At 60.6% G+C, this 277,250-nt stretch overlaps 6 protein-coding genes and 1 long non-coding RNA gene across 21 annotated transcripts; 3 read left to right on the top strand and 4 right to left on the bottom strand.

Annotated features, from left to right (window-relative positions):
- Positions 1 to 3,606: 3,606 nt before the first annotated feature.
- FAM76B (family with sequence similarity 76 member B) lies at positions 3,607 to 19,287 on the bottom strand. Of its 2 annotated transcripts, none has more exons than XM_037504759.2 (10): positions 19,196 to 19,287; positions 18,812 to 18,876; positions 17,258 to 17,312; positions 16,160 to 16,315; positions 14,427 to 14,620; positions 11,808 to 11,855; positions 11,534 to 11,614; positions 10,774 to 10,906; positions 8,112 to 8,213; positions 3,607 to 5,670 (listed from the first exon to the last, which is right to left on the bottom strand). In XM_037504759.2, exons 1-10 carry the CDS (start codon positions 19,280 to 19,282, stop codon positions 5,581 to 5,583), a joined length of 1,011 nt encoding a protein of 336 aa, XP_037360656.1. In that variant the 5' UTR covers positions 19,283 to 19,287; the 3' UTR covers positions 3,607 to 5,580. The 2 variants fall into 2 exon arrangements, with proteins under 2 accessions (XP_037360656.1, XP_037360655.1); XM_037504758.2 differs by having other exon boundaries at positions 10,774 to 10,909.
- A 969-nt stretch (positions 19,288 to 20,256) lies between these two features.
- CEP57 (centrosomal protein 57) lies at positions 20,257 to 37,115 on the top strand. Its single transcript, XM_037504762.2, has 11 exons — positions 20,257 to 20,315; positions 25,302 to 25,458; positions 27,660 to 27,839; positions 28,157 to 28,278; positions 30,261 to 30,377; positions 30,925 to 31,002; positions 31,138 to 31,245; positions 31,468 to 31,545; positions 33,302 to 33,540; positions 34,113 to 34,257; positions 35,922 to 37,115. Exons 1-11 carry the CDS (start codon positions 20,274 to 20,276, stop codon positions 36,153 to 36,155), a joined length of 1,500 nt encoding a protein of 499 aa, XP_037360659.1. The 5' UTR covers positions 20,257 to 20,273; the 3' UTR covers positions 36,156 to 37,115.
- MTMR2 (myotubularin related protein 2) lies at positions 23,386 to 69,562 on the bottom strand. The gene is made up of 15 exons (XM_037504760.2): positions 69,480 to 69,562; positions 56,967 to 57,072; positions 54,037 to 54,112; positions 51,594 to 51,688; positions 51,398 to 51,508; positions 50,264 to 50,365; positions 48,964 to 49,047; positions 47,059 to 47,208; positions 46,327 to 46,515; positions 44,344 to 44,529; positions 42,313 to 42,519; positions 41,439 to 41,531; positions 40,674 to 40,787; positions 39,644 to 39,820; positions 23,386 to 39,142 (listed from the first exon to the last, which is right to left on the bottom strand). The coding sequence occupies exons 1-15, from the start codon at positions 69,557 to 69,559 to the stop codon at positions 38,981 to 38,983; spliced, it is 1,932 nt and encodes a 643-aa protein (XP_037360657.1). The 5' UTR covers positions 69,560 to 69,562; the 3' UTR covers positions 23,386 to 38,980.
- Positions 69,563 to 80,761: 11,199 nt separating this feature from the next.
- Positions 80,762 to 205,632, bottom strand: MAML2 (mastermind like transcriptional coactivator 2). Its single transcript, XM_054692917.1, has 6 exons — positions 205,255 to 205,632; positions 190,917 to 190,964; positions 114,277 to 115,647; positions 86,750 to 86,923; positions 84,050 to 84,161; positions 80,762 to 83,430 (listed from the first exon to the last, which is right to left on the bottom strand). Exons 1-6 carry the CDS (start codon positions 205,630 to 205,632, stop codon positions 82,430 to 82,432), a joined length of 3,084 nt encoding a protein of 1,027 aa, XP_054548892.1. The 3' UTR covers positions 80,762 to 82,429.
- LOC119240404 (uncharacterized) lies at positions 173,925 to 178,559 on the top strand. Its single transcript, XR_005124129.1, has 3 exons — positions 173,925 to 174,123; positions 178,061 to 178,240; positions 178,362 to 178,559. It is a non-coding gene; the product is annotated as an uncharacterized LOC119240404 (long non-coding RNA).
- Positions 205,633 to 228,319: 22,687 nt separating the features above from the next.
- CCDC82 (coiled-coil domain containing 82) lies at positions 228,320 to 243,722 on the bottom strand. 14 transcript variants are annotated; one of them, XM_054692961.1, is made up of 13 exons: positions 243,365 to 243,722; positions 243,111 to 243,203; positions 242,299 to 242,383; positions 241,927 to 242,089; positions 240,774 to 240,867; positions 240,370 to 240,664; positions 238,487 to 239,298; positions 237,775 to 238,012; positions 232,542 to 232,634; positions 231,950 to 232,074; positions 230,667 to 230,837; positions 229,864 to 230,049; positions 228,320 to 229,035 (listed from the first exon to the last, which is right to left on the bottom strand). In XM_054692961.1, the coding sequence occupies exons 7-13, from the start codon at positions 239,282 to 239,284 to the stop codon at positions 228,970 to 228,972; spliced, it is 1,677 nt and encodes a 558-aa protein (XP_054548936.1). In that variant the 5' UTR covers positions 239,285 to 239,298; positions 240,370 to 240,664; positions 240,774 to 240,867; positions 241,927 to 242,089; positions 242,299 to 242,383; positions 243,111 to 243,203; positions 243,365 to 243,722; the 3' UTR covers positions 228,320 to 228,969. The 14 variants fall into 14 exon arrangements, with proteins under 14 accessions (XP_054548936.1, XP_054548940.1, XP_054548939.1 ...); XM_054692965.1 differs by having other exon boundaries at positions 240,370 to 240,461; positions 240,626 to 240,664; positions 243,111 to 243,722; XM_054692964.1 differs by having other exon boundaries at positions 240,370 to 240,461; positions 240,621 to 240,664; positions 243,111 to 243,722.
- A 989-nt stretch (positions 243,723 to 244,711) lies between these two features.
- JRKL (JRK like) lies at positions 244,712 to 248,553 on the top strand. The gene has a single exon (XM_037504196.2). It carries the CDS (start codon positions 244,754 to 244,756, stop codon positions 246,311 to 246,313), a length of 1,560 nt encoding a protein of 519 aa, XP_037360093.1. The 5' UTR covers positions 244,712 to 244,753; the 3' UTR covers positions 246,314 to 248,553.
- The last annotated feature ends 28,697 nt before the right edge of the window (positions 248,554 to 277,250 follow it).

The raw sequence follows: 277,250 nt of genomic DNA on the forward strand, positions 1-277,250 counted from the left end.
AAGGTTGCTTTCGGTTTTTTTAAACGGAGGTAACGTTGGTCACAACACTGTATAGGATTTATGGGGGTGCACGTTCACACCCCCTCGGGTGTGTGTTGCCACGCCACAGCCACCGCCAGGGGCACCCAGACCCCCCGCCAGGACCTCGGCTCCTCTCCCATGGCGCCTGCCCCCCCCTTCTGCGGTCGGTTTCCGGGGTCCGCCCTCCACTGGCCTGCGCCTTCCTGTGCTGCTTCTGCATATCCCGTGGGAGCGGAGCCACCTGGTCCCGTCTCCTCTCTCTGACGTCTCTCGTGTGGCACCGTCCTCTCAGCTCCAGCCGTGTTGTCACCAAAGGGAAGGTTCATTTTTCCCAGCTGAGTAGTATTCCACCGTGTTCACACGGCGCGTCCTGGGAATCCGCTCGCCTGTCCTCGGGCACTCGGGCTGCTCCACGCCTGCCACTGGGACAGGGGTTCAGCGAACACTGGGGTGCAGGGAGCCCTTCGACTTAGTGTCTTGGTCTTTGCAGAGTCACCCAGCAGTGGGATTGCTAGATCTTTCTGTAGCTCTATTTTTTTTTAAAGATTTATTTTATGCATACAAGAACTGGGGTGCAGGCCAGAGGTGCGTGCGGGGGGTGGTGAGAGGACTCCCCAGAGACAGAGTGGGGCGCAGAACAGGCAGATCTACTGAGACACTGGGAGGGGAGCCGCGGGGAGACGGGAGGGTCTGCCGCGCCCTGTGGGCAGCTCCCTGGCCGGGGATCGACTCCCCACTCAGGGGCCGTGTTCGTGGGCAGCTCCCTCGTGGTGGGGACACCAGCGGGGGCTGCTTTGGCCACGGGGTCGTCGGCTCTTCCGGAAGACGCGTGTGGACAGAGCAGCGCGGCCAGAGGGAGGCCTCGCACCGGAGGGGGCGATCAGGCTTTACCACGGGCGCCTGGGGAAGTGGATGCTGCAGGGACACGGCGCGCTCTGCCCCTCCGGTCACTGCGGTCACGGAGGCTCCCGGGGCGCCAGTGCCCAGCCCCGGGGCGCGGTCCCCGGCCAGGACTTGCGGCTGGGCTGCTGCTGTGCGGGCCCAGCACCGCGAGAACCAGCCGCAGCAGCCTGGGGTCACTGTTCCCTCGGGCGCGGCCCTTTCGCTGGCCGGGCGCCCCCTCTGCGCGGGGATGCTGGGGCCCGGCTGCTCCCCCGCGCGGGCTCCCGGGCCAGCGGGGCCGAGGCGACCCCCGAGCAGCGGGGCGGGGCCTGTCCCCGCGGGGCCCCTGGAGCCGGCGCCGCGGGGGTGGCGGCTCTGGGCCCCGGGGAGGCCGGGCCGGCCGGGCGGGGCTGCGGGGCGGGGCGGCCGCTGGGGGAGCCCGGCGCTGGGGCCCCGCCCGCGCCCCCCCCCCCCCCCGGGCTCTGCTGACCGGCTGTCCCGGCGCCCCGGCCGCGCACGTGTCCCCCGCGGACTGACGACGGCAGGACGCGCCCCTGGGCCCCGCGGCCCGCGCCGTCCCGGCCGGGCTGGGCTCTCGGCGGCGCCCCGGCCCGGCCGGCCCCGCAGGGCCTCTGGCTCCGCGTGTGCGGGCGCGGCCGCCAGGGCTCGGGGGCGCCGGCCCGGGCGCGGGGCGCGGGGGGCGCGGGGCGCGGCGGCGGCCGGGGGGCTGGGGCGGCGGCGGCGCGGGCCGGGCCTTAGGGCGGCGGCCCCCTCGCCGCGGGTGCGGGCGCGGCCCGGGGTGCGGGCCCCCCAGGGCCCCCGCGGCTCCCGGCGCTCCGCGCCCAGCCCCGCCCGCGCTGCTCCCCTCGGCCCCGGCCCGGCCCCGGCGCGGTCAGGGCAGGACCCGCGGCCCGAGTCGGCGGCCACGCGCGCCCCCTGGCGGCCGGGCTGGGCGCGCCGACGCCTCCGGGCCGGGCCGGGCCGGGCGGGTCGGCAGGGCCGTGGGGTCAGGGCTGGAGCCGGCGCGGTGGCGTCGGGGCGCTTTAATGGCCCGACCCCGCGCCCCTCTCGTGTCCCCGCTGCGGGCGAGCGGGCTCACCTGCCGACCCCCGCCATGTCCCGGGCCGGGCGGCTACCCGCGTGGCCAGGCGCGCGGCTGGCTGGGGTGCTGAGGGGTGCGGGACACCTGCACGCGACCCCCTCGGGGGGCCTCAGTTACGGGGGGGGGGGCCTCCAACCACCCCGCGGCTGGATGTGGCTCCCCCGGCCTTGGCCGCCGCTCTGCGCCCCGGTGCCACCCCGGACGCACCCCGGGCCTGGGCCAGCACCCCTGCGGCAGGAATGGCCCGGGCTTCTGCTACGCACCCCCAGGGCAGCTGGGCCGGCCAAGACCCCCCACCGCGGTCTCACCAAGTGCAGTTGTTAGGGGGAAAAGGCGGTCCCAAAGCAAATTCCATACAGGCTTTGTGGACTCCACCCCCACCCCAGGTCAAAGCCAAAGACACTGGGAACTCCACATCCCATCCCCACCCAAGGGAAGGTGGCTGGGACCTGAGGGTGGGGTTCAGCAGCCAGGTGGATACAAAAGGCAGACACGTGGGCTTTGGGGCGCTCTCCATTTTGGGGCCCTCGGCCAGCTCGCGGCGTCCGTCTAGCTCTGAGAGTGACTTTAGGTTTCCAGGTCGTCGGGTCGGGTAGGACGCATTAAAGACTTTATTTCCCTATTTTCTCCCTGAGTTGTCCATTTTCCTTATTTCTTTTTCTCTTGTAAATAAACCTTTTATTAACCCTTTTGCGTGTGTCTGTAGTAGAGTATTCATAAGTCCCTTTAAAGCGCGCGGGTGAGGACCCACAGCCAGGAACCCGTTTAATATCGGGGTTGCTCTATAACACAGTGACAAGCTAAGCGCCCGGTGACCCTCTCGTGGCACCCCCCCCCCCAGGAACCGCGGGGTCCGTGTCCCCCCAGCGCCGGGCAGGCTTCCGCCGTGTCTCATGTGGCAAAGGCCGAGCTAGACGCGCGCGGAACGCGGCTGCTGCTGCGAAAGCTCAACACGGACCCGCGTTCCCGCCTCAGGAGACGCCGGCGCCCGGGCCAGTCCTGCATGCCCGGGGAGGGCTCCTCGCGCCAGCAACCCCCAGCCTGCCCGCATCCGGCCTCCTGGGACAGCGCAGGCGGAGCTCATCCCGGGCTTGATGGTGGACCCTGAAGGGACCCCCACCTGTGACGGGGACAGAAGGGGCGGCGCTGATGCCAGCGCCGGGGGCCTCATGGTGACAGGACACAGCAGGAAGATCGGGGGCTGCCCTCCGGGGGAGGCTCGGCTCGGCACAGCAGCCAGGACGGCAGCCCCAGGCCTGACAGGCTCACCCCCGGGGCTCCGGACGCCAGCGGCGCGTGGGGAGGGTGCTGGGGGACGCCACCGAGCTCCCGGGGATCGTTACGGCAGTGACAGGAGCATGAAACTTAGGACAAGTTTTTATTGTGAAATACTGGATTTAGAAACAAGTACAAAACGCCGGCCGCAGGTCGTGTGCAGGCGCAGCAGCTCCGCAGCCTCCCGTGACAGCGCCGGGCCGCCCGCAGGGCGCAGCCGTCCGCCCGGGCCTCGGAGGGGCGCAGAGTCACAGGCCACGAGCACGCGAGTCACTCGAGCCCAGAGGAGCCTCCGGGCACGCCCGTCACCGCCGCCCTCCAGGGTCCAGCCGGAGCCGCTGCCAGCTCGCCACGGCCCGGCGGGCACGGTCACTGGTTCCACAGCTGCAGAAACTTCCAGTTGTAACGCGAGGCCGAGACACAAAGTGGGCGCTCGATGGGGGCTACATGCTGCGGCGCCCCCAGGAGGTTTTAACCTTGAAACTTACGAAGCTCCATTGCTCAGCCCGACGTTCCGTTGTCAACGCCGCCCCAGGCACGGGAGCGGCCGGCTGAGCAGCCTGGCGAAGCTGAGGAACCATGACGCAGCTGGCTTCCAAAGCGGAGCGGCTGTGCGACTCGCGGATGGCTGCAGAGCCAGGACGGCAAACGTGACAAACTGTAAAGAAAGGCATGGACGAGCTTCCACGGTTACCACACGCTGCGCACGCCGCCATGGCCCCACCAACGCTGGGAGATTATTGCGTGAAAATCTCATAAAAATAAGTGGGTTTAACGGTTCTCAGCCTCGACGGGTCCCAACTCTGCTGCCGCCCGGACACTGCCCTGACCGGGTAATGCTCCGGGGGCACTTCGTGGGGCGCGGGCGACCGGCCGGCTGCAGCGAGGCGACCTCCGACGGGGCGGTCACAGCCGAGCTCGTCTGAAACGAAATCTCTGAAGCTGATCCAGTCAGCGCTGGCGACTTGAGACAGATGCCCCTGCCCTCGAGTGCCCAGGGGCAGGGCTCTCGGCGTCAGCGGTGCAGCCGGCGCTCACGCTGCGGGCAGGTCGGAACCGGCACGTTGGCAAGACCAACCTCTGGACCCGCCGACACCACGGGCTCGGAGGAGACCACCAGGCGGTAACTTCAGGTGACCCGCCCCACCCTCCCTTGACTTCCTCCAGGCAACTTTACAGGCCCCGCTAGTTTTCTTATAAATAGTAAACCTGAATCTTACAGTAGATTCCAAATTATTCAAGATCATCACAGAATGATTTACAAGTTATTTAATTTTTCCAGATTTGCTTTAAACTTACACATGAAGGGCGGCGCACATAAATATTAACTTAGAGAACCACCTATTACGGGGACCGCAGATACATGGACCACGGCAGAAAATTAGTATTTTCAAAAATATTTATAAAAGAAAAATAAAGCAGAACATGTAGCCCACCAACAGCCAACATGAAGCCATGGACGTGAAAGGTAACGTTACTCTGTCTGAAGAGATTTAAAATGAAATCTTTGGGGAAGTATCCTGACGTGATTGTTGAATTCTCTGACCCAGAGCTTCCTGCCTCCCACAGAAACAACCCACAAAATCCTCCAAGGCCTACACGCGTGAGCAGCTCTCGAGGCCGCCTCCAGCACTGTCCGAGGAACTCCGGCTTCCCTTGGAAATAGGCTTCTGTACATACGCGCTTATATACAAACATTTATTAAACATGATTTTAAAACAAACTATGTACAAAAGATCAGCATTCCTATAAATAAAAACATTAGGTGGCAAAAAGGCACTTGTAAGTAAAAATCTACAGTTTTTACAAAACCAAACACATTTGACCTTGGATACTGTACAATCCACATTAACTCCTGTACCCACGATGAAGATGCTAGCTGACTCGTGTTACTGATTAACTTTTAAAAACATATGTACACAGACTCTGGAGTTCGTTTAGTAAAAGCACCATGATTCTCTCCGAAGTTGAGGCGAAGTGAAACAATCGCGCAAGCCAGTGTCCGCCACGCCGCGGCTCTGCACAGGCGGGGGAGCCGGCCCCGCCCTCCCTAGGGGGAGACTATTGCTGGCAAGAAAGTTCCTGGGTAGCAAATAATTAAAAAGTTACTTCAAACCAGTTGAAGTTTTATTTGAATGTTTTACAACTTAAAAAACGCTGCATATCGGTTACAAAAGTGAATAGGAAACGGGCCAATTCATCTGGTGTGCAAAAATAGTTCCCACTACACAGAATTTAAGGGCTTCACAGAATTGGTTTCAGATTTGCGTTTCCAGCAGGAAGGCTGCGAGCAGCCGCTCTCAGGGGGACGTGAGCATGCTTCCGCTCTTGTCAAACTTTTTACCCTTTGACAAGGCCGCGACCTGTTTGAGGAGTTCTCTGTTTTTGGCCTGCGGGAGACAAAAACATTGAAGATTAACAAGCTGCGCAACAGGCTGGAGAACACGGCTCCTCTGATGCTGCTCCTGCCCACACTGACTTCCCGGACACGCGCCCAGGGCCGAGCGCGCCGGTGCCTCCGGGGCCACTGCTGCCAAGCCGGACGCGAAGAAGGAACTTTCTGACCCGTTCACGGCCCCCCGGCCCGGGAAGGCCAGCAGGCGCCAGCTGGTGTCCGGGGACACCGTCCGTGACAAAAAAGGCAACTTGCAGGCGAAACCTATTTGGTTTCTCTCGTGGAAACACAAAATGGCAACTATGGAAACAAGGATTATTTTGTACCTAACCAGGTTAGCGTCTCCCGGCAAACTGCAGTTTCCACTTGGATGTCACCCATGTAAAGGGCGAGAGGAGATTCTTACTGCAAAGGGCTTTGAGTTTTTCGCTGGGGCGGGGGGCACTCCTGGACACCCAGTTTCTGGCAGCGCCGGAGGCCGCCCTCTCGGGCCGCTCGGGTCCTGCGGCTGGCGCTGGCTCCGTGGGCCCGTCCTGCCAGCGCGGCCTTCTGGTCCCGCGAGGCCGCAGCTTCTCCCAAGAAGCAGAATGGCCCTTGGCCTTCCGGGCTGAGCCCAGTCGGCGCGAACACTCTGCCCAGAGCGGCAGGGGCGCAGCCCGAATGACCGCAGGCGTCCTGCGAGGCCCCAGCAGTGTCCTCGGACCCTGCGCATCTCCCCGGCGGGCCCCTGGGGGCCCGGGCCAGGCGCCCTGCACAGGGCAAGGTGTCCGGAGGAGACGCGGTGCTGTCCGCCAGAACTGCGGCGCGGGCAGGCCTGGACCCGAGCGCTGCCTGGACACGGTGTCCGAGAAGGCGTCCCCGCCGGCCGGGGCCACACGCCGGCCCAGCCCGGCAGGCAGCTGCGGAGGCAGAAGCCCCCAGGCCAGCTGCCCTCACCGACGCTCCGCTCCACAGCGCGCCCCTGCAGAGGCGGTGAGCCACAGCTGCAGGTTGAGAACACCTTCGAGAGCTTGCAGGACTTTCATTTTCCCTCAAAACTAAGGTTTGAGAGACCCGAGAGTGTCACCCGGGGGCCTGGCAGGCAGTGACCAGGGCCGGGGAGCAGCCCCGGGGGACAGAGGACACGGACGAGCCACGTACACAGTCTCCCCCAGAGAATGGGGTGCCGCGAGGCTCAAAGATACCATGAGGGGGAACAGGACAGCCTATGGAAACCCCCAACAGCACGAACTAGCAGTGCATTCCGGGACGGAGCACCCGCCAGGCGGCGGCCGAGCTTGGAACCACACGGGGAGGGGCCCCGAGCCACGCCCTGATGGCAACTGCGCTCCTGCTCCTGGACTGACTCTGCTGGGGACCAGGGCACCCCCCCACAGCCAATCCTTGCAGAAGCTCTGTCGCCAGGCCTGCGTCTGGCCTTCCTAACTAGCCTGGCAGCCGTCCCTGCGGACAGGGGCCGTGGCCGCTCCAGGCGGCCTGCAGGACACGCGGCGCCTGCACAATCACTGCTCTTCTGGCTGCATGAAGGCCGACCACGTGCCAGGCTCTGCACAGTGTCCCCTCCGATGTGCCTTGTAATCGTGACCTTGCGGTGAAGATGAGGTGACCTGCGCCTCCAGTGTCGGCGGGTTCCTGCGTCCAGTTCGCAAGCTCTTCCACGTCGGCTACTCGCCCAGACAGGATCGCAGAACACCCTGGTCTGACACTGGTCATCAGCCCAAATGGGGCCTCCTTCCTTCCCGGGATGCACGCTCTCTTCTAGAGTCTAAAGTCTGTGTGCCGACGTCCCTGGTGCTTTGGAGACTTAAAATTTCTGAATTTACAGAACGCGGTTACCCAGAGATTACTTCACCCACGGTCAGCAGGGGAGCGACGCTTCAGTCTGGGCCAATGCGCGGCCAGCTGCAGCCCCTGGGGGCCTCTCGCCACTCACTGCCTGCCCAGCATCCAGCCTGAGGTCCCGGGCCGACTGCTCCCCAGCGTGGGCTGTCTGCACCCCAAAGGCTCCCGGGCACGCTCTGCCTCGGTCCAGAACGGTGCCCCAGGCCTCACCGGAGCCCCTGGCGCTGGCTACTCGCCTCCCTCCCATGACAGGGCAGCGGCGAGAGTGACAGCTCGACGCACGCATGGATTGTGCTCACACGCATCTGATGTTTAATTTGTTGCTTTTACCCAGTGATCAGATGGACACATTCTAGTGACATCCCCTAAAACTCTGATTGAAATTTAGGCAACACTTTTCAGAAAATGCTGAACACTCTTCTAGGTGATTTCGAGCAACTTTAGTGGGGCCAGGGTTGCGCAGGATTGTACCACGAAGTCACGAGCCAAGCTGGGCACACAGCAGGGCCACCAGCCGGTCCCCAACCACGGCCTCCAGCCAGGCCGCGCCCCTGCCCTAGGGCGGATGAGCGGGACGCACATGACACCACTTACCTGAAGTTGTTCCACGGTTTCCTTGTGAGCCTTCTCCATGCTGTTCATCTTGGTTCTCAAGTTCGACTCCTGGTACTGAAAGTCAGCCTTCAGTTCAGTGAGCTGGGAGACAAGGGGATACGTCTCTGCATGTGCGCGGGCACGGCACGTATGGGCGTGTACAAGGACACACAGGCGCCCGCGCAGACACGCCCCTCTGAGCACCCCTCCCCATCGCGCACAACAGGGAGGGGCCGGGGCCGGCAAGCTTATGGCCCACCCAGGGCTTGTGCTGTGACAGGGAGCGCTACGGCTGGATCCTGCTGTCATTTAAATGTAAATAGTATCAACCACCAGCTAAAACTTTTGAGAAGAATCTTTTCTGCTACTTCTAAAGGGTCTTCAGGGACCCTAAGGCCCGGCCTGCCGCCGGGTGCCCGCGGAAGCTGCAGGCACGCATGCGTTGCCGGCTCGTCTGGGGCTACTAGGGAGTCGCAGGAAAGACCGCCACAAGCTTATGTCACGAAAACATGGCTCCGTTCCCTCTGGGCCAGCCCGGAGACCAGTCTTGCTGGCCAAGAGGCGTGCTGCCTCAGGCTATGTCCAGAATGATGTGCTCCATCTGCCTAAAACCTGGGCCTAAGTTAGTCAAGATGAGGCAGAGCCAGGCTGCGGGGAAGCAGCAAGGAAGGCCACGTGGCGGTTTTTCTCAAGCGTCAGAGACATACGTGAAAAGCACGTGACTTCAAACTAAGAAGTTTTCATACGGAAAAGAGCGTCTAGCTATTTCCGAAGGGTCGGCATCACATAAGCTTTAAAGGTCGGCAGGTTCTTCCCGTAACTGCTGCTGCCACCAAACTGCATGGACAGTGGAGAAAGGGAGTCGTGGTGTCTGAGACGCGCATTCTCGGAACAGAAACTTGTTTTGTCAAATTCAAAGAAAGGCGGATTCTCTGTGTGCCCTGCTACATGGGACGCGTGCTCCGAGTGGCCAATCACGCAAGGTCAGCGGACACGCTGCCTCTCAGCGCGGTGGCCGCCGCCTCCGGGTTATGAATCTCTGGAAGATGAGGACGGTGTCTCATGTATTTATCCCTCCTCGTGCCCTTGGGATCCAGTACTCACCTGGCCCCGGAAGTCATTGAAGAGAGTGAAAAAAGTTTGAAAAAATAACGGGATGTCTTACAAGAAAACCCTGCGCGCGAGTAAGCGACTCCGGGTTAGCAATCGCTGCTTTCCCAGCACCGCTCCTGTCTAGCTCCACCACAGTTTAAAAAAAACAAATTAAAGTAGGAAACTTTCGACTAAGTGCGCACACTCAGGGGCCCCATGGCCAGGCCTGCAGCCGGGTGCAGGCGGAAGCCGTGGATGCTGCGGGCACACGCGCCGCACTACCTTTGTCTAGGTTAGTGCAGCTAGACCTGAGCCACAGAAACATTTCTAAAACTTGTGCATCAATTTCCAAAATCCCTAGTAATTTAAAACACTCTGATGTCAGTCAACATTAACCATAAAGACGACACCCTTAACTATCCTATTTTTATCTAGTGTCAATCCTAAATTCCTCGGACTGAATCGGCTCAGAGTACGGCACCAATGCATGGAATCTAAATCTGCTGACCGCCGAGGCGTGGGGAACATGGGCTGGCGCACCCCCGGCCACACCAGCTCGGACGCAAGCGCGGCCGTGGAGACGCAGGTCATTCACGCCTTGTTCCCAGTTTCAAAAGAAATGGTTTTAATATTTTCCCATGGCATGAATGTTTGAAATCAGCCAAACCGCCCAGCCTAGGAGTATGAAAAAGACGCTATCCACAAGGGCCAGACAACAGCGTCCCTGAGCTCGGTAAGCGCCGGAGCCTCCCTCACACCCTACAGCCGCCTGGGGCCAGCACCACACGCCCTGGGACTGGAGTGCAAACTGAGGCCCGAGAGGTGAGCGCCTCCCACATGGATTCCCACAGAAAGTGTGACAGCTGGGTCTGCACAGACAGTGCGGGGCAACCCCGTCCACGTCCCGCCTCAGCTGCGCCTGAGCAGCCGGAGGCCGCTCTAGTTCAGGGTGTGCCGGCCCCGTGCACAAGTCTGCTGGCGTCCTCCTGGTGACTAAGAGCACGCCGCATCTGCTACTCCTCTTAAGCCCCGCATCCGGGGCCTGCCGGCTTCCATCACGTGGTGCTGCTCTTGCCAGGAGACCAGAGTCCCGGCGAGCACACCCGCTCCTGCAGGATGGCCGGACGCCGCCCGCGGACCCTGCGCTGACCACAGCGGGTGCCCCATAGCAGGGCTGCCGCCTGGCACTCACTGTGGGTCACAGTAGTGGTGACGGGTGCGTCAATGTACATTCAATTCCTTTCTCAGATCACAAGAATTCATGTAATGTTCCGTGTGTATCTCGGTATCAGGCTGAGACATCAGCCGGGGTTTTCAGTTACGAGCTTACTGAAAATGAACGTTCAGAAGCGCGTCTGGGTCCCATTGCCATCAGCCCTCCCCTGACACCCTCTGGATGGCCACGCCGACCTGCCTGCCCCCCGGCCTCCACGGCAACCGAGGGGTGCTGTGCGCCTCACAAGGAGCGTGCACGACAAGCAGCCACAAACCCCTCTAGGCTAGTGACGCTGCCGTCAGCGACGAAGACTCCAGATGGGAATCTCACTGGTTCCCGTGAGCCACGTCTCACCTTCTTGTCCTTTTCTAAAATGGTCTGGTCTCTCTGCTGTAAGAGACGCTTAAGTGACATCACTTCTTCTTTCAGTTGACTGATCAGGACAAAATTGTCTGTTCCCCCACTATCTGCTGACTGATTTATAGAGCTACTAAAAAGAAAAAAGTAAAACACAGTTAAATGAAGTAGAAGGACAGTCAGCAGGTGTTCAAATTGCATAAATTAGACAATTCCACAAACATCCTTAAGGCTAATGCAAAAAAATATGTACCTGACAGAAATGGATGCAACTGGCAAATTACCTTACTAATGGCACACATTACATACACCTGCAGAAATATAATTCAGTATTAGCTTTTAGGGGGTCAATACTTCTAGTGTAAAGCAATAGGCAGCCAATTTGTACAGTAACATCAGCAAAGTTTTGGCTAATGAATTAAAACAGTCACGCTCAGAAAACTTTAAAACATTTTCAAGCAGGTCACTTCAAAATACCACAAGCAGATTTTTGTTTCACTGAGAATAACTAAGAGAATGTCCTGATCTCAGAACATTTGCTTTCCTTCCTTCAAAACCCAAATTTACTCCCCACATAGAACAACATCGTTCAGTGCCACTTTCCAGTTAACTTTAACTTGATGTTTACTCTTCCAGGTGACTTCAAGAAATCGATGTGGAAGACACACGTTTCTAGTCTTTACCTAGTAACCACTGGCCAGCCACCACAAATGCTCACTAAGCTGAGTCGTGACAACACCTAAGGGGTCCGGCTCACCTGTCCCCATTAGATGGCTTGGATTCCAATTTGGGTTTTTTCTTTGGAGTTTCATTCTGAATTGCTGCAGAGGATTTATGGCTGAAACCAAACATTAACAAGCACGGTTAGAGTGAAAAGGGCAGAGGAACTGAGTGCTCAGTTATTATTCTTTCCCTGAAATGTTATTCAACGCCACTGAATTTTTTAAAGCCTACGTTACACAGGGCGAGAGACGCCGTATTTTCACAAACACATCTCCAAACTGCTCCAGAAAAGATGCCGACATACGTACCTCTGTTTCCACAGTCCCTGCTCTTGCTCTGGACTCAGGTTGCTGATTCTGAAAGATACATATGACATCTAGTAATATCTGCGTGACACAAGCGTGCACCCCTCAACAGCACTCTCCTCAGGGAGGAACTACGCTCACTCCCTCTGTTCAGAGAAAGACAAATTCAACTGTTCTCCGGCTAAACTAGTATTTATTTAATGCACCGATTCGAGTAAGACATATATCCAATCAAATGATTACTAGCTGTGGATTAGGAAAGGTACGATGACCAGGACGGAACCTTCTTCCGTAACTCAGCCCCGCGTTACGCACCAACGCCTGGGGCACACGCGCAGGAAGGCTAAGGCGACAGGGCATCGTCATACTTAGGCTGCCCTTCCCACGGGAGACAATGCTGGCCGAGCTTCAGATTTAAGACCTGCCCAATAATCCTGCAAGGAGAGTCTTCCTTCGGGGAAGCGCAGGTGCCTCAGAACAGGATGTTAAGTTGGGCCAAGAACTATCCTGACGTCTACGTTTCTTTCCGAGCTTTCCCAAGAGCCCCCTCTGAAGTCTGTAGATCTTTCTTTAGTGCTGAGAAAGCCATGCCAAAAATACCGGGAAGCGTCGCAGTCACAGCTAATTATAACCCGACTCACACCACCACGCCGCCGCGCCGGAGCCCGCCAACCGCGTCTCCCCTGCACCCGCAGCCGTCCCGCCGCGAGCCGCTTCCTCAGCGCGCAGCGTGCCGGACCCCCACGCTCATGCGGCACAAGGAGTATAGGGGGATACTAAGAGGCCCTGGGCTGTGACCGTGTTAAAGTTACTTAAAATCCCTCGCCCTGGTCCTGTCTCTGACACGGGTGTAATAAAAAGCCGTCGGACCTGCGGGGCTGCAAGGGTGAGTCACGCCTGCCCACGCACTTAGCGCAGGGCTAGAGGGCAGGTGCGCGCGTGTGCACAGTTTACTGTCCTGTCAGCTCCACACAAAAAGTAAAGAAGTCGCGTCCTCAGGCGTCACCTGTAAATAAGCGCCATGGCGAGCGCGGCCCATGGGAGGCGCAGGACGCCTCAGCGGGGCACGGAGCGCTCTCCCCCCGGCCTCTGAGCCTGGCCACTCGCGAGCCAGACTGGCCTCCGCGCCCGCCGAGCGTGGGTCCCTCAATGTTTACCCATTTGTGCCTCCTGATTATTCTCACCTGTTGCCCTTGCGCGACACCCCACACTCGGCTGTCAGCCTCTGCCCTTCAAGCACAAACCACGCCAGTTATTTCCTACTCAAAAGACAAAAAATGGAAGCCAACCCCATCCTCCTTCCCTTTGCTCAAGTTACCAGGACAGAGACAGTTAATTATTTTGTCGTTTTTTTTTTAAAGCAACAAGTAAAAACATGGAGGATTTTTTGGTTCCTTGGGATACCCTGATACCAAGATCTCAACACATCTCCAGAGCAGCCAGGAGAGAGAAGCTGCCACTGAGACATCCAGAAATCTCCACCACAGGGGAGGCAGGTGGAAAAACTGACGCGAACGTCCCCAGGGCACCGTGAAATCCCAGCCTGGCCTCCGAAGGCTCCACCACCGGCCCCCAGATGCCAGCCGGGACATCCGTTTCTGGGAACAAAATGCTGCCGCTGCCTGTAATTCTAAAGGCTAATAGAAAAATTAAGCAAAAAATGTGGGGCTCTTCTAGAAAGGGTGCATGTCCTGTCCCTGTTTTTCCCATCCTGTGTTTAAATTTTAGTGTCCCTGATGTCTCCGTGAGCATTAAAACCCTTTAGATAATCCTTTGTGGCACACACGTAAAAGGCTCACACGTTAGAGCTAAAGAACTTTCCCAAGTCGCGACGAGTCAAGTTCTTATTTATTAGAAGGAAAATAAAAAATATCAGGTGGTCTCCATTACAGGAGGAATCTAAGGAAACCGAACAGAGTCCAAAAGACAAGACAGAACTCGCAGGCAAACCAGAGACCTGAGGCATGGGGGGCAGGCGGGGAGAAGGGTCAAGACAGGCGGGAAGAGCACAAGGGGCTGGGGTGCTGGGGGTGCTGGGAGAACTATGGGGACTTCCCCCGAGGGAAGAAACCAAATGCTGTCCAAAAATGAACAATGAAGTAAAAAAATTTGAAAGTTTAATTAAAAAAACCATTATTTCTCACACTTTGGGGCCCTCTGCGATTTAGAATCTTCCATCACGGTCACAAATGACGGGGTTTCACCCTCTGTCCGCAGAAACTGACGCGTGCATTTCTCAGCCACTGGTTTCAACGGGCCTAACTAGAGCAGCAGCCGAGAACCGAGGGCTGCAGGATTTTTCCATGTAAAACCGTTAACAATGAAACAACAACAACGGCGGCTTTGACGCCCTGAAGGATTGCTTTGAAGCCTCAATCTTTGAAGCGTTGACCCTGATTCCTTGCGTTTACCTGGCATAGCAGGATTCCCGTTTTCTGCAGTAACTGCCCGGATATTTTTACTATTCTGGCCACCAGCGGCACAGAGCCCGGATGCCCGGGCCTCAGAACGCTGAGGAACGCCGCGGAAGCGCCGCTGCCAGTCAGCACGTGCCGGGAGCTGGCCGCCAGCAGGCGGCGTCAGGACGGCAGGACTTTCCAAGCCTCCCTTGAAAGCACTTACTTGTGATGGCTGCCGCCGTGGCGGTGGCGGTGGTGGTGGTGGTGGTGCTTGGCGTGGGGCTGGTCCTTCTCCGTGAGGGAGGAGGAGGAGGAGTTCGAATGTGAAGACCCCAGGCTCTTCCTCTGCTCTTTCGTCTTCTGCAAGACCCTCTTGTAGGACAGAGTACAGAGCCAGCACAGCAACTTCCCATCGACCTCGTGAAAGACAGGATTCTTATTAGGTCAATGTGCCCCAGAGTGGCGCTACGTGAAACTAGTCAAGACACGCTCAACTCCCAGCTCCGTTTCTCCTGCCACCCCGCCGGCAGCGCGCCCTCTCTCACACGCAGAACTCGGCAAAATGGAAGTAAAATCAGGCTTTTCTGAAACCGGGGCGAGCGCAGGGAAGACGAGAGAACCGGGGATGCGTGAGAACGGGAACACGGAACCCACTCGTGCTGCGGCATTCTGAACCCGGAGAGAGGCGCTGTTCTCGTGGCTGGAAAGGAAGCCTAACCGAGGACACGCGTCCGCGAGGTTTCCTCTAAGCATCAGCCTCGGCTCTCAAGTCACGGATAAAGTACGACCCCCGCAGCAAGAACTCTTGCTCACAGAAGACAGGAGCACCTGCGCGACACGCCCAACCGATTCTCGCTACTCGTGAGAGTGACCGGTAAACTCCTCATGTGTGAATCACCCGCTGAGATTTACGGGGAACCCCGCACGGGCTCCCTCGCGGACCGCGTAGAGCGATGCACACAGGCCGCGGGCAGGCCAGAGCCCTGTTACCTTCCTGGAGCTCCCCTACTAGAGGCAAGGGCTGTTTTCAAGGTCTGCTTAGTGCATTTTCCCCATGTGTGAGGGCGAAGCCGCTATTTAAATGCTCCCCAGATGCAGTGCGGAAGAGCGCCCCAACCGCGAGGAGGGGGCTGCCGGCGGGCCGGAGTTACAGTGCTGCTGGGCGTGAGATCAAGGTCCTCCACCAGCCACACACCCCCCATCAATACGCACACCCCCACGAGGGTGTCAGACTGACGGAGGGTCAGGTGGCAGGAAGCGCTGACCCTGCCTCTCAGGAGCGAGACTTGGGGCTCCCCACTCAGCTGCTGCCGGCCGACCGCAAGCAGGTGAGCGGAGCGAGCCAACTGTGCGTGTGTCAAGGGGAGAGAGTGCTGCCCCCAAGTGTTAAGACTAAGCCTAGGAAAACAAATGAAGTGTCTTTCTCCCGTCCGTCTGCACACGGAGTCCTCCCGTCTTCTAACCCAGGCACATGCGCGGCTGTTGGGGTCTGGGAGCCCTCGGAGACCGTCCCCCTCCACGTCAGCTGAAACTGATGGACTGCAGGGGCCTGTTCAGCCGGCCGGCCACCGCCTGCCACATGCCCACTAAGTCACCGGAGATGGGAAATAAGCCCTGGTCTGAAACACGCGCCCGCGTGAAAAGGCAGAGCTGAATTTTGAGTCATTCCAGCCAACGAGCCAGCAGCCCTTTTTCACAGCAGCAATGCCAAGTCGCCAGCCAAGGGCAAGCAGCCGGACGGGATTTAAGGTTCTCCGGAGCCAATGCCAGATACCCTAAGTGCAGAGTCGTCATGAGCGCATTTTCTGGAGGCCAGCAATGCCCAGGGATCAAGCGGAAACGACGCATGCACAAGAGCGGCGAAGACCGTCCCTGCCCTTTCCGCAACCCCTTTCAGGGGCCCAACAAGACCCCATATGTGAGCAGAGATTCCCGAAGAACACAAATGCCACATACCTTCCTTCTCCCTTCTTCCTTCCGGTCGAAAGCACACTGCTGTTTGCACTGCTCACAGGCCTGAGGCGGTCCGTATTTTTTTTCTGAATTTGTACAACGCTGACATTTTGTACCAATAAACGCTGCGATGATGTTACAGTACTGACAAGGCTTAGGCTGAACAAGAGAGAGTGTCTTTAGTTGAGACATTGAAAAACATCAAAAAGATGCCCCTTAGGACACACCCAGCGGATGGACATTATTCTGGGATGGAAGACAACACTAGGCAAACGATCTATCTGGGGCGTACCACACCGTGCTCAAGGACATTTGTCACGTTTCTAGTCATTCAACTAATATTTATTTCTGGCGTCGTGAAGGTCACTGTTACACTACAGAATAGTTAAATGAGATCATGAAAAATGCATTCACGATTTGCACAGTACACCATAAATACAAAAGCCCCACATGGAAAAACTCTGAAAGAACGAGAACGAAGGTATATGCTTTGACGGAAAGTTTATGTAGCCAGCATCTGCGGGCATGAACTTAGCTTCATTACATCGTTTGCTCGAAACACATTTAATAAACTTCATCACCTACGGGTACGGATGGCACATGGAATCTATATACAATTGGGAAGTTTTCAATCTGAAAAACTTGGGGCAGCCCGTTTAACCTAAAGTATAACAAACACACCTTGATTTTCTTTGCTATTCGAGACAATTCAGCAGCTTTAAAGCAGTAAGGCAGCCGCTTGGCCTGACTGACTCTAACCAGGTAAGTAAATAACGTGCCCCAGAAGAGCTCACAGCTTCGAGGAGTAAATGCCTGACTGTGCTGCCATAACATACAAAGGTTGTACCAAGTTAGCTATATTTGAATCTTTAATATATTCATACATTTCACAATGAAATTTATATACATGAAACACACACACACGATACGACTTTGTAAACACCACCTTCCTGTCAGACTGTCGATAAGAAATTTCTTTCTGAAATATTCTGGTATGTAGAAACATGCAAGGACACACAGTACATTATTTTTAAAAGGTTCGTCTTCGAGGAATACATCGACCAGCGGCAAGCAACAGCAGGAAATGGAAATCTAACTTACCGTGCCAAACTGTTTCACGTTTTGAGCGCACTTCTTACAAATTGTGTTCGTTTTGCTGAAAAGGTAATTGCATATAGATCAGATTTATGTAGCTGAGGAAATTAGTACAAATTAGCAAATAGATGTGTAAACGTAAAACTTAACTCTAATGTGGAGGAAGGATTGCTTAAAAAACACAAACATAAGATCTTTTGAGAACTGTAAACTAAGCACATTTAATTCTCCATAACTTAGGATTAATGTTTTTAAGCATTTTCAGTGTGTATTTTTTGGTAAAGGAAATAAAAACTTTGAATTTCCTCTCATTCATTCCAGAAACTTCACACGCGTCACCCTGAAAGCAGAGGATGACCGATCTGTGCTCAGCTAACCTCTGCCGGCCTCTCCATGCTGCTGCCCACAGTGACCTGTGAAGACCTGACTTGCTCTCCTTGTAGGCCGGGTGTCACGTACGCTCTCGCGGGGCAGCACCCCGTCACAGCGGATGTGACCAGCCAACACTCTGCAATTTCACCATTGCAGAATCTCAAAAAGAAAAATAATCAAACTCAGGACAGGTGCCTGAGGGGCTGGGAGGGAGCAGGTGAAGGGGTCAAAGGTAGAGCATGACTACAGCTGGCTAGGCGAGTAGATCCCAGAAGTTCTCAACACGGGGGAAAAAAATCTACGTGGGGATGATGTGAACCGGATTTATTTTGGTGCTAATTTTGCAGCATGCGCAGATACCAGTCACCATGCTGTCTAGGTGACAGAAATGTGAATGTCAAAGATGCAACAATTTACTCCATTTTTAAAAATGTACTTGATGTGGCTGTCAGCACTGCACACCTCTCCTCACACCTGCTGCACACCTCTCCTCAGACCTCTCCTCACACCGACTGCACACCTCTCCTCACACCTGCCACACACCTCTCACACCTTCCCTTACACTTGCCGCACACCTCCTCACACCTCTCCTCAGACCTCTCCTCACACCTACCACACACCTCTCCTCACACCTCTCACACCTTCCCTTACACTTGCCGCACACCTCCTCACACCTTCCCTTACACTTGCCACACACCTCACACCTTCCCTTACACTTGCCACACACCTCCTCACACCTCTCCTCAGACCTCTCCTCACACCTACCGCACACCTCTCCTCACACCTGCCACACACCTCTCACACCTTCCCTTACACTTGCCGCACACCTCTCCTCACACCTTTCCTCAGACCTCTCCTCACATCTCACACCTCTCCTCACACCTGCCGCACACCTCTCCTCACACCTCTCCTCACGCCTCCCCTCGGGTCCATTCCAGCCCTGGAATTCGGCCACTTTCTTAACAGCTGAGCAGTAACTTCACCTGCACTTTCACTAGCAAGTTTGTCCATTTTCCACGCCAGAATGTCCTCCTGCTTCCTCGCGCGGCACCTGACGTCTAGTCAGGACACTATTTTATTATTTCACCGTCTCCCCCACGCGCGGAAGGGGCCCGTCCTAACGCGCCCGAGGCGAATCCGCCTGCCCCGACAGGCGCCGGGGCCGTCGGGGGGCAGGTGCGCACGAACCTCTCCTGCTGGAACTCCGAGCGGCAGTAGGTGCACTTCACGATGGGGTGCGCGATCCGGCACTCCTGAAACAAGGCAGCGCGTCAGCCGCGCCCGGCCCCGCCCCGGCGCCCGCGCCCGCGCCCGGGGGGGGAGCCTCCGCGCGCGGCCGGCGCGGCGCAGCCCCGGGCGCCGGGCGTCTTTGTCTCCTCGGGGCCCCGACGCGCCCGGGCGGCCGTCAGCGGGGGGCCCGGCCCCCCGCCCGCTCCCCCCGCCCCGGGGGCGCCGTCCGCTCCCCGCTCGCGGGCGCGGCGGCCGGGACAGCGCGGCGCGGGGGGCGCGGACACAGGTGCCGCCGCCCGCCGGGAGCGCCGGGACGCCGGGACGCCGGGAACGCGGCCGGACCTTGCAGAGCTGCTGGCCCTGGGAGAGCTCCTCGAAGGGGAAGCGCTGCGTGCACTTGGTGCAGGCGTACAGGGCCGAGGCCGCCATCCCGCCGCGGCCTCCGGGCGCGCCGCTCCCCCGCGCGGCCCGCGCCCCGGCCCGGCCGCCTCCCGCGCTCCCCGGCCCGGGACGTCCGGGCGCGCCTAGGCCGACGGCGGCGGAGGGACACCAGCGCGGGCGGCCGCGGGTCGCTGCGCGGCGGCGGCGGATCCGCTTCCTCCTCGGCCGCCCGTCCCCGCCCCTGATTGGCCGGCGGCGCGACGGCGTCACCCGGGCGCCCCGCCCACCCCCGGCCCCGGCGACGCAGGCGCGCCCACAAAGGGTGGGAGGCGCCGGCCAATCAGGGCCCGACGCCGTCGGCGCGCGAAACCCGCTTTAAACCCGCCCCGCCCACCGGCGCGCCGCCGTCTCAGCGCGGGCGGGCGGGAGCGAGCGCGCCACGGGCCAATCGCGCCGGGCGCGCCGGGGCTGGCTCTGCGCGCCGCTCTCCGGGGCCGGCCGCCCATTGGGCGCGCTCCTTAAGCCCCGCCCCGCCCCGCTCGCTATTGGCCCGCAGGCAGTGTCTCTCCCGGAGGGGCCTCCGGAGCCGGGGCCTCCCGGAGCCGGGCCTCGCGCGCTCCTGCGTGTGGTGCGGGCGCCGGTGCGTGTTTGCACGTCGCGCTGGCCTGGACTCTGCCGCGATCGCGCCGCACGGTCGCCCTGGAGACGGTCCCCCGCGCCGCGCACGGGGCACCCCCGGCCGCCAGCCGCCCCCTCGGCGCCGCGCTACCTTGTGACGTCACCGCGGGGCGGGGCGGGCCCTCGGCGACTCCCGGAAGACGTTCGCTCCTTTGATTGGCTGCTAAGGGCGTCCGTTAGCTCGCGTCGTGCCTGCGGCGACCGCCGGGCGCAGCGTCCCCGGGTCGTGAGGCGGGGGCTCCCTCGCGCGCACCCGCACCCCGGCGCTCCCGCGGGGCCGGCCCGGTCGCCCCTGGCGGGCGGCTCCCGATCGCGGCGAGGGCGCGCGTGCGGCCCGGCGCTGCGCACCGGGGCCGGGAAGATGGCGGCGTCGGTGTCCACGGCGTCCGGCGCGCAGCTCTCGGTAAGGCCCTGGGGTCCGGCCCTCCCCGCCCGACCCGCCCGCGGCGCCGCTGCCCGCCCGACCCGCGCCCAGGCGGCGCCGGCCCCGCCGCCTCGGCCGTGCGGCCCGCGGGTCCCCGCCGGCGGCCGGCCTCCCCTCGGGCGCGTGGCGCGGCGGCCCCGGGGCGCGCACCTGCCGGGGAGCGCGGCCCCAACGGTCCGCAGCCGCGGGGCGGCGGCCGAGTCGCCCGCCGGCCGGGCGTGTGGCGCCGCCCCGGGCCCGGGCCCCTCCCCGCAGGCTGCGCCCGGCCGCGGGAGCCCTCCTGGGCGCTGCCTCCGCCCCGCCGGGCCCGCAGCCCGGGCGCGCCGCGAGAGGGCCGGCGGTGCGGGCTCGCGCCGCAGCCGTTCACTCCGCGAGGGTCGGCGCCGAGGCCGCAGGATCGCGGGGCCGGCCCTGGAGGAGCAGAGCAGGGACGTGCGGGTCCCTGGGGCGCCTTCCCGGGCGCAGTGGCCGCCACACCCGTGGGCAGCGCGCGCCGGGGCGAGCGTGAGCTGGGTGGGCAGGGACGGGGTTCTGGAAGGGAGGATGGGCGGGGGGGGGGGAGGCAGAAGTGCCCCCAAACAAAGATGCGGAGAAAAGGCAGCGCAGGCCTTTTGAGTTACGGTGCCCGGACAGCGTGTGGCTCAGGGAACTGGACGCCCTCTGGGAGGGTCAGAGTGGAGCGGCGTTCGGGGTGGGTTCGGGTGGACGGCGAAAGAGGGGCAAAGCTTGGGAAACGCGAGGCCATGAGGGAGGAAAGCAGAGCGGTAGGTAAGGCTGTGGCATGGCAGCCACCTGGGGAGAAGCCGGGAATGTGAGGCCAGCAGCGTCCCCTTTCCTTAAGTCGCGTTGGGTTTGTGGTGGTGGGGCCAGAAGCACGGGTCTGGGTAAGTTCCCAGAGCGCCCAGGGGAAATTAGGGCGAAGGGGTGAATGAAGTTTTGGAGTTCAGAAATTAGATCAACAAAATGAACAATTAGGTCTCTTGGGCTATAAAGAAGGATTCTTGGGCAATTTGAAGTGACAGTAGGGAGAGGGATGAGATACGGAGAAAATGTGATGGGCTAAACGTGGGTGGGAGCAGGCCCTGCACAGCTCAGAGGAGCCCTTAGAGGCGGTGCAGGGACTGCTCCTGAGCACTGAGCTGCTTCCTGCCAGGGCCGTCCAGGTGAGCAGTGTCGCGTGATGCGGCCAGCCGCCTGTTTTTGAAGTAGCCTGGACAGAAATTCCTAGAGTGTTTAATAGGAAAAAGTAGACATTTTTATATGCCAAGCTCTGCTTTAAGTGGGTTCCTAATATGACGAGTACACAAAGAATAAACCCTCTGCAAATCAAAGTCTAGCCTCAGTCTGCTTGCCATACTTCATGAAATGCTGTAATCTGAAAGTCACTATGTCTCAAGTGATTAAATTTAGTTTGCTCTTCTGTGCGTGACAGTGCCCTGCTTAGACACTGCCATGTCAGCAGTAAGGCTGGTGCTTCCAAAATACCTTAAAAAGCGTTTTAGCTTGATGACAGCTGATGACACATAAGATAGCATAAAAAGACCTCAAACTACAGCAGGAACTCAGAGGCCCCTGTGTTGGGATTTCAGGGTCTGGAACATTCAGTAGCTCGCAGGTATTCAGCATGCGCAGACCCAGCAGGGAAGTACTGCAGAGTCAATGGAAGGGCTTTACCTGCAGAGAGTTGTAACAAGTAGACTCAGAGATTGTTAGGAATCCCCAAGGTGAACTGTATGGAAGTAGGTGATACATGTGACTTTTCGCAGTGAAAATACTAACATTTTTGCAACAGTGGGTGGCTGCAGGGAAGCATCACACCGCCTGAGGAGCTCGGTTGGGCTCCGGGAGTACAGCGCTGAGGTCGCCACTGTTGACACTTGTTACTTTGGCCTCTGACCCCCTAATTGGTCTCCCTGGCCAACCCGCCGAGTTTTTGTTTTTTTTTTTAAATTATGTGGCTCTATCACAGGTTTCAAAATAGTCATTGTTGAAAATCACGACTCTTTTTATGTCCAGGCAAGATAAACGTAGCAGATGGAAGGTGGGGTGTGTACTCACTTTCTAGAATTCAGAAAGGTGGTCATTATGGTTGCGAAATAAGGGGAGAGGGTGTGTGGCCAGAGCGTGGTCAGGGTCCGCCTCAGGGCAGATTGTGTGGGGCTGAAAACCGTGGCCAGGATTTTGAATTTATTCTGTGGTGGACAGCCACTGCAGGGCCCCGGTCCCTGGGTTTTGCTTGAGTTGGTTACTTGAAGTTGATGCGCTCGGAGCAGCTCCCTGGAGAGCAGGCTGAGGAGGGTGAGGGACAGGAGTTGTGGGCAGCGGCTGTGGTCGTCCAGACTAAAGGTGGTGATTGCGTCAGCCTGAGAGTTTCTGAACTGAGGCCAAACTGCGGTTTCTGTGTATGTTCCGAAGAGGGAGCCCCAATAAGACTTCCTGGAGAATTAGATGTGGGGTGTGTGAGGAATGACCCCATCCGGTCCTGGAGGTTTTGGCTTGAGCACCGGAGTCAGCAGTGATGCCAGTTACTGTGATATGGGCGGGGTGGGGCGGGGTGGGGGCGTCTGCACCTGGAGCTCCCTCGGCGCTGACAGGGCGGGATCCTCAGAGGCAATCCCTGGGGACCACAGGAAATGGGCAGGGACTAAGCCGTGGCCACCTGGAGCCTGTAGAAAAAGGAGGAGGAGGACAAAGAGTTTTGGGGGAAGGGGTCTAGGCGTGGGGAGCAAGACGAGAGCATGTGGTGTCGCCTTCGCTGAAGAAAGTTGCGTACGGTCAAGAGCTGCAACTGGGCACCATCGGGCTGGTGGGGACTCAGCTGGCGGGAGCGGGCCAGGGGGCGGCCTTGGGTTAGAGCTGAGAGATGAGGCAAAGCTGGAGCGCATCCTGAGGAGTGGTTTGTTCCACCCTGAGTGGTGACGGAAGGTCAGGCGGGGGGGGAAGGGCGGCGGGGGCTGGGGGAGCGGCTCTGGCTGCGGAACTAGCTCATTGTTGGGTCACGGGCAGAACCAGAACGCGTGTCGGCTCCCACGCCCGAAGGCGCCTCGCCCGCACGCCGCCCCCCGCCTTCTCCTCCTCGGTGACCCAGCGAGCTCGAGCCCTTGGGTCTGGGTGTCCCGGCTTTTAAACCTGGTCCTGTGGTGACCCCTGAGCTGAGGATCTCCCCCGGCGGCGCTCCTCCGCGGGAAGCCCTGGCTGCCCCGGGCTCGCCGACCTGGTCTCCCCGCGCAGGTGGCCGGGTCGCTAGCTGGGCCCTGTGCGGCGACGGCCTGGGCTACTCCCCCGGACCGCGCGCGAGGCCATTTCCTTCCTCTCTCGAGGCCGGGTCACTCGACGCGCGCCGCCCCGGCTTGGGCTGCGTTTTTAAGAGACGCGCGTGACGCGTGTGACGCGTGTGCCCCTGAGGCGTCCGTCTTTCATTTCTTGATTTTTATTTCAAAATAGTTCTTGTCATTTTGTGAAGCTGCTTTGTCTGGATTGACGTGGTCTTCTAGTCTGCCCCCGCCTGCCGTGCTGAGATGGGGCCTCGCGCGGGCCCTTGCGTGAACAGAGCGCGGCTTGCGTGAGAGGAGCCGCGCGGAAGGGGGTGCGTGACGGCCCGCGGCGGCTGGCTCGGGTGCGCAGCGTCCGGAGGAGACAGGGCGCCCGCTGCCGTGTGTGTGGAGATGTGCTGGTGAATTACTCGCCCGGGGGAGTGTTTGCAGAGCGCTGTGCTGGGAAGGGTGCACGGCGCGGAGGTCCGGCGCATCTGGAGGCGGCGTGTGCGAGTGAGACACACGGGAAGGGACGCGTCCTCGCCCTCGGGGCCTGCGTGGCCGTTGCTGCTCGAGCCTCACTGTCCGAAGACCCGGGACTCTGCGGAGTTGCGCTGCGCTCGGGGACCCTTCCTGGGTGCTTTGCCAAGACTGGTGTTATTGCGTATTTTAAGAAGTGAAAGCTCACCCTCATTTCCAGCCATTTCCAAAATCAGGTATCAGTTGCCAGAAAATGTGAAAAATGCTCGCTCCTTGTTGCGCGTGAACACGGTTTTCGTGTCACTGCTGAGGTTTGTCCCTGCCCCTCCAAGCTCTGGGCCTTCCCCAGCTGGGACCGCCAGCAGAGGGATGCTTTGGACTTCGTGAAATCAGCCGGTGGACCGCAAGGTGATGACGGGCAGAGAGTCTTCCGTTTTTCAGAAGACGGAGATCCAGTGTGGTGGCTGGGATGGCGCGGACGGTTACCGCAAATCCTCAGTGTTCCTTACACTTCTCTGGACACGGACGCTGCTGGTGTTTAGGATCGGCTGTCGCAAGGGCGAGCGCGGGGGGCCCCGTTTGCGGCGGCTGTCTTAACAGCCGGAGCTGACGTCTTTGACCGGAACCCTCCAGTTCTCCCGATCGGCCTGTCTGGTGGGAAGACCCCATGACGGAGAACGCTCCAGAGCTCGCACTCCCTGCGCGGAGCAGCGCCGAGAGCAGAGACGTGCCGCCGGCTGCGGGAAGGCGTGCGCGTGCGAATCGTTTGTGCTCGGGTGTCTGATGGGCTGGGATGCGCCTCGGGTCTGTGCTCGCCGCCCGGGGCTGGCGGGGACGCTGCCCTTCTCCTCCTTCTGTTTGCGCAGCTTTTGGACATTTTAAAAATGCTCAGCGGGCAGCTGGCTGATCGGGGATAGGTTCATGCGGTCATTTTGAAGCGATTTTTTGACACTTAAAAAGACATTTTACAGCGCGTATTTTTAAAAACCATTAAATTCATTGTGAGCCCATCGTAAGTGTTTCCGCGCGGGCTTTGTTCTCCTTTCCCACGGGCGTTATTTTCCTTTGGTGCCGTGTGACACGGCTCAGTGTACACAACCGGGAGACTCTGCACAGGTGTCACCTCCCTGGAGGGCGCCGGGGGCACCAGCGGAGCGTGCCGCGCGCGGGTGTCTATGTGCTGATTTCCTCCAAAGCCTGGGAAGTTAATTGCCCTATTTTCATTTTTCAGAGCACCGTGGCCGAGCCAGCGAGGGCGAACGGAAGCATGGTTCGCCAGGCCGCGTCCCCTTACGTGGTGTACCCGCCCGATAAGCCTTTCCTTAACAGTGACCTGCGGCGCTCCCCGAGTAAGCCCACGTTCGCCTACCCCGAGAGCAACAGCAGAGGTACCGGAGCCGCGCCAGGGCTGGGCCTGTCTGCGCACTCACGCCGGGGCGGGGGAGGAGCCGTCTCCCCTTCCTGGCTCCATCTCCAGCTGTAAGGCCTTTCTTGTTCCCTCAGTTGGCGGACACCCACGAGATTATCAAAATGAAAGCGAGTCTGCAGTCACGGGGCCGTGCGCCTCGCTCGCGTCCTGGGAATCGGGCTTACGTCTCTGCTTCTGGACTGGCGGGCTGTCTGCACTCTCGGCTTTCTGCTGGGCTCTGGCTGTCACGTGGCTGTGTCTGTCGGACGCACCTGTCACTCACCCTGCCCTCGCCCCCTCGCCCCGGGTCGCATGTCTGCCCTGCCTAACTCGCCATCCCCCGCCGCTTTACGCAGAACGGCTCAGTGACTTTCCATGACTCACGTCATGAAGGCTCAGCGCTTCACACGCTGGATGAGCCGCCAGCTCCCTCCCTGGCTTCTCGTCGCTTCTTCCTTCACACACACACACCCTGTGTTCTGGCCGCTTTGCGATCCAGTTCTTCCGGGCCGGGCCGTCTGCAGTTTTCTTGCTGCCTTAACAAGCTGGCGCGCATGCAGCAGCTCTGAGGGACACGGCCGCACGGTCCAGCGTCCGGTGGGCACCTGCGGTTTTCATAGCTGGACCAGGGCCAGTCCGGCCGAGTTCCGTACCGGGGCGCGCCGGCTACCGGCTCTGTCCGATTCTTGACCAAATTCGGTGGCTGTGGGGAGGAGCTGGGGCTGTGGCTGCTGGCCCCCCTCAGGGCTCCTGGAACTTGGCCTGTGCCTCCACCCGCCCAGCAGCAGCAGCCGGGCCTCCCGCGCCCGAGCCTGCCCGTGCCGGCCACTGCCTTCCATCCCTGCGCAGAGCATGTCCTGCTGGCACTCTGGCACCGGGTGGGCCGCTCGCCTTAGCTGGGACTGTCTTCCTGTCTGGGCCCAGCTCATCAACCACGTTGAAGTCTTTCACATCTCACAAAGGGTTTCCGTGTCCAGGATTAGGGCCTAGGCCTCTTGGGGGTGTCCGTGCTGCCTGCCACCCCACCCACGTCAGGTGTGGCACCCTTTCTGATGCTGTACTCGCCCAGTGAATTTTTCTTGTTAGAGAATTGCCCTTTGTCTTAAAGCGCACGTTACTTAGCCTTCTGCACAGTCCCCTCCGCCAGCTGCCCTAGCACACGGCCTCCCGCCACCCTCCGGTGTCGCTTCTGAACTCTCTTGGCCCTTTGCTCACGCGTTGGCCGTGGTTTCTCTGTCCACCCCATAGCGAACGTAATTACCGCGGGATCAATGAGAAGAACAGTGGGCAGGTGCCGGGGGTCCCGACTCCCAAAGCATCGCTCAGACCGTGTTCTGGAGGGCTAACAGGAGCGTAATTACTGTTTCTGTTTCTTACCGACATGCCGTCCGAACTAGAAGCAGTAGTGCAGACTTGGTGCTAACAGCTAGCTCTCAGACCAAGCACCCCTGCCACGTGCCCACCACACACCGCCGCGCCCCGCCACCGTGCCCTCCTGTGTGCTCTGGGGGCGCTTACCGGGTTTCGGTCGGGGTCAGAAGTCAGTGGAGCCCGAAGCGGCGCCAGCTGGGCAGAGGCCAGGGGGAGGCTGGAGCAGCAGTGAAGGGAATAGATGAGTCTTGAGGCCAGGGTGCATGCGTGATGGTGACTGACACAGGTTACAGGGAAAAGAGCATTTCAGAAAGATGAGTTTACTTTCGGCTTTACTGAATTTGAAGTGCCCGTGGATGACGTGAAGATGAAACTTTTCACATGTGCTAGTGAGCTGGGGCTTCACAGGTCCAGCAGTGGCTGAAGCTCTGAATGGAAGGGAGTTTTCCAGACAGAAGTAGGCAAAGAAGCGAGGGCTGGGACATAGCTGCCAAGGGAGGAGAGTCAGAAAGGTGAAGCTGCCCAGGTGGGCTCGAGGGAAGTCAGAGGCGCGCGCTTGGCAGCCGGGGATTTTCCTCCCGTGGGCGGCGCCAGCCCGTGCTGACAGAGTGGCAGGACGAGGTGCCCCTGGCGGTGGGCGTGGCGAGGTGTGAGGCCATGTGAAGAACTGAATAGTTAGGGTATCGCTCTTCCCGAAGAGCCGCCCTCCTCCGCGGGCCCGCGCGTGAACTGTATTATCGGAGTGTCTCCTGTTCAGTGAACCTTCTCCCGTGTATCGTTGCCTTAGAGTAGCCGTGTTTGTTTTGGCAGCCATATTTTCTGCTCTGAAGAATCTTCAAGATAAGATTCGACGCTTGGAACTTGAGAGGATTCAGGCAGAAGAGAGTGTGAAAACCCTGTCCAGGGAAACGATCGAATATAAGAAAGTACTGGATGAGCAGATACAAGAAAGGGAGAATTCAAAGAATGAGGAATCCAAGCACAATCAAGGTCTGTTTGATTGGTAGAGAAATGAAAGCTGTCCGAGGGTAAGGGACAGGCCCTGGGCACTGTCCTGTGCTCGGCGCACCTGCAGGACATGCCAGTGTTGACCAACAGCTGCTGCCGTCTTGCACGTCTACTGGCAAAGGCAAGATGGGCTCGGCCAGCTGTGGAGAGACAACGACGCAGGCCACGCGAAGAGCCGGGGGCCGCTGGAATGGGTTGTGCGTGTCGGCTGTAGATTGAATTCCTGTTCCACAGGATTTTTAACAGTTCCTTGTTAAACAATGAGTGACCTAAGTTCTGCTTTTCTTCTGTATTTTTAGAACTGACGTCTCAGTTATTGGCGGCAGAGAATAAATGCAATCTTTTAGAGAAACAGCTGGAATATATGCGAAACATGATAAAGCATGCAGAAATGGAGCGGACGTCCGTCCTGGAGAAACAGGTATGGCGCCCGCGGTGTGACGCGTCCTCAAGAACACTTGGTTAGGAAAAAATCAGATGGAAATGAAAACCTCTGCTCCCTCCGTGGGGACTAGTCACACTGTTATTTTGAATGATCGTTTCTCCTTTGATTTTAAACTTCTGGTGATAGGATCTGTGGTTCATTTTGAAGAGCTCCTAGTATGAGCTTGGAGGACAATGTGGCTTGTCGGCGGAGCCAGGATGCACGTGCTCCGCGCCTCCTGAGCGGCCTTGCTGTGGAGCAGTGAGACCCAGGCTGTTGCTTCCGTCAGCTGTGTCCGGACATTTGTTCGCTGCCTTTGTTGTTACCTCTTCAAGTCACCTTCATGACGTGAAGTCTTACAAAAAGTACAAATAATTATATTACGTGTCTCTCTACTCTTGAATTTGTTTAGAAGCTTCAGTGAGGCAGCGATAGGAAGGTTCTTAGTGCTTTGTAAGCACTCTTCATGGAGTGTCACGTGAGAGGTGTGTGTATTAGTGGCCTGTGAGTTTGCTGCAGCATCAGCCTCAGAGAGCTGGAGAAACATACCGCTTTTTTCTATTACGAATCTAGACATTGAATTTGCCATGAAGACCACCGTTTCTGAGCATCTTAACCTCAGCATGCAACATTTGAATGTTTATATGCTCAACATTTTGCTGGATGTTCTGCAGCATGAAAGAGAAATCCTGTGTTTCTGCCTTCAGTCCACATTCAAAGTGGAGAGTCAGACTTCAGGGGGAAAAGGAAGTTATTGGACAGCGTACGGCAGGCCTCAACAGCGCGTGCTCCAGCGCCATGCCCTTGGCAGTGGGGGCAGCGTGGGAGGCAGTTGTGCACTTGCTCTTCTGGGCCTTGTGGCCGCACTGCTTCTGGCCCGTACTTATGCTTGTGCATTGGCACGTGACTGTGCCTGGCAGCCGCACGGGGCTGAGGATCAGGACGCGCCTTTCTCTTACTTTGGGGCACCCTCTCTTCACTCAGAGACTCCTCTGCTCTGCTTTCAGCTTCACCGTGATTATTCCTGGTTCCCACGGGGCACTTCTCTGTTGGCTGTGGGGGGTGGGGGGGAGCAGCTCAGTCTGTCTCTCGGTTGGGACTGGCAGCCCGTGCACGTGTGCTCCCAGGGCAGAGGGCATGTCCATGCGTGACTGACGCAGAATATGTAGAAGGGGCGTCTTTGAACGTGGCTTCTTCAGCAGTTTTAAATAATAATTTTGATTGGGATCGCACAATAAGAATTACTCCAGTACTGGAAATAAAATATAAATCTGCGTCTATATTTAGCTTAGTGTATTTAAAGTGCTGCAACTATCCGTCGCTAAGGCGGATTGGAGTTAGTGTTTCACACAAATTCCTGAGAAAATTACTGCTTTATATTTTGCTCACGTGTCAGTCGGCGGGATGCCCATTGCTAGAGTTAGTTATGTATGAAGAAAACCGTTTGTAAATTCAGGTACCTAGTGTTTTGGTTTTTTATCAATAGGCCTCAAGTTAGCGTATTGCTGCTGCTTATGTTAGTGTAACGCTTTGCCCTGTGACTCTTGGCCCTCAGTTTTGATAGGACTTGAAATTTTTGGTCCTAAACCTGAAAAAAGAAAAAATGAAAATTTTCATAGAAGTCTGAGGAAGCATGATATCAAAATTGTTGCCTTAGTGAAGAGCTCGACTGAGAGACACCACTAGGTCAAAGTGTGGTTCTGCTCAGTTCTTTCTTCCCAGAGCGCAGTCTCGCCACAGAAACACGCTGTGACGTGCATAGTGAGAACAGGGTTCTGCTTGCATCTGTGGGTGTCCCGGTGGTTTCATCTTAATGTTGTCTTCCTCCAGTTCCTCAGCCAGTGCCTGGTAAGTTCTGTGAAAGGCCAGGCGAATAGCATGTGGTGTCTTCTTAAATTCTCTCCATGTTAGTACATGTTAGTTGTTACTTGGTTTTTGATAATATAGATGATCATGCTGCATCTGATGCTGTTTTCCAGGTTTCCTTAGAGAGAGAACGACAACACGACCAAACGCATGTTCAGAGCCAACTGGAAAAACTGGACCTTCTCGAGCAGGAGTATAACAAGCTGACGGCAATGCAGGCCCTCGCGGAAGTCAGTGGCTGTGATGAGTGCATAGAGCGGTATTTCTGTCAAAGGGATTTATTATATGAGATTGGATATTTATACGAAGAAAAGTTGCCTTACAGCAGAGTAAGGTGTAGGCATTTTTATATGGAGCAGTGTAAATTTGGAGAGAGTTTGTATTTTATACCCTCGAAACTCTTCTCTGAACATGCTGACAGCTGGGTAGCATGTTCTGCGTATTCCTAGGGCGAACAGCCCGCGGTGTACGTTGTCCTCTGGGCTAATTTTAGTTTGATTCGTTCACTTGGGAAGTATTTCATACCAGAGACTGAAGTCCAGGTTCAGTTTTGATGTCATTTTCCATACCTTCACACGCCGTGTGTTCCTTGGCCTAGATCTGCCATCATCCTTTTCTCCTGGCTCAGGCAGCATGTCCTGGCTGCAGCAAGCTCCGGCCTGTTGTCCAGGGCACCAGCAGGCCTAAGCTCACTGCACTGAAGCTTACAGCATGCTCGTGTTACGTTAAAATCCTGCAAATAGACACTAAGACAAATTTTTTAACTGTTACCACTAGAAAAAAATGCGCGAGTTGGAAGGCAAGCTCCGCGAGGAAGAGCGGGAGAGGAAGCGCATGCAGGCCACGGCGGCCCAGGTAGGCGCAGCCCGGGGAGGGGGCCGTCTCGCGCTGTGCCTCTTTCCCACAGAAGTGGATGATGAGATGTGGGCTTCTTGGGTTGTTTGTACTTTGGAATGGCCAAGGTAGAAGTTCTCAGTCGTAGCTTTCTAGTTGCAGACCGGCCTGGAAGCCAATAGGCTCATCTTTGAAGACAAGGCCACTCCGTGTGTCCACAGTGCAAGAAGAATTAAAAAAAAGAAGTCAAAGCCACCAGAAAAGGTACGGAAGCCACCAGCCGGGAGTCATGCTAGGGTCGCTGACACCTGCACCCGAGGCCGTGGGTGCAGCCCTGGGTGGGTGCGGCTCGCGGGTCTCAAGTTTCTCCACGGGAAGAGGGGACGGGTATTACCTCCTTCAGAGTTTTTATCGTGGCAGTGAGAGGGTGAGTAAGTTAAGGCAAGTAACGGCCTGGGAGTAACACTGTCTCTCTTTTCTCCTCAGCGATGTCCTCGGAGCCATCTTGCCGCACAGCCGCATTACAGGCTGTGCTTGGGTGACATGCCGTTTGTTGCTGGGAAGGTGAGCTGGCCGGTCCGGGGTGTTTATTACTTAGCTCTTTGAATTTGCCTTGAGTGCCTGTAAATGGTGGGGCCTGCTTTCTGCTCCCCTCGCCAGTGCAGCTGTAGTGATGTGAGGAGACCGAAGGGTGGAGCAGGCAGAGGGACTGGCTTGGAGAAGGGGTGGAGGAGAGGTAATGTGCACCTGCAGTGGTGGGTTTTTAGCGTCGATTCTATTGCCTTGTCTAGAGACAGGTTTTCTTGTAAATGGCCACATGCTGTGTGTCCTCAGTCCAGGCTGGCCCTCGCTTGCTTTTGCGAGGCCCTCTCACATGTGGGCTCGCGTCTCGTGTCCTGTCTGCGCTGAAATGCATAGCTTGGCCTGCTGAGGGAGTGTGGCCTGTTGTGGTTACATCAGCGCTTCGCTGACCACGCCGTTGGTGGTCCGTGGGTGCGTTTTCAGTGTCCAGCTGGCCGTCCCTCGAGAGCCTTGAGGCAATTTTTAGTTTGGTTTGTCTATGTTTGTTCTCTGAGGCCCACGGTGTAGGCTCAGTGACGTCTGAGCAGCTCCTAGACTTTCCACTGCTTTCTGACACGTGTAGACCTGTGAGGCACAGACTACCTATTGGAAAACATGATCTGGGTCTGGCAGCCCTCGGCCCCACATCAGGTCTCGCTGCGTCACTGACCATCTCTTTGGGCCATGCCTTTGTGTCTCCATGGAACCTCTGATTGGGTTGGAAACAGGCTCTTAGGGTCAAGTGACGGTGTCAGTCCTGCTGGCATCTGCTGCGAGCGCTCAGCACCTCAGCCCGTGCGGCTTCACTGCAGGCGCTTCACAGACAGCGTGCAGCACCCTCCTGTCTTCCTTGCAGACATCCCTGTGCCTTGACTGTGTTGGATTTTTCTTTTCTTTTTTTTGTGTTGGATTTTTCAAATGCTTTCCTTCATTGAACGATAGGGTCATTTGACTTTTTTTTTTTCCCCCGTTGTTAGGGATTGATTTTCAAATTGATTTTCAAATACTGATCCGGCTTTGCATTTCTGAAATCACTTCAACATGGCGGGCGCGTCTTTGTGCGTGTTGCTGCTGAACAGCGTGAGAAGAGCCTCTGGGATTAGCTTAGCTTAGCTCAGGGATTGCAGACCCGGCTGACCGGGGCCATCTGAGCACATGTGCAAGCCCACACTGAGTTTGGGGTGTGCCTGAGAATCTGCATTTTGAAAGCTGCCTAGATGGTGCCACCTAGCAGCTGTCTGCAGATTGGAATAGCACGTTGTGATTTCTAGCATTCAAAGCACAGTGTTGGAGAAGGCTTTTCTTCCTGACATGACCCATACAAATGACCCTCCTAATGGCCAGACAACTGACCACACAGTTCTTGGGACCGTGCTAAAGAGCGCGGTGGAAGCCGCTGCACAGAAGATGCCTCCCACGTGAAAATGGCTCATTCTAACCTCCCGGTTGGACGGGAGGTGGTCGTGGCGGGGCTGGATGATGCCTGGGCCTCATTGCTCTGTGCTGAGGGCTGTGGCCTAGCGTCAGAGAACCTCAAGTAGGAGGCCAGCGTGAGCAGTGTACCTTGCAGGAGGGTCACTTGCAGCCCTGGCTGTGGGGAGACCGACGAGGGTGTCACTGCTCTGGAAGCCAGCGGTCACGAGCAGGCGAGGGCGGACTCCATGGGGTTGGTAATTGGGAGATTATGTCACCAGGCTTTTGGGGGGTAGGGAAGAAAAAGAAAACAAACATACCACATGTGGCGTCTGCACGTTTTCAGTCCACCAGCCCCAGCCACGCCGTGGTGGCCAACGTCCAGCACGTCCTGCACCTGATGAAGCAGCACAGCAAAGCCCTGTGCAACGACCGCGTGGTCAGCAGCGTCCCCCTGGCCAGGCAAGCACCCTCGCGGAGCAGCAAGAACAAGAAGTCGGTGACGCCGCCTCCCTCCAGCAGCACCAGCGAGGAGCTGTCCGAGGTCTTGCAAACGCTGCAGGATGAATTTGGGCAAATGAGCTTGTGAGTGGCAGTTTTTGGCTTTTCACTGTATTTGAGTTTTCAGACCTTGACTTTATTCACCCTCTTCCCTTTGCTCAGCGAGCACTTGTTGAACAGTCTCTGTAGCAGCCACGGAGCAGGCTGTCAGGACAGACACAGCTGTTGTGTGTGAGCGCTCCCCTCCCTAGCCCTGTTAGATGCTTTGCTTTACTGTGAAGCCCGAGGTCTGTGTCCCACTTATATTTCCTTGTTCGGGTCCTTGCTGTTAATTTCCTTCAGCTGAACTCAACTTTTACAAGTCAGGATGTAAGCGTTTGAAGGACAAGACCCTTAGATTTTCCTTTCTACTTACGTAATTCTCTTGTGGGGAGGCAGAAATATAAATAATAGTTACTGGAAATTAAGAGCTCATCTTGCAGTGCTTCCATTCCTTAAAACTTACCATTCTTTAAGACTACCACTGATGGCTTGGAAATCTGCCGCTATGTTTAAGAAGCAGAGATATTTTTCATGCAGTGGTGCGTGGTGAGGGAGGTGCGCTGGGCCTGCCTGGGAACGCAGGGCCTGACCAGCCTGCACTGCTCTGTACGCAGCGATCACCAACAGCTTGCCAAGCTCATCCAGGAGTCCCCGACGGTGGAGCTGAAAGACAACTTAGAGTGTGAGCTGGAGGCGCTAGTGGGGCGGATGGAAGCAAAGGCCGGTCAAATAACTAAAGTTCGAAAATATCAAGCTCAGGTAACGGTTTTCTTTACTCGTTCTTATGGTTAAAAAACAAGAACAGAAAAACAATTTCTTTTCCCCAAATATAGTTGTGGATAAAGTAGACAGGGAGTTACAGGAGCTAGGTCTTGGCTGTAAATGCTGGTTCGGCTCATCGCTGAGAACTGGTGTTCAGCGGGTTAGGACAGGTGGCCCCAGACCAGCGACGCTGCACGTCGTATGCTGGATGTACCTACTAGTCCTGTGTTCATTTGAACAAAATTTTAACTTCCACGATGCATTTCAGTGGGTCTGAGTTTACCCAAGTCTGGTAAAAAGCATCTAGAAATTCCACATTCTAGAGGAATTCGGATATAATGTGGAAAATAACTGTAGTTTTGTTTAGGTTACTAATTAAATGAAGCGCCATTGTTCCTTCCGGATGCAGGGAAAGCAGTAGGAAGCAGGATGATTCGTGTGTTTAAGACTGACGGACGCCTGGGCTGGGTGGGGAAGGCCGTGGCTGAGACCCACCTGGTCTGGGACGGGGCCTGCCAGGCGCGCACTGGGACCGCGGGTGGACGAAAGGACCTACTCGAGCTAAGCTTCGGACATAGTGACGCGGGGCTACTTGCCGTGAGGCCTGCAGGAGGGGAGGCGACGTTTTGAAGGCCGGGACCACTGACTGGTGGAGAAGCCACAGGAGTAGAACAGGCCCATTGATGCCCACGACCCAGCCGTGCATGGTCAGCACAGGTGGCACGCGGCGCCATGTCCACTTTTCACGGAAGGTGTCTGGAGTGGGTGTTGGTTTCATTTGATAGATGAAGTCTCTGGGCTGAATCCCCAGGGAGCGAGGCGCAGTCTCAGAGAAACGGACTGTCCCAGGACACGGCAGCTCCGTTGTTGCTGAGCTGGTGCAAACCTGACTCTTGTCAGCGTCAGAACCTGCACCGTTAAGCTTAGAAGTGCTTAAAAAAAGAATACCAGGAAATTATTTCTGTAATTGTGATGGGCCAACTTGTCACATGGTTGCCCTTCCTCTCTCCTGGGTCACCACCCTGCCAGCAGCAGCCTGTTGTAGTCACCAGCTGAAGTGAAGTAGAGCCCCCACTGACTTAATCTAAAAAGAGTGACGTAGGAATAAAGTGAAGCTATAGGCCTGGAACTTTGTTTAAACCAGTGTTAATTCAACACATTTCCTAAGAGACTTCACCTACAGCAGCTTAGCATTATGCTTCAGTAAATAAGGATAAAAAGGGATTTTTGCACAGGTGGAGTTACATCGTGGCTGTGCTCTTCATTCCTTCGGGACGTTCTTCTTTGCCTGTTCAGACTTGTCTCTAGAATGTGTCTGTCCTCTCCACCTATTAAAATCCATCCTGTCCTTCATCTTAAGTCATTTATTTTGCCTTCACGAGTTCTCCCCAAAGCCCCCAGAGTCTCATTTGCCCGTGTGTGCCTCGGCAGCACGGCCATAGTCTGTGCTGATGGCCCGCGTGCATGTGTGGCTGGCCACCGGCGTGTCTGTGTCTCTTAAGTGCTGTTCAATGGCCACAGATATTTGAGGCCCTTAAGAAAATAAACCCAGGCTATATTATTTGTGTTTTAGTAGTACAAGTTCAGGGCACCAGCTGTCTTAAGAGAATGTGTTTTTCATTAACTTCTCTCTTTCCTGCCTTGGTCATGCCTGGGTAAAGCTGGAGAAACAGAAGGCAGAGAAGCAGAAGAAGGAATTGAAAAGCACCAAAAAGACTCTTGATGAAGAAGGAAACAGCAGCAGCCGGTCCTCTGGAATCACAGGGTCCACAAACAAGAAGGACGTCGCCAAACTGCGACCCGGAGAAAAAAGCAGGAAGAACCTCCAGTTGCTGAAGGAAATGCAAACCATCCAGAGTTCGCTGCAAAGCGACAGCGTGTGCTGGGATTACTAACTGGCACCAGGCTGTGAATTTCATCCAGATAACCTGTAACCTCAGTGAATCACATGTTGGCAATTTTCTCCCCAGGTCCCAGGCCCTCTCGTGTTGGAACTAATGGCGCAGGTGTCCAGGCCCGCACAGTTGCACGGCAGCCCCCGCCCGGCACGGCCCCGCGCGGCCAGGGCCAGGGCCAGGGGAGCTGTCAGGGAGAAGCTGCCACCTAGACTGTTTGCGTCCCGTGAATTTGCTGTTCTGGAATAGTGCACTTTGTAAACAGATGACCAGTTTTTTACTTGTGGGTGTGATTTTTTACAGTAGTTCTTTATCTAAATAAAATTAGGTTTTAATTCAGAAAATCGGAGGCTGTCCCATAGGCAGAGCTTGCTTGAAAAGTCTAGTTTTAAATTTCCCTGACAGGCAGGATTTGCCCTTCTCCCCTTTCCAGCACAACTGTCAGATACATTGTTGCAACTGCGGAGGAAGGTCTTCTGTATATAAGTATTTATAGCTATTTAAGGGGGTTATTTTGTTTCACTTTTTGACATCAATCAGCTATTAAGTGTACTTATATTGATTTTTAATCCACTGTTTTAGAGACCCAAGCACTCATTTCAAGTCAATTAATTGTAAAGATTAGAAAAGCGCTTTTAAAGGCTAAACAGATTGTTAATGAAGTAAATGGAATTCTGGAATGGAAGGGGAGGTGCTGTGACGCATATGCATTTGCTGTTTTTAAGTGACGCCTGTGTGTAATCATGCTGCCAGCCCAGGCCTTGCAGCTGTACTGTGAACGCGCAGGACCCCTCAGCGCGCCCTCGCTGGCGTGCAGTGCGAGTGTGCCACCGGCTGTACGCGTGCGGCCGGCACGCTCACGGAAGCTGTGATTGTGAGTAGATCAAGACATCAACTTTTTATAAATTGCCACTGAAGTCAATAAAGCAGATTTTTTTTAAGGAAATAATGGAATCTTGTTTACTAGCCTGTACTGGAGGCTCGAGGTGCGCGCTCTGAAGGTGCATCCTATATAGGGGAAGCTGCGGCCTCCACTTGGCATACGGTACACTTGCTTCTCATGCCTACAGAGGGATGCTAAGTCCAGCAAGACCAGAGTGCCTGGGGCATGTGAGATGCTCCCCGTGACACAGGAGGACAGGCGGACCTCCCCTGAGGGCGGCGTCATGTCTCCCGGAGTGAGGGGAGTCCTGGGGTTTCACACAGAACCCGCATGCGCGGTCTACTGCTATGCGTCCAGCTTCCTACTGGACCTTTTCCAGTTGGAGCTCTTCACGTAGGGTCCGCAGTTTGGGGTATTTGTGATTCTCCCGAAATTGTTAGTAAACTTGCTTGCACACAAATTTCTGGTGAGCAGGTGCATATCACCCCTGAATTCATAAGTGAACCCACAGACCCCATCGCTGCTCTCGTGATGTGACATTTCTTGTGCCGCAGCCACCACTTCAGTATTAAACTTGTGTCTGCCTGAGCATCAGGTAGTTAAGTTGTGTGACCTGCACTGCCCAGCAGGGGCTCCAGTCCTGGCCGGGACAAGAGTGGCAGCGAGGCGGTGAAAGACGCCCGCTTGGGCCTTGAGACCCTCAGGTAAGAGATGGGGGAGGCTCCCGCCTGCTGCTGCAGGACAGCTTGGTCTCCCGTGTCCTGACTCCACGGACTTGCCGTAAGCAAAGCGCCGTGCGGATGCCCCGCTGCGTGAGAAAGGCGCTGCGTCCAGGGAGGCGGGCGAGCGTAGCAGGGACGGCTTCCTGGAGGAGGTGGGGATGCCCAGACTCCAGAGGCCGGGGAGCAATGCAGCCCTTGTGAATGAGTGCAGGACAGCGAGAGGCAGGAGTCCCCAGCTCACGTGGGGAACAGCGGCTGAGCAGCTGGCGCTGGTGGCTCGGGATACGCAGATAGAGGCTGAGTTAGCTGGAACTTCTTTTAATGAGAGCCCAGGCTGGATAGCTCCGGCAGAGCGGGCGCGGCAGAGGAAGCCGAGCTCACGCCAGGATTGCTGGCTGTACCGAGGCCAGACGCACTCCGGCGTGCAGAGAGCTCTTTGGTAAATCCTATCAGTCTGGAAGTAAGAGTTTTCAAAAAGTAGTAAAATAGTTCCTGTAAAATCTGAGCATAGTACTCCTTCCCATAAACCCCTGATACAGACTTCAGTAAAATAGGGCAACCCTAGAAAACGCACAACCCTGCTGCAGCGCACCGGCTCCTGCGTCCAGACACAGAGGGACGCAGACACGCGGGGCTGGGACAGGTCGCGCTGCTTCGATCAGCGAGCGGAGGGGACGATCTGAAGGCTGTGGTCCCGGCCTCCCACGCGGCTGCCGCCGTCTCCCTCCCCCCCCATAAAGCGTCCTTGCAGGGCAGATGCCAATGAGTCTTAAATAAGCTCTTAAATAACAACAGAATAATGTCACCCAGCGCCACACCAAGAAGTCCTCCGGACTATAGGTGACCCCGAGGGGACCACTCGCCCCGGGGGAGGGGCAGCCGCCGGGTGAGCAGTACGGGGACCCTCGCCAGGGCCACCCCCGGCCCCCCGCCCCACCAGGAGGCGGCGTCTGTTTTCTCCCAGACACAAGACCTGTGAGCGTGTCCTCCTACAGCAAGGGATTTGGTCCTGCGGGATCCAGCCAGACACGAGTCACCGCCTCAGGGTGGCTCTTGCGTAGTGTCGTGGCCGCCAGCGCGTGGCTACAGTCCTGGCCTCGTGTCAGAGGTTTCAAATAAATAAAGTGACGGAACTGCTCTCGCGGACGGACCCTCCAGTCTGAAGACCTGGTGCCCACACAGCTGCCCCGACCCGCTCTGCGGAGCCGCCGCGGGGGCGCTCACACCACGGTCTGGACGGGCGCAGCACACGGCGCGGGTGGGCTGGCCCTCTCGGAGGACGAGGAGGAGCGGTTGGAGACCTCGCGCTGCAGCTCCTCCACCTTCTTCTGAAGCTCCGCTCGCTTGGCCAGCAGCTCCTTGTACCTGCTGTGAACTGGCTCCTGCAAGAGCGAAACACCACAGAGTGATTCTGCCCGTGCCACCCGACCCCCGACGCTGGGCCCGCAGGGGTCGCCGGCCCTCGACACGCTTGTCCAGCCGTGACGGGGCCGGCACCCGTGTGCTGCGGCTGCAGGGCCTGCTCCTGCACTGCTTTGCAGCGAGGGTTCCCACAGGACACCATGAAATTGGCACTTGCCTGAATACTGGCCAATACTCAAAGATTTCCTATTGATTTAGTTGCAGATTTTGGTGTTTCAAGCAATTTAGTCTTAAACATTTCCTAACGTATTTCAAAATGGACCGGAATTTTGTAAGACATTTGACATTTTTATAACTCTTTTCTCTAACCTGTCAAAACCTCTAGAAGTTACTCCAGTCAGACACATACTTTCACGGGGGAAGACAGACAACCAGATACTCCCTCTGTGGTGTTTTCTCTGCCATGCGGTCGAGAAAGCAGAGACACCTGCAGGGGACTGTCCCGCGCCCCCAAAGCCTACCTGGGGCTTCATGCGCGGGTTCCACCTCACGTAGTAGCCCACCCAGAGCTCCAGGTGGCGCATGCTGGCCACGGGGTACAGGACGTGGTGGGAGTAGCCCCCGTAGAGGGGGTTGGTGAAGTCCTCCAGCTGGCTGTTTATGTACGACCACAGTGACACTGTCCTTTTAGGAAGATTCTACGAAAGGAAGGTCGGGAGTCTACTCAGCCCGAGCCGCCCGTGGTTTAGATGAAAGGTGTGAAGGGGCACACTGCTCCGGACCACCTCCCTCTGGGGCGATGGCCCCGCTTAACAGCACAGCGGCGCTGAGGCCGGGCGGGTGGGCCTGCCCAGTGGGCTGGGGGCCACAGAAAGCCAAGTGTCGCCTCGGGCTGCCACATGAGCCTTGAAGACACTGCGTGAGAGCAGCAGGTGCACCACGAGGGACTCCAAAGGTGCATCTGGACACATGCATCTGCCAGACCATGGGGAGCATCGAGCAAGGGTGCAGGCCCCATGTGCTGAAATGAGCGGTCTCTGAGCAGAAACAAAGGGCACTGAGTCTGCGAGAGCCCCTGGCCCACGTGGGGTCTGCTCTGGCGCCCACGGGAGGTGCTGAGGTGGTGCCCATGGGGTCCTTGGTGTGGTTTCTTGTCCTCACCCTGGCAGGCTGTGCCCGCGGCAGCCCTTCAGCGAGCTTGCGTGTCTCTGGCACAGGCCAGAATTTAGGGACTCAGAACGGCTCGCCCGCGCGCCTGCTTCGATGGCTTTCCACGCTGCAGGGGCTTGGGCACACGGTGCTCCACCACCACAGCCCTCACTCACGCGTGCAGACACTACTCCCCGCCCACAAACGTACCCCACAGCAGCTGCCCCCCGCCCAGGGCGGCTGCTTCCACACAGACAGGCTTGGGTGTGCACGCGGCAGGGCTGTGTGACAGCAGATGCAGTAAGAAATGGCCCAAACATTCCCCTGGAAGCACCCGCGTGGCACCGAGCCCCACCAGATGCACTCTGGCAGGAGAAGGGCGCGGGGCTGCCAGGGCCTTACCTCTTTGCCCCGCTGCTGCTCACTGTTGCAGAGGAACGTGCCGAACAGGCAGCTGTACAGGTGGTCCAGGATGGTGATGAGGAAGTACTCGTTGAACTCGAAGGCAGTGGGAAACTGCGAGAGGCCGCAGGCGCACGGCGTCAGCCCGGCTCCAGACACCCCGCGGCCGCTGTGGCGGCCCCACAGCCAGGCGGCCCTGCCGTTGCGGCTGTGCCTGCCTCGCTTTCTGGACACCGTCCTGCTGTCTGGGCTCCAGCCAACGCGCAGCCAACGCGCAGGCTTTTGAGAACTGCACCATTTTCAGGACACTGACCCCTGGTGCCTCATCAGCATGACCCCACGACACACGGTGCTTTCCAGCCACCCTGCGTCTCCCCGACTGCCCAGGTCTACCTAGTATTTCAAAGCCAGCTTGTCAGAGAGCTGGCAGATGACCCAAAGTCCCTCTCCGGGCTGAGCAGAAAGTACCGAATTGCCTGCCCTGCCGCAGCCTCCACCCACAGAGACGTCCACTCAGACCCATGCCCGAGTTGTACTTGGCATGAGCTGGTCTGTCCTGTCCTGTGGCCCCTGCAGCGCAGCCAGGAGCAGGGGGCTGCCGCCATCCCCCTGGGGCGGGGCCAGCGCCTCCCACTGATGCTAAGGGCCGCACGGTGGGGCACAGACAGCTCAGACGCGGGACAGTGAACAGCACCGCTGCACGAGAGCCTCGCAGGAGCCTCCTCAGCACCCGCACCTCCCCGCGCCCGGAGCCGCGCCCGTTACCTGCCGGGTCATCTGCCACACGCAGTCCACGAACTGCAGGAAGACCGGGGACCTGTCGGCGTCCGCGTGGTTCTTGTCTCCGTGGCCGAGTCTCTGCGCAGAGGGTGAGGAGGGTGTGAGCCTCAGGGACCTTTTTGGTTTTTAATGGAATTGACTTTTCCTGCAAATACCCGCTCAATAGCTTTAAGAATCCAGAAAATCTGTGGATCGGCACTGCCGAGGAGGAAGTCGCCCCTAATTGGACAAGCTGGGGGCCACGTCCTGGCACGAGGGCTGGTACCCAGGCCTCGGTCACAGGGTAATGAACCATGCCTGTGTGGGTGAAATGGGGGCGCAAGCCACCCCCTTAGGGGGCCCTGGGGAGACCCTGCAGTGCGCGCCTGGACTCGGCCCACCTTCCATGCCCAGGCTGAGCCAGAGCCAACTGCCTCACGCAGGCCGAGGCCTCCCCAGCAGCTCTGTGCGCACGCCCAGCTGCGGGCTGTAGGCAGGACAGCACAATCTCTGCCTGTTCCCGACTCTCCAGTTATTTTTTCGCTGCTACCTTGGGTCCAGCTTGATCTCTGTAGACCCTGTCCTGAGAGCACCAGTTTGCAGGGCTACTTCAGATTACTGAGGACCAAGCCTTCTCAGCTCTATTGAAACCCAGCAGTGTCTTGGGCCCACACCAGCCCCCTGACCCAAGTGGTGCCACCATGGGAACCACGCACCCGGGCCTGGGCAGCCCTCCCAGCTGCAGTGTTGCAGGGGCCGTGGGCTCATGAGCTGCCCATCCCTTTGGTAAAGGATCTCCTCAACAAGGGCAGCTCAGGACCCCACACCTGGCTGGCTCTCGTGCCCCGTATGTGAGACACAGAGCCCAGGGCCTACGCACCAGCTGGAACCGATGCCCGAAGCTCAGCCACTCCTTCTCCACCAGGACCTGGAAGCCCCGGACGGTCCGGTAGTGGCCGTCCAGCATGAGCATGGCCAGGGCGGTGAGCTGTGCCGTGCGGTCCCAGCCGTCGCTGCAGTGCACCACTGCTGAGGCCTTGCCGGCCTCTACCCGGTCGGCGATCCTGAGCGCCCCTGCGAGGATCAGCTGTGGACAAGAGCGAGGGGACACTTCAGCCGAGGAAGGCTCCCTTCCTGGGGCTTCCTAACAGCTCTGCGGGGGGCGAGGAATCACATCTGCCCTGTCCTGAAGAGGACTTCTGGTCAGTGGTAGGTCAGGTACAGGCAGCCAAAGCGCGTCAGTGCAGACCCGTCAGCAAGCACGACGGCCACCGAGGAGACGAGCTCTGGCTCTGAACACAGCAGCAGCACGAGGGGGAGAGGGGACCCCAGCAGCAGCTCGTGTGTCCAGCCTCGAACACGGGCAGTGCTGTCACCCAGGAGGCCCTGGGGCACAGCCAGGCTGGGAGGCTCCACTCCACAAGCGGGCCAAGGTCCTGGGCCTCACGCCACAGGGTCTCCTCTGTGAGCACGACAGCAAGTGTGTGGGCCCCCAGCCCTCAACCAGGGTCTCAGGAATGTCCGCTGCTGAATCAAGTGCGTGCAGGTGCACAGGCTCAGGGCAGGTGGCGAGACCTGCCAGCCGCATCCCCAGAGCGGGCGCGGCCTGCTAACCAGACCAGCGGGCCCCAGCCCTGAGCTGGAGATGGTGAGAGGCCCTGCGGGCGGAGGACGGGGGAGTCTCCTCCGGGGAGGCAGCCCGGGCACAGGCAGCTCTTCCAGACCTTGCTAAGGAAACTGTTCTGTGAAGCGGCTTTGGGGAGAGACTTGACCTGCTAGTGAAATGACCTGGAGTTTTCCAGAAGCAAATCCTGGAGTTTACGTTTGTTTTAAATCAAGTCATAAAGTTTTCATTTACATGTCATACTATTTAACAAATGGGTCACGTGAACATGACCCGTGAGGTCACGGCTTCCTTCAAGTCTCTCAGCTTCTGGAAGAGAAACAATAAAGGAAGAATCCAATTGTGTTTCTCAGTGGTCTGTGGGCCTCTTCAGTGTATGAACTTTGGAGATTTTAATGTATACGAGTCTTGAAAAAAATTACATTTCCTATTAAAATTAACACTCCCCATGCTAACAACACTGCTGCCACATAGCGTCGCCGCGATGGCGTGTCACCGCACTGACGGCCTCCACGACAGCGCACACCGCCTCCAGGCTGGGTTCTGGCGAGTGGCGCTGCTGACGTCCGGGCCCTACCTGAGAGGCGTCACCGCATGGACGAGCAGCAGCTGGGCGCTCCCGACCGGTGACTGTCAGGCTCCCCCGCCACCTTCAAACCTCACCCACAAACGGCTTCCGCATTCGACTAACTTTCTTTCCTTCCCATGCCCAGTTTTGTTTTTTTTTTTAAGATTTATTTATTTATGCATACAAGAGCTGGGGTACAGTCCAGAAGTATAGAGTGAGAGGACTCCCCAGAGACAGAGTAGGGAGCAGAACAGGCGGATCCACTGAAATCCACTGCTGAGGGGAGCAGCGGGGAGCCGGGAGAGGTCTGCTGCGCCCTGAGGGCAGCTCCCTGGCCGGGGATGGACTCAGGCCGCAGAGGCTGCCGACACCTTCACAGCGCTGAGACTGGCCCCTGCACCCCAGGGGTGGCCCTCCTGCCCAGTGTTTACACCATGAGCCCTGCACGCAGTGTTTTCTGGGCGCCTGTCAGTGACCCCAACTGTGCCGCCCTCTCTCCTTGAGGGGACGACAAGGAACCAGCGAGACGTGAGGAAGCTGCGTGAGGCGTGGGGGCGCCTGCGTAAGTGGGAAGGGAAATGACCGGCTCCGGGAAGCAGATGTGACCCGGGAGACGTGGGATGTAAATGGCGGGGCAGGGAGGGGGAGAGGCAGCACCGCAGGACTCGGGGCCCAGGACCGGACCTGCCCATGCAGCCGCGAGGCCCCAGCGCACCCACCTTGATGTGCTCCAGCCAGTGGGTGGACTCCAGGTTGGACAGCCAGCGGGCCTCCTCGATGCTGGGGTACACGATCTCCTTGAGCTTCCGCAGTGACTCCCGCATGACGTGGATGTTGTGGATGTCCAGGAAGACCAGCTCCGTGTTCTGATAGGCGTCTTCGCTTTCATAGCCTCCACCCTTGGCCTGGGAAGGCAGTTGCAGGGGACCATGCCCGTGAGTGCACGCGCTGTCGGGGCATGAGCCTCGCGGGCGAGGCTGGCCATGGTGGAGGGGCAGCGGGCGGCCCAGGATAGCGCGGGCCATGCCAGCCTTAGACTCGCCCATGTGAAGGCACAACTACGAGGCGCAGGCCGGGCCAGACTCGCGGGGGAGCGCTCCCTCTGCAGGACAGGCATGCTGGGAGCTGGGGGCCACGCAATCTCCGTCCCCGCAAGGCGGGGCAAGGCACAGACACACGGCTGACCAGGCTCCCCGAGGGAAGCGGCAAATAGAGCAGGACTTTTAAAACACCCCAACTTGACACTGTGCTGTGGTGACTACCACGGAGGCAGCCACCTTCACAGCGACCTCTGCGCCGGAAGGATATTCCCACCAGCTGTGTTTAAAATGCTCAGCGCGTCAACACCCAGTTTTGGGAAAGTGCTGCAACGAGTGATAAGCTGCACTTGGGGGTCCCCCTAAATATTTTTCAGGGCTCTCTTATGAAAAGGACACAATGTGAAGAAGCAGAAGACCAGCATAAAGCCACCGTAACATAAACGCACAGGGGAAAACATCAAAGTATTCGTGATCAGCAACCTTGGTTTCACTTCTCTTCACGCCTTCTAACTTGTTTGTCGTGCGTGTGTATTGCCCGCCATGCAGTACCAGCAACATGCCCCAAGAAACACAACACAGCAGCCTTGGAAAAGGAACACCGTTCCATCGTAAAGTACACGTGGGAATGATCTCAAAAGACAGGGCGGCACCTTCCACCCTGCCCTTCCCCGCCCCCAGACACCCCTGCTGGCGGGAGGGGCCGGGGGGGGGGGGGGACAGGAGCCCCGCTGTTAAAGCCCCGGCAGCTGTGGGCGCCACACGCCATCTCGCTTGCCGATGCCCCAAGTGTGCGCTGCCCGTGCCTGAGGCTGCCGAGCCCCGTCCCCGCCTGGAGGGGACAGTGACAGCCTCCCCGGACACCTGAACAGCCCAGGCCCTGGGACACGGACGGGGTGGGAGAGCTGGGGGAGGCAGGCCGTCTCCCCACCGCTCCACGGAAGGGGTGGCCACGCCAGCCCCGTCACGACGGCGCAGCGCCTGGAAGCAGGTCGCCCGAACCTCCAGCGACACCGGTGCTGGGCTCCGACGCCCACAGTCCCGGACAGGCGTCCGCTGGGCAGACAACTGAGGGTCCCCAAGGGGCACTCGCGCCTGACCCTCCCTGGCAGCGGGCCCAGGGTTAGTGCTGGTTTCAGTTTCAGGATTTGAGTCTTTTAAGCTATTTTTCTTCGTCTGCGTCTGCTCACGTGCTGGCTCCTCTAGAGCACACGCCCCATTCACCGGGGTTTAAAGTCACGCTTTAAAGCGACCGCGCGACTCCTCCGCTTCCTGCGAGGAGCGCCGGCTGTCCCGGGACTGTCTCCAGGGCAGGGGCATGGACTCTACCACGGAAACCAGTGCCCGCCCGGCGCCCGCCCGTATCCCGGGGCCCCTGATCAGGGAGAGGCGAGAGGCAGCGTCCCCCTCACCCACGCCAGCTGGACCCGCTCAGACATGGGGCGGCGGAGGGAGCCCCATGGCCCTGCACTGCAGCTGACCGGGCTACGCACCGTCCTGACCCGCTGACTCTGCCCCACGACGACCCTGCGAGCGGCTGTCCTCACTTCACAGATGCGCGAACGGAGGCCCCCGGCGCGGGGAGGCCGGCCCCCGTCCTGAGCCACCCCCCTCCTGCCTAGCCCGGGGCCCTGCTGTGGGCCTCGCCGCCTGAGAGGCGCCCACCTTGTTGGCAACGGCATTCACGCTCGGCCGGGCGTCGAAGATGAAGATCTTGTGTGACTGGGCGTTGGAGTCCATGATGGCCTGCAGGTACTTCTCGTCCTCCTTGCTGCGCTTCCCGCTCACCCCCACCAGAGGCTGGCTGCATCGCGTGATGGTGGCCTGGCTCTCGGGGTGGATCCACGACAGCACCTTTGGGGGGAAGCCACACACTGGTCGCACGCCAGGCCCGGGCCACGGCCACGGGGTGGGAGGGCGCAGGGCAGGGAGTCAGGTCTTCCTTCCGGTGGCCTGGACACATGAGGAGCTCAGCCCGCCCAGCAGACAGCGATTCCCGAGTCACAGGGCTGGCAAGCGTGGCCTGGCCTCCAGAAGACACCAAGGGGGCACAGGAAACCCCGCTTCTGAAGTCCACAACCTGTCACCACGCTGACAAGTCCTCAGGCTCGTGACGTTTGCACCTAGCACTGAGCGCATCTCCCCAGGATGCAGGAGGGAATTCGGCCTGAACCTCTCTCTTTGGAGGGTTTGCAGGGAAAGAACATCCATGCCGTGACTGACTGAGAGTGCAGGACAAGCAGACAGGGGAAATGCACCCACTCTGCCTTGCAGCACCACCCAGGAGCCCCTCCACGCCCACCCTCCCGAGGCCGGCTGTGCCCCCACCCACCCCGCTGAGACTCAGCACTGTGCAGACACAGGCACACCTGCAACGCCCCTGCAGGCCGCACTCACCGGGATGCGGCCCCGGGACCGGAACGCGGCCACCCTCCGGAGCTCCTCATCCGGGATGTTGGCGGGCACAACCAGGAGGGCAGGGTATGTGTCACAGAGCTCATAGCGCTCGTTGATCCTGGTGATTCTCCAGCTTTCGTTTGGAATCCCCTAGACCAGATAGATGCAAGACCAGCTGTCACCTGCCCAGGACACTGACAGGACACCAGGACAGAGGCCCGCGTCCCCTGGGCCGCACGCCTGGGTGGCTGGAGGAGGTGCCACTGCCGTGGAGACTGGCCCTGGCGCCAGATGCGCTCATAGGGGCCAAGGCCCCGCTGTTCGCAGCCAGCCTGATGGGGGCCGGGCCCGCGCGGCGCAGCAGGGAGGGCAGGATGGGGGCTGCGCCTGCTCCCACTGGCAGAGAGCCTCGCCTTGCCAGGCGGCTCCGGGGCGGCAGTTCATTCACCTGCACGACACATTTCCCAGGCCAGGCACCAGGTGTCCACCAGAGCCCAGCTGTGTCCCCACCCCCACCCGAAAGGGGGTCTCCACGCCCCTGCGCAGCACTAGGGAGGGTCAGTGACCGAGCGCCTCTGAGAAGAGCAAAGGAGAGGCTGACAGCACGGTCCCCAACACACCGAGCGCTGGGCCTTCAACACCTGCCCTCTTCAAGACCAGGCCTGCTGCAGGGCAGGCCCCAGAGGCCTGCAGGAGCGAGCGCTGCAGAGCTAAGGACACGACCATGGGACAGACGGCACCTGGCAGGCCCAAGAGACGGAGAAACCGACTCGTAACACACGCTCATGGAACACCCACTGTGTGCAGTCAGGAGGCTAGCAGCTTCTCTGCACAGGCCGCACACACACACACACTCACACGTAGGCACACATTTTACTGCATCCAGGTGTTGTTAACTTCATCTTACGGGCGAGCCGCCCAGCCAAGGGAGTGAGCAGTGTCGTCCGCGGACACCGCGGACCTGCCCGTCCCCAGAGCCACGGCATCTCAGAAACGCCTCCCAGCTCATGGAGTGGCCACAGGCACGTGACCTCGCAGAGGGTGGCGCACTCGCTCCCCCATTGGGGCTTCTCCTGCCGCTGCCAAACATACTTGCAGCGTGTACAAGGCGCCTCTCTGCTTAGGCTGACGCGCAGACAACCCTGCGAGCAGGCCCTCGCCGCCCCCAACTCTGAGCAGCCGCAGCCACGCCCGGGGCCAGGCGAGGCCCAGAGCTGAGCTGGGAACTCAGCCTTGGAGACGTCCGGCCCACGCTGCGGTACGGGTGCAGCGCTGTGGGCACACCAGGCACGCGCGGCGAGTGGTGTGCTGCGTGAGCCGGGCACCGCACCGCTAGCTCCAGGAGGGCAGCCTGTGTGGGCTGGGAGCTGGGAGCCCGAGTGCAGCCCACGGCAGGCTCTGGTCACAAAATGTCCCTGACCTAATCAGAGCCCCAAATACTCTGACGTTCAGCGACCACCCATGCACTCCCGCGTCCTCGGCCCCGCTGAGTCCCGCTCCAGCGCGGGCTGGAGACGGGGTCAGGCAGCGGAGACTCCCAGGCAGCTCGGGGTCAAGGCCGACCCAGCCTGGACACGACAGGCTTCCATCAGTGCGCGCACCCCCCGCCTCCCCGCTGGCCGGGACACCAAGGCCTGCCCCTGGGATGGGGGAGGCACCCGAGCTCTGCAGACGCCCGCCCGGCCGACGGGCAGTGCACCCCAGACAGCGGCTGCGGGGACTGGCTGCTGCCACCGCGATTGCTGCTGCAACTCAACAGTGATGACGCGGGGAGACGAAGTCAGGATTAATCCTCATACAAACAACAAAAACAGAAGGCACGGAACTGTACAGCGTGATCCATGTCCACCTACGGGGCTGTGGTGGAATGAAAAGGAGATTAAACCCGAAAGGACCGGCGCATACCTGCCGCCTGTACTCCAGGAGAGGGTCGTACAGCTTCCACCCGTTTTCAGGGAATTCTTCCTTGTACTCAAAAGCAAAAAGCGGCTGCAAGAAAGGACACAGTTAATGGTACACGGCCTCGCAGGAGGTAATGAGTCAGGTGTCCAAAGTTTTCATTTGCCTATTTGCAAAAATCTTTTGTGCCCTTTTTTATACTTTTGTTTGAAAATTTTGAAAACTGTCTTTTCATATTTTTCAAACATAAAAAAAATCACAAAGATCCACCGCCAACATTCGTCAAATGCTAACGTATTAGCATATTTCTTTCACGTGTGTTTGGAAGCTATTTAAGCTTTACTTCTAAATAATGAATGATGTGACAGAAAAAAGACATCTCTGATACAAGCGACCAACCTGACAGCTACATGACTGACAGGCGAGCAGCCTGACGTGGAGTCCACATTTCCTAAAACACGCTGAGTAAGCTTTACTGGGGGAACGCGACCAGTGTCACCCAGACAAAACTTTTTTCATCTTTAAAAAAAAAAAGGGATTTAAAAAAAAAATTTATTTATTTATATAAGAACCAGGCCAGAGGCATGGGAGGGCAAGAGGATTCCCCAGAGACAGAGCGGGGAGCAGAACAGGCAGACTGATGAAATATACTGCTGAGGGGAGCAGCGGGCGAGACAGGAGAGGTCTGCTGCGACATATGGATTGTTCCCTGGCCGGCTGGGAATCAAACCGGCGCTGCAGAGGCCACGCTCAACCCGCTGCACCACCAGGGAGGCCCTGAAGGTTTATCATCTTACAGGCAGAAAACGGAGCCGGAGCGGCGAACCAGCCCCGACTTACTCTCTGCAAGCGACGTCCGAACATCCACGGCTGAGCTGCTCCTGTCTCAGATCTAAAATGGGAAGAGCCACCTTCCCTCATTGGGGCAGGCCTGGAGCGGGCGCCTGGGACAGGTGGCCACAGCCCCAGCGGTGGGGCAGAAACTCGCCAGGCCTGGGAGCTGCCCTCCCGAAGGTGCTGTTCTTTTTGTCTTACTTGATCTGAGAAGGGAACAGGTTTTACATTCCACTTTCTGTAGGTGGTGAAGTTAACACATTTAAACACAGAGACAATCCCTTTGCTGTCAAGCAGGGGCAGACGACGCATGGGCGCCAAAGCTGCTGCCCTTAATCCTCAGTCCCCAGGAGTGCAGGGAGTTCAGGTCTCGCGAAGAGGGCAGACGCTCTGCTCGAGGCAACATGGCCCACAGAACACATTTATTTACTGTAATTATTACACAGATGTTTCAAAGATAAAACCATCTTACCAGGTTGTTTGAGACCGGAAATGCATACTTCATTAGATTCTCAAAAATGGATCTTCTTGTCCGCCCCTCAGGTTTATGAGCAAACCGTAAATTCCGAATATCCTAGAAAAGATTAAGGTCCATCTGTCTCTGCTCGTTCACTTTTATTTACCGAACAAGTTAAAGAACGTCCAGTGTCTCGTGCCGTGCCAAGGCCGTGGGTGTGGGGCAATCAACCAGGCCGGCCTCGGAGAACACAGCAGCCCAGAGCACTGACGCCCCTGCCCGGGCCAGCCCCACTTGTGCCCCCCCAGACACCTGCTCTCCCTGCAAGGCCCTGGCCCGAGTCTCCCTCTGCAAATCCCGGGCAGCGGCTGCACTTCAGCCTCATCCTCCTTCCTGTTGGGTCACCCCCATGCACTCTCCCCACAGGACGCAGGTCCATGCAGCCTGCTCTGTGGGGCTTCCTTGGCCCGCCAAAGCGCTCCCTGGGTGCTGTCTGCAGCACCCCCGTGCCCCCAGCCTGGCTATGCCTCCAGCTGGGCCTGCGCTGTCAGCAGAACAGCACTGAACAAACCGGGGGTTCAGAACCATTTCAATGCCGTCCATGCTGCAGACCCCACAGCCCCGTGTCACGTCCCTCTGGAGTCCTGACGCGTGCGCTCCCACACCGCGGCCGGCCCCGCCTGCTAAGTACAGGCTCCTAGTCCACGGAGTGGCACTGGCCGAGGCCTCATGGCTGGGCCCTCAGACGAGTGTCTCTGTGACCTGACAGCCAGACTGCACCAGCCTGAGTTTCATGTGCAAGTCCGTGGGCTCAAGGAATGAGAAGAGAGGAGGCGACAGTCTGCCTCCCACCCGTCACAAGAAAATGTGGTGAGCAGACCAGTGCCCTGCCCTCAGCTGCCCCGGGCAGTGCCGCGGTCCCAGCCATGACCGGACACGGGCCAGCCCCACACCTCACAGGGCTCCGTGAGGCTTGGAGCGGGCAGTGGGGAGCGTGACAGGTCCCTGCGTGCCGGCCCCGCCACCAGAGGACAGCCGAGGCACGACAGCAAGCCGGGCGCTGGCTCCCGGCATCCCCCCACCGGGGCTGTGCTCCGAGGCGGCGACGGGCGGGTGGTGTGTGGAGCGGCCCGCGGCAGCCTGGCGCACCTTGCACACCGTCTCCAGCCCGTAGGAGTTTTCGCCACGACTGGAAGCGCCGCCGATCTTCTCCACCCGGCTGATCACACCGAGGGACGCATCTAGGACAAACGGGGGGTCCTGCAGGAAGAAGAAAAGAGGGTGAAATGCCGCAGTGGCTACTGGCAGCGCAGCTAAGACCGTGCAGGCCGTGAGGCCGGCTTACCCGCTCCATGCTCTTGAAGTACAGCCTGTAGTTGGTGACGGTCAGAGTCCCGCGCACGGCGCCGGTGAAGGGGCAGATGTACGTGACGTCCTTGGCTGGAAAGGCAGAGGCCACAGGTCACGTGACGTCCCGGGCTGACTCCAGCGTCCACGACGCTCAAAAAGCACAAAACCAGCGACTCAGGAGTGTGACCTCGGCTTCCACCCAAGCAGCTGTCTGGGGGAGGGCCGTGGGGCGAGGGGGAAGGGCAGGAGAGGGACCCCACAACGAGAGTAGATCAGCAGGGAGGCGGCCAGGGGGAGGGTGGGGGTGCTGGCGACGGGCTCCGCAACACACTCGCCTGCCCTGAGGATGTTTACGGGGAAGGGAAACGGCCTTGTCAGGAAACGAGCAGGGTGACGAGCGCGCGTCCCACTCCCAACCCAGCACCGAGGGTGCGCGCTGTGGAGTAAGAGCCACAAGCACCGCTTCACGTAACGGTAGATGACTGGGAACGGGGTTCTGCCTTCAAGGTACGCGTTCCCAGAAGTCGGGGCGCCAGGCCCACAGCAGCTCGCGTGGCAGAGCTCAGCCTGCACGGAGCAAGGTTTTACGCTAAAATAGTCACGGGGCCTCTCGGTCACCCCGCCGCACGTCAGCGGAACCGGCAGGCAGGCGTCATTTGGAGCAACACATTTTTCAGAACCTTTCAAGGGGCTTCCGGGGCAACTCGGGAGAGGAAGCATGTCTGCGCGGGCCCGGGCTGCTCTGGGAGATGAGCCGGACTGCTAGGAAACGCAGACTCTCCAGACGGCCCTGCTGGGAAGGCCAAGGGCGCGCGACATGTTCTAGACCATCGTCTGCGAAGCACGTCGCGTGGGCGGGAAGCCCGTTCGCCGTGCACATGCCCGAGCCTGCCCTCTCGCATTTCTCGCCCTGGTGAATTTTCACCTGAGCTAGGAAAGCTTTCTTCAGTAGAAAGCCACTCTGGATTCCTTCCGGAGCCAGTTCTCTGCTCCCAGCACCCCGGCCGTCTGGCTCTACACCCCGCCGCGCCCGAGCAGGCTGACACGCGGGCCGCCTCTGAGCCGTGACAGCCCGGGCAGTGCCTGCGCGCCGGTGACTGCGCATGAACACCCGGCAGGGAGGGGCTCGTGGAAATTGAGTGGAAAAGACAAACGGCAGAAAGTCTCGGCTATGCATCCTCTGGCTGTGGGACCCTACTCTAACTCAGAAGACGGCCGTCTGGTCTGAGCCCCCCACTCCTGCCCACTGAGTGGGGAGCTGGTGTCGACATGGACTGAGCGAGAAATGCAAGAGGAGTGGGGGCCCAGGGCGGGTGAGCTCTGGAGAGGGGGGTCTGGGGCGTCCAGGGGTATGTGCCTGGACGCCGGGACTGGGGCAGGGGTCAGGTGGCAGGTCCAGCCCGGAAATGCACATGCAGTGCTAGAAATATGGTGGGGGGGCAATCCAGGGAATGCGGTCAGCCAGAAAGAACAGAGGCAGGAAGGGGTCCAGGATGAACCCTTAAGGGAGCAGGGCCAGCGCAAGGGAGGGAGGGGCAGCCCCGGAGCCGTGCTCCTCACGAGCACGAGGAGATGAGGGCGTCGTGTAGCAGCGGCCGCTCAGTGTCACCACCGTGCGGAGCCCGCCCGGCCCAGGGAGCACTGCGCGGGCCAGACCGGTGCGGAGCGGGAGGCTGGGCAGGGGACAGACAGGCGAGGGGGCAAGTCAACCGAGGCGGGGCAAGCAGAGAGCCACGCCACGCGCCAGGACTCAGCAGCCGTAGCGGGGCCCACAGGGCCTGACCGCCCGGGCCGCCTGACCCTACACCAGGCGCCGTGGCCTGCATGTCTGAGAAAAATCAAGCTTTTGCTAAACACTTTCGTAAAATTAAAATGGATAATGAAATGTAGCGCTTGCTGTGGCTAGGAAGCCCTTCGGTGTGTTCTCCGCACGCCCTCCTGTGCTCCCGAGTCCGGCACCTGCAGGGCACCCCCAGCTCAGGCACAGAGGGCGTGAGGACGGCGGACCAGAAGCCAGAGCAGCCTAAATGCCTGTTTCCGGCTCCGCAGAGCAGGCCCTGGTGCCCCCGGCTGGCTGTGCGACGCGGGTGAAATTCTTCCACCCCAAAACCGACCCGAGGTTACTTAAAAGAGGGAAAAGTAAAGAAAACGAGAGAATGTGCTTTAAGAAACATTACTTATGAAAATAATAACTCAATTTTTTTTATCCTGACACCCAATCACGTCCTCTAGAAAGAGCCTCTGCTCTCAAAGGCAGCAGAGCAGCATGAAGCAGCAGGATCCAATTCCATCTGCAGGCCCAGCGTGCGAGCCCTGGGGTGCAGGCGCAGAGCTGGGCGCGGGAACACGGCAGGGGTGGGGGGTGCGGAGAGTGACTGGACGCCAAGCGGAGGGGCGTGTGCAGGGAGGACAGCAGCTGAACCAAGCACATCACGGACCCATGTCTTTAATGTTCTCCCCGGGAAGCAGCGGCGGCTCCTCCATCTCGGCCAGCTTGTTGGACTCCCGCAGCACCTGCGGGGGGGGAGGGGGGAGCCGCTGTCATTCGCGGTGAATCTCTCTCTTTCTCCACCCCCCCACCACTCGGACACGTTCCACAGACCCTGCCCCCGTGACGTCAGGGCTGTGTCACATGCGCCTCAGGCCGCAGTGCCGCGTGCAGGGTGGGGCTGCCTGGCTGCGGGGTGTGTCCCATGCTCCACAGCTGCGTGAGGAACCCCTCACACGTGTTCTCGCAGGGGCAGGAGCCTCCTCGTGGGGAGAGAGGCCAGAAGCAGACACCTTGCTCGAAACCACACTGCCGAGTGCCGGAGCTGGGACGCAAGTGACAGCCGTAGCTTCTCCGTGACGCAGCCCCATGGACGCAGCGTGTGACCCAGCAGACCGCCCCACTCGAGCCGGAGCCCTTCTTCCAGGACAGGCCACAGCTGGCAGCGGTCTGAAGGGTCCCACCACCGGCAGGGACCCAACAACAGAGGCTGAGCATCAGGAGGAGCGCCTGAGGGCAGGCCCGACAGGTGGAGAGGCCTGGACAGGCCCGCACCCCCAGGGGGCCCACCCTCCAGGCTCCCAGAAGGAAGCCCCCTTGCTCGGAACCCTCCTCACACCGCCGACGCCAGACGCACGGGTTTGCCCATGTCCAGGCACTCTGGCGGGCAGCGACCGGGCGTCTGCAAGCCGGTGACGACACGAAGAGTCTGCTCTTTGGTGGTGTTTTTAGGTTCTTTTAATTTTATAACTTTCCCCATAAAGTTCTAGCATATTTTTTATTAGTCTTACTCCTAAGGAATAGAGTTTTGTTGCCTGTGTACAAAGAATCTTTCTAATATCACACTGTCTCGACAGTTTTGCTAAGGTTTGGAAACATGATTATTTAAGTCCCCGCATACCCAGCAGCAGCGCTGCGAGCTGGCACACGGGTTGGCCTAGAGCCTGGCTAGACAACCACCTGGAAACAATGAAGATTCAGCTGCTCCCACTCATTTCCTGTGTCAATTTTTTCTTCCCGGCTGGACCCTGTGTGGGAGCTGACAGGGCACGGGGTCGCCACCCGGGGCCCGGCGCGGCCTCCGGGCAAGTGCAGACACGCGGTTCCGATGGACAGCCTGGTCCGGTTCAAGCTTTTCTCTTCTACCCGCAGCAGCGCACAGGAGGGTGCGGCCGTGGAGCGGGTGATAAACACGAGGGGGCCGCGCTCCCCCCTTTGCTCTGGGACGCAGGCTGGGCGGGCCCCACTCACTGCCAGCAGCACCTGCTCTCCCGCGGGGCCTCTTTCCAGGCCTGGTCAGTATGACTCCAGGCCACACGCCAAGGGATAACCCAATTATCCTGGGCTTTGGGTCACTCAAACAATGTATGAATCGTGACACAAATTTTGAGGGGATAACCGTGTTTGCCTGATGTGTGTCTATGAACTATTTCAGGATAAGCGCACCTGGTTAAGAACAAAGTCAAACAGGTTCATGTGCAATCTGCTCATGCAGTAAGTACAGAGATGCGGTCCACACACCCAGGGACCAAGCAGGCCTGCCGGGACAAAGATCGGAAACACAGAATGAAACTCCAGCTCCCTCTCTGACGATGGGCTGCAGACAGGGTGGCTGCGCCCGGCACCGGCTCCCCGAGGGAAGAAGTGCCAGCAGCTTCTAGCTTCCATGTGCCCTCAGCTGCCACCCGCAGGGCGCGCCAAAGCCCCACGCTACACAGATATCACCTCACAGCAGCTGTGCGTGTAACTTTTCAAGTCACTGTTGCCTGGGAACCAGCAACAACAAATGCTGGCGAGGATGTGGAGAAAAAGGAACTCTCCTGCACTGCTGCTGGGCGTGCACACCGGGCCAGCCACTGCGGAGAGCTGTCTGGAGGCTCCTCCGTCTACTGAAAATGGAGCTTCCATACGACCTGGCAATTCCACGCCCAGGGATCTACCCAAAGGACGCAAAAACAGTGATTCAAAAGAGCACCTGCACCCCTACGTTCACTGCAGCACTGTTCACAATAGGCAAAACCTGGAAACAACCCAGATGTCCAAAAATAGATGACGGCATCAGGAAGATGTGGCCTAAATACACAATGGATTATTATTCAGTAACCACAAAAGATAAACTCACGCCATCCTCAGCAACGTGGATGGAGCCAGAAGGAATGATGCTCAGTGAAATAAGCCAGAAGGAAAAGAAAAATGTCGGATGGTTTCACTTACAGCAGGAATATAGGGAACCCAGTAAGACGGCAGTGTAAAAAAATAATAACACAAACCTCAACACAGTAAAAATGGACAATGATAAGTCGGAGACGTCCTGCAGGGGAGGGGAGGAGAGGGCCGGAGGGAGGGAGGGAGGAGCTCAGGGGGCTGGGGGTGGTGCCGGGTGCCCTGGGGAAGGAGACTCTGTGGGGACCACACCTGAGGGGGAGGGGGAAGCAAATGTTTAAAAATGAACAACAATGTAAAAAATTTTAAAAAACTAATTAAAAAAACAAAATCATTGTTTCTTGGAATGTATTGTTCAGTCAGCAAATAAATCAACAGACATGAATCCCTCAGGCCCTTCACTCCACTCAGCATCAGGTGCTGGAGCTGCGCCCCACGAGACCCCCGCAGAGCCCACGGAGCAGAGAGAAAACGCTGCCCTCAGTCACTGGCGCGCAGGAGTCGCTCGGCCAGCCTGACCGGCTCACTCTCCCAGAAACGCGTCTTCAGGGTGACGCGCACACAGGCCAGGGGGGCGAAGTGAGCCCAGAGAGCTCCGCCGCACACCCCAGAGCCCCCGAGGCCTGGACGCCCCGCCGGGCCAGGGAGCACAGGACGGCCGGGGGGGCGCCACGGTCCCGCGGCCCAGGGCCCTTGACGGCGCCGGGGCACACCTACCTGCAGGTCGGGAGAGAAGGTGTCCGTGCACGTGGAGATGGAGTCTGAGGACACGCCCGAGGCGGACTTGGTGTGCGCCGAGGTCTCGGAGCGGGAGGTGGACGCGCTGCGCGACACGAGAGCCCGGCGTTAGTGTAGCAGCGGCGCTGGAGGAAACCGATCTCTGACACTCGGCAGTGACCGCCCCTATCCTGAGGCCCGGCGACCCATGGACACACGCTCGGCCCGAGAGCGCCCCACGCAGGCCCCCCAGGCTGGCTCACCGGGACGGGAGACCCGCGGCCTCGCGGCGAGAGGCGGAGCCCGACAAGCCCACAGGACTCACCAGCGCCGGGCGGCTCGAGCTCTGCAGGGCTCGGGAAGGTGCCCCAGGGAAGGGATGTCTGAAGGACAGGACGGCCGGGCTGACCGACCGTCAAGGGGCCCTGCTAAGACGCGGCGTGTCCGAGGGCCCCAGCGCGTGGGATGCCCCCAGGGCCCCGCGGGAGCGCAGAGCGTAGAGAGGCCCCCGGCACCTGCCGCCCCATGGCCGTCCACCGCTGCCAGGGCCTTGGACGCCGGCGCCCTCCACTACACTGCGGGGCACTGGGCGGCTCGGCCGGAGGGCTCTTTGCTGCCCGCAGGCTGCCTCTCGCCGTCTGCCGACCTCACGAATGTCCTCTGTCTTGCCACAGCCTTCAGGCCCCAGAGGCAGCATGGCCGGTGCGCACGCCTCACACGCACTGTGTTACACTCCAGGGCACAACAGGCCTGCTGCGTGCTCTGCGCCCCAGCTGCCACCCACTGCCACCCACCTCCGTGCTGGGGCCGGCCCGGCACTCCCTTGCTGGCAGCACCGCACTGTTGTCTCCAGCACGGTAGTTTCGCTTCACACGCCTCTGCCAAACCTGTGCCCAGCCAGCGTCTGCAGCCACCAGCCCTCCTCGCGCCTCAGTCCTTCCGCTCACCCCTCGTCCTCCAGGGGCCTCCACTCCCCCAGTAGGTTTCCTGACCCAAGGACCCAGCCACTGCAGGCTGCTCGGGCCCTCTCGGGCCCTCAGCTCGGGCCCTCCCTCCTGCTCAGTGCCTCAGCCCGGGGGGCCCCACCTCGGTTTAATCAACACTACAGGCAAGACGCCCCTTCTGGAAGCCCTGCACATGGCGGGGGCGCGAAAGGGGGCTGTCCCTCCCTGTGTCCGCCAGGCACCCCAGCAGCCACAGGCGTGGGGCAGGGAGTGAGGCTGCAAGCAGCAGCGCTGGGGGCTGCCCGAGGTCTGAGAATGCAAGGCCCGAGGCACCCGAGGCCGCAGCCTGGCGGGGGTACCGGCTCCTCTGAGCTCAGAGACAAGCTGAGAGGCAGATGAACGAGACCGACGCCCCAAGACTGTCCCTGCCGAGATCCTCGGCTCAGAAGCAGCGCGAAGCCAGGGACATGTGGGAAAGCGCAGCGGCCGAGGGCGCGCCTGGGCTGGGCACCGTCCGACCCCACAGAAAGGGAGAGAAAAAGGCCAAGCCCACATCCCCGAGGCCTGGCGACGGCGAGCCCGCCGGCCTTACCCGGGCCAGCACGCATGACGAGCGAACAGCGAAGTGAGGCACATTTTAGGAAATGAAGCTGCTGGAGAGAAACCATTTCCTCCAGAGCAAAGCCGCGGGAGGCCGCGGGCTCCCCACACTCGCTCCTGGGCCTCGCAGCCTCGGGGCGCTGAAGGCCCTGGCAGAGTTGGGCCCGGGCGCCTGGGGGCGCACCCGCAGGGCTCCTTTAGCCCCAGCTCATCCCGCCCAAGGGCACTGCCCCCTCCAGGGCCAGTCGGGTGCCCAGACTAGCACTGGGATTCCCATGCGTGCGCAGGCTGACAGGGCGGGGGGGCGCCTCCCCAAGCAGACCCGACCCCGCGCCTGCACAGGGCGGCCCCCCTCCCAGCTCCACGGGGCCCGCTCCTGCTCGCGGCGGCTCTGGGCGGGCAGCACGGCGCAGGCGGGCGGGGGCCATGTCCACGCAGCCCACAGCAGAGAAGGGCTCGTGCCGCCTTAGCTGGGGGGCTGTGACGTCACGCCAAGTCCCAAGCCCTGCAAATGAAGACAGCGATGTCTGCAGGAACCAGCCCCGCCGGGGGGAGGCCTCTGTTCTCTCGACTCCTCGCACACTCCAGCCAAAGAGGAAACGAGCTGCTGAAAACCAAAGGCCCAGCCAGGAGAGCAGCACCCACAGCCGCACTGCGCCCCGCTCCCCCAGCCGACCTCAGCCCCAGCCGGCACTGGCCAGGGGCGCCTGGGACTGAGCCTCTGCCTTACTCCAGCCACCTCACCTCACCTCTCCGGCAGCTGGATCCCCTTCAGCGCCCGCGGAGACAGGGCCTCCGGAGGGGATGCCCGCGCCAGCAAGGCCGCGTCCAGGCCGGCGCGAGGGTGCCGCCCGCGCTGAGCAGGCCTCCCTGGGCCGGCCCCCTCCCCGCTCACACAACGGCCCAGTGTCAGGCGCACAGTTACTCACTCAGCTGAAAATCTTATTAAAAAAGTAATAAAAGGCTGCAGTGTGCACACACACTCGGGACACAAGGCCTATTGTCAGAGCAGCTGCAGGAGCCCCAAACAGGAAAACAACTCCAAACACCACAGGCGGGCACAGCTTAGCATTCCTGCCCGGGGCCCTCCAGAGCCGCTCCCTCCGCTCCGCTCTGCGCGCAGAGAAGGCGGCCTCGGCCTCGTCCTGGCCACGAGCCCCCTGGGAGGGAGGGCCCGGAGCTGGGGACTGGTGCCCAGTCCGGAGAGCCCCGGGCCTCCTGGGCAGCCAGGCGGGTGTGGTCTGATCCGCGCCACTGGATGCTCGGAGCTTCCCACCGAGGCAGGCGCTGCCGGGGGCTGCAGCCCGGGGTGGCCTGCACAGCACCACAGAGCCGGAAACGTAAGTAAATAAAACAGGTCAAAGCCACAGATCCTAGCCAAGGCTGGTGTCTGCGGCAGCAGGACGGCCTGAGCCCCGGCGCCACCCCGGCTCCCAGAGCCGCAGGAGGGCCCAGGCGAGCGGCAAGGAGGGGCCTAGGAGGGCAGCACTGGCTCGGAAAAGATCCCTGTGGCCGAGGAAACGCCACACTGGGCTGATCACTGGGCAGAGCCTCGGGGGTGCAAAGCCAGAAGTGACACGCCGCACCCAGCCCGAGCTCGGTGCGAGGGGGCCACCCAAGATGCCAGCAGAGGGGGGCTCTGGGAACGCCGTGGGGTTTCATCAGAGGCCCAGCCCGCATGCTCGGCCGGCCGCGTCTCAGAGCCCTGGGCCCGCTGAGCCAGAGGAGCCCTGAGCTGGCGGGTGAGAAGTGACTGAGATGGCACAGCTGCAACTGGCTCCTGCCAGCAGCCACCGCCCCCCTATGCAGGCCCTCCCCTCGGCTCCCCTGGGGAGCGCCGCCGCAGGCCCTCTCATCCGGAGCGCGCGTCCATGGGGGGCCACTGGCAGCCCGGGGCCCGCGCCATGCTTCGAGCCAAGCAGGTGGCCCAGCAGGGACGCCGGTGAGCCCAGGCCTCCCGCGCCGCCCGCTGCAAGGAGACTGGGCGTGATGCGAGCAAAGCAGCAGCCACACGACAAGCACGAGTCTCGGATTTCAGACCCCACGACTGCGGCCGCTCTCGACGAGCGCACAAGGACGCACTCTCATCACGCAGAGCTGTGCGCCGCCTCGGGTCAGAGCGGCACACCCGCGGTCAGAATGCACTCATGACTCTGGTCTGGCCCGCCCTGGCACCTCGGCTTCGCGCGCCCTCTCTGGGACAGGACGAGGCCCTCCCCACCCCATGCAGCCCGCCACGCCGCCCGGGGGCCAGACAAGGCTGCCTCGGGGGCCGCTGTCCCGACAGTGCTGAGCCTGCCACGGAAGAGCAGAAAAGTTTAATAGAACATTTATAAGACAAAAAAATTATTAGGAATGAATATGCCACTTTAAAAACATGACAAAACCTGTCCCAAAACACGCAGAAAATTAGGAAATGATTTTTAAAGTCACACTTACTAGTAAATTTGAGAATTCAGAATATTTTCCTAAATCAGGTAGCCATCGCCAGAGTAAGGCTACAATTCAGTAACTGTACACACGCTGTACGCAGCACACTACGACATACATGCGGTATTATAGTCAATTCAAACTCCTTCAGTTCAGACCACACTTCAGAACGATCCAGCCCGTCCGCGAGAATGCGGCCACCAGCTAGAAGGTGCTGCAGATAACATAAAACAGCCTCGTCCTCGTAAGGCCGCGGGGCTGGCGCCAGGCGTCACCCTGTTACTGAGCAGAGTCCAGCTCCCGGCTGCCGCCACGCGCTCCTGCCAGGCCCCACGCCTCGAAGGCCCAGGCTGCGCGCTCCCGGCAGCCAGGTCCGGCCCCGCTCCCCGAAGCACGGGGCACAGGCCAGGCAGGGGCCACCGGGGTGAGGCTCTCCCCAAACCCACAACGAGGGCGTCCCCACCCGGCGAGCCCACAGCAGAATCACGGGACATCTCCGGCTCCAGCTGGGCAGCAGCCATGTTTTTCAGTTACTGTGCTCTTTATTTTCTCCACAAAGCGACGGGCGAGTGTGACCTCCCACCCACGGTGTGCGCTCGCCACGGGCGCAACCTCCAAGGAGACCCTCCATCAACTCCGGGCCTCTCCCTGCCCTCTAAGGCAGACTAGAACCGGAGGGCATCCGGGTCCTTCAGTGCTTACCTGAAGCGCAGCATCTTGGACCCAGGCCAGGATACAGGAGGCCTGGACGGAGCCCAGGGAGCGCCACAGGCGGGTGAAGCCTGCAGGCAGGTCGCAGCCCCCTGAGAAAGGCTGGCGCGATGCCCTGCACCCCACCTACACAAGGTGGCAGGCTCAATTCAGCCCCACGGTCTCAAGAATCCTGGGTCCAGCACAGCGTGCAGGACACGGCAGGAGCTAAGCAAGTGCATGCAGGGGGGCAGGGGCAGTTAAGGAAAGAAGAGGAGGCAGCTGGTCAGCTACCTGGTGGCGTCTGGCCAAGAAGCCTACAGAACAGCAATAAAATCCAACCTGTGTAAAGCCCACGCGAGCAGGCCGAGCGCAGAGGCCCCAGTCTGCACACAGGGTAAGCATCACGCAAGCCTGTGGCCTGCCGGGCGCTGAGGAGGAAGGGCGGCCCGCGTGGGACCCCAGCCCGATGGGACGTCTCCGAGACTGCAGCTGCGAGCGCCTCCCCCGCGGACGAGAGGCAGACATCACGCCGGGGCGACGCGCGGGGGGGCAGAGGACCCGCCCGCAACGCCAGCTCCGCGCCGTTCATGGCCACTCCCCCAGGCACTTACATTATAATTTTTGAGATGTTTTATCTTCGCTTCTGATGATCCTCAAATGTCAATGGCTCTTAACACATTAACTGTAAACAAACACAAAGGAACTTAGGGGAATTCAGGATTGGGGAGGCCTCGTCAGGTTCTGAGCTATGAGGTAAAGGCGGGGGGACAGGGGGCCTGTCTCGTGCTTCAGGACGCAGCTGATTTTCAAAAACGTCAAGTTGCTCTTCTGAATGACAATAGCATCCTCTCTCTCTCTGGGCAAAGGAAAAAATCCTATTTTCTGTGGGACGAAAAAAACATTCAAAGCTAAAGAAAATGCTCTTCCAATAAGGACCCTGAAGCTTGTGCGGGCTGCTCAGCCCCAGTCCCGCCGCCCAGCCCTGTGCACCGGGCTGCCCGGACCGCCACGCTGCGGCCAACGGGGCAGCGGACCCCGGGGTGCTCATTCCTTGAGCAGCACCGGGACCTGGCGTCTAACGCACTCGGGGCTCACGTGGCAAGCTGCTGTCCCCGATCTCCAGCTTCTCACCCATAAAACGGAAACGGGAACGCCGATGACCGAGTATGAGGGTTACGGGCGAAATGCACACGGGGTGGGCCCAGCAAGCAGCAGCCCAGCAGCACTCAGTGGCATTGCTCCCAGCGCCACTGCCAGCCTTACAGTCAGCACCATCAGTGCCAATGCCACCGGCACGGCAGCCCGCCACCCGGAAGCACCTGTGGCCACAAAGGCGGAGTATTACTCAACGCTCTGTCGGCGCACCACACATCACATCAGACCACACTGCTAACTGTGGAGGCATCAAGACATTTAAGGCTCCCAACCACCAGCTCGTCATCACCCCTCTGGCCGGCGCAGCCTCCTCCTTGAACAACCCCGTCGTCACCATCCGCGGGTCAAGTCTGATAAGGGGGAAGTCGGGCCTGTCTGTGCCTACAAAAGCGGTCCAGAGAATAACTCCACTCAGAGGGTCTTGTCCAGCCTCCCCTACTCAAGTCAGGTGACACACAAAGACCTGAGGCACTGATGTGTCTGCATTTCCAAGAGGAAAATACAAACACAAAATACTGGCAAAATTACTCCTAGCCCAACAAGGCTCACAGCTCAGCTGCAGTTTCCTTATGGAGACCAAACCTTTAGAATGAAGAGAAAATATCCAGGGAGAGGCTGGTGCGACAGGGGAAGCGACTATGCCCCGCCCCACAGCACATCTGGAGTGCTCGTCTGGAGTGCTCGTCTGGAGTGCTCGTCTGGAGTGCTCGCCTGGAGTGCTCCGCCTGGCGTGCTCCGCCTGGAGTGCTCCATCTGGAGTGCTCTGTGCTTGTCTGGAGTGCTTGCCTGGAGTGCTCCATCTGGAGTGCTCCGTCTGGAGTGCTCGCCTCAAGGGCTCCGTCTGGAGTGCACGTCTGGAGAGCTTGCCTGGAGTGCTCCATCTGGAGTGCTCGCCTGGAGTGCTCCGTCTTGAGTGCTCGTCTGGAGTGCTCCGTCTGGAGTGCTCGTCTGGAGTGCTTGCCTGGAGTGCTCCATGTGGAGTGCTCGTCTGTAGTGCTCGCCTGGAGTGCTCCGTCTGGAGTGCTCACCTGGAGTGCTCCGTCTGGAGTGCTCGTCTGGAGTGCTCCGTCTGGAGTGCTCGCCTGGAGTGATCTGTATGGAGTGCTCGCCTGGAATGCTCCGTCTGAAGTGTTCGTCTGGAGCGCTCCGTGCTCATCTAGAGTGCTCCGTCTGGAGTGCTCGTCTGGAGTGCTCATCTGGAGTGCTCTGACTCACTAGGTAGCCCTGACGCCACCAACAAGAAGAGGAACCAGTACAGAGGAACCGATCCCTCCTTGCCTTCCCCTTCATGTCCTGGCAGTTATTAACTGTGTCCCTTTGACCGAGGCCCTGGATGAGGCCTCTGCAGGAGCGGGGCCCAGATCTGCACACAAGGGGAGGCTGACCAGGCCGCTGCAGGGCTCGCAGACGAACCCCCGTTCCCGGGCTAAAGTGCGTCGTCTCTCAGCCATCCCTCCTATCGTGGGCACTGCCAATCCCCAGGCCTCTCTGGCACAGCGGCAGTGCACAGCCTTTAACTGGAAAACGGCTTCCTGGCGTTCCGTGGCTTATCTGTACACAGCAGGAGAAGCTGCCGCCTGCCCACCCACTCTCTCCTGCTCCTCAGACCCAGAACCTCCCGCTGTCAGCTCAGCCAGGGCACCGGGGAGACCACGTCAGCCTCCCAGCCGCCCACCGCCACGCAGGCTGACTCCAACAGTGCCCACGAGGAGTGTGGCCTCTCGACCAGCATGGAGACAGGCCGCCCGGAGCCCCAGCAGGCATCCTGGATGCGGAGTGGGCGCGGGGACGGCATGTGCCCAGCTGAGGGCCTGCCTGCCTGCGGGATCAGAGCTGCACCGACGATCTGTGGCTTCTATGTGGGGGAACAAAACTATGTTAAGCCACAGTTATTGGACTTTCTGTTATACCCTGCTCAACCCAGCCCGAACTTTAAACACTGCTCAATAAAAATGAAAGAAAATTGGCGCTGTTTGATTTCGGTGCCGGCGGGCTTGCAGGCATAGAGATGGAAGCATTTTAAAAGTTAACTTTTCCTGCTGAAAACAGGGCCTCTGCCCCGATGCGGCATCAGGCGGGCCCAGGAGTCGGCACAGGGGTCTCTGGAAGGAGGAAGGCCGCCAGCAACTCCCCGGGGGCCAGGATGGGGCTGGAGGCGGGCGGGCCCCCCGCCCGCCCGCCAGAGCTCCGGTCCCGGAGAGGGGCCGGGCGCGGCCCGCGAGGAGAACATCTCCAGGCCCCCGGCCGTGCCCCGGCGTCTGCCTCTCCTTCCACAGTTCCGGCTCGGCCCGCCCTGTGCGCAAGGAGGCTTGTAAAGTAACGCCCTGTCCGCAGGCGCGGGGGCATCTAGAGACACGTCCACTGTCGCTGCCTGCGGCACAGCCAAGCTCCCCCTGGCGCTCTGGAGAACAGCGCCACGCTGGCAGCCCCCAATAAACCGCAGCCCCAGGACGTCCACAGGAGGCGCCCAGGCCTCCTCGCTAGGGTGGGGGGCGCCAGCGCCTTCCTACACGCGGGTTGCCGCGGGCACATCTCGGCAAGGGCTTCGTTTTGAGAAAAAGCCTAAAACGTGTATTTTTGGTTTGTGTTACTCGTGGCTGAGAAAGACCAGACCTCAGGAAATGTCCTAAAAACCAGATACCACAGACCCGGGGGGCGGACGCTCCCCTCCCCACGCCACCCCGGAGTCCAAGGGCTCTCTCAGGCAGCAGTGAACGGGCGCGACACAGCTCGGCTGCGCGTCCACCGACAATGATGGGGTCACCAGGCCCCAGTTAGTAACAGATCCCAGGCAGAGGATCTCAAACCGCTGCATGGATCCCCCTCGGGAGCCCCTGGAGGCATCCTAAAATAAAGCCCAGGCTCCCCCCACAATGGAAAGCCCCAGGGCTGTCCGCTCCCTCAGCTCTGAGGCAAGACGGGGAACCCGTATTCTCCGTGACTCCCGAGCAGCGCTGATGCGGCTGGGCTGGGAGCAGCAGAGTCTGCAACAACAAACAGCACGGGGGGAAGGAGGAACAGGCGTGCAGGGCACACACTCGGCGTCAGCACACACCAAAACCTTGCACAAGAATGCACGGGATGACTCTGATGATTATTCTCCTTTGTTCTGGACCGTATCCAGCAGGAATTTTAAGTTCTTTTCGATCCTGGAATAAGGAGTCACAAAACAAGTCCTCCGCAGCCAGAGCGCTCACGATGGGGCTGCCCGCCCTGCCCATGCTGGCATCACCCGGGAACCACTGAGCCGGACGGAGCTGAAGGGGGCACTTTCCAGCAAGTGCCTACAGAGCAGCCGCCCTCTGCCGCGGACCAGGCGCACAGCAGGTGCAGTCAATCCCTGGTGAGTCCCGTCCACAGCCACTCGGTGCATGTCCCTTTTCTGCGGAAAGTCAGGTCAGACCGTTTCTATCCAGAGAGGACGGGGGTAACTTTCCTAAGTCAAAAGGCTTCCAAACTGGGAGAACATTTTTGCACCCAACACTAATAATAAAGAACTGATCACAAAAATCTGCAAAGAGCTGATGAGACTCAACAACATCAAAGAAAATAATCCAGCCAAAAAATGGGCAGAAGAGCTAAAGAGAAACTTCTCTGAAGAGGAAATGCAAATGGCCAACAGGCATATGAAAAAATGTTCAACATCACTTGTCATCAGGGAAATGCAAATCAAAACTACCATGAGATACCATCTCACACCAGTGAGAATGGCACATATTAAAAAACTAGCAACAACAAATGTTGGCGAGGGTGTGGAGAAAAAGGAACTCTCCTGCACTGCTGGTGGGAGTGCAAACTGGTCCAACCACTATGGAGAGCTGTGTGGAGATTTCTGGACCTACTAAACATAGAGCTTCCATATGATCCAGCAATTCCACTCCTAGGTATTTACCCAAAGGACACAGAAACATCAATTCCAAAGAGCACCTGCACTCCTATGTTTATAGCAGCACTGTTTACAATAGCTAAGCTTTGGAAACAACCCAAATGCCCCAAAAATAGATGACTGGATCAAGAAGATGTGGTACATGTACACCATGGAATATTACTCAGCATTCAAAAAAGATAAACACATGCCATTTGCAGCAACATGGATGGCGCTGGAAGGGATCATGCTCAGCAAAATAAGCCAGAAAGAAAAAGAAAAATACCGGATGGTCTCACTCATAGCAGGAATCTAGAAAACTTAAATAAGGGACCAGGAAAAAGATTAACTATAAGAAAGTGAAAATCAAAATCAACAAAAAACTATGAACCAGAGACACTTTTTGGGGGGTGGGGGGCGGAAGGGGAGGGACTGGGATCAAAATGGGGGGTTGCAATTTTATGGGGAATATAAAAATAAAATTTATTATTAAAAAAAAAAAAAAAAGGCTTCCAATACCCTAATTTTTTCAAGCTCCTCTGTCCATAAATGCCAGTGTTGTTTAAGCAGCGCCACGAAGTACGTTAGTCTGTAATCACATGCGGTGTAATTTCAAAAACACGTTACAGCTACTCATAACGGGAATAACTTCGTAACCGGTAAGAATGCACGTCCCTTAGGAAGCACTGTCGTGACGATGACACCTAACAGAATGTTAGCACTTCAAGGGGCCTGACAGACTTTCTAGATCAACTTCGTTATTTTAAAAGACGTGGAAAGAAAAGCTTCTAGCAAAGACTGTACGTGAAAGACGTGGAAAGTACAAACCAGGAAGGTCAAGGGCAGCCAGCTGGGCCAGGAGCTCCAGAGGCCGATTCTCCCAGCCTGCAGTACTCGCTTCATTTTAAGGGCCCGCGCTGCCTCCGGGGGCTCTATCTAAACCTCCTCCCTCCGATGAACTTATTAGCTGCTTTATTTTATGTTCTATTCTGAGCCGTACTTGCTATTTGCAATTTTCCCATCCAATTATAAATTTCCCACCTGTTCTCTGAATGACTTTCAACTGGGTAGGTGAACCCTCAGTTTTCTAGACTTCAGAGTGATAAACACAGAATGCAAGAAGCACCCGAAGCAAAGGTACCCCATGCATAAGCACATGCAGAGAAGATGCTCCCATCCTGGAGCATTCACTCTAGAGACTATAGGATGGCCGTGCTCTGACAAGCAGGTTCTCCGTTAAACGCGGCTATGACGATGAGGAAGAGTCCTGGTCTGCGGGAGAGGGGCGCCAGCCCCGAGGACCGGAGACCAACAAGCACCCCGGGCTCTGCAAAGCGGGGGGGCAGACCTCTCTGGGCGCCCCAGGCGCAGCCAACTGTGGATGGCTGTCTGCGACTCTCCAGGGAGGCTCAGACTTCGCGGGGCCCAAAATGAATTAAACAGGCGGAGCAACTTCTATTTCTTGGGGGGGGGGGGGAATCGTGCGTTGTCCACACAGCAGTTGAGGCTCTAATAATCCTAGTAACAAGCAGACGAGCTCCCTGGCCAGGACCCCGAGCTGTTAGGGGGAGAGGCTGTCCTGCGCTAATCCCATACAGGCTTTGTGGACGCCACCCCCACGCCAGACCAAAGCCATCAGGACATTGGGAAAGACAAATCCGTCTCCACCAAAGGGAGGGTGGCTGGGACCTGAGGGTGGAGTTGGGCAGCCATGTCGGGTATAAAAACCAGACACGCGGGCCTTGGGGGTCTCTCGCTCTGTCGCTGCCTCCAGGCTTCAGGGCTCCTGGCTCGCGCCAGCTCTCATTTTGGGATTCCTGATCGGCGGATCGGGTCGGACGCGTTTAAAACTTTGTCTCCCACTTTTCTCCCAGAGCTGTGCATTTCCTCATCTCCCCTTCCCTTGTCAATAAACCTTTTATGAACCTTCCGCGTGCGCCTGCAGTGGAGCACTGATAAGTGCTTTTAAGCGCGCGGGTGAGGACCCAGTCAGGCACCCCGTGTTGTATCGGGGTTGCTCTACAACAGAGCCACCGCCGCGGCCCGGCACACCCGCCTCTGCCGTCCCCGCCGAAATTCAAATCACTTTTCCAGAACCAGAGCGAGCCCCGACTGGCGAGCGCGGCTGATGTCCACAGCGGGCCTGGGGGGGGCCGCAGACAGCCCGCCCCCCGGTCCAGGCCGGCTTCTCCCCCCTCCCCCCCCCCCCCGCTCCAGGACGGCGCCCCCACCCCTCAGTCCAGGACGGCCCGCCCGCAGAGACGCACCTGGACCCCGCGAGGGGAGAGGCCGCCGGGCGACGCCCGCGTTCAGGGGCGGGGGAGTCCGCGAGGAGACAGGGAAGGGCGGACCGGGGGCCGAACCCACAGACTTGGGCTGGGGACGCGGGGGGCTGCCCCGGGCCGGGAGAGGCCAGCGCGAGCCGGGCCGGCCGGCCGGAGCAACGGGCAGCGCCGCGGCCTCCCCGGGGCCTCCGCCCAGGTGGGCGCCGAGTTCCCGGGCGGCCCCCCGGCGCCCCCCCAGCGCCCCCGCCGCGCCTGCCCCGCCCCGGCCCCCCAGGCCCGCCCAGGCGCCCCTCGTCCTCGCCTCCCGCCCGAAGCCCCCCGACACCCCCGGCCCAGGCCCCCCGGGCGCCCCTCGTCCTCGCCTCCCGCCCGAGGCCCGAGACCCCCGGCCCGGGTCCCCATCCTCACGCCCGCCCGAGGCCCCCCGAGACCCCCGGCCCGGGCCCCCAGCCTCACGCCCACCCGAGGCCCCCCGAGACCCCCGGCCCGGGCCCCCAGCCTCACGCCCGCCCGAGGCCCCCCGAGACCCCCCGGCGCCCACCTGGACAGCGAGTCCGCGCTGGGGGGCCTCGCGGCGGCGGGCGGGGCGCCCAGGCTCTCGCAGCTCGAGCTCCTCTCCATGGCGCGGCGCGGCGGGCGCGGAGGGCGGGGGCCGGCGGGGCCTCCTCAGGCCGGCGCCGGCCGGGCCCGCAGACCGGAAGCGGCCATGTTCCCCCAGCCTGCCCCGCGCGCCCGCCCCGCCCCCGCCCTGCGCGCCCCCGCCCTGCGCGCGCCCGCCCCGCGCGCGCGCCCGCCCCGCGCGTCCCCGACGCCGCCGCCGGGCCCCGGGACCCCAGGGCGGGCGCCGGGCAGGGTCGCGGGGCCGGGGCGGGGGTCGCGGGGCCCGGAGGGGGCGGGGCCCGGGGGGGCGCCGGGCGCGTCCTGGGGCGGGCGGCGGGAGGCCGGGACGGCTGGGCTCCTGGGGTCCCCGGCGAGGCCCGGGGCGGCCGGGGGGGGGGGGGGCACGGGGGGGGGGGGGGCGCCCTGAGAGCCCGGGCCGGCCCCCCCCCCGCCCTCGCCCCCCGCCCTGGCGCCGCGGCCGAGCTGTTCCTGCCGGGCCGCGGGGCCGCCGTCCAGGGCGCGGGCCGGGGTCTCGGGGAGCCCTGACCCCCTGGGGCGGCGGGGGGCCGGGGCAGGGGAGTGGGGGGGCGGCGCGGGGAGGCGGGGGACCCGCTGGACGGGCCGGGAACAGCGGGAGCCGCGGGCGGGGGCCGAGGGGTGCAGCCAGGGAGACGCCCTCGGGGGGGGGGGGGGGGGGGGGGAGCCCCCACGCCATCCCGGGGCGCGGCAGGACAGGCCGCGGGGGACAGGGCCGCCGGCGCCCCCAGACCCCGGCTCCCGCAGGGCAGGACGGGGCTGGCGGGGATTCGGGGGGCGCAGGGGACTGGGGGGGGCCCGGTGGGGGGCGCCGGGGCGAAAAGCGCGTCGGGGGAGGAGGCTGCGCGAGGGGCGCCGCTGGCCGCCGGGCCCTGTCCCCGCGCGCAGATTGTTTCTGCAAAAAAAAAAGAAAAAATCGGACAATGAATTGTTACAAAAAAACTTCCTCGCGGGCATAAACAGAATCACGAGGCTGAAACTAGATTCAATTTGTCCTGACAACTGTGTGAAGAAAGTGCTGCATGTGGTGACCTCCCGGACGCACCCCCAGAACCGGAGCAGAGGCAGGACCGGCCCGGGTCCGTGTCAGCAATGGGAAGGCGCCCCCAGCCTCTGCGGCGAGCTCCATCCCCGTCCATCCCCGGGGGCTCCCCACAGGGCGCCTGTCGCCCGCTGCTCCCCTCAGCAGCGTGTTTCAGTCAATCTGCCTGTCTGCCCCCCACTCTGTCTCTGGGGAGCCCTCTCACCCCCCACACCTCTGGCCTGCACCCCAGTTGTTATATGCATGAATAATTTTTTTTTTAAAGCAAGACCAGGCAGGTGGGACTTCACCAGCGCAGACACCGGCGGCGCCTCGGAGGACACAGTGGACAGCGGAAACACCACGTCCAGAGCCTCCCGGCCGGAGCTGTCAGCAGACGGCATGTGATGGGGAGCAGGCACCCCCGGGGGGTGGAACACTTAGAAACCCACAGTCACTGCTTGAGAAAACGAGCTCGGGACCTGGCCCACTCGCCCCCAAGGTGGCGGCCTAGGCATTAAGTCTCAGTCTCAGCACAATCACCGCGGTGGCTTGAGTTCCATCCCCAGCCAGGGAGCTCCCCACATGGCGCAGCAGACCTCTGCCGTGTCCCCACTGCTCCCTCAGCAGTGGATTTCAGTGGATCTGCCTGTTCTGCTCCCCGCTCTGTCTCTGGGGAGTCCTCTCACTGCCCCCCATTCCTCTGGTCTGCAGCCTGCACCCCAGCTCTTCTATGCAATAAAATTAAAAAAAAATAAAATATACCAAAGAACTTGTCATTCAATCAGACAAGAAAAAAACGTCAAGATGTCCATCCGGGACCCCTTCCTGAGATGTCCTCCGTGCCCACATAGCTTGGCCACATAGCTTGGCAAGAACCATGGAATCGCATGGAACAAATCTTTGGGCCCATCTTCCCACAGGCAGAATGAGCCAGAGCGAGTGCAGAAGCACCGGACAGAAACTAGCGAAGGGTCAGCTGCTGCTGGACACCAGCTCGAACAAGGAGCCGAAAGCAGCGGGGCGGAGCGGCCGGAGGAGCGCAGTGTGGAATGTGACTGCATATTTCAAGGACAAGCGGGTCCATAAATGTAAATATTTTGCAAAACCAGCCCCAAATCATTTCATACTGAGTGAATGGCAGCGGCGTTCCCAGGCCGGCAGCCCTGCGGGGCCACGTCACAGGGAGCGCCGCCTCGGGGCTCGCGTGACTGGCCTGCGGCCTCCTGTGTTTCTCGATCTGCAAAAACGAATAGAATGGGCTCAGGATCGTGAAGCCACCGCATAAAATACGTGTTTTAAAATAATAAAATCCCATGGGCGCGGCATGGACCCCGTGGGCTGCTGGATGTGGCAGCTCTGCCGCCGGGTGCGGAGGCGCCTGCCCCCATCTTCCCACGAAGTGTCGCTGGTGCCCCCTCTCCTGGCCCCCACCCGCCCTGCTCAAGGGCTCCCCTGCATCCCAGCCCGCACGTGAAGGAGTGGGGTGCAGGGCAAAGCCGGGAGCTGGTGCGGCCCGACTCCTCCCGCACAGGCGGCCTAGAGGCCCAGGGTGCTGGGAGGTCACCGAGGACCCAGCCGCTGGTTTTCTCCGGCCCTGGTCCTGTGACGTGACACCAGCAGACCCAACTTTGCAGTCACTTTCTCTGCAGCCCCTGGTTTCATGTCTTCAGCTCGTCTTTGTGGGGACTGTGGCCTCCTGCCGGGCCCCCCTGGGGAGCACAGTGGCTCCTGCACCGGGGCCGCCCTCGTCTAGCTGCTTGGCCCGAGTGCCCAGGGGGTGACTGCAGGCCCCACGGGCGATGGCACCTCTGCGTCGTGGGGAGGACGGGCCTGCTGGGAAGAGATGGCCCTCGAAGGGCTGTAACTGCTGCCCAGGAAGGGCCTTCGGCACTGCCGCAGCACCTGGTGGCGGGGGCTGCTCGGACCGTCAAGGTCACCGCCTGGGTTTCTGCCCCAACCCGTGATAACTGGGGCGGCTGAGACGGCGCTTTCCTCGGCCTCCGGAGAGCGTGCCCTTGGCGCCGGCAGCGAACCAGACCCCGCTGCTCTTCAGCTGGCCTGCAGTCCCTCTGAGTGGCTCAGGATGGCGGGTGGCTGGGAGTCCAGACGGCTCGGCGTTCCCTGTGCCTCCTCTTTCTCTCCTGCCGTCAGAGGGACCGGATGCGTCTTTGCCAACGACCTTCCTCTCTCCTAGGAGTGTCCCCACGGCTCCTGCAGTCCTGCCCCGCTCCGCCACCTCCGGGCGCCTCCTGACACCCGGCACTTCCCCTTTGGTCCTGCTCTCACCCGCCTCCAGCTCGGCCTGCCCGCGGCCTGCGCTCCTGCCCGCTCACGCGCGTCCCTCCCGCAGCTCCGGTGGTCACCAGCTGGGGTCTGTTGGCTTTGCCCGGACGCCTGAGCACGGAGAGAAGCCCTGGCTGGAGTGGATGTTCGGGGAGCATGCTGCAGCGAGCGGGCGCCTGTCTCATCGCGCCCCCAGGCACAGTCTTGGTCCCACTCCACAGTGCTCTGCAGGCATGTTTTGGGGGGATGGTGGCTGCCCCAAAGCCACGGTGTCTCTGGCAAAGTGTGCGTCCCCTCTCCCTGGGTGACCTGTCCCTCACTCGCTTTCCTTCGGAAATGCAGTTCTCGCCTCTGCAGTGCTGACCTTACTCATGTCCTACGATCCCGCAGCGCTCGGCAGGGCTCATCTGTGTGGACAGCAGAGACGAACCAGCTCGCTGCTCTGCTGCGCGGGAGGAGGTCTGCGGCCTCCGAGGACAGAGAGCTTCGCGTCTGCCTCTAAATTTCAGAGCCAGCTGTCTTGACGATGCTAAGCCCTAGGCCCGCGCGCGCCCTGGGACTTGAGGCAGGTTAAGCCCTGAGAAGCGAGTGAGGGGGCCGCTGGCGCCCCGGCTCTTGGAAAGGAGAGCTGGCAGAGAACGCCAGCCCCCGCCTGCCGCGCCGCAGGCGGTGAGTCCCGGAGGGGTCACAGCTGGTGCCGGGTCGGGTCGGGTCGCAAGGCCAACAGTAAGGAAAGCCGCGTAGGATGGGCCGGGAGGAGAGTGCCAGGCGCGTGGAAGGAGGCTGAGCAGGAAGGGGACGAGGCAGCCGAGAAGGCCAGCTCTAGCTGATGAAACCCCGAGGCCAGGACGGCAGGGTTAGTGAGTTCAGCCCTTGCTGAGACCAGAGGCACGCCACAGGTCTGCGCTGCAGGGCCGGGCTCCAGGACAAAGACCCAGACTGGGGCCGGGGGCCACGCAGGGGTTTTGAGTTAATCACTCCTGTTCCCTGCAGAGGGACTCGCTGGACCCTGCAGCGGCCTCACCGTCTACGCTGGTACAGACACTGATCAAAGCCTTACCTGTGCCACAAAGGCTTTGAGGTGGTTTATAGCAAAAGATACATGAAATCCAAACAAACAAAAAAGAAAAAGACACAAAAGGATCAAGAAAAAGAAGATCATACAAATACACAAATGTTCAAAGAAACTTCGGTTGGCGTTCAGCCTCCTGGCAGCCACCTCTGCAATTAAAACCCAAAGCCACACTCAGCGATGCCTCCATCATGGTCAGAAAGGAGGAGCTAGATCAGGTCTTAGAACAAACAAAAGCTTTTAATAGCACGGAATTATACAAGAACTACCCCCACCCCGAAAACCTATTAAGGGTATAAAGTATTATGAAAAGCAACATTCTCCACAGCATTTTTGTAATGAATGCAGTAGCTTATTTTATGACTATTTCTTTTTTTTTTTAAAGATTTACTTATTCATACAAGCACTGGGTCCAGTCAGAAGCGCGGGAGGGTGAGAGGATTCACCAGAGCCAGAGCGGGGAGCAGAGCAGGCAGAGGGACCGAAGGACACTGCTGAGGGGAGCAGCGGGCGGCAGGAGAGGTCTGCGCACCATGTGGGTCCCTCGTTGGAGGCCGGAGATCGAACCGGCGCTGCAGAGGCTGCGGGCAGCTTCCCAGCCCAGCGCTCAACTGCTGGGCCACCAGGGGAGGCCCAAGTTTCTTCATTTCTGTCATATCTTTAGTAGTAAGCACTTATGCATTTAGTGCTGGGTTTGTATCTGTATTTTCTAAGGTAAAAAATCATTTCCTTTGATTCTTTGTATTATATGTGTCCCCTCTTATTCTAGTTTCAAAGAATTAGGATGTTGCTGTATAAAGCACCCAAGCTATACAAGATATTTACTCAGGAAATTAATTGTCTTCCATCCTTCATCCATTCAATCCTTATTTCCCATTTTCAAAGTGAGTAAAATTAATATTTAATATTTAGTTTGAGGAAGTTCCCGTCTTTTAAACTACTTCCTTGGATTTTGGAACTTCATGTTACAGAGTGCTTTGACCACAGAACAGGCAGATTGACGAAGTACACTGCTGGGGGGAGCAGCGGACGAGACAGGAGAGGTCTGCGCGCCATGTGGGACCCTCACCATGTGGGGATCGAACCGGCGCTGCAGAGGCTGCGGGCAGCTTCACAGCCCAGCGCTCAACTGCTGCGCCACCAGGGGAGGCCCCTGACTATTTCTTAAAATATTTTTAAGAATAAAAATGGGCACCGTGACCAGAGATAACTCAAAGAGCTGTTGGGAGTGTCGCATAGAATTTATTAGCTCAATTTGGGGGGCAAAAGGGAGGCTTTGGGGAGGAGCCTCCGTGTGAAATTGTGACTCAGGCGGTAAGGAAACTCAGACAGGCATCGCGACAGAGGGAGCAGCAGGTCAGTGCTTTGCAGAAAGGAGGAAGAGATGGAATAGACTGCACCCCATAAAGAGATGAGGCCACCTCACGTCATTTTAAGACACTGAACAAAATGAAAAAAAGTGTAAAAGGAGTGACTTAGAACAATAAAACTAGCTGATGAAAGGGAGCATGAAAAATAACACGGAAGGAAAAGCGCACGTAAGCACTGAGAATTATCGATGTGCTCAGCAGAAGTGACAACCAGAGACCGAGCGGATCAGACAGTTAAAGTAACAGAACAGGTTGAAATGGCCTGAAGTACCATCAAGGGACAATTTTTTTTTTTTGGTAAAGATTTATTTATTCATGCAACAAGAGCTGCAGTGCAGGCCAGAGGTGCGGGAGGTGAGAGGACTCACCAGAGACAGAGTGGGGAGCAGAACAGGCAGATCCACTGAAATCCACTCATGAGGGGAGCAGCGGGGAGACAGGTGGGGTCTGCGCGCCCCTTGGGTCAGCCTCCCTGGCTGGGGATCAAACTCAGGCTGCAGTGGCCACGGATAGCTTCATAGTGCTGAGACTTTAAGCCCTGTGCCACCAGGGAGGCCCCCAAGAGATGGCCTTAAGGAAAGAAAACCACATACTTTGCCAAGGGGTTACTGCATTAGCACCAGACAGATCTGTGTCCAGAAAACCCCCCTCACTTTTGTCCTCCTGCCTCTTTCAGGATGCCCTGGGTACACCCCTCACCTTGTTGGCACCCCAGCCTCCGGGCAGCCTCGTACACTCTGCCTACCAATGCTCACCTCTGCAAATTCCTGCCTCCAAACAGCAGAACGTCAGATAGTTTCCCTCTCTGGCTCTTTCACTGGAAAACATTAGCTCCTTGGTATTTTTATTACTTGGGAAGCCACCCAAACTGTGTGTGGGGGGGGGCATGCCCCCGAATGCCTTCAGTCAGGCATAAAAACAAGCAAATGCAATCTCTGAAGGTGGGTGCAGATCTCCAAGAGGAAGCGGTAAAATATCTGGCTTTTATTAACCACCAGGTACAAAGCATTTTCTCACTGTAGACAGAAATGTATCAGCGTTGTGTTTTACTGAAAGTTTTCTGCAGCTGATAGCACAGAGCATTTGCCTGAATGTTCCACTGCACGTTAATTGGGATTACATGGAAAAAGTGAAGTAATTTTAGGAGATTCTCACTTTTAAATTACTGTGAACAGTTTTGCTTTTTCCTAGAGAAAATTTTAAGTACCAGTGTCTGTTATGTAGCTAAGAATGCATTCTCGCGCTTTCCAACCTCATTTAATCCCTTTGCGCGTGGTCAAGCCTTGAACAAGCAGTTGGCGAGCTCCATGGGGGAAGCATCTTTTAAGAGAAAGAAACGCAGAAATGCGTAGCGGGCCTTCTCGCTGCCTTCCAGACCACCAGTCCCTGCAGGGCTGCCGGCAGCCGTCCACACAGTGCCTCCGGCCAGAGAAGCGCCCCGTCTTTGGGAAAAGGGATAGGGTGTACGAACTTCCTTTTTTAAAATCTGAACTTCCTGAACAGAGCACTCCATGCTTTAATTTTAAGACTTAAAGTGGTGGGGCCTCCCTGGTGGCGCAGGGGTTAAAGACAGCGCTATCAAGCTATTGCCAGCCACTGCAGCATGAGTTCGATTCCCGACCAGGGAGCTACCCTCATGGCGCAGCAGACCTCTCCTGTTTCCCTGCTGCTCCCCTCAGCAGTGTGTCTCAGTCAGTCTGCCTGTTCTGTTCCCCACTCTGTCTCTGGTGAATCCTCTCACCCCCCACACCTCTGGCTTACACTCCAGTTCTTGCATGCATAAAGAAATAAATCTTTAAGAAAAAAAAAAAAAGACTTAAAGTGGTTTGAACAGGCCTCTTTGAGCTGAAATATGCCTTAAAAAGTTTCACATTTTTTAAATAAAAGCAAATAGAGACACGAGCAATGTTTTGCTAGTGCAGTAACGCGCACCCAGGGGCAGCTACACTGGCAGGTTTTCAGTGTTTCTCGATGCCACATCAAGAGCCCGTGTCACCACACAGATGCAGGTGCCTTCAGAAAGCGAGCTGCTGGCTCTCTAGACCTCACCCCAACGGCCGCTGTGCAGCTCCCGGGCCTCATGATTTCACACGCCTTTGCATATTTAGCATTAAACTCTATTATTATTGTATTTAAAAGAAGTAAAACTTTTTCCCCCAAATATTATCCATGGCCTTTGAGATGCTAAACTAAGTCTTTGAAATGAGTTTTGCAGAAAAAAAAAATCGTGACTAATTTGCTTCCGCACAGCTGGGCGGCCCTGGGTGGGTCTGCCCCTCCCCGTCCTTGGAAACCTGTGATGTGCCTGTCAGCTTCAGGTGTAATATTTGGAACAGTGAAGTCCAGTGAGAGAAACCTCCCTGGGAATGGACTGTCTGCATTAGGTGGGAATGCACAATAACTCCTGGACAAGGACTCTCCGGGTTAAGTTTCCAAACACCAGCCTCGCACCACACCCTTGCGTGGCTTCGGGAGACGAACAGTGACTCTTGCTCTGAGCCCCCGCGGGGCAAGGGCGTCCTGCAAACACGCAGGTCCCTCGAAAGATGAACAAAAACCTCCTTTCGACTTGAACCGAAGACCAGATGTAGGATCATGTGTTTTTCCACCAAGTGTTGAAAGGCAGAATTCAGAACCATATACATGGAGACACACACGCGATATAAATTTCTCCGTGTGTGTATATTACAAATACACACATAACTTTTTCTTCAGTGCTTTGCAAGTGACATGTTGCTTTCAAGAAAGTATATGAATGAGCCATGAATAAAAACGACTTTGAGGATTATTGATGTCATATTCGCTCACAGTGGAAAGAATCTTTCTGAAATTTAAGCTTTATATTTTCTCAGGAATAAACGTCCGGGATCAAGTTTATCCTCCAAGGATTTACAACCTCCGTGCCCTTCTAGCCTTACCTCTCGCTGCTTCCCACACAAAGCCCTACAGAAATTAAAATTAAAAAATTAAAATGAAAATCTTTAATCTCTTTCCCTAATGTTGTCTTCTTTAGTGTGACCAGAACTCATGGCTGGTCAGTGAATCTGAGAAAGAAAATAAAATTGGATTGAAAAGAGGAGTCGATATGTAGGCGGACACTATACGCACACTGCATGTAGATAAGCGTTTTGACTTAAAACATAAAATTTAGGGCCTCCCTGGTGGCACAAGGGGTTAGTCTCAGCACTATGAAGCTATGGGCAGCCTCTGTGGCACGAGTTCGATCCCCGGCCAGGGAACTACCCACAGGGCGCAGCAGACCTCTCCTGTCTCCCCGCTGCTCCCCTCAGCAGTGGATTTTAGTGGAACCAACTGTTCTGCTCCCCACTGTCTCTGGTGAGTTCTCTCACCCCCTGCACCACTGGCCTGTACCCCAGCTCTTGTATGCATAAATAAACCTAAAAAAAAAAATTAAACATCTGAATTAAAGCTTTGAAGGGCACGTGTTCACACATCTTTGCCCGTCAGGAATAAGGCTTGTTTTCGGTGGTTCGGCCGAGGGGGTCTCTGAAGCCTTTCTTGAGTGAACCACACGCACGGTGCACCTCTGGGACTCCAGGATCGGGTCTTGTTAAGATGGACGGACACTTCGAGCTCTTGCAAAGCCAACTGGGCACAAAATCCCGTGCTTAGCGACTATTGCTAGTGGACAGTTGGGTCTTGCTCCAGTTTAATTCCCAGCCGAAGCAGACCTGAGGACAGAGCTGCGGGGCAGCCCCGCAGCTCCAGCGGGAGGCGATACCGGGAAGTGGCGTGGAGGAGGACTGGAGATCCAGGGGGAGCCGAGTCCCCAGTCCCTGGGCCCCGTCCCTTCCGAGCAGCTGCAGGACGGCAGGATGGTCCGGGGCACGCGGGGCCTCTCCCAGCGAGGGTGGAGGCGGCTAGAGCATTTACTGAGAAAGCAGACAAAACAGGCCCAGGATGGCCTGCGTGCTGGCCCTGACGCGAGCTGCTCTCGGGCAGGCTCACCCTCCGCCCCAGACATCAACCTGAACCAGGCGAGGTGGAGACCAGCACGTGGGGTCCCCGCCCCTTCGGCCCCACCTGCCCTCTGGGGAGATGATGCGGCCTGAAATCTCCCTTTCTTTGCTAATCACCTTGGCCTCCCCTCTCGTGAGGACCTGTTTTGCACGAGGCCCGGATGCTTTGATTCATGATCATTCCATAAAGCCCCTCAGGTCCCTGAACACTGTTTCCTCCCCTCCCCAGCGTTGGCTGAGGCCATGGGCTAGCCCCTGTCCCCGGGCACCGACTCTGCCACGAACAGCAGGGAGCTCTCTCTGCAGGGAGCATCGCCCAGCAGGCAGGCAAGGGCGGCACCCAGGCCTGGGGCCGCCACCGCCAGGCGCAGTGGGCGAGCGTGGGCAGCGTGCGGGCCTCAACACAACGCTCAGGGACGGAGAGGCGGCAGACCACGGCCAGCAGTTCGCCGTGCTCGAAGCTTCCCCGAGAATGCATTCAGCGCCCGTCCCCAGGATCGTTCTCAGAACTTTCCGGGAGGAGCCAGCAGGGTGCCTGGTGGCAAGAGCAGGATTTCATACAAGGGCCCCACTTCCGGATGCTTCAGAAACGATTTTGAACACATGGAATGACACACGATACAAAACACCTGTGTCACAGTTGAAATCTTCCCGCGCGGGTGCAGTGACAGTGATGCGAGTCGTGCATGCCCGTCAGCAGAGTCGTTATCTTCATTGGGCTCCACGCAAAGCCAAGAAGGAATTGTTTACTTAAGTTGCTTCTAGTCTTTGAATTTAAAGAAAAGAAAGAAAATTTCCTCCTGCCTGCTGTATAACAGGCCGCAAAGATTCACGCCAGCAGGGAGGCCGCCCGGTATTTCCGTAAACCGGAGAGGGGCCCGAGGCTCTGTAAGTTGCACCGCCTGAAGTTTCGGCTTTAGATGCCAACAGGGCGTCCTCAGCTCAGCTTCCGGGAAAAGCACATCATCTTTGGTGTCAGGCTGCCAAGGAACAGAAAGTATAGACCACACCGTTTCTCCAGAGACTCCTGTGTTTTAATGAATAGCTGAATAAATAGACATTAATTATAAAATTCACATTAGGATAGAAGAAAATCCAAACATTCTGATTGCCGTCTCTCTGAAACGTGATAGCGACTACAAAGCACGGTCTTGGTGTCAGGGGAGAAGCAGCAGACCACAGAGTGTCGCGGGGACCCGCGGGCAGAGACACCCCCAGCCCCCCGCAGCCGGGGGCACAGAGGCTGCGGGGACACGCCCTCCTCCCTCTGCCAGGAGAGGGTGCTCTTGGCTCCGGAGCGGAGGGAAACCTCACGGGGTGGCAGGCAGGATGTGCAACACGGGTTAGAAGGAATTTGGGGGCGGGAAAGAAAAAAGGCCAGGGTTGAAACCCGGAATGTGGTTCTCTCACTGAGGTTTCCGGCTAGAAATCTAACAAGCCCCCCCCCCCCCCCAGTTTCCAGAGCTCCCCCTTGGCTACCTGGGGTCTTAAGTGTAGAGCTAAAAAGAAACCATCCTATTATACAAAACTTTGTGTATCAGCATACAAAAGGTAACAATTTACTTTTTGTATAAAATATAACCTTTTGATAGTATATTTATTTCACATAGGTATAAATATAACCCAAAGAATATGTTTTCAGTATTTCTACCAAAATATTCTTTACAGAAGTTTACAAAACGAGTCATTTATCCACATGTACAGCCTAGCACAGGAGAGGCCCGGGGCTGGCGGCGGGGCCCTGTGCGAAGGGCGCGCTTCCGGACGACTGGAAGGTTCGGAAAGGGCTTTGCAGGGACTTATAAAAATGTGTTAATTTTTGATGGGAGCGTGAAAGGCTTCCTTATCCCCCAACCTCAGGTCCCCACGCTTGGTGGCCGAGTATGAAGGTGCTGGTCCTCCTCTGTGGTTAGGAAGGTGAGAGGGATTTGCAGGGCCCCAGCAGCACGTCCGCCTGGAGGACGCTGGTCTGCAGGTGGGCGCTGGGGTCATGACTTGCCAAAGGCCCTGCAGTAAGTGCTGAGCCCTGGGGGGTGGCTGGCTCGGCAGGGGCCGCCAGCCCGAGGCCAGGGTGTTCCCCTCGGGAACAGGAGGGACAGGCCGCTGCTGAGCAGCACCTCCTGCCAGCTGTGTAACCAGAAAGTGTCAGCAAGGGCAGGCTGCCCCCTCAGTGCCGCCTTCCTTTAACTGCCCCGGGAGTCTGTGAGGGAGCCCACCCCCCACCCCGTCCTGACCTTTGCTTCTACCTGCAAACAAAGCAAGACGCCTGCTCACCTCCACCCTGGCCCCGACTGCGTTTTCCTACAAGCTCGGCCTTGGGGAGCACGCTATACAGGGGGGCCGGGCCCAGCACCCCGCCTGGGAAGGAGCTGGCATCACCCATCAGCAGGACCCCGGTGACCCGTGCCCAGAAGGTCTCTTCGGAGCCAAGCCCAGGGAGGGTGGCGGGTGCTCCTACCCGCGAGACCAGCTGCCCACAGCGCACGGACAATGGCTCGCGCCGCCTGGCCAGGCCTCAGGTGTGCCTGAGACTTGGAACCAGACTCAGGAATTGGACGTGGGAGCCCAAATAATCTGGGGCACGTCCACATTCTTGCTGGGGCGCAGGACCCGGCCGCTCCATAGGGCCACAGCAGGGGAGGGGCTCCGGGCCTGGACTGCCTGGCCCAGGCGGCCTGTGGGTCCCCGGGGCTCGTCCCTGACTCCCACCTGCACCCTCCCGCGGCCTGGGCGCCTGGGAAAGTAGGGGGCACGAGGGTGGGGCCACGAGAGGGGGCAGGACCGCTGCGGGCTGGGGCAGGGGCTGCTCCGCGGCTCCACGCACCGTCCTGCCCTCTCCTTGGGGGAGGCGCGCTGGGCGGCCGTCCTACTCGGTGGCCCCCCGGGCCCCTCGTCCCCAGCCCACCGGCTGTCTGCACGGGCCGGAAACACTGTCCAGGAGCTGAGCGGTGCTTTGCTCGCAGGCAGAGGACCGAAAACCAGCCTTTGGAGGAGAACGTTGGCCTCTCTGGTGTCTTTCCAGCTCCAAGCCACGGCATCTCCAGGGCGTCCGAGGCTGGGGCCAGCGACCCGGGGCTCAGGTCTGGAGAAACGCTGCCCGCAGGCTGGGGGGGCCTCTGCGCCCCCTCAGGAGCCGCTCCCCAAGATCTCATCAAAATTGATGTCCTTCATCCAGTCGTCGCCCCCGGGCTCCGTCTTCAGCAGGGAGTCGATGAAGTCCGCGTCGCTGTTCAGGGTGGGGCCCATGGGGTCCGCCTGGTGGCTGAGAAAGTCGAAGGCTAAGTCACCGCCCGGCTCGGCCCCGAGAGGAGCCCTGGAGCTGTGGCCGGGGGACGGAAAGCCGCTGGGGGCCAGGGCCGGCTGGCTGGCGCCTGTCCTGGCCTGGCTCAGCCCGGTCCCCGGCTGGCTGACACTGGACAGCAGCTGCGTGCCCAGCTGGCCGGGCCTGAGGCCCAGGCTTCTGAGTGGACCCAGCGCCTGCCCGTTCAAAGTCTGGCTCATCTGGCCCCCGGGCCTCAGCTGCAGGGCGGGGGCCACGGGGTTGGGCGGGGCCGCCGGCCGCTGGGGGAACTGCGGGCTGGCCGCCGGCGGCTGCTGCAAGGGCTGGTGCGGGGCGTAGGCCGCAGGGGCGCCGGCGGGGAAGCGGCCGGCTCCGGGGGGCTTCAGCGCGTCCTGCTGCTTGGCTGCGGCTTCTTGGGAGGCCCAGCTGGGTGCGCTCGTGCTGGGCGTGATCATGACCGCGGGCGTCCGCTGGGCCGGCAGGCTCGCCATGCCGTGGGCCAGGGTGGGTCTCAGCGGCGGGGCAGCGCCAGCCGCGAAGGTGGCTGCGCCGGTGTTAGCGCCGGGCCCCAGGGCGGGCGCCCGCGGCATCAGGGGGCTGCTCTGGCCTGCCAGGGGCCGGCCGGGGCTCCCTGGCTGGGGCGGCGGTGCCATCCCCGCGGGCACGCTGTAGGCGCCCGGCTGGCTGCAGGGCAGGCCGCCGAACAGGCCCCCATGCGGCGCGGCTGCGGACACCCTGCTTCCGTGCGCGGTCGACAGGAGGCTGGGGTTGGGCGTCAAAATGGTGTGTGTTGAAACCGGGTTTGCCAACGTCTGGCTGGACTTTAAAGTCACCGTGGATGAGCCTCCTACGAGAAAGAAGGTGGTTCTGTTAGTTCCTCCTCGTTAGTTTGTCTTCTCGCTCGCGGCAATGCGCAAGAGCTCAGCAACTCTGAACGCGGCGCAAGAACGAAGACCAGGAATCATCTCAGCCACACGCATGAAAGCGCAGCTGCGGGGTCGGGGGGTGGGTCCAGGCCCGGGGTTACCGCGAGTGTGGGCCCCCACAGGGCTGCTCATGCCCGGGCCGCCCGAGAGCTGGGCCTGTCACGGTTACGCCGCACAGCCTGGCGAGGACGGCGGGAAGAAAGCCCAGTGCCAGCACAGACGCGACCAGAGGGGAGCACCCCCTAAAGCACCCCTGGGCCAAGACTCGCTGGCACAGGGCCACCGCTGAGCCTGGAGGGGGAACACATCGGGACCCTGGGGCCTCAGACGAGTGCGGGGAGAGGGAGCTGCGGGCGTGGGGGGTCAGAGCCGCTGCAGAGAGGGCGAAGCGCCGGGTCCGGCCTGGGGTGGGTGCCCAGCGGGCGTCTGACCAGACTCTGAGGGAGCGCCCCTCGAGGAGCCGTGCGGGAGGAGATGCTGCAGGCGGACACTCCTCTTCCTGCAGCTCCGGGGTTTTTCCTTCTGACCCCGGCCACTTACCAGAATACTGGGCGCTGGGCTGCACGGTGCCCACGACTCTCCTTTGGTCTTTATAATCGGGGGGCGGCCTCGTCAGGTGTCTGTTTATCTGATCTTGTGCAGCCATTTTTTCCTTGGAAACACAGTTAAAACATCATTAAACCGCACTTTCTAACCTGGGAACATCTACAGCCTGTTACCCAGAAGGCAGGACCCGAGCGCCGCTGGCAGGGGGGCTGCGGAGCCGCGCCCTTGGTCTTCAGGCAGGGCCACCGCGGCGGGCACGGGGTGGCTTCTCTCACCGAGGGCTCGGGAAGCCCTGCATGCTGGCACTGCGGGTGCACCCCAGGCAGCCGGCATTTGCAAGGAGGAAAATAACCGGGACAGAGCTTACGTAAGCACAGAAGAGGCAGAAAGGGAAGTCTTGCCACCGCTGCGGGGCGAGAGGGCGGGCGATGCGGGGCAGCCTGGCTCAGCCCACGGAACCGGGGTGTTCCCGGTTCCCATCACACCCCAACCCTTCTGAGGAGACTGCAACCACACTGAAGGGAAAGGAGGGCTTGAAATAACAAGAACCAAATTCATATTTTTGTTTCTAAGGTAAAAAACCTGAAGACTCACAGGGTTCCTGGCACCGAGTAGTTCATCTAAAGCTCAGTTTTCACGAGCGGGTGTGAAAGGATCAGAAACAGATGATTACACTTCTTTTAATTACGGGTTTACAGATCAAGGGAGAAAGTGGTTGAGGCCCTCCCTCTCTGCGGTTTTGCCCAAAGCCCGAGCGTCTAGCAGAAGGCTCGCCGTGTTCCCTGATGCCGCACCCGGGACGTGGCCCCCCGCAGGCTACCGCGCAGGCCCGGCTCCCCGCCAAGGCCCGCTCCCCGGCATGTCTCTGCGCAGCCTGTCCTGCTCCCATGCAGCGAGGAGCCTCCGCCCTCGTGCAGGAGAAAACAGGCCGCGGTGCGTGTGGTGAGCCAAGGGGACCCCCCCCGACCCTTGGCCCCCCCGTTAATGAGCAGACTGCAAATCCGGACTCACTTTGGGCAGACTCAATCTACTTACTGACATTTTGCCTCCGAGAGCTAAACCAGGTTGCTCAAAGGGTTAACAAGCACATCCCAGGAGAGCTGGGTTTCCTTGTGCAGAAGCGAGCCTGAGGGCCTGCCTGCCCGGCTCCCCCAGGGTGCGCAGGCTGACCCCCACGTGGAGTGGAGTGCGCTCCGTACTTGGGGACTCCTGGGCAGCCCCCCAAGGCTGCTGTGTAGCAGGAGATTTAACTCACGCTTCCTTGCCCCTAGACACCCAGCAGAGGAATCACCTCCGGGCGCCCCCCAGCCCCCTCCATCCTGCCCCAGCTTCTATGTGGATGCCTCTGGGACCCGCCAGGACAAGCAGCCTCGGCCTCCCTCTGCAGGCCTGGCCACAGAGACTACAAAGCAAATGCTAATGGCAGTGGCATCAAAGCCGGCTTCTTCCTGGGTATGCAAAAGAGCAGGCCCTCCTGGAGTCCAGACAGAGAGCAGCGTGCAGGGCTTATAAAGCCCCTGGACAGTAGCCTCATTCTCATTCTCTCCATGGCCTGGACCCTGCCCTTTGCACCTGGCCCAGCGGTGATTCAACGGGGCTCCAAGGAGCCAGGCCTAGGGCTCCCCAGAACCCCGGATGGCTGGGCCCTGCACAGCTGCATGGACAGTCCAGCCACAGCAGGTGGTGTGCCTGCCAAGTCGCCCGACTGGTGTGTGGCCTCCCACTGCCCTTTTCCCTAAGAAATTACATTATGAGGATCGAAACAAAACAAAACAAAACGGGGTGGGGGGGTGAAGCTCATTTGCAGACGAGAGCTGCTGTCCCTTTGCAATGCAGCGATGCTCACTGTTCGCAGGTCAAGTCCACTCACTGCTCACGGCTTCTCCCCACACGCTGACTCCTCTCTGGACCCACCTCTTGCTCCTCAGAAGCCACAGGTGACTTGTGCATCATCATTTACGCTGTTGAGGCCACTAGGCATTTCCTGACACAATCTCAGGTGGCAAACACACCAGGCCGCACCTTGGGGGCTCTGCCTGAGGTGGGGGACCCCACTTGTCCCTGAATCCTGCCCTGCAGGCCTTCAGCGTCAGAGGCAAATCTCATCTCTCTCTCCTAGCCTCTCCAGGGGCGATGCTGCCGATGCATCTCTGTCTTTGTCTTTCCCTCAGCTGCTCTGCTGCTCAGGACATTATTCTATGCAAACCTGCATCCCGGCCTCCTGGCTTCATGGGCCTCAAAGTCCTCTCCATGGCCTTTTAGTGCACACCCCAGAAGGTGCCCTTGGCCGGTCAGGGTGTGTGTGTGTATGTGTGTGTGTGTGTACCAGGTGTGTATGTGTGAGATGCACCTGCTGCTGCAGGAGGAGCTGCTGCTGGGGGTGTGTGTGTGTGTGCGTGCACTGGGTGTGTGTGCACCGGGTGTGTGCGCACAGGGTGTGTGTGTGTGTACCAGGTGTGTGTGTGAGACGCACCTGCTACTGCAGGAGGAGCTGCTGCTGGGTGTGTGTGTGCGCGCACCGGGTGTGTGTGTGTGTACCAGGTGTGTGTGTGTGAGACGCACCTGCTGCTGCAGGAGGAGCTGCTGCTGGGTGTGTGTGTGTGTACCGGGTGTGTGTGTACCAGGTGTGTGTGTACCGGGTGTGTGTGTACCGGGTGTGTGTGTGCACCGGGTGTGTGTGTGTGAGAGACGCACCTGCTGCTGCAGGAGCAGCTGCTGCTCCAGCGCCTGCCGCGCCAGTGCCGGCTTCTTCCCGGCTGTGGGCTGGGCCAGCGCGGGCTGCGGGGCTGCGTAGCCGCTCCCGGAGGTCGGGTTCGCGCAGGTGCCGGGGCCGGGGCCGGGGCTCTGGCCCACCGCGGGGCGCTGGTCCTGCGGGGCGAGAAGGGGAGAGCGTGAGGACAGGACCAGCGTGGCCCCCTCCAAGACCTCGCAGGCCGGAGTGGGGCACCCAGGCCAGCCGGCCGGGAGCGCTTCCTGGGGCGCTGCTGGGGAGCCCCACCTTCCCAGGGGTCCCCCACCAAGCAGCCCGCCCCCCGGGCACGGCTCCCGAGGTCGCAGGACCCGCCCCGGCACGTGCGGGGCCTGGACGTGGACCGGTCAGCCGGCAGCCACCCCTGCGCGGGCTCGGAGGCGCTGGTCAGGGAGGCCGCGTGCGCTGCAGGAGGGCCCGAGGGGAGCGGCCAGTCGCAGACGCCGTGACCCGAGGACCCCTCCGGGTGCCCAGGCCCGGTGGGAGCCCGGCAGGAGGAGCCCTGGGAGGGAGAGCCCCGCCCCGCCCCAGAACCCCAGGTGCTGCTGACGCACCCCATGATCGTGTCACTCTCTGCAAGGCACGTCCACATTCCCAGAGCCCCCCAAATATTTAGAAAGGGGAGCAGTGAGGAGACGGGTCGAGGTGGAGTAGGCCGGACAGACCAGGTGCCCGGGGTGGGCAGCCGTCTCCCTCCCACGGGTGCTGGGCCGTGCGGGCGACTGTCCTCATGGCACCCGGAGGTGCACAAGCGGGGGGGCCCCTCCCGAGTCTGGCTTCAGAAGCTCCCCACCCGCCCACCCCAGCCTTGGTCACGATGGAGGAACAGCGCGGCTGCCCTCCTGCCCCCACGCGGCCGGCCACGCGGGACCCTCCTCGTGCCACCGCGGTCACTGCCCAGGCAGGGGGGGTGGAACCCTGCACGTAAAACATTCTCCCAGGAAGCACCCGCCAAGGCGCTGGCCCGGCCCATGCAGCCAGCCCGACCCCATGCAGCCAGCCCGCAGGCACCTCCGCCGGCGGAAACCCTGTTTCTCCCCCAGTGCCCACTTTCTCGTGAAGAAATGGTTTAGGAAGGGCGCGCCCTCGAGCCCAAAGGGGCGTGTGCGTGTGCGTGTGCGCGGGTGAGGAGCGGCGAAGGAGGCCCCCTGCTTCCATTCTGGGATCCGCACACGGCAGACACCCCCAAGGCGAGCACGGCCTTGGCCGCAGACGGGGTCACATCATCCGCTTGAATGATCGATGTTCGTTCTTCTCCCGCTTCGGCCAGTGACATCAGCGCTGGATGGCGGCGTGGGAAACGGACTTCGGATCCTGCCCTCCGGGGCTGAAGCTAAATGTGTTTCAAGGGCGTTTACAGCGTCTCCCCCGTGCGCGTGCCTCTGTGAGTGGATTTACCACGCTGACGTCCCTCTGCAGCGACATGGCCGTGCGGGGGCAGCTGCTGCTTGGGGGAGTCTGCGCCTTAGACTCTGCTGCTTGCTGGGGCGGAGACGCTGCCGGGTGCGCGGCGCTGCTTGTTCGCAGGGGTCGCCAGGGCGGCCTCGACCCTTCCCGAACAATCAGGAATGCTGGTGTGATGTGATGATGGACGGACAGCACGTTTCCTCGCACACACTGCATGAAACCCTGCCGTTTTCACTCTTGGTGTTCAGCCTTGTGGGAGCCAGCCCACGGAGGCTGCCGGTGTGCCCAGTGAACCTCTCCGAGTGCCGTCGATTTCTCTGGAAACTACCGTATCACGGGAGCGTGGCACAAGCTTCTCGGTCCTTATCCGAATCCGGCCGGCAACCAGCTGTGCTGCCTCCATGGCTCTCGGCACCTGCTCTCACTCAGCCGGCGTTCGCGGAGCCCTTCCAGGCAGCCTGCTGGGAACCCCAGCCGGACCACTGTGGGGAAACTGAGCTTCCAGAATGTTCTCAAGGATGTTAGAAGACCACCAGGCTCGTCAGGTCTGTGATGGTGAGACCTGTGAACGGGAGGCAGTGAAAGGTGCTCAGAAGCAGGAGGCTGCGGGAGAGGCTTGTCGACACCCGTCGGTGCTGATGCGTGTTCTCGTGCGCAACGCACAGTCCAGTCGCGCCTCCTGGACTTACAGTCCTGTCAGCGGGAAGCGCTGGCTCCGCGAGGTCACACACTGGCGAACACCAGAGAAAGTCAAGCGGCACCTGCCTCTTGTGAGTGAGCAGCCCTGACATGCCTGTCATTAACTTTGTCTCCCTTGAAGCCTTTTGAAAAAAATGCCTACATTCAAAAAAGAGAAACAAACGCCCCCCGCCAGGCCAGTGGTGAATTCACCAATATCCCCTTTAAAATTTCAGGATAAATATTTAAAAGAACAAGAGGCATGAAGACAAGCATGTACCTCTCAGCGGGTGGCACCGCGTGTGGCCTGCGCCTCTGCTGACGGGTCTCCCAGTCAGGCCTGGGCGAGCTTTAACGAGCCCCAGGCGGAGGCCGGAGGCCGCCTTCATTTGCACGGAAAGCGGGAACTCCAGGACCAGGACTGATTTGGGGAAAGGCGGAACAGGGTCCAACGGACACATCAGCCAGGAACCAGGAAACTCCCCTGGCTTCACCGAACACACTGACAGAGCAAGACCCCCTGGATTCAGTGGACCCAGATTTCCTGGTAACCACTTTTGTGGGTGCAGCGAATGTCCCAAAGCCGCAGCTATCAGGCAGGCACTGTTCTCATCAGCGCTTAGAACAAAAAACTTGTCTGGGCAGCTGATCAAATGCCTCTTTGTTTCCCAGCACTCGGGGCTTGCTTGTGAGTTTCCTTCCCCCCACAAAAATGAAGTGATGTGAGCCCCATGGGGCCCGCGAGCGCCCGTGATGGGGTGGCTGACCTTTCTCCTCCTTGGCGTCCAGAGCGAGGCCTCTGCAACTTGCAAAACAAATGCAGACCAGCGTGGGGTGGGGGGGGCGCGGCCCGCACAGCCATCTCCTGCCGGCCCTGTCTCCCCGGCAGCCCGCCCGTCCTCCTGGTCCCGACTCCTGCGCTGACGGCTCAGCTGTGGGCCTCGGTCATGATGGCGGGGAGAGGGCGGCCTCCCTCCTGCCCCCACGCTGGCCGGGCACACAGGACCCTCCAGGCCAGCCACCTCTGAAGTGCCTCCTCATGGAGCCATTTATTTATTTATCTCTGCGCCTGCTGGACGGGTTGCCTTCACTGCTCGGATTCCCAACTCCCTGCGGCGGGCCTGATTGGGAGCAGAGGCTGTGAGGCAGCTGAAATCATCCCAAAGTGCTCGTCTGACACCACAACAGAGACCCTGCCAGTGAAACAAGGGCCCGGGGGTCGTCCTGGGACCTTCTAGAGGGCTGGTCCTTAAATCAAAATGATGTCCAAGTTATTCATGAAGCAAAATTGGAAATAAAAAAGTTGATTTTCAAAGGCGGTTTCCAATCCCTGCAAAGGACAGAAAATTTTTCCTTTTGGAAGAAAATCAATATGCAATTTTGACTCTCCAATTTCACTTTGATGAAAACTTTATGAACTATTTTTAGCTTCTTATTACATGCTTGAAGACGAGAAAGTGAGAAAGCTAAGAAAATTCACATGGAGTCTCATGACAAAAATAAAATAAAATAAACCCCAGTGTTTGTAGTCAGAATGCCTAGGTTAGTGATTTGCTCCATAACTTATAATTGTTTGCTCTTGGGCAAGACATAAAAGTCTCTGTGTTCCGGCAGCTGGTGTAGAGCTTAAATAAGATTCAGCAGGTCGGGGCCTTCCTAGTGGCGCAAGGGGTTAAGGACTGCACTGCAAAGCAATCCGCAGCCTCTGCAGCACGAGTTCGATCCCCGGCCAGGGAGATTCCACTTGGCGCGGCAGACCTCCCCTGCTGCACCCGCTGCTCCCCTCAGCAGTGTATTTCATCCGTCTGCCTGTTCTGCTCCCCGCTCTGTCTCTGGTGGATCCTCTCACCCTCCTGCACATCTGACCTGTACCCTGGTTCTTGTATAAATAAATAAATAAATCTTAAAAAAAAGATTCAGCAGGTGAAGTAAGGCAGGCAGTCTCTGACAATTGATAGGCCGCATTCACTTCTAACTTACTGCCTTTGGTGGTTTTGCTTATTCTTCTTGCTGACACATTATTGCCGCTATTTCACTGATTCCTGTGGGGCTCTGTTTCGTGTGACCTGACAACCTTGCTAACTTTGCAGACTTTTCTTATAACCCAAGGCCTTGATTTCTCCAACTGTAGATAGGCACCTCAGATGTAATCTCCACATTCCATCCTAGGGCTGGAATAGCTGACATTCCATTTTTATTGAATCAAGCTAACCATAAATATCACTGTGATGAAATAATTTCTTTTTTGCCGTGGAGCTGAAGATGCAATCGAACAACAGCCCACAGAGTGGGTTCGCTGCCATCATGCACACGTGACCCACGGGCCGCACTGGGGCGGGGAGCGGAGAATCATTGATCTTCGGAGGTCGCTGAGGAGTGAACTGAGGCTGGGGTGGGGGAGCTGAGGCTGTCTCGACTGGACGGTGGACCAGTTCGTGTACGTGCGTTGGAAGGGCACCGCGGAGAACTCCAGCGCTTTGCCTCTAACACTTGGCTTTTCGGAACAGATTCTGTAGAAGGGCCTGCATTTATCTCTGCATCTATTAAAAAAATTCTACAGAAAGTTTTGCTAGAGGTAATGTTGACACTATGAATAATTATTCTGCACTAATGTATAGAAAATAGACTAGCCCACAAGGCAGCTTACAGACTTTAAGGCGCATCCGCTGGGCCACTGCGGGCTGGTAGGGGACAGGGGCGTCCGACACGAGGGGGCGGGGAGCGGCCGCGGGCAGTATCTTCAGCGGGTCCATCTACTCTGGTGTGATATGATTAGCTGCTTTGGAATATATTATTATAATGACCACTTTTAAAAGGAGCCATCTGTTCTCTGTTAAACGTAGCCCTGGAGCCTCCCTCGGATGAGCAGAGCAAGCCGCTAAACTCTTTCCTGGAACTCCAAAAAAAAAAAAGCTCCATTCTCCCTAAGAATCACTAAGGGATGAACTTCAAAAGAGGAGAGGTTTCACTTGGACCAATTCCCAGAAAATCAGGTTATTTACCAAATCTTACTTATGCAAACTACACAGACACATTTGGATCTGCAGAATACTAAAATAATGTTTCAGAAAATCACAACCTTAAATGAAAACGTCTACCAGGGAGAAGGACAAGGAAGGTCTTTCTTTGGTCCGGTTATGTTTTCTGCCTACACCGCTCGCAGCAGCCAGACCACCACCGGGTCTGCCGCTGCTCTGTGGCTAGGAATCTAGAAAGCAGTACCTGAGCTGTGGACCGACCCCGCGGAGTAGCACGATTAGAGATGTCTCAAGCTCACACACGCGCGGTGCTTTAACGTCTCTGTTTCTGCTTAGATTTGTAAGACGAGGTAGAGTTGAAATCATGTTTAGATGTCGACCACCATTTAAGACATTTTTTTTGTCTGCCAGGAGTTCGAATGTAGCTTTGGATTCACGAGCTGACTCTTCACAGCTCATCTGAATCGAGAATCAGAACAAGGTACCTTATCTTGGCACCTGTCCAGCAAGAATGGCTGACACTGCTTGGGTCCTAAGTCTGTGTTCATCTTGGTTACAGAGTACATCAATCATTATTTTTTAAGGTTTATTTTATTTATTTATTTATGCACACAAGAGCTGGGGTGCAGGCCAGAGGTGTGTGTGTGTGGGGTGGGGTGAGAGGATTCCCCAGAGACAGTGGGGAGCAGAACAGGTGGATCTACTGAGATATGCTGCTGAGGGAGCAACGGGCGAGTCAGGAGACGTCTGCCGCGCCATGTGGGTCAGCTCCCTGGCTGGGGATCGAACTCAGGCTGCAGTGGCTGGCGATAGCTTGGTAGCACTGAGACTTTAACCCCTGCGCCACCAAGGGAGGCCGCAGAGTACATTAATTATTTACTTGCACCGCTGTTTACTTTGGGCTACACTGCCAACAAGAAGAGGCCTATTTTGTTCCAGATGCTTCTCAGCAGCACACACAAGCCCGTCCTAGGGTAGATACTTGTATGTATTTGCTGTTAAAGAATAATCAGTGATGACTCGAAGGTCAGATAAGCTTAATAGAGGACGTGATGTGTAATTACTTAGGTGTAGTTAAGAAAGTGCTATATTTATATATCTCAACAATTGTCAGTGAAACCAGAAATATCGATATCAAATACCATCTCAACTGCCTTCCTTGTAAATTTGAGCCACTATACAAAAGTTTTTGCTGATGATTAAAACCTTGAACTTAAATTTAGCACATGCAAAGTTATGTGAACTTTTAACCTTTTTGTCTCAGCAATTTGGGCTGGTTGATTGTGTTGGATTCTGTTACTTGTAACTGGAAACAGATCCTTGATTTGAACATAACTGTCCAGTGATTTTTCAATTGGGTAAACATTTGCGGCTTATGTCCCTAACTGCTGATCAGCACAGAATGCGAGAGGGGAGCCGGGCGGAGTGTAGAGTTACGCTGTTTACACTGCTTGGTACTTTCCAGACCTAGGCGGAACTTTCTAGAAGGATATACATCCAGGGCCGCTGCAACTCCTCGGCGCTGGCTGGGTCCAAGTAACAGTCTGTTCGGTGTCTCTCCAAGTATTTCCGAATCTTACATTAAGACTGTGACTCAGGTCCCCGGGGTTGGCGTGAAGACCTTCTTCCATCAACAGGTTTCCTGGCATTCGTCAGACCCCGCTGGGCTCTCGGCCCCCGGAAGCTGATTTGCCAGATACGCATTTGGTTGCAGTTCATCACATTTACCTGTGTTTACACCGAGATTTGAGCATCATTTCTTTTTTTTTTTTTTTAAGTTTTTTTTTTAATAGAGACTTTTTTTTTTTATTTGTTTGTTTTTGTTTACACAAGCACTGGGCACAGTCAGAAGCGCGGGAGGGTGAGAGAATTCACCAGAGCCAGAGCGGGGAGCAGAGCAGGCAGAAGGACCGAAGGACACTGCTGAGGGGAGCAGCGGGCGGCAGGAGAGGTCTGCGCACCATGTGGGACCCTCCTCCGGTGGCCGGGGAGCAGCCGGGGATCGAGCCGGCGCCGCAGAGGCCGCGGGCAGCTTCGCAACCCAGCGCTCAGCCGCTGCGCCACCGGGGAGGCCCTCGAGCATCATTTCTTAAAGTTTTTTTTTTTTTTTTTTGCGGTATGGGCAAGTGTTAATATTCTGTGGTAGAAGGTGGTGAGGTGAAGAAGCATCTTGAGCGTTCATTAAGCCACAGCACTGGGAGCGCTTTCCAGACGGAGGACACTGCTGGCCGTGGCGTGGCCGTCAGCTGGCCAGCTCCAGGGAGCGTGTGAGAGGGAGCACAGGCAGGCCTGGGATCCAGCGGCCAAAAAGCGATGAAGGTAGAGCAAGAAGAGGAGAGAGGCAAACGCCCGCTTTGCTCGCGGGGCGAAGGGAAGGTGGCGGCGCTGGCCGGGGAGGCGGTGCGGAGCACACGGTCGGCGCCACGGGGGAGTTCAGGCCTGCCCGTGCACCCTCCACACATCCCCTGCGGCCGGCCCGCTGATGGCCACGCACGGCCAGGGTGATCTTCCATTGTTTCACGCAAACCCCAAGAAGCAGTCACTGGCCTTACTTGCTAGAGAGCGGCTTGGGCTGGGGGTGTGCTCGGTGCGACCTGAGAAAATCACCGGCAGCTTCAGCCGTCCTGTCTCCTCTAGCGCTGGCACTTACATACGTGTCTCAGAGCGCTCGCGCGGTAACGCCACGTGTTTATAAGAATCTCAGCGCCTCAGAAGTCGCTTCAACCCAGAAGAGTAATTTTTCACATGTAAAAAGTGGCTTTTGCTCCCTTAACATGCCCCGCTGAGCTTGTGCAGCAGCCAGAGATTCAAGATGGTGGTGCAAAAGGCCAGCGAATCAAAGGCAGAAGTGGGATTTTTCTTAGCCCTTAGGAAAATGCCCAGCTACACCTCACCCTCCCCTGCAATCGGGCGGCCGAGGGACTGGCCTGCCAGACACGGCTTCATATTTTATCTGCAGAAGCAAGAGAAATGGTGACCCCACGTTAGCTCTCTGAATGTGCTCGCAGAAGGTTAAGTGCTGGTCTGCACGGGGTGTGAGAGGTAGGGGGGTCCTCACTGCCAGAAAGTTGACTCCTGCCTCCTTTTTTATTATTGACTTTTTTTTTTTGCTAAACTTTCACGTGCCTAAATCCAGCTGAGCCAACGGCTGCTGCTGGGTCTCTCTGTTTCGGGGCGGGAGTAATGCAGGCGATGGGACGGTCGGAGCCTCTGCTCCTGCCTCCACTAGCAGGCACTGTGAGAGCATTTTTCTCCAAGCTCACCGGACCTGGGCGAGGGCAACAGCGCCCGCAGCCGCGGAGGACCAGGGCGCACCATCTCATAGCAACAGACACCAAAATAGTCGCTCATTACAAGCCTCCCCCTACAATCAGGCCTTGAAGGAAAACAAAGGCTGACAGTGATGAATCATGACGCGGCCCTTGTTCTGGGTGTGTGTGGCTGCGGCCTCCCGCCGAGGGGTCTGGCACGCTTCCTGTCTCCGTGCCGGGCGGCCTCGGAGGGCACCCCCGCGCCTCGCCTCCTCACTGTTTTAATTTCAAATGCTACAAACATCCACAGTTTCCATGTGCACATGCCTCCTCTTTGATTCACAGCCTGGCAGGCTCTGAATGGATACAGGCGGCGAGAACACAATCAGCCCTTAACACCACATCTGCTGGCTAGATTATGTTCAAAGTCGGTAGAAGAAATTGATTAAACACTGTTTTCTAGGATAAACCTTTGAAATCTGGTTCCTTAAGCAACACGAGGCTGAGCTGGCAGGGTTTGGCCGAGGGGGGCGCGGGACGCCCATGGCTGTCCCTGCACCAGGCGACTCCTACACCCGCAGAGCACGGAGCTCCAAGAAGCCACGCAAACGTTTCCAGAAATCTCCTTTCAGGCAATTCTGCGTCACAAGCAATGGGGCTGATCTGTTAACTCCCAACTGTCATCATTCTGTCCCGAGCTCCTCAGCTGGCCGAGCGAGGACATGTGTGCACCCTAAAAAGCTTCCTGGGAGGGGCCTCCCTGGTGGCGCAAGGGAGTTCAGTCTAGCACTGTGAAGCTGTCCACAGCCTCTGCAGCACAAATTCGATCCCTGGCCAGGGAGCAACCCACAAGGCGCAGTAGACCTCTCCTGTCTCCCCGCTGCTCCCCTCAGCAGTGGATTTCAGTTGATCCGCCTTTTCTGCTCCCCACTCTGCCTCTGGTGAATCCTCTCGCCCCCCGCACCTCTGGCCTGTACCCCAGCTCTTGTGTGCATAAATAAATAAATCTTTTTAAAAAGCCTCACGGGGCGGCGGTGTCTCCTCTGTGAGCAGCGGTGCCCACGCCACCCGGCACCGGGCGGTCGGGTGGAGGGAAGGAGGCGGGCGTCTGGGAGGACGAGCGGAAACAGCAACTCCCCACGGAAACCACCGGGGAAGGCAGCTGTGCTGGTTTCTAAAGGACCCCCAGGCCACTTTGTGTCTCCCCTTCCCAGACAGGCCAGGAGGCGCAGGCTCGCTGCCCAGCGGCGCCAACGCGCACAGCACGAAACGCCGGCGTCAGGCCCAGTCTCAGCCGCGCCAGCCGCCCTGGCGGGTCCAGCGTGACCTGCGGCGAGGCTCGCTCGGGAGGGCCACGCGGGTGCTGCTCGGCCGCGACAGACACCGGCCGCGGTGTCCTCGGGAAGGCCGGAGGTGGGTCAGGACGCCAGGCGGCGAGGGCACGGGGGAGGCCAGGCCAGCGCCTCTGAGCAGCTGAGAAGCGGGACAGAGGCCCGTCCCGCGACACACGGCCCCGCGCGGCTCACAGCGGCTCAGGCGGCGAGGCGGCCGCAGTGGGCGGGGGTGGGGGTGTCCCCAGCCGGCCCAGGTGCCTCCGAGGACCCCACCGCATGGGGGACGCGGGCGGCTGGAGGAGGTGGCCGCTGCCGCTCGATGCCCCCGGAGCGGATGGTGGGTCCCCCCCGGCCAGAGGAGCAGGCGTGTCTGGTGCACACGATGGCCTCATGCTGAGAAGACGCAGGCCCCGCCACCCCGCCATGGACACACGCCGAGGCCCCGGGCAGGCCCTGCTCCCTGCCCCGCTGTCCATCCCCCCCACACTGACCTGTGGGGCCCCGGCTCTGGCTGTGGCAGGGGGTAAACCGAAGGCCTGGGCCTCCCCGGCGGCTCCTCCAGGCAGGACCTGAGGGCCTTCGCTCAGGGAGCGGCCTGGGGGTGAGGGAGAGAGGCGGGGGTCCCCGGGGCCTGAGCTGGGATGGGGTGCGTGTGGCGGCCGGGCAGACTGGGTGGGGGGCGGGGCCCTGCCGGCGTCAGAGCCTGAACTTCCAGGGCGGCGGGCAGGGGCTTTGGGCCGCGGGCAGCAGGGCGCTGTGCTTTCGCGCTCACCGGGCCGGGGTGGGGCAACCGGTGGGGCCAGCAGAGGGCTGCGGGGCAGCTGGGCGAGATGGCCGCGGTCTGGACGGTGGGCGGGCGGGAGGCCCCGGCGTGCGCCTGTGGCTTCGTGCCCGCGTCTGCAGCTCCGAGCCTGCGGGAGAGCCGCCCCGTCCTGCTCCTGCCCTGCCCAGCTGCGCCCGTGACCCTCTGCTCTGCAGCAGGGACGCAGGATGGGGGACGGGTGGAGCTGCTGCCCCCCACTCCTGACCCCTCCACCTCCCCTCGCTTCCAGGATGCTGCCCAGCAGCTGGCTCAGCTCTGGGCGAGGGCCCCACATGCCGCTGGGCAGGGCCCTCGCCTCCCCTCCTCAGGGGCATTGCACCGTATCGGCCTCTTCTCCCCGCCTGGGAATTCCTGCCACCCTTCGGGGACACGGAGCAGCCCTCCCGACCCAGACCAGGTCCGACGCCCTGACAGGACCCCGAGAGCCTGTGACTGTGTGTGTGCTCTCCAGTTCCCATTGGGCTCCCCGGACCCCTCCAGAGGTTCCCCGGTTTCCATCGGGGGCTCCCAGACCCATCAGGGGCTCCCTGGTCCCCATTGGGGGCTCCCTGGACCCATCGGGGGCTCCCTGGACCCATCACGGGCTCCCTGGTTCCCATCAGGGGCTCCCCGGTCCCCATTGGGTCTCCCCGGACCCATCAGTGGCCAAACAAGTCTCAGGAAGCACCTGCAGGATGAGTCAGTGGATGTGCATGGACTTGACAGGTTTTCCTTTCAGAAAAGAAAATTTAAACCCTCGCCAAGCTGCCCTCCAGGACAGGGGGCGGAGGAGGCAGGCGGCGGGCGCAGGAGCCCGCGCTCTGGGCAGAAGTGGAGGGAGAGCGGCCGCAGGCCTGGGCGGAGGGCGGGTTCACCATCCCCGGGACTTCCTCGGCGCGAGCCCCTCGCCAGGTCTTATTAGCAGCATCCAATTTTCATATATTCCCAGCACACAGGCCATTTTGTTTAAAAAAAAAAAGGTTATAAAAATGTTATTCATCACATCCCGGGCACGGCGGCTCTCGGCCAGATTTATGGCATCTGAGAAACAGAGACAGGAAATCCTCAGAGCCAGAGGCAGGCGCTCCCCAGGACCCACTTAATTACTCTCTAAACATTTCGAACTGAATTTTACATTTTTTAAGTGGATCAATTTTTCATTTGAGACCAAAGGTCCCTGTCTGTTTCTGAAATGTGAACATCTGTGAGGGAAGCGAAGAGTGAAACAATTTTTAAAGATCAAGTAATGAAAAAAAAGCCTTTCTGGAAGGACTCTGGGTTTTCAATCTGTTCCACATGAGGCTCTTTCAGGAAATTACCTCTGAACGGACGCGATGCTGTGTGCGGGGCACATTCCCCTGGCAGGGAGCGAAGCGGTTCTGACCACCTAGAGCCCTGCTTGTCTGTCTTTCAGGCACAACCCCGGCCTGCGGGCTGCCTGCCGCCTCTCCGGCATCTCTGTCTAGGTGGGAGGCCAAATGTTTCTGCAGTTTCTGAAATGAGTCACCATGAAGGGAAAACTGCTTTCCTGTGAATAAAATGCAGAGCAAACATTTTGGGGGATTACCTCGATGATGTGCTTTTCCAGTTACTGGACAGCGGTCGGGGCACTGAGGACACTGCCCAAAGGGGGCTGCTTCCCGGGGCCCGCCACCCCCACCCTCGGCCTGTCTTCTCTGCAGCTGCAAATCCCACCTTCAGAGTCCCCGGTTCAAAGGCCCCCCTTTCTGCGCTTGGTGAAGCCTCAGGATGCAGGGCTTCCGGGGCCTGAGAAGGGCCTAGAATCCCCACGCAGAGGCCCCACGCTGGGCACTGCATGCCCTTTTAGTCGCGCCTACAGGCCGCACTGCAAAGCCGTGTGTTTGGACAAAGCATGTGTGCACGCCTGTTCCTGCAGACTCGCTCGGAGCCTCGCATGGAAGGTACAAGGTCAGAGACCACGGGTCTGCCCCTGAGACAGGGCGATGGGCCGGCGACCGCTCTGCCAGGCGCACGATGACTCGCGGGTCATTAACCAGCAGGGGCCGGCGGAGGACGCAAGAGAAGGTCAACAGGACAGAGGAGCCGGCCCAGGCCCAGGCCCACATGTCGGGGATGCTGTCGTGGAGAGAAGGGACCTCGCACGTCCCTGGGAAAAGAAGGGTGCGGGGGACAGAGCTACGTGACCACTGTTCAGCCGGGCGGGGGACACGCTCACACCGTCCGTCTGTTGTGCCCACAGAGCACGGCGTTTCCACCCGGCACAGCGGCTCAGAACCCAGGCTCCCCCGATGCAGGGCGCGCTGGGCCATAGAGCAGGCAGGAGGGCGCAGAGCAGCTGGTATTTTCTCTGGCAACAACCCAAAGACTTAATCTTCGAAAGACCTGAACCCCTTTCTCCTGCTAACTCAAGCAGGTGGAGCCGCTACCGGCGCGGGCGAGAAGGGCTCATGGAGAAGGGCCGCGTCACGCCTCCCTGTCACCCAATCACGCAACCCCCGAGGGCCCATGAGGCGTGTGTCCCAGCAGAAGGAAACTCGCCAGGGCAGCCGCCGAGGGGCTGGGTCTGAGAGCGGAGCTGTCAGCAGGGCGGGGGGTGGGGGGAGCCCAGCTGGGGGCCGTGGAGTCCACCCCGCGTGAGCCCTGCTCCCCGGCCAGCTGCAGCGCTGGGCGGGCTGCCCTGGGCGGCCCACTCTGGCCTCAGCTGTCCTCGTCTGTCGTGGCGATAAGCACCGAGTCTACAAGAGTAGTTTTAGGAAGATTAACTGAGCTGACTCGTGCTTCCGGCAGGGACAGTGCTCCATGACAGGCTGCGGCCAGCTCTGTGCGCGCTTCTCCTGCTGCTGAGGGGTGGTCTGTGAGGGCGGTGCTGCGCCCTCCTGGCATCCTGTCCTCGCCTCTCACGCTCCTACTGACCCCTGTGCCGTGGACAGATGCCGGCGGCCCGAGAGGAAGGAGGTGCTGAGCAGGACCTAACCCCGACCCACGGGTCTTCCCCAGGCCTTTGATTAACATGCACACACACGTGCACACGCATGCACACATGCACTCACGGATGAGGTGAAGCACATCTCGGTCCTCAGCACGTGGTGGAAATTTTATTTATTTTTTTTTTTTTTAAGAATTTTTTTTCCAATTTTTTTTTTTAATAGAGGCATGTTTTATTTATTTATTTATTTGTTTGTTTGTTTATACATGCACTGGGTACAGTCAGAAGCGCGGGAGGGTGAGAGAATTCACCAGAGCCAGAGCGGGGAGCAGAGCAGGCAGAAGGACCGAAGGACACTGCTGAGGGGAGCAGCGGGCGGCAGGGGAGGTCTGCGCGCCATGTGGGACCCTCCTCTGGTGGCCGGGGAGCAGCCGGGGATCGAACCGGCGCCGCAGAGGCCGCGGGCAGCTTCGCAACCCAGCGCTCAACCGCTGCGCCACCAGGGAGGCCCACGTGGTGGAAATTTTAAACAGAGAAAATGGTAGGATCAAGTGCGCAGGGAAATGAAGGGGGTACGTCACCCTCGGGCGAGGCCGGCTGGGAAGGGCCTGCCATCTCCCGGGAGCTTAAAGGGTGTGATGACCTGAAACTTCAGTGGTTTCCATTGGTCAGAAATCCTCGCGGCCCACAGCGTCAGGGGCTGTCATCCCAGCAGCGTCAGGCAGGAGGCCCGGGCTGCCCGCCCCGCGCGCGGCTGCATCTGACTCCGTTCGTCGGGCTGCGCCTGGCCGCCAGGCTGCTTTAGAATCGTGCCGTGGGCTTTGCACCATCCCTGGGATCTCGCTCAGCCTCACAGCAGCCCTGAGGAAGGCCAGAGCACCCCAGGGGTGTGGCGCCCACGCCGAGTCGTCGGAGCCCCAGGCCAGGGCCCTGCAGCCCGCGCCTGTGCGGGGTCTGTGCGCTGCGGAGCCGCCTGCCCTCGGGCAGGGGACGGCGGACGACAAGCGAGAAGGCGGCGTGGGGTGAAGGACCCCGAGCCCAACTCTCGCTGGTGGGAAGGAGTGTGCAGAGAGGGGCCCGCCAGGCCTGCATGAGTCCACTTTGGGGAGACCCAGGGCAGGGCGGAGCGGGAAGGACGCCTCCCCCGCAGGACCTGGCGTGGCTTCTCGGGCCACGGGGGCGCGTTCGGGGGCGCGGGCGAGGAGTGAGCGAGCGCGCCTCCCCTGCTGGCATGAGAACCCGACCTCGGGTCGACTTCCTAGCCAGGTTTCCCTGGAAACAGATAAAGACGGTTTGTGTCAACTGTGTAGCCAGGCAACGTGGCATGTGGCAAAGTGACCCCGCAGCGGCAGGCTGCGTGCGCACGGGGAGGCGCAGATGCACCACGGACCTCACGGGGAGCCGTGCTCGGCTTCCTGTCTCTGGGGAGCCCCAACAGGACCCTGCCGCGGCGTCTCTGGGGCCGCCAGGAGATTTACTGACGCGGCGGGATGGGGGCTCCTAAGCGAGGGCAGCTGTGCCTCCCCCTGCGAATCTGCAGCGGGCACCCCGCACCCGAGCCGGCTGGGCTCTAGTCAAGGGAGAATGCCAGTGTGGTGCGGAGGGTCTCTAGCGTCCAGAGGTCCGGCTGAGCCGAGGAAACTGCGGCCGGGTGCTGCGGGTCGGTGCCGCGTCGTGTGACTGCCTCTGGCTGACACGGGGGTGTGATTTTCTAGGAAGGAGGGAGGGGGTCTCTCTAGAGCCTTTATCCACGTAAGCTCAAAATCAGCCATCCGGCCACTCACCCCCCAGCCATCCATCCTTCCATCCACCCACCGCCCACCCAGTCAGCCGGTCTGTCAGGATTTATTCAGAATCCACCAATCATTGTGCTACACACAAAAAATACGCCGGGTCCTTTCTCTCAATCCGCCCTCACATCCTGTGAGGAGGCAGAGGCGTGTGCAGCGCACAGACCCCGCAGCGCACAGACCCCGCACAGGCGCGGGCTGCCGGGCCCTGACCTGGGGCTCCGATGACCCGGCGCGGGCGCCACACCCCTGGGGTGCTCTGGCCTTCCTCAGGGCTGCTGCGAGGCTGAGCGAGATCCCAGGGAAAGCTCGCAGCACGATTCCACAGAGGTAGATGTGACACGCATCTGCCTCGTCCTAGCAAGGATTCTGTGAGCGAGCGTTGTTCTGCGTACGGCACAGAGCATGACCCGAGGCCCAGAGGGGTTTCCTCAGTTTCAGGCCCACCGTGGCGTCCTCACACCTTCGGATCCAGACCCCGGTCCCGGACTTCACCCCACGCCCCCGCGCGGCTGCAGCACCGCTCACCCCCGGCCACATCCCCTCGGGTTAGGCAGCGAGTCGGGGCATCGGATGGCCGGGGGCGGGCGAAGGGCAGGCCAGGACAAAGTCCACAGCAGGTTCTGCAGAGCCTGGCCCCCGCCGGCAGGTGACCTCCCACGTCTCCCACGATTCCCCCCAGGAACCGGCCACCAGCTGGACTGAAAGGACGGCCCGGGCAGCCAGCGTCGGACGGCCCCGGCCCACAGCTACCGTGCCTGCCGTCTGCACGACTCTGCCGCCCCACGTCGCCTGCCGCGAACCCCCAAACGCTGACCTCTCCCTGGCTCCGGCCAGTAGCACCCTCTGTCATCAGCAGCTTCCCGCGAGTCTGTGGGGACCCCGAGCTCGGGAGGTGGCTGTGGCCCAAGGGCCTTCCCCCGGCCACAGTCGCCCGTGCTCCCCCACCCAGGGCCCGTCCCTCGGCTCACGAGGAGGACGGAAGGAAACGCCGAGCCTCAGACCCGCACGCGAACGCGCCGCTGCGCCCTCCGCCCGGGGCGCTGGCATGTCAGCGGGAGCCCAGCACCTGCCGCCGGAGCCCGGCCGGGAACATCACAGCAGGGGCCAGGGGAGCTCAGGACCCGGGAACGCCGCCGCAGAGGGGCCTGGCGGGCTCAGGACCGACCAAAATGGAAGCCACGGAAAGAAACCTAAACAAGGTGCCGCAGCACAGCTACACCTTGCTCCTCCCCCCACCTTCCTCCAGTCCCGGCGCAAAGGAGGGGCGCTGGCCCCTGGCAGAGAACAGACCCGCGGGTGTCCCCACCCTGCCGGGGAGGGGGCGTTGGGGGCAAGAGCCACCGTGTGTCCTGGGGGCTCACGCATGGGCTGAGCAGCAGCACAGGGCGAATGAGGAGAAAACAGTCCAAGTCTCCCGGGCCCGGCTGCGCCGCCGCCACCACGTCCTGCTCCTGCCCTGACACACCCGCGGCAGGGTCGAGGGCCGGGAGCCCCAACTCTCTCTCTGCCCTGGGGCTGCTCCTGCCCCTCCGAAGCGGAGCTGGCCAGGGGCCTCCGCGCAGGGAGCTCACGGGGCTGGTTTTACTGTTTTCTGCCCTATTGGGAGGGCGCGGGGGCGCTCAGGGGCGGCTCTCTGCCTCCTGCTGCAGACTCCGGGGCTGCCCAGCCAGGGGCCGACGGGGGTTCTGACATGTCTCACTTCTCGGCCAGTTTCCGCTGGTGGGAAACGCCTTTTCCCCGAGACTCTGCCTGGTCGGAGTCCCGCTTCTAAGTGGCGACTAGACGGGGCAGGAGGTTGTGTTCACGGATGTACCATAAATTTGCACCTCAAATTTTTAAAAGTCGCTCATTAGGACAGTAGCTGTCATCACTCTTTGCCGAGGAGGGTCGGGGGTCCCCCAGGTGTGTGAGGACAGTGCAGACAGTGGGGCTGGGGGTGTGATGCGCACTTTGGGGGGCTGGAGGTCCAAGCCGTGCTGCTGACCCATGGCTCCCCACGGCGGTGCAATGTGGGGCGCGGGGCAGCTGGGTGGAGGGCAGCCCTGGCTGGGGGCCCCTCCGAGGCGTGAGCTGCTGTGCTGTGTTTGCCTTCCGCGGGGTTGTGGCTGGGTCTGCCCAGCCTTTCTTCCGCACGAGGCAGCTGAACTGCTCTCTGCACGCTGTCCTCGCAGGACCTCTGCCTGAAACCCCGGGAGAGGCCCCGCCTGCACGCTTGCAGAGTCGCCCTTTCTCTGAGGGGGACACTCATTCCCCGTCCGTCCTCACGACTGCAAAGAGGTGAAGAGCTGGGGGGGGCATGTAGCATCGCACGTGACTGGGGAGGGGCGGCCGGAGCCCAAGGGGAGAAGCACATCTAAGCACGCAGACGCGGAAGAGGCCAGGGAGCCGGCCCCGCCCGGGCAGGAGCCACAGCACCTTGCACACAGCAGGTAGAAGGTGAGCCGGGGCCTCCCACCTGCGCACCTGGGGCGGGACCCGAAGTGCCCAGCAGGGGGCGCTGCGCCGGAACGCTCACCCCCCGCGTGGATCAGGACCAGCAGGAGGGCAGGGCCCGCAGGAGCCCTGTCTGTCCCTCCGCAGCCGGGGCTGCTGGACACACACTAGAGCGGCCACAGTCCCTCTCCAGGGTGAGAGCTGTGCGCGCTCCTGGCCCAGCCCCCGCTGCCGCCCAGACACCGAGTCGGGGTGAACCCGGGGCCAGCCCGGGGCCAGCGCTCCTTCACACCTCGGTCCTGAGTGACACCCAGCGCGGAGCCAGAGCTTGCGTTTCAGAAGAACCAAGTTCATCTGGGCCCCCGCTGAGGGCCAGGCGAGACCCGGGCGAGCTCCTGGGCGTCGGGGAGCACCCACCGCCCCACGGCCGAGTCCCCACGCAGCGTGCCGGGGGGGGGCCTCAGACAGCAACTCCAGCAGCCCAGCCCGCTGCGGCTCCCCGCGGCCGAGCTCCCTGCAGAGCACGAGAGGGGAGAGCGAGGCAGAGCCCCGGGCAGCCCACAGGGTCGAGCTCAAGCATGGCTGAGTGGCCACGCAGTCCTTCCTCGCCAACCGGGCCCGTCTCTGAGCCGTGGCCAGCCGGGAGGCCATGACGGCTGCTCGGGCGAAAGGAGCCGCGGGTGGATCCCGAGGGCGAGTCTGCTTTCTGGGGGGCGGGACAGAGCGTCGCGGGGGAAGCAGGGCCTTCCCCTCAGGGGGCAGCGGCCTGATGTTTCAGGCTCTGGCCCGCCTCAATCACCGGTCAGGGCCCCGTGTGGCCAGCAGGACAGCGATGAGGTGCAGGCTGGGGGGCCAGGCTGGTTCGCTGCAGCGCACGTGGCCCAGCTCCAGGTCTCCTGCCCCGAGACGCCCGGGCCTGTCACCCAAAAGGGAAACGAGCACAGGCCTTAGGGCTCATCGGGTGCCCTTAGGCCAAGTGTGTGCGTGTGTGTGCGTGTAGGGGGTGCTGGCCGTGCTCTGAGCATGCTGGTGTCCTCTCTGGCCATCGGTCCATCGACCTCACACAGCCGAGACGGAACCACGCACACGTGTGTAAACTCCGCTCCGCTCAGGGGCTGTCGGGGCTGGAGGGTGTTACAGGCCATCCGGTTCTGCTTCCCAATTTTATGGGTGGAGCGAAGGGAGCTCAGTGATGTCCCAGCTTTCGTGAGGTCCCGGCAGTGACAGCTGCGCAGCCAGATCAGAGCGTGCGTGCATGCGTGTGCACACCTGTGTTAACGACACCCCCACAATCCCCACGCTCCCCAGCATCTAGCCCTCGCGCCGTCCCCAGGGAAGCAGCCCCTGAGCCTCCTCAAGGAGCTCACAGGACAGCGAGTGTCCTCAGCAACCCTCACAAAAGCCTAGCTTTAGGGCTGCTCCCGAGCTACATAAAAGAAAGACTCACATTATTACAGGAATGTTCCACTTTCCCTGTCCTCTGAATACGGCAACACTTCATTTGTTTGGCTCTGGCAGGGAACGCGGCGTTCCACAGGAGTAAACCCTGCAGGCCACTGACACCAAGCCCCTGGACAGAAATCTGCCGTCCAGAGAGCTTGCTGGCCGGGACCTGTGGACACAAGACTGCTCCTTTCTCCCGGTGACGCGGCGTGGCCTCCGGGGCGCCCACCGGGCAGCCCTGTGCGGCTTCCAGGTCCTCTAGAGAGCAGAGGGGTACTGCTCCGCCGGGCGGCTCCCCCAGCCGCTGCGGCCCCCGTGAGCGCCAGCAGGACACGCGTGAGTCCCTCTTAAACCCATCAGTCGGTGAAAGGCCCCACGGGAGACACCTTGGCGGGCGGGTTTGGGAGCCCAACCGACTCCGTGTTGTTCCCTGACTCCGAGCTGAGGGTGACGTTGGGACGGCGGGGGGTCCCAGGCCATTTGGGGACACCCAAGACATGTGGGCAGTGCAGCCCAGACCCTTTGGTCTTGCTCCAGGGCAGGGACCAGTGATGGGACCTCGAAGTCCAGGCGGTTTTCAACAAGGTCAGAGCCCCCAGAAGGGGCCTGGCTGGGTCGGGCACAGCCTCTGCCGCCTGTCCCCACACCTGGCCTGCTGAGGCCCTTGTGTGACCTGCCGCCACGGCCCGGCCAGCCCTGGACACGCTGGCAATCCCGTGCCCCTTCCCGTCTGGGACGGACACTCAGAGGGTCTCTGAGGTAAGGGGACTCCAGACAAGATTCCTGGAGCCGCCTGCAGCGGATCCCTGGCAGCAGCGCTGGTGACAGAAGGGCCGCGCGGGAGGAGAGGAACATGAAGAACATCGATCTGGACTTCAGCTCAGTGCTGACCGCTGGCCTGACTCGCCCATGGCCTGTCCCCGCCCTGGCCTGTCCCTGCCCTGGCCTGCCCCCGCGGCTCCACCCCGGCCCCGCCTGTGCATTCTGGAGCGCCAGGAGCCAGGGGAATGAGAAGTCTGCGCCATGTGATGGGCATGGCACGGACAGGCCCCCTCTCTTGTGCATCCCCCAAACCTGTACTGGCAGGCGGCCAGTAGGCAGACGTGCTGCTGACCACAGACTTGGCCAGGCACAGACCTGGCTGCGTGTTTTCTGGCAGATACGAACCCTCTGAGTCATGTCAGGGGCTGCGCGCCCGTTCGGCGGGGTGGGGGTGCAGGAGAAGAATAACCTGGACCTAGACCCCCTCACTGCCCCACGGTCCCGTGGCTTTGGCGAGCACCTTTGCATATCTTGATTGAGCGCACACAGATGCCGGCAGACGGGCCTCCTACCCTCAGACGGCTGAATCCACGCGCTGGCATCAGCCCGTTTTTTAGAGGCTCCCGGGAGTCTCGTGGCTCATCACGCTGTCCGTGAGGACAAGGAAAGCCATTGCCAAAAAAAGAAAGACGGGTCAGCCCTGCGCGTCCAGCGCGCTGGTGACCGAGCGAGCCGCGTGCAGCAGCAGGTGCTGAGTGCTGGAGCGCAGCGGGGACCTGGCCTGGCTCGGAATGGGGGAGCCGAGGGCGGGGAGCTGCCCCCTCTCCCGGCGGTTGTGCGGTCTGGGGGAGAGTCCCGCGCAGAGACGGCCGCTCCGGAGGTCACTTCCAGACTTACAGGACCTCGCTCAAGCAGCACCGGCCTTTCCGGCACAACGATAAACAGGGCAGACACGTCCAAATCTGGGCAGGGAAGCAAATCCACTGTGCGTCCTGGGAAGCAGGGCCGCTAGCTCCCGGCGTCCGGACCGGAGCCCGCCCGTGGGGCTGTGCCTGCTCCGAGGCCCGGCTGCCTCCGTGTCGACAACCGCGGGCGTCCCCGCCGCGGATCTGGGCGTCTCGGGCCCTATCCCGGGCTTTTCCCTTCTGAGTCTAGAAAAAGACCACGGGGCACCATCGCGCAGCACAAGGTCCCCCCCACGAGCACTTTATGCCAGTCAAGGGGAGACACAGATGCGCACACAGAGGCCCCCATCCGAACGGAAGGAGCTAATGAGAAGACAATGGGAATTTAAGTGGGAATGACACGGCCCAGCCTCCTTCCGGTGCCGCGGGGTCTCTGCAGAGCCTGAGGGGCCGTATTCTCTGCCACACCTCCCCGGGGGAAAATTCGGGTTCCTGGGGAATAAAACCAGCTCTTTACAACGATGGCAAATGAGGAGCTTCCTGAAGAGCCTCTGGCTGGGCTTGGGGTCGTCCCCTGAGAGCTGTGATGAAGGGGACCCAGACCTGCTTCCTGAGCACGAAGGTCCGTTTTCCACGGGGGGCTCTAAGGGGCGTCCTCGGGGTCCCGGGGCAGAGAGCCGCAGGGGGGCCTTCGGGGGCTTGCAGGAGCGGGGCCTGGACCGGCTCCCCGTCCCACGGTCCTCGGGGCCGAAGCACCTCAGCGGCAGACGGCAGGAGGGGACGAGGAGCCGCGGCCTTCCAGCGGGTCGGAAGTGAAGCTGGTTTCTCTTCTCCGAGACCTGGCGGCACATCTGACCTGCGCGGGTCGCAGCCCTGGGCTGGGGTCCCTGTGTGCCCAGGCGTGTGTCTGCCTTGACCGCGCTAGGCCACGCTCCTGCCGGGGCCCACGATCGCCCCCACCCCGCGATTCCTCCCACTTGGGCCTGAGAAATCCAAGTGGCAGAGAGGCTCCCGGTTGCCGGGGCGGCCTCTGAGGACCGCGGAGCCGGGCACTGGCCCGGACGGCGCCTCCCGAGCCTGCGGCTGTTCCGAGACCTGTGGTTTCCCGAACTGCTGTCCATCTCTGCTCGTTTGAAAAGCCAGACGCGTAAAACTGATGGACACAACAGCTTCTTCCAATTTGAGAATCTCCTTGCGAGTGGATCAGACTTGACTCCGGCCACGAGAGCTGCTCCTCCCGCCAGCAACGGCCTGTGAGGCCCACACCACGGCTTCCTGCCGGCCAGCGCGCGCCGTCTGCCGGGCGAGGGTTCACCCAGGGCTCTCTGTGGAGCCGCGGAGCCGCGCTGCGTGTGGAGTGAGGCTGCCTGTTGCCGAGTGAGCCAAGGGCCAGGGCGCCACACCTGCGGGCTGCAGGCCCGTGACGGGCAGCTGGGGACACGGCGGTCTGACCCACCTCCCCAGGGCTGCAGGGTGCACGGCGCCGGGTCAAACCAAGCAGAGGAAAACCCCCAATGGTGGGTGGCGCGGAGCGGGCCGGAGCCCAGCTCCAGGCATGCGGGGAGGGTGGGAGCGGCCGGGCCTGCTGGCCGAGCGCCCCCCCAAACTGCACGAGCAGGCCTTGGTGAGGGGTTTCTGTCCACTCCCCGCGCAGCTTGTCTGAACATCCAGAGAGCCACGGGGTGGAGCCCCGAGGGGCCGAGTCTGGGATCAGACATTCCCGAGCCCACGTCCTTCCTCCGTCCTTCCTAGATGCGGGTCTCGGGCCTCCCGGCTCCTCTCCCCAAAAGGATCCGCTTTACCCTAGCCTCTCTGTCGCTGGGCTGGAACTCGAGGTGCAGGAGAAGAGCTGAAAATGTGCACGCGGCCCGAACGCGTGCCCTCGGCCCAGGGCCAGCGCCTCGGCCAGGGGCCGTGTTCCTGCCAAGCTGCAAGGAATGTTTCTGCGACGGGAAATAGCTTATTTCCAGAAACGAACGTCTCTGCACACAACTGATCTTTCTCTTTTTATAATTTGGAAAATGTTCTCAGTCCATGCCTGATGCGTGTTTACACAGGTATTCGCACGTCTAAGAAAAGTTCCTAAGAAAACTGTCCTGGTTTTATCCAATGCTTGTTCCAAAACCTGGAGAAAGACAGAGAATTTCTGCCTCAGGCCAGCGGTGGGTGCTGGTGCTTCCGGCTCAACACATCCCCGACTCCTGCGTCGCAGCCAACACGGTCTCTGTCACACACACAAACACACACACGCGCGTGCGCGTGCGGGGAGGCAGAGGGAAGGATCCGGCTTTCTCGCTGGTTTCCAAAGTCCTCCGGTGACACACGGAGGCTCCGGCGGGGAGGCCGTGCCCACCCCTGCCTCTCTCCTGCACCCTCGAGGACGGCCGGGCCCCGGGACCTGCCTTTGCTGGGAAGTGACCTGTGCCAGGAGCTGCGGCCGCTGCTCAACACGGACGGCAGCACGCGGCCCTGACCACCCCCGAGGGCGGGACGACGGGTGTCAGGGAGGGGACATTGAGGGGCGGCCTCGGGTGGTGGACACAGGCTGGACTGGAGCCCTGGTCCTAGCTCTCGTGTCTGCGCTGGGGGCTTCTCGGAATACGGGGACGCCCACCCAGGGCCCTGCGAGCTGAGTGTGTGCGCCGACGGCCCGGCCACTCACGGCCACTCACCCCAGGACAGCCTCAAACGCTCACTGCGACCCGCGAGCCGGGGTTAGGCTGCTCGAGGCCCTGTGGCCTTCAAGGTTCGTTCAGAAGCTGAACATCCCCCACTCTGCCGGCCTGAGGTGGCGACGGAGGGAAGGATGCGGCTGAGGCCACGGACAGGCTCTCCCCGGGGACAGGCAGCTTATGAAGCAAATGCCCGCCCAAGAGAGCAGAAGAAGAACAACACAAAAACCCTCTCGCCCGCGGGCATTTCTGGTTCAAAAGTTTTCTCTTCTTCCTGTAGCTGACTGTCAGCAAGAACGCGCCTTCTCAGCTGTCCGCATGTCCGGTCGCCGCACTGACCCCGGCAATGCCTCAGTCACATGGTCACTCGTACGAGGCTCCTGTGCTTCCTCCACCCCGGTCCATCCTGCCCGTGCCGAGGCACAGACACGCGTTACCAGGGCCGGCACGACGGTCACCACCTGCACCTGCAGTCACCGCCCCGGTCACTCGTCCCACAGGCCCCGGCGGGTCCTCGCCTGATTAACCTTGGCGGTTAAACCCAATCTCCCGCTGACACTCCAGAGACGGTGCTGCTGGCGGGCGGCTGGGCAGACACCCACGGGAGGGCGACCAGGGACGCGGCACCGGGGTGGCGGTGGGGGCCGGGCTGCACAGACAGCTGACCCCAGCCCCGGCCTGGACCCCCAGAGTGCAGTGAGGACACTGCCCAGCCTGCCCCCGAGGCCACAGGGGTCACGGTCACCCCGGGCACGGGCGGCAGCAGAAGTGGGGGGCAGGTGCCTGTGAGCGGCACCAACGGGCCTGCAGGAGAGCGGAGGGCAGGTTCGGCGCGCCGGGCAGTGCACGGCTGGGTTTGGTTCTGGGAAGGAGAAGGGCCGAGGCGGGGGCTCATGTGGTGAAGCCCTGGTTCCGTGTGCTCCCCGGCGCCAGAGGCAGGGCTGGAGGCAGGCGGGCGAGCTGGTGAGAAGGGGGCGAGGAGGGACGGTGGGCAGAAGCCGGCCCCGTGGACGCCGTTGGATAGAGATGAGGACAGGGATGGGCCGGGCGTCAGCAAGCCCTTGGCCCTTCCAGAAAAGTGTGTGCGCCGGGACCCTGACAGCGCCAGGGTCTCTATCCTCTGCCCCCTTCCTGCCCTGCACGGAGCAGGTGTCTGGAGGCCAGGGGCCGGGCGAGCCCCACACCAGCCTGCGGGGAAGCCTGAGAGAGGAGGCGTCCAGGCCAGGGGAGGGGCCTGGACAATGTGGGTGGCCAGGGGCCGGGTGGAGGTGGGCGCCCCGGGAGCGACCTCACCCCGTGCTGCGGGGTCTCAGGCGGCCAAGGTTCGTGTTGATGGGGCTGGACCCAGGCTCCTGTGGAAGGCGGCCAGTGGGAAATCCCGGAGACTGGGGGAGCAGGTCAGCCACCCCCAGGCTCTGTCCTCGGGGGCTGGAAGCGTGATTCTGCAGGGTGGGCAGGAAAGCACCAGCTCCCTGTGATGCCGCACTCGATTGATTGCTTGGAGAATTAGGAGCCACTTTATTGCTCAGATTCATTGCATAAATGGAGACATTCAGCCAGAGTTTCCTAATTCGTACCCAGAGAGCCGTGCGTGCGTGTGCGTGTGCGTGTGGATCTGGTTTTCCCTGCTTAAAGCACAACATAAGAGAGTAGGATGACTCACTCCCACTGCCTCCCTCTGATCCCTGAAGTCTAAATATTTGTACAGCCTTTTGTTTCAAACCTTGAACCCCTCCTAGTAAACAGCTTCTGAATCTCACGTCTTGGCGCTTGACTTTAATTAACCATCACCGTGCAAATGTCCGGAAGACTGCTAGATGGGCTTTTGCACAAAAAGAAGCCGCCCTCCCCTCTGCTAAACTGATCTCATCTGACATCTGATTAGAAAAGGCCCAACTAATTAGAACAGTGCGAAGGGCAGCGCCTGCGCCACCCGTATTAATGCACATCACAGGTAAATATCTGTCAGGGTTTCCATTCACCCGCCTGCATTTCCATCGCCAGGATCAAATCGATTTCTTACCCTCATACCCCCTTTTTCCCGTCGCTGGAAAGTTGGTATTCAACAAGCTACGTCGCCTGCCAATGCTCGCGCCGCGCGGCTCTTACTGACGACGCAGCGCGCGGACAAAGACCGCAGAGAGAATAACAGAAGCTGTTCCCCGCCCGGGAGTGCCGCCTCCTGTTGGGATGCCAAGGCCAGTGTCCCCTGTTGCCGTGTTTCTTTCCTTCCCGCGGGAGTTAACTGTCGCCCTCACTGACTCCGGCCGCTGTGCTCTGGGCTGTGAGCTGCTCGGATGACAAGGTGGGAGGGAGCCAGGGACACCCAGCACACGGAGCTCTGGTCTGCGAAGGGCTAAGAAGAGGCTCAAAACTGAACTGGCGGGGCCTCCCCGGTGTTGCAGCGGTTGAGCGCTGGGTTGCGAAGCTGCCCGCAGCCTCTGCGGTGCCAGTTCGATCCCCGGCTGCTCCCCGGCCACCGGAGGAGGGTCCCACGTGGCGCGCAGACCTCTCCTGCCGCCCGCTGCTCCCCTCACCAGTGTCCTTCGGTCCTTCTGCCTGCTCTGCTCCCCGCTCTGGCTCTGGTGAATCCTCTCGCCCTCCCGCGCTTCTGACTGTGCCCAGTGCTTGTGTAAATAAATAAATCTTAAAAAAAAAACCAGCTGAACTGGCAGGCGTGGGGGGCGGGTAACTCCCCACTCACATGTCGCGGGACGGACGGAGACTGCGGGGGATTCCCTAAGACTGTGCACGCAAGAATGTGAGATTTACACCAAAGCCTTTAGGTGTCACCGTGGCTGTTCGAGGAGAGTCATCACAACAGCCAGCTCTGTTCTGGCTCTGGGGTGAATTATTTGATTCGATTCTCCAAAAGAAAAAACCCTGGGACATTTTATTCTTTCCGCACATACGGACGAGGAAACTGAGGCTGAGTGAGGGTCCGTGACCTGCCAGCGCTCACCCGGCTAGTGCACGTCGGAGGGGACGTGACCTGGCCAGGGGCTGGCCAGGCCAACACGGCGCCTAGCGCGACCGTGGGCAGCCCCCGTGGCAGCCCCGCGTGTCCATGTTGCACGGAATCGCAGCACGAGAGGCTGCAGAATAGACACGACTCTACACTGAGTCCGGTTTTCACAATCTGCACTTGGAACGATCACGCTCTTGCATGGATACACGCGCAGACGGCCTGACCCTTGCCGCGTCGCGCGTGGAGGGTGGAGGGGGGGCTGGCCACAGTCCAAGGGGCTTGCAGCACCCGCTCTGGGCGAGGAAGGCGCCGGCCCCGGCCCTAGTCTCCACGCTGGCCCGTGCGCCCTGTCTGTGCCGGGACCCGCACGTGGTCCCCCAGACGCCACGCACAGAGCAGCTCTGGGCCAGCCAGGCCTCCCGGCTCCTCCCTCTCTCCTCCAAACGCGCCCCTTTCACCGTCTCCGGGAGTCAGAGGCACCGTCCAGCCTGCTCTGAAGACACATGCAGGTCTGAGCGGAACAAAACCCGTCTTCTCTGCCAGCCACAGCGGGGCACACCGCGAGCTGCGGCTTTGGTCACAGCAGGGCTCCCCGTGGGTGAGATGGCCAGCCCCCCAGCCCCCTCACGCCCCTGCCTGTCCTCCCAGCGCTGAGACCAGGGTTTCAAAGCCAGGCTCCCCCCCAGGGTGCCAGCAGCAGGACCCGCCTCACTGAGGGCTGAGCTGCCCCACGGACAAGTTCAGCCACAGCTCACGCGACCCGATGGGCACCAGGACGTGTCCAGTTACGCGTGGGGACGCAGACCAGCCAGTGGGTGCCCCCTCCCTGCCGCCTCGCCAGCTCCAGGGCCGCCAGGCACGGCTGAGTAGCCCTGCTCGTGGCAGGGCCAGACACGAGCGAGTGCTGGCTGCGGGCAGCCCCGCAGGCTGGAAACACAGCGCAGCTCCTGAGAAGCCAGCGGGTCGCCACAGACCCTGCACGCGGGCTCTGCGAGGAGGTCCCAGCCAGGCCTGCAGGACCGCAGGCCTCAGGGGTCTTCCCGGGGCCCAGCAAGACCACAGGGCCTTGGCGACCTGATCCAGCCCAAACTCAGCGACCGCAGCCGCATAGCCTCGCCGGGCCACCCGGGGGTCTTACCTGCCGGTGCTGCGGGGCCACTTGATAGCCCAGCCCCGTGACGGGCGGGGTCTGCATCTTCTGGAGCAGGACCTTCTGCTGGAGTGGCAGGGGCGACCGCAGCAGGGGCTGGCTGGGCAGCGGCGGGGCGGCCTGGGCCGCTGGCGGTGGCTGCGGGCCGTAGTGCAGGAGGGCAGACTTGCCCTGGGGGGCCAGCACAGGAGGCGCCTGCTGGCTCGCTGGGTCGGACCCGAAGTGGAACAGGGGCTTGGTGCTGCCGAGCCGGGGCTCCGGGGCCGCGTGCGGGCTGCCGAGGAAGCCGCGACTGAGGTCCTGGGCCTTCTGCGGCATCAGCGCGTCCAGGTGCCCGGCCTGGGCCGAGGGGCTGGCCTTGTACACGTAGCTGGCCATGACTTTGGCCTGGCCACCACTGCCAGCCGCCCCAGGCCGGGGGGAGCCCTGCGGGCCGAAAGAAGGGCTGGGGATCTTCTCCTGCCCGAAGGGGCCCGGGGAGGGTCCAGTGGACGCGGGCAGGGCCGGCCAGCTGGCAGCCTGGTGCTGCTGCAGGAGCCGGGTGTGCTGCTGCCGCTGGGCGGCGATCTGCTTGAGCTGCTGGGCGTGGGACGCCTCCTGCCAGCCCCGGCCGGTCCCCGCGGCGGTCTGCAGTGTGGCCTGGCCCTGAGGGGCCACCGGGATGGGGGAGGACGTGGACAGGGCGGAGCTGGCCATGGAGAAGGCGGGGCCGGCGGACGGGGGCCTCAGCTGAGGCGAGCCCACGGGGCCCTGGGCCAGGCCGGGTGAGAACTCGCTTTTGACGGCCGCCGTGTCCAGAGGCAGCGCGGGCCTGGGCGTGCCCCTCTGGCTGGGCTGGCCGGGCTCCAGCTGGAAGGGGTCGTCCTGCTTGATGGTGGCGTTGATCATGTTCTCCAGCTCCTGGTCACTCATGGGCGGCACGCTGATGCTGGTCAGCTCGTTGAACAGCTCCTGCAGCTCGGGGTCCATCAGCGGCTCCGCGGGGTCCTCCCCGAAGCGGGGGGAGAAGAGGCTGTCCTGGGCGGCCGGGCCGTCCGCATGCTTGCTGCAGGACAGCACCTCCCCTGGCTCCTTCTTCACCTCCTTCAAGGCGGCACCGAACCCGCCGTCGCCGGGAGGGAGCGGGAGGGGGGCCGGGGCGCCGGGTTTCCTCAGGGGCCCCTGGCTCAGGGGTGCGGCCCCCGCCGGGACCTGGCTCTGCCCGTTACTCACTGCCAGCGCCCCGGGGCCCGCGCCAAGGGCCTCCCCGATGCGAATTCGCTTGATGTCCAGGAACGCGCCGTCCACAAAGCCGTTGGGCCTCTTGGTGTTGGTGGGGGACAAGCTGACCACCTGCTTCCTCTTCAGGGAGCCCTGGAGCTGCGAGAGAGGGCACAGAAGACAAGGTGAGCGGCGTGCACACGCACTCCCCGCCCAGTGACGCCCCTGCCCACCCGTCCCCGCAGACCAGGCACCCGGAGGCGGGCGCTCCGGACACGGGAGCCCCGGCCGCAGACGGAACCCAGTGGACGGTCTGCAGAGGCAGGCGCTGGCGCGCAGCAGGGGCCAGCCCAGCCGGCTCCAGGCGGTGCACGGGTCCTGACCACCCTGGCCTGGCGGCTCCGCCCGCAGCACCTGCAGCCCGCCCTGGACTCGGGGGGCGGGACGGAGCCCACAGCCCGGGTGCTCACTTCTCGCAGTTGCCCTGCATCGCTGCCCCCCGAGCAAGGCCCAGAGCAACGCTCGCGTCCACAAGCCCCTGCCTGTCCTGCTTCCTCTCTCCTGCCCCCTAATTCCACACTCTGACCCCAGCGGCAGCGCCGTGGACGCGCAGAAGCCACGACCCGCCACCATTGGTGATGTCTGAGCGGGGGTCCAGCTCGCTGCCGGTGCTCCCGTCTACACAGCTGGGAGCCAGAATCAGCCCTGGGGGCAGCACAGCGGCTGGATGACGGCGGGAGCCCCTCGCTCGCTCGCTGAACTCAGATCCTAGCTCTGGGCCGAGGGCCGTGGGTGCTCCCCAGGGGAGCCCGGCTTCCCCGCCTGCAAGCTGGGCCCCTTGGCCCTGGACTCCCAGGGAGAGGCGCCACATGGACACTCGGTGCAGAGCCCGCTGCATGGACCCCCCAGAGTCAGCCCCTGCCCAACGCCTGACTCCGGACACCTCGGGGGGGCCTGGCGTTCCCGCCCTCGTGCAGTGGCCCCGTGACCCGAGGTTATGCGCCATCGCGCCGACTTGAGAAGTGACAGAGCGAGGCTGGCCCGTCCCACCATGCCCCACACGACAGGCCGCGCGGAGGGCCATCAGTGGCCCTTGCTGCCCCGGACAGTCCTGCTGGCGCCTCTAAAATGAGAGACGGGGCAGTCAGCTCCGGCACAGTCGGCCCCTACACTCCTTCACGCTCGCGCTGGGCTCCGTCCAGGCCCCACAGGGAGGGGCTCAAGCGGTCACTCTCCTGCCTCCCGCCTCAGGCGGCCCCGCCCCACCTCGCGGGAGAGCCCTCGGCAGCCTGAGGGAGAAGACGCCCCAAGACATCGGCCGTTTAGTGGGGTGACCCGGCTTCCCTCGGTCTTACAACGAGCCCGTTGGGTGGCAGCCCCGGAGCCCAGCAACAGGCAGCCGGCTGGGCCAGCCCACTCAGGGCTGCGGGGCTCCGAGGTGGTGCCCTCCAGGGGCCACGGCCTGGCTGGCGCCCGTGTCCCCGGCACCGAGGGCTCGGGCAGTGGCCGGACCAGGCGATGGTGGGTGACGGGGGAGGAATCTGGGAGCAGCCAAGGTGACTGAGGGCTGAGCTCCCCTTTGAACACGGCCCTCCGGGGCACAGAGAAAGGGCCTGACCCACGGGGACGCGAGGGGAGCGGGCAGCCGGCTCTCTCTGACTGAGGAGACGTGAGCTGGTGCTCCTCCGCGTCAGCCGGGGCCAGGGAGCCCGTCTGCGGAGGGGCCGGAGCCCCGAGGGGCGTCTGTCTCAGTCCCTGGCCGGCCCCCTCGCCTTGGAGCCTTGCTGGCAGTGGAGTCTGCGCTGAAGCCGCTGTTGCTCAAGCCTGAGAGTTACACCCCCGCGACCTCCAAGCAGACCCAGAGTGCTCAAGGTCGCAGTGATGCACGCCGGGCCGGGGTGGGGGGGTGGGGGGAGCCTTCCTGTGCGCTCGGCTGCAGCGATTTCCCTGCCAACTCTGCGCGTCCTGCTGACTCCTAATCTTGTCCACTCTAGGGCGCAGGGACACCGTACAGGAGCTCCCACCTGCACGGGGGCCCACACCTGCACAGGACACTCACACCGCATGGGGCACTCACACCTGCACGCGGCCCCCACACTTGCACGGGGCGCTCACACCTCAGGATGGCAGGGAGGCTGGTGACAGGCCAAGGGGGGAGGCTGACCGTGGCCAGCACCAGGGTGCGCCAACCGCCTTTGCTGGCTCATCACGGAGAGGCCAGCGGGGGCAGAGGGCGGGAGGGGCTCCTCAGGAGGCTGTGCCCACCGCCCTCTGGGTCCGCGGGCAGGGCAGTGGTGCTACAGGCTCGGGGCGGCCCCGCTGTCTGGCTCTCGGGAGGGCGGCAGCAGGACCCGGGCGGCCCACTGGCAATTCAGAAGCTTCCCTTACAGCCAGGAGGACACGCAAGGGCACATTCTTCCCCAGCTTGGGCATCACCTTCCATTTATTCTCCTCGGCTTTGAAGAAACCTGCTCTGCCAGGCCCTCCTGCGGCTGTCCCTTGCTGCGGGCGGGGGGACTGGGGGCTGGGGCCCTGGGCACACAGCGAGAGCAGGAGCCTGCGCAGCTGCAGGGCCTCCTAGCAGGGGCAGGGCAGGGGCAGGAGCCGGCGGGCAGGGGTCAGCCCGAGAGCGCGTGTAAGGAGCGCGGCCCCAGCAGCCTCGCTTGCCCTCACCCACAGGCTGAGACGCGTCTTCTGGACAGAAACTGAGCCCCAGGGGCTCACCGTGGGGTGGCACAACATCAGCCTGTCCCACCCTCCACCGTCAGGGCGCCCTGGGGGCGTCTCGGCACACGGCCTGGCCTGGACGCGGCTGTCGGGCACCGCTCACTTGGGGTTGCGGCCTCTGCTGGGGGAGGGGGTGTGGGTCTGCGACCCCTGAGCTGGAATGAGGGGCCCGGAACTCCCCCTTCAGACGGGGAAGCTCCCGCCGGCCATGGTCCCATGGTCGGGGCCTCTGCAAGCGCCTCCCTCCTCCACGCCCCGGAGCCCGCACTTCCCGGGAGAGTTGAAAGCCTCAGTGCACAGCCTTGGGCTTCTGCTCCGTCCCCTGCGCCCCCCCCCCCTTTCCACAAAACAAATGCACTCTTTGTCTCCCCAGGCCCTCACGGAATAAGCCTCGCAAAGCATTGCGGGACCCCAACACACGCTGCCCAGCGCCCCAGGGCGCCCGGCCGTGCTCAGGCCATCGTCCCCAGTGCTGGCCACGGGGGCCGGAGGGGGAGACGCACCCCCAAAGTAACTGACTTGGCTCTTGGCTTGAATCTTGAGAAAAACTGGGATCCGGAAACTCGAATTCCTGCGCGTGCCCAGACACGGTGGCCGAGCACCCTGGGGCTCCCCGACCCGAACGGCACGGGCTGGGCTGCCGTTGCACCTCCAGGGAGAGACCAGTCCTGCCCGTCCACCACGTCCCCTGTGGGGCTGGCACTGGCCGGCCCGACCCGGCGCGGGCGCGGACCAGGGAAGCGAGTGTGAGGGTGACACACGCACGCCGGCCCGACACTGTGCCGTGAGGCTGGACTCTGAGAAGGGCGACCCCCGGGGCTGCAAGGCAGCCGCTCTTCACAGCAGAAGCGAGTTCAGACGAGGTTCCGAGGTTCCGCACAGAAGCAGGAGCGCGCGGGGCCCGCTCTCCCGGAGCACACACGGCGGCCCCGCTCCTGCTCAGGGGGCCGGGCGCCCGGGGCGGCTCTCTGGTGCCCGCCTTCCCGTCTCGGGGCCGCGGGAGAACAGAAACCAGAGGAGTCATTTGCTGCGATGCTGAGAGCAGCCCCACGACACAGAGGCTCGCAGAGCTGGAATTCCCCAGGAACCCACTCTCTCCAGCGCCAGGGAAGGGCATCTCTGGGCCGTCTCTCCGCGTGGAGCCTCCATCGCTTCTCCTGGGGGAAATGCCACGGCAAAAGCCACAGAGGGGGAGGGGGCGGGGCCAGCCCTGGGGCGCAGACTTCCTGTTGTATTGGGTAAGTGGGGCTGGGCGGGGGGCTTGGGGTTCAGCGCTGACAGCCTGGGAGCTCACTGCTCGCAGCCCAGGGAGGCGGCCACCCGCTCGCCCGGCCTCGCCTGCCTCTCCTCCGACGGCTGAGAATCAGCCCCGAGGCCCGGAGCAGGGTGGGGTGCACGGCAGGGAAGCAGAGAGGCGCCTCAGAAGGGGCCCCTCCGAAGCGTGAGCCACGTCGTCTTACTGACCGTCTGAAATCACCCTTGGTCTCTCCCAAACGAGTGTCAGGTCCAAAAGCTCGCGCCAGTACACAAAGGATTTTTCTCCCACTTTGCTCAAATGTCTGCTTTCTAATGCTTCGGTAAAAGAGGCATGGAGGGGCCTCCCCGGTGGCGCAAGGGGTTGAGGCACAACCTATGAAGCTATCACCAGCCTCTGCAGCACGAGTTCAATCCCCCGGCCGGCCAGGGAGCTACCCACAGGGCGCAGCAGACCTCTCCTGACTCCCCGCTGCCCCCCTCAGCAGTGGATTTCAGTCCGTCTGCCTGTTCTGCTCCCCATCTGTCTCTGGTGGGTCCTCTCACCCCCCCACCTCTGGCCTGCACCCCAGCTCTTGTGTGCATACATAAATACACTTTTTTTTTTTTTTTTTAAAAAGCATGAAGCACAGACTGTGGACAGAGTCGTGAGCACACGAGCCCCTTGTGAGCCACCCTGAGAAACTGTCCCCACATCTTCTGGGGGGGCTTCCGTTCCTGGGATACCCCATTTCCCCAGCTCAGCAGGGTGGACCGAGATGGACATCTGGCTGCAGCTGCCCCAGGAAGTGGCCTCCCCACAGCCAGGAGTTGAGACAGGCCCTTCCCAGCCATCCTGGTGCGCTGGCAGGGAGAGGAGCGCAGACTCCAGGCCTGGGCTCGTCCTGAGGCGAGGGGAGCAGGAGGGGAGCAAGCAGCTGCACAGAATCCTGCAGAGCAGGGGTCACCACCCTGGGGGGGGGCGGGGGAGAGGGTGGGAGGAAGGGAGGGGGGAGGGGGCAGGGCAGGAAGAGCAAGAGACAGAGAGGAGATTCCCGGTAGTTTCTGCTCCTGCCCTTCCAGACGCCTCATTCATCGCGCTGTCCAGAGACACCCCGAACCTTCTCATAGGCCCCTGCGCCCCGTCACCACGTCTCGCTCGAGACGCTTTCAAAGAGCTTCTGCTGCTCGCAGCTATTTCCAAGTGAACAAGGACTGAGCACGCGCTCGCTACGCGTCCTCACGAGGCCGGCGCCTGCTTTTCCCCCGGGGCCCGGGACGCTGTTTTGGTTTCTCCCCCGCGTGCCACGTGCACTCCCTGCCCGGCCCTGCCGAGCAAGGGGCGGCTTCCCCGACGCGGTGCCAACAGGGCAGGCCTCGTCTCCCGCCACCCGGAGGCGCCCGAGGGCCCGTCACCACCAAGTCTCCCGTCTACACGCCAGAACATTCTGCAAATACTGTTCCATCGGACTCACGTTCAGACAGCCGGTTGGCGACGCGCGAGCTGGTTGGCACCCTCACCCGGTAACAAAGGCGGGAGACGCGATCTTTGAAGAGGTCCCTGCGATTTCAGGCTCACCCCGAACCCCATTACGGAGGAATGTTAAGCGGCACTTAGAAGGGCCCCCGGCTAAGTGGCTGAGCCGCCCCTTTGATGTTCCTGCTGCTGCCATCTTCCTTTTGAAACTTTCCAAGAAGTATTTTCCTTACAGGGCAGTGTCTGGGCTCCGTGGGGGGCGGGGGGGGCTGTGTCTCCTCGGGGCTGGTGTGACATGTCAGACCCATGCAGACGGGGCGTCCTTGAGAGCAGACCCGTTGCCTGCGTCCACATCAAAGACACAGCGCGGGTGTGACACGTGACGCGGTTGGAGAAATTTGGTTATCGCTGAAAGAACAAGGCCGAGACCCACACGCCAGCCCGCCGAGCCTTTCATGCCCGGAACGAGAACGGAGAACGGCAGAGAGAAAGTTCTTGCCTTTGCAGGCGAGAGCAAGAGCAGACAGCCGCGAGCAGGGATCCGACCCGCTTTGTCGGCGCCGTCCGGGCAGCGCGTCCGGGCCATGGGAAGGACAGCTCTCGGGACAATGCGGCCTTTGTGCCGGCTGGGCCCGGCTCCCCTTTGAAGCCACGTCCTCGAGCCACACACTTTGATCTCTGGCCGAGCCCAGTAATTACACGACCGGGATGAATTCTCCACCTGACAGATCCCAGTCTCCCTGTGTGGCCGTCCTCTTTGAAGAGGGAACAGCACACCCACCTATGCTGGAGAAGAAAACTTTCAACGGGTCGATGTCGGGACCCGAGGGCTCATTCCTGCGCCAAGGCAGCAGCAGCTGGGCCGGCCTCTCGAGCAGCGAGCCAGTCGCCGGCGTGCACTCAGCTGCGTCTGCGGCCGCTCTGCTCTGGGCGGCCCCTTAGTCGCCCTCTGAGTCCTACGGCCAGTCCACACCCAGCCGGCACCGCATCCCGACAGCAGCGGCTCCCCGCGGCCGTGCCCCGGGGCCCAGGCGGGCTGCCCATCACAAACGGCCCGAGGGCAGACGAGGGGGCCCTGGTTGCGCACCCCACGGAGAAGCTGCCTCCTTGGGGCTCGAGTCTGTCCAAATGTTAAAAGCACAGTCTTAAGTCAGGACACCCCGAATCCTCGCCAATACCGCCGCCGTCCCCTGCACTGGCTCCAGACACCCTGCGGGACAGGTGAGGACTCGGAGCAGCGCCTCGCCCTGTAGACGGCTTGGATCCGGCTGTCAGAGCCCCCACCCCAAACACGCCTCCCGCGGGCTCCCACCGGCGCGGCGGCCAGTGGAGCGAGAGGAGTGGAGGCTGCAGGCCACTCCTGCACCCCCTGCTCCCCGCCCCACAGGCTGTGGTGCTCAGCACTTTTAAGCCCGTGGAGGCCTCCGGGCAGCTGTGTAGCTGGGGACACAGCACATCCCGATGACCGGGGGACGGGGTGCTGGGCACCTGGACGATGACAAGACAGCCGGAGCACTGTGCCCTAGGACGTGGGCACGGGGGTGGCACGGAGACGCAGTTTTCAAAGAATAAGAAAAGGATGGTGGCTCTGAGGGACCCCGGGGCCTTCCAGGCTTTGCTGGAGGGCAGGAGACCCCCGGCTGGGGAAAGCACAGGACCCTGGGGGTGGGGTGGAGAGGACTGGCGTGAGCTGCCGTGAGGTCTGAGTCAGGGGCCAGAGGCCGGAGAGCAGGTGCAGGCTTGTGGGGTGGCCAGGGCACCCGGGAAACTCGGGACGGAGCGGCGGGGGCTTTGGGGGGGCGGAGGTGCGAGGCCACTGTGCTTCACACCACTGACGTGACCTGCGAGGCCCTGAGCCACATGTGTGTGCGCGGCACCAAGGTCCACTCCACGTCCGGTCCTACCCTCCACCACGCCTCTGTCCTTCTCCCGGACTGACCGCTCCCTGCTGGTCACGACGCAAGCCCCCTCGGGGGACAGGCCTGCGTCTGCCGCCGCGTCGGGCTGGACGTGGCAGGTGCTCAGCGAGGCTGAAGAGCCGGCAGCCGCCCCTCCCCAGGCCCTCTGGCTCGGCGCGGCCTCCACCGCGTCTAATTGCTTGGGGAGGATGATATCATTACCGCCTGGAAGTGAACAACAAGAAATAAGTCTCGTGTGTGCAGGCGGAGGGGGCCGGGCGCGCCATCTCCAGCCTCCCTCTGTGCCCCGCTCGCGCCCGGCCTGCCTTGGACCTTCTGAATTAAAGCCCCAGCCGCGGGGGCCCAGGGAGCCCCTGTCCAAAGGGCCCCTGGGTGGTGATGATGGTCGGGAGTGTGGAAGCCGCGGGCCGAGAGGACAGGGTGCTCAGCTGAGGGAGAGCAAGGAAGGTTCCGGAAGCCGTGGCTCTTAGGGGGCCGGGCAGGGAGCCTCCACCCCCGGCCACCAGCCTGCGCGCAGCTCCAGCGCTCCTTCCGCCCCCGCGTGAAGCGTCACGGCCCCGGCAGAGATAACACAGTTTTCTACAGGAGGGCGCCGTGCACTCGTTACCCCAGCACGAGCTGCTGACGGCGCTGGGCCCGGGCGGGCCCCCGACTGGCGGCTGTGGCTGGGGGGGCTCCCGGGCCCACTTCAGGGCAAGGGTGTCCTCCGGTCCCAAGAGGCCTGAGGCAGGCTGGGCCCGGGGCAGCCGTGGTCTGGCAGGGTCCAGGAGACAGGTGCATACAAGGCGGAGGTGGGGTGAAAGCAGATCCAGGCTGGGGGTGTGCCTCGCCCCCAGAAAACACAGGCATTCACCCCCGAGAGATCACATGCCAAGCCCCACACCTGCGGCCTTCATGCCTCGCCGAGGCCCCTTGGCCCCGTGCAGCAAGCGACCCACACAGCGTGGAGGGAACGTGGCCAGCCAAAGGGACGAGGCCAGGTGGCCGCTCCTCACACCCGGGGCTCGCCCACAGATGGCCGCGTGGGCTGCAGGGCGTGTGGGAGCTGCAGGAGGGGCCCCGGACACAGTGCGGCCGCTGGCAGGGCGGCTTGGGCCCGCGGGACCCCGCTTGCCAGGCAGGAGTGCCACCACCTGCATCCTCTCGGGGGTGCGCTGTGGGGAGAGGCCAGCGTGGGGGCTGGCAGTTGCCCCCTCCATGGGACGCGCCCTGTGCTGCCCTCGGTGGGGGCCGCAGTGTCCCTGGACACCCGGAGGTCCCGGACGTGGGGCGAGGGGTGGCGTGGCAGGCGATGGGCGAGGCCCAGCAGGGGGCAAGCAGACTGCCCGCCCCTCCCAGACCCCCCTGGTGCCGGTCCAAATGGCTCAGCCACGGTTACTTCTGCGGGAGGCCGGGCAGGCCGAGGCTGTTTTCACTTAGGCTTTGTATGACACGTTCATGACCGAAATCGAGAGTTGCCATGGTTACCTGTGTGCCATTAAACAGCACAATCTCCACTAAGGTCTCCCCATCGGGGTCACCCAGACATTTTTAATCGGTGCCAAGTCACTGCTGCCTCGTGCAAGGTAACGGAACCCTTGCTCTTAAAAGAGCAGAAGAAACGGGAGAGAAAGTTCATGTGCATCTAGTTTATGTGTCAAGGCATTCCAGGGACCAGCCACGGCTCCGGGTTCCCAGCAGCTGGGAGCGCTGCGCTGTAGCTGGACATCTGGAGCGAGGCTTAGAGTAGAAACACATTTGGGTTTTGGCACGGAGCACCGGCCTCGAGTCCAGCCGTCATTAACAGCTTCTGTACAGGCCTGCTCTTCCTCCAGGGGCTATAAAAACCAGGCAAACCTTTGTTCAACCTAAACCTCCTTTCTCGGTCAGCTGTCCCGGCTGGCTCCCCAAGCTGGTGGCCCCGCTATGTCCCCTGGAGACGGCGGAGGGGGCGGGGACAGGCGGCTGCTTCATGAGCAGCACGATCCGCCCACCGGACCCAGAAGAAGACAGACGCCACGCGAGGTCGTCTTCAGCTCAGCTCTTCAACCTCGTGCGCAGCAGGTCACCCGAGATCGGGGGACCGGCAGGTGCTGCTCTGCAGGTGCGGACGGGAGCAGAGACTGTTTCTACAGGGGCCGCAGGGAGACCAGGGTGCCAGCCCGCGGAACCTGGGGGAGCAAGCCCGCCTGCTTCGTCCCTTGGACTGGAATCACCCACGCAGCACGTGCACAGAGCAGCCACGGCCTCTCTGGCTTGACGCCCAGCGGCCCCCACTCACAGGCGCGGGAGCTGGCGGATGCCAAGCGGTACCCGCCTCCGGGCACCGGCCGCCCGGCTCTGGGCCACCGCACTTAAGCGGAAGATCGCAAACAGGATCTGAGAGGCGGAGCTAAGGCAATGCCTTCATCCCAGGGCGACACGGCAACACTGAAGCTTGCTCTAACAACGACTGGAGAACAAGTCACAGCTCGGACTCGGGGCAAACCGAATCCAGCCGACATAGGACATGGATGTGGAGCAGGTGCAGTGGACGGGACGGCGCAGATGACTGTTTCCTGGCGACACGCCGTTGCTGGCTGGCTGGGCAGAGGACATTCTATAGCGCAGGATCGTCTAGTTTTTTTGGACAATCTACTGTTGTGCCTTTTACTTCTTTTGGTGGGGTGGTGTGCTTGGCCGCCTGTGTGGGAAAAAACCCACCGGGTAATCTGTAGCTCAAGAGGCACCAGCTATCATCATGAGAAAAAGGGTCCTTTGGGCACCTGCTGTGTTGAAATTAGAGATTTGTATTATTCTGTAACCAGCCTATAAATGGACCCCCGAACAAACACACATGGACTTGGTTAGGGCTCCACGGGTCTGTTTCCGAAGAACACTCTGAAGATGGACAGAGAGCGGTTCCTTCATTCTAGACCAGCGGCCCACAGACTTTAGAGTACCCCCAAACCACCTGGAGAGGCTTTAAAAATAGACTCAGGCTCTCATCCCAGAGGGTCAGCGGGGCTGGGGTGCCGGTGAGGACGCCGCTTCTAACAACTTTCCAGTGACGCTGATGTTACTGGTCTAACCTTTGCGAACCGCTGCTCTGGGGCCTGGCTGCGGCGCCGAATCACATGGGGGGTTTTTGAGGTTCCTAACGCCTGTGTTGAAATCCAGGCACACTAAGTCAAGGCCTTGGAGGGGAGCCCACTTGTCGGAGATGCTGGGACTACATATGGCACAGGCCTAGCATACCAGACACGGAATGGATACAAAGATGAAACGGCTTCTTAAGTCAGGAGTAGGGAGGCAGAGGCACACATCCCTCGACAGAGACAGCGATGTATGAAAGTAAAAGCAGGCAGCACAGGAGGGGGGATGAGGAGGCTTCAGAGCAGACAACACGGAGGATGTTCCTTGGGGGTTGGGTCAATGTCTGCAGGGTAGGCATGGAAAGATCTTCCTGGGAAAGAGAGCAGTGGAATCAAGGCAAAAAGTGATAAAGGCGTAAATTTGTCTAGAAAACCTAACAATAATATATAGCACCAAAGAACAGCTTCAAAATACATGAAAGAAAACCTGATGGACAGGGGAAATAAACATCTCAGCAATGATGGCTGGAGACTTCAGTACCCCACTCGCGTTCAAGGATAGAATTAGTAAAACCAATGAAGCTGGTGACGCTCCACACAGGTCTTCCCAGCTGCACGGGGACAGTCTCCAGGATAGACTACATATGTACGATTTGATTTTTATGAAATGCCTGGAGTAGGAAAACTCGTGTACAACCACCAGGGTCGTGGTTGCAAGAATGCAGAGGAAGGAGGCCATGGGGAGTGACTTCTCCCAGGCCTGGCCTTCTTTATAGTGTAATAAAAATGTCCTGGAGTTACATAGTGGTGACGGTTACACAATTTAAAAACTACACTATAACCCAGTGAATTGTACACTTTAAGGTTAAACTTTCCTGGCAGGCGAGGGCCAGGTGTCTGGCAAAGGAATGGAATACACAATACACGGGTTGCTCTGCCTGTATCGTAAGAACTGATCTCCAAAAACTAGCATCTGAGCAGAAATTAGGGGGAAATGAACATATAGACTGAGGTGAGGCATTTGTAATCGTCACATACCGTTTCACTCACTTCTTCTACAAGCACGGACCGAGGCCCTTCTGTGTGCAGCCTTTGCAAAGGGCCAGGGACTCAGTGCAGAACCAGGCAGACATGGTTCACCTGCGTCCTCCTGGGTCTGCGTCAGCCACACTGCAGCCTCAGAGCCCAGCTGCGAGCAGGAGAATAGTTATTTTTGCACTTACAAAGCTGTAACATCATTGGTTTTACCCACTTTGCAGAACAGTTGGTGAATGACAGTGGATAATCGGCATGAGAACGAGAAGCGGCATCTCCAAGAAGAGGAGCCCGTCCTGTGTCCCGGCGTCGGGCGCGGACAGCGGCTCAGCCCCGCGGCAGGTGCGAGCCTCCGTGCAGATGGGCCGGGCAGGCTCTGGACGCTCTAACAAAGCCCCAGTGTTCGCACCAAACACTGCGGCTCTGACTCTGTATCTCAGCCTAGCTTGTAACTTGTCTCCCTTCACGCAGGCGGGGAGCAACTCGCCAGGGCACGTGGCGTTCTGGTCTGCTCCGCGCTACAGTTCCTATTGAAGAGACGCGAGCCGGTGTGTGGGTTTGCACATCAGTCTCCTCTGTGCTGGGAAATGTCAGCTTTTTCCTAAAGCCTGACAACCTGCACATTAAATCCCGAACATGGCGATCATGCCCATGAGATTGTCTCTGGGATGCTGCTGGGAGAAAATCTTAGAGTAAAACCCTACATGTCATCAGTCACTCAGTGGCGCTTAATGGATGTCTCCCCCGAGCTAAGAGGTCTGTGAGATACAAGACAGCAAGACCGAGAAGGCTCTCCTGGATCGAGGTATTTCTTGATAACTTTCATTTGAGGAACTTAAAGCAATTCACAGACATGAATTAAACCCTGAGAGTGTGAGATTACACTCAGAATTTTAAATGAAAAGAGTGAGGATATGAATTTATTTGATGTTTAATGGAATGTTTCCTATCAAATGGAAATATTTCAATATTGAGCACATGAAAAAATGACCAGAGGCCGTGGCAAAGAATGGTTCTACGAATATGGACAAACAGCTGTCTCAGTTTTCCAGGACTCTATTCTAATTGCAGTGTTTCGTTGAATGCCATCTGGGAAAAAAGAGGCACATACATATACATGGACTACTATGCAGCTATGAAAAAGGACGACGGCCTGCCATCTGCCACAGCATGGATGGAACTGGAGGGGTCAATGCTGAGGAAAACAAGTCAGGAGGACAAAAAGCCAGATGCTGTCACTTACACGTGGAATATAGAGAAACACTCAAAGGGTCAGATGGAACCAAAACAACACCACACCCTGGGGACCGAGGCTACGAGACGGGAGGTGGGGTGGGGGAGGACGTGGGGATGGGGCCCTTTGGTTGGTGGGGGACGGAGGGGGCCTTGGTGGTGGGTGGGGGGTGGTGGCCTGAGTCTGAGGAGGGGGAATCCTATGGCTGGACTCACACACGGTGTCGAGAACCACTGTTACTTCAATGACATAAATATTAAATTAAAAAAGAATCGTTAAGGAAATCAATTGTATGCATTTAAGGGGCTTATTGTACTTAATTTTTTAAATATTTATTTATTTTTATAAATCTTATAAATCTTTATAAATGTATAAAATTTTATTTTATAAACCTCTTAAATCTTATTTTAAGAACCGGGGTACAGGCCAGAGGTGTGGGGGGTTTGTGAGAGGATTCACCAGAGACAGAGTGGGGAGCAGAACAGGCAGACTGAAGAAATGCACTGCTGGGGGGAGCAGCGGGCGCGGCAGGAGAGGTCTGTGCGCCGTGTGGGTTGCTCCGCGCCTGGTGGGGATCGAACCAGCACTGCAGTGGCTGCGGACGGCTTCACAGCGCTGCGCTCAACCCGCTGCGCCACCGGGGAGGCCCTTATTATACTTTAAATGAGCTTAACAGAAGTCTCAGACGGCGGCTCCGATTGCCAGGCAGAGCTGGTTGATAATCAGACACTGTTGACAAACTGGGGTTTGTTGAGTGCGTCAGAGTTCATAAAGCTCCTGCGGGGACTGAGACGCCCTCCGAGTCGACCCTTCCACGGGCCTGCGACCGGCTCGGGATGACTCAGCGAGTGCGGGGCCCAGGCCTGATTCATTTCTTGTTTATTATCTTTCTCCTCGACCGAGTTAAAGGCTTCGAGTATCTTAAGGTCATGCAATCATCTGCTTCGAGGTTCAGGCTTTGAATTTTTAAATCGGCCAAGTTCTTGTCCAAATACTAGACAGAAACTCAAAAGGGGACACCAGAACCGTGGGGCGTGTGATTTAAGCTTTCCTTTCCCCTGCGCTGCAGGCGTTGCCAGCCACTCAGTCCACAGAACATCCCCTCGAGTCCACCTGTTCTTTCCCCTACACCGCGAGAGACGGAGGCTTGTTCTAACCCACTGCCTGCGTTGCCTGCAGCTCGGGGGTCAACAGAAACGGTTACCATGGCAAGCGGCACATACCACAGAGGGCCTCGTCCTCCTGCGCCGTTCTGCCGTGTGCCTAGCGACAGCGCGGGCTCTTCTGAGGCTGGGACTGACCAGAGAAGCTGACAGAACAGCGGCACCAGCGCACACTGACGCTGGCCGGACAGCGCCCCGACTTCCCCCGACACTCGCCCATCCCAGGCCGGGAGAGGCTCGCACTGCGCCTGGCAGAGCAGGAGACCGGCCCGGGGGCGGGGCGCCCCGCGCGCTGTGCGGTCAGCCCCGCTTTCCTGTCGGCCGTGGACCCAGCTCGCGCCCCTGGAATAACAGACACCTTTCCAGCGCGTGAAGGGCCACTTTCGACTTCATTTCCTTGTAAATACCTTTCCCTGACTTCAAAGCTGACCTTTCACTCAGATCGAAATCCCCGTCTGGAGAAACCTGCAGCTGAGGGAGCCGAATCCATAGGACGGACATTAAACCATCGGATCTGCCTTTATTCCCTGCCTGGGGCACCCTGGAGCTCCGAATTGCGGGAGGCCCCGGGGGCAGTGCCCACCTGTTCCCGCCACGGCCGGCCCCCTCCCGCGGCTGTTGTGAGCAGTGCCGTCGCCTTGCGCCCCCGAGCCCAGGCCGGTCACGGAGCAGGCCAGAGACGCGGACAACGGCCGTGCGGACGGCTGAAGGGCGGCGTGCTCACCTGCCGCGCGCTCTGGAGGTGGCGAAGGCCTCGGCGGCTCAGAGGCACGCAGAGGGAGGCCTTGGCCAGGGCCAGGAGTCAGCATGGCCGGCCTGGCCGCAGGCATGGCCCGCCTCCGTGGACGGGACGGCGCAGGCAAAGCGGGTGCCCCGCAGCCGGCCTGCCCTCTGGACGTCCCCTCGGGACCAGGGCGGAGCACAGACGCTCCCGAGTGACCTCGGTGAGGGCGCACAGGCGCGTGGGGCGCGTGGACGGCCCCGGAGCAGCTGTCAGGCCGGCCGCGCTGACTCCTGGCCCTGGTCAAGCAGCCTCCACATTACCGGGTCTCAGAATAAGAAAACACTGTCTTTTTTTGTTTGTTTGTTTTGTCTTAATAATAGGGCACTTCAGGTTGTCTAATGAAAACCAGAAGCTGATGACCTCACGCCATCCAACACTGGCTTTTGTGCAAAAAGGCAATAGTGAAATAACGTGGGCCCTTGTCTAAATAAGACTCATAAATGATGCCAGCTCGATGGGAAAAAATAGCATTAACCTTTTAAAACATTAATTTAGACTTTTACTGGGACACAAAGGATCCCCGGCGTCTGAAAGCAGACATTGTCTCTCCTGTTGCAGCAGAACCGTGGCTCGGTGCGCCGCGGCGGGGGGTGTGCCGAAAGCCGGTCATTATCACAGTGTTCGCGGCCGGCTGCCAATAAGCCTTTATTTGGCAAAGTAGAAAACCGCCGACAAATGGGATTCTTCCGTGGCTGGACGTCCCTGCTCAGGCCCGGGCAGCCTGGGAGGGCCGGGGAGACGAGGCTGAGCAGTCCGGGGCCAGGCCCCGGGGGGTGGCTCGGGGGTGGCTCTCGCTTGTGCACGCGGGGCCGTGGGCTTTCTGCAGCCCCTTGTTCCGCTCAGTCCCTGCCAGAGCCAGCACCGGAGGACGAGGCTCCAGAACGCCCAGCGCCCCGCGCGGAGCCTGTGCTTCCAGGCTCCATGAGTGAGCAGGGCCCCCTCTTCAGGGCGGGCAGGGCACCTGTGCGGTCACCTTGGCAGCCCCCGACCCCGGAGGCCCTCAGAGGTGCAGGAAGCTGCAGGCGCCTCCTGCGAAGCGGCTTTCATGGGAAGATCTGGGCTGTGAGCCTGGGCTCTCATTACCGTCGGGGGGAGCGGGGGCTTGTTTGGAATCCGACGGAGTCTCCGGCAGCCTTAATTACACATTTTATTTCCAACACCCAACTGCAGTGTTTGAAGAAGCCCGCACAAAGCGGCACTGAGCACCCCGCGAGCTCCCGCTGGGGAGGGCGGGACGAAGGAACAGCCAGTGATGGAAATGAAGGCCCCGCGCGTCCAGTAACCTCCCCCGGAGGACGGTGTCAAGAAATGAGCCGCAGGGCCTCCCCGGTGGTGCAGCGGTTGAGCGCTGGGTTGCGAAGCTGCCCGCGGCCTGTGCGGTGCCGGTTCGATCCCCGGCTGCTCCCCGGCCACCGGAGGAGGGTCCCACATGGCGCGCAGACCTCTCCTGCCGCCCGCTGCTCCCCTCAGCAGTGTCCTTCGGTCCTTCTGCCTGCTCTGCTCCCCGCTCTGGCTCTGGTGAATTCTCTCACCCTCCCGCGCTTCTGACTGTACCCAGTGCATGTATAAACAAAACAAACAAACAAACAAATAAATAAATAAATAAATAAACATGCTTCTATTAAAAAAAAAAATGTTAAAAAAAAAAAAAAAAAAAGAAATGAGCCGCAGCTACCCCAGCGCTCAGGCCCTGACTCCCCAGGGAAGGCCGTGAGCCCCTGAGCGCACCCCGGGGTGGGGCGCCGGGGGCCCTAGTGAGGTCCTCCGTGCACGTGAACCACCCACACAAGGACGAGCCCTCACGCCAGGCCCAGGGCCGATGGCTGAGCAGAGAGACTCTGTCCCTGCTCCGGGCCGGGCCGGGGTGAGCCAGGCGCCCAGGACGGGGCGGGGGCCAGCAGGCTGAGGCGGGGCGGAGGGTCCCTGGTGAACTGCCTGGGAGGAATTAACCAGCTGAGCCCAGGGGCCAGCTGAGCAGCAGCGGTCCTGGGGCCAGATGGGGCAGCAGAGGGGCCTGGCCGGGTGGTGTGAGCTCGGCTCTCACAGGAAGAGGAGGGAGGGAGCTGGGCCGGTGCAGGCAGAGAGAGCCCTTCCTCCCCCCAACCCCCATGGGCCCCCACAGGGGGGTTCACGCATGGAGGGGCCTCTACACTCAGGAATGAACACCCTCTTCTGATGGAGGGAAGGCTCACGCGTCCTCTCACCCCCCGCTGGCGCGATGCTGCCCACTCTGTGACCCCCTCATGCTGACAGTGACCCCTCGCGTCTGCCCTGCTCTGGACGCAAACACAAGTCGGGATAAACACAAGTCGGGATTTCCGGGTGCCGCCTCGCCAGCTCCTCCAGAACAGCACGGTCTGGGGAGCTGACGACCGAACCCCTGGGGACCAGGACCTGCTCCACAGGGACCGGGGGCCATGGGTAGAGGAACGAGAGCCTGCGACGGGGCCGCATATACGCTCGCGAGCTCCAGACCAGACCTGGCCCTCCTCCCACGGCGGGGACGTCGTCCTCTTGTTCCTCCTCCTCAGCGAGAGCCGAGACTGCCCCAGCGATAGGCCGGAGGACACGCCGCCCTCCTCTCTGCGGCTGACCAGGGCTGCCTGCCGCCTCCACGGGCGGAGGGACCCCGCGGCTCTCTCCGGGGGCTGCTCCGGGCACAACGGAAGGTCTGATTTTGTCAGAATGAGGCCCAGGAAGCCTCCAGGAGCAGCTGGGCAACGAGTCACCCGGGGGGCCGAGCGGACACAGCCGACGCCTGACCCGGGCGCCCTGGGCAGCAAGGACAGAGGCGGAGCTTCCGAGGCCTGGGGTCGGCCCGCACGGCGACGTCCAGGTGCCCACTGGCTGCTGAGTGCGCTGCGCTTCCTCAGGCGCTGGGGCAGACTCAGGGCGTGGGCTTCTAGCCAAGGGGTGGCCCTGTGGCCCCGAGCCTCTGCCTGGCCCACTGTGTCCCCCCTGCAGCAAGCCTCGGCTGAGGGCTCCGCTGCAGTCCTGTGGAGCCCAGGAGCACGGAGCCCTGGGCAGCCCCGCCGGGCGCTGGCCCTGCTTCCTGACGGACGGAGTGACCTCGCTGTGCAGCCAGAGCCGTCCAGGAGGGGGTCAGCCTGCCCGGCGCGGGATGCAGGCAGCAGGCACATCTCCCCGCCGAGCCTCAAATCGTCTGGTGCTCACGTGGGCAAGGGTGGCGCTCTCCCGGGCTCTCACAGGAGCCCCAGGCGAGGCCAGTCCCCAAAGCCGAGTCACAAGGAGACAGAGGGGCGGCTGGGCCAGCTTCCCAGGAAGGAGATGGTCCTGGCCAGGTCGCCTCCTCGTTTTCCTTTCCACACCACGCCCGCCCAGGGCTGCAGCAAGGCAAACAGAAACAGGCCAGGACACCTGAGGCTGACAGGGGCGCCCCGTCCAGTGGGGTCACCCCCGGGGCATTCAGAGCAGGGCTCGTGAGGCCTGCAGAGCAGGGCCAGGAGGCACCCACCGCCCCTCTGCTCATCTGGAGGGCACATGAGAAGCAGGTGTTCAGGACTGACCCTGGCGGAAACACGGCTGGCCCCATGGCTGGGCATAGTGACCACAGCCCAAGCGGGGCCGGGCCGCATCTGCCTCAGGACCAGCCCCAGCAGGCGCCAGCAGGTCACGCGAGTGTGGTGCCCATTACCAAGTGCCTGGGCCTTGGGCTCAGCCAGCAAGTCCCCCCCTGGCCACCCCACGGCCCCCCGTCCAGGGGGACGCTCTGGCCCCGCGCATGAGCCAGCGGGAAACGCTGACACGCTCGCCTCGTGACCTCAGGCTGCCTTCTGCTCAAACGGCCAGTCTCCTCCCGAGAGGCTCAGAGAGCCCACCTCCCTGCCCCCCCTGCGGGGGCCCAACCCCGCCTGTGTGGACGAGAGGCCGCTGCCCAGGCCGCCCCCTCCCCCGCTCGCCGGAGGCTCCTCCAGTGAGTCACTCCTTCCCGCCCGGAGCGGGGGCCGCGGCTGTAGCTGTGGGCCTCTGGGCAGCTGCAGGGATGCGTGGGCCCTGGCAGCCGGCTTGCTGTGGCTGCCCTGGCCAGCGCGTGCCCTGTCCACCCTCTTGCCAGCTGGCAGGGTGTCTCCAGGACCCCCACAGGAAGCGGGGTTCCCAGCGACGACCCGGCTCCGGGCCTGCCGGGCTAAGGCAGTTGCCTAAGCTGTTCATGCTTCATTTTTTCCAACTAGAACAACAAGGCTACTCAGCTCCTCGAGGGGTGATCCGAGGACATATTAGCCAACCTCTGAAACCACCTTCAGGGCTGGGCCGGGGAGGAAGGGTGGCCGCATTCATCCAGAAGCTCCGGGCTCACGTAACGACGACAACCAACAACCGCCCCGCGTGCCTGGGCTGAGAACACGCGGCCAGGAAGCGGGCCCAGCGCTTGGCCCCGGAGCGGGCTCGCGAGTGCGAGGCAGTGACAACGCAACACAGCCCACCCGGGCTCCATGCCCCTGGCGGGTGTCGCCCGCGGAAGTGGGCGGGCTCGGTGGTGACGGGGGTCCTCAGCGTGTCCCACGGCGCCCGCCCCGGGCCAGCGCTGACACCACGGGCCTGGGCTTGGCAGCATCCCCGGAGCCTGGTGGCGGCTCAGCAGGGGAGGCAGTGCCGGGAAGGCAGTCGCGGCAGGAAGAGAGCGGCCGTCACGCGGACAAAGTCGCACCAGGCCTGCGTGACCGCGAGCCCAGCCTCAGGCCAACGGGGCGCCCTGGCTGAGAGGGGCTGACCTGCTGGGTCCCCGGGTCCAACGCCGAGGGCTTGTCAATATCCAGCGGCACCACGGAGCTCTGCCCAGGAGACCCCCGCTGCCCCCGGGTGAGAGCGCCAGGCCCGCCCGCGCCACCGCAGAGAGGGACCGTCGCCACGGCCCGCGGGAGCTTTGGCAAAGCACCACCATCTTCTCTGGGCCGATGGAGCTCTGCCCCGGCCCCTGACCACTCCCTACCTGGAGTACGTGCTCACGCGGGCTCCGGAAACCATGACAAGTAACCGCCCATCATCGCACGCAGATTTGTCTTGCAAATAATCAGGCCCATCCATCCATCCACCGTCCACCCAGCCATCAGCTATCGATCGCTCCTTCTCTGCATCACCTACCCCCCATCTATACTCTTATCATCTCTCCATCATTTATCCACCGCCTACCGCTGCGTTGATACATCCACTAATGTCAGCGTGGAGATAGAGACGGATTGCATGTCCGAGTACACGGCTCCCAAAGATTTCAAAGAATCCAAAGAAATAAAGTCTAGAAACTACCTATTTGCTGTTTACACCAGTCCGTGGGGAGTAACTTCCAGGAACTTGCTGCTTGAAAATTTAAGTTTGCATTTCATTTTTCTTTCCTTTCACTTTTTTTTGGCCCCAAATTCCCTATTTGGCCATTAAGGGGCGACGGCCGATTCTGTGTCCACTCCGCTCTCATCCAGCTCCAGGGGCGTTAGCTACTGTGTCTCGGGCTGTGGTTTCAGGACTCAAGAGAAACAGAAACTCACTCCCTGTCCTCACGGGGTCCGGAGCCTGGGGGTGGGGAGTGGGGGGAGAGGGCAGGCGGCCTCAGCGAGCTGCGTGGAGCAGAGGTGGCCACTGCAGGACAGTGGGGGCGGGGGCCGCGGCAGGGGAGGGGACACTGGGGACGATGGTGACGGGTCCCGGGAGCCGTGGCAGGGGGAGAGCTACGGGACGCCGCTGGGGGGAGACATCAGATACTGTCCAGAGGTGGGCGATGATGTCAGAGAAGTCAGACAACAAAAATAATAAAGCAGCTCCCGGGATTTGCTCCCTGGGACCCGCCCGGGGCCTTCGCCCCGTCCCGATACCCCCCACCGTCCACACCTGCAGGAGTTAGGCCGAGAGCGGGGAGCGCCGGTCCGGGAGGCTGGCGCGCGGTAGGTGCTGAGCGGGACACTGTCCCCCGAGTGACTCTTGCTCAGCACAGCCCTCGGCACCTCCAGTGCAGCCACGACCTTCCCCGACACGAACCGCGTGTGTCATCCTGGGCGCGCACGGAGCTGCAGAAGTGTTGGCCTTTAAAACGGACGGAGACAGAGCGAGGGCAGGAAGGGGGCTTCTCTTAGGAAATGCCCGCGGCGTCCATGCCAGGCTGCTGGGGAGCAGACGTGCGTCACCTCTGCAGCGCGGAGGGATGTTGGAAGGGCAGCTCGGTCCGCCCTGCCCTCCTGAGCCCTCCGGCCTGGCCGGCGTCTGCCGGGCGTGTGGCGGGGCTCCGGGCCTCGGGCGCGGGGGGGGGCCCAACCTCCACAGCTGGGACCTGGCACTGAAGGCCCCACCCGGGTCCCCACCCAGCCTGCTGCCTCCCCTGCGGGGCACGGGGCAGGCGGGCCGGGCCACGGGAGAAGCCGGGGAGGCAGGAGACGAGCCTGTCTCTTCGGCTGCCCGAGCTGGGAGTGCGTCACGCAGAGACGAGGGTCCGCGACGCGTCCTGTCACCTTCCTAATCCAGGGCTGAAAGCTGCTTCGCATGAAGGAAGAACAGGGCGCACAGGGCCCCCCGCCGCCCTCCCACGAATAAGCTGGGTGCTCGGGCACCCCCCCCCAGGCCTGACGCGGGGGTCGACGCGTGCCTCCTGACTAGGCCCCTCCGATGGAAAGCGGCGGCGGGAGACTCGGGGTCCCTCACGCCGGCCAGAGCAACGAGCAGGCGCAGGGCCGCCCGGAGGAAACGGTTCTCGAAAACACCACGTTCCTTACGCGAACCCTGGCCTCTTCGAGGAAGCGGGTCGCCTCTCCGCAGAGCAAGGAAAGCGTGAGTCGGCGGGAGGGCGCGTGGGTGGGGGCTGCAGTGGCAGGGGTGGGCGAGCGGGCGCCGGGGGCGCGGGGGGAAGAGCGCGAGCAGCGAGGCCGAAAGGAAGCGTCACAGGAAACACCTCTCAGGCGCCTTCTGCCCGGGCAGCCCCGAAAACTGCATTTGCTCAGAAAAAAAAATCCCAACTGAACGACAAGCAAGAGCTTGAAATGGCCGGGCTGAGCCGCTGGTGGGAAACGGTGCCCCTTTCAAGGGAACTAACATTCCTGGAATTCGCCCCGGGCCGCCCCCAGCGGAGAGCCGCCCGCGCCTGGGGACGGGCCTGCTCCTGCCTTGGCCGGAGACCCTGGGCTGCCTGCGTCCCTCTCGCTGTCCCTCTGTGGCCTGAGCCCGCGGGCTGGGAGCTGAGGGGGAGAGGGAGGGAGGGAGGGAGGCCGCCGCACCACGCTGCAGCCCCCGGGCCGACCGGGGCCTCTCCCTGCCCTCGGCTTTCCAAGAAGCGCCAGTCTGTGCTGTGAATCTGCCACCTGACGACCAGCTGGTCAAAGTGCCACAGGGAACCTGGTTTTTTCCAGAATTACTAATTCGTGTCCGGTGTCCTGCCCTTCGCTCTACACGCACCGCGGCGGCTGGGAACCCTGGCCCGGCGGCCTGGCCGCGGGAGGCGCGGGGAGACTGGGGCGCGGGGAGACTGGGGCGCGGGCCCCGGCGCGGCCGGAAGTGAAACCTCGCTCAGAAAAGCAGCCATCAGGGAGGAAGTAGCTTTAAAAGGCACCAAACAGGCACCAGGGTGTGTCTGTTTTCCAGCTGGCTGAATTTATTATTATAAAATACTGAAGGTGACGAAGAGGATTCCTCTTCCCGAGGCCAGGGCAGCGCAGGACCCCGGGCCCGAGGCTGGTGCCGCCTGCTGCAAGGGCGCGAGGGGAACAGGATCTCGACGCCTATTTTTCTTGCTCCTTTTCAAGGAAATTATTTCACACTGCAAATCTGTTAAGAGGAAATAAAAGCGGCCCCAGGATGAAGCTCTTCCCCAGAGCGCTGCCTCCGACCGAGGAAACGACTGTGTGTGGCATCCCGTCCAAGACGGAGACGCAGGCCCACCTGGACCGTCCGTGTCCCTTCCTACTCCAACTGGCCCAAAAGTGACGGAGAAAGGGCTGGCGGAGTCGAGCATCTGTCAGGAGAACTGGGAAGCCTGCCCAGGGCCCACGCCGTGAGGGGAGGGGCTGGGCCTGGGATCCCGCCGTCACAGCCCCCGGCTCTTTGATTTCATTCTCTTCTCCGTATCTTCCAGCCCAAGTCTGGCCGCGGCCGCTGGACAGTTTCAGGCAATGGTCTTAGAGATGAAAGGTAGGAGGAGGCCAGAGGGCTGGCCGCGGGGAAGGCCTCCTCCTGCCACCTGCTCTCAGCCTTCAGGCACCTGGGGCAGGTGAGGCCCCGCGGACCACGCTCCGGCCAGGTTCTCCACAGCCGGAGGCCTGCACGGGGCCCCCGTCGGGGTGACCGGCTGCAGCCGAGGTTGGGACAGCCTGGCGTTGTGGGGAGCCTCTGGCTTCTTGCAGCCACCCCACCCCGCCATGGGGTGCTTCCAAATGGCATTACCCACAGAGAAAACTCGGAGGAGCATCGGACTTAAAATAATTTACGAAACGGCGAGCTCCAGGAATCCTGTCTGCGGACACCAGCAGAGCCGGGCAAGCGGCGCTGGCCGCTCTGCTCCCTCCCTGGCCGGTCGTCGTCCACTCCCTGGAACGTGGGTTGGGGCGGCCGGGTGGGGGCGTCCCCGCTGGCAACTCCCCGCACAGGGCCTGCTGGCCCAGCAGCCGGGGCTCGCCAGGGCTTTCTGGGACGCGCCCTTCTGCACCACGTGTGTAGCTCCAGAAATAAGACCAGCAATGAAACAGCCAGTGCTGAGAGGCCCAGACAGACGCGCTGTGTTTCCCGCATCGCAGGCACCGATTTCGGAGGAAGCCCCGGGACACAAGACGGAGATGCCCCTCGGAAGAGCAGGACGGCTGGATCTTTTCTGCTCATGAAACGAGAGAACATGTAGTCCGGTACCCGTTTCCCTTGACCAGCCCCCTCCTAGGCGTCCGCAGAGAGGATCTGGATTATAAGGGACAACAACAGCATCTGGCCACGCCCCCAAGCGCGTGTCCCCCCTCACTGTAGCCGCCCCACCCTACTGTGTGCTAAATGGGACAGGCCAGACAGGCGGCAAACCATCTAGAATGTAGAAATGGCCTGAGAATAAGAAACAGAGACGAGAGTCCCAGAAGTGAAGGCCAGGCCAGGAGGTCAGCCCAGTCCACGCACGAGACAGACGGTCAGGTGAATGGGGGCCGGGCGCAGAGTGGGCGCAGGGTTAGTCCTTCAGCTGCTTCTCTGATGGGCAGCTCAGCCCCAGGGCCACCGGGCACACGGAGCTGACCTCTGCATCTGGACAGCCCAAGGCGGGGGCTGAAGGAATCCTCCAGAAAGTCTGGGAAAGCGGGAGCAGAGGGCAAGCTTGAGGCTCCCTCCTGGCTACAGCCCACGAGAGGATTCCTTGTCCAGCTACGTCTGAGCGGAAAACAAGCCACCTCCGCGCGCAGTTCCGGGCTCGGGTGGAGGAGAGCCCGCTGGGCTCAGTAACTTGCTCTCTTCGGCTCACAAGTGGGGCTGGAGGAGATGAAGCTGGAGCACTTACAAGGGCAAGCCCGCAGCTGAAATGCTGCTTTCTTTGGTGCAAGGCTGGATGTGCCTCTTCTCCATCAGCCAAAGGCACGGGGAGGAAACGCAATATTCCTCAGGGAGCAATGCTGCCACGGGCCCCAGGCCACTGGCTGGCCCCTCCCTTTATTCTTGGAAGAAAAGGCACCGGAGGGAGGGAGGGAGGGAGGAGGGACCGGGAGGCTCCACAACCCCCTGGGGTCCAGCTCCCCACCTCCGGGTTCTGGAACATTTAAAGGAACGCGTCATCCAGGGGAGGTTTGAGGTCGATGGCGAAAATGCGCCAGCACCCCCACCAGACCCGCGGCCTGGGTGTGCAGGCCGGACAACAGGACATTGATATACTCAGCGCCTGAAGTTCCCCTGACTATTTCCACGTGGAAATAATATTTGAAGAGCTGAATATTCTAAACGAGGCACACGCCCACAGGTTTCTACCTCGTGCTGCAGACGACTCATTTCTACTGACCCAACTGCTGATGGCGCCACCACATTATCAATAAATTCAATCGATCATCCACATGTTCGAGGTATCTATGCACACATGATAATCGATGCCTAGCATGTCTACTCCTGTTACCCTTCATCTACTCACCTATGATCTAGCAACCTGCCATCTAGCACGTATCTCCATCTGTCAGCTCTCTCTCTCTCTCTGTCACCCGCGTCTGCACAGCCCTTTGAGTGCCTGGGGCACCTGAGGAAAACAGGTGAGTACACCTGATCTACACACACAGCACAACACCCTCTTGGGTCTCACCTGTGTGCACAGAAACACCCAACTCCCACCTGGCACAGGGGGGCTCTGGCAGAGGGGTGAAAGGTCTTCCCGAGGGCACCCCAGGGCGCAGGGGCAGGGAGTAGACCCGCCCGTGGGCAGGGCAGAGCCGCTCAGCTCTCTCCTGTCCTGGGGTGAAGGCCCAGGAGGACGCCCTCCGCTCGCCGGCTCAGAACCCTACTCGGAACCGGCTGTGCCCCCCGGGATCTGCCCCACCAAGAAAACAACTGGACGTCACCACCAAGCACCCAGGCAGAAAGCAGCCGTGAGGGGCGGGGAGCGCCGGGGGCCGGGCGAGGGCAGGCTTCTCTGGGAGCTGGAAGCCCTGTCCCCTGGCAGCCCCACGGACGCAGCTGCTGCCCACACGCGGCCTGGACTGGCCGGCTCTGCCCTGTGAGCCGCCCCAGGGGCCCTGCCGACGGCACCAACTCTCCTGCCCGTGTCAGGAGGTGAAGCCTCTCCCCGGCCTGGGCATTTAAAGTCGTCATGTCACAGCACAGACCCTGCGCCAGCGGGGACACACGGGGCGTTAAAAAAACTCACTTAGATTGTTCGAGAGTAAACGTGAGCACCGAGCACGAGGCCTGTCGGTCAGCGTGACGCCATTAGCAGCTGCCGCTCGGCCCGTCAGCCCAGCGGCAGACAACAGCGCGCTGTTCGCGGCTTTCCTGCAGCAAGTGGGAAAACAGCGTCGGTGTCGGTCCAGGGGACGGTCCCAGCCCGCCTCGGGGAAGGCCTGGACTCAGGCATCTTTTTCAGGGTGACTGTTGGGGCTGCAGGGCCCCAGGGCGCCCCGCTGGGGCAAAGCTCCCCATGTGCCTCCCCTGCCGTCTGGGGGTCTGTCTGCACCAAGGAGAGACAGCGGTGGCCCGTGGGGTGCCGTTAGGGGTGTGCGCAGCAGGCCAGGCGCAAAGCCGGCGCGGCCTGTGTGCTGCTGCGTGGAGCCCCAACCTCGCCCGCCTCAGCCCCCGTTCTGTCCGTGGCCCCTGTCCTGTCCATGCCCCCTGTCCTGTCCACGGTCCACGGTCTCTTTCCTTCTCAAAAGGATGAGCCGGTGTTTGTGAACTGAAACCCAGGGGTTACCGTGGTGCTTGGATTGGAGGCCTTGTCCCTATTTATTATTATTATTACTTTTAATTCCGTTATTTTGTATTGCGGCGACAAGGCAGGGTTCGGGGGCTTCCACCGGGGAGTCTGACTGGAGGGGCAGGAGCCGGTGAGTCTCGAGTGCTGGGCCCAGCCCGAGGGCGAGCCCGCAGCGGCCACGTGCTTGGAGCAGGGAGGCTCCTGGGACAGAAGCCCCGGGTGTGCTGCGGGCAGGACAGAGCAGAGCACCCTCCCGGCCCTGCAGGGACACGTCTCTCTCTGGGCGGCAGAGGCAGTGCTGGCCCAGCCCCAGGCGGCGGGCAGCCCCGTCCCTTCCTTCTTCATAGTCGTGTTAGTCACGCAACTACCCAGAGGCTGCACTTCCAGCCGCCCCTGCAGCAGGGCCACGCGCTGAGGTGTCTCCAGGACCCACACTGAGCCGTGGGGTTCCTGGCCCTGCCTTGGGGCTTCTTTGCCAAGCTTGGAATCAGCTTCCGGGGGGCCCTGGGGCTGCTTTGTTTCCTGCCACTCACACCCAGGCCGAGTCTCACTGACCCCAGCGCTTATGTCCGGCTGGACGTCCCTGCACGGACGCAGCCAGGAGTGGACGCCCCTCACTGCCGCACCTTGGGGTGTGCCCAGCCTGTCCCTCTGATTAGCGGTCACCCCAGACGCTCCTTCCCCGGCTGACAGCCCATGGGTCACCAGGCCCCCCAATCCCCCAGGAGGAGGAGGGAGTTTCCAGCCAGAGCAAGGCGGCGAGTCGATGGCGGCGGCGAAGCCAGCAGAAGGCACCATCCAGCAACGCCGGATAAGCTGTGGCCCCATGAAGGGCGGAGCCAATGTCCAGTCAATATTTATTAAGCACCTACTGTGCGCCAATCCCTGCAGAGGGGCTTGCCTGGAGCCAGGAGCTTTTCTGAGTCTGCTGGTCTATCTGTCTTCCACGCCAGACGCTGAGCTCCGAGGGGGCAGTGCCACAGCTCCTCACTCTCCAGAGGGACGCCCGTCTGCCCTCCTGCGCTCAGAGGCCAGAGCGAAAGACGGACGGACAAACAGACTAAGGAAGTCCTAAGGCTCGAGGCAAGTTCTGCGCCCGGAGCCATCCTTTGCAAAGAGACGGTTAAGGATTTGCTGACACAGCCGCACCTATAATTTCAACTTAATTATATTCAGGATCATAGAGCGGTCACTGAACTGCGGGCTGTGATGCTATGGATATGTTTATAAAGATAAAAGCACGTGCATGAAGGGGGCTCAGCAAGGACCCTATTTTTTTAGCCACAATTTATATCAGAAATAGTTGTCTGCCTTCGCGTTGCGGGTCCAGAAATCTGCGCCAGCGCAGACAGTGATCTAGTAGCACAGAGAGAACAAGGCAGGGCCCTGCTCCCCCCGGGGTCTCGGCCGTGTTAGCTGTCCAGGGGCGGCGTCTGCTGCACCTACATGAAGTCCGTCACTTTCCCTGCGCCACTGTCCTGGTCCATTGCACGTCGCGTTCTCCGTTGCTGGCAGGCGTCGGGGCCAAGGGGTGGCACAGGTCGTGGTGCTGGTGAGGACCACAGCGAGACTGAACGCAGACACCCAGCGTCCACCTGGGGCCACTTCTATAGAGCTGGGGTGAATGGCGGCCCCCCCGGCCAGCAAGTGTAACCCCTGGTCCATTACGGACGCCCCAGCTTTGCCTCCTGCCGAGACTCCGCGTGTCCACTGCCCAGGCTATTTCAGGCCCTGCGCTTGGCAGGGATTATAAATACCGTGGCCACTCCCCTCAAGAGGCTCAAGCTGAGTCAAGCTAATTTTACCAGCTTTTATCGACTTTCACCACGTGTCCGAGCACCGGGCTGGTGGAGACACGGTCAGCGGGCGGGCGTGTGACCGCTTGGCTCAGCCCGGCCGCCGCGCCTCACCCCAGCCACGCCTGCGGGCCGCCCTCTGCGCCTGTCCCGCCTCACGCCGGGGGAGCCCTGGCTCCCCTCAGGGCGGGGCCTCCCCTCCCCCGGCCGCCCTCCCTTCTGTGCTGCTCCTTTGGAGAGATGCCCCAATCCTCAGCAGAAAGTTGGGGTCCTCACCCCTGAAAGAAAACAAAGCTACATCTTACTTCTTGCCCTTCCTAGGAAGCCGGGGGGGTGGGCGGGGATCTGCAGGTGTTTGGGGAGCCTGGAGAAAACTGGGGCTCGGGGCAGCCGCCATCCCCTCTGCGGCTTCCGGCTCCGCGGCCGGGGAGCGCGTCTGGGTGGGGCCAGGGTCATCCCGGAGCCGGTCAGGCAGCAAAGGTCCACACAGCCCCGCGCGAGGCCCTGCACGACGTGTTGTGACAGGGTTTCCTGGTTCTCTCGAAACAGCTCCTTGATGTCTCCATCGTGGCTTGTGAACCCAGAAAACAGTTTCCTTTGGCGGGTCGCGGCCACTCTCTCCCTGCAGGCGGCTCGGAGAGCTGCGCCCACGGCCAGCGTGACGCCAGAGGACGGGGCGGCCCGCGGAGGAGGCCTGACCGCTGCGGCCACACGCCCAGGTGCCAGAGCGGGGCGGCCCCGGGCCCTCCCGCCTCGACCCTCGCCCGGGCGCAGGAGAAAGCCTGCCGCCTCCGCGGAGGGGGTGCAGCCTGCCCGGGGCACCTTGGGGGCGGCTCTAACCCCACGATGTTGCTCGTCATCTACTTTGGAAAGGTCCGGGGAAGGCGGCGGCACGGGAAGGAACACGGACAACGGACGGTGATGTAACGAGCTTTAAAAAATACTGAGTTTGGTGAATAAAAGACAAAAATGACAGAGACCCCGGGAGGGAAGATCCCGCGGCGCCCTGAGAAACACGGGGAGCCCGGTCGGGTCACTCTTTCCAGGGAGCTAAACCCGCCGCGGTCACCCCGCCCTCAGGGAAAGGTCTTGCTTTCCTGTACTGGGGGGGCAGGCGTCGCCCCGTGTCTGCTCTGCGGGGGACGCCCCAGGACATGCTCCCCGCGCTGGCCCCGCCCGGAGGCCTGCAGCGCTTCCCGCGCCAGAGCCATGCAGCCTCCACCACGACGGTCGAGCCGCTGCTCAAAGGCGCCCGCATGGGACCCCCTTCTGCACCGGGTTTGCTCAGGAGGCTCTGGGCTGAGTCGCGGGCCCCAAACGGACGTTGCCTGCCGTAGGCCGGGACACGCTGGCTTCCTCCGGCGAAGCTGCCCGCACCCCAGCCTGCACCCCAGATGCCAAATCCATCACCGCCAGTGCCCGCCTCCACCAAGGCCGGGGGCAGAGGGCGGTGAGGTTGTCCAGGGCAGGCCGCCGGCTGCAGAGCAAGAGCATGCCGCGGCCGCGCTGAGTGTGTCTAACGGCGCCCGTCCCGGAGGGCACGCTCAGCCGGAGGCACAGGGGTCTCATGGACCCACGGCTCCCCCAGTCCTGCGCCCCAGCCCGGCTCCCCCCGAGCCGGTAGAGAGGGGCTTCCAGGGTCTGCTGCTTTTTAAAGGCCGATGTCCTGGTCATAGACACACTTGCTCCCCGCCAAACAGACACCCCTGTGTTACAGAGTCAACAAAGCACATTTTTTCAAGAGCGCCCACTTCCTGCCCAGGAGCCGGGCACGCCCAGGCGGGAAGCTGTCTTCCTGGCCCCGCACCCGCATCCTGCAGGCTCGCGCCGAGGTCAGCCGAGCCTCCCCGCAGGGAGCAGGGCCTCCGAGCAACTGGCCGTGTGTGCTGCAGGGATTCCAGAGCGGCTCCTTCCCACACACCATGAACGAGGTCTCCGTCGCCGATGTGTCATCGCTACAGTCTCCCGCAGACGCCCGGCCCACGCCCGTCTCTGTGGACAGCGAGGGCCCCCACTCACCCACGGGGTCCCCCGTGGAAGCGCCTTGCTAAACGCACGGACTCCTGCTTTCCCGGTTACGAGAGCGACAAGGCCAGCGCCTGCTTCTTATTACGCCTCTGCTGTGAGCGGGACCGGCCGTGCCTGGCCCCCGAGAACGAAATCTCAGTCAAGAACGCTTTGTACATTCTGCTCGAGAATTTCGGCGCTGATTTCTGGGGCTATTAAAAAGAACCCTCTGGAAACAGACAAGAGTCATTTTTCCCCTTTTCTTGAGCTCGTGCGGGCCGTGGAGGGGCTCTGGCCTCCCTGCCTGCCCCGGCGGCACCGGGAGTCAGAGGCGCAGACGGGCCCGGAGCGCAGGGCGGCGCGGGGCGGCGCGGGGGCTCGGGGCCTGGACTGGGAAACTTTCAGGTCTTCTTTTCACTCTCGCTACTGTAGCATCGGGTTGCCAGCACGACTCGTGTCAGCCAGCCGGGGAACCTTCAATCAAGGTTTTCCAAAGTGCCGTCCAGAAGAACAGCTGACGCAGAGTCGCCGGCCAGGGGGCTGTCGCAGTGCAGAGTCCTGGGGGACACCCCGACTGGCAAGCCTTGACCTTTGCCTGTGAACCTGGGAACCTGCATTTTGGCAACAGCCCCATCTGAACGCTTAAGAGGCTCTTCTTGCTAACAAGGAGCAACCAAAGGTCTGAAAACCTTGAAAACCTGTGACTTTTTTTTTTTAGGGGCAAGGCTTGGGGTCCAGGGGGCCGTCCCCGTGTCCCTCACCTCTTGACCATGGAGGCAGCTCTGCTGAAACTGACCTCTGGACATCACCTGTCGGGAAGGAACAGCTGGGGCGGCCCCTCAGCTGTGCCCGGGCGGGCAGGTCCTGGAGGGGGTCAGCCCCGGCGACGCGGCCTGCGCTCCTCTGGGATGACGTTGCTATGTCCAGCAGCGTCCACAGAAGCCGCTGGCAGAACTTGTAGACTGACCCGCTCACAGGGAGGCGAGTGTGAGTGCGCGTGCACACGCGTGTCAGGTGTGAACACACCCAAGGCAACCACACTCCCAGGAGCCTGCAGAGCGTGCGGCGTCCCTGCGTGCAGAACCGCCCGTGCCGTGGGGACAGGCCGCTTTGGCCGGCAAGCCCAGGTGCCTGCGGCCGGGGCTGGGGCCCCAGGGTGGCTCAGCGTGAGGGAACAGCAGGCCCGCGGCCAGCGCGGCGCATGTGGTCAGCGGGGGGAGAAGAGGAGCCGCCGGGTCCACCCAGCGGAGAAAGCGCAGATGGAGCCGGTGAGGCCGGGACCAGCCGGGAGGGGCCCGGGGCCGAGACTGCCCGGCCCTCAGGAGCCGGGGCTGCCCACCAGGGTCAGCTCTACGCCGGCTGCTCGGGGGTCCAGCGGATGCGCCGGCAAAAGGAAATGGTGTCTCAAGAGAGGAGGGAAGAGGCCGAGGCGCTGGGTCCCCCGCAGGGGCGCAGGGGGCACGGTGGGGGGCAGGGGTGCCCAGGCACTCCGGGGAGGCGCGGGCGGCGCGGGCAGGGGCTCCGCCCTGGGGCAGGCTGGTCCTGAGCACCTGTGGGTGCGTGACCTGGGCTGGGACCCGCTACCGAGGGGGCTCAGTTTCCCCCCCCAGGGATCAGGGGGTCCGGCCCTTGGGGCCTCACGAAGATGCTATGTAGGTGGCAGGATGAGGCCCAGCTGATGAGGGGGCCCCGTGGACGAAGGGGGTGGAGGGCACGTGGGGATGTGGGGCTCCCCGTGCGCAGTCTGCGTCTCCTCTCGGGCGGGGCGGGCTCGGGATGGCCAGAGCGCTGGGGTGTTCTTTGGGTTTCTCTTCAACATCAGGCTCCGGCGGGGCTGGGGGCTGGGCAGGCCGGCACCGCCACAGCAGGGGAGGAAACTGAGGCTGCACCCAGGCGGGTGCCCGGGAAAAGGGAGCCCCAGAATCCAGGCCCTGACTCCTCGAGGTCAGAAAATGCCTCCTGTGAACAGACCTTCCCTTTGAGAGGCAAATTAGCACCTGGGAGACAAACAACCGGGACTCTTCAAGCTGCAAAACCCCTGGTTTCTCTGCAGAGCAAAGGGAGTCGCGGGGTGCAGCGGCGAGGCCGCCTTGGAAGCCCACTGGCTCGGGTGGCGCCTCTGAAGAGCAGCAGCTTGGCTGGTTAATCTTCCTGGGAACAGGCTGCTATTTACTCACCCCAAGAGAGGCCCGGATTGTCTGGGCTCCAGAGACACCAGGACGGGGCTGGAGGCTCCGCCGTCCGCCCTCGCGTGGGCGCCGGGACGGAGCCCTGCACGGCTGTCTGCTCTCTCTGCCCTGAGCCGGCGTGGAGACCACATTCGCAGGGTGTAGACGAGGAGAGCCCGGGAAGAAGGCCCGCCCTTCCGACAAGTGGCCGGCTCCCGGGGTAAGACGCCGAGCACTTGCGGTCTCCGGACGACAGCCCGGACAGGGCCACAATGCCGCGCGCCGCAGAGGCCTCAGCCCGAGCAGTCAGGCCAAAGCGGGCCCCGGCGCCCAGCTGCAAGCTCCAGGGCTGCCTGCGTCCCGTCCGGGCAGAGAAAACGACAACACACACGCGTCCGTGGCAGCAACTGCTTGCACACGGCGGGGGCTTCTCCCCCTATTTGACTTGTGACTGGCGCCCAGATTTGCATGTCGCGGGACGGACAGGCGGACGACAGCGCAGGAGCACAAGCCCAGCCCTCCCGAGAGCTGGAAGCTCACGTCTGCAGTCACCTGGCTGCGCCTGGTCATCCTGGCAAACTGGCGCCGCGGATGGGGCAGGGGCTGGACGCGAGCAGTTCTGGTGTGGAACAACAGCCCCGGCAGGCCTGGCTCTCTGCTCCCTACGGGGGCCCTGAGCTTTTCTGAGCTTCAGGTTTTAAAAGGCTTTAAAATGGAGGAAAGACGCAACCTTCTCAGGGCCCCGAGGAGGACTGGATGTGGCGAGGGATGCAGGCCTGGCCACCAGCTCCTGTCTCCGCCACGGCTCTCCAGCTCTTCTGTGAAGTGGACAACAGGACAGGGAGCAGGTGCCCACGCTGGCCAGGCGTGAACTCACTTCCAAGGCAGAGGCTGAGGGTGTGCGGGCCGGACACTGCGGGCCTGGCTGGTGTCCTTCTAGTCCAGAGGAGACCGGACTCCTGGTGTCCTCCTAGTCCAGATGAGAAGTGTCCGCAGCCCCGTGCAAACCCCGAGTGCTGCTTCCGGGCCGTTGGCTGAAACTCCCAGCGTCACCACAGACTTCCCGGCTGCCCGCACTACCTCTAAGGCAGCTGTATTTCACTGCCTGTCAAATCGCTGATGTGAGCCAGAAGCGGCGGAAAGCGGCCTTTTCCTCTTTAAATTCCTCATCACACTGGCACGACAGCGCCCCCAGCTGAGGGTCCTCTGCTCGCGCCGGGGGCCCGTGGTGTTAAGTCCGGCCCGGCGAGGACGCCCTGGATTTGGGAAGAAGTTTCACAGCCCAGTGACCTGTGGTGGCCGAGCACGGGTGGAGCGCCCCTGCCCCCGGGTCACGGATCGCAGGCCCCGGGGTGCCCGTCCTGTCCAGAGCAGGGGACGCTGCAGGCTGCAGCTCCTGAAGTCATGAGTCACCCTGGAGCTCGGTGGTGTGGCCAAGTTGCAGAGGGGGGTGGGCTGAGGCGGGCAAGGGCGGTGCAGAAATAAGCCCTGTCCTCGTGCCCGGCGCCAGCTGATGCCGGGGCAGCAGCGCGCCCTCTAAGGACCCTCTTGTTTGAGGCCTCGCAGCCCGACTCAGCACATGCTGGGTCACTGCGCTCACCCCCGTTTCCCGCTGGCGTGACGGGTCCACTTTGTTTCAGGTTTTCTGAGGTCACCACACTCTCCTCCCAGCTTTGGGGGCTCTGGGATGAGAGCCTGGTCAGCAGGGCCCGGGGGTGCGCCCTGGGACCCCTGGGAAGGAGGGGGCTGAGGAAGGACAGCGCCTGTGCAGAGAGAAGGAGGCAGCCATCTCCCCGAGGCGCTCACTGGCCCGCCCGCTGAGCCCTGGCGTCCTGCACTGCGCCCCCTTCGCCCCCGCTTCTACCCCACCTGTGCTGCAGAGCCCCAGCACCCCACTGCCTTCCTCTGCCCCACGCGCCTCACAATGAATGAATGATCGGAGGGCATTTCCAAATCGGAGACTGGACTCCCCGCCCAGGACAACGGCAGCAATGAAGACGCCTCTCCAAGCGCTGATTCGGGAAGACCCCGTGGTCACTGCCGCACGTCCACAAGCGAGACTCAGGAAGGTCCTCTGTGCCCACGGCAGAGGGGGATGTGGGCCCTTCAGGGTGGACTACTACGCAGCCATAAAAAAGGTGAAACCCTGCCATCGGGGAGCACAGGAGGCCCCTTGGGGTGATGCCGAGATAGGTCGCAAGGGCAAACCTACTGCAGGATTTCACTCGCCTGTGGGACAGAAGGGAAAAGACATCGGACGGAGCAACCAAGCCCTCAGACGCTGGCCCTGGAAGGGGGTGACCAGAAGCGGGGAGCGGAGGACGCCGGTGGAGGGGCCGAGGGGCGCAGACTGGACGGCGGGTGGGGAGACACAGAGCCGAGGGGAGCTTCTCACCCGGAACCCGAACGCAGCTGCGAACGAAGGGCCCCCCCGAAAGGGAAAAAGCCACTTTCTAGCTCTACACCCCAGGAGGCCCCGCGCACCGCGTAAAAGAAGAACTGAAAGCTCGAGCCTAACCCCAGCGCGGCCCTCTGCGCGACGGGGATGGGCTTGGTGCGCCACGACGCCGTCAGCACCACCTTGGAGGGTCGCGGCCCCGGCCCCGGCCCCAGAAGGCTCCCAGACCGAAGCAAGGAGGACGGCCGGGGCCTGCGGGGACCCGCTGCCCGATGACCCGGCGCTTCAGCCTGCTTCCCGCATACCCTGCGCAGCCGTGGCCCCCCCAGGGCCTGACCGTCCTGAAGAGTCCACGTCCCTGATGACCCACCCGACCCCAGAAGGCGGTCCTGACGCCCGAGTCAAAGCCCACAGCACATCCTGCCTTCCCACGGGGGCTCCCCGCCTTTTCTCTCCCCCCACGGGAGCTGCTCTTCCTTCTCGGCACCTACAGGCCTGCGGTGGGCGCCTCTGAGCTCAGAGCCATGCGATCCAGTGCTCTCCTGGGACAGCCAGGCCTCCGCCCCGGCATCCAGGCCAGAGGCTCCGTCCCTCCTCCCCGGCGTCCAGGCCACAGGCTCTCTCCAGGCGATTCGACGCTGCTGAGAAGAAACAGCAGAAAAGATGCAGCTCCCGGTCCCTGGAGGCGTGCGCCATGGAGACAGGAAAGCGGGTCAACGTGACCTGCTTCCCACGGGGGTGTGAACGCAGGGCCAGAGCCGCTGTCCCCGGGGTCCCCCGGGTGGGGCGCGCGGGAGTGGAGGTTGGAGGGAGAAGCGGAGGCTCGGCTCGCCAGGAAGACAAGGGCGGGGGTGTCACCGGCATGCAGGGGCGTGAAAGAGGCAGCATTTGGGGAACCGGGAGGACCCCAGAGCCAGGCAGGGGCGAGGGAGGGAGCAGGCCGGCCCCCGCCTTCCCGCATGCACGCGCCGTGGAACTGCCTCCTGGGCGGAGGACAGGTCTGTGCACCTACTAAAGGCGACGAGATCTGCCAGCTCTTTGTGATGTGTCCGCTCACCCCTGCCACGGAAATACTTCCTTGAGCGCAGGAAGCCCAACACGGGGTGAGGATGACCCTGCCTCCGCCTTTGCCAGGGTGCGGTGCAGGTGTACGGCGCTGCCCACCTCAGACTGCGCCACGCCGGCTGTGCCTCCAGGTCCGACGACGCACTTCCCACAGCACTAAATGCTGCCAGGCACTGCCCCGTTCAGGGCGTGGCAGGTGGACAGACGAGGAAGACAGGGAGATACCAGATTTGAAGCCGATGCTTCACCCCTCAGTGTCTACCCAGAGAGGCAAAAACACAACCCTGAAGGGATGTCTGCACGCCTGTGTCCACCTCGGCGCTGTTCTCAGCCGCGCGCCCGGGGCAGGTGAGTGTGTGAAGAAGAGCGGCGTGTACTCCGTGGAATACTACGCAGCCATGAAAAAGATGAGCTCCTGTCATCTCTGACAACATGGATGGACTGGAGGATGGTGCTAAGCAAAGTCAGTCAGAAGGAGAAAGACAAACATGGATGACATCACTCCCACGTGGAATGTAGGGAAACAGAAAAAGGAACAGACAGACCAAGCTAAACAAGACACCGCTAGAAATCTGGCTGCAGAGCTGAGGCTTCCAAAGGGGTTGGGTGGGGCGGGGAGCACAGGGCTGGGGGGCCCAGAGGACTATGGTTAAAGGTTATGGGGGCTTGGTGGGGGGTGTGGTGACGTCAGAAGAGGCGTGAATCTCTACCCTCGGCTGAGACAGTGCTGTAAACAGACGTCACCTCAACAGAAAGGTCAAGTCGGCGCCACAGGCAAAGCAGGCTGTGCCCATCATCCGCCCCTCCCCCCGGCCATGGCTGTGCTTTTGCTTTTGTGGTTTCTGCCCCATTTGCAGGCCCAAGCTTTAGTTCCTCTCTGCTCCTGGGTAAGAATGTGACAGGCTGCAGGAGACTGCAGAGGGGTGAACAGAGGCCACGCCTGGGGCCCCACCCCGAGAGCATGTCTCCCCAACAGCGTGGTCCCCTCGAAAGCCACCACTGGCTGGCGCAGGCCCGAGCGTTACTCAGCACCCCATTCTCCCCGCAGCAGCGTCTATGGCTCCTTCTCAGGAGTGTGTACCCAGTGCAGCCGGGGCCTCCTGGGCTCCCCGCGGGAACGTCAACACCATCCCTGGGACCATCCAGTTCAGGCTCAGGGGGGCTGGCGAGCCACGGGGTTGTGACCCCAAAGTATCTACATCCACATGGGATGTACAGCCCCCCCTCGGAACCCCCTCCCCTGGCTCACGTCCTCTCTCGAAGCCCAAGATCTCGCGTCAGATGAGCTGTCCTTACTCCCTGCCTGCAGGTGGTGTAGACATTAAGTGGGCAAAACCACACTTGCTTCCTGGCCTGTTCTGTGACGTGCGCGAGGAAGGCGCCTGGTGCCCTTCTGACGCCCCGGGGAGTGGGGTATGCGGGAGGTGGTTGCAGGGCGGGGTGGGGCTGACGCCTGACTCAGCTGCAGGGCTCGCCCCCCTGGGGTCCAGCCTGCTTCTCGGAGCCCCCGCCAGGGTCGTTCTCAATGGGGCCTCCCTTGGAACCCAGTTTCCAGCCTGACCGTTTCTACCCTCAGCGCCCGCGTGTGCGTGTGTTTTCACCTCGACGCAGAGCAGGCACTGACCTGGGTTAATCCTGATGGTTATTTTTGGGGTCAAAATATCTGGGCTGAGTAAGTCAGGCCCAGGACACAGACTTGACATCAGTCCAAAAACTCATCCTGCAAAGCTCTGGCCTTCCCGCCCACGGACTGCGCGCGAGCGGAACGCGCTTCTGGGGCGGGCTCTGGGGCGCGGGGCCTTGTCTCTGCCGCGTATTGGTGTTTCCAAACACGGGACTGTCAGTGTCTGCCCAAGACACTCAGGCCTCAGAACGCTCCCTCCAGGTCCTCTGTGGCCACCAGGCCGGCTACCTCCGGGAGGACGGTCAGACTTCCTTTCCAGACAGACGAGTAACTCCGGGTAAGCCTCTCCCAAGTGGGCTCAGGGTCACCAGGTAGGTCACAGGGTGCCCTGCGGTCGCCAGGCAGGGCCAGGCGGTCCTCAGTGTGGTCATCGCCCTGGTCTGTTCCCGCCCGTCCGGTGTCCATTGCTCCCGCGGGCAGAGGCCCAGGCTCCCGGCCGCCCACCAGCTGGTGCCGGGGCCCTCACTGGCCGGGGCAGCGGCGTGGCCTCCCGGCCCTCGGCTTCACCGCTCCCGACACCTGCTGGCTGCCATGCTGCGCTGGGCCGGGCTGGGGCTGTGTGAGAACAGGAAGCCTGAGCCGCCTGGAGGTGTTTCCTCCGGGGCCCAGCGTGGGCCCGGGACTCGCTTCCGCCTCCCCAGAGGACCCCGCTGCTCTCCAGCCCCCCGCTCTCCAGAGGACGCCGCGCGACCTCAGGGGTCAGCTGGAGCCGCCCGGCCAGCCCGCAGCTAGTTCTTTTTGGGACTTGGAAGTGCTCTTCCGACGGCCAAGGGGCTCTGGGGGCCTCCGGAGCTCGGGGAGGCGGGCGCCCTGATTTACTCCCAGCCGTGAGGTCACCCCAGGGGAGCGCGGGGCACGCCGGGAAGCAGAAGTCCAGCTGCATGAACCACGAACATCCTCTGAGATCTCTGGGGGCTTCTCTCAAACTCACATTCAAATCCCTCCATGTGAAATATGCACACGCGTCGGCCGCAGCACGGCAGGGCGGTGCCCCTCAACAGCAGGACGGCCGGGCTGCTGATACGGGGGCCAGACCCCCAGCCTCGCCTCCGCAGTGGGACCGGGGCCTCCCCTAGCGGGGCCCACACACGTGTGCGTCCGGCGGGTGAACAGGCCTCCTGGAGCCGCGTCTCTGAGCGCGCGTGTCAGGACCGGGGGCACCGGCCAGGCCCTCAGCAGGTCAGGTGTGGAGACAGAGTCCCGTCTGCCCACCAGGCCCTGCCTCGCAGGCCCCCTGCAGCCACAGGGCGGGCTCCCGGGCCCCTGACGCCTCCTCTCCTGACCAACCACTGGGGCTGCTTCAGGCTCTGAAACCAAGGGACGCCGTACCGGCTGCAGCATCACGGTGGGGGTGGGCACAGGGGGACAGAGGGGGAGGGACTGCCTGGGCGGTGGTGTGGGGTTGTGGGGCGCAGGGGGGTCTGGGGACACACACCTGGAGAGGTGCGGCCCTGCATCCCTAACTCAAAGTCACCCCGTGCTGGAAACTGCTGGCCTCTCGGCAGAGACAACACGACTTAACGTGGCGGGGGCGGGGCGGACAAACAGAAGGTGCCTCGAGGGCCTCGGCCGGCCGCTGTCCACGACGCCGTCCTCGGGGGCGGGCAGGGACACCAGGGGAGGGCACTATGCACCAGCAGAGCTTCCCTCATTAACACTAATCTGCTCCCTGGAAAAGCCGCTTGGGAGGAAAGAGTCTCCCCACACGCCAAGACTAATTTGGAAAATTTTCCATGTAGATCCAAGGAATCTTACAAGCTGCCGTGAGCAAAAATTAAAAATGACTGTTTTCCTATCACACTGCAGAGATGCTCTTCTCAGTGGCGACGTCCGTCCCTGGACGAGGCTGCCGGTGACGGGCGAGGAAGTCCTGCTTTTCTCCCGGTGGCCCCTGCTGGCCCTTGTCCGGCCATAAAAACGCCTTATAAAAGCGCCTTGCTGCGCGTCACCCGGAAGCCCTAACAGCCCCCACGACGGGGTGGCCCTGCTCCCCGAAAACCCTGCACTCCGAGGCTCACGGAACGAGCAGAAAACAAGGCGGCGCCGAGCAGCGAGAGCGGCCGGTGTCGTCCCGCCGGGTCATCCGACAGCCAGAGGGTCTAGGGGCCACCGAGGGAGAAGCGGCTGCCAGGGCCAGCCTGGGGCAGGACTGTCTGTCCACGGGGGCCCCAGAACCAGCAGCGTGCCAGCTCCCCGCCCGGGCCCCCGAGCGCCCCATTCCCCCTGTCCTCTACCCTGCCAGCCCTCAGCGCCGGGTCTGAAGTCTCTGTCCCCTGCTGGGGCCTCCTCCCCTCCCTGGCCGCGCTCTCCAGTCCCACACCGGCCCCCAGGCCCCTGCAGCCCCTTCCCCCTTGATTTCACCGTCACCCGCACCGCAGGGTTGGCCGTGATTTTCTCAAGATTCTAAGTCCTGCCGGCCAGACCGTGCGTGCCGGCCCGGAGCAGAGAGGCAGTGTCCCCCGCTCCTGCTGCCCCCGCTGCCAGGCCCTGGGCAGCCCCCAGGACACGCACAATGAGGATAAAGAAGGAGCGTCCACAGGGCAGGCGCCTGCAGCGAGACGTGCTGGCCAGGCCCGGCCAGGGGCCCGGTGGGGCTCTTCGCAGACTCGGGCTCTGCCTCCTGGGGTGAAGGGACGGGGGCCAGCCCTGCTGTCCCTCCTCGCTGCTGCCAGATGAGGAGAGAAGGACCCTGGAAGCCGTCGGCATGACCCCGGCCCCAGTGAGAGCTCGCGGTGGACGCAGAGCTCGGCCTCACGGAGACGACCATGGCCAACGACTCTCTGCTGGGCGAGACTGTCCACATTTGTTCTCCCTCAGCAATGTGGGGAGAAGGCCTTGTGGAGTCTACTTCTGGAAGCTTCTGGACCACCTAGGCTTGGTCACTGTGGCTTCTGGGCCCCTGCTAGCGGCCTGGGCCTCGTGGGCAGCAGCAGAGCCCATACCCCCTCTAGCCAGGCCCAGCCCCAGCCCCACAGCCGCAGTCCTGCCCCCACGCAGCACCCAGAGCCCGGGTCTGGCCCGGTTCCTGGAGGACTCGGCCAGGAGAGCGAATTCACATTCAAAAAAGGTTCCTCTTTGCTAACGTCCAGCCACGGTCCGGACCCCCAAGGGCCCCACTGCCCCTCAGGAGGTCCTCCTGCCCCGCAGAGACGCATCCTGAGTCCCTCAGGCACGCGAGCTTTGGGGACATGGTGTCCCATCCCCGGCAGCCCCCGCACAGAGAGGCTGGCGTCCAGTCAGCCACACCGGCCGGGCCAGCCTCTCAGCCCGTAGGCTCCGGCCTGGACCCTCGCGGCCGAGGCCTCGCAGGCGAATTCCACTCTGGTGAGGTTGCTCCGGCTGGCCGGGGGCCACGGTTTCCAGGCTCCGTGGGCAGTGCTGGGGCGCACCGCCTGGATGGGGGCTCGGGAGCCTCCAGCTCGTCGAGTGTTTTCTGAGCACACGGCTACTCCTAGCGGCCTTCTCCTCTGTCACGTCCAAAGACTTTGCTTTGGGGAACGCTCTATAAAAATAAAGAGCCTTTGCGGAGTTCAGGGTTTAAACAAAGAAAACGAAAAGCCGTTTCTAAGCAGAAACATGCAACAGAGACTTCAGTTCTTACCAAATAACTTAAGAATGTCTGAAGGAAAACATCCCAAACCTGGCTGCTGCCAGAATTTCTCAGATAAGTCAAGAGAGGAGAAACACATCCAACCCCAAACCACCAAGAAACCCAACAATGGCATAAAGAAAACATGCAAAATTGAAAATGCTGTGAAATAATTAACCATTTCCTAGAAACAGCGATGAGACATCTGAGTGTTTTCGGACTGATTTTCTTTTTGGAAACAGTCGCGGGGACGGTCGAGGCTCTTTCCCCACCCCTGCCCCAGGAGCCACGGGGCCTCATGACTGCCCACCCCGAAGCTCCTTCTTCACACAGTGCCCGGGGCTGGGGGCAGCGACCCCAACGCGCGTGTGTGGCCGTTGGAACTGGACCAACAGCGTCCCGGGCACAGAAGGCAAACTCCATGTGTATTAATCCAGCTCCCCTGGACACAGAGAGCCATGCGTGCAAATCGGTGAATCCACTTAAGAATTTACAAATGTTTTCCTCAAACCACTAAAGAAAAAAAATCTAAGAGTCCTCTGTTCCCTTATTCCAGGAAAGAAAGTAGAATCTGTTCTGCTATTCCAGAAATTTTCAATTATTTTGGGTCTTCATTCAATTTTTGGAGAAACTGTGGCATCTTTGGGCTGCAGAGAAACGGAGGCACCGGTACCCACCCTCAGGGAGAGTCTGCCGTGCACAGCCATGAGCTGCCAGAGGCGGGCAGGTGGCTGTGGATGCAGAAGACGGATTTATCTGCTGTGTTGTAATATCCTCGAACCCGAGAAACCTTTTCTTAAACAGGAAAGTATTATACTTGGCTTTCAAATGTTATTTTTAAAAGCAGTTAGCAAGTTTTCAGAATTGTTGTCCTCAATAGGACGATGTGAAAATTGAAATTGCTTAAAAAAACACATTCCACAAAATATGGGCTGCTTCCTGAAAAATCTCCCACAATAGGACTGGCCCTTGCTCCCATGTTTAGAAAGAAAATCTTGCGCTATTTAGAACACGGCTGCGATGACAACATTCGTGCAAAAATTTCCAGTTTACAAAAATCCAGCAAAGATGCATGCCGAGCTCTTTCACAGATTGGTTTGCTCTTTCAAATATATACACGTGTCCATCCAGAGGCTCAGTTTACATGTATAACTGCACTCAAGGCCCTTTTAAAAATTCACACGTATTGCTCTTTCAGTGATTTATAGACGCTTCTTTTCCATTTTAGAAGGCGAAGCAGCTCAAACGCTGCAGGACGGGGTTGCCTCTCGCTCACCTCGCAGCTCCCAGACGCAGAGAAGAGACCCAAGAGGCACCTGCTGCCTGAGTCCCGCTGGCTGCCAGTGCGTGGAGCTGCCAGGGCCCACGGCCGCGCACGCCGGACACTGTGCCGGGCTTTCTGGGCTTGGGGCCCCTAAGGGGCGGTCACGCTGGCTGTTCTACTCAGCCTGAACCCTCTTGGCCTCCGGCTTCACCCCCCTCCATCTCTGGGGTGACTGTCAGGAAGCGGGTGATGCTAAGTGAACACACCGTGGTCTCTGAGGACGGGATGCGGCACTCACGTGGCTAATTAAATCCCGCCCGCTCTCCCGCAGGGCCTGGGGCGCCGGCACCCCTGCACCTGCCGTCTCTGAGGGCCTCGTGGTCACGAGCGACCCCACACGCTGGGCCCTGAGCACATGGCCGCGTTTCGCCAATCGGGATGCAACAAAAGCTGTGTCCTGTGATACTCCCGCCCCATGCGCAGCCCGGGCTTGCGCGTCCAGCAACTGGTGGGCGGCGGGGAGAAGGCCCGAGAGGTCAGCGTCTGGGTGGACATGAAGGCGACCGACGAGCAAGGAGCGCGAGCGCATGGGGGCGTGACCCATACTTTTCTGTCTGGAAACACCACTGACGGCGCCTGCAGGCACCCGGGGCTCCCTCCCGGCCCCCGCTGTTCTCACCCTCACCCAGCGCCCGGGACGGACTCTCAGCTGTGACGCTCCGGAGGCTCAGCCCTGGCCCTGCTGACCGCCTGGGGCTGTGTGGGGCCACCGAGGGACCCCCGAGGGACCCCCCACTTCACAGAGGTTGCCACTGGCCAGTCTGTGGGCAAGCACCCCTCACGGTGCGGACTCATCGCCAGTCTCCACTCGCCGAGCAGCCCCTCTGGCGGAGCCCAGGGCCGGCGTGAGCTTGGGGGCGACTTGAGGCGGACGGAACTCAAGGGACAGGCACCCGAGGGATGAGCAGCCGAGGGACGGGCACCCGAGGGATGAGCACCCGAGGGATGAGAACCCGAGGGATGGGCACCCGAGGGACAGGCACCCGAGGGATGGGCACCTGAGGGACGAGTACCTGAGGGACGGGCACCCAGGGACGCATGCAGCCGGACAACAGGTGCACTTCCTGCTGGAGGCCCGCCTGGCTCGGGCGAGGGGGCGCTGCCTGCGGCAGCCAAGGATCAGGGCTGTGGCCAGCACCCCACTCCGGCCCGAGGGTGCCTGTGTCCTCCCCAGGTGCCGGAGCCCGGCTCCCCGAGAGCCACCTCTCTGTCCTTCCAGCGGCTGCCCAGATGATGTGCTCAACACGCTGCTTCAGGCCACCAGAGAGCGAGCCCAGATAACGTGTGATTAAGCGAGGGATTGTTTGGCACAAAATAAAGTGCCAGAGAAATCCCGAGAGCAAGGCGCGGCGGGGAGGGCGGCCGCCCGGGAGAGCTCCGGGAAGGCCTGGGTGGACGCGGCGGGTGGATGTGGCGGGTGGACACGGTGGGGGGACGCGGGCGGGGGAGGCGTCTGTCGGGGACGCGGGCACAGGAGGGGACGTGGGCACAGGGGCCGGCCGGCTCTGCAGCTGGTCAGCCTGGCCCCGGCGGCGCCCTCCGGGAGGACCCACGGCAGGGAAGCAGGACAGAGGCTTCCTGCGCAGCGAAGCGAACGTGAATGAAAGAAAACACGAGAAGGGAACCGGCCCCTCCCGTGGCTGGTCCAGAGGAGGCTTTCGGGCCTCAGCGCTGGCGTCCAGACACCGACTTTTAACGCTGTTACTGACGCAGCGAGAACATGCTCATGAACGTTCCCAGCCCACGAGGGGGAGTCAGACCCACCGACAGAAGAGCCCGCTGAGAGCCCCGGGGAGCACCCCCAGCGCTGCCGCCGGGACCTGCGCGCCTGAGTCCGAGTCTGAGAGGCCCCTCGTGGGCGGCTTCCCCTTCCACATCCTTCGACCCCCGGGTTTCCTGTCCCCAAATCCTTGGGCGGGCCGGACAACTGTTGAAGCTACAACTGTCGAAAGCGTCGGGGGCAGCGGGGAGAGGCTGCAGACTCGCTGCCCCCTCCATCCCCTGGCGCCTCCTCTCTCGGAGAGGTGGGGGGCGGCCAGCAGAGACCCATGGGGTCCCTCCAGCTCCTCACTGACATGCCCGCTTCACCGGCCACACGGGGTTGGCTCCCCAGCAGCAAGGAGCACGGGGGGCGGCGGGAAAGGGGAAGAGGGCCCACCTGAGGGATGAAATGGGGGCCTCGCACCGCCCCCCTGTGAGAGCTGGTGCACCCCCCAGCTGACGGGTGCCCCTGCTGTGTCTTCCCACCCTTCACCAAAGCCCCTTCTGGACTGAGACCAGCAGGGACGACACCGTCACCGTCCCGGCAGCAGCACAGGAGCAGAAGGGCTCTGCAGGCTTGCGAGGGGTGGGGTGCAGGACCCCCAGACACTGAGTCCCCCCAGCGGACTTCACGGAAGGAAGGGTTTCACTCCGGCTGCGTGTGTTAGGGGAGCGCTGTCCCTGCTCCCCAGGGCTCCTGCTCTGGGGGGCTCCCTCCCTCCCTGACCCCTGTCCATGCCTCTCCCCCGCCCCCCGCCCCACGCACACACGCAAACTTAAAAACTTCACGCTTTCAGAGGAATCTCACACAAGGATGGAGGGGACTTTTAGAAAACCTTCATTCCCATTTCTTAACTGCTGGCAAATTGGAGAACAATTTGCAATCCTGTTTCTGGGGGGAAAAATCTGTGCTTCGATGGTTACTCAGGTTGACAAGGTCTGGTGGTGACGGCGGACCCCGTGGTGGGCTGACTCAGTCTCGGAAAGGCACCCAGATACATAAATCTTCCACGTTTAAGTGGAACAATAGTGACATAAGGACAATCCTGAAGGATGACTCTTCGATACTTTGAAATTCTCATAAACAACCTTTTCTCGGGAAAGCTATAAAAAGAGTCAGTTTTGCCTGAGTCAGAGCAATTTTATCTCACTAATAGCACCCTCCGGGCCTCTGAAAAACGGACACTCTCCATGACAGATCGAGTTTGGACGAGGCTCATAACGAAGCTCCGAGGAGACTTTCCTGCCCGTTTTCCTCGCTCAGATCTAGAGCAAAGGTCGGCGAGCCAGGGCCGGGGGAATCCGGCCCACTGTCTGTTCTGTAAATAAAGTTTTATCGACACAGACACTCTTGATCACACCTTGTCTCTGGCTGCTCATGTAAAGGGCAGCACTGAGGGCTGTGTCCCTAAGACATCTGCCCTCCGGCCCTCTGTGGGACAAAGCCACAACCTGCTGGCCCAGAACCTCCCCTGCTCCCAGGAATGCCAGACCTGGGACTTGGACTTCGATCCTCCCCAGGCTCTGCTTTCTGGGCCGGGGCTTGCAGCCACTCTCCCGGGGGCTGGCTTTTTGTGTACCCAGGAAGAAAAAGGAGCTCAGGAGGTTTCTGTACTTCTTCTCTGCAACTCTAGGTACTCCAAGGGGGTTAAGACCTTTCCTCGGCATATGATTTTTAAAAGGAATCCAAATCCATTTACACAGAAGCCCGTCTACAAGGCCCCCGTTTACGTGAAATGTTTCACATCCTCTCAAGCATTTAACGACCCCGTGATACCCCTCGCTGCAGGCTCGGGATGCGCAGGAGCGGGGATCCACTCTGGGGGGAGTGTCAACCGCAGTAAAATCCAGGGGGCAGCGCGTCCGGCCGCCCTCGCTGCCTGTGCCGGGGCTGGCTGCTCTTTCCTGCCCTGTTTCGGGTAAGTGGGTGGGTGGCCCCTCTCCCCCAGCCCCACCCCACAACTCAGAGCCCCTGGGGGGAACAGCAGGAACCCCCACACCAACAGACCCCTGGGAATTGAGGATCAAGGCGAGTCTTTGCTTCTGCAGCCTGGGGCCAGGGGCGATGCCTGCGGCCGCCCTCAGACACATCCACAGGCCACAGAAGTCAAGAGGGCGGTGGCCGGTGTAGTCGCTTCCCTTCTGGCCACCCGGCGGTCTTCTCAGTGGCTGCCTTCACAGGACAGCGGACTTGAGCTGCGCGCCAGGTTGCCTTAAAACGAAATCACCCACAGCCCTTTAAGTAGAGGGCAGAGACTGCACCGTCGGCGAGGCTGCCGACTCCGCCTGTGAGCCCAGGAAGCCAGTTCTCGGAAACATCAACCTTTGCCCCGTTGCTTTTCGGCCAGGAAGATACAGGTGCTGCGGGTTTCTGGAGCCCCTGGCCTGGAGAAGACTGTTGGTCCCGTAGCGGGGCCCCGGAAGAACAGCTCTCGCGCGCTCGCCACATTTCACCACTGACAGGCGCGGAAGGGCGGGCCCTGGAGGCCTCCCGAGCCGCAGAGACGCGGCCCCACAGAAGGCGCAGGAGCTGGGGCGCCTTCTCACAGCACCGCACAGGCGGGCACCCGGAAGCCCTTTCTTGGCAAGAAAAGACACGAGTTGGCACCAGCTGTCATTTCCGCTAGGTCATCTCCAGAGTCCTGGAGAACGGCACTCTCTGCCGCCACCTGTTAGCAGAAACTCTGCACTGGACGCGAATTTTTGCCTCTGAACAAGCAGGAGGCAAAGGGATTAGAATGGAAGCTCGCGCAGCGCACCAGCCAGGCGGGGCGCTTCCCAGGAAGGTTCAGTGTTTAGATCCCACACACAAGTGGGAATTGACAACACGTATCTGCCAACGTTTTAATGAGCCAGACGTTGCTGCAAGAGCTAAGCCATGTGCTGCGAATGTCCTCGGTGCAGGTCCAGGCAGTCAGCCAGCGCACCTGGTCACCAACGGGGCCGAGCACAGTCCAGTCCTGGAGGGAGGGCCACAGCGGGGGGCAGAGTGTTCACCAGCAAGGGATTTAACCAGGGGCTGCCGAGGGTCGTGGCCCAAGGCCTTGAGCAACACAGAAGAGATGGGTTGCTCAGGAGGACACAGAAGAGATGTTTGCCAGGAGGCCCCGGGGCTGACCCCAGAGGCAGACACACACCAGCCAGAGCTAAGCCAGGTGGACACAATCACAACGAAATACGTGGGTCAGCCAGCGCTGTGACACCACCACAGGCTCAGCACCCACTAGGGCTCCCACTCGGACCCGCGCAGCCACCGCCAGACCCTCGCGCGGCATGAGGGAGAGTGAGGGGCTCGCCCCCAGGGTGAGCACCGAGGCGCTGGGAGGAGACAGCGGGGGTCTGGGTTGCAGCCCTAGGGAGGGCGACTCTTCTGGCGCCCCCGGTGGGGGCGGCGAGCAGCTGTGACCCCCATGGAAGACAAACTGCCCAGACTCCTCGGGACACCCGGAACGGTCATGCGGGGCTTCCATGTCCCGGCCAGATCCAGGACAGACTCCCGGCAGAGCCCCGAGCTCTCAGAGTTTGGTTTCCCAGAAAACCGGGGCCTCGTCTGCACGTTTGCGTGGCTGAGTCTGTGAGCTAGTGAGTGTGAGCGGCAGGCCCTGAGTGTCTTTAAAGCCTCTGGATTAGGTAGACGGGAGTGAAGAACAAGGCCCAGCCCTGGGCGGCTGCCATTTATAGCTGTCGACAGGAGTGTCCGCTTGCGCGACACAGTTGGCACAAGACACCAGACGTGCCTCCCTGTTAGAGCGAAACGGGGGTCTTGTCACACGCAGGAGGGTGTTCATGATGCAGAAAGGCCTCAAATGCCAGCACCCCACTCCCTGGGGTCCCTAGTGCTCCCCGTGTCTTCTTAACACCTCTGCTCTGAGCAGGGAGGCCTGTGACCCGGTGGGGAGAGGGTGTTCCCCGTTGAGGCAGCTCCTCCATGAAAGCAGAAACACTCATGCTGGATGCAGGCCCACCAGCTACCGGCTGGGAGGAACAACCACCAGTAACTTTCTTCTCCGTGGCTGCGCAGGACTTAAATTTATCATCGACGTTGCAGACAAAGGCTAACCCGGGGGACAGGTCTGTGCCTTAGGATGCTAAATCACCCTCAGAACAGACCATTTGGAAAACTCAATTAGCTGTTCAATTTTATACTGTGATTATTCTTTCTCCAGGTTCTGCTCACATGCAAAAAAAAAAAAAAAAAAAAATCTGGCTTGTCGTTCGCAGCGTTAGGAACTGTCTGTGTCAGTGGGATATATTTAGGGGACTTATTGTTATTTTCGCAATGCTTTGGCACAGCCTAGTTTTCAGGCAATTACCACATTATCATCTCGGCCAAACCCAGTGTTCCAGAGAATGCTCTGATGTGCAAGTGGGTCCCGCCACCTCACGAGGCTGCCAAGGGGAAGGTGCGTCTAGATTCTATAAAAATGAAAATCCTCGCTGAAGGACCGAAGACTATAAATTTCATTCCAGAGGCACACACCAGATACAAACTAAAAAAAAGAAGTTATAATTAAGATGTCTGCGTCTCCTGAAATAGCGCCCTAATAGATAATAACTCGCCGCAGACCGTCACGCGGCTACCCTGGGGACGGGATCACCCACAGCCCGCACGTGTCAAACTCTCGCTGCAGCTTTTCTCAGAATAGGAAGATCAACACACACGAGTGTGCGCAGAAGATTCAGGCCCATCTTCCACCAACACCACACGCTCGGGCGGGAGAGTTTGAATGAAAGGACGTGTTTGTAGATGTCTTGGACGACGTAGGGTCTTTGCACCAGCTCTGCCTCACGGTAACACCATCCAGATCTTTCCAACACGAGTGTTTCTTGCTTTAATGGAGGAGCGTGTCCACACGCGCCGCAGAGGCGGGCTCCTGTCTCCCGTGAGGGGCCTCTCCTGCGGGTGAGGGGACAATTTCTCTGCCCAATACCCCCTGGAAAAGCTTTTCGGAAACCCATCAGGAGGCTGCTGCCTGCTTCTCACAGGGGGTGATATCTGGCAGTGTCTGGAGACATTTCTGACGGTCATGACTCAGGGGGTGCGGGGGCACGGGTGCCAGAGGAGAGGCCCGGCCACAACTGGGCTCCCCACGGAGCACTCGACACCCCACCCACAGGCATCCTCTGCTCCCAACGGCCAGCAGTGCCGGCGGTGCCAAGCCCCGCGTCGGGTGGCTCCCTGTCCGATCGCCCGCCGCCCCTCCACTGCCCAGGCATGCCCAGGAGGGCGGCTCCGAAGGGGCAGGGAGGAAGGCGCCCGCCGGCACCTGCCGGCGCCTGCACCAGCGCCCAGACCCAGCCAGCAGGTCCACGTTAGTGCCTGGTTAGGTTTGTGCCATTTTTTTAGTTCTGTTTCGCTTGGTTCAACCATTTCAGGAACTATGTAAACACGTCTGGTTTGGACCCACTCATCAGGTCTGTTTGTGGACATGTTTTGGTTCGGTCACGACCGGACTACTTGGCTCTCCCAGGCGTCCACCCAAGAATATGAAGAGGCGGACGTAGCTCCCCCGTGTCTACGGCGGCGACTGGGAGGGCCTGGCCGGGGGGAGAGCCCGGGGCCCGCACAGGCGGTGGGCGGAGGCGGGGTCTGTGCGCGGGGTGCAGCTCCACGCAGCTGTTTAAAAAGCAAGACGAACGCTTGCCATTTGCACGCCAGGCACGGACGTGCAGGGCAGATGTTGAGTGAAATCAAGAGGGAGACAGACCCCGGGGAGTCCGCTCCTGCGCGGCGTCCCGAGAAACAAGGCGACGGAGCAGCTAAGACCGAACCCAAGCAAGCCCTAGAAATGGGACTGCGGCCGCAGACTTGAGGTTACGGGGTGGGGAGTGGGGAGCCAGGGGAGGGCCCCGAGGGGCTGCTGGAGGACCTCCGGCCTCGTGGCGGGTGTGGTGTGGTGACCCCATCTGACGAGGTGCGGCCTGAACCCCCCAGCACAGGCAGCGCTGTAACCAGTGTAACCTCAGCAACATTGCTGAAAACAACTGGGGTTTTGTTCCACTCGGGGCTCAGCCCAGGAGAACAGCCCTGGCTCCGACGACGGCTGCGGGGCTGTGTTCTGCCCACCGTCCACTGCCCACCGCCCAGGCCCAGCACCGCGGGCCCCTGGTTGCGGCACTGGAGGGAGTTTCTCCCTCTCCGTTTTGTCCCTCGGTCTCCACGCAAGCACGAACCCCTGAGCTTTAAAGCTCCTTTGACCCCCCACGGTTTATAATGACAAGACTCGAGTGAGAGAGCAACGCGTCACGCTGGATTGATGGAAATCTACGACGGTCTCATGTTTTGAGTCTTCCTGAAACTGTTTACTTGAATACACTGAAGAAAGAAGAAAGGGGAAAAAGTTCTTAAAAGTCTCCAGGGAGATTTAAAAAAACACGCCTGTTCACCCGGGTTGTGCAAGGGCCGGGTTGTGAAATCAGCAGCCTGAGAAATGCTCAAGGAGTGTGCGGGTGGATGTTCGTGTCCAGATTTCCTTAAGGCTGTAAACACACAGTATTCATTAAGAGGAAGAAAGAGGCGGCAGATTTCATCATAAGGCGGCGAGGACACTTCCCAGCCGAAGCACACACAGAAAGCGCACGGGGCACGGCGGTTCCGTGTGTCGGAACCCGGGCTCCCGCAGGCCGGGCCGGACCCGGAGCATCGCTCGGCCCTCAGACCTCCTGCACCTGCCCACAGAACGGCTGACAGGGGAAAATCTGCGCGGAGGGGTCTGACCTATCCCGACCATAAGGAGCAGCCTCCGGCGGGCGCGAGGCGGGCCCGGGAGGCCCAGGCAGCAGCATCGTCCCACACGCCCGGTAACGGGGATCGGCCGCTGGCTCCAGCGTCACTTTTTTCAGTTTACCTGCGGCCCTGCCCGTGCCTGTGCTTGGTGGTATGTTAAAAAGTCGGGTGATTAAAATTCATTCACGTGGGTTTTCTCTTCGGCAGCCTAGGGTTGAATGCGCTGCTGGCAGGAAACTTTAGCTGATGAATTCAACCAAAAGTCCTTCCATTGTCGGAGCTGCTTCCTGCCCTTCTCCTGTAAACATCTGCTTCTCCAGTTCAGAGGGACACACGCGTGTGCACACACACACGGAAAACACAGAGAAACACACACACATGCACACCCTCTTTTGTTAACACAATAAGCAATCAGCAACACTTCCTTGCCAGAGCTACAGGCTCTCCCTCACACACACACACTTGCTCCCAGCAGAGTTTATTTAATCTCTCTTTAATAGCTTCCTTGTTCTCCCTCTTCCTTTCCGCTTTTAAATTCTGGAAAATCTCAGGCTGACAAAAGAAGACATTTTTAAAGGCGAGCCTCGGCAGGGTCGGGCCCCCAGGCCAATAGCAGGCGCGGGCGTGGGGGCGGCTGGTGCCGGGAGGGCTAGCCTCCTGAAACGGCAGGCGCTTCCTGCAGAAAAGGCCGCGGGCCCCAGCAGCAGCCTGGTGGAGGAAGGAAGCGCTACTCAAGTTCGGCAGCCCCCGTGCCCGGAGCTGACCGGCCCCTGCCTGCCAGGAAAACACCGGGGGTCCGCAGCCCTTTGCATGGGCCTGGGCCCAGGAGCAGCCCCCCACGCACAAGACAGGCCCAGAGGTGGAAGGTGTGAGGACAGATGAAGCGCCCCCGTCCTCTGGCCCTGCCGGCCGCCACCACCTCTGTGCCGAAGGCCTTCTCTTTGGAAAATGGAGTCAAGAGCAGACTTCAGAAGGTTTATTCCTGCGCCTCAACACCGTGCTGTTTCTTTCTTGGACAAGTCTGGGCTAAAAATTTGTAAAACGTGGAGCTGTGCCGTCTGACCACCTCCGCCCTATTTCAGATCCTTTGAAATATCGAGTGCCTTGGAGACCCTCCGTGTCACCCTACAGGGAAAGATGTCTGCTGTCAGAGGCGCCCCCGGGTGTGCACACACGTCAAAGTGTACAAAGTGATGACCGTCAGCGAGACGTGGCGCGTCAGACCCCCCGGCTTCTGTGCGGGGCGCGGTGGAAGGCGCCCGCCTGAACCACCGGGCAGTTCTCTAAGTAGGCGGGGGAGCGTCTGGCTATTGCTCTGCACTGATGTGGGGTTGCAAGAGCTTGCGCTGGGTCGGTCAGGGACTCGGGCCTTCCCGAACGGAGCCCACTGCTCATGTGTCAGTCCTGCGTGTTGTAATGACTCACCTTTACACTGTCCTGTTTCTTGCTAGTAGTAACAAGAGCCGCACCTCACTGCACATTAACTGTGACGCCAAGCTCTTGACATGCATTCAATCCCCACAACCCCACACGGAAGGATGAACACACAAGTTTGAAGAACAGAGCTTTAGATCACGGGTTTGCTGGAAGTCAGCGAGTTAGTAGGTAGCAAAGCTGTGACGTGTAGCCAACACCTGGCCTCTCAAAGCACATGTACACTGTGTCTCCATACACCCATCCAGCACCATCCATCCATGCCTCCATCCACCCTCCATCCGCCCTCCAAGCCCAATGTGGATGATACAGTCAAACACATGAGATAAGGTGTCCAAAAAACATGTTTTTAAAATGTATGCATCTATTTAATCCATTTAAAACATAAGAAACACGTGAGCTCTTAAAATGTCAGATTGAAATAACACGTATACCCTGAACTGCAGAAACAATGAGTAGTATCAAGAAAAACAAATCAAAAAACTAGTGAAACTGGTAACAACAAGATATGCAATACGCCACCAACATACAAAAGATAACATTCAAGGTACTTCTCAAACAACCACGTTTTCCGTGAATTTTCCAAAGAATTTGCAAAAATAAATTCAGAGAACATTTGGGAATAGGAAGTTTCCAAAACAAAATATGCACGGGGAGGGCCGTTCGTCAGTTTTACCATTTTCTCTTTCAGTGGAAAGTTCACTGGACAAATTAAAGTATCACCCTAGACAGGATGTGAGAATGTTTTTGTAAATCCCAATTTACGGTATATTAATGTCATGTGAAGGTTTGCGCTCCAAAACAAGAACCCACATGAAACTAGGTTATTAAACCGTAAATAAACCTTTCTAACATACCTATAAGCCTCAAATTGGAATTAGTCAAAATATATTTTTAGATTCCTTTTTAGTTTAATTCCTGAGTATTTAGGGCAAAAGGCTGTATCCTTTATAAAAACTTCTGCTTTGAGCTAAAGCAATATGTCCTCATCTGGAGGTTTCACCTGAAATGCAGCAAGCTGGCTGGTGTTCTTCCACACAAGCTTGCACTGTGGCTCAGCTCAAGCTATTTCTATAATCCCTGAATCACACTATTGCTCGTAATTCTTCACACTCACATTCAAAACAAGTGTGAGGATTTCTCCTGGACCAGCCACTGTGCACGGCGCTAGGGACACAAAAGTACATAAAACACACAACACAGGGCCTCCCTGGTGGCACAAGGGGTTGAGCGCCGCACTGTGAAGCAATCCACAGCCTCTGCAGCATGAGTTCGATCCCCGGCCGGCCAGGGAAAAACTCACGTGGCGCAGCAGACCTCTCATGACTCGCCCGCTGCTCCCCTGAGCAGCGTATCTCAGTAGATCCTCCTGTTCTGCTCCCCACTCTGTCTCTGGTGAATCCTCTCACCCCCTGCATCTCTGGCCTGTACCCCAGCTTTTGTGTGCATAAATAAATAAACCCTTTAAAAAAATACAGCACAGTCCCAACATGAAAGTGACAGACTCTGGAGGAACCAACAGGGAGGCGTGGGCTAAAGCTGGGTATGTGCCCACAATGAGCCAAGCATGTGGGCTCATGGGAAGGTGATCCGTTCAAGGGAGCCCCCCCTTTGACAATGCACCTCATCCTTCCACTCACTAAACATATCCTGGATTTTGAAGGCTAAGAAGGCTTTCCAGGGTGAATGGTATATGCTACATCACACACAAAAGCATGATTTCCTTTCAGGGACCTGGGGGTAACAGGTACAAAATGCCAGGGATGCACTAAAGTGCAAGGGACTGGTTCCATCTGGGGCGTCAGACATGGTTCCCTCCTGAAGGTATCACAAACTCCCCTGAAAGCGGTCATTCTGGCGGCATCCACGGTACAGCACGCGCTCAGGGCCTTTAATACAAAGCCAGTGAGTTTTCCTTACTGTGCCGTAAAAACTAGATGAAGCGCAACGCAGCTGACTTCCTTGGTGAGGAATGGTCCTGGGTTCCCACATGCACCCAGGAGAAAGCTCAGGACATGCTCCCTGCAGCCTCGCCTCAGGAATTCTGCTCCCCACATCGTCAGGCCCGTGGAGCTGCGTGGGGTCGGAGGCCGCGTCCATGCCGGACTCGCACCAGCCTGTCGCCAGGAGCGGGGCACCTCCTCCCTCAGACCAGCAGCTCCCCCAGACCTCCCTGTCTTGGGGGTTCATTCCAAGGGAAACAAGGACAGTTGCTTTGATCTTCACCTACAGCAGGATCAAAACAGAGAGGAATTCTGCAAAGACAACCTTGCGTGTGACCTGCTAATGGGACGCCCTCGGGGTGCTGCTGGAACCTGGGGTTCCCGGGCTGCGGCAGCTTCAGTTGAGGCAGGGATGGGAACCCCTCGCTCCCGGCGTCCTGGCCCCGGAGCGGCCGAGCCCTGGTGTGCAGCCGGGTCCAGACAGCAGCAGCGCCCCCAGGAAGCAGTGTGATGGCGCCCAAGGAAGGAGAGCGGGGGCCAGAGAAGAGCTGGGGGGGTCCGTGAGAGGAAGGACCCCAAGAGAGGTGCTCAGTGGCCGGGACAGGGGCGCAGTGATCTCACTCTCGCACCCCGACACTCCCGCCCCAACCCGCACACTCCCAGTCTGGCTCCGAGACAGAAGAGGCTGCGTCTCCCGGGGGCGATCTTAGCTTCTCACTGGGTCGGCAGACGGGGTCTGTCTCCAGGGAGTCCGTCCGGGATGACCGCGTCTGTCCACCCCAGCGGAGCCCCGGCCCGGGCGCAGGCGGCGGCGGCGGGACGGCTGCTCTCCCTCGAAATTGCACGCTCTGGCCCCGGCCTTCTCCGAACGTGATCAACCACCTGTGCTCGGCCTGCGAGCAGCTCCTCGCCCAGACCGTCCTCCCCGGCACGGGCACCCTCTCCTCCCGCGCCCCCTCCTGTCTCCGCGCCCGGCCCCCCTTCTCTGACCGCTGAGAACCGGCGACCCTGGGCGGTCAGCCCAACGGCTCCCTCATCTCCACCGCCGTTGTTTCTGCTCGTGGCCTTCGACACCCAGACGCGTCCTCCAGGCCCGCCCTCGCCCACAGATCCCAGCGAAGGGGGCCGCCCGCCCACCTGACACCCTCTGATGAGCAACAGGCACGGCAAACTTACCTCTCCCCAGTGGATACCCTAGTCCCGCCTCCCCCCGCTTCCTGCGTGGCTCAACCCGCGGTTCCAATAAACCCCCAGCTCAACCAACGTCAGCTCCGCCTGCCCAGGCCACACACCTGGAGCCCTCCCTGGCTCAGCCCTTCCCCGAATCCCACCCCTGCTCGGCCTGGGGACGGGCCCCCAGCATGGCCTACAGTACCTAGAAGTACAACCCCTTCCAATGCTGGTCACAGCTTCCTGAACGCAACCTGCCGCCCCGCTGCCTCGCCCCCAGGGGACCGGGCAGGGGCAGTGGAGCCAGAGATGCCCCGGGCCGGGGTCTTTGGGTGCCCTGCTTTCTGTGCTGGGCCCTCCTCCCGACACCTCCGGGCCGTCGTGTGTGAAATCGGCCCCCTGGGTGGCAACAGAGCTATCCCTGCCTGCACTGTCCCCATGCCCGCACGCTGCTGCCTGGCAGAGGGGCTACCACCTGGGTGGGCAGCTTGGCAGACTCATTTTCCACCTCGAAGGCCGCCTGGCTCGGGGCCAGCGCCCAGGGAGTGTTTGCCGCGTGAGTGGCGGAGCTGATGTCGCAGCAGCAGCTCGCAGGGCGAGGGGGTGGCCGCCTCTTGCTGCTCTGGTACAGGGTCGCGGGTGGGCACCCCCAGTGGCAAAGTGCTCGGGCTGCCTGCACGCAGACTCAGGGCGAGGGAGGCCTGGGAACCACCACATCTGACCCAGCTCTGACCTGAGTGGGTCTCGCTTGGCGACAGTGACGTCATGAGCCCCCCAAGAGCACCTCTCTGCAGACCGGGCCAGGGCTGCCCCCGAGAGCCTGGCTTACGCCGAGTGTGGCTGCAAGACCTGACAGAGATAACTGGGCTCCCCTCCCCCCAACCGTGGTCCTGGCCGACTGCGGCGAGGTCAGTGGGGTGCAGGGAGGTTGGGGACCGTGAAGCAAGTGCCCAAGGGGAGCAGCTTAGATCCCTGTCAATGAGCTCACGTGCACACGTCACCCCCACACACAGGGGATCGTTACTCCCCTCCCACACCCCCTTTTCTCTTCTGCCCCTGATTCACCCGGGAAGCAGAGGCCGGAGCTGACCAAATAAAACTGTCTCCCCAAACTCCTCCCTGTCCCCACAGCAGACAGAAGGGGGGAGGGGACGAGGAGCTGCCCCCGCCCCCCGGACTGTCACGGAGGCCCTGGTGAGCAGTCGCGGGCTGACGGCCTGTGGTGCCTCCTTCCTCCAAGACCCGGGCAGCAGGCGGGCTTGCGCGGACGGTGCTGTGGGAAACGCATCGTGATCCGACTCGCTGCACAGCTCGGCTTTCGGGATGCAAATTGCCAGCGAGCTGGAGTGTGGCCGCACGACTGTTCCTCTGAATGAGGTTTCTAGCCAAGCACAGACGTCAGGGGTGCCTGGGCCGCGTGGCGGGAGCAGCCGGCACGGGCGACCCCCTGGTTTGGGGGGACTGGAGGTCCAGGCACAGCTGGAAATGACAGAAGGCTCCAGTGGGAAGACAGACGAACACGGGCAGAGGACGTGCCTGACAGCAGCCAGGGGCGTGAGACTCGCCCGGCGCGTGGCCTGCGGGGAGCCGCTGCGTTCTGGAGACGCTGACCCACGAAATTGCGTGACTCGTGTTTGTGGGTAACAGCACTTCCCTCTCTGTGGCTCTCTCTATTTCACACACACACACACACACACACACACACACACACACACACACACACAGTCAGCCAAAGTGTGCTAGGCACTGACAAACGCTTCGCATCCCGCCGAGCTCTCTGTGGAAATACTGGGATAGTTCCCGGCCTCCTGCAGAAGCCACAGGTGCCCCCACACCACAGGTGCCCCCACAGGGATGAGAGGGTGCCCCGGCACGCCGCCCTCCGCAGGCCTTGCTCTCGGTCTTCACCTTCACGCTCCCCTTGCGCAGGCGCAGCAAGCCCCGAGGCGGCCCCGCACGACCCCGCCCAGGGGTGCCGTGGAGATGGCACTGGCCCGGGCTCCCCGGGGCGAGGAGGCCACCGCCGGGACGGAAGCCCCAGCAGCCCGGCTTGGGCGTTTCTTGGCCCACCGTCCCTCGCCGCCCACCGTCTCCATTCTCCAGGCGAGGACGTCCCTGGCCTGCCCCTGGCTGCCCGGGGAGGCGGCCTGGACGCGCACAGCGCCGGTGTCCTGTCTCTCTAGAGCCTCGGGACCACGCCTCACGCCCGGGCGCGCTCACGCCCCGGCCCGCCTGCGGGGCTCGCCACGTGGGAAGGGGACTTGGGAAGAGGCTCATTCGGAAGGATGAGCAGAAACCCTCATCGGAACCACAACTTCCCTTTGTTTCTGAGAAAATGCCAAAGAAAATAGACTTTGATTTGCTAGATCTTCTCTGATTGACCCTACTCGGGGAAAATCGAAGCTAAAATAACTCCGGGAAGCCACAGATCCAACCTGACAAGTGCCAAGGAACTCAGGCGCTGCACTGACCTCGGAACCCGCACGCCCCGGCCTCAGCTCGGCAGACAAGCAACAAAGCCCACGGGGTGAGTCCCCCACGTGCCCCCTCGGGCGGGGTGCACGAAGGCAGGAGGGACATCGCCGGCATGGGGACAGCGGCGGGGGTCACTTCTGCCCTCCTCAGCACTGCGGGGGAGAGCTCGTAGGCAGCGGCCACAGAACGTGGCCTCTGAACTCCTAAATTCTCCAGCCTTGTTTAATTACTTTTCTCTTCGTTGAAAGAGCAAACCTGGTGTGCACCCCCAATTTCTTCCAGAAAGGTAAAGGCCCGCGAGGGACTGAAATGATTTACACTGTGGGCGACGGAGCGGGAAGCTCCCCGTGCTCTCAGCCCTCGGGGTCTGCGCGTGGTCTGCGCGCTCGGAGCAGCAGACGTCAAAGCACGGAGGCGTCCCCAGGCTCGGGCCCAGGGCCCAGGTCCTCCGTGTGCGGCCCCCGGGGAGGAGGAGGCGCCCAGGAGTGAGCACCAGCACCAGTGCACGGAGAGTGGGGTCTCCACGTTGCTGTGGGGATTGGTGGAGGAATTCTGAGAGGCCTATTCAGATGATTTAAAGCCCGCAGGAAAACGTACTGGAAGCTCAAGAGCAGCAAAGGAACAAACAGAAATAAAACCAGCTCCCTGAGACTTTCTCTCACGACGCGCTTCTGTAAGTCAGTGCAAACAGGAACAGCACTTTCTAGAAAGGGTGTAAAGTCGGTCACACACACAAACCTCAGGAGCGCCACAAAACATCCTTTGTTGCCGGACGTGAGAAAAACACACTCGCTTCTAAAAAAAGCCCCAGGAAGGAAGTGGAGGAGCGGGCGAGTGGGAGTGAGAAAGGAATGCTGCAGCCCTCCGGGGCCGGCCGCGGGGCGTCCCCCAGGAGCGGAGCCCAGCCTGCGGCTCGTCCCTCCCCGGGGGCGCACGGCCGGCCAGAGGGGTTGACCATCCTGGCGAGCCTGTGGATAGTCTGGCATTAAAGCACCCCAAGTTAAGAAGTTCTTAAGGAAAAAGAGTCAAAGGCAATCAAGCACCTGCATTTGATGCTCATGTCACACCATCAGGCAGCTCGGCCGGCGAGAGCAGGCGGAGTGTCCAGAGCAGCAGCCGGTAAGCACAGCATCGCGCCGGAGGGCGCCGGCCACCCAGCTGCCTCCCTGCGGCCTCCCACCCTGCTGTCTGCTCAGGACCATCCCTGCCCACGGGCGCCGGGGCTCCCACAAAGCCCGTGTCAAACCTGAGGCCGAGACCCTTCTCCCCATTTTCCAGAAGCCCGGCTGGCGCGTGGGTGCCTCGCCCCCACCCTAGAGCTAGAGAGCCGGGGTACCCCTCATCCCCTCTCCTCGGCGGCCTCCGGGATGGGGTGGGCCTCTGCATGCTCACTCTTCCTGCCGGTCTCACGCCCCGCGGGGTGTTCCGAGCCCCAGACACCACGCCCCGAGGGGCTCGGGAACCTTAACTTCGCCGCTGGAGACGCGGCAGCGCACCGCCCGGCCCACTCTGCCGCCGCAGGGGCCAGCACGCCAGGGCTGGGCAGACTCACGGAGGCTCGGACATGACCGGCCAGCGGCCCAGACACAGCCTGGCCTGCGAGGGCCCTGACGCCTCTCTGGGAACGTGCTTGGGGCACGCAGGCCCTTTCTGGGAACGCCACGAGGCAGCTTGCGGTACGTGGGAGCAAAGCACCGCAGGCTGGCGACAGGAAGCTCCCAGGAATGGGCCGCGGAGCCCCGTCCTCCGGGTCACGCGCCTGTGTGCCTGTGTGCCCACCCCCCGCAGAGGCCCGGAAGCCCTGCAGTGCCCCCGGCTTCTCCCAGCCCCCAAGCCTATGTTTGCTCTTCCTGGGCCTGAATTCCTCTGACCCTTCCGGCCTCAGCCTGAACGTCAGCTGCTCACCAGGCCTGGCCTGCGCCTTCCCTGCTCCCAACCAGCCCCTTTCTGAGGTGTGGCCGCCGGGGCTGCAGCGTCCTGAGCACTTGCACGAGCACCAGCAGGTGTTCAGTGCTGCTCTGCCGGGCCCCAGGGCACCCGCGGGGTAGGTGGGTGTCAGCAAGACCCGCCAGGAGGAGGGGCCCACGGGCACGCCTCACGCAAGCCCACTCGGCATGGCAGCTATGGGTGGGCGGCCACCCCTCGCCCGGGCAGACGCGGGGCGGGCGGGGACTGGCCTCCGGAGCTGGGTGTGCACGCAGGGCGACACCCCGGGGGAGGCAGGAACGCCCAGGCCCAGGGCTGTGGCAGCCCCGGGAGTGGACAGTGAGTGCGGGACGGAGGACCGGGGGGCGCACGCCCTTCTCAGCAGGCGGCAGGACACGGGAGGCCTCTGGCGGCAAGTGCTGCACCCACCACCTTGGGAGGCTTGTTCTGGGACAACGTGTCCGGCTTCCCAGGGCGGCGGTGGGAGCGGCGTCTATGCCACTGAGCGAGACACCACGGCGGCGGCACCTTTCCAAAGCCACGGCTCTGCTGTACAGCCCGGGCCGCCCCGCCGGGGCCTCCCGTCCTCCTTTCTCTCTCAGCCTGAGCTTCGGGGAGGAGCAGCGACTGCTTCGGTTCTGGGTTTTCAGCAGGGAGCACGACGCGGGCAAACCGCGAACACCCCGATGGCGGGTGGACGCCGAGGGAAGGCACGAGCTGGACCCTGACCCACGCCTGACGCGTCTCCCCTGCAGGGGCTGCCCGTGAGCGCGGCTGAGAGCACTCAGCCCGGCCCGGCCTTCCTGCTGGAGAAAATCTGGAAGAGACCTGGAGCTGTGGAGACAACATGAGCTGGAACGGCAGCTTCCTCCTCGGCAAGCGCGTCTCCCAAGGACTGAGAGGCTCAGGCTGAGACCCCGGGCCACCAGTCCTGCGCCGTTTCTCCGCTCGCGACCGCCGTGTCCTCTCCCCGCTGTGACGGGGCCGGCAGGGAGGCGCCAGCACAGGGAACGCCAGTCTCTTCTCTCCTGTCGTCCAGCCTCCGAGGAACGTGCGTGCAGGTGCATCTGTCTGCTCGGATTCCACAACCTCTTGAAGAACTTAATGCCCTTGATTTTCCCAGCAGCCTCTCTGCGCCTTGCGCTGCAGGCCACCCGGCCTCAGGGAAGCCCGGGGCTGTGCTGGCCACGGCGGCGCTCAAGTCCACCAGCACAAAGGGGAATCCTTGAGCAGGGCCCACCTGAGCCGCCCCTGTGCGCTGACCCCACACGGGCCACTGCTAACTCATGCCGGGCGGCTGTGGGGCCGAGAGCGGGGTCGGGCGTGGCCGGCCCCGTGACCACAGACTCCCAGCAGCAGGAAGCAGACACGGGACCTCGACCCCACGGTGTGTTCGCTAGTGTCTTAAAAAGGCCTGGAAATGAAAGAGGATGCAAGACGCAGCTCCTACGTGCTCAAGACCCACAGTCTGTGTCCCCCGCGGGGGCCCGGGGGCCCCGAGGGGCCGCTCACAGGCCCCGCCACGCGTTCCCTCGCTGCCCCCCACGGGCAGGATGGGGAGCCCAGCACCACCGTCCAGGCCGGGCCCCAGCCACGCTCAGCAGGTCCCGGTCACCTGAGCAGAGGCCTGGCGGCCTCGGGCCTGAAAGAGACGATGACCCCGCAGGCTGCTGGGCCGCCGGGGCCGGGAGCGGCCGGCACGCACACGCTCAGACGTGGGCTCCCCTCTCCTGATGTCGCCGCGACACTTGCTCCTGCGCAGGCCCTCACGGCGGGAGCGGCCGGGGCGCCGGCAGGGGAAGGGCGGGCGCAGAGGCCAAGGGGTGCTTCCCTCCGGTCCAGGGCTTCTTTCTCGAGCTACTCGGGACTCTGGTCAGGAGCTTTTCCCGACGACTCGCCATGTCCACGTCCCGGCGGAGCTGTCTCGACTCTGGACGCCCCGACTCTGCGCTGGTTGGCTCAGCGGCTCCCGCATGACTTTTCAATTTGCTAGAGGAGGCCGGCCCCTCACGATGTCCCACCCACTCACCCCGGGTTCCTCGGAGGCTGCTTCCTCATCTCCTTCCGAGAAGCCCGAGTTGACAGGCTACAGGGAGCCGATGGACATTTACTTTCTGGACGGTGTTTTCCTTTGCAGCGGAGCCGGCCCTCGTCAGAAGGGAAGTGGGCGGAGGACTCTCGGGCACGTGCTCCCACGTTTCCAGCGCGGAGCCCTTCTAAAGTGAAGGCTGCAGGGCCTCCCTGGGGGCGCACGGGGTTAAGCACCGTACTAGGAAGCAATCCGCAGCCTGTGCGGCACGAGTTCCATGCCCGGCCGGCCAGGGAGAGACCCACATGGTGAGCAGACCTCGCCTGTCTCGCCCGCTGCTCCCCTCAGCAGTGTACTTCGTCAGCCTGCCTGTTCTGTTCCCTGCTGTCTCTGGTGGATCCTCTCACCCTCCCGCGCCTCTGGCCTGTACCCCAGCTCTTGGATGCATCAATAAATAGATCTTTAACAAAGTAAATAAAGTGAAGGCTGCAGAGGGTGGAGAGAAAGACTCGCCCCATCTGGAAGCTCTTACCCTCAGAGGTGTCTTCAGCGTCAGTTGTTGATCTGGAATTTTCATGCGTGAACCCGTGACCAAGACAGCTGTTTGCAAACCCACTTTACACAACACCCGGGTCTCCGGCCAGCTCAGGCGGGCTGGGGAGGACCGTGGCCTGCACTTGAGGGCCGCCTGCCCACCTGCTCAGCACGTCGGCCTCCAAGCAGCCCCTTGCAGAAGACCCCGGCGCCTCTGGGGGCGGCGCCAGTGCCTCTTTTCCTGAACCATCTCAGCACGAGCGGCAGGACCAAAGTCCATCAGAAGCGTCTTTCACCTTCTAATGGTTCACGACAAAGTTGCCTGGAGAAGAGCTTTAGGACGGGGGTTCAGGATACCGACTGCTTCTCCCGTGCAAAAACATTCTAGGAATTTCCACCCTGATGTGCGTGTCTGATTGGGCTGGGCGCGCCCGACTCAGAATGTCAACATAAATTATATAAATAAACAAGGTGTTTACTTCTTCACGCACCCGGGCCTGGGGCTTCGTGAGTCACTAACCACTTGCTTAACCAGCGGCGATCTGTTCGGCTTTTCTTTTCCTACAGGTGAGTAACAGTGTTCTCCAAACACCCCAGTTCAGCGACGTTCTAGAAGGGCTTCCTAAGGCCGCGGGAAGCAACTGATCCGTGACAGGGACCAACAGCGTCTGCTAAGGTTTCAAAGCCAGCGGGGTCTTGGAGAAGGCGGGACAGAGCAGACTGAGCTAAACACACCATGAAACAAAGGTTAGAGCCATTGTAATTCCAACAAGTTAGCAGCAATTTCAGTCACTGCTATTTCATCACAAGAATATGTTCGGCATTTCTAAAATGTTTCTCAATCAAAAAATGTTTGTGTATCTTGCAGAAAATCAAGCCATTAATGAATCACACACACAGGTCCTTAAAAGGAAGTCCATCGAGAAGGGTGAGGCCTGGAGGCCGGCGCCCCATCTGCCCTGCCGTGCACCCCAAGGCAGGGCCAAGACAGCCCTGAAAGGGGGGACAGCAAGGGACCCAGGTGCAGGGGGACCCCCGAGTCGTTGTCTGGGCTCTGCAACTGGAGGCTGAGGGCCCCGGGACCCCAGGAGCAGTGAGGGTGGGGTCCTAGAAAGAGACTAGACTTGGCGTCAAGAGACCCGGCTGTGTGGGGCCCTGCGTGGGGCGGTGAGGATGCCCGCCCGGGCCGGCGTCCTCCGGAAGGCCTGGGACGTCAGGGGCGGACACACCGCCCTCGGGCCTGGTGCGCAGGCGGGCGATGATCACAGGATCCCTCTGAAGCAGGTGGTGGCCGCCAGCTGGGGCCGTGACCTACGGGTCTCCGGCCTGGCCCCGCACGCACCCAGCGGCCATCACCTCCACCCTTGGACTGCGGGGCATTCCCCCCGCGGGGCTCACAGGTCGGGAAAGCCCCCCCCAAGCCCAGGCGCCACCAGCTGCTGCAGGCTTGGTTGCAAAGGGGAGCCCATGGCACGGCTCCACGGGGGGCAGTGTCTGGGAGGCCCCCATGCTGCTGGGGAGGAGACAGCCCTCACCCACACCTGGCCCTGCCGGTCGTGCCCAGGTCACCCCAGCATCAGCTGCCGGTGCACAAACATGGCTGAGCAGCCGCACTCGCTGCTGTTAACACACCTGTTCCTTGGAGCCGCCCCCACAGAACGCGCCCTGCAGGGCCGGGCTCTGTCCTGCCCCACTCAGACCCAGCGGGCAGGCCCTTCTCCTCTGCCCCGCTTTATTTAACCCACTGCTCTGCCCTCCTGAAGCCTCACGCTCTGTCCTAAAGGCAGCTGGGAGGGTGTGCGGGCGAGCACGGGAGGGCGTGCTGGCGGCGCGGGGCAGGGAGCTGCTTCTCAAATGAGGTGCAAAGTGGCCCGAGACGGCCACGGCCTCCGGGCTCGCGCGGCGCTTGTCTGGCTCTGCCAGAACATCCCAGATGCCCCTCGCCAGCCATCAGCGCCCTGGTCCTGCCAGGAGCCGGAAGGCATCGCTGGTCAGGCGGCCAGGGTGTGGCGAGAGCGAGGCCGAGTGAGCCCGAAGGAGGACATGTGTCCAGACCACGGCCCTGAGCCCGCCAGAGGCTCCTCAGCAACGCCAAGGCCCGGAGGCCCCCTTCCTTTGCCTGCCAGTCTGTCCCTCCCTCCACTCCGTGTCCCCTGGGGGTCCTCCCGCCCGCCTTCACCGCCGCGTGTTGGGGGTCCCCAGCTCGGGCCTCCCTCGTGGCCCTGCTGGCTCTGAACACCGGCCACGGCCGCGGTGGCTGAGGGCCGTCAGGCGTCCACGCCAGCCCAGTCGCCTCGACCCCAGGCTCGCGGGTCCGCTGGCGTCTCTGCTCCGCCCCAGGACTTGCCGTGTCCCAGGACTGAACTCCCCCGTCTTCCCTCCTCACGCAGGGCACCCCGCCTGCTCCCTGCACCCCGAGGACGCCTCATCACTGCGGCTTCCTCTTCCGCCTCACTCCGGGCCACACCGGCCGGCACCAGAGCGCACGGACCTCTCCCCAGCAGCACCACTTCTCAGTGGGGTTCGCGAGCCCTCCTGATGCGCCCCCTTTCTGCCCTTTGTCCCTTCACTTTTCTTTTTAGACACAACAGCCAGAGGGAGCCACGTAAAACCTCAACAGTCCGAGCCGTTCCAGCGCTCGAGGTCTCGGACAAGTCTCTGCTCATCCCCCAAGACGGACGTCCCCCCCGCCCGGCCCCGGGCCCGCCAGCTGCCTCCACGGCCTCCCAGGCCCCGGCTCTTCTACTCAGCAACTCCGTTTCTCCTCCCTGCCACACACTCCGGCCGCTCCGGCCACCTCGACTTGCCGTCAGCATCCAGGCTGAGAGGAGTTCTGGGGACGGCCCCCCTGCCTGGCAGACCGGGAGCCAGCCTGAAGTCTGAACAGCGGTGCCAAGCTGCCGCCCGCAGCCAGCGGCCCCGCGCCCCACTGCCACCGGGAGGCGGATGAGGAGCCTGTGATGTCCGCGGCGCAGTCCTCGGGGAGGAAGAGACCGGCCCGGGTCGCCTGCCCTGACGTTGTTGATGGCCCCTCGTGTCTTTAGGTCAGGATGGCAGGACAGGGCCCCGCCGAGGGTCACTGCGTGTGTCAGTCCGCGGCTTCCTGTCCCCCCCCCCACCCACCGACGTCACTAAAATCACACCCCAGTTTGCTGGAGCAGCTCTGGCAGAGTAGAGCGTGCGTGCGGGGCTGCTTCCAGGTTCGAATCCTCGCTTTGGTGACTGAGTAAACACTTTGTCCAACCATCACTGAGACTTCCAGTTAACACAGGGGCGCCCTGTCCCCCTGCTGCCCTCAGAGAGGCTTCTGGAGTCTTCCTGCTGAAAATGCCCCTTTTCTTGGCCTTGTTTGTCCCGCAGCACTCATTCTACCTAGTTTCCTCTTGCTTGTTTCCCTTCAGTGCCCCCACGAGAATGTGGCCCCATGTTCTGTCTGCAGGAGCCGCACACAGACCTGGCAGGAGGCGGAGGCTCCAGCGACACCTGCGGGATGAGCGGAGTCACGGAGCGGCTGGCGCGCACGCCCAGAGACGAGCTCCCTGCCCCAAAAAGGCTTCCCTGGTTTCACGAAAGGACCCACCAATCTGGCTCAGAATTTCCAGACATCTTCTAAATACAAAGCATCAATGACCGGAGCCCACAGTTTTTAGGAGACAGGGCAGGTCACGAGCCGAAAGCCACAGCAGCACGTGCCCCGGTGCCTTCCCGCGCCACCCCAGGGGCAGCCGGCCCGCCCGCGGGAGAGCTGGGGCTTGCTCTGCAGCCCTGCAGAGGCTGGGAGCTGGAAGGGAGCTCTGGAGTCAGCAGACACCAGTCTGGCCTGAGCCGGGGAGCACGGGGATGGCTCAGTGCCGGGGCTGGAATGCGGCATTACAGGTTTTCTCCAAAACAGCTTCATTTACTTAACACTCCTCTGACCCTTTAACTTCTCACTTGCTGCACAATTAAGCCATTTAAGCTTTCGACTTAGCTCTCTTTGTGCTAAGATCTGCGTCTAAAGTGAAGCAAAAACAACCCTACACCTTCCTGTCGGGCCGGGTGAGTCCAGACCCAGGAAGATGCTGACGTATGCAAATTCGAGCGCCCAGGCAGATGGCGGGCCCAGGGGGGCCTGTGGGGTTCCACCTACTCCATCACCCAGGAAACATTTATTCAGCTCCTACTGTGGGCATCAGGCACAGAGTAGGCTTTTCCCCCCTGCTTGTTTCAATTCATAAAGCTTCTGTGCGGACGGTAAAGCTTGACAGCAGAGAAACAGCAGGACAGTGAGAACCTGAGGCGGCTGGAACTTGCCCCAAGGGCGGCGCTGCTCCCGGAGCCTCGGAAAACCATCCGGATTCTGGCTTTTTATAAATCGCGGCAGCAGCAAGCCCGTCCCGCGCGCGTGCCCGCTATTTTCCCATCAACATTGTAAGGGGTTTGGGGAGAATAGTTTATTTACCTCCTGAAAAGTAAAAAAAAAAAGCTCAACTTAGATTAAAAGGGACAGAATTTTCTGGGATTCATCACTATCTGACTTGAAAATGATGCGAATCCACAAAACAGTAATTTTATGGACATGAAAGCAATTTGCTCTCCTATGCTTAAGCTACCAAAGAAGAAATAAAACTCTCCGGGATGAACAGCCGTTCTTCTGTAGCTTTCACGTCTACCCCTTTGCTTATTTGGTGCATAATTTTCCTTTCTACTGCCAGGGAGGCTCCATTGTGCTCAAAAGGAAAAACAAAACAAGCAAACACTAGCCTTGGCAGGAAGGGATCGAGTTTCAAGTTCAGCTACTCCAGGCACAGTTCCTGGGCCAGGGCAGCTACTCCGTGGTGGCGAGGGGCAGTTGTCTTACCCGCAGCCTGGAGTGACACTGCCCAGAGTGACAGTGGGGTCTGAGTAAAGAACCTTTAGGACGCTTGGAACTTGAAAAAGAAGGCGCCGTCCAGCCAGTCTCCCACTCGTGACCGAGGCAAGACACTCCCGATAAGGTGCTATCCCTGTGCCGACCTGTCTCCACCCTTTAACACAATCTTTCAGGGCCTTCCTGCTGGCACGGGGATTAGTCTCAGCACCATGAAGCTGTCAGCAGCCTCTGCGGCATGAGTTCGATCTCCGGCCAGGGAGCTACCCACATGGCGCGGCAGACCTCTCCTGTCACGCCCGCTGCTCCCCTCAGCAGTGGATTTCGTCAGTCTGCCTGTTCCGCTCCCCACTCTGTCTCTGGGGAGTCCTCTCACCCCCACACCTTTGGCCTGTACCTAGTTCTTTTATGCATAAATAAATAAATCTTTTTTAAAGAGCAATCTTTCAGAGACTTTCTCATCCCTCCCTTTATAGATTCTTGCCTGTCCTCATTCTCTACGGCAGTTTTTCTGTTGTTATATTTTATTTCTCTGTTATTAGGCATAAAATTCTAGTACATTTCTTCAATTTCTCCTAATTCTTTATGAATCATGTAGTTACTTCTACTGTGAAAAATTTGAAAAACTGGGAACGTTCTATTAGGGTGACTATCAATTCGACATATTTTAAAGGAAAGGGTCGTCCGCGGGCTCGCACTGGGAGAGTAACACAGAGTTCTACACAGAGGCTATGAAAGTTACGGCTCCTAGGCCTGTTCTTTCTTGCATATTTAGACTTTTGTTTTGATTTTGCTTTAAAAACACAGTCTTCTGGAAAATATCCAAACCATGCAAAAGATCTAGGCAGAGAATAAATTTCTCCTGCATCCACCCACCTGGAGATCACGACCATGTATTTTGGGGCAGGGCTGCCATCAATCTCCGCTCGCATACACACACGCATTGTTAGGACGCACGGTGTCACACAAACGGTTCACACTACCTACGTGACATTTGAAATCTACTTTTCTCATGTGCTATCACGCAGTGTCGACACCATTTCAACGGGTATTTATTATGTCTTCAATTCTGATGGCTGCACCATATTCCAATGCGCAGATGCACCGTGATGTAGTCCGTTTCCTGGCTGCATAATATTCCAGTGTACAGCTGGGTCCAGTTCCCCAGGGTGGACGGCTGGGTTACTTTTGCCTTTCAAGTATTACAGATAATGCTGCAGAGGTAACGCTTATACCCAGGTGCCTTTACAATAATTGCCAGAAAACAAAATGGACGAACTCGTTCTGCAACACTTGCTAACCTTTGCATTCTCATCTTTAGGTAGAAATGAAGGGGTTTTTTCCTAGTTGGACAATTCAGACCACAAAGCATCTTCGGCTGCAGCGCAGTATCAGTGCTGTTTTAAGTACAACACCCCCATGGGGCCCGGAGGGGGTGCAGACTGCTCTCTGACCTACCAACTTTCAGTAGCTCAAACTGTTAGGGGGAAAAGGCTGTCCTAAAGCTAATCCCATACAGGCTTTGTGGACTCCACCCCCACCCCAGGCCAAAGCCAAAGACACGGGGAACCCCAAATCCCATCCCCACCCAAGGGAAGGTGGCTGGGACCTGAGGGTGGGGTTTAGCAGCCAGGTGGGTATAAAGCCAGACACGTGGGCTTTGGGGGGTCCCCCATTTTGGCTCCCCGCCAGCTCACAGCGTCCGACCAGCTCAGAGAGTGATTCTTGGGTTTCCAGGTCGGCGGATCGGGTAGGACGCATGAAAGACTTTATTTCCCTATTTTCTCCCTGAGTTGTCCATTTTCCTTATTTCCTTTTCCCTTGTAAATAAACCTTTTATGAACCTTTTGTGTGTGCCTGCCGTGGAGTATTCATAAGTCCCTTGTAAGCGCGCGGGTGAGGACCCACAGCCAGGAACCCGTTCAATATCGGGGCTGCCCTATAACAAAACATTCCTATGATACAACAGCAGCGCTTATACAAATCAGTTCCCATCAGCAACTATCAACAAACACAAAGTCTCTCTTTCTCTTGTATTTTGTTCATTGCTCTGTTTTAATCACCTAATCGCTTAAAATTAGCCAATTGTCAATGCCACGAGCCAGAGTAAACGTCCCACTTGTGGAAACCCTATTCCCAGCTCGCAGAAACGCACATTCCTGCAGAAACAGGATTTTACAATGACTGGAAAATGCCTAGCATGGTGAGTATGTTAAGAATTCCTAATGCTCAAGCCAGGACAATAGCAGGGAAATCAGTCCTCACTGAGGTGCTTTGTTATCTCATGCCCGCAGAAAGAGGCGCAGGATCCCAAGACAAAACTATGTGAAATAACAACAGGGGAGCCGCCCGTCCCCAGGCCCAGCCTCCACTGCCAGAGCGAGCAGTAGCAGGGGGTGAACATGATGGAGGAGCTGTTGTTTTGCTTCTGCCTGGAGTTGAGTCCCCTACTCAGCGGGAGGCTCTGTGCCTCCCGACCTGCACGGTGGCCTCTTCCACTTCTCGCCCCAGTGATGGTCATTTTGCCTGTGGGGAGGGCACAGAAGATCAGCCTCTCCTGCTTGTCAGCACCCTGTGGGGAAGGAAATGACCTTGTCTGTCCTTGAAGAGTGGCCTTTGCAGCCGAGGTTGTACTCGGGGGATGCCAAGCCCCCGCCCCAACCCAGCAAGACCTTGCTCTTGAGACACAGCATAAGAACTGGCTTCCGAGGGCTGTGATGTCCCCCCACAGACGCAAACGTCCTCATGACACCAGTTGGGCTCAAGCGGCTTGAGAAAAAGCTACTAGAAAGTAGAAGTGGGGCCTCCCTGGTGGCGCAGGGGTAAGTCTCAGCACCGTGAAGCTGTCAGCAGCCTCTGCAGCACAAGTTCGATCCCCAACCAGGGAGCTACCCACATGGCACAGCAGACTCTCCTGTCTCCCCGCTGCTCCCCTCAGCAGTGGGTTTCAGTGGATCCACCTGTTCTGCTCCCCACTCTGGCTCTGGGGATTTCTCTCACCACCCCTCTGGTCTACACCCCAGCTCTTGTATGGATGAATAAATAAATCTTAAAAAAAAAAAGTAGCTCTTTTTTTCCAGCTCCTCACACCCACGACTACTTCTCCCTGTCTCTCCCACAGAAGCAGAGAGCACAGCTCCCGGACGAGAAGAAAGCCCTCCACCCGCTGTCACACGGCTGCATGGCGTGGCTGGCGTGGCCTGGACACTGGTGTCAACACTCACTTGTACGTCCGGCCCTGCGGCTCTGGCGAGCGGGAGCACCCTGACGCACGGAGCGGGTGTCTGCCTCGTGAGGACTCCGGGGCGGGGAGACACTGCCCCGAGGTCGCTGAGCCAGCGCTCTGCTTCCAGTGTGGCCCCGGGGCCACTGGTGAGCGTCGGAGGGGGCTCGGCCAGGAGACTGGACAGGCCCCATAGCGACCCAGCCAGAGCCCAGCAAGCTCCCGCCTGCCGCAGCTACACTGGCATAGTCCTCACTCTCTTTCTTTCAAAGATTTTATTTATTTATTTTTGCGTAGAAGAACTGGGGTACAGGCGGGAGGTGCGGGGGTGAGAGGATTCCCCAGAGACAGAGCGGGTAACAGGACAGGCAGACTGAAGAAATACGCTGCTGAGGGGAGCAGCGGGGAGACAGGAGAGTCTGCTGCGCCACGTGGGCAGCTCCCTGGCCGGGGATCGAACTCGTGCTGCGGTGACCTGGCAATAGCTTCATAGCGCTGAGACTTTAACCCCTGTGCCACCAGGGCGGCCCCTAGACTGACCTTAAATAAACACAAGCTGTCCCGGCCGAATTAAATCCTGATGTGCGAGTCATGAAAAAGGCAGCGCGCTAAGCGGAGTAAACGGCCCGCGCGCAGTAGGTGTCCCGCACAGGCGCACAGCAGGTGTTCTGCAGGTGTTCTTCCAATCCCCAGGACAGCCGTCCTCAAACCAGAGAGGCTGCCAGATCACGTGGGGGGCTCGTAAAAACGGAGCAGCAAACACCACCCCCCGTTCCCATTTCAGAGCCCGGCAGGTAACGGCACGTGTTATCCGCGTGGACATCCGCACGGGCGAGTGCCCAGCGCTGCTGCCCCTACCCCAGGGGCCACGCTTTAGAGCCACCGCCCAGGGACCGCCCACGTCACGCGGGACTCGGTTCTGGGGACGTTCCCGCGGCAGGGGTGAGTCCGGCTGGGCTGTCTGTGAACCTCTCAGCAAAGAGACAGAGGAAAAAGGCCCACGTCGTGCGGACGACCCGGGGTGAGCCTGGGGTGCAGCCCACGGTGCCCCGGAACGGTGAGGCGTGCGTCCAGCGCCTTCCAAGGGCCCCTTGCTACCGGCCCCGCGTGGAGCCACCAGCGCTGCCTGGTGCCGGGTGCGTGGGGCGGGCGGCGGCGAGTGAGCAGGACAAGGGAGGGGGAGCCTCAGGCTGTGCTCCCGGGGTGGGCCGAGACCCTCGGCGGGGCGCTGAGGACAGAGGGGCCCCTGAGCAGCAGCGGGGAGGCCTCCAGGCGGGAACGGCAGGCAGCAGCGCCGCTCCTTCGACAGCGGCCGGGAGTTGTGCTCCGCGAGGCCGTCACAAGGGCCTCTGTGTCTGCTCACGAGTTTGCACGTGTGACAAACACCAGCGCCTCCGGCAGCCGCGCCTGGCACGGCATGGCAGCTTGCTGGAGAAAGGGTGAGCCGGGTGCCCAGGAGCGGCGGGCCAGCGAGGAGAGGACGGGGCAGCAGGGGCAGGTGTGGGGAGCCGGGTCCTGCGGGGAGTGGGCAGAGTCCCCAGGAACCCCCTCCTGGCGGGGATGGACGAGCGTCATTCTCTGACAGGCGGTTCGGAGGGAACGTGAGGGAGACTCCGGGGAAGTGTCACCGACGGGCGCTGAGGCTGACAGGGCCGTGTGGGGTGACGCTGGTCTCTCGTGGACACCGGGGTGGACGCGGCTGAACAGAGCCTCTGCTCGGGGTCCGGGGCCTGTTTTCGCCGCGGGGAGGGACGCAGTGTCCCGCGGCTGGGTGCCCATTTGCAGGGTGACTTGTCGAGTCCCCACCTGCCCCGTGGTGACCCTTTAACTCGTCCTGACATTTAGTGCCCAGAGGACAGGCAGGCGACTGTCCGTCAAAATCTACGAGCCTCAAGGTGCCGCAGGACGTGGCAGAGAGTGGAGGAGACGAGGCCAAGGCTCACGTGGTCTCAGTCCGCCGGCCCCTGCACACGTCTTGCGTGGACGCACCTCTCCTGGGGGGCCAGTCGGCTGCGGCTCCCTGCACTCTGCTGCCCACAGGGCTGGACAAGCTGGACACGCAGCAGGAACAGCCGTGGGGCCCTAAGGCCCCGGCACATGCCCCATGTGGCCAGAGGCCTTCGTGTCCCCGGCAGCCGGGTTCTCTCTGCCTGAAACAAAGTCACGGACAAGCGGCAGTGGCCACTGCAGCCCCCTTGCAGGAGGGAGTCAGCGACCAGCAGGGACACTTTATCCACGCCCTTTCCTGAAGATGGGTCTGGGCTGTGGGGACTCGTCAGTATAAAAGGGACCTTCAACAGACCCACAGAGCGACAGAGCCCGGCACTCACCGGCCGGTCACTCCTCCACTGCTGTCCAGACCCAGGCCGGTGAGGGCCCCGTGGGGCCGGTGGGCGGGTGAAGAGCCCACTAAATGCAAGTGCGGGCGCCTGACTGGCCTCGCACGTCCCACAGACGGGGCAAGCGTCTGGGGTCACTTAGGTGTCTACAGGCAGCCTCCGAGGCAGGCGGGGATGCCCGTGGCTCCCCCCCTGCACGCGCAGTCATTTGCGTCCCGCGGGGTGACGTCCTGCTCCCCCTGGGAGCTCCGGACTGGCCTTGAGCTCTGTCCTGGCTGCACAGCCCCAGGATGCGTGTCTGGCTTGCTTGCTTGCTCTGGTTTTGGGCGTCTTTTCTTTTCTTTAACCCAAAATGATCGTTTCCTTTTGCAAAACCGAAACTAGACACGATCTCGCAGCAGATACACAGAAGAACTCACGATGGATCAAAGGGGAGCACGTCAGGCCCGAAACCATGAAACATGAAGACGGAAACAGGCGAAACACCCTCGACGGGTCCTTCAGGCTGTCGTCGGAGACGCAGCGCCCGGCAAGGGAGCAGGAGCACGCGGAAGCCAGGGGCACGCGCTGGGCGACGCCTCTGCACCCTGTGAGCCGGGGAAGCTGCTGACACGGGGAGCGCCTGACGGGGGCCTGAGAGCCAGAGTGCAGAGAACGCACAGCCACAGAGCAGAGCGGAGCTCAAGTGGGCGCCCGGTTTTCCTCACTGTTTCACTTGTTTCTTTTCAAGTTCACGGTGCTTACACCGTCCGCCCGTCTCAGCGTCACCCCAGGTGTCACGCTGCTGCTTGAAACCGTCGTTTCAGCTGACAAGGAAAGTGAAGTTTCTCGGTTCCCAGGCGGCAGCACCTCCGCCGCCGGCCGTCGCGAGCACCGTGGCTCCCGGCAGGCCGTGTCTCCGAGGCCACCGTGGCTTCTCCCACGAGCTGGCAGAGAACCTTTGAAAACTGCAATGTGCACGGCGCCCCCCGCTCTGCCCTCCTCCCGCCCCACCTTTCCGCGCACACTGGCAAAGCCGCTTCCCTGCATTCTCCTTTAAAGGCCAGTTTCTAGCAGACAATTCAACGCACAGCTGTATTTTTCCATATATGAAGCCAGCGGCTAGAAGAAGCGAGACAGCTTTTTATATGATATAATTGTTTCCACTAAAAACTCAGGAAAGCAGGAACCAATCCATCAACAAGGGCAAACAAAAGATTGTGCAATCCACACAATTTAACTTTTGATCACTTGCAAAGCTGAGAGCTCCCTGAGCCGTCCAGCGAAGACAGGCGCTGTCGAGGGCAGGGATTTCCTTTCGCTTGCCGCCCCCTGGTTCCCCCCGTGCCGCGAGCCCCGTCCCGCGCCGGCACCCCGAGCGAGCACGGGCCTCCCTTCTCTGTTTCCGTCTCTCATCGGCTGTTAACTGGTGTTTGTAACTGAAGTCAAGGGGGGCGCTCCCTTCCCCACACCTTTGCTCGGTGGACGGGCGTCGATGCCCCTCTTGGGTGACGCTTGCCAGAGCAGCGCGGGCGACAGACGGGGCCATCACGGCGTCCCGCTAGCCAAAGACATGAGGAGCTGTGCGGTGGTTCTCTCTGTCTCCACGGTGAAAATTAACACGCACGCACGTTTCCTTTTGCCCTCCAAGAAGGGAAATATACGGAGTTGAGGCTCTAGCTGAGCAAGTCACTAAAAAGGTGAGAAATAACGAGGCGTCACCTCACGCCCACTGAACACGGGCGTGGGCGAGGATGTGGAGAAGGGGCCCCACGCCGCGGGTGGGGTGTGGACCCGCCCAGCTCCTGCGGACAAGAGGGTGGGGGTTTCTCAAAACGTGAGCAACAGGTGCCCCCAGCCCGGTCCCCAGCCCCTACCACGGAAGGCACCGGCGCTCCTTGGAGAGAGCCGCTCCGAGCTCCGGACGGCCTGCGCCTCCTCCATCGCGCCCGCTGCCGTCCCGGGGTCCCCTGCCCCGGAGAGGAACGGCTCCTTCTCCCTGGTCCTCGGGTGGGAGCTGCAAGCACCTCCCGGTGGGACTCGGAAATCTCTCAATGACTCCGGCCGCCCCGAACAGTGAGGCACCCGCCCCCCACCCCCGCCCGGGCCACCACTCAGCGCAGTGCAAAAGCAGCTTCTGCGCGCGGCCACACGGGACATGCCTCGGCCAGCAGCACAGCCCTCGCTCTGCAGGGCCAGCGCCTGGTGGCGGGGTGACGAGAGACAGCGTGAGGCGGAACCAGGGTCTCATCTGTCTTAGAGTCTCCGCGAACACTCCGCCCGCCGAGGAGCCGCCCGCTGCAGCACGTCAGCTCCACGCTGTAGAGGAACGGTGGCTCCGAGCTGCAGGGCACGCGGCACTGTCCCGGCGGTTGTCAGTATTTGTGTCCATCCCCCGCCGGCCTCGGAGGCCCGTCACCGAGGGGGCTTTCCACGGCTGCGTGGAGTTGTGCGGTGCAGGCTCTGTGAGCCAAAACCACATTCACCAACAAGACACCGAAGCCCAGAGGGAGGCTGCAGATCACCCAATGTCACACAGGTGCCCGCCAGGACTGGCCAAGGACTCGAGCCATGGAAACCACCATTCTGACAGCGAATTCGCTCTAAAGCAATTTCGCAAACCACTCTGCTCAGGTTTCCCTCGCAGCTCACAACACAAGCCTCGCCTTTGTGCTCGTCCCTCACTTAGACTGTGACTCCCGCAAGGGAGAGAGATTTAATTTCTGCAGCGGTTATTCTTCCTGGACAGAAGGGCCCCAAATCCGGCTTAGAGTGGACATTCGGCCACTCCCAGCTCTCCCATTCCTTCTGATTGTTCTTATGACACACGCGTCCCCGTGCAAGCCGTTCACGTTGGCTGATGCACGAATGTGCTCACGCCCCGGGGTGTCGGCAGGAGAACACAGCAGACCTGGTCTCAAGAAAAGCAAGTGTGCAGTGAGGAGGGCAACTATCTCTTGTTCCACAGAAATCCTAATCTAACCTGCATCTCCTCATCAAACTCTGGCACAGACACCCGTGCAGCCATCCTACCGTGCAGCTTGGTGACGCAAACGCCTGGGGTCGAGGCAGCCCCGGGCTCTGCCATCAGGGATGACGATCTGCTCCAGCGCCGAAGAAAGTAAAGTGATTCCCCAGAGGAAGGAGCCCCCTGGACGGCTCCAGGGAAGAAGCAGCACTGACATAAACGGGAGCGCGTGCGGAGGGACGGCAGCTCCCACGCGCCCTGTCAGAAAGAGCGAGCCGCGTCCACGCGCTTACGTGCAGCAGCCGTCGTCATAAGATGCTTCCACGAGGAGGACCCAGACAACCTGATCTCGCTGGGGCTCCACGCCGTGGGAGAAAGTGAAAAGCAACAGCTCTCGTCACTGCATTTGATTAATAACAGCTGCTAAAATTCTCTCTAACAAATGACCACAGTCAGAAACACAGACGTGCTAGCGGCTGGTGGCTCAGGGGCCTCCGGGGGAAATTCATCTGCTGAGAACCCTCTGGAGGCCGCAAAGGGGGCTTATGTGGGCGCCTCTATCTGCTTCCTTTCTCGGACAGGATACGTGGCTTTTAAAGCAAAACAAAGTCCAACATTTGATCCCGGCCTGGCGGCGATGCCTTCCCAGGGCCTGTGCGTGGACGTGGGCACCTGGAGCAGAACCCACTACGGAAACTGAATTTCACGCAAACGCATGATCAGAACAGCTGCTCTGATCTGTGGCCCACAGCGAGCCATTAAAAGGTTTCTCCAAGAGCGCGGACGTTTCAAGTATAATATTTAGAATCAAAACACACAGAGTGAAACAGTCCCCGCGGCCCAGCCAGCACGGCTCAGCCCCCCGCGCCCGGGCTCGCGCTGCAGGCGGAGAAGCGGAGGCAGATGGGATGCTTCAGCGGTCCTGCCGTCGTAACCCTCCTCGGAGGCAGTTTCTTGTTTACTCCATTTAAGGAGATTAAGTGGCTAAAAAGTTAAGAAAAGCCAAGACCCTTCATTTTAACACTAAGTCACAGAGCGCGGGGAAGAGCAGGGCGGGCTCGTCCGCACACTTTCTCGCAACTCCACGGGTCGGAGACGCCGCGTCCCAGGTGGCCCACAGGACTCTGAGTAGGACTCAGCAGAACGCCCTCCGGCCCTCTGTCACCAGGCCGCCGAACAGCCACGGTGGGCGCTACAAAACTGGGAGAAAAATCTGGAAACCACTAGAAAACATTCTGTCCTTGTTGAATATCTGGACGTGGTGGACGGCAGTGAAGAAACAAAGACTCCAGAGCTCAGAGCAAACTGGCAGCATCTGTCAACGGGACGGGGCTCCGTCACTGAGGGTGGACGTCCACTGCTGTGCGGGTCACGTGGGCAGCACCGGCCACCACCGAGAACAAGATCAAGCACACTTCCTGACGGCCACGGCCACCGGCCTCCCACGAGCCTGGCTCCCCGCTAACCTCAGTGTGGACGGAGACTGCGCTCCGAGGCTGGTAAGTGCGTGGCCGGCACACACTCGGGTATCGTGGATCGCGATTCATCTTCAGGATGCCCAGAAAGTCTGACAAAACCCAGAAGGTTTTCATGCAAGACATGCAAATGGAGGCCATTCTGAGACGAAGATCGCCAGATACAGAATCAAAAATTCGTAATTGAAAAAGTGAAATTTAAATCAAAATATTAAGTATGAAAAGTACTCATTCAAATATTAAAATGCAGATTCAATTTTTAAAAAATTCACAGAAGATGTTACATATTGCATTGAGCTTACATCAAAATACTGAGGAGCAAAAATAAAATAGTATGGATTTGTATTTATTTATTTTCTTCATATTCAATGCTAAGAAACTCTAAGTTAACTTTGTTCTGCTCAGAAGCAGGCAGGTGCCGGGCGTGGGTAGGTGTGTCCTGCCTGACCGCCCTGCCCGTGGCCGCGGCCGGGGGCTCAGTCAGCCTGGAGGCTGTCCGGGGAGACGGGGGCAGCTGCCTTTGTGAATCACCTTTGAGACCCATATTTAGCTGCAGTCCTTCCGTCAGGAAAGTCCTGCAGTCATGACGTGGCAGAAGGACAGGAGGACAGAAGCCTGGGAGGGACATCAGAGCACTTCTCCGTGCCTGGGCTTTGCTTCTAAAATGCCCCTGGAAGGCAGTGGCTGAGCTCAGATCGCCATTTTTTGGGCTCATCCTTTCAACTCCAGGCAGGGCCTGGTTTCACAGCACTTTGCTTTAAAGCTGAGTCGATCGGGCTTGAAGAACCACCGCCCTCTAGTAACCGCAGATTACAAACTGGATGGTGCTGACGCTGACCGTCAAGACACAGTCCTTGCACCTGGAGCTGCTGGTGGATTTGAAACATCAAGTCCACATTTTTAATATATGCAAACCCGTAGCCCCACGCAGTGGGTCCTTTTAGGATATTAAGGCATCAACCTTGAGAGCAGGACATGTTTATACTCACTGAACATCCACTCTGGGCGTTTATTTAAGAGACACCCATAAACCAGGCCAGCCTGGGACAGTCTGGAGGGAACTTGTGCATTGTGAGCTGCAGGAAGGACAGGGCACTGTGGCCAGATTTATTCTCGAGGCATGTTTTCTCTTTGGCATCATGTATTTATCGGGTGTGCCTGCTGACGGCAGAGAGGTGGGGACAGCACCATATGGTCAAAGGGGCAGAACTTTCTTTGATCATGTTTTTTTTTAAAGATTTATTTATTTATTTATTTCTACAAGCACTGGGTACAGTCAGAAGCGCGGGAGGGTGAGAGAATTCACCAGAGCCAGAGCGGGGAGCAGAGCAGGCAGAAGGACCGAAGGACACTGCTGAGGGGAGCAGCGGGCGGCAGGAGAGGTCTGCGCGCCATGTGGGACCCTCCTCCGGTGGCCGGGGAGCAGCCGGGGATCGAACTGGCGCTGCAGAGGCTGCGGGCAGCTTCGCAACCCAGCGCTCAACCGCTGCGCCACCGGGGAGGCCCTCTTTGATCATTTTGAAGTATTTTCATTCCCTAATGTCCTTGTTTTTAAGTAAAATTAATAAATCTTACAAAATGTTTGGAAGGAGACTGGGCAGAGATCCCAATGAATTAATCAGTGGCGTCAGGGTAAACCAAAGCCCCTTGGGGTCCTCCACCCCGACTCTGAGCCCGACCAGCAGTGCTTTCTGCCCTGTGAGCCCCGAGTGGCGGGCGGACACGAGTGTCCCTGGGGAGTTGGGGCTGGTGACGTCTTGTCCACAGACTCACAGGAAATGTGGGTACTTAGGGCAGGACTTGGAGCCCTGGGGGTGCTCACTGCCAGGCCGGGGAGCAGCGCGGCCAGCAGATGGGGGACGGTTCAGGACTCCCTCGTTGCCACCCGTTTAGTCCTCACAAGCACCTAGTCCTCCCGAATCCTCGAGGGACGCTGCTTCACGTACGAACGTTTTCAGATACTTCACATTCACTCTCGAAGCACCAACTTCTCTTACTTTCACAGGTGGGGCCGGGGCGTTCTGAGAGGGGCTGACCTGCTCCTGCTTTCTTCAACGACAGGGCGGCCACGGCAGGCCCTCGTGGGCACCCCTGGGTGCCCAGTGGTGTGGACGGACCCTGCCCGGCCCTGGTCTCTGCCTACGGGGGCTTCCCAGCCCTCGCATCCCATCAGGTCTGCCACTTCTGCTGAGACCCGCGGGCCGCGGCGTTTGTTTTGTTTGTGAGTGGATGTGTCTGGTACCGGGAGGCAGGAGAACGTGTTGGGTAAACAGGGCTCCGGAAGTAGAACGGGGCTCTCTGTCCCCGCGCGCGCCGCCCCCCTCTCTCGGCAGCCTGCTGCCTGGCTCCCAGCAACAGCTCGCGGTGGCGGCCGCAGGAAAAGGAACATCCAGGAAAGCGACACCTTAGTTCCCAGACTCGCTCTCAGCATCGCCCTCCCTCGCGCTGTCTGGCCGCGCGGGACGTTGGGGTCCGGGACGGGAGGTGACGTCCGCTGGAGGAGCAGGGCCGGGCGCAGCGGCTGCGGGGGCAGGCGGCTGAGAGCGCGGGACTCCTGCTCGGGGCTGCCGGTCGTCCCCGGGTTTTCTGTTTCATGTTTGATTTTCTCCATAGAACAGGATGCATTTCAAACAGAAAGCAGAGCGGCCCAGCCGGACGAGGCTCGCAGGGGCACCCGGCCCGTGCACCCTGCGTCCCTTAGAAAGCCCCCGTGAGGGGCGAGCGCCACTGTCCAGCGGCCGGGTCACCGTGCCGGCGTCCTCGACCTCAGTGTCCACCCGCCTCGCCAGAGGGCCAGGCACCCTGACGCTCCGACAAAAATGTCAGTTGAGTCCATTTATCCAATCCGGTGCCAGCGTGCGCAGAGAGAATAGAACAGAAAGAAGACCCGCTGGAACCACGACGGGGGGGTCATGGCCTGTCTTTGGAAGCCCCCAGCAGAATGGACGCCTCTCCTCGGGCCCCAGCAGGCTGGGTGGCAGGACAGGGTCGGCTGCCTCTCTGGTCCTTGAGGCAGGTCAATCAAGGCCCTTTGCAATGCACGTTAAGACGGTAACCGCTGACACAAAGCCAAGCGCTTCACGCACAAGAGAGCGATCAACGCGTAACACACCAGAGGAAACAGCAGCAGAAACAGCAGCAGAACTGCCTCCTTGAGGCACAGTGCAGGCCCCTCGCCCAAGTCAGGCTGAGCTCGGTCAGCCCGCGGCCGGGCCGGGGAAGGCCCACACAGCGGGGGTGGGCGGTGCCACCCTGGCCGTGCTGCAGAGGGCAGTGAAACTGGCAGCTGGGCCCAGGGGCCAGCGTCTCACAGGAAGACGGAAACACGAGATTGTGCACATGCAGCAGAGAAGCCAAGAAGAAACTGAAAAGATCCGGTGAATTCTAGAGGCCCAAACACCCAGCCTGCAGGCCAAGTGGCTGGCAGGTCCTTTCTCAGCCCTGGGTGTAACCTTGGCTGTCCAGCGAAGCTGACTCTGCAGCTGCAGCGAGAGAACAAACGCTGAAAGCCCAAAGTCCCAGAGTCACTCTGGAGGGAGACCAGCGAACGTTCGGGATTATTTTCCAGCATCAGCTTAGCTTTCAATTTTGAAAGACGGATAGGTTCGTTCTTAATTATCCCTGATGCAAAGCAGTTCTGTCCCCTGGAAATCAGCACCTCATCAGGGGAACCACACAAATTCGACGCTCAAACAACGCGGCTCCAGAAACATGACAGACAGCGGAGGCGGTGGATTTTCTCATTTCTCGAACAAGGCCCAAGGTAGCCCGCGGCAAGACAGCACGGGCTGGTTTTTTTTCTTTGTTAAAGATTTATTTTATTTATGTATGCACGCAAGAGCTGGGGTGCAGGCCAGAGGTGCGGGGGGTGAGAAGATTCACCAGAGACAGAGTGGGGAGCAGAACAGGTGGATCTACTGAAATGCACTGCTGAGGGGAGCAGTGGGGAGACAGGAGAGGTCAGCGGGAGACAGGTGGGTAGCTCCCTGGCCGGGGATCGACCTCAGACTGCCGTCGCTGGCGATAGCTTGATAGCGCTGAGACTTCAACCCCTGCACCACCAGGGAGGCCCTGACTTTTTCCTGATGAACATCAATTCATTCCAAAGACATGATCCTCCATAAACCAAACCCGCACAGTAGACACGGAGCGGAAGGAAAAGACACAAATCTTTGTTTGGTGAAAACCCGCCCAGCGCAGGGAGGTCATCACAGCACATTCTCCAGGAGCCGTCTGGGGAGGACCGTGAGGCTCCCCGGAGGAGGGCAGCGGGACCCCGCTCTGAGCGGGAGGCACAGCAAACGCACGTGCCAGGGGGGACTCCCACCCGCTCCGCGCCCGCCTCGTTCCGACCAGAACAGCGTCTCCTCCGGAATAACCAAGGCGCAACTTCCCCGCACACCGAGGGAACGCCCGGGGCCGCGGCTCACCCCGACGTGCATCGTCTTGGTGCGCCGGCCCCGGCCAGTGCGCGCTGTCCCCCCTCATGGACAGTCGGGGCTGTCCCTGCCGCACACGCAGGCGAGGGAGAGGCGGCTCGGCCTGGCCGAGAGAACTGCCGCGGCAGGAGGCCGGAACGCCGGGGCCCCGGGTGTTTAACCACCGGGAACGCTGTGCCAGGAAGTGAGGCATTTGAGTACAAATTAATTTCATTCTCTTTGGCCAAGAAGACTGAAGAAAGTGAAACGGCCACGGCATGAAGGTGTATTTAGGAATTTCTCCAGGCGCAGGAAGACTTCGCCAAGCGAGCGGGCCCCGCTGAGCCGGAGTCGCCTCGCCCCGACACGAGGGCGCGCGGGTGAAGGGGAGCCTTGTTGCGCGCGGCGCTCGCTGCGGAACAGGCAGACGTAAGCTCCAGTGCCATTCACTTTTGCCATGGTCAGACTTTTTCTGAAAACGCAATTATTTTGAGAGGTTTAAAGAGTAATAGAAAAACCACAGGTGAATGAACTTTTAATAAAAACAGAGATGCTCAGGATTAAAACGCTTTACTATAAATAGCAACATAAAAACGCACTGGTCTTTTCGCCACATCAATCTGTAAGCCCAGACGCACCAAACACACTCAGAACCGGGTCCTGCAGGCTGGCGCGGACGGGCACCGCGGGCGCCCACAGCAGGCGTCGGGCAGGCCTCTGCGGGCACGGCCTCAGCACCGCCCACCGCCGGCGGCCGCCCTCGCGCCCCCGTTCCCGGCCCCCAGAACCCCCAGCCCGCGATGGACCTGCAGCCCCGAGTGACTCTACTGCAGCCACGCGCGGGACAGTGTGTCACTGGGCACAGGCTGCACCGTGGGTCCACGCAGTCCCCACTGTTCTGTTGCACACACACACACACACACACACACACACACCAGACCTCGCACCACAGTCACACACCCCACATACACCTCACACACTCCACACACACGCACACACACACCTCACACACCACACACCTCACAAACCACACGCACACCCACACACTGGGCACCGCTGGAGTGTCTGGTGGTGGCATCAGTAATGAACAGAAAAGCAGCAGCTCTGACACCAATGCGCTAAATTGCCAGCCCTCCCTCGCGACACATTCTCCTACCTGGCTCCACAACCCCTCGAACGGCTCTCAAAGTGTTCTGACTGTAACTGTTAGCAAGGAACACACTTCACATCCTACCCAGCACACGCACGCACACGCACACACACGCACACACACATAGAACTATTAAATAAAGTTCCACTGTTCAAAGCGCTACTAGTCATACCAACGAAGCAGAACTACTGAATCAAGCTCAAGACCTCTCTGTGGCTTCATTTGATTGTGGACGACACTTAACTATGATGTCATGTCCCTTCTTGAAAGCGTGACGCCTGTCACCGCTGAAATGACAGCAGCGATAGGTCTGGTCCAAGTTGGAGCCTAAATCATCACAAGACGCTTCCTTAATTCCCATTAAAGAGCAACACTTGCCTCTCGCGCCCAGCGCACCAGAACAGCCACGCCGGCCCCTTATTCACCCTCCAAGAGGGTCCGGGACGACTTCCCCGGCCTTCGCCGTCTGCGCGTGGCACCGAGGGCACCAACGAGGACGCCCCTGGGCAGACACCGTGTGTGTTTGCAGGAGGAGGGAGCAGGACTCGGGCCGACCTGGCGCCTGAACAGGCACCGCTTTCCTGCACGTTTTACCGTCAGCGGCAACGCCCCAGAGTGCCACGTGCCGCCTGTCATCTTGCTTCCTTCTTCACAGCCCCGAAGTCTATACTCTTTATAACAAAACTTTTTTTGGCGTGCAAATGACGTTCTACGGGGGGAGAAGGCGGAGGTAGCCCACGGGCTACATTTCCTTTTCAGGACAGTCACTCATCTCCTTGCCTTCGACCTTCAAAGACGGACCCCGCTTTTCAGCTGCACTCAAACCCCATCTTCTTCCTCTCCTTATACTCATCCCCCCAACTTCCCAGACACCTGCTGTGCCTGGGAGGTGTGACCTGGGACGGGAGGGTGGCACCTGCCACCTCAGCCAGTAATCAGCGTGCCAGATCTCCTGCTTGGGTCAAGGCGAACCATGAAGCGTGGGCGTCAGTCCAGGGATTCTACCCTCTGAAAGTTCTTCAAAGAAAAATGGTGCAGACAGAAGACCCGAGGGCTTGGGGAGGGGGTCGCGGTGAAGTATGAAGTCCTGATGGGTGGAAGGTCTGGAGGGCAGGGGGCAGAGGTCAGGGTGGCTGCGGGAGGGCAGTGCCTCCGCCCGGGGGTAAGACCCCGGGACAGAACACGCTCCGCTGCCCTTGCCGGGTCAAGTCCACGGGTGGACTCGAAGAGCGGAGCAGCTCCCTCGCTGCTGTGTAGACGGCCGACGACTCCCTGATGCCAGCAGGTGCTGCACTGTGAGCCTCACGCTAGGCCTGCACACTTGGCAGCGTGCCCCACAGTCCTACTTGGACACCTGGCAAGCGTTTTCTTTATCCGCTTAAAGCAACGCCCTGGCTGAAGCCACCCCAAGGCATCCAGCCACTCAACTGTGCTCCCTGGAGTCCCGCGCACCAAGCCCACCAGGCGCTGACACCCTGACGCGAGCGAGGAGCAAGGAGAGCACATCCGAGCTGGACCAGAAGCCACACATTTGCGGTCACTGTGCCGCCAGGGTGAACCCCAGCAGGTGCTTTCTGGCTACAGAAAGCAGAGCTATCCCAACCTCGCTCTTGACACTCACAGCCTGGGCCGGGAGTTAACGTGACTGACTCCTGAGCGTGAATCTCCCGGCAAAGCCCTTCCTCAGGCGGCGGCATCTAATCTCACCAAAGTCCTTCAGACACTTCCCTGGGAAGCTCTTAACCGGCTGCTCCTTCGCCTCCCCGAAGACATGTTTGTTTTCACGCAGTGGAGCCAACGTAGCAGCCAAGTCTTCTATTTTCTACCCTCACTGGCTTTTATTTATAAGCCATATTTTTTTTTATTAAAATGCACCGATTTTAAAAGCACAAGAAAAAAATAAATAAAAGCTCAAGAACGTTTGGGTTATAAAGAGGGGAAACCCTTTTGCATGCAGCCCCTGCGCCCCGAGGGGGGATGGGGGTGTGGTCTCATGAGACCCCAGTCAAGGCGCCCTCTCCCCGATCCTAAGCGGGCGCACGAGGCAAGGCTGCCCAGAAAGGCCCCCCGGATGGGGCGGAGGAGGACGCGGGGCAGAAGCCGGGGCGTCTCCCTGCAGACAGGATCCCCCAGTCCCGCCACCTGGAGTCTGAGGCGCTGCCTCCCTCCCCTTCCCGGGATTTGATTGCTCAGACTTTATCTTGGAACTACAAAAAAAAAAAACAAACCCACAAATAAAAAACATGTCCTTCTAATAAATCATTTCACTGATGAGCGTCTATGTCGGCTGCCTGCAGACCAGGCCGGCGCCCCCGCCCTGCCTCCGGCTCCCGCGCCGTCCCTGCAGGTTTCCACAGCCCTGATCCGGGTAAAAGCCACTGAATTCTGTTCCTGTTGTTCATGTGGCTATTTCCAATTTTTTTAAATTATTATAAATAACCCCACACGGCTCACTTTCGTGCATGTCGCTTTTTCCATATTTTGGATTCTTTCTCTCAGAGATTCCCAGCAGTGAAACGACGGAGCCAAAGGGCCCGCACACCCTGGCTCCTGAGAGTCATGGCCAAAAACGCTTTCTAAAAAGGCCCTGCCGACTCGTCATGCACTCGAGGGCCCGTTTTTATGGAGCTTCCGGCCAGCGCGGACCGTGCGGTCTGCACATTCTGCAGCCCCGGCTTTTCTGTTCTTTCCTTGAAACAGCGGAGAGAGTGATTCACACACTCCCCGGGAGAGACAGCAGCACTTCCTGCGCGGCGCGCGGGGTTATTTCCTCTGACAGTGAAACATTTTTTAACTTTTACAGAAGTGTCACAAAATTTACCCATATAGAAACCGCCCCAAATAGAAAATTTGCCCATATGGAAACTTAATCCTCTAAGTTCTCAAAGGATCCCCACTGCTGTTCCCTCTGCTGATCTGGCTGGAACCACCAGGGTTCTCTCTGCCAGAGAGCGGCGCGTCCCCCAGGGGAGCCTCGCTGGAGGAGCCGGCAGGACCAGCTTCCCTGAGCGCTGACATCAGCGAAGGCAGACACCCCCATGCTGGAGCAGGCCCTTCCAACGGTTCCTTTTGGGGCGTCTACGGACTTTTCAGTAGCAGAAAGTAAGGGGGTCAATTACTTCCCCCCATCGAGCCAAGAGCAGCCCTAAGTGGCAGCGACTACGTAAGAGAAAGGCCGCTGGACACGTCGGGCTGGACACAGAACAGGGGCGTCCGTCCTGTCAGTGGGTCCGAGAGGCTGATGCCAGCAGGGACACGAGGGGGCAGGTGAGGCCGCTGCCCAAGCTGCCCGTGCACCCACAAAAGGCCGGTTACTTTGATATGATTCCTGGGCTCGCCCTCAGCCTCCAAGGCTGACCCCCACCTTATCGTGACCTCTGACCCAGGAGTCCTTGGAGAAAGTGAAAGCACTTCGTGTGCAACTCCTCACGCAAGGCGCGGCCGGCTCGGTCCTGCTCCTGCCAGCGGCCTGCAGCTCCCGCCCTGCATCCGCCCCGGCAGGTCTGCCCTCCCAGCCTCGCCCTCCCCCCTGCAGGCAGCTCCGCTGCTCTGGGTCATGGGCCCCGTTCTCGGGGGGGACACTGGCTCCCGTGAGGTGGGCTCGAGGCCCCCGCCTGCACATGAGCGGCCAGGCCGACCTTCCCACGGGCAGCGCCCCCACCGGGACCCACCCCTTCAGGGTCGGCTGGGCGGGCGGGTCCCCCTGCAGGCCGAGGTGCCAGTGAAGGGTCTGAAGAGGGACTTGCTAGAAAGAGTCGCATTTCAGAGGCCGGCGGAGGCTGGTGCTCTCCGAGAGGCCGGAGCCCAGCGTGCCGCCCTGGGCAGTCGCAGCCGAAGTGGGCGAGGGCTGAGGTGAGCTCGCAGGGAGCCGGCGGCGCCCAGCCCGGCCTCCGCGCCAAGGGCCCAGCGGGTTCCTCTGGAGGGTCGCCCGCCACCCACCGCGCGCTCTCTCCTTCCACGGCGGTTGCCCCCTTAGTTCTCATTCCCCGACGGCCGCCCACGGAGGGCAGCGGCTGCTGCGTTCCCCTAAACCCAAGGGGCGTCCTCAGAAGGGCAGCCAGCGCCGGCACCAGGGGCCCGGGGGAGGGGTCTCTCGGGGGAAAGAGGGGACCCACGGGTGCCGCTGCTCACGCCGCCATCCAGGAGGTGCGGAGCCGCCGCGCTGAGGATTCCGGGGCTCCGGAGGCGGCGCTGGCCCTGCTGAGAGCCGCGCCCGACACGTCACCCCAGGCCCGGGACTCTCACCCCAGCGGGGGAATCGGTCACTCCATGAGCGACAACCCCTTGGTGCACAGACAGAGCGCCGAGCTCTTCCTCCACAAAGCGTTGCAATCCACTTTTAAGTAACTTTCAAATTTTCATGAATCTTTTAAAGTGAAAGCCAGCACGTGTCGGAATAACAACAGAGGGCGAGGCCACAGCGAGGTAAAGAAAACAGTGGCTGCCAGGCTGGAGAGCGGAGGGAGGGCGGCGCAGCGGGGAGGACTTGCAGGGCAGGGACGTCCTGGGGGGGATTCTGTGATGGCGGGGCCGCCTCGTTGCCCAGAGAGCGAGCCTGAGGCCAGCGACGGGCCTGGGCCACGGCCACGTCCAGGAGCTCGTCACTGGGGAAGGCGCCGGGGCCGGCGGGGCAGACCGAGGGGGGCCGAGCACGGGGGTCAGGGAGTGTGGGAACCCGCCATACCTTCCTCTCAGCCTTGCTGCGCCCCTAAGGCTGCTGCAAAAAATAGTCTAGTTAAAAGATGATGGAGATAATGACGATGAGGAGACAGGATGTATCCTGGATTAAAATAACGTGAAACTGCACTATAGGGAAAACCTTTGGGAAATAAAATCTCAGCCATCCCCACCGCCCCAGGGCCCGGGAGCTGTAGGTTCCTATCCAAGCCGCGCAGTGCACAAAGGGAATTTGTTTCTAAATTAGAACAAGTTTCCACAACTTGCATGATGAACTATTCTGAGTGTTTCCAGAACTTGAAAATAAAGTAACCGAAAATTAAGCAGATGAAAACATCTGCCTCCCTGCAAGATATCTTCCTCTGAGGTCCCACTGGGCGAAAACAACTGGTTAACCTGGCGACTAAATCAAACTACAAAGCAGCAAACAAGGATCCACACTCTGAAAAGTGTTTCCAAAAGATCAAGCGAAAGCCTCTCCGCGGATTAAAAAAAAAAAACCAAGCCGTGAGCAGCGAGATCTCCTGCTGCTGGAAACCAGAGCTTGTCTGTGTCTCCCCAGCAGGCCTTTCAAACCTGAAGACCAGAGAAATGTGCCCCGGGAAACGTTTACTCCGGTGTTTTAAAATAAGAAGAAAACCCGGGGCAGGCCCGGCCGCCCCAGCCCCGCGCCAGGCGGGTTCCCCCGAGCGGGCGGCGGCCTGTGCTCCGGGAGGACGCGCCGTGGCCACCTGCGTCCCGGCGCAAGCCCGGGCACACCCTGGAATGGGGAAGAGCGAACGTGCCGGCATCTGTTTGGGGCTAAAAACGGAAATTGTGACGTTCTGCTCTCCTCTTGAAGAGTTCCCTGGACTGGAGCAAAAGGCTTCAAAAGACTCGGCACCGAGGGGATTCCGGGCCCTGTCGACACAGCCAGAGCAACCCGGGGACTTGGCACCTCCTTAGACAGGATCTCTGGGGGTCACTACAGGAAACAGGGCAGCACCCTCGTGTCCACAGGGTTCCAGAACGTTCCCTTGCGTGGAACTGTGTGCTCACTGCCCGCAGCAGCCCCGCGGAAGCCCCCTGCCTTCAGTACAGCTGCACAGCCAGGGCCCCCGGCCGCCCGGGGCTGGGGGGGCTGGGGAGCACAGGGCCCGTCCCCCAGAGAAGGGGCCTCTGGATCCTGCATTCAGAAGCCACAGCTCACTGTCCACTTTCCCCTGCCCCGAGCCCACTTGGCCTGGCCGCTCTGAGGCTGAGTGGAGACGGACTGCGCGAGCGGGCAGCGGTCACCGGAGTCCCTCACGAGGCGGCTCTCGTGGACAGCAGAGGCCGTTTCGCTGGCCTTTCAGCCGGGGGCGTGGAAGACACGGACTTGCTTTCCTCCCAAGTTAAATGGCCGAACCCAGAGTCTGTCTGTCATCTCCACGCTGGGAGGGGGCGGAACGTGGAGCCCAGCGCCCCGCTCTCCGTGCTCGGAGGCCACTGCCCGTGGGGTCACGGCGCAGCTCTGGCCTGGGGCCTGGTCACTCACACCCTGGAGCAGTCACAACCGCTGGGCACCTCGCCCGGCAAGACGCCCCGTCTTCCCCAGGCAGCATCCGCAAATAAGCGGCCGTGGCCCACCCCCGGGCCCCCCGGAGTGCCAGGGAGGGGGTGCAGGCCAGAGAGCCCAAGCCTGGGGCGAGAGCCCCGGATCAAGTTGCCTCCAGCCTGAGTGAGAGATCAAAGCCGCGCAGGGAAGCTTTGCTTACACTTTCATTTCAGAAGAACAGCAGCGGCAGGGAAAGCACCGCCCCCGGATTAGCCGCCTCCTGCCCCATCACCCAGACTCCGGCTCGCGCTGCCGCACAAAACCCCCATTCAGGCTCCCAGGCGCTGGGCGGCGTCCAGGGGGCCATCTTAGGGCCGCAGCTCCAGCCTTCCCGCGAGCTTGGCCAGGCTGTCCCGGCTGCGGCTGCTGTGGGACCACAGCGTCTGCTGGGCCTGGCGGGTCTCTGCGCTCCTGGGGGGCCAGCGGGGGGCAGGAGGGGCAGGAGGGCGGGGTGGCGCTCCCCCCACCCAGCAGATTAAAGGAGCCTCATCCTTTATGAAGCCTCTTCTCAGAGCCGACGACGCCCCTCTAGTCACAAGTGTGGGAGCCACACCAGCCCCCCAGTAATCTCCCCTCCTGTACTGCTGTGGCTTCAGCCCCCAGACCAGCCCGAGAGACACCTACACCCCTGTTCACCCCCCACCCAGGCTGACTCCCGGGGGCAGACGTGGGTTCGAAGGGCAGCTCCCGCTGGGCTCGCTGGAACTTCGGGCAACCTCTGCCCGTGCCCTGGAAGGTTCCATGACGCCAGCTTCCAGCCTTACACGAGGCTTGGGTGACGCTCGGGGGGCCCCACCTCAGCACTAGAATCAAAACTGCAGAGAGAGGAAGTTTCATTTCAACACGGCGACGAGCCGAGGGCTTAGTCAACGTAGTAAGACCATAAAACACTAATGAGGAAGTGTGGAAGCAATTACGCCCAGATAGTTCAGGGAGACCCTAAACCAGGAGGGGCGACATCCAGCCATTTGCTCAACAGCAGAACTCTGACAAGTCACCGGGGCTTTGGCAGCGCCCCCGCGGGCCATCCCGTGTCAGTCACGGCTGTCCGTGTGTTCAGCCACCGCCCCCCAGATCGAGGGGCAACTGAAATAACGACGGTATTACTCTGAGCTCTGGCACCAGCTTTGCGCTGACTGCACACTGGATTCTGTTTTGTTCTCTGTCATCCAAGCACTCCCGCCGCGCCCCGTCCCATGACGCTGTCATCTCCCCCGCGACGCCGGCCCGGGCGGACAGCACCGGCTCCCCGCGGACGGAGGGAGGCCCCGCAGCCCCGGGCCCCGCGCACACGCCGAAATCATTTCCACGCCGGGTCCAGACTCCGTTCTGTTTCACATAAATGTATAGGCAGGGCAGATCGGGAAACACTTGCTTCTTAGTCCTGCAAACACCACCGGCGCGCTGGAGTCGAGGGGTGAGAGCAAGCGCCCCCACCTCGGGCAGCCGGGGCCGCCAGCACGTGCAGACGGTGTTTCCCGACATGTTTGCAGGTTTGGTCCATCCTGTTAGCAGCTAATGCCTCTGCAGTTGGGGGTCAGACGCCCCACCCTGGGGGTGGACACACGGGGACTGAGCAAATGCCTGCGGGGTGAACGGGTCCCGCGTCCACACACAGTGAGCCCAGGAGCCCCGGGCCTTCTGCTCGGCACACGCCCGGCCAGGCGCAGAAAATGCGGCAACATGAAGAAAGAAAACGGCACAAAAATAACTGGCTAAGGGCAGCCAGACGGAGCCGAGAGAGTCACGCCACCGCGGGCCATGGCTCCGGCGAGTGTGTCGTGAGGTTTCCGGCGAATGTTTCTGGTTTTGGAGGCAGGAGCTCCCTCCCGCCGCGGTGAGTGACGCGGCCTGACATCACGGCGGGCCTGGAGAGCCTCCGCCCTTCCCGGGAGGGCCCGGGACCTTCACTCTCAGAGCCCAAGTTTCAAAGCCGTCTTCAGCGTGACCCTGAGCCGCGAGCTGGGAGAGCTCTGCTGTAGCGCACGTTATTCCGCGACAATTCCCTGTGACTCACTCACGCACGCGGCGGGGTCTGTCCAGAGAGCTGCGGCCGGCTCGGTGTTAAGACTAAAGGGAGGAGGGGCCTCCCTGGTGGTGCAGGGGTTGAGACGCAACCTATGAAGCTGCCCGGAGCCTCTGCAGCACGAGTTCCATCCCCGGCCAGGGAGCTACCCACAGGGCGCAGCAGACTCTCCTGTCTCCCTGCTGCTCCCCTCAGCAGTGGATTTCAGTCCATCCGCCTGTTCTGCTCCCCACTCTGTCTCTGGGGAGTCCTCTCACCCCCACACCTCTGGCCTGTGCCCCAGCTCTTGTGTGCATAAATAAATAAATCTTTAAAAAAAAAAAAGACTAAAGGGCGGGTTTGGGCAGGGGTGGGGGGAGGAGGGGCAGGAGGGGAGGCCGGGAGCGGGAGGCGGGAGGGCAGGAGGGGCGGAGGCTGCTGGGCCCTGGGAGCTGTAACCCAAGCCTCCACGTAACCCAAGCCTCCACGTAATCCTCCCGCCAGCCACGGGGGAGGGAGGCATTAAGGTCTTAGGATGATAATTTCCCCCAATTTGCTCAGTTAATAAGCGGCGCAGCTTGGGTTCCAGGGCCCAGGGCCACGACTCTGAGATGCTCCCCCTCCCAGATGGGTGATTTTCAGGACCCGTGGCGCCCGCGCCCGGGAGGGTGCCGAGGAGGACGCTGGCTCGGCTCTGGGGGAGCCCCTCGAGGAGGCCCAGACCCGGCCCCACTGCGCCCCGGCACGTTGCTCTGAGCTAACCCGGGACCAGCGTGTCTGGGGTCCCCCTCCAGGCCCCTCCAGGCTTCGGGGCCAACGGGCTCCTGTGTCCCATCGACGCCTCACGGGGGGACAAGATCTGAGGCCTCACCCACCAACACACCCCGAACTGCAGAGGCCGAGCCCGGGGTCCCTGGTGACCCCATGGCTGGAGCCACAGCTCGGCCACTCGTGGAAGAGAAACAAGCAGCGCAGCCCGCCGGCGAGGCCTGGCCGGGGGTCCACCCCACCCCACGGAGGCGTGACAGGCGCGCCCTCTCCGGCCCAAGGCGGCCTGCGCAGTGACCAGGACATGTCCGCAGTGGAGGCCAGTCGGCGCGTCCTGCTCTGCCAGACCCCGGCTTCCCCCGCCCCCGCCCCCGGGGCCGCCCGTGTGAGGACCGGAGCTGCGCCCCTCCCAACGCCACGCGGTCGCGGGAGGGTGAAACAGAAGCCGCCATACAGCAACACCACCTGCCGTGCAGCGCTTGGGCGCGCGGCTCTGCAGCATCGTTTACAGACGTGGGCTGGGGGGTGGGGGGAGACCCCTGCGGGAGAAGCAGCGGGAAAGAGCGGGAGCAGCAGAAGGACGGGGTACGGGCCTGGCTATGCCGGCCCCTCGCCTCTCGGCCTTCGGGAGCCCTCCGTTTTGTCCACGTGGGCACCGCGGCTGGGAGAGGCTGGGCGCCTGCTGGGGGAGCACAGCGGTGGGGCAGGCCCGGGCAGTCGAGGTCTCTGCGGCTCCTGCCTCACGATGTGCCTCAGGCGTCCCGGCCCCCGGAGGATTAGGGACTCGGGGTCCTGGCTCCCAGCCCGTGGCCGGAGGACGCAGGAGCGGCCACCAGGGACCCTCGTGGCCTCTAATGCTTTTCCAGAAGCCACGAGAGGCCTCGTCTGAGATAAACATCAAGTGCAACCGTGACGTCCCGGCTGCTGCACCTCGGATGTCAGTGACCCCGAGGTGTGGCTGCGCCTCTGGCGACATTTCAGCCCGTCCGCGCTGCAGACGGTGGACCGCGCCAGGCTCTCCGTCCAGCCTAGCAAAGGCAGTGCTCAGCGCGCCAAGCTCAACACCCAGTCACGCTGCAGAAACAGAGCTACGGGAACACGCGTGCTGAGGGGGCTGCGTCCTCACGCGTCCAGGCTGCCCCTGGACGTGGCGTCCACTCCGCGCCGGGCAGCTGAAGTGGCCGCATCTGCTCTTGCTGTGACTCCTCCTGGCCCCTTCGTATGCCTTGGCCAGGAGCCCTGTCTTCCCTGCAGGGAGGGTTTGCTTTTAAGCACCAGGCACCTCCTGGGCAGCGAGGATGTGGCCACGGATTGAGGTGCAGGTGCAGGCCCCCGGGAAGACCCACAGCGCAGCCCGTGAGCGCCGAGTCCACCACCACGTCCGGCGTCTCAGAGAAAGCTGGCAGCAAGGGACAGGCTGGGGCCAGCAGCGTCCTCCAGGACATTCCAGGTCTGTCACCCAGGGAGGCCAGGAAGGGGGGCTGTGAAGAGGAGCCGTGGCTGCAGTGCAGCGTGGGGGTCTCCAGGGCTCCCCGATTCTCGACTGAAACTCGTCCTGCAGACGGCGCTGACACGGCAGGCCCAGGGCCCGCCCGGAGGGTGGACAACGCAGGCTCCAGACTCAGTCACCCTTTTGCCCAAGCAGATGATCTGAACAAAGGTGCTAACCCCGCACTAAAGCGATGTCCCCCCAGGAGGACACGTTTTCGTGGTAAATCCACGTAACATCAACCTCGCTGCGGGGCGGGCTGTGCGCACCGCTGTGTGCTCGAAGCCCCACCTCGCCAGGCTGTCGCTCCCGCGGGCGCAAGCACCAGCCTCAGGGCTGTCCTGGCAGGAGTCCCGTGAGGAATCCCGGGGTGAGTGGACCCCGGCGGGGACAGGGAGACGTGGCCGGGCTGTCGGGCATCACCCGGGCGTCCTCGCACTCAACCCCGCGCCTGCTGAATGAAGCCATTCTTTCCTTCTCCGGAGCTGAACGGCGCTTTCTTTCCTTCCCCAAAACGGCCCGGGGCAGGAGCCCAGACAGAACAATACTCTGGAGGCAGGAGCGCTGGGGCGCGCTGCACGGTCCAGCCTCACCACTCCTGCGTGGCGAGGGGGAGACGCTAGCGCAGAGGGACGTGATCAGGGTCTCAACTAGCAAGTGGGGCTGGGGTTCACCCCCACCTGCCTGACTCCCGCGACCCACGTGCTAAGAGGCCCCACGGGCAGCGTCTGCATGGGCTGGGACACCTCAGACAAGTGCACCCCGACCTGCTGAGTCAGAAACGGGGGGCGGGGGCAGGAAGCCATGCTCTCGCAAGCCTCGAGGTGATTTCGGGGCTCGCTGAAGTTTAAGAATCACTGGTCAAATGACTTTCTCACGGGTTTCCCTTCTCAGACGCGTCCTCCCTCTCCTGCCAAGTCCCAGCACGTGCTCGAGCCTCGCCAAGTCCCCCCGCGGCGCCCCCCCAGCCCAGCCTCCCCGAACCGCCCACCCTTCTGCTTCCTCCTCCCTCCTCCGGCCTCCCCCTGGGGACCCGCTCCTCTGGCCTGGCTCTGCCTCTGCTTCGCAGAAGAGCGAGCCCGACAGACACTCCGACGAGGTTTGGGTTTGCTCATGTGTCCAGCGGGGCCTCCCGAGCCGGGGTGTGAGGTGTCCTGGGGGCGGTCCAGGCTGGGGGCTGCTCAGGCTCGGGCTGGTTGTCCGGCTGTCGTGCTACTAAAAATGCCAGGATGTGGATTTGCTGCCCCTGAGACAGGACCCTGAGTCCACATCTCGTCCTGCACCCTGGGCCAGTGGCCGGACGCCGAGCGGCCAGGTGTCCTGGCAAGTGCCAGTCAGGATGCGTGATGGGCCACACGGCCACACACCCGGGCTGCTTCCTTCGCTGGTTTGCTCGCCAGGCTGGCGTCAAGGGCCAGGGGTGGGTATGAAGGGGGGAACCGCAGGCAAACCCAGGCTGCCCTTTCTCCAGGAGGGGCACCGTCACCAGATGCCCCCTCTGACCCTCCCAGGGCCAGCCGGCCAGGAGGGCCTGGTCGCAGCCCGGACCCGCGTCTACAGAAGGCGCCAAATAAAGATTTATTGGCAGAGGGAGCAAGGGACATTCCATGGGAGAGTCTGGTCGTCCTCATTAGGAACCTCAAAGATGAGCAACGACACCCCCACACTCCCTGACCCCCACACGGTCGCCTGCAGGACACGTCTCCTCTGACTGACCTCACACGCACGCGCTGGGCCTGCAGCCGCCGGGGCTGGCTACCGGGTGAAGCCGAGCTGCCGCAATCTATTCTAACGCTCTTCCAAATCTTCAGATTTAAAGGAGTCCTTGTGCCCACACTCCTCCCGTGTCTCTTAGAACGCAGCAGAGTTTCATGTTCTGGGTTTGTTCCCAGACATGAACTCACCTGCACTGGCAGGTGGGACTGGCGCGTGCCCTTCCTGGCATGGCAAGGCCCCCTGGGGACTGGGGTCTGGCCAGCCCCGGGCACACTCGCCTGAGCCCCGTCCTGCAGGGCTGGGCTGTGCACCTGGCCCCAGGGGTGGGGCTGGCTGGGGAGGGGCCGGGCCCAGCCGGGGCTGTCGCCGCAAGCCTCAGTTTCACACAATCAGCTTCAGGTGTCCTCATGGTCAGCGCACGGGAGACTCTGATGAAAAGTGCCAAGGGCGTGAGCAACGCACGTGTTTCTGCCACGCGGACACAGCCGTGCCCCTCCCGCGGGCAGCAGCTCCACCTGCAACTCTCTGCAAAACAGAACGAGGCCCTCGGGCGCCTTGGATTTCAGTCTGCTGGGTGAGTCACTCGCTGTGCACAGCTGCAATTTCCTTTCATGGAATATTCTAGAAGGATGAAGTTGTTTGGAAAATACAAGTAGCTGTTCCTGCTGGTCCTCCATCCTACCCTCTCCCCGGGAACAGAGCGAGTCAGAGACTTGTTTGCTCCTCAAGCAGCGCCCTGCGTGTCCACACACGCCCGTGGGCAGCAGACACGCTGCGGCAGAGCAAGCCAGAGGGAGGTGCTGCTCCAGGGGACGGAGCGACGGGGGGACAGGAGTGGACGCAGGGGGGATGCTAAGCTAACAGTGCTGTCAAGAGGACAGAGATGGGGCCAGCGTGCAGGTAACGGGAGACACCTGTGAGGAAGGGGTGGTGCACGGCTGTCCCTCAGCTGAGGTGTCAGTCGAGCCCTGCGTCGAGCTGGAGAAATAACCCACGAAGGGCTCTCCGGAAGGAAAGTCCTTGGCTCCTCGGGGGAACTGACCAGTCCACGCGTGGTTGGGCCACCAGACCGGGCGAGGGGCCTTGAGGAGAGATGCAGGGGCTTCTGGCAGGGGCCGTGGGCTGGGCCTAAGCGCACCAGGTGGCCTGGCAGAGCTGGAGCAGGGCTGGAGGCGGAGGGCTGCCTGGAGGCGGGGGGCTGCCTGGAGGTGGGGGGCTGCCTGGAGGCCCCGGCTCCTCCCCACTGTACCCTCGTTGGCTGCGTGGCCCCCAGAAGCAAAAGTGTGTCCCTGTGAGCCTAGTGCCTTCTGCCTGGGGTGTGCGTGTCTCCCTCAGGCAGCCTTTGGAGAGGCCAAGGAGGCAGAAATCAAATCGTACCAACAGCTACTGGGGTGGACGTGGCGGCGGATCCTCTGCCCAGCCTTGCGGTGACTCCAGCTCGTGAGAGGCCTGGCCAGGCCCCCGGACCCTGACCCGGGACAGCGAGACACAGAATCAATGACTGTTGCTGCTCCTGCAGAGCCGGGGGACACCGTCGAGCGCCAGCAGACAATACAGTTCACGGCCCGCCCCATTGAACGCGGCGCCCTCGCCTGCTCCGTCCCCCGCCAGATCTCCGGGGACTACTTCGCACCCCGAGATGTCAACGCTGCGTCTGCGGGGCTCGGCGGGCGAGGGTTTGGGGTGTTATTGACGTTCTTCTATGGGACTGGCGAAGGCTGCAGAATTGGGGGCGGGCAGGCACCTCTCTGCGGGGCTTCATTCCAGATACAGAAGACCCCGAGGGCCTGAACAGTCCCCGCCGTGCCCCGCGCCCCGCCCGCCTCTCCCGAGCTGCGCCGGTCAGTCACACGGCCCCGGCCCTGGGCAGCGGCCACCGGCCCGGCCAGGAAACGACCCGGCAGGCCCAGCGCCTGCTTCCCCCAAATCACCCGGTGCTGGACCAGCAGAGGAAGCAACCAGAGGCCAAACGTTCTTTTTGAAGATGCAGTTTCCAGTCCGAGGAGTGGAAAGCGAGCCCCGAAGTCTGAGCTTTTTCTCCCTTTTTTTAATATAATAACAACTTCTCGCCAGTTGAGCCGCTTTGGGGAACCGGGAGAAAGTGTGGGCGCCGGTCACGGCGCGTCTACAACAGCCCGGAGGCGCCTAAAAATAGGGTTCCGGGTGGCGCGCTGCCAGGCGTGCGCGCTGCAGGGCCCGTGCGGGGAGCCCCGGGCAGCTCCCCCACCGCGGGGGGTGCCCCAGGAAGGTGCCCCAGCGGCGGAGACGCCAGCCTGGAGACGGGGGTCAAGGGGGGGTGAGGGAGCCGCTTGCAGGCCAGTGAGACTCGCCGAGTCGGGCTCACACTAAGGGTGAAGCGGGACACGCAGAGTCGGTGCCCGCCGAGGCCCGCGGGCCTTTCCGAGTCGAGGAAAGGGCTCAGCCCGGCGGCGGCCGGGGGGCCAGCGTCCCGGGAGGGGATCCGCGGCAGGCACGGGAGCCCTGCCCCCCGCTCAGACCCCCCAAGGCAGCAGGAAGGACTCCCGGCACGGCCTGGACGGTGCGGGCGCTGCTGGCTGGGGCGGGAAGAGGGGCCGAGGCGGCGGCTGGGCAGCGGCCCGCCCTCCCACGGGGTCCGCATCCGCCCGCAGACCCGGGCCTCCCGCCTCCCGCAGCGCGGTGAGAACACAGGGCTGGCGTCCCCCGGAGACGGGGCCGGCCACCCCCAGGGCCGGCGTCCCCCACGCAGAGGGCCCTGAGAACTCCGCTCGCCCCGTGCCCAGCAGCCCCGTCCCTAGCGGCCGTGCAGGGTGGCTGCCCTGGTGGGGAGCCCCCGACCCGCCAAGGCTGACGGGCACAGCCCCCCGGAGCCAGGGGTGGGCCTGCGCTTTCTCAGGGTCCCCAGGGACACTCAGCCTGGGCCTGGGCGGCTTCGCGCTCCCTGCTCGGCGCAGAGGGACGGGGACAGGCCCCCGAGCTCCACCTGAGACACTCGAGCCCCGAGAGCAGCGGCGGGAAGAAACCAGGCGCGCCGTCGCTGCCGTGACCCTGGCTCGAGTTTCTCTCCGCGACCCGCGGTGGCCCAGGGCGGCCCCTCGCCCGCTCGCCCTCTCACAACCGACAAAGCCTTTAAAAGACGAGCACGGGACTCTCTCGGCAGCCGCCCTGGTCCCGGCTGCGGCCTGGGTGCCTGACACCCTCATTCCACTCGCGGCTGTCATTCTTCCGAGGACAGTCACGGCCTCAAGCGTGCGTGGGTGTGCGGCCGGCGGCGCCCCCCGGGGGGCCAAGTCGGGTGCGTTTGGGGCCCAGCCCTCAACTCTGCCGCGGGCACCCTGCGCGGTCAGGCCCCGGGGAGCACGGTCAGGCCCCGGGGAGCACGGTCAGGCCCCGGGGAGCACGGCCCGCCCCTGCCCCGCACGGCCGGTCGGGAAGGGAGGCCCAGGCCCCGGGGCACAGGGCAGCGCCCGGGCTCTGGGCACTGCAGTCGCCTCGGGCTGGGGATTACCAGCTTCCCAGCCTCGGGGAGCGCTCCCCACGTGGAGACACAGACGGCCGGCTGGTCACTCACAGCGCAGGGCTCAGAGGACCGTGGAGAGGACTTTGTGGGCTGCGGCACAGGGAGGTGTGATGACGAACGACCTGTTGTTTGCCGGCCCGGCTCCTCCTGCGTCCCCAGAGCCACCGAGACGCCGCCCCCGGGGGTCCGGGCGCTCCCCGGCGCGTCTTACCACAGGGGGGTGATATTCTCAGTCCTTCAGCCAGTTCCTGCTCAGTCTCCAACCTCAAGGCACAGGCCCCAATGATGCTGTGGGGAGCCCCCCCAGAAGGGTCCAGCCTGGGGCAGGCCCTGCCGAGAGACAGCTCCAGCTGAGGGGGGCTGGTGCGGACCCCCAGGGCTTCCCAGGGGGCTTCCATGCTTGCGCCCAATCCCACCCCAATTAGCACGGAGGAGCCGGGGGCTGTGCTCCGGGTCGTCACTTAAATGTGGCTCCTCCCTCGTTCAGGCTGGTCCCCGAATATGGTCCCGGAGGGGGCAGCCCCAGGAACCCCCACAGGGCCCATCCCCTGAGGGGCGCCCCTGCAGCCTCTTCTGCCCCACCTGCCTGCTCACACCAGACGGCTGTGGAAATCCCCCAGGGAAGATCCCCCATGGGGCCTGCACCCTCTCCCTGCGCGGAGCCCCCCAGTGGGTGGCCAGGACGACCCGATGCCACCCCCCCACCGCGCAGTGGGGGGCCTCCTGGGAGGAGGCACGGAGGGTCTCGTGTAAAAGCGAGGAGGTGTCTCGGATGTCCAGAAAGCGGGGTTCCTGGCTTTTCCTCTGCTCCCTTACGGCGAGCAGAGGCGGCGCAGGCGGCGTGGCCGGGAGGCGGCAGCCCCCCACGCCCTCCGGGAAGGCGTCAGATGCCCAAGTCTAAAGCCACTGACCTGCTGCTGGGCGGGAACCTACTGTGGACCCCACATGTCCCAGGACACGCGGGGCTGGGGCGACATGGGTTATCAAGAGGGACAAGCCTGCCCTGAACTCACTGCAGAGGGAGAGGGAAGCCATGCGAGGAAGCAGCCAGCGTCACCCCCACAGAGGTGGAATTTAGGAAGACGCCCCTGCGTTATGGGGGGGCCCCATGGGGGTCCCGTTAGGACGGGCTGGATGCTGTATGAGAGGAGCCCGCCCCTCCGGGCTGCAGATGGGGAGGAAGACGCCCAGGGGGGCGGCTGCCCAGACCCGGGAGTGGCCGGAGGGGCCGGGCGGCAGGCCTGGTCCTGGGGCCCGGCCCCTCCTGCTCCCCTGGCCCCACGGCCCGAGCTCTGATCCTCCTGAATGGACTCTTTAATGCGATGCCTCGTTTCTGTTTTCCCTGTAAAGTCTCCCGTGTAACCAAACTGTCACAAACCCAAATTATGTTACAGACTAAAAATAACCACGGTAAACAGAGAGACGGAGGCGCTGGGGTTTCCGAGCCAGAGCCCCGACCTGCTGGAGAGAGGCGGCTGGTTCCCCGGATCTCAGCATTTTCGCAAAGCGAAGCAAAGCTGCACAGCACGCCACCAAGACGGTCTCACGAGCATCCCAAAATACCTTCACAGGAGAAAAGCTGAAGAGCTGAGAAGTTACTAGAAAAAGCGCCCCCGCCCACCCCCACCCCCGCCCGCGTGCTTCCTCCCGCAGATGGCAGTCTGGGCGTGTCTGCCCTTTGGCGCAAAAGAGGGTGACACCCCCCCCACCCCGGCTCCCGTGACTCTGCTTTGTGGACGAGAACGCAAGGCCAGGCCGGACTAGAGCTGTGTCCCCGCCACACCCCGGAGTTCCTGGGGTCCTGCGGTCGGACGTGACGCCTGCGCTGCAGCCAGATGAAGCCGCGCGGCAGGAGATCGCGGCCGGAGCAGTGCCCGGGATGAACATTTATGTGGTTGGTGCATTTCCCGCCGTAGGTGTGTTTAGAGCAAATCCTGTGCCCACCCCTGGGCCCCCCGCGCCCCCCGCCGTGCTCTATGGGCTCAGGGCTCCGGGGCTCAGGGCTGCACCTGGGCAGGAGCTGGGGGCGCTGCTCGGAGTCCTAGAGACCCGGGAAGACACGGCGCGTCCCCTCCCCCAGGCGGGTTTCTCAGGCCCCAGTTCCCCTTTAAAGCGGAAACATATTTAAATCACGAAGTGGTGACACAGAAAAACCCCGGCCGTGAATCTGCACTTTCCCACTGCCCTGGAGACAGACGCACGGAGGGGCCGGCAGGCGGGGCCGGCCGGAGGAACAGCCCGCCCGGGCGCTGCGCGAGCGTCCCAGGCGATGCTCGACTTTCTCAGGGCCCAGGGGAAAGCCCCGGGGGGCCGCCTCTGCCCACAGAGCTGTCCCCGGGGCCTGGGAAGGGCGGGGGACATCAGTGCCCTCTCGGAGAGCAAAGGCAGCGAGTGACTCAGAGCCTCGCCCCGCAACTGTCTCCGCTGGAGGCCCCGAGGGTGGGCGTCCCACGACCCCCTCACTTCCCCGAGGGAGGGAAGTAAGAACACGGCCACCGGCAGCTCCCCCTGCACGTCTGGACCCCCGCAGAGGCCCACCTTCAGGAAGGGAAAGTGAAAGCACCCGCCGGCCAGCTCGCCTCCCTCCCCCGGGGGTGTCTGAGGACAGGTGGCCGCTGACAGCCACCCTCAGGCCCACGCAGCGCCCGGCAGAAGAGGCTCAAGGCCTGCTGACCGCTCGCCGAGCCCCGCCGGCCCCCGAGAAGGATGGGCAGGGAGAGGCCTTGCCTGCACTGCCCCCACCACTGGGCCGGGCCCGGGCCCCATGTCCACTGAGCCGGATGTGACCGTGGGCCCCTGGCCGCTCCCCTGTGAGGCGGGAGCAGGGAGACCGAGGCACACGAGGGACTGGCCGCCCAGCACAGCCCCTGGACAGTTCAGAGAGAGGCTCTCCCTTCCCGACAGACAGCGTGCGGAGGTCCTGGCGAGGCCTGCCCTCCTCTATTTAGGGGGGCCTGGCCGGGCGAAACGACTGTGCCAGGCGCCGTCCGGGAGGGGAAGGCCCAGGGCGTGCAGGGGGACCGGGGGCGGGGACCTCCGGGGTGCAGGGGCACCAGGGGAGAGAGGGCGGCCAGGAGGGAGGGGCCGGCACCGAGCAGGCGAAGGAGAAGGCAGCAGCCAGGGCCTCCACTCCGCGTGCCCGCGGGTCAGGGCCCGCGCCCCCTGCCCACGTGCCCCTTGCTCTGCACAGCAGAGAGCGAACCCCAGAGACAGGAGGAGACAGGCCCGGCGGAGCCATCTTCTGGGCGAAGGCGCTGGGCTGGGACGCAGATCACCGAGGCCAAGTCACAGGCGCCCCAAACCCGGGGGCTTGAAACAACAGCAGCCTGGTCTCTCGGGGCTGCTCAGCCCCCACATGGCTCCGCAGCTCCTTTGTACCCCAGGGCCTCCGGGTCCCAGCGAGCTGCTTTTCCCAGCCACTGAGGGCTGCTGGGACATTTAACGAACTCAGCTCTGAGTCTGGGGACGTGCAGACCCCCCTGAAGCACCACCACCCCCGTCAAGGCCACAGACATCGTCTGCTCCCATCACCGTGGTCACCATCATGATTGCGTGTGTGTGTGCATGTGTGCGTGTGCGTGCGCGCGTGTGTGGAGGACACTTTCCCTGAGATCCGCCTCTCATGAGGCTGGAAGCCCCTGGAGTGGCACAGTGCAGTTCTGCCCCTCTTGGCTAGAGCGAGCCACGGGCCGCTGCAGGCCCAAGGGGCAGCAGCAGCAGCTTGGGGTGGGGAGGGCTCGGCCGCGCTCCAGAGGGAGGGTCCTCGCTGTCCAGTGTGAGCGGCAACAGACTCCACACTCCCTTGGCTGCCCAGATGCCCGCGGACCTCCCGGCTGCCCCAGCAGTTCCCCTGACGCATGTGAGTTCATACGAAGTCCTCGCGAACACGGCTGCCTCCACAGCCCGGCGGAGACGGCAGAAGCTCAGGGTCTGCTCCTGCCTTTACCCAGGGATCCTGGAACATTTTCTTTTAAATGAACTTTACTGTCTCCGTCAAGAGCGAAGGGTCTGGTCTGTTTACTCTCCGAGGGCCCAGCGGCTCTGTAATTAATAGCCCGGAGCCCTATTTTTAGCTGCCGTGGTCCAGCCCTCCTGGGGACGGAGGATGGAGAGGAGGGAGCAGCGAGGCTTCTATTTGCAACCTACTCCCTCTCGCTGCCGGGCAGTGGGGGGGTGGGGTGGGTGCAGAACCTGGGAGGCCGAAGGAAGCTCCTCCCCAGGGCGGCTGGACTCCCCCGGGACCTGGCACCGTCCTGCCCACCCAGCAGAGCCGGCGGGTCCCCCGTGTGGCACAAGCACGAGACCGTGAGACAAGAGCATCCCGCACCAGGCAGCTAAGCAGGCAGCTAAGCAGGCAGCGGGCAGAGGCCCGGCTGGGCCCCCGGGGACCTGCGTCATCGTCATCGCGGGAGAAAGATAGTGTGGCCTGGGGCGTGGCCGATCGGGTTCCCGAGGAGGGAGCCGGCGTTTAACTTAACACAAAGACAGCCCAGAGCTCGCTGAGGCCGAGTCTGCAAACAGACCCCGGCAGGAGGCTCCTCCTGCGCAGCCCCCACCCCTGCCCGGTCCTGCCGGTCGGGTGCTCCTTCCACGCCTCGGGAACGGTCAACGAGGGCTCCCCCGTACCCCGGCTCTGCAGGGCCCTGCGGCAGTGGGGGTGCGGGCTGCCCCTCACTAGCAACCGTCCCCTAGGTGAACGGCGAAGTCGGTCCCCCCACGGCCTCCCAGGGGCTGTTCTGGTTTCCATCTAGTTCAGCCTCCAGAGGCCTCCAGAAGTGGCCGCGTCCCGGGTGAGCAGGCCTGGCCGGGAGACACGGAGCAGCCTGCGCGGTGCGTGCAGCCCTCCCGCCCGCGTGATTGGCGGTTCAGCCACCGTGCGCCTTCCGCGCGTTTTCTGGGGAAAAAGCTCCACCCGGACATGGAGCGTTCTGTCCCAACCCATCAGACGCCCCGCAAAGCGCTGTGCTGCACCGGGGAGGACTCGGGGTGCGGCGCTCGGGGCGCTGAGGTGAGGAGCAGCTGCCCGGGGGGCCGGGAGTGCACGTGGCTGACCAGAGAAGAAGCGCCCGGGATGACCTGGGATGACGGAGCAGCTGGGGCAGCGAGCGGGGCGCGAGCAGCACACCTTCAAGGAGCACCAACCACACCCCAAGCCGGCCTGGCCTCCCCGCACTAAGACTGTCTCCCTCCTGGCGGGTGGGGGTTTCAACGGCGAGAATGAGCCGACAAGTGCAGCCTCCCACACCCCAGAGCAAGGCCATTCTTCACCGATTCCATCGCTTCTCCACCAGAACATGGTGCTTTGGGCCAAGAAGTGTCATCTCTAAGGCCTGCTGGGGGCCTGGGGAGCCCCACTCTGCAGAGAGACACAACCCTCTCCGCCTACCGCGGTTGCAGGGGGCAGGGGGCACCCCGAGGGGCCTGTTCACCCCGGCTGCAGCGGGCGAGCTGGCGTCTGAGCGACCTGACCCCTGCTCCGGTCTGGGCCCCGCAAGCCCCGTCGGCACGGCAGGGGTGCACACAGCTGCTGTGGGTGCAGGGATGCGTGTGAATCTGCCGCAAGATTCTCTCGGGGGTGGCCCTTCCTGCTGGTAACGCGGGTGAACTGGCGCAAACCAGCTGCCCCCTGGAGTGGCGTCCGAAGCGCACAGAAGGCTGACCGCTCTCTCCCTGACGCCCCAGGCCACGCTCCGGGGCAGCCGCGTGGGGACCTGGTCCTCGCTCCGGAAGAAGCGAGTCCGCCAGGCACTGGTCTCGGAGCCGGCGCCCCCGGAATGGAGGCGACATGGCCGTGGGCCCCGCCTCCAGCGAGCCCCGACTTCAGCCTTCCAGGAAGATGGGACTCTGGCCCACAGGCCTCTCCAGGGGCGATTCGCGGCACCCCACAGACCCGTTCGGAGAGAATAGGAAGAGAAAAGCCAGGCCTCCCAGAAAACGTCCCTGCTGCGCTGGGGGACAGTCCGGGGCCGGCCAGCCCCCGATCGGGCCTGCGGCCTCAGCACAGGCCCCCCTGCCCCGCCGCCCTAAGGAGCGAGTCCGATTATTAACGTTCGACTTTGCGGCTGGGAGAACCGAGCAAGAGAGCTTGGCTCCGTCCCCAGGAGGCTGCGTGGGAGGCCAGACCCGGAGCCTGCGCCCCTGCCACGCTGCTGCCCCCTAAACAAGCAGCCGGGGTGTCTCTTGGCACCCCAGCCGCACCCCTTAGACTGACCTCTCCCGGGCCGGGGGACAGTGAACGGCTCCTGAGGCGGCTCTGGCCGGAGAGAACCGCGACGTGACGGCTCCTTGTTGCACGAAGGGGCGATTTCGGCAAACGCTACACGGCTCCCAGGCCCAGTCCTGACGGGACACCCCAAAACCTTGGTTGCCAGCACAAAGACCCACCGAGAAGCAGGGCGTGACCGTTGTTACCTGCCCTTGTGTTTCTATAATTTCATGTTATGTGTATTTTACACCATTCTTCTTTTTGTACAGTTTGCTTTCCGCCCTCAGGTGTGGCCGCCCCCAAGCCCCCGCCCCGCTCCCCCGCGCCATCACCCCAGTCCCTGCCTAGGAGCACACCTGCCCGCCACGGGCGGGCGGGGCAGCGCGAGCTGGCAGCGAGCTGGGGCCATCCCGGCCCGGGCTTGGGGTCAGGAGGGAAGGGAGAGCGGGCTCTCGGCTCGGCCAGCTCCTCCACGGAGCGGCCCCGTGCCCTGGGGACACGCCCGCGGGGGCAGCCGCCCAGCCCCGCCTCAGAGCCCGGGCAGGGCCTGGCCCGCGTCTGCGGGAAGAGCGGCCGAGAACCAGGCCAGCCAGCCTCGGGCCGCCCGGACCGCAGTCGCGTGGACTTCGGCTTGCGATGTCTTGTCAACGAGAAGCCCTTGCCCGAGCGCACGCCCAGGCAGCCCGGCTGCGGGCAGGCCGGTCCCGGGCAAGAGAACGCGGGCCTCAGACCTCCTCCTGGCCAGGGCCCGAGGCCCCGCAGGGTCCCGCGGTGGCCCCCTCTCCGGCGCGCGGGGGGCCTGGACGCCCTCCTCGGAGGGTGGAGCTGCGTGAGGACAGCCAGGCCCCGGCAGCCCGGGACGCGGAGCCGGGCGGGACCGACGCTTCGGAGGAGAAGGGGCCGCGGGGTGGGGGGGTCAGCACTTCCCGCACGCCCACTGCTCTGAGCCGGCCCTGCCCGCGCTGTCCGCTCACCGTTCCGGCACCGCTGCACCCCAGCCACACTGCCCCCCACCGCACTCTGCCCCCAGCCCCGACGCCCAGGCCTAGCCACACTCAGCTGCCCCCTTCTGGCTCCCGCAGCCCCACACCCGGGCTGGGGTCCCAGCGCCCACACCTCCACGGAGCTCCCCTAGCTGGATCCGAGTCTCCCGTGATGCCCCCACGCCGGAGAGCCGAGCCGGGACGCGCGCCCCCGCTCCGTCCCCGAGTGCGGGGACAGCCGCGCCCTCCCCTGACCGTGCAGCGCCGCAGCGTGACGTGGGCGCGCGCACGGATGGACTCGCCCGCGCCTGGGGCACGTTCTCCATCCGCTCCGTGGCTGAGCCTCAGCGTCCCCGTCTGGAGTGGGCGGCCGTGCTGACCGGCCAGGCTCTCGCTAAGGGGGCGCTCACGTGTGTGACAACCCAGCCGGGCGCATCGTGGTCCCCCCCGCGCGCCTCCTGTGTCGGGCGGCCCGTTCCCCCCCTGAGAACCCCCACGGCGCCTCCCCCGGTCCTGACCTGGTGCCGGCTCCTGCAGACCCGTCCCAACCCGCCCCGCCTCAGCCCTCGCCTGCCCACGGGCGGGGACTCGCGGGAAGGAGAGGAGGAAAAGGTGAGGGATGTTCCCGCTCGGCAGGGCCTGCTGACCGCACCTGGGCTGGGCTGGGCTGGGCAGACCCCCGAGGCTGCATTCGGGGCGGGGCCCTGGACGAGGTGCTTTCACGCTCCCGTCCCTTTTTGAGATTCAAGAGCAAAGCTGAAAACAAACACGAACAATAATAACTGGGGAACAGCCCCGCCCGCCCCCCGCCACGCGGGCAGCCTAGTTAGCCGCCGTGTCTGCCCCACCGGACCAGAGCCCGGGCCCCACAACTCTGGCAGTTCAGAAAATCTGACAAACTTTGCGACCTGACCTCAAAGAAGGCAGATGCCCCTGTACCAACCAGCGCGGGCCCCCGAGCGGACCCCCCAGACGGCCCGGGGGCACCCCCAGCCTGTCGATCCCCGATAAGGGGCTGAGGCCTCTCGCGCCACCGGGACTCTGGCCTGTGTGGAGCTAGTCGTTATATTTCCTTGAGAGAAGTAGCAGGAAGGTCCAGGCGAGATAAGGACCCTCCTCTCATGACTCTGCTCTGGAAGACAGAACAAAGACAGGTCAGGTCTCACGGAAGCGCCGAGACGCGTCCTCACGCGCGGCCGGGGCCGGGGGGCCAGCAGCCCGCCCCGGTCTCAGGGCTCCAGCGAGGGACTGTCCAAGGCAAACGCGATTATTATCAGTTAAAAATAACCAGGGAGCTCTGGCAATGATTTAACTTGTTGGACTTTCTTAAGCTAACAATTAACATTTTAGACGGTTGTTGACAAAATATTTAACTTTCCCATGGCGCTGGCGCGGAGGCCGGGCGGTGCTCGCTCCCCCGGCTCTGGGGACGAGGTGCTGCCGCGGCCGAGAGCTCAGCTCCACGTGCCTCGCCGGGGACCTGCCGGCACCTCGACGTCCACGGACAGCCCGTCTTATCTCGACGCCCCGATCCGAAACGGCTCGCCCCCCGCCTGCAACGGAGCTGGCTCACCCCTGGCAGCAGGCGGCGGGAAGCTCAAGCTTCCTCCCAATCCCCGGCACAACTGCTCTTTAGACCTGCGTTCAGCACTTGTGATGAGCAGCGCCGGCGACAACTCCTTGCACTTGGCCGGCGCCTTCTTCCTCAGAGCCCGCGGGCTCCTCCGCGCCCTCGGCGTCCCTGCGCCCTCCCCGCCGAGGGCCCCAGTCCCCCGCGCCGCGGCCCTCGGGCAGGCCCAGAACCGCAGACACAGCGTCCCGGCCCGATGTGCCCTCTCTCCTCCACACCACACCAGAGACAAGATCATCTCGGACGCCCAGGACGACTCGAACCACCGACGGAGCCATCCTGGGCCCAGGGCCTGCGCAACACAGAGCAGCCCGTCCTGGGCGGAGGAGAGATGGATAATGCGGCGCCCGCTGCAAGCCCCCCGCCGCGGCCCGGCGACTCCGTTCCACAGTTCATTCAGAGACTCACGCGGACTTCCCCGGTGATTTAGTGCCGACAGCCTGCTCCAAGCGGCTGGAAACGCAGCTCTGTGAGGCCCGGGAGCCAGGCCCGCCGAGAGGCCCGTCCTGCAGCCAGCAGCCACGGGGCTTCCCCGGAACCGGTGCTTGAGCTAAATGCAGAAACCGGCTGAGTGAGGGCTGCGCCGTCAGGCTCTCAATGTGGCCAGAATGAGAACTGGCGTGGAGGCTGCGCTCGCACTGTTCTCAGACCCGGGCTGCTGGAGAAACTCAGGCAGCAGCTATTCCCCTCCAAGTCAGCACTACCGGGGCCTCCCTTGGCAGGTGTGACCAACTGCTCCCGGCGAGGCAGAGGACCCGGGGATGTGCGACTGAGCAACCTCTCCCCCTCCCTCGCTGCACCCAGCGCCCTGCAAGGGTGGGCCCTGAAACACGCGCATCGGCGTAACCCTGTGATGTCCACGGCACAGCGCACGGGTTCTCACGCTGCTCCGAGCCAAGGCCCCTCGCCCGGACAGTGCTTCTGAGAGGAAGCGGCGGCCCCTGGAGAGAGCCCTGCGGGTCTAGGGTGCCGGGGCGGCCCCACACGCCCCCTCCCTTCGGCCTCATGTTATCAGGTGGACCCAGCGCCGGCGTGGCCTCTGGGCATGGCGGGGACGAGCCCAGAGTCGGAAGCTACACGGAGAGGGACTTTCCAGCAGCCCACGGCCGAGCGAGCGGCAACAGCCTCCAAGGGAAAGTGGCCTTCGCCGAGCGGCGTCCACACCCACACCGTCCCCAGAGGTGGCCAGCGGCCGCGGAGCTCGCAGGAGGCGTCGCCCGTGGCTTCAGTGGGCACCGGCTGCCCCGCTGTGACTCACCCCTCCCGGCAGGGCGGCGGCTCAGGTAAAGGGCCTGTTCCTGCAGAAGCCCCCAGGGAAACGGGCAGCCTCACGTGTGGGGCGGGGGGAGCCCCACGCGCCAGGCCGCCCCCCACACGCCGCCTCCTCGCAGAGGCCTGGGCCAGACGGCCGCCTCCCCTGGGCAGCAGGACAGTCTCCCGGCGCCTGTCCCCGTCTCGGCCCAGAAACACTTAGCGGGAGGCTGGAGGCACACAAAGCCGCATTATTGGGAGACTTGCAGACAGATTATAAATTTACTGGGGACAATCACGGCATTTAGAGACTTCTGGCTGCAGGCGCCGGTGACACACAGGCCGGGCCTCCCGCCACCAGCCCCGCTCTCGCCCCTCACCTCGGCGGCGGCTGCACTCAACAGCCCGGCTCCCCCAGGGCCTCCGGAGCGGCAGGTGGAGGGAAGGAGCGGGGCCTCCAGGGCCTCCCGCAGCCCAGGCCAAGCCCGCGACACGGGCTCTGTGTCCTCTGGAGCCGGTGCCGGGCACCTCCACGCGTGTGCATGCGTGTCGGGGGAACAGCCTCATCCTCACAGTTTCTGCAAACTTCGTCACCACAGACCTGGGCTGCGGATAACTGGGACCTTCGAAGCAGGCTCCCCGGCGAGGACGCCCTGTCCCCAGGCCTCGGGCACCGCGGGGGCCACGTCCTGTCGCCGAGGCTCGCTCGGCCCGGCTGGGCAAACCGAAGCTGGCCTGGGGGCTCCGGGCGCAGCCCGCAGGGCCTGCCTCCAGCGCCCGCCAGCAGCGCCGCCCAGGAGCTCCCGGGGAGCCGGGACCAGGCGGGCAGTCACGGGACCAGGACAGGCTCCCCGAACCGAGGCCCGAGGGCTGCCCTCTGGGACGGGCCTGTCTGCGCCTCTGGGGAGGGGGCACCACCCCGGGCCTGGAGGCGGCAGCTGTTGAAGCTCCGCACCTCGGGACTCTGGGGTGGCAGCCTGGCAGCCGCTGAGTCCCCCAACTCCTGACAGCCGGGCTGGAGTCCCGGGGAGCCAGACGCAGGCCTCACAGAACAGCACCTCGCGGGGGCGTCCTTGGGGTGCTGCCCCACATGCTGTCCCTGCCGGAGGGCCCGGGGGACGCCTGGGTCTGTGGCAGCTGGGATGTCCTCTTGGCCCAGGGCAAGACCCCAGAGAGAGGGGCCCAGGCGGCGCGCAAAGCCACTCCTTGGGCCTGGACGGGGCGGGCCAGCCCAGCCGGGGTCCCGGTGGGGCGCTCCCCTGGAGCGGGCCGCTCCTCCCCCCTCCCCAAAGCTGGGGCCCCAGCCTGGCCCCCGGGCGGGGGAGGGAGGCCGCAGCGCCGGAGCGCATCCGACGGCACAAGCAGCGGCGCTGCCCGGGGTGACCTCGGCCGGCGCCCCAGACCCCCGCCCCCGCCCCCGGGCGCGAGCGGCAGCAGCGCGCGGGCCTTACCGCGATCAGCGCGGGCGTCCTGGGGTCGGCGGGCGCGGCGGGCGGCGGCTCCGCGTCGAGGCCGGCGGGCGGCAGGTGCGCGGGCGGGCGCCGCGGGTCGGGCGCGGGGGGCGCGGCGGGCGCGGCGGGCGCGGGGGGCGCGGGGGCCGCCCTGGGGTGCTTGCCGGGCCTGCGGGCGCCCGCGCCGTGCTGCACGAGGCTGAGCAGCTGCAGGGTGCTCTCCCGCTCGCGCCCCGAGCTCTCCGCGCGCCCGCGCTCGTAGCGGCCCTCGCAGCTCAGGTGGTGCCGGCGGCACACGGCGATGCGCGCCCGCAGGCGCTCCACGATGGCGCTGTGCACCCGCGGGGCGGCCGGGCCGCCCCCCAGGAGCCCCGCCGCGGGGGCGCCCCCCAGCCCGCCGGCGGGGGCCTGCGGGGGCGCCGTGTCCCCCATGGCGGCGGCGGGAGTCTGTCCGGGCGGCGGCGGGCGCTCAGCCGCGGGCGCCGGGCCGCGAAGTTCTCCGGGCGCGCGGGGCGGGGCGGCGGGGGGCGGGGCGGGCCGGGCCGGCGGCCCCCGCAGACGGGCGCTCCGCGGCGGCGGCGGGTCCTTCCCGGGCGGGGTCCGGCGAGGGCGCCCGCCCCGCGCGCCTCCGGCCGCCGCCGACGCGCCTCGGGGTCCCGCGGGGCTCCGGCGTCGGGGCGGCGCCTGGGCGCGCGGCGGCTGCTCCGCGGGCCGGGCCGGCGGCGTCGGGGCGGGCGGGCGCGGGGGGCGGGCGCCCTGATCCCCAAGTTGCCGCGCGCGCCGCCCGCGCTGCCCCGCGCGCCCCCCGCGGGCTCCGGTCGCGCCGCGCCCTGGGCCGGTCTCGGGCTCGGGCTCCGCCTGCTCCCGCCGCGCCGGCCGCTCCGCCCGGGCCGGGCCTCGCGGGCGCGCGTCGTGCGCGGCGGGAGGGGCGCGGGCGCGAGCGGCGGGCGCGGCGGGCGGGGCGGGCGGGCCGGGCGGGCGGGGCGCGGGGGGCCCCCTGCCGGACGCCGGGCGCACTGCGGGGCCCGCGGGCCAGGGGCCGCCCCCGACGCCCGCGCCCCCCGCGCGCCCGGCCCGCCCGGCCCCGGGGCCCGCGCGGGGACTTCCCGGGCCGGCGCCGCCGTCGGGCGCAGAAATCCCCGGGACGTGCCTCCCCGGCCGCGCCCCCCGGGGTGAGCGACGCGGGGCGCCCGTGACTCAGGGGTGCTCGGGGCGGCGAGGAAGGCGCGTCTGCGTTTGGGGCGAGCGAGCCGGCGGAGGGCGCGGGGCGCCTGGGGGTCCCGGCCCGCTCGAGGCCCCGAGCCCTGGTGGGGGCCACACCGCCCCGCCCGCTCTGGCCCCCCCCGGCCCCCCCAGGGCTCTTCTTTGACAACCAATGTGCGCGCGATGCACCAGGGCGAGGCCCGCGAGGTCCCAGCGCTGCGGCGTCTGGGGGGGGGGGCGCGCTCGGCCAGGGGAGGTTCAGCAGCGTGACTAGCACAACAAAGGGGGCGCCCTGGGGCCCGGGCGAGCTGTGGGGTCGCAGGTGGACGGTAAGTGCGCCCGGGCCTCGCTGGCGCGCGCGCTGCAGCTTAGGGGGCCTGGCGGGTCTGGACGCCCCGGGCGCCCCAGAGACAGAGCGAATCCTCATGGACATGGTGGGGCAAACCGATGCACTTGCAGCTGGATTTGTTTGCAAGTTAGTTCCCCGCAGGCTGCCCAGGCCAGTGCACCTGCGCCCTCCCCGCCCACTGCGCACAAACCCTGGGCGCTGGTTGGCACGGGACAGGCGCGCTCTGCTGAGCGCCACCACCTCCCACCCACCGCCCTTTCCAAGGCTGCCCCGACCCGCCGCGGAAGGCAGGAGTGTGTCTTTGTTAAGCTGCAAAATTTGAGCAGACACCCCCCCGGGGTGCCTCGGAAGGTACCGGACTTCTGGCCGTTCCCGAGTCGCGTTCGCCAGACGGCCACACGGGCACTTGGTGTTCAAGTGCTCACGCTTGACGAGGGAAGCGAAGCGTAGCGAGTGTTCCGGTGTGAGGCTCGCTGTCCCTCTCCAGTCCTGCCGCCGGGTCACGAGCAGTGAGAGGCCTGGGTCCCGTCAGCCGCTGTTCAGGACACGCCCGCAGGCCCCGAGCCGGAGTCCAGTGAGCCTTGGTGTCCTGCTGCACGTGCGGGACGCCTCAGCGTGCGCTGCGCACACACGCGGCCCTTGCGACCGTTTCATCTCAGGGTGACTTCAGCACCCGCATCCTCATTTCCGTTCGCGTGAGTCCCCCTTTATTTGCCATCACTGTTCCAGGCGCAGCCCTTTGAATTCTCCCTCCTTAGTCCACCACCCAGCCACCCAGGTAGGTGTCGGGGACCTCGCGGATAAATGACTCTGCCTGCGATTGGTGAGACACCGGAGGGCCACGTGCTGGCAGAGGGCAGGTCTGGTCTGCCTTGGCGCCCGATCGCCGCCAACCCTGACTGCCTAACAGCCCTCCCCCGGCCGTCACCGTGAACTGGGAGCCTCCCGTGGCCCGCACACCCTGAAGCAGCGCTCAGTGGCAGCCAAATTGCCCGTCAGCTCGTCCTGGGCAGCGGGCAGAGCTGTTCCTCGGGGAGACGCTGCCCAACAAGCAGCCTGACCTGGGAGCGGGGTCAGGTGCCAAGTCTGGCCGGGTCGTTGCTGCCTTTGTTTGCACGGTTCAGCGCATGCTGCTGAGACACGTGGATCTAGAAGGCCCTCCCTGGGACGCCACTCTCCGCCTGACCAGAGGGCCTTTGTGGCGCTGTGAGCAGTGACCTCCAGGCTGCCAGAGTCCCTGGTGACCCCTCTCCACGTGGTGTTCCCACCCCCCGGGGTGAGGCCTTGCTGCTTCTGGGAGAGTCGCCTCATCGTCCCCTCGCAACTATGCTGGCGCTTGTGAAACGTGATTTCATTTCTCGTCCAACAGAGTAAGACCAGGACTGTGTGACAGATTCCCCGTTCACCCTTCAGAGGGAGTTGGGACCCCGTCTGGGCACCCCGGCCGGCGCCGCGGGAAGTCAGTGGCAGAGAAGACTGGGTAACTGCATGAGGCCTTGGTGTGGGGCAGCCGAGAGGTCCAGGCACACGGAGCCCGCGCCGCAGGATGTCGTCCTCCACGCGGGCTCGGCTCCCCCAGAGCCACCTTCAAGAATTAAAGCTACAGCACAGACGGGCCACGTGTGAGCTTTAAAAGATTTTCCTTTATTAGGGGAACATTGGGATGTGCAAAGCAGCGCAGTTACCAAAATAGGCTTCTGAAGCACTTGTGGCTGACCTGGTCTGAGGCCTCTGATTCTTCCATAAGCACTGCCACAGGCAAGTTACGGTTAAAAATAAAGTACATCTTTATGGCGACCACGGCCATAAGGCCAAAGGGCAGAGCGAAAGCTGTCCAGCAGCAAGCGCGGTGCACCCCGAGCCCTGGGGACTGGCAGCTCGGCGGCCGCGGCTGTTCTAGAAAACGCCAGACGTGACAGCACGGCTCCCTGGTGCGCATCGGGCCTGCCGGGGTGACGTCTCGGTGAAACCCCGGGACTGGGGCGGTCCACACGCAGCAGCCACCGGCATAAGGGGCCCCGGGCAAACGCAGGGGCCTGCAGAACACGCCGCCTGACTCAGGATGATTAAACGCAGCTTCTGTGCACAGCAGACAAGTTTTATTCGCCAGCAGGAGGTCGCTGGGTGGAGATGAAGATGGACGTGTTCGAGGAAGGACTCCTGCTACACGTATGCGACATTATAAACATGTCACACGACACAGACAAACGAGAACTGTGAGCTTCACGTTGAAGACGCGTATGAAATCTGCTCTAAAGGAAACGTGCCGCAATTCAGTCAAACTTCTCGTCCTGGAAGTAATCCGCAGAGTTGAGGCGGCCTTCGAGCTCAGCGTACTTCTGTGTGCGCAAGGGAAAAGCGAGTTACTTCCCAACAGCAGTGAGGGGGGACCCGGCCCTTTCCAGCCGCAGACCCTCGGTCACGGGCGTGTGAGCAAATCCCTCTCCTTAAAGCGGGGACTCAGCGTCCGCAATTCCAAATCCCCCAGAGCGCTGGGACGAGATCAAACTGGACGTTATCATTATTTCACAACTTGTTGGACATTACGGTTTTTCTGTCATCCCACTCAGAGCAGAACCACCTCGGTGACTCACCTGGCAGAACTGCGCCGAGGCCCCAGCAGGTGACACACTCTGCCAGGGATGGTCCTGCCCCGGGAGAGCAGGGCCAGTGGCCACGGGGTGGCTGGAGGCAGGGCAGGTGCCTGGGAGGTGCCCACCCTGCCGGGGTTCAGAGGCTGCCAGTGTCCTGCCAGCAGACCCTGGGGCAGTCGCTCTCCAAGCCCGGCTGATCCTGACATCGGGCACAGTGGCCCCAGGATATAGGAATCACCGTGGGTGCTGCAGCTGACCCCTCTCGGGCCTGACCCCTCTTGGGCCTGACCTTCAGTTCCAGCGGCTCAGCCGTCCTCACCAGGCTGGCTGAGCCCCCCCTCCGCGGCACCACACCCGCGCCCAGGTCACCGGCGCTCACTGAGGGGCTCGCTGGGAGGGCGCTCGCTGCAAGAGGAAAGGCCTGAGGCCGCGGTGGGGGACAGGACTGGGGCGGCTGTGAGGGCGCCCTCCCCGCGGAGCGCCAGGACCTGGGGGCAGACGCGCAGGGTCAGGGAGAACAGTGGGGGGCCCGCCTGGACAGCCTCTGCGCGCTCGGCCGGGCGCCCGCCTCACCTGTCTGATCCAGCCGCTGTCCCGGGACCGCGCGAAGATTCTCTCCACGGTTTCTTTCACCTCTTCGTCTTCGCCTCCCTCCGACCTCGCGATGGCACAGCATTCCTGGTAGAGCTTGAACTTGAAGTGTCTGAGCTTGTGGTAAACCTCGGTGCGCTCGGCGCAGACGCTGCCAACCATAAACACCTGTGCGGAGAGGGACCCCGGGGGCGAGAGTGTGGGCGGCGGCACGGACTCCAGGGTCCTCTCGCCTCCGCGGCCGGCGGCACTTGGCGGCACGCACTTTAAGGTACTTACACTGCTATTGTGTAGGCGTGCCCGGCACAGGTAGCTGACCGCCGCACAGCGTGAACCGGATTGGATACGCGCGCGGGGAAACCAAACACCCCCGCGCCCCCCCTCAGTGTGCCCTTGGCCGGGCAACGTGGCCCGAGCCCGCACTACCTCTGCGCTCCTGCGCCAGCCTCAGAAGGCTGTGCCCGCAGGAGGCTGCGCCTTTAGGAGACTGTGCCATCAGGAGGCTGCGCCTTCAGGAGGCTGTGCCTTCAGGAGGCTGTGCCGTGTCTCCCTGTCCGCTCCGCCTGCCCCTCCCTGCCTGGGCCAGCAGACACCCCACGCCCAGGAAGACTCGGCCAGGTGGTCAGGTGCGCCCCGCGGGGACCCAGAGCCTCGCCCAGCGGGGCACCCACCGCCTCCTGTTCTTCTCCTCTTCCCAGCGCTTTCTCTCCTAGTGGACACGACTCAGACTCTCCGTGGGCGCACGTGCTGACCCTCCCCAGCGCGGGGGACGGCGAGGGGCGCACCTGCGTGTCCTGCGACATGAAGTCGTCGGCGTCCATGGTCCTGGCGTTGTACAGCTGCCCCGACAGGCGCACCGAGAACCGGCAGCAGCGGTGTAGCCCGCACGCCTGGCAGTAGCGCTGCTCCGAGCCCCGCGGGCGGACGCTGACGGCCGAGTAGCTCTCCACGCGCTCCTGGGGACAAGCAGACGCCGGGTGAGCCGCGCGGGGCACATGCAGAGAACCCCAGGAAAGAGACGCAGTAACGGGAACCCCAGTAACAGGACACGCCAGGGACCAGCGGGCGGCCATCAGGAGGGACTGCGGGGCCCGCACTTCGGTCCTTTCGCCGTTTCTCCCCTTTGCTGGTCATTAGGACAGAGTGTCAGGAGCAGGGAGAAATGACAACCCCTGAAATTCACGCAGCACAACCCCTGGTATCAGGAATCACAGAGCAGACATCTGGAGGATAATGTGGAATCGGATAAATCTCACAAACCAAAAAATTGCTTTCGCCAATGGAATGAGTAGGGCCACAAAATCACAAGGTGAGACGGGCACCAGACACGGCAGATCGTGTTTTCTTTTTTTTTTTTTTAAGATTTTATTTATCTATCTATCTATTTATTTACACAAGCACTGGGTACAGTCAGAAGCGCGGGAGGGTGAGAGAATTCACCAGAGCCAGAGCGGGGAGCAGAGCAGGCAGAAGGACCGAAGGACACTGCTGAGGGGAGCAGCGGGCGGCAGGAGAGGTCTGCGCGCCATGGGGGACCCTCCTCCGGTGGCCGGGGAGCAGCCGGGGATCGAACCGGCGCTGCAGAGGCCGTGGGCAGCTGCGCCACCGGGGAGGCCGAGAGATCGTGTTTTCTGGAAACCAAGTGCCCTCGGAGGCGATGACAGCTGCTTCATAAAAGGAACCTCACACCCCACACCCCCCTCTGGAGGGCCACAGTGTTCACCCACGCGGTGACGCACCCTGTAAGGCCCTGGGCGGGGGGACACGTTCACTGAGCCCACTGTTTCTCAGACCCTTATTCTGGCACACGAGCCCCTCACCTGGACAGCCGGCCGAGTCCGACAGGCGTCCCAGTTACGCATCATTCCAGGTGCTTAATTACTGGGCAGCTGTCACCAGAGGGGTGAGCGCAACTGAACTGTCTTTGGAAGAGGTGGGCAAGAAGAGAATTACTTCACGCAGATGAACGCCAGCGAGTTAGATCTAGATCCCGCAGCTTGTCCAGACCCTGAAGGCCTGTCCCTCCCGCGCCGCCCAGCAGAGACTCGAGCACGGCTGAAGTGCGAACCTTGTACTGCTCCTTCCAGCGGCTCCTGGACACCAGGCTGTCTAGACGGGGCCGAACGAAGCGGTTATCCAAATAATCAAGGGACGTCAACATATCCTGGGCATAGGACTTTTGCCGGCTGCCATCTGTTCAGGAAAACAACAACAAAAACAATCACTTTGCTCTAAAATTTTCAAAGAATTGTGCACCTGAGGATTTCCTCCCGTGGTTTTAACAAGATGTTTGGTTGGTTGGTCAGAAGCGCTTTAAATTAAAAAAAAAAAGAGTAAAATAAAATTTAAATTAAAAAATAAAAGAGTAAAATAATATTCTGTGTTAGGAAAGGGCCGCACGAGCGTCTACTTGCTCGCTGAACTCATGTCCACTTTCCCACCTGTCTGTGCTGGCCGAGGCCCTGGGGTGTCTGCAGAGTGAGAGGCCTTCCGTGGTGACAGCTGTCACCGGGTGCACACAGCACCTTGCTGTCTTGTATACGTGACATGTTTTGCATAAGCGTGTGTGTGTGTGTGTGTGTGTGTGTGTGTGTGTAAAAGTGATGTACTTAAAAACTGGGGAATAAACACGCAACGTCCCGTTCACATCGGCGACTTACCGTACAAACTGGCCAGAAAAGACTCGTCTAAAGCGTTGATGAGGAGCGCCTTCACAACCCTTTCGAAGTGAGTGTAGTGGTCACTAAAAGAATCTGAAATTAGTTTAAAAATAAACATTAGGACGTAGCAGACAACACCATTTCCTGCCCACCGCAGCTGCCTGTCTCCCGGGCGGGGTCGACGCTGCTGGCCGGAGCGAGGGCTTCGGCGCCTGCTTCCAGAGCGGCCTGGCTCCGCTTTCCAGATGAGCAAGTTTCTAACCCAACGTTTCCATTATTTCAAATAACCTTCACTTTGCAAAATTATGAAGAGAAAACTGTTCGTCAAATACCAAGAGACACGAAATCCACGTGCTCCCGCGCACCCAGCCCGACCATCAACCCGGCGCTGGGCGCGGGCGCGACACGGCCAGAGGCAGACGGGCCGGGGCGCAGGGACGCCGGCCTCGGCTCCTCTCGGAGCCCGTTCCAGGAAAGCACGGAGACACGGCTGCCCTCGCCAGAGCCCCGGCGGCTACACACACTCCAGTTCCCGCCTGCTCCCCCAGATGGAGGCTTTCCGTGAGCCTGTCATCTTCTCTCCCAGCCACACCCGCGGCTGCGGGCCCACGAGCCCGGCCCGGTCCGCGCAGCCGCCCGCCGAGACGGGCCGGGCAACGGTCGGCCGAGTCCCCGCGACCCGCTGCCCTGGGCTCAAGACGGATGACGGCCGCGGGGGTGTTCTCCCCGCACATGCCCGCCCGGCCTGCCCGGCACCCGCGCGGGCAAAGGCGGTCGCGTGTTTCCGGAGCGCAGAGGACCCTGGCGCGGGGGAAGCGAGGCGAGCCCCGTCATCAGTGCCGCGAGCGGGCTTGCACTTTGCTTCAGTTAAAATACAAAAGACGGTATTGAACACGGAGAAGCCTTTTTACTCACACCTTAGATACAAGGAGGGTCATGGGGCTCCCTTCAGACGTCAGGGGACCTTTTTAGGCTCCACTCTCGTCTAAGAAAACACCTCACCACGTGCCGCAGGGACCAGTGACCGCAGGCGTAACGCTGGGCGGCCACGGCAGGTGATGGGCGCCGCGGCTCTGAGACTTCAGGGGCCCGAGATCACCGCGAGTTGCAGAAGAACTCCCGGGGCCACGCACGAACATATTTTTTCAGTCACCAGAACACGAGTGGAAAATGAAATAACAGACTTCAACTCTGTCCAGACCGTCGTCAGCCTCTGGACGCGGCAGTGCAGTGCTGGCACGTAACGGAATGTGTGTTAAGACGCATTGAAATGCTAGCACTTTCCAAATGTATTATGTGGAAAATGCTCTGGAAATAGCACATACTGAGAGGAAAAACACAAATGGACCCCTTGGGCACCCAAGTTTACCAAATACATGGAAAGAGCGAGGGTCTTTTCTCTGCCACACGGGCTTCGTCTTTCTTGCGTACACTGATGCCGGACGTCGCCCGCCTGCTGCAGTTTTGGGACCTGCTGGTCTCTTTCCAAGACCCTAATGGTGTTTCTTCAGGATTAGGAAGAAAAGCAAAGGACAGAGATGAGACTCATCCGGAGAGATTTCTCTGAACCAAAGCCCCCTGGCCGACGGCCCTGCCTCGGGAGCTCTCTCGGGGGGCAGAAGGCGCCTTGATCCCAGCAGGCCTGCGCGGGTGGGGTGGGGGTGGAGGAGTTTGCGTCTCGTATCTCAGATTAAAGGCAAAACACTGCGCAGGCACAGGCCGGGCACCGTGCCAAGACCTGGGTGCAGGGTTTATCTTTCTCGCCACGAGCCTGCGAAGCCCCAGCGTTACCTGTTTGCTTTCAGAGATACAGGGGCCATGCGCTCTCAGGTCACACAGCCAGCGAGGGCCACGGCCAGGGCAGGATCGGGGCCTGACTGGACCCCACAGCCGTCCGAGGCAGCCCGGGCCCGGGGCGCAGAGGGCTCCGTGCACAGCAGCCTCATTGACCCCACTATTCTCCAGAACATGGTGTTTTAAACTTGGCTGGAAACTGAGGAAACTCAGCTCTCTGAGAGCCAGGTGGCAGGGAGTGAGGCGTGACCCAGTGTCTTCCCAGCGGCACAACTGTTCTCTCCCAAAAGGTAACACTGGGTGGGTCACTGATGGCGGCAACTGAACTTGGGAGCTGGGAAATGTTTCTCCTAAATTAGAATCCTATGCTGAGAGATTGTTTGTCAGCGTTTTCATACTTTCAGGGCAGAAGGAGGCTGGGACTCTCCTAGCTTCGTCTACCAACAGCTTATAGCTTTACCGAGAAGACAGGCTTTGATGCTTCAATGTAAGAATTAACTTAGAGCAATTTTTAGAACATAATTTCTTGGCAAATTGAAAACAACATAGTTAATTCCGTTCTATTCATAAATGGCACAAACACAACATCCACCAAGTCTTAAATTATCACTCTGAACTGTGGGACTCTCCCCACTTTGCAGCTGACGTTTTGAGAGGTCTGGCCGCTCCGGACAGCTCTCGGCCCTGAACAGCTCTCGGCCCTGAACTCTCAAGGCCGCAGCCGTGGGCCCACACGCGTGGCTGCACCCCTCACCCATCCATCCAGCGCCAGCTGGACCATGCCACCCCGGCAGGCTCTGGGCACACCGAGGGAAGCCCAGCTGACCCACCACGGAGGTGGCCTCCTGAGAGCGGGATGTGACTTGGCTTTCTTGAGCCGAAGTTACGGGCAAGAGACCGACCGCCCGGGGCACAGGAAGACAAAGGCAGTTCGGGGACCTTCGGACGCCTGGACGTTGACATGGCGAGGGGGAAAGAGGCCAATTCGAAGGGGGAGGTGAGGGAGAGCCCGCCCCGGACGCTGGGGAGGGACAGCCTCCCCGGAGAGCCCAGCGCGGGGCAGCGAGCTGGAGCGAGGGAGGCCGCCCCTGACCCTAGGGAGAGCGGCTTCCCTGGACAGAAATTCCAAGGCCCTGACGCAGTGCTCGCAAGCCACGGGACACACCCCCCCCCACCCCCAGGCCGAGCTGAGCGAGCAGAGGAGCCACAGCCGGCAGGAGCCCAGACACCTGCGCGGTTGGGCTCTCACCTGCCCACCAGGGGGCGCCCGCAGCCCCCAGGGGCAATGAGGCGCGCACCTGCAGGCGGGCGTGGAGGAGACAGAGGCCACGTCCACCGCGCCCCAGGGTGAGTGGCCGCGGGCTGGCGCGAGGAGGCGCCCTCAGAGGGAGGCCAGGCTGGCTCTGAATCCAACCTCGGGCGCAGCGCCCTAAGCCAGCGGCAGCAGCAGCAGGAAGGCTGCGCTCACGGAGCACACCTGAGGGACGCATCCTCCAGGGAGCACACCCCAGTGCCCCATGGCCCGCGAGTGCAGTGACCGGGGGGAGGCCCCACGCACCCAGGGTCCCGCAGGATCCTCAGGAGCTACAACCGCTTCAATCTCTGTCAGATTTCACCCAACACGCTGCAAAACACCTGAAAATAAAACCAGCGGTTCGCGGGGTGTGCTCTGCAGCCCACGCCAGTCCCCGGCGTGGCTGGGGCCCACGAGGCAAGGCTGGGGCACGCGGGTGACTGTCTGTGGCCTTCCCTGTGCTGCCCCTTCACGGCGGCGCAACAGTGACCACGGGGAGGCCGCTGGCCCAGGCGAGGGCAGTGGCAGCACCGGCTGCTGACCCCTGTGGCCGCCACGACCCCGCGTTCCTCCAAAAGGCCACTTTCACTGGGGGCCGTGCACTAGCAGCAGGTGGTCACCTGCCTGACGACGGCCGGCCGTGGGTGAGCTGGGGTGGACGCACCGGGCACTTGCGCTCCACACAGTGTGACCCCTCGACCTGGAGAGGGGCTGGGCAGGCCTCCCTGACACGAAACACCGCTCCACTGGACAGGAGGGACCACAGACTGCCTGAGGCAAGCGCCAAGTACTTTTCGAAGAAGAACAAAGGAAACATGTCACTCCAAGTGGCCGTATTTGCTGCCAAAACGTAAGAGATTTGTAAGTAGAGATGAGGATTTGGGATGTGCTCCTGTGAGCTGGACGGCTTCCAGATCTCAGAAGGAACTTTCTGGTGAGACCCGCGTCGATATTAACACTTGGCGTTCAAAACGCTGTGTGATGAAATGCCAGCCCCTGGGGAGGTGGGCAACGCCGTGAACCGGCGGCCACCAGCAGCCCAGCGCCGCCGCATGACCAGGACGAGCAGACGCCAGCAGACGCCCCTTCAAAGGGCAGCCAGAGCCGGGCTGTGGTGTGAGCGCCCCCGGGAAGGTGGGTCAGGGGCCCCAGATCTCACCCCGCGGCTACACCGCAGGCAACTATCACCTGTGGGATTCTGGGAACATCCACAAATGTCCTGAAGACGCCTTTAAGATACTCCTCCCTTTCCAGCCCTGCCTGTGAGCGGGAGGTGTTGCCCTCGACCCCAAGCAAACCTCACAACAGGCTGACTGTGGGAGCAGTCTGCACCCAGCCGCCGTCTCTTAAGCTAGACGAGCACATCTGGCAAAATGGAAAGCAAAGTCTTCTCATGTGGGAGAAAATACACTTTTGTACAAATGTTATTTATATTAACGTGTAATGAGTTTATTAATGTCATTTAAGTCAATAAATGTATTTTAAATGTGTAGGATAAGGTAAAAGTGTCAGGCTTTTCTGCCCTCCCGCCATCAGGAGAGATGATGGATCCCTGCGGTCCTGAACGCAGGCCTGATGGCGGCACCTGGAGTGGGGTGTGGGCCTAGGTGGATGGGATTCACCTGGGCTGAGACTGGGCTTTTAAGGGCGGCGTCACGGGGACGCCAGCAGAAGCCGAGAAGCAGAAGCAGAACGGAGCAGAACCACAAGAGAAGCAGAAAAGGCCACGAGAAAACACCGGTGAGCCCAGATAGAGTGAAGACCTGCTGGGGTCTGGGAGGCCTGCCAGCCCCCCAGCACCCCTGCCTGCCGTGTACCTGGTAATCCCAATAAAAGCCCAAAAAGCCGCTGAGGGCTCCAGGACTCTCTCCTCCTTAACCGGGCCTGCTGGATCAGAAAACCTGCTCCGTGCCATTCCTGCCCCTACAAATGTCTCAGTTTTGTGTTTCTATTATGGCAAATGTTGACAGACACAATCTGAGGGGTAAATGGTTCCCAAAACCACCGCAACAAGCAAACTAACACCAGACAGACGTCACCCCCGGCCGCGAGGCCGAGCCCCTGTGAGCCCCGAGAACAGCTGGAGACTGACTCCATGTGGGATGTGCGGCCACCCACGGGGCCTTTTCTCCACACTCAACTTACAAAGAGAATTCCGTTTCACTAATTCCAGCTGTGACGTGCGCAGCGCTTCTCCCCGTGGGCCCTCACTCTGCTCATCGCCCTCCTGATCCTGCACCACGAAGTCATCGAGGATGTAATCATCTCCGCCGTCACTGCCCTCAGAGGTGTCCTGCTCCTGCTCCTGCTCCTGCTCCTCCTCATCGTCCCCGTCAATGCTGCCATCACCACCGCTGCTCGGGCAGGATTCCTCGCCAGAGTCCTGGGTAAAGGAAAACAGCCTTCAGGAGACTTTCTTTACGATGGTCAGCATGGCTGTGAAATTAAGATTAAATCCAAAAGCCAAAAAAAAAAAAAAAAACAACCAACCAACCCAGAGAAATTAATTTCCTAGTTCAAGGTTAAAGAAAGAATCTTGTCATGTTAAAGGGTGAACTTTGGAAATTAGGAAGAAAATAACACATCTTGGCACGTGCTGTAAAAAGCTTAAAATGGACTTTGAGGCTTTAAGTTGGAAGCAGGACCGCCCCAGAAGCGGCCCTTCCAACCCGGGGCCGGGAACCTCGACGGGCTGCGCCGGGACCACCGTGCGCGCTCGGCGGAGGACACGCGGCTGAGAAATCACCTCGAGGGCTGCCGAGGAGCGGAACGAACTCGCGCTTTTCCACAACCATGAAGCGCTGTGAGGGAGGACAGCGCACAGGCAGGACCCGAACCCGCGGCGCGGACCACGCACCTGGTGCTGCCCACCACGAGCCCGTGACGCCCTCCGCCGGGCCAGCGCCTCCAGCCTCCGCCGCTGCTCGAGCCTGCGCGCAGCTGCTGCCCGCCCGGGGGTGCTCTGGTCTGGGGGGCTCCGCTCCGGGGTGCTCCGCTCCGGGGTGCTCCGCCCGGGCTCCTGCGCGGGGCCCTCCTCCTCCAGCACCCTGCGGGGCCGCTTCGCCCCCGCCTTCCTCACCAGGATGTCGCTACCCTCGCTGTCCTCGCTGTCAGACATCATCGAGGACACCCGCCGCCTCCTGCCCCGCCTGACAGGCTCTTCGTCCAGGTCCTGGTCCTGGTCCCCCTCCGGGGCCAGCCCTGTGCGCTCGCGGGGGTCCTGCGCCTCGGCCTCGGGACCCGAGCGGCCTGGGGAGGTGGCGCCTTCCTGTCGGGGCTCGTCCTGCTGTGGGGGGCCAGCGTGGTGACCCGGGCCGGGCTCTCCGCTGTGTCCCTCGCTCTCGGCTGTGGTCAGTTCAAGCACCCTCTCTTCTGAGTGCCCACGGTCCAGCCCCGGGTCATGCTCCAGCGCCTCGGGAGGAGCCTTGCTGTCCACACTCTCTGCGCTGTCCACACTCTCTGCGCTGTCCACACTCTCCGCACTGTCCACACTCTCCCCGTTGTCCACACTCTCTGCGCTGCCACAGTCCTCATCACTGTCCAGGAGCTGCGAGACGCTGCTTCTCTTGGTCCGCCTCCAGTCCACGCGCGATTTCTGCTCACGCTCTTGTGCTTGAGAAGTTTTCCTTGTTTCGTATCTTCTGACAAGGACCATTTTCACTTAAGCTTCTACAAAATAAAGTTATCATGTGTATAACAATGACAAGGTTACAAAAATAAATGCATTCAGAATACCCACTATATTAGGGTTATAAAATGGGTCACACTGTAAAATCATATGCATGAAGCTGTGGAATAATAATTAAGCAATTTATAGAAATCTACAACACAATTAGATGAGCATCTACTCTGAATTATCCTGTATGTTGTGCTGGACAAGATACACTGAGAGGGCCTCCCCGGTGGCGCAGCGGTTGAGCGCTGGGTTGCGAAGCTGCCCGCAGCCTCTGCGGCGCCGGTTCGATCCCCGGCTGCTCCCCGGCCACCGGAGGAGGGTCCCGCATGGCACGCAGACCTCTCCTGCCGCCCGCTGCTCCCCTCAGCAGTGTCCTTCGGTCCTTCTGCCTGCTCTGCTCCCCGCTCTGGCTCTGGTGAATTCTCTCACCCTCCCGCGCTTCGGACTGTACCCAGTGCTTGTGTAAATAAATAAATAAATAAATCTTTAAAAAAAAAAAAAAGATACACTGAGAAATCATGGTCCTATTCTGCATATTATTAGTACCCATGTCTAGAACTGACACATCACACACTAGCCGGGATCATTCAGCATCCAGCAAGTGGCAAAGTCACTGAGATAAAAGCATAAAGAAGCAGGAAGATCAGTAGAGCAAGTGGGTCCCTGAAGCTATTACTGGAGATATGCTCTGATAGACTTCTGAAGGGGCTTTTCAGAAACATCTGGAGAGAAAAAATAAGACAGTTCCAGGAGATAAAAATGAGAGGGGCAGAACTCTGGCACTGGGAAAGATCGTGGTATGTGCCGAAAGTAAGAGTGACTGCAGAGCTGCAAAAAAGAGAGAAGAGTCGGGTGGGATGCCAGGATGATTCATTCTGGAAGCAAAGGAAGACTGAACAGAGAAATGACATGAATTATATGGTGAAGGATGATCGATTTCTATGAACAAAGTGCTACAGCAGGAGTTGACAGGCGCAAGCAATGCGCAGCTGGGAAGAATCTGCCCATCAAAAGGTCAAAGGGCTCAGCGTCAGAGACACAATAAAACCCAACAGAAAACTTACTAGCAATTCAGTAATGTCATCGGGTGGGGAAAAAGCTGTCATGGGGAGACAGAGGGCCTGGCGCTGGGAAGGAAAACAAACCCGGCGAGTTTCTGATTGAAAAAAAAAGTGAATGCCATGAACATTTCGCAGAGTGCAGTCCAGGAGCCAACAGACAAGCAACATGCCTGGGAAATCAGCGTCGCCCGCGACACTAAGTATCGTGGAGTTACTAAGGACAAGGACGGGGTCACAGTGTAAAGGAGACCGACCTCACCATACGGGAGCTGCGCTCGGCAGACAGCCGGCTCGCTCACTGCAAGAAAACCACATCGGAGGCTGATTACAGTATTGCCACCCCTGGGTTATTACTGGATTTTCTATAACCACAGTATCAACAACTATTAGCATGTGAAAATACTCACACTGCACTTGTTTATGCCTAAGAGTGGTCCAAATACCCACTTCATTAACTTGTCTCAGTGGTAAGGACTGCTGGTAGCTTGCAGAAAGGAAACCCTGTTCCAAAAGATGAAGATTAACTATCATGAAAGATGTTTTTTATTTATTTTTAAAAAAAGATTTATTTATTTATTTATACATACATACATACAAGCACTGGGTCAGTCAGAAGCGCGGGAGGGTGAGAGAATTCACCAGAGCCAGAGCGGGGAGCAGAGCAGGCAGAAGGGCCGAAGGACACTGCTGAGGGGAGCAGCGGGCGGCAGGAGAGGTCTGCGCGCCATGCGGGACCCTCCTCCGGTGGCCGGGGAGCAGCCGGGAATCGAACCGGCGTGGCAGAGGCTGCGGGCAGCTTCGCAACCCAGCGCTCAACCGCTGCACCACCGGGGAGGCCCGAAAGATGTTTTTTAAATGTGAAAATTCTGAAGGTAATTTCGAAAGCAGAATCCCATTTTTTCCCCCTGCACAATAACAGAATTATTTAAACCAAACTGATAGCATCCCAAGATGACAACTTTTTTTAAGCAAAAGGGACAGACCCCCTCATTTAATTGTACTAATTCTGATCTGTTTCTCTGGAATGTGACTGCTTCTGCAAGGGTCAGCACCTTATAGAAAATCACAACAACACTGGTACTTAAGATCACACACTGGGAGTCAGAGTGTATCACATGATTGTAGTAGCAATCAAATAAATCCCAGTCAAAAGACCAAATACTCTACTATACAAAATTACACTTGGATTGCTTTACGGGCGCTTTGGGTTAAAATCAGTCAAGATGAAAATAACGTGTGGTCAAAATTAGCTTTTGTAGAAAATCTCTATATTACTCTTCAAGGTTTTTTTGGGGGAGGGTTACACCATACTGGTTCATAACATCTCCACCAAGTTTTGTCTCCAGGTTTTAAACAGGTTATTGTTTTATTTTTTATTTTATTAAGATGAGATAAACCCGGGAGCTTATATTTTGAAGATACGACAAGCAAATTTTTTTAAGCATATATAAATCTGCACACGCCAACTGTGCACGTGCATTACACGACAGTGAATAGTAAGGATTTCTAGTAGGTGTGTCTGAATTGGGAGAAATAACGAGAAAACACCCGTGGAAATACATGACAAGGCCGCAGTAGACACGCTGAAGTGACGGAGGTCGTCGGGCTATGACAGTGAAGGCTGATGTTGTCAGTATTTACAAGCAGTTTCCTATGTGCTAAGTGATGCTCTTGCAGAACTATTCCACACCAAATGGTGATGTGCCATCCCAATGGGTGATTCCTAGGATAATGGTGGAAATGATTAAGAATCTCACACGACTGAAACATCTATGCACATAGTTAAGCTATTTTAAAAAGCCCTTCAATATACCAGTTTTTCAGGGCATTTTCCTCTATTTTTAAATTCTAATAATCATACTAAGAAGGAAGATAATATGTATCTTCATCTATAAAAATCAAAGCCAAGGGCAGAGAGTTTAAACGACTCACCGGAGATGGCAAGCGTGTCAGCGACAGCAGGGAGCAGGGTCTCCTGACCCGTCCGGGGCCTTGCAGCGCTGCCGCCGGCGTTACTCTTGCACAAGGCAGTAAAAATTATACCTTTAGAAAGTCATTGTTTTGTCCTTTATTCATGCTAAATTTTAGTTTCAGAAAATAATCATTAGAACAGTTTAGCGTGTACAAACGGGATTTTCAAATTACGTAACTAATTTCAGTGCACACGAGTTAGGCAGCAACTTCTGGAAATAATTTATCCAATAGGCAAGAAAATAATGTGCCAAAGAGATGAAAATTTGCAGACTTCCCTCGACCATCTTATTGCAGACACTTGGTCACAAAATTTAAGGGACGCCACTGAGTAAAAATTTCAGAGAAAGGTAGTTTCTGATGAGAAAAAAATTCATTTTAGAAAACTGCAGTACTGAACGTTTGGGGCCACACATTTTAGTCAATAAAATCGTTTCATTTCACCAAAGGCCAAATTTTCAGGGTCTCTCTCACTCTTCAAATTTGCCATGAATGTCAATAATGCTAAAAACCCCGTCACGGAAAAAGAAGGGAACTGGAACACAGCTGGTTCCTCCTTTTAAACTGCAGGTACCAGGTACTGTCACTGAGGTGACCGGGGAGGAGGCACGGCCACCCCCGGACAAGGTGAGGGAAACCAGGAGGTGAAGCGAGGCTGGTGCCAGGGGCGCGCGGTCCCTAGAATTCCCCCCAAAAAGAATCCGCGCAAAGGGCGTGAGTCCACCGAGGCTGCGCATCAACCCGAGGAGGCCGGGCCCGGCTCAGGGTCTCACCTGGAGGCAGGAGCAGGAGAGTCCAAGCGCAAAGCACCAAGGCGCGGGGAGGGTCAGCACCTCAGCATCTCCAGGGGCGCGCGCCGAGGTCTACTGGGGAGTGTGAATTAGGGGTGCGCGCCCCGCCGTGCCTCGCTCGCCCTCCAGCCAAGGGCGCTGGGGAGGCCACTGACTGCCCCGGGGAGGAACCCCGTCCTGGGGCGTCGGGGCTGATGCGCCCTCGAGGGGGATCATTCCAGGGACCACCTGCTCACCTGCCCCGCGGGCAGCGCAGGCGGCGGCGCGGAGAGGACGGCTTGAAGGCAGCGGAGCCCCAACAGTTCCTAGAAATGCGCCACCCAGGGGTGCGGCCGCGTCTGCCAACCTCGCCCCTCCCTGCGCCCCGTTATGTCACGATCTGGCAGGAAACCGCAGGCGACCTGAGAAGCGGGTGGTCCAGAGGCACCTGCGCCCCACCCGCCTCTGCTCCCCAGGAGCTCACAATCCGGGGAGGGGCTTGGGGGCGCCCCCGCAAGCCACCTCGACTCAGACTTCGGGGGACAGGGGCGGACTCGGACACAGCCCGGTCCCGCCGCCATGAACGGGCGGGCCCGGCAGGAACAGGAACCAGGGGCGTCGGCCGCCCCACTAGCCCAGGCGCGCGGGGCTCCAGCCTCCGCCACCAGAGCCGCGCCCGGATCTCGCGCACCACGCAGCGGGTGGGGAACCGGGCCGGGGAGCGGGGCGCCGCGGGGGCGAGCGGGGGGCGCGGCCTCCAGGCTCGGGGAGCCGCCGGCCCATCGGGCACCCGCGGGGGCTGGGCTGGGGTAGTCCCCGCCCGCGCTCACCTGCCCGCGCCCCCGCCCGCGCTCACCTCCCGCGCCCCGCCCGCGCTCACCTGCCCGCGCCCAGCTCCCCGCGCCCCCGCCCGTGCCCAGGTCCCCGCGCCCCGCCCGCGTCGCCTCCCGCGCCCCGCCCGCGCCCACCTGCCCGCGCCCCCGCCCAACTCCCCGCGCCCCGCCCGCGCTCACCTGCCCGCGCCCCCGCCCGCGCCCACCTGCCCGCGCCCCCGCCCAGCTCCCCGCGCCCCGCCCGCGCTCACCTCCCGCGCCCGCCCGCGCGCGCAGGTGCGCCCGCCCCTTCCGCGGGAAGTCCCGCCTGGCCGCGGGCGGGGCGCTTCCGGGCGCGGGGAGGAGCGCGGCGGCCCCGGGGCGGGGAGCGCGGCGGGTCCGGTTCCGACCCAGGTGGGCGCGGGGCCGGCGGGCGCGGGGGGCCGGCGGGCGCGCGGGGCCGGGGCCGGCGGCGGGGGGCCGGGCGGGGCCGCTCCCGATCCCGCGCTTCCGCCCGCGCCGAACTTCGGGGTGTGGCGGGGCCGGCGGGGCGCCCGGGCGGGGCGCGGAGCGGCGGGCGCCGCGGGCTGCGGTTTCGGTCCGGGCCGGTGAGGCGCGTGCTGGGCGCGGTGACCGCGGGGCCGGGCAGCCCCCGACGCCCCTCGAAGTTAAAGGCCCGGCCCCAAACTTCCTCCCCTGCGCCCTGGCCCTGCCGGCCCCCCGCCCGCGCGCGCAGCCGGCCACGGGGTCGGGGCCGCGGGGGAGGCCGGGCGGGCGGGCGCGGGGCGTCCTGCGGGGCGCGGGCCGAGCCCCCTGCCCCGCGCGAGCGCCAGCATGTCGGGGAAGCGCAAGCGAGTGGTGCTGACCATCAAAGACAAGCTGGACATCATCAAGAAACTCGAGGACGGAGGCTCCTCCAAGCAGCTGGCCGGCCTCTACGGCATCGGGGAGACCACCGTGCGCGACATCAGGAAGAACAAGGAGAAGATCATCACCTACGCCAGCAGCTCCGACTCCACCAGCCTGCTGGCCAAGAGGAAGTCCATGAAGCCGTCCATGTACGAGGAGCTGGACAGGGCCATGCTGGAGTGGTTCAACCAGCAGCGCGCCAGGGGCAACCCGGTGTCCGGGCCCCTGTGCGCCAAGAGAGCCGAGTTCTTCTTCTACGCGCTGGGCATGGACGGCGACTTCAACCCCTCGGCCGGCTGGCTCACGCGCTTCAAGCAGCGGCACAGCATCCGCGAGATCAACATCCGCAACGAGCGCCTCAACGGGGACGAGGCGGCCGTCGAGGAGTTCTGCGGCCACCTGCGGGACTTCATCGAGAGGGAGAACCTGCAGCCCGAGCAAATCTACAACGCCGACGAGACCGGCCTCTTCTGGAAGTGCCTGCCCGCCAAGGGCAAGTGCGCCGCGTCGGGGCGCGCGTGGGCCGAGGAGCGCGTCACGGTCCTGTGCTGCGCCAACGCCACGGGGCTGCACAAGCTGAAGCTGTGCGTCGTGGGGAAGGCGCGGAAGCCGCGCTCCTTCAAGGCCGCGGACACCGCCAACCTGCCGGTGTCCTACTTCAGCCAAAAAGGGGCGTGGATGGACCTCTCCATCTTCCGGCAGTGGTTTGATAAGATTTTTGTGCCGCAAGTCCGCGAGCACCTGAGGTCCAAAGGCCTGCAGGAGAAGGCCGTGCTCCTGCTGGATAACTCGCCGACGCACCCCAATGAGAACGTGCTGCGCTCGGACGACGGCCAGATATTCGCCAAGTACCTGCCCCCGCACGTGGCCTCCCTGATCCAGCCCTCGGACCAGGGCGTCGTAGCCGCCATGAAGAGGAACTACCGGGCCGGGCTTCTCCAGAACAACCTGGACGAAGGGAATGACCTGAAGTCCTTCTGGAAGAAGCTCACTCTGCTCGACGCACTTTATGAAGTCGCGGTGGCCTGGAGTCGGGTCCCGCCGGCCGCCATCAGCAGGGCGTGGAAGAAGATCCTCCCGGCCCTCGAGGAGAAGGAGGGCCTGGACTTGGACGGAGAAGAGATTTCGGTGGCCACAGTGGCCAGCATTTTACAGCACACCAAAGGACTGGAGCACGTGAGCGCCGAGCACCTTGAAAAGTGGCTGGAGGTGGACAGCACCGAGCCAGGCTACGAAGTCTTAACGGACAGCGAAATCATCCGGAGGGCCCAAGGCCAGACAGATGAGTCCAGCGAAAACGAGGAGGAGGAGATAGAACTGATTCCAGAGCGACATATTAACCACGCAGCCGCTCTGCAGTGGACCCAGAACTTGCTGGATTACCTCGAGCAGCAAGGCGACATGATTCTGCCCGACAGGCTGGTGATCCGGAAGCTTCGGGCCACCATCAGGAACAAACAAAAGGTGGCAAGCTCGAGTGAATAGTGATCCGGAAGCTTCGGGCCACCATCAGGAACAAACAGAAGGTGGCAAGCTCGAGTGAATAGCGGCACCTCGCCGTCAGCACCGTGGGGAGCGCTGTTGTTAAGGCCGGTCTCTGCCAGGGGGCTTAATTTTCTGTGTTCTGAATTCTCAGCTGTGGCTTGTGAAGCGCAGGCTCAGAAATGTGTCTGACGTGGTTGACATTGTGTTGGCGTCACCCGTGTTCCCTTGTCTGTGCAGACACTCGGAGCTGATCGTGGATACAGAACCAGGCCCCCACCTGCCCTGCCTCCCGGCGGCCCGCCCTGGCCGGCAGAAGTCACAGGTGGCGGTGAAAGATGCGGCACTTTCCCGAAACTTGTGTGATTTGTGGGGGCAGCCACCATGACCTCTTCTTGTGCCGGCCCTTGGCTAGCAGTTGTGTGTGTGTCTGTGCTGATGGGGCGAGAAATTCCTGTGATTTCAGGGTGATTTGTAATCTGTCAAATAATGAGAAACTGGATCATGAACTGGGAAAGTAACTTGGAAATCGTCCTCTGTTCTCTTCTATGTGGATGGCAAGAAGGAGCATTTCGGAGCAATGAAGGCCATAGGGTGTGGTTGTTAAATTAATGAGGAGATTTGGGAAGCAGCTATATTACAGGTGTCCTGCTCCATCAGTAGGAGACGAGGAATTGGGAATCTTGGGAACTCTCGGTTACTAATACAAAGGGAATAACCAGGCTTGCTTTATTTGGGTCTTTTATTATATTTGGGGTTGGGTAACCATATAGGTTTATTATTTATTCATCTAATTACAGCCTAGGTTTTGTAATGTTCTATGTGATGATGTGAGCCCCCGCCTGAGGCAAGGGGACTCCTGGGGATTGGAATGTTATTTTTTTACTGTATATTTGAAAATGTGTATAATTTGAAAAAGTTTGTCATAACCCCCCCCCTTTTCTTTGATTAGAAAAGAAGAAATGAATAAAGCTTTTATTGTTTCAAAGAAGCCATAGGTGGTGACCTGTCTCGTGAAGAAAGCAGAATGAATTATGGAAATTGCCAGATTCTAAGGAATTTCACCCTCGCTTTGACACTTGTCAAAAAGATGTTATTTCCTCAAGAGATCATTAAGTCAGAGTTTTTATATATTTGTTATTCAAGACATTGTAAGGGCTTTGTGTGAATAGGAATTTGTGATTCCAACGCACAGTATGTCCACCTGCTTGTGTTTTGGTCCTCGATTAAAACAGAGTTGTTCTCCCTCAGTTGTTTTTTAAAAGGTCTAAGTTTTCCGTTGAAAAAGTTTGCATTTTCTAGTGCCTTCCTTAGAGTTGTAACACTTCAAAGCTATGACTAGCTTGCCAGGACTCCCGTTACCTTCATGACATGTCTGCGTTTAAGAAAAGACAGACCAGCGAGGACAACTGTTTAGAAACTCGACTTGCACCAGTTGTCTCAATGCACAGGGGAAAAACCATCAGAAGTGAGTGGACACTGGCTCAGACAATTACGTATTCTGCTATCCATTCGATCGTAGATAACATAATTTTTCATTTTTCTAAAACACAAGTTTGTGCTGGAAGGCTTGGAATTTCGGTGGCTCTCCTAAGGGGCCTTGTCAGTGGATGTCCCCGCGTCGCCGCCCCCCGGTGGCCGCCTGGCATTACTGCTCTGCTGTGTGGTTTGAGTCTTGCCTCTTAGTAAAAGGTTCATTTGTGGCCTCGAGTGTGAATCTTGTGACTTTCTCTGGCCCGTGAGAGACAGGTCTTCCTGCTTTATACCCGTTTGCTCTTCTGGAAGCCGCCAGCACTGGTGGGCCAGCACTTCTGTTCTGGACCCTTCCGTTCTTCAACATACCTATAAAGGCCGCCAGGTCCCGACTATGAGGGTAAGCGCGGTTAGGGATTAAGTGGACCCCTGAGTCTCACTTCCCGCACTTAGCTGCTCAAGATCTTTGGCTCCAGGTAAGAATTTAAACCCCGGTTTTATCTTCCCCAGCCGAGGCTGGCTTCTTACACTCACCTTTCAGCTCTCGTCCCTTGCCACCACGCCCCCCACGCCACCGCCTGGAGTTGGCATCAGATTCCGCAGGTAAAGAGCTCAGTCCCAACAATGGCAGCCCCGCCTCACCCAGGCTGAGGTGCCGGTGGGTTCCCTGTGCTGCTGACCTCTAATTACAAATTGGGGGTTCCAACAATACCCTTCACTGCCCCCCACTTCAGGATGCCAGTTCCGAGTCCCCCTTCTCTGCACTTCTGTCCAGCTGGCCCTAGGTCACGAGCTGCGACGGCCGCCTGCTTGGGGAGTGAGTCCGCTGCAGTGGCCCACACAACTCGGAGGAACAGGAGGCCGGTTTGTTACACGAGGGTGTAGCTCAGGTGCTGGGGTAAGGTGTGGGGGGAGGTGACAGCGTCCTGCCCTCAGGTGCAGGCACTGCCCCCCCTGGCCGCTCCCAAGGCCGTCCAGGGTGTTGTAGGGGCTTCATGGCAGGGAAATGGTTGGCTCCATCCTTGGCCTGCGGTGACAGGCTCAGTCTCCTGCCTTGGGAGGCCCCGGGGTGAGGGGTGTGTGGGGGGTTGGTCTGAAACTTCCATCTTCTAATCACAAGGTTGGCTCTTGCAGAAGCCAATCCCCACCCAAGTGTCTCCCCCAAATCACCTCTAGATGAGCAAAGACTCCTTCACCCCAACCGCCAAGAGTTTCAGAAGCTGTTCCAGACTCTGAACCAAAACCAATCCGATTTTTTTTTTTTTTTGGTAAATATTTTACTCGACTAAAGTTTAACTCCAGAACCGCTTTCATTATTACAGGACTGTAACAGCCCCCCTGGGGCCTGTTTGGGGTGGACAGGTGGGGGCGGGAACGCTCGACACACTCTCCAGTGGGGGCGGGGCGCCGCGGCCGGTCATCACGGGCCCCGGCGCGCGGCTCTGCCCGACCCCCGGGTGCGGGTGCTGGGGGCTCCCACCCCCACCCTGCCTCGCCCCACACCCCCGCGCGGGCCCTGGCGCCTGTTCTCGCAGCCGCACGACCTCGGTCCTGCTCTGGCCCCGGCGGAGTCCGTGGGGGTCACTGAGGGGGGACCGGCGCCTCGTCCAGGAGGGGGACACACCTGCGCGGGGCAGGGCCGCGCCGCCCGGCTGTGCGCGTGCGCCGGACACACCTGCGCGCCTCCCCCTCCCCCGCGGGGCTCCGGCCCCCCCCACCCCGCGCGCACCTGCTCGCCGGCCTGGGCCTCGTGTGCTCCGGCCGCGTCCACGCGGGGCCGGGCCGAGGGCGCAGGTGGGGCGTGGGCGGCGCCCCGGGCGGAGTCGCGGGTCCCGGCCCAGGGGGACCCACGGGGCGTCACGGGCTGCCCGCGCGGGGCGGGGAGCTCCCCCCACCCCCCGAGGGTCCGCAGCTCGCGCCTCCCTCCCCGGCCCCAGGGCGGCTGCCCGGATGGTCACCGCGGGGCCTCTGCGCTCCCGGCCACCGGCCCCTCCCCTGGGCCCGGGGCTCCCGCTAGACACGGCGAGTCCCGCGCCCGCGGCCCCAGGTCCAGGCCCGCGGGCCCTGCCCCTGCCCAGCCTGGCGGAGCCCGCGCGGGCCGCTCTGCTTCTGCATAGGAGCTTGGCGGTGGGGAGGGCCTCGGGGTGGGCCTCGGGGTGGGCCTGGGGATGGAGCTCAGGGTGGACCTTGGGGTGGGCCTCGGGGTGGGCCTTGGCGCCTGGCGCCTCGGGAGGGAGCTTCGACAACGGGCGCCTGTTGTTCTTCGAGCCCGTTGCTGGACTGGAGGCTGACCTGCAGGCGATGCAGAAGTTATGAAGTTGCTTTTTTTTTTTAAAGATTTATTTATTTACTTATACAAGAACCAGGGTACAGTCAGACGCGCGGGAGGGTGAGAGGATTCACCAGAGCCAGAGCGGGGAGCAGAACAGGCAGAGGGACCGAAGACCCTGCTGAGGGGAGCAGCGGGCGGCAGGAGAGGTCTGCGCGCCATGTGGGACCCTCGCCGGCTGGTCAGGATCAAACCGGCGCTGCAGAGGCTGTGGGCAGCTTCACAGCGCAGCGCGCAACCGCCTGCCCCCCGGCAAGGCCCTATGAAGTTGCTTTTTACAGTGTATTTGGGCAGGGGTCAGGGGTCGATGTCAAGGGACCTAGAATTGTCTGCCACCCTTAGATTCAGTCACTCGAAAAATCGTGGGGCTTGGCTGAGTGGGTAGGGTTGTGGGGGTGCAGAAATGGAAAGGAGGGCCCCCTAGGAACGCAGGGCACAGATTTTGAGTAATAATTAGCCCTTTGTGGAACAAAAATCGATAATGTAGTCCGTGCACACCGCGCGGGCTGGGGGCGCTGGGCGTGTGCTGAGGCTTGGGGGGCTCCACCGGCGCGAGGGTGAGGGATGGACATGAGGCAGCTGCGAGGCGCAGCGCGGGGAGCCCGGGTTCCGGGCTTGGGTGCTCCTCATCCCTCCCGACCTCCCGGCGGCCAGGGGCCACGCGCGCCTGTGAACTGCCCCCAGCCCTGGCCCTCGCCAGCCTCACTCCCCTGCGCGTGGCCCGCGAGCTGCCCTGCCCGGCCGCCCTGCGCTCCCTCCTGCTGTGGCCGCCGGCTCTGCCGCTTCATTCCCTGGAGCACGCTTTCCTCAGAGTTTCTGCTCCTCCGGGAGGTTCCCTCCCTGACGGGAGGGCGGCTGAGCCGCGTCTGTTAAGAGGACACGCGTGTGTGTGTTATGCACGTGGTGGCTGTGCGTGTGCGGGCAGGGGAGGCCTCGCGCTCCCGCCCCGGGGCAGAGGCCTGTCTGGGGCCGCGGGTGATCTGCGCCTCTCTCCTGCGTGGGGATCACAGCGTCAGCTGTTCAGAGGCTTCAAGACCAGAACGAGCCGCACCTGTGAACGGGTGTGGAGGTTTGTGTGCTCTCGGGAGGAAGGCTTGGGGGGCGGGAAGGCTCCAGAACGGGAGGACGAGGGTCTGGCCAGAGGAGGGGCCGCGGAAGCCCAGGTTTGCCGCCCCAGGTGCTCACCTGAGTCCACGCGCGGTTGGGCTCCCCGCGCCACGTCCAGAGCTCTCGGCTGCTTTCTCCCCGCATTCTGCACAGTGGGGGGCCCACGTAGTCACAGTGTAAACAGAGGCCCTTCTCCCCCCTTTTCCATATCATTCCGTGATGCGTGTGGCGTCTCAACCTGAACACGTCTCCGGAAGGGGAGACGAGGTCGCTCCGTGCACCTGAAGGTAGGAAGAGAAAGACCAGCGGGTGGAAAGCGCCTTCCAGAGATGCGGACCTGCGGTTGTAGGGAATGAATACATTCAAGGGATCAGAGAGGAGAAACCTGGGCAAGGAACCTCAAATCTATTCCCACGTGAGAGTCTCTGCACAATCACGCCCTTCCCGAAGAGGGAAGTTGAAAGCGCATTTACCAGACACACGTCACGCCAACGAGGGCAGATTTGCTTTTAAAACTTACTTAAAAGCTGTCGTATTGGGGTGATTTCAAGTTGACTGAGAGCAGGTGTGTGCTTTTAGCTACGGCTGAAACACAGCTCAGCTCTGCTGCGGATCCGTCTGCACGGGTAGCATTTTGACAGAAGATGGAGGTGACTGGTTTGATGTGGTTCTGGGTGAAGAGGATAAATGGTTCCGACCAGCCCAGCATCTCGTCTGTTCCCCCTTTATACCTGGTGTTCTTTCTCTCTGGCAGAGTCACGTCTTGTTGTCTGTGGCCTGGACCTCCGTGCCCTGCCTCTGGCGCTTGGATGTCCGTGGGCTCCTAGGAAAGCGAGGACACACCCCGCGTGGCCGGCGGGCATAATAAATCCACCCAAGTAACAGCAGCCAACTGACCGTACCCGCGCGACCCCTCGGGTCTGTGGGACTGTGGGACTGTGCACGTCCCATTCTGCACGAGAGACTAGTATGTGATGAGACTTTTCTGGATTAAGTGACACAAAGGAAACTCTGTGGCGGACATGGCATGAGGCGCCGTGCAAACCGGAGTCAAGGGTCTGCATTTGCTCATGGAATTAGCACCACGATTATTTTCTATTTTCATTGAAGTGTTTGGGACTGGCTCATTTTAATTGTATTACGGCTATTTTAACAGATGAAATAAGATTGATGCAATATGGAAAATCAATTATCCATGAAATAATTTTAGAGACGATTTTGTACCTTCATTAGTAGAATCTACTTTTTTCTCTCCTTCATGGGGAACATCGTTTCCATATTAACAGTAAGGCGTCTCTCAGAGGAACGTCCACCCCCTTTTTATTCGAGGACTTGTCAGCTCCTTCGGGTGACGATGAAATTTTGTCATTTATTCTTTGGCTCATTCATTCTTCTCAAATATTTATCTGTCTACAAACATTTCCCTGCTCTGTAACCAAACATTTAAATAATTACCCTCCAAATTCATCTCACAGATTTGTGGGATCATGAACTTGAAATTAAATCCCTAGATATTTTGTATGTTAGGAAAATGACTCTTGCATTTAGGTTGCTATTGTACTTTAGAAATCGATGAGAGGATGAAAATATTTTTACGGAAATATAATCTTGAGTTTTTTTTTTAAAACAGGTTCTTTTTTTTTTAAGAATATAATTTCTTTTTATTTTATTTTATTTATTTATACAAGCACTGAGTACAGTCAGAAGTGCAGGAGAGTGAGAGGATTCACCAGAGCCAGAGCAGGGAGCAGAGCAGGCAGAAGGACCGAAGGACACTGCTGAGGGGAGCAGCGGGCGGCAGGAGAGGTCTGCGCGCCATGTGGGACCCTCACCCGTGGCTGGGGATGAACCAGCCCTACAGAGGTTGTGGGCAGCTTTGCAGCCCAGTGCTCAACTGCTGTGCCACGAGGGAGGCCCGATCTTGATGAGTTTTAAGCATATAAATTGGTTCCTAAAACCAGACTTAGTTGAGGTTATTACTTAGAAATGCTTATGACATATAATTCCACCCACTGATTTCTATAAACATATGATACAAATAACCTTTTCGTTGACATACATTTGAGATATTAATATTCCACACCCAGGCATTATATTACCTAGATGCAACTGTGGACTTGCACAAAGAAAAAATTCAACTGCAAGTATACCCTAAAATATTACAATTTTTAAAACAGGAGCTTTATCTCAGGTGACTTCATAAAAATCTCTTCCAAGGTAATGAGTGTTTTATTGAGTTGCAAGAATGCCTGGTCTTCAGCGAGTATCTTTTGTTTTTACAGTCATCCCGATAGGAGCTTTAGCATTAATCATACATCCCACAGCTGAACAGAGATGCCTTCTAATCAGGCCGCTGCCATCATTCTTGCTTAACTAGCTGGAATATATGAGTTTAGTCTAATTAGGATAATTAGCTAAATCTGATTTGGGCTGACAACATGTCCGGCAGGTATTCTGCACAGGAAATTAGTTTCCAAGGTTTCCAATATTTCAGATTAGTTTATGACAACATGCAAAGGTACAAAACATTTGTCTCAATCACCAGCCACAAAAAAGAAGCTTCAAAATAAAAGCAAAAATGGGACATTTGTTTTCTATTTACCAGATTAGGGCAATGTCTCATCTCTCAGCACTTCATAGAACTATAAAAAAAGGGCTAAAAATTCCAATCCCGAATACCTGAAAACTTCCATTATTTAATGGACCAGAGTTTATTAAAGATGACTGGGGTGTCCTTTTGTCCAAATAGGCTCCAAAAGAGAGTGGCAGGCCGTGGAATAATGAATCACGTCATAGCCAATAGGTAATGCAGTGCGCGTCCCCGGGCAGCGCCGAGTGAGCATTTGCAGAAAACGTGTCTGTGCCACACTCTCGGAATTCTGCAAGAGGCACTCCTGGCCCGTGGCGACACGTAAGTTATTTTATTTCCCTGTGGTTCAGCTAACACCGGGGAGTGAGCTGTGGCTCGGTGAAAGAATTGACTCGGTGCCCAGACTGTCTCCAGATATAATAAACTGGATCCAGAAAAGTAGGGTTTTCTGTCTAGCTGGAATTAGGAGCCAGTTTGGGAAAGCGGGGGGCTCAGTCACCATACTGGGTGCTAACTGTGGCACCCTTTTCCCTGACTGCTTCACATCAACACTGTGGAGCGAGCCCTGGCCGAAGACCAATCAGCCAGTGACCTGTGCCCCCAGCGGCTAGTCCCTTCGCTTTTGCACGTCTGGTGATGCTTTGAATGCGAGCCTTTGATTTGATTTCTCGTGTCCAAGAACCACACTTTGCCCTCAAAATATACCCTGTTATAGAGTCTTAAGAATAAGACAAGTCCAGAAAGAATTAGACAGCAGACATAATGGGACTGGTAACCTGCCTCTGTTCCCACGGCCTTTGGCACTGAATTCCACAGGGATTTCCGTGACTTCAGCACTGGGGACAACAACCTCTTTCACTGGAGTCAGGCGGCTCTGGAGGGGGCTTGCCAACAGGCTTAGGAAAAGCCATCACTTGTGCTTCGATTGGGGATTCTGAGCTGGGCGCCGTAATCAGGGGGTTGCAAGCCTGGAACACTGATGTCACTTTTTTTTTTTTATAAAATTAAAAAAAATTATGCATACAAGAGCTGGGGTGCAGGCCAGAGGTGTGGGGGTGAGAGGATGCACCAGAGACAGAGTGGGGAGCAGAACAGGCAAATCTACTGAAATCCACTGCTGAGGGGAGCAGCGGGGAGACAGGAGAGGTCTGCTGCGCCCTGTGGGTAGCTCCCTGGCTGGGATGGAGCTCGTGCTGCAGAGGCTGCAGGCAGCTTCAAAGTGCTGCATCTAAACCCCTTGAGCCACCAGGGAGGCCCCCGCTGATGTCATTTGTTATGGTTTTCCGGTTTTGAGCCAGAGGAGTGCTCGGGGAAGTCGCAGAAATCCCAGTGGCCTCCCTCAGTGTCCCACAGCGCGGATCTGGCTCGTCTTGCTGGCTTCCCTCCTCAGACTTCTCTTTCTCTACCTTCCTATCAGGGAAAATATGTTTCTCGGGGTTCTGTGGCGCTCCTCTTCTCTGTTCCCACATTCCCCCAAGTGGCGTCACCTGAGATACGGTTTCCTTAGTAAGGAATTAATTTTAAGAAAATGTAATTTTAAGAAAATGTACATAATCCTTATTGGATGTGTTTAGTTGGGCGACGCTATCTCGGGGAGGTTACCAAACGCTATTATTACTAAGGTGAAACTGACCTCTGTGCCAACGTAGATTACGATGAAGGTGAATCACAGTTCTCTACACACTTTCCTAGCAAATGTAGTTCTCCAAACATATTCTATTTTTAAAATTTTTTTAAAGGTTATTTATTTATGCACACAAGAGCTGGGGTACAGGCCAGAGATGCGGGAGGTGAGAGGACTCACCAGAGACAGAGTGGGGAGCAGAGCAGGATCTACTGAAACACACTGCTGAGGGGAGCAGCGGGGGTCAGGACAGGTCTGCCCCGCCATGTGGGTAGCTCCCGGCCGCTGGGAATAGAACTGGTGCTGCAGAGGCTGCGGATTGCACCAGAGTGTGGCGCTTAACCCCTTGCGCCACCAGGGAGGCCCTCTGAACATATTTTAAACCTCAAGTTATAAGGCTTTTTTGGGATTTATTAGATCAAATAATTTTGAAACTTACGGGAGTTCTTGAAGAACCGTTGCTGGATGCCGGCCTGGCTCAGGGCGCGGACTGCGATGGGGGACAAGGAAGGAGACATCTGTGTTTTGTGACAACTCCATTATGTGATAAAAGGGGAGGGCCAGCACCCCCGTGGCACCCCCAGCCTGGGAGAGACAGGACGGAGCTCGCGCCCACTGACCCGTTGTGAAGTGGACATCGCTGCTGTGATTTCTCCCGTGGCAGGCCGCAGGCAGAGATGGTCTTAAGTCTCACTTTCTGACAAAGCAGGCCCGAGTCAAGATGCTGGAGAGAGCTCAGCTTTTTGTTTTTTTATAAGGGACGTTTAGGATGGAGCCGCGTCTCCTCCTTGTGGCGCCTCGGGGTACGGCCGAGCTCTTCCAGGCTCTCTCAGCCCCACGGTTCTGGGAAATAATCACCGAACCAGACAGCTCGCCGCCCACAGGGCACAGTGAGCACCCGGGCACGGAGCGTGATCCCTCGGCCGCTCGGTTCTCCACAGAGCAAACCGCCTTGCCGGGAGGCCGGGGCTGTCCGGAGCCGAGACCGGCCCGGTGGGCACTCCCGGATGGAGGGTGGGGAGCCGGGGGGCTGGGTGTCCTCTGCACAAGCACGCCTGTGCTCTCGTGCACGCTTGTGTGCAATGGCAACCTGGGCAGCCCCAGGCCACCGTCCGCAGAGTGGCTCTTGCACAGTGGGGGAGCCCTGTCCCCCTGCGTGCCCACACCGAGTGACCTCTCTCTTCTGGTCACTTGCCATGTCTGCCCCTGGTTTGGCTCTTTAGCACAAGAGGCTTTATTTTTGCACAAGCTGGGGTGGTCACCAGCCTCCTGAGGTAGGGGCCTGGCCCTGCAGCCTCTGTCCAGTGGACGACGTGGGCACGCAGGGAGGCAAACTGGGCGCCGTGGGCAGCCGCGTCCCCTCCCTCCTCGTGGGCTGTGGGGTCCATCTGGGGACTCGCTGAGGAGGATTTGCAGGGCCCTCACTGCTGGATGCTCTGGGCGGGGCCGGGACAGCGCAGGTGACACATCCAGGAAACCCAGGTGTCACGGCCCGGCGGGGCGAGCAGCGAGAAGAGAAGTGTGTGGCGCCTGCAGCTCCCGAGCACATCCCGGGCTCCTGCCCTCACCGGTGCTGGCGTGGGGTCCCCCGCCGTCCCCCCGGGGGTTTGGCCTCCTTGACAACCACCGCGCGGGGAACCCGTGGGATCACAAGAGCAAGTCGAGGCAGGACGACCCGACCCCGCTCCTCTAAAACTCTGATGGGAACAGACTGAGGAACACAACGAGCAAAAGGCTTTTCTTCACAGCACACAAAGCAAGCAGCGGCGCGTGGAGGTGCCTCAGCTGATGTCCTCAGGGGCAAAATCTTCATGTCCCAGCAAAGCCAGTTCTCCCGAGATGGAGCCACAAGTGGCGTGTCCCTCCCACAGGAATTCCAGCCTTCACAGGTGTTTTATGAGTTGCCTGGTCATAGTTTAGGAGCAGTGTTAGAGAAGAGCTGAAACTTTTTTTTTTCTCTGGAAACAAGAAAAAGGAGGGCCTCCCTGGTGGCGCAAGGGGTTGAGCTCAGCGCTGTGAAGCTGTCCACAGCCTCTGCAGCACGAGTTCCATCCCTGGCCAGGAGCTACCCACAGGGCGCAGCAGACCTCTCCTGTCTCCCCGCTGCTCCCCTCAGCAGGGTATTTCAGTCAATCTGCCTGTTCTGCTCCCCACTCTGTCTCTGGTGGATCCTCTCACCCACACACCTCTGGCCTGCACCCCAGCTCTTGTATGCGTAAATAAATAAAATATTTTAAAAAAACAAGAAAAGGAAATGGATAAAGACAAACTATACAATGAAAATGAAAGTCTGATGGTGGCAGAGGAAGCAAAAGACATCGACGAGGCTGGAAAATCCAGAAACAGAGCAAGTTCTATAGAAGAACGTTTTTATATGATGAGGCTAATATTTCAACTTAGTGAGGAAAGAATGAATCAGACCGAGGCTGGTTTTGGAACAATTGTCCCAACAGTGAAATAGTCTCACCTCCTCCCTGCACATCATCCAATTTCTACATGGATCAATTAATAATAATAATAATTTAAATAAAATTACTGGAAGAAAATAAATGGTTACTTAATATCAGAAAGGTATTCATTTCTAAGTGTGATCTCAAAGATAAAAACCAGCAAGGAAAATTTCATTGAGTTTTATTACATAATTATTAATATTGGCTGAATGAATAAATGTAAAAAAAAAAAAAACCCTCTGGACTTTTTAAAAAGAGAAATGAGCGGCGAAGGGTTGTAAGATGTGTAGGAGGCCAACTTATTTTTAGTGTTTTTCACATGGAAGAGATTTTTGCAGACCCGTGAGAAAATAAAAAATGGGAAGAGAATCTTTAGTTCTTAAAAAAAAAAAAAAAAGAGAAAGTGGCAAAAAAATGTGACCAGGTAATTCATAAAATAAGTAAAATGAGTGACCTATAACATAAGAAGTTCACCTTTGCAAGTAGTGAAAGTTAAGACCTTATATGAAAACAAGTGAAGGGATATGAAAAAGAGAGAGTCCTTATTTTTGTGCATGAAATCATAAAATATTGAACAAATAAGTAGTAGGCTTTATTGGAAAAGGTGCTGAAGAGGGTAAATGGAACGAAGTTTTCTTGAGGCCTTTTAGCAGTGTGTATTTTTTAAATTAGAAACTTATGTAACTTCCAATCTAGTTCTGCTTTTTTTGGATTTATCCTAAGGACAGAATCATGCATCTGCGCAAAAGTTGTGCTCCTAAGGTATTGCTTATAATAACAGCAACAAATGACAATGTGGACTGGTTATGACAATGGATTTTGACTACACAGTGACCTTCTGAGTGACCTTGTAGAAGAATATTTATGAGAATCGGAAAAAAGTCGTTTATGTCGTCGGATAAAGAATCACAACCATTTGTCATTTTTGTTTCTATTTCTAAAGGTACATGCATCCCCTCGAACAGTGGGCAGGAGATTTAAGTAAAGTGCCCACAGTGATACTTAGCAGGCAGACTTCTTAATACTTCCTTCTTTTGCACAGATAGATTTCCTTATTTTTAAATAGCACACATTCACTTTGTAAAGGAAAATCTATAAAATTACTTTTAGGGCCTCCCTGGCGGCCTAGGGGTTGAATCTCAGGCAACCACTTGGAGGAGACTGAGTTCGAGCCCTGGCCAGGGAGCTACCCACAGGGCGCAGCAGACCTCTCCTGTCTCCCCGCTGCTCCCCTCAGCAGCGTGTTTCAGTCAGTCTGTCTGTTCTGCTCCCCACTTGGTCTCTGGTGAATCCTCTCACCCCCCAAACCTCCGGCCTGTACCCCAGTTATTCTATGCAGAATAAATGAAATAAATAAAAATCTTACATTAAAGGAATACTTCTTAAAAAATTATTTTTAAAAAGTGTTCCTATAAGAGAGGCTTATAAAGTTGGATGAACGGTTTAGGGTTAGCCGTCCCCGCGTAGATGTAGCAGCGTTTCAGACTTAACCCCACAGACTGGAAACAGTGCTTGGCAGAAGGAGCGCCTGGGGACAGAGAGGGCGCTGGCTTCTGCAGCCAGTGTGGACGGCAGGCGGAGCAGTGTGGACACTGTGTGGTCTGGGCTCTGCAGCACAGGGGGTGACAGCAGCAGACCGAGGGCCCACGCCAGGGCTGGAAGGGGAGACTGGACCTTTTGCGCATGGCAACCAGGTGGCAAATAAACTGGCGGGAAAGACTCCAGGATGCAGCATGAGGTGCGCTGTCAGGACACAGACTGAGCATCTGGGGGAGAGCGTGTGTCCCCTAAACGCAGAATTTCCACTCTAAGGGGCTACACTGTGTGTGTGTGGGCGGGGGGTGAGCACCCATGTTGGGGCGCCCCCGTGTGCTGTTGAATGTGCTTATTTTTATTCATCTTTCCTGCCTTTGTGTGTGTATTTAGAGTTGAGTGGTATTTTAAGGAGGCTGGGAATTAAATTAAAAAAAAAAAAAAAGGCAAAAATGCAAGGGTGAAGTGTCGGCCAGGAGAGACCATAAGACGGGGGTTTGCAGGCGCTCCACTGCCCTGTGCATGCTGTCTGTCTGTCCGTCTGTCTCCATCCATCCATAAAATGCTCAAAGTGGGAAGCGCTGTCCCTGGGGCTGTTGGGAAAGTGAAGCTCTTCAGGAAAGTGGGCTGCTGGTGCAGAGCCCCGGGCTGCAGGGGGCGGGCTGTGCCCAGGTTGTCCTGAGGGGCGTGGCTGGATGCTGCTACACTGCCAAGTGGGCTTTGCCCTGCCAAGTGGGTTTTCCCTGTTCCCTGGAGAGGAGATAGGGCAGCAGGGCAGGCTCAGGGTGGGGGCACAAGAGGCTGCTTTGGCGCCTCCTGTGAACTCTTCAAGGACGTGGGAGGCTTTCTCTGCTGCACAGACACAGACTGTTGCAAAGCAAGACACAGCTCCTGGCGCTGAGCCCCTCAACTCTGAATCCCCCACTAGGAGGAGAGAAGTTCCTAAGAAGGGCCCACAGGGGCTCACCCGACTCCTCAGACCCGCCCAGGGAAGATCTCCCTGTCGTCAGGTGGCCTGGCCTGACACCTGCACCTCCATGCTCCCCAGCAGCCCCCGGTTCAGTGCTCGGCTGGTTCAGGAGAAAACCTGCATGCCCCGGGGCACTCCAGAGCCAGCCCGGAATTCTGCCTGCCAAGTACAGCGGTGAAATGCACCTTGACGGGATTTAAAAAGGCAAACAAACCCACAAAAAAACGTGGAAAGATGGGATTCTTTTTTTTTTTTTTTTACAATTTGTGTACATATATATTTGTTTTTTATTTCATTGTTCATTTTTAAACAATATTTGCTTCCCCCCCAGGTGTAGTCCCCGTAGAGTTTCCTTCCCCAGTGCACCCGTGCGCCAGAAAGATGGGCTTCTTAATCCAAAAGAAGTTAGCTCGAAGGCGGGAAGACATGCGTCCTGCCTCTCCCCGCAGCGGGCAGTCCCTGCGATGTCACCCACATGGTGCAGGCCCTGGTGAGGGCGGCCAGCATGGCAGGAGTGTGCACCGGGTGTTTGTGGGGCCTGCTTCCTGGGTAACACGGGGCTGCTTCCAAATCCTGGTGATACGGATTCTTAAGGTTGGTTTTCAGTTGGGATTTCTGCAGGTGCAGGGGGTCCCTGCAGGTGGGGGGACTCGTGCAGGTGGGGGGGAACTCCTGCAGATGATGGGACTCGTCCAGGTTGGGGGGCTTGTGCAGGTGGGGGGGCTCATGCAGGTGGGGGGGCTCATGCAGGTAGGGGGGCTTTTGCAGGTGGGGGGACTTGTGCAGGTAGGGAGGCTCCTTCAGGTGGTGGGACTCGCACAGGTGGGGGGCTCGTGCAGGTGGGGGCTCGTGCAGGTGGGGGGGCTCGTGTAGGTGGTGGGACTCGTGCAGGTGGGGGGCTCGTGCAGGTAGGGGGGCTTGTGCAGGTGGGGGGACTTGTGCAGGTAGGGAGGCTCCTTCAGGTGGTGGGACTCGCGCAGGTGGGGGGCTCGTGCAGGTGGGGGGCTCGTGCAGGTGGTGGGACTCGTGCAGGTGGGGGGCTCGTGCAGGTAGGGGGGCTTGTGCAGGTGGGGGGACTTGTGCAGGTAGGGAGGCTCCTGCAGGTGGTGGGACTCGTGCAGGTGGGGGGGGCACCTGCAGGTGGTGGGACTCGCGCAGGTGTAGGGCTCGTGCAGGTGGGGGGCTCGTGCAGGTGGGGGGGCTCGTGCAGGTGGGGGGGCTCCTGCAGGTGGTGGGACTCGTGCAGGTGGGGGTCTCGTGCAGGTGTGGGGGGCTCCTGCAGGTGGGCAGGGACTCAGGTGATCTGGGTAGATAACCTGGTGAGGGCCTGGGCACCTGGCCAGTGGGAAGGGACCTCAGCTCCCCACCCTAAGACGCCTTCCAGACCCTGAGTTCCCAGGGCAGACAGCTGTAGGTGCCCCACTTCCTTTTCTACTCAAGTCTTGTTGATTCACCAGATGAAACCCACCTGGGCCCACAGGGGAAGGACTCTGGTCCCCACCGCCGCGGGGGCGCCGGGCGAGGCTGGGGGTGCACTCTCCCACCAGACAGACTGAAAGTATTTAAAGGCAAAGTGGGCACCGCGCACATTAAGCTGTGGGTTGTCCTATAACCACCAGTGAGTGATGTCGCCTGCCATCCTGGGCAGCGCCGCAGAACTGCAGGTGGCGTCAGTCACACCGGCGGACCCAGTTCTCCCGGGAGTCGCTGAGCACCGAGTACCGACTCGCAGGGGGACTCTCTGCCATCCGCGCGGGCAGCGCCCTTCACGCCAGGTCTGAGATGTGGTTTCAATACGCGGCCTTTCCTCTTACCATCGGGCTAGTGACTGTTTGGTGTTGATAATGTTTCCAGCAGCTCGAGCGATTCCTCCTGCACACCGGGCCACGCCGTTTCCTTGCGCGGGCCGCCAGAATCTCTGAATTTGTCCTGATTAGAATCGACTGCTCTGGGTTGACAGAGAGCCCTGCGGGCAAAGCCGGGATCGCATAAGGAGTAAATTTTGTTTTCTCAAGAGTCAATACTTTTCCATTTGTCTTATGACAATCTTGAAAGTTCCATAAAGCCCCCCCTTTTTTTCCCAGAAATAATTCTGAAAAATTGTCCCTCAATACAAAACACACACGTAGGATGTATTTCCTCCACTGTGGAGATTGACTTCGAGCCCTTCCAGGCAATCTCTTTTCACAGGAAGTTTAAACTCTCTGCTATGGTCAATACGAATCAGTTAGTAAAAGATCACGCAGTCACATTGCCAAGTGCTGGGGAGTCCCACGTCAGGTGGCGGGGGCAGCCGGCTCAAGGCGTGAAAAGGCAGGTGTGTCCCGAGGGAGCTTGGTGCTGCAGCGGGAGACCATGGCGGGCTTGCGATGTGGGGTGTCTGACAGGGAGACGCGGCGTGCTGATGGAGAGTGGAGAGTTGTGATGATTTTGTCCTTTAGAAGTTTAGAACCGTGTAGAAATTTGTCATTGAAAATGACAGTCAAAGCCTCCCTGGTGGTGCAAGGTGTTAAGTAAGTACCACACTATGAAGCTGCCCGCAGCCTCTGCAGCATGAGTTCGATCCCCAGCCGGCCAGGGAGAAACCCACAAGGCGCAGCAGACCCCTCCTGTCTCCCCGCTGCTCTCCTCAAAACAGTAGATCCACCTGTTCTGTTCCCTGCTCTGTCTCTGGTGAATCCTCTCACCCTCCTACCCCCACACATCTGGCCTGTGCCCCAGCTCTTGCATGCATAAATAAATAATCTTTAAAAAAAAGAAAATGACTGTCTATCTTTTTCATTTAGTCCTCATCTAAATTTTGTAATATATTGAATGCTAATAAAAAGTGGGTCTTTTTGTGTTTTTTCCCCATCCTTAAATTTTATCCATATTCAATTTTCAGTTACTCAGGGCTGCTCACGGTGTGATGGATGTCCTGTGGCCTGACAGCTGGTCCTCTGTCCGCTCGTCGGCCTGGATTTTACTGGTCAGATGGGAACACGTCCAGAGAAATGCGGACCTTTCTGGGCATCGCCATTCTTCCTGCCCTTGTGCGCGATGGGAACAGGTGAGAGGAACCAGGTGTTGGCTTCAGGAACTGGCTGCTTGTGGAAGGGAAGAAAACCCAGCAAAGATGGAGCAAGGTGCTTAGGTGTTTGATTATTTTCCAGTCGGGGCAGGTAAAGAATTTTTCCTTTGTCCAGGTACAGTCTTTTCCCGTCTGGCTGCAGCAGCATCTGATCAGATGCATCTGGTGAATTTCCTCCTCCCGCGGGGACAGGCTGCCCCGGGTGACTCTCGGCACCGTGGCCTTCGGGAGCCGCACGGCGGGACAGACCCTGTGTGGAGGGAGGCCCAGGGCCCCTCAGGGGCGGGTCCTGTGCTCTTGGTAGCGGCCACACGCGTCCCCCCAGCGCGAAGGGAAGGGGAGTGACAGTATTTCTTAAATCGAGGCTTTCGACTTTCGGTTTGTTTCCAAAATGACATGATTTGGGCGACAGTTTCCACCTGTGCGCTCGCTCCAGCCCCCTGGCCAAGGCCCGGCGCCCCGCCCGCCACGGCCCTCATGTCATGCGGACACTGAGCCTCCCTCCCCTGGCCGGGGCGGCTCCCTCGCAGCCCCCTGTCTCCCTGCTCGCCTCGTGCTGGCGCCGAGCTCCACGCACTGCTGGTGGCGCCACGGCCCTCTGGTGGCAGCAGGGGCCCAATTGGCTTCTCTGACCCGGGCACAGAGAACAGGTCTCTGGTGAGAGAAGGCGCGTACATGGGGCCTCGCTTTGCTCCTCTCCTGGTGTAACGGCGTCTGTTCATTCCCAGGCATTTTGCATCACCAGCGTGTTTAAGGGTTGACTCCTAAACACGCTTCAAGGAAACGAAAGGGCATGACTAAAAAAAAAATCAAGAAATTGAAAGAAAGGATGGGTGAGCTTGCGGAGGGCAGGGCTTGAGCGACAACATGGAATTCTAGTGACTCTCTTCCGTGGGGTGAGGGCACGTCTTGTCTTTCTTCTCTGAGATGAGGAAGGTCGGGGAAGACCAGCCTGTTTGTGAGAAGGAGCCTGTGGTGACTGAAGACCAGCAGGGCGCGGCTGAGTGGGCGGGGAGACGGCAGGAGGCCTTGACAGCAGCGGAGTGAGAACGACACAGCCGGGTGGCGCAGCTGGCTCAGAAGATGAAGAGGCCGGGGCCGGGCAGACCTGTGACATCCCCGCCCTGGTTCCCAGCTCAGCGACCACGCGACTTTATTAAGAATAGATCCACTCTGCGATCCGGCAATTCCACTCCCAAGCGTCGACCCGAAGAAGGTGAAGACACACATTTTTTTTTTTTTTTTAAACTAGAGCCTTTATTGTCCCACAGTTCTGGGGCTAGAGTCGAAGATCAGACTGTTGGTAATTTGGTTTATTCTGACGGCTGAAACAGCTCTAGTTTTTTTTTTTAATTTATTTTATTTATTTTTTATTTTATTTTATTTATTTTTTAATAGAGGCATGTTTTATTTATTTATTTTGTTTGTTCGTTCGTTTGTTTATACAAGCACTGGGCACAGTCAGAAGCGCGGGAGGGCGAGAGAATTCACCAGAGCCAGAGCGGGGAGCAGAGCAGGCAGAAGGACCGAAGGACACTGCTGAGGGGAGCAGCGGGCGGCAGGAGAGGTCTGCGCGCCATGTGGGACCCTCCTCCGGTGGCCGGGGAGCAGCCGGGGATCGAACCGGCGCCGCAGAGGCTGCGGGCAGCTTCGCAACCCAGTGCTCAACCGCTGTCTGTGCCACCGGGGAGGCCCGAAGACACACATTTTAAGGGATTTGTGCACGGCCGTGTCCACTGCGACACTGTCCACAACAGCCGAGTTGCGGAAACGTCCTCGGCGCAGAATGACAGATGCTGAGCTAAGAGACGAAACGTGCGTGGCGGAGGAGCGCTCGGCTGCAGGCGAGGTGCCTCCCGCTGTTCCCAACACCGTGCATGGATCTGGGGGGACAATGCTGAGGGAGACAAGTCAGCAGGAGAAAGACACGTACCGGGTGGCCTCACTCGCATGTGAACACAGAGACGCGAAGGAACCGACCGAACTAACCCAAAACACACCCTAGAAACAGGCGGCTGTGGGAGGGGGGCAGTGGGGCCGAGAGGGGGGCCCCACGGCCCGCGGCGAAGGTCTGTGGTCAAGGGGCCTCGCTGACGGGTGTGGGGGGTGACGCGCGTCTGAGCAGGTGTGAACGCGGCCCCCGGCTCTCACACGGTGCTGCCAATCGAGCAAGATGTGTCCGCATGCAAAAACCAGTCATTCATAATGAAAATATGTGAGTGTCCAATATTGTTTCTGCGCCGTGATGTCACTCTTGCCGTGCGAGGCTGTGTCACGATGCAGGGAGACGCACCAGGCCGGCAGGAAGTGGGTGCCCTGCGGAGGCCTCTGCTCTGTCGTGTGGCTCCTCATCCGCGTGCAGGGAGTCCGGGCGTCTCGGTGCTTGGGCCTGGACGGGCGCGCGGGGGCATGTTCTGCAGACGTCGGGAGGGTGACACCTGTCTCCTTCCCGGGGTGTCAGGGAGACGCGCTCTCGCCTTTTTGTTAGGCCAGGTGCTGGCAGGAGGCGGGCGCCACAGCAGCCCACCGTGGGCACGAGGAGCACGCCTGGGGTCTCTGGGGACACCGCGAGGAGCGGACGGGAAAAGGCAACCCAGGGAAAGGCGCGTCCAGAGGCAGCAGGAGGCTCGCCCCAGACAGCGCCATCTCCTCCGCGAGGCTGTCCGGGCCGTGGCAGGGCCACTTCTGGGATTTTTCTAATACTTGAGCCAAGAAATGCTGCGTTTGAGCCCTTTTGAATTTCCTGGCTGGCCACGGAAGAGTCTGCGTAGAAACGGTGTCGCCCCAGCTTTGATTTTTAATTCAAAGAAGGATCTTGGCCTCCCGACCCTGCCTGGGACACGGCCACGGGCTCGGAGCCGCGCTGGCCGCCCTCACGCGCGGGGCAGGGAGCAGCGGCCGCCCCCTGGGCCCGTGGGCTGCAGCACCGCCACCCAGTCCCTGCCCGGCTTGCGGGGCACGGGCGGGACCTCAGGGGTGGCCTCTAGGTCAGGTGGCCTCTCCAGCCTCTCTCCTGGGCTGGGGGTCCAGCTCCTCGGGAGGCCCCGGCGCTGCCCTCCCGCGTGTGTCTGCTCCCAGCTGTCTTGGAGGTGCAGTCGTGTGGGTCTGGGGCCCACCCGCGGCCCCTTCCACCCAGTCCAGACCCTGTCTCTGAACTGTCGTTGAGGGGTTCGGACTTCAGCGAGGAAACTGGGGGGGGGGGCGGGGGGAAGCAACTTAATCCACAGCACCCGCTGCAGAGGAGCCGCGCCTGCAGGCGCCTCCTGCTCCGGTGGTTTCACGGGTGATGCAGCCCCTGAAGGCAGCCGCGAGGCGCTCGGAGGAGGCCCCGAGCTCGGGGAAGGCGGGGTCCCCTCCATTTTAAAAAAAGGCTGATTTTTGCAGAACTCGGGGGCGGGCATTTGGGGCTTGTACAGCTTGGAGAGACCCCAGGAGAAGGGGGAGAAGCCAGGGCGGGTTTGGCTGTGCGCGGGCGAGGCGGCGGCCGCCTCAGGGGAAGCCTGCGCAGGAGAACGGGGGAACACGGGGGTCCCCTAATCCCAGGGGCTACAGGGGGCCCCGCCCGGCGCCACGGGGGCGCCCCGCTCCGTGCTGCGCCCGCGCAGGTGCCCGCAACGCCCGCGTGTCCCCCCCGCGCCCGCCTACACGCCCCGCGGACCCAGCGCTCGCCGGGGTGCGCCCCGGGGCTCCCCCGGGGGCGGGAAGGCAGAGCCGGCGCCTCCCGCTCTCGCGGCCCCGGGGCTTGAACGCGCGGAGAAGCGGCGTCCGGGCGCGGCAGGGTCTGGTGGATTTTGCCTCCAGGGCCTTGAGATGAGGTGGATCATCCCGCGTCTCCGGGGTCTGGCGGGGTTCGGGGCGGGGCGGGGCGGGGCGGGGGGCGCACCCCGTTTTCCGGCCAGCAGGGGGCGCTCGGCGCCGCGTCCAGCCGGGCCTCGTCGCCATGGCGACTCCTCGCTAACGCAGCGTCGGGGGTTCCCGGCACCCGCAAAACGGGGTGACTGGCCGGGGTGACAGAATGTGGGATCGTCCTGGCGATGCGGGGCGCCGGGGTCCTCCGGGCGGGCGCGCCCCGGATCAGGACGAGCGGATCCGGATGGGGGGACCGCGCGCCCCCCGCCCCCTCCGGGCCCCCCCCCGCCCTCCTCCGGGCCGGGCTCCCCACGTCCTGCGCGCGGCGGGCCCGGCCGGCCTGCGCCCCCCACGGCCCCCGGGGCTGCGGGACGTTCTCCCCGAAATTCCGCACTTTGGGGCACGTCGGACCCGGCGGCGGCGGCCGCAGGACCACGAGCCTCCGCTGCTCCCGGCCAGCGCCAGGGGGCGCCCCGCACCCCCGTATCGCGCGGCGCGGGCGCGGGGGGCGCAGGCCGGGGCGCGCGCGGCTGTGGGGGGCGGGGCGCGCGCACCCCGCGGTCCCGGCCCGGGCGGCCCCGGCCCAGGAGGGGGTTCACACGCCCCGGCCGCGCGCGCTGCCAGACCGCGTGGGGGTCAGTCCCCATCGCGGGGCGCCCCCTCGGCCCTCCCTTCAGGGGGGCGCCCTGCCAAGGCGGCCCGGTCCGCATCCCCGTGTGCGCCAAGCCGAGCGGTTCGCCGGGGCCTTTTATTCTGCAACATGCAACACGCAACATACAACACGCCACATGCAACACGCAACATGCTAGCGGGCCCCGGGCCCCGGCACTGCGCTGCTCGCGTGTCCGCGCTGGGAGCCGCTGCGGGGGACCCCGGGGCTGGCGAGGCCGCGGGGAGGTGGGTGGGGGGTAGCGGGGGGCCGGAGGGAGGAGCCCGCGGAGTCGCGTGGGGTGCGGAGACTTCAGGTGGGGCGGCGCCTGCTCCCGTGGGCGCTCCCGTGGGTGCTCCCGTGGGGATACTCGCGTGGGGTGCTCCCGTGGGTGCTCCCGTGGGGATACTTGCGTGGGGTGCTCCCGTGGGTGCTCCCGTGGGGATACTCGCGTGGGGTGCCCCCGTGGGACGGGCCTTCCCTCGGCGGGTTCCCTGCTGTCTGTGGCTGCGCTAGGCCATGGCTCGCACCACAGACAAGGGCAAACTGTGGGGAACACTTGGGGTCTTGGGACTCTTCCCCCACACTGGCTTTCTTGCCTCACCATGTTCCTTTGTCCAGTGCAGGCGCCACGGCCGCCACGCCGCGTGCTCCTCCTGCCTGGACACTGCCTGGCCCCCGCGGCCTCTGTGCCCACCTCCCTGCCGAAACCGGCCGGTGGCTCCCTGGTGGGTCAGGCGCCCGGCCACTCCATCGCACTCTCGGGGCCTTCTCCGTGGCGCCGGCACCCCGTGGGTCTGGCTGTAGAGGAGGACCACGCACACTGCCCCCTGCTCCCTCCGTGGGCATCTGGCCCCTCGTAGACAGCCAGGCGAGGCTGACAGGGTGGAGACGGGCGGGGGAGTCGGGGCAGTTGTCCAGGCGAGGAATGGCTGGGGGGCCTCCTCGGCCTCCTCCCTGCGTGCTTCTCCTGCTGGGGCAGTGGCCTGGTGCCCCGGGAATCTTGCTGCCCCAGGTCCTGGTACCCAAGGCGGGTCCAGGTAGATTGTGCAGCAGGTGTGGGCTGTGGCCGGCGCCCCTCCCGGCCTGCTGGCCGCGGCTGTGGGCCGCAGAGCTGTGCTGGCCTGGGCATCCCGCTGGACGGCTGGCTAGCTGGCTGCGGAGGGTGGTGGACCTGCCCAGCCCCGCTTCTCTCTGCCCATGAGCTTCTCACCAGCTGGTGCCGCGGTGGTCACCGGCCCTGGCATCCTTCAAGGTCACCAAGTGTCTGCCACTGGGCAGGAAAGCTGCCTCGTCCCTGCGCAGCTTTGAAAAAGAGATGATGTGCTGGGCATTTTTCCTGCTTCAAGTTAAAAATAGAAAGTGTTGATTTCAGCGGCCACTTAGCGGGGGTGGGGCCAGGTGAGGAGACAGCAGGGCCGAACACCACAGGTAAGCACAGGTGTCCTCCGTGCTCTGCGCTGTCCCTCACCTGCTGGACCAGTCTGGGCGCAGGTTATTTTAACCTTGGGAGTTTTTAAAAAGGTGTTAGCCTTGTCTATAAATAGATAACCGAGCATCTCAAGTTCTAATAATAATACCCTGAGAAATGAAACTTTTATGGCCACTACCTAAATCACTCAAGATTGACCATTGCTGCTGAAATCCCAGTGGGCTGCAGGGTGGAGCTGTTGCTGACCCACAGGGTTGGGGGCGGGGGATGCTGGTGTTGCTCAAGGCTGCGGCTTCTCACCAGGGCCTGGTCTTCCTCCTGGGGACAGTCACTTGTCCCAGCCGGTGGGGCGGTGGTGGAGCTTGGAGATATTGCTAAAAATCCTGCAAGGCACCGGAGGCCCCCCACTCCTCCCAAAAATTATTGAGCACAAAATGCCTCTAGAGGGAAGGTGGAGAAACCTTGCTTCATAATACAGATTTATAGAAAGGCATCACCTTGTACCAGATAGAAGCCATTACGGATGGTTTACGTCGACACGCCAGGTCATGACTCCTGATACGGTGCTAATCTGGCTTGTCACAACCCCTTGACTTGTCAAGGTGATGAACGATGCTTTGCTATCGAGTAGAGGGACCCTGAACAGGTCTGCTCTCCTTCCTCTGCAAATGTTAGGTGAGTGTGAAGGGATCTTGTCAGCATTTTCAATCCCTCGGCCCATTTTGGATGAAGGTTTTCAGCATTCAGCGGCCACTGAAACGTCATTCCACAAACTGGTTGTCATGAAAGCTTGGTAGATGGTCTCCTGGCCCCTGGCGTCTCCAAGGGCCTGGATCTCATGCAGATACAGCCATTCACTGTCGCTGCAAAAGACTTCAATGCTAATTCAACTTTTAGTTACTGTTTGTAGCAACTATTAATGGAAAAATGAGCGAGAAAGAGACCTTTTAAAGCTGAAATCTAGTCAGTGGCACCGCGGCTTCAATTCCCAGTGCTCTGTGTTTCTGCCTTTAAATGTGATTTCAAAACAGCCGTAATGGCAGATTAGTTTCCTTCTATTAGTTAAGTGATTATATGCCAATCAGAACTGAATACACACACTATTAAGTTTATAATTATATTTGAGAATTTCCCAGTCCACTTCATCTTCCTTTAGGACTTTCTGAGTGTTTCCTGACGGACGCTCCTCTTCAGCGAGTATTTTACCAAGTTCTCAGCACGGCTGCCTTGGCCGTTTAAAGTCAGCCTCGAAGAAGAATTCATGGCAGTTTCCAAGGTCTTTGGCACTCAGACTGTGGTCAGAATCCCCCCGAGTGACGACTGGACGGTGGGCGGCAGCTCTCTGGTGAAGGGCAGGGACCTACCCACCTCGGCCCATTTTCTCATCATCACCACCCCCACCATCATCACCACTGACATCAGCAGCACCACCACCTGCTCCTCCTCCTTAGCACCACCACCATGAGGATCATGGTCACGTCATCACTACCCACATCATAATCATCTCTGTCACCCCCACTAGTACCATCGCCATTATTGTGATGCTCACCACCGCCACCATTAGCACTTCACCATCATCACCTCCACCAACATCGTCATTGCCACCATCACCACCACCATCATCACCACCACCATCACCACCACCATCATCACTACCATTCCCAGTACCACCATCACCACCACCATCATCATCACTACCACTCCCAGTACCACCATTATCATCATCTTCACCATCATCATCACCATCACCACCACCACCATCACCACTACCACTCCCAGTACCACCATCACCATTATCATCATCTTCACCATCATCACCACCGTCACCACCACCATCATCATCACTACCACTTCCAGTACCACCATCACCACCACCATCACCACCACCACAATCACCACCACCATCATCATCACCACCACCATCATCACCACCACCATCATCACCACCATCACCACTACCGCTCCCAGTACCACCATCACCATTATCATCATCATCACCTTCACACCACCATCATCATCACTACCATTCCCAGTACCACCATCATTATCATCATCTTCACCATCATCACCACCGTCACCACCATCGTCCGGTGGTGAAAGCCCCGTCACTAGCAGTATTTCCTCAGAGATTGTTTTGCAGGTTAGTGTCTAGTAAATCCATTCACTATTGATTTAATTTTAACTTTTTTTTGTGATTTCTATGACTATATTAATTTCTACGACTATATTAATATCTGCGACTATATTAATGGTCACGTTTCAGGACTCCGGTGACTGGGCAAGAGGTATTTCTAGACAAGAGTGCCTCCAGGTCACGAGTCACGGCTCTTCAGGGCAGACGCGCCGCCGACACCTGAGTCTCCCAGCTGCCTTTCTGTTGCCTACATTAAACCACCTGCCTTCCGAAAACCGTTGCGACATGACAGTTACTTTCCTTTTGAATCATCTTCATTGGGTGAGTTTAGTTGTCATCCAGAAATGCCCCCAAAATTCTTTATGTTGCCGTTTCTCTTGTTTCTGCACCCCAAGAATACACACTTTCCCACCAGCGCCAGCACATTCCTGACACCTGCCTGCGACTCGCTCTTCGTGGCCCTGTCATGCCAGAGGCTTTTCATCGTCAACTTCCGCACTTTGTTTTCATTTCAAAACGCACTTTTGTGCTTGGTGGAAGTCATTGTTTTTCCTGCCTTCTTCCCTGCCGGGGTCACTGAAAATCTAATTCTGTCTTCACCGAGTGAGTGGCTCACCCTCCCCCAGGTCTGAGGGTGGAGAGGTGTAAGAGCTTCCGCTGCAGGACGGCTCCTGCCTGGGTTTTAGGTAACTGGTTTCCGGGACTCCAGCCGTCATTTGGTTTAAAAGAGAACGTGCTCATGTGAGCCGCGGGGAGGGCTCACGTCTCTGGAACTAGGAAGTTTATTCAAAACAATGGAGCCCTGGACAATCCAGGTGCTCCTGTGGGGCAGAAGTTTTTGAACTGGACTAAGGGTATTTTCAGAGACGCCACCCCCGTCACCACACCCATCGCTTCTCTGTCCCAACACGGCGGGGAACTGGGGGTTCAGCCCCAGGAAGTCGGGGGCGGCGTGTGCTGTGGCCCCTCTGGGGTGCTCTGGCCTGGGGAGCTGGGGGGTCTCCCGCGTTCACCTTGTGCTGTTCCTCCTTCTCACGGACTGGCCTACGCAGCTCTTGGGTTTTCCATGTCCCGGTGCTTCCACACCCGGCTGCCGTCCCTGAGGTGCTGGCCTCAGGGCTGCCATTGCAAGCCTTCTCTGGAGCCTCTTTTCAAATGCAAACCACAGAGCTGCGAAGGCCCATCCCACGGTCATTCCTCAGCTGTTGTCTCCACCCCCACATCTTGAGGCCTTTCTGTGTGTGTTCCCTTGGGCCGAGGAATGTCATCCCCAGTTGGGAATGACCAGTGATGAGAATACGGGTTAGAGTCCCAGCAACACAGAAAATCAAAAATGAAAGCGCCGCTGTCAGACAAGCTCTGGAGTACGTGCTTTATGTTCTTGTTTTGGACCTTGGAGCTAACCATAATGTCGCTTTTGTTAGCTCCTTGCTGCAGACGGACAGACATGGCCGTGGGTCGCAGAGCCGTGAGCGGGCCTGGCCGCGCCCAGCAGAGCCTGGACTCAGGTGCGCCGGATGCCTTCTCTCCTCCCTCCTGCGGCCCCTGGCAGCTGGCACCGCACACCGTCAGCCGTGCTGCCCCAGGTGCAGCCTCCCGAGGGCATGGGCACCGAACAGGCCGCTTCCTCTCCCACTGACATGCTCACCTTGGACTGAAAGTCCAGGGTGTCGTGACCTGGGGTGTGGGAGGTGCGTGTACACGGGCGAGCCTGGGGGGCATAGGATAGGAGGTGCTTGGAAGAGGCCTGAGAAGAGGAGAGACAGACATGGAGAGAGGCTTGGCAGAGACACGCTCGGCAGACACACGGGCGGCTGGGCCTGGGGCTTGGCAGAGACACATGGTGGTCCTTGGTGGATTATGAGTTACACTCGAATCTTGCTTCTCTCCTTCTGTCCCAGCGCTCTGGGCCCTGCCTCCCCTCTGTCCTGTGTTTCCTGCCAGCCGTACCCTCAGACGTGTGGCGGCTTTGGGCCTCGGGGCCCTGCTGAGCTTGTTTGTCTGGGCGATTGCCCATGAGGGGGTGGGTGATTTTTGCAGTTTTATTGGGAAATTGTTATTTGAAATCCTTCTTTCACTCCCCCTGCACCCCGATTCTACTAAAAATCGATCATACTAGGAGTTTGCTCCCTTTGCCTTTGTGTGTGCAAATGGCCAGACCCTCCAGAGTGTGCAGCCTGGGGCGCTTGGGCAGCCCTGGTCGTGTGGAGCTTAGAGAGGGCGAGCAGGTAGCTACTGTCCCACTAAGGCGTCCTGGCGTGCTGTGAGCCCGACCACTTTCCCCAGCGGCGGATTCATGAATTCCTTCCTCGCTAGGAAAGCTCCCTGCCTGACGGTGGAATTACACCGGTGACTCCCATAATCCTATCACAGGTGGGGTGTCCGTGCCATCCTCCTAACGTCCTCGCATGCTGTGTGGAAGCAGGAATTGTGCCTCGTCGTTGTAGGTGTCACAGCGCTTAGCCCAGGGCTTTGACCCTATTAACTGTACAATGGATATTTGTTAAATTGATTTGAGCCGAGGATCAAGTGCCTCAGTGCATGTTAAATCTGTTTGTAAGGCACTAGCTAGCCACGCGGGAGTTAATGTGATTATTTAGCAATGGCATGAAGGGCAGGAAGGGGTGGGAGGGGAAGCACTGCAGAGACTTTCAAATCTTTTCAAAAGTGGGGTAAAGTCATCCAAAGATGAATAGTGAAAGTGCCATTTAAAATGGAGTCCTGCCAGCTGCCCCTCGGGTAGACTTTCCTGCATTTCTATGAAAGCCTTTGAGAAGGCAAAGGCAACAAGATGAAACCCTGTAGCAACATGGAAAGTAAGACTCACAGAAAAAAATGGTCAAGATCTGGGAGGAAGTCACGTTAAGAGAATAACTGTACGTCTTCATTATTGTTTACCTAACAATAGCCAAAGGGAGGGGTCCCCTGGGACGTCAAGGGCTCCGTCAGCATGAGGAAAGCTCATTCACACTCACTGCTCTTTTCAAAGTATTCACATTTTGTCCTCAGATTTTTAGTTCGTTGTCCCAGGATAGTTGCCACAGCTCCGGACATTGCACCCAACACCACCCCTGCCTGGCAGGCAGGGAGAGGGAAGGGAGGGGGGCTGACAAGAGGATGCGGATCAAGTGTGTCAGGGAGGGTCGGAGTGAGTCCAGCAAAGTGGTGCGCTGAGCGTCACTTCAGGTTTGGTTTGAAACGCGCAATCCTAACGATTTTTCCCAAGTTCCACTTCGTGAGGATCTGGAATACTTCGCCGCATGTGAGCACTGCTCTGCCAAGCCAGTCTTCCTGTCTCTGGCTGTTTGGGGCTGACCCCTGAGGCTCATCCCCCCTCCCCAGATGGAATGGACCGCTTTGCTCCCGGGATTCCCAAGTGGAGAACCCCATTCTCCTGGGGGACGGAAGGGGCGGGCGTATTCAAGCTCCTGTTTACATTCGCTCCCTGCCCTGTTCCCTGGAGCCCCCAGCACTTACCACATCTCCAAGAGAATCGCCTGTTGTGATAACTTCTGTCAGGGTAGCTCCTCCTTGCTGTTTAATTCAGAGCTGCATTTTCTTTTGTTTCTTTCGTTTTTTAAAAAAAGATTTATTTATTTATGCATACATAGCTGGGGTGCAGGCCAGAGATGCATGGGGGGGCATGGCAGGTGAGAGGATTCACCAGAGATAGAGCGGGGAGCAGAACAGGCAGACTGACTGAAGACACTGCTGAGGGGAGCAGTGGGCGAGGCAGGAGAGGTCTGCTGCGCCATGTGGGAAGCTCCCTGGCTGGGGATCCAACTTGTGCTGCAGTGGCTGCAGATAGCTACATAGGTTGCATGTCAACCCCTTGTGCCACCAGGGAGGTGCCTTTTTTTTTTTTTTAAAGGTTTTATTTATTTTTGCATACAAGAACTGGGGTGCAGGCCAGAGATGCAGGGGTGCGGTCAGAGGAGTCACCAGAGACAGAGTGGGGAACAGAACAGGATCTACTGAAATCCACTGCTGAGGGGAGCAGTGGGGAGACAGGAGAGGTCTGCTGCACTATGTGGGTAGCTCCCTGGCCGGGGATTGAACCCATGTTGCAGCATGATATCGCGAGACTTAACCCCTGCGCCACCAGGAGGCCCCAGGTATTGCAGAGGCCTCCATGATGAGAAGTGCCCACCTCTCAGCCCCACGACAGGAGAGGGTGCTGCGTGGGGGCCCTCTGAAGACAGGAGACCCAATGGGGGGGTTTGGCCACGGACTCAGCCCAATGGGGAGGGAGCTCGGGAATCAACACCCCAACATTACGCTCCTCCACCCCCGGTGTCCTCGCCATAACCGTGTCCTCACTCTCTTGCAGAGCAGAGATAGTGCCGGCCTGGGGGAGGTGCCGATGCGTTCGTTGAGGAATAAATGGGTAAACCAGTGAGTGAATGGAGGGGGGATAAGGGACTCCGAGGGCTTGTGTTGCGCTCCTCAGTGGGTCTCTTGAAAATCAAGAAAGAACAGCCGACTTACCCTGCTTCTCCGGGCAGTGTGCACTGATGCCGCATGATCGTGTCGTTTTGCTTTCAGATGAGGACCTTCTGCTGTGCGACCCCGCCGGGACTGTGGAGCTGGGCGTGCGTGTTGCTTAGCGAACGCGGGGACGTGAGGGTGTCCAGTGAGCCTGCTGACGTCGGCACCCGGAGCCAGCGGAGGCGCGACTGTCTATTAACCTCGGCGTTGTGGGTCTGCGGAAGTTTTACCTGCTGTCCGGCTCTGTAACCTGGAAAACAGATGAGAACATAGCAACGGTTAACCTGGAAAACCTTCTGATTACCTCCCTGGGGTTAATTTTTCTTGAAGGAAGCTCTGTGCAGTAGAAAGAGCCTGTGTCTGGAACGAAGAGAGTCGTGCAAACCCTCGGTCTGCTACTGACTCCGGGGGAGGATGGCCCAGCAGGCCCACGGCCTGGGTTTTCTTATTGCTCATCCAGGATGATCTCACATGGCGCTTAGTACTGTGTCGAAAATTAGAGGAGGGAAGCACTTCAAGTGTCTCATACATCTGTATTGTCCACATGCAAGAGAGGGTGGGTGGGGGGAGAGAGAGGGAGAGACACAGAGAGAGGGGAGAGACTCCACATTCTTACCTCGTGTGTTATAGTGTAAGTGTTACCATGGTCTATTTTGCTATTAGTTATTATTGCCAGTGTCTTTCTGTACTAATTTATCAACTAAACCTTATCACAGTTCCGTATGTATAGGGAAAAAAACAATATGTCATGGGGGGGTCTTCAAGCACATTCCCGGGGCTAAGAGGTGCCCACTGTATTGGGCAGAAACCCTAGAATTCTCTTATAGGAAATGTCAATATTTCCATATATATGGAAAGGGAAGCGCAACCAACCTTTGGGCTCCTTATTCTGAGCAGCAGAGCTCCCCGTCAGTCACATTAGTGCAATGACACAACAGCTGTGTTACGCTTGCGCAGGATCAGATCCAGCATGGAGTCGAGGTGGGTGAACTACTCGCTGGAAGCGAAGTTATTTCTCGGGGGCTCTGGGGGGACACTCCAGCTTTCCGGGCGAGTGAGGGCTCTGTGAGAACAAACTACATCACATTAACAGGTACTTCCCTAAAAAAGTGATTGATTTCTGCCTCTTTTTAAAGGATAAAGCCTTTAAGTTCTTTGCCCATAAACGCCCTTTATTTTAAACACACACACACAATAACATCTCCTTCATCAGCCTCATTTGAAAGGACCCGTGGGGCAGCT

Source organism: Talpa occidentalis, unplaced genomic scaffold (assembly GCF_014898055.3).
Source record: "Talpa occidentalis isolate TD23 unplaced genomic scaffold, MPIMG_talOcc4v2.1 talOcc4.12, whole genome shotgun sequence".
Taxonomy (NCBI): Eukaryota; Metazoa; Chordata; class Mammalia; order Eulipotyphla; family Talpidae; genus Talpa; species Talpa occidentalis.

Coding starts and splice junctions, on each gene's coding strand:
- FAM76B (XM_037504758.2), bottom strand. CDS start 19,282: ATGGCGGCCTCGGCCCTGTACGCCTGCACCAAGTGCACGCAGCGCTTC. Junction 14,621..16,159: donor AGGAAGAAGGGAGAAGGAAG/GTATGTGGCATT, acceptor GTCTTTCACGAG/GTCGATGGGAAGTTGCTGTG. Junction 10,910..11,533: donor AAGCCATCTAATGGGGACAG/GTGAGCCGGACC, acceptor TTTTCTTTTTAG/TAGCTCTATAAATCAGTCAG.
- CEP57 (XM_037504762.2), top strand. CDS start 20,274: ATGGCGGCGTCGGTGTCCACGGCGTCCGGCGCGCAGCTCTCG. Junction 28,279..30,260: donor CGTCCGTCCTGGAGAAACAG/GTATGGCGCCCG, acceptor GCTGTTTTCCAG/GTTTCCTTAGAGAGAGAACG. Junction 31,003..31,137: donor TGCAGGCCACGGCGGCCCAG/GTAGGCGCAGCC, acceptor GTAGCTTTCTAG/TTGCAGACCGGCCTGGAAGC.
- MTMR2 (XM_037504760.2), bottom strand. CDS start 69,559: ATGGAGAGGAGCTCGAGCTGCGAGAGCCTGGGCGCCCCGCCCGCCGCC. Junction 51,509..51,593: donor ACTTCAAGAGCATGGAGCGG/GTAAGCCGGCCT, acceptor TTCTTCCTGCAG/GACCCCCCGTTTGTCCTAGA. Junction 42,520..44,343: donor ACTGGCTGGAGCACATCAAG/GTGGGTGCGCTG, acceptor TCTTGTCCACAG/CTGATCCTCGCAGGGGCGCT.
- MAML2 (XM_054692917.1), bottom strand. CDS start 205,632: ATGTCGGGAAACACCGTCTGCACGTGCTGGCGGCCCCGGCTGCCCGAG. Junction 86,924..114,276: donor TGGCCCCGCAGCACCGGCAG/GTAAGACCCCCG, acceptor CTCGCCCCGCAG/GACCAGCGCCCCGCGGTGGG. Junction 83,431..84,049: donor GCCCAGCGCCCAGTATTCTG/GTAAGTGGCCGG, acceptor TCTTTCTCGTAG/GAGGCTCATCCACGGTGACT.
- CCDC82 (XM_054692961.1), bottom strand. CDS start 239,284: ATGGTCCTTGTCAGAAGATACGAAACAAGGAAAACTTCTCAAGCACAA. Junction 232,075..232,541: donor TTTTCTGGCCAGTTTGTACG/GTAAGTCGCCGA, acceptor TTTCCTGAACAG/ATGGCAGCCGGCAAAAGTCC. Junction 230,050..230,666: donor TCATGTCGCAGGACACGCAG/GTGCGCCCCTCG, acceptor CTCTCCGCACAG/GTGTTTATGGTTGGCAGCGT.
- JRKL (XM_037504196.2), top strand. CDS start 244,754: ATGTCGGGGAAGCGCAAGCGAGTGGTGCTGACCATCAAAGACAAGCTG.